This window comes from Aplidium turbinatum, chromosome 10 (assembly GCF_918807975.1).
Source record: "Aplidium turbinatum chromosome 10, kaAplTurb1.1, whole genome shotgun sequence".
Classification (NCBI taxonomy): Eukaryota; Metazoa; Chordata; class Ascidiacea; order Aplousobranchia; family Polyclinidae; genus Aplidium; species Aplidium turbinatum.
Genome location: NC_137481.1, coordinates 7360277 through 7625910, shown reverse-complemented (window position 1 = coordinate 7625910; position 265634 = coordinate 7360277). Strand labels below are relative to the sequence as shown.

Genomic DNA, 265634 nt, shown 5'->3' with positions numbered 1-265634 from the left:
CATACCTGAATAGAGTGATCGGGCAAACAAGTCACCTTCAAAACTCACGTTCAATCAATTCAAAAAACTTTTAGGGAACGTTCAAATATTACGTAACGCCTTCGAGGGGGGGGGTTATGCAAAGCGTTACGTTGGCGTCACATCGGGGGGGAGGGGGTTCAAGCAAAACGTTACGTAACGCTTTGGAGTACGGAATGGTAATTTTTTGTGCTGAATTCGTAGTGAAAAAGCGTTACATGGGGGAGGGGGGGATTGAAAAAAGCGTTACGTTGGCGTTACATGGGGGAGGGGGGGTCAAAAATTCGGAAAAAAAGCGTTACGTAATATTTGAACGTTCCCTTAGGCTGCGTTGATTTGAAATAAACTAAATTGTTTTCTTTTCGGGTTAGTCGATGAGAAATGCAAGTTCGGCCCGCGGTCTAACCTGGATACGCATATTTGGCCCGGCGGTACCACAAAAGGTTGCACACCTCTGGTTTAGAGTACTGCAGTTGGTAAGTTGTATTTATGGACCGGTCATTAAAATTTGAAAAAAACGAAACAATGGTCGATGTTGCATCTAAAATTTCTAAATTCAATACAGTTACTGCAATAGAAGGCCGCTTGCCTGATCCCGGGCCTGACCACTCACGGAACCACATTCAAGCGGTCGTGGTTGCTCTAACGGATTTGAGCATCATGTTCGAAACTGTTGGACATGCACCCTAGCCTGTTAATTATTAAGGCAAGGTCGTTGAGACTTGAGAGGATAATTTGGTCCCGGTACTAATAAGGCTCCGAGCCCCGATTCAGAGGCGTCCAAACTTTTTTCCAGGTGGGCCAGATTTGATAATGCGGAAGTGCCAACAGCCTCTGACAATCTTGTTTTGAGTGAATGAAGATGCATATATAGAAATATTGTATTATTTAATGTCAGTTTTATATAACAAAGCAATATGCATGCATAACTATTTTGTTGTATAGCCTACATATCACGGGCTATGATTAGTTAGACTGCAGGCAGTGTATACCTATAAGTCATCTGCTTTTCCATCAGAAATTAACACATCCAGAAACTTTGTAAAGCACAGCTGTGTTAATCTGAAAGACGAAGCTTGCGTCTTGGTTTCTATTCCCAGGTCAAGTCTGGTTCGAGGTTAGTGATAGATAAGCATAAAATATCACGGAGGTGGGAGTCGCCCAGCTTTGATCTCGAGCGGTTCATAACCGAGAACGTCTGCTTGCACAAATATGTTGAACCGAACAAGCTCAATATTTTCTTTGCAAACTTTAGTATTTCTGGAAATTAATTTTATCTAGCTGCTGATAAAAAGGCACGAGAGAAAGTTGTCGTTTTCGCAGATATGCTCAGGTGAGCGCTGGAGCCTTATTAGGGTTCAAGCAGAAAGAAATGAACAGCAATAAGTCTAACATTTATGGCAAAAGCGATTGTTGAAAATGAATGAACGACGACCACGACTAATGAATGCTTGACTAACAATATTAGTTGATTTCGCAATTATGACAGAATAGGCTAATGATTCTTACTTTATCGCCTGGCTTCGTCTGTGAGAAAATAGTGGTCTTCATTATTATTTTTTTAAATGTAGGCTAGTTTGTATAATTTCTGTGAGTCAAAAGTAATACATTGTACAGCAACAGGCGTGGGCCAAACAAAAACGCATCGCTAGCCGGATTTGGCCGGCGGGCTGGACTTTGGGCACCCCTGAATTACATTAATTTGCTTTCTATCATCTGCTTTTCGCGCTGTTTCACGTCACAGAAAGCGTAGCTTTTGCTTGGTTCGAGGTTTCAATGGTAGCCTACAGCCCTACAGTACGCCTATATCTAAAACAAAATTTTCCTAAAAAACGCAATAGGCCTACCCCTCTCACAGCCGCTTTTAATGTTGGCGTAGATAATAAAAATTCCAAGTAGTTGGGAAAGGGGAGTGACATTTAATGAAGATTACCAAGGGTGGTGTGACGTCAAAAACTTTGAATAACACGATCTGATTGTAGAACCACATCGTCGAACAGTCATCAAACGTAGAATTCAGCGTTTTTTCATACCTCAGCAAATTTTATGATTTCTTTGTGATCCATTTGTGCTTGAGCAACTGAGCATAAAAACGATCCTTTTCAAAGTTTAAGACGCAAAAACAAAAACCGTGTTTATTGCTCCAAATATTTGGAGAAGGTAGGCTATTAAAAACCATTACACTCTGAACCACTTTGACCGCCACATGGTCGACACGCGGCGTAACTTATATAAGACACTCTTTCGTCTCAGAAGGCAGGTGGAGTGGCAAGCAACACATGGGACTGTTCACAATAAATCAAACATATGGTGCCATAACATGAAGTTGTCATATACAGTAATATTTGAACAATCTGTGTAGCTTTCAAAAATTGCCGATTATATGGGATTTTTTATGAGGCCTAAGATCCTATACCTGTTTGCTGAATAGTTGTTTTCTGACATCACACTTTCTGGCTGTCACTCCCGCCTTTTGAGAAAATGATGAGTTGCTGTGACTTTGTCGGCCGAGTGGTGAAAACGTCTGCGTGACTTTTGAAAGGGTTCGTTCGACACCGCTCCAGAGTACCTGGGCTGTGCTGAGCAAGACGCTCGATGACAAGCCAAGCTGATGCGAGCAGCTGGCTCGATGACAACATGTCACTTCAAGGCTGTCCTGATTGATGCAAGCGCTTCTGTTAGAGCCTAGAGGCAGGATTGCAAAAGAGGTAGGGAATGAGACATACTTTTTATGCATTGGTATCTGGAATTGCTGCCAGGAGTGGAAAGAAGATTACAGTAGAAACAGAAATACCGGTAGGGTAGTGTTCGATCTACGCAACCTACTTTTAACGTAGCCTACAAGTAGGCTACAGTGTCACAACACAATTCGTTTAGGATCACCTGCTTTCGCCAATTATTTCTACGCAGTCCACAAAACTCTACGGCTCTGTTGAATACCTCATGCTTGATCGGCTGTGCCTTTCTCGTTGTAGGCTATATAAGAGCAGCTACAAATTCACAGAAGAATTTTTTTGAGTCTTAAAAAGAAGCCGAATCTTCTTTTGATTTCACTGGACAGCTATAGCCCACAAGTTTCTTTGTTGTAGTGACGCAATAGCCTACTCCTACTGTATAAAGTTTTAAGTTCGCACGACTACGGTAGGCCTACTGTAAACAACGGCGAAAGACTAAGTTACATTGCAATAAATCAGAGTCTTGTCTGAGGGACCAGATGAGATGAAATGCCATGGCTTTTGTGGAATTAAAATCAGTAGTTGATTGGTTGTCGTGGAGGTGGTAAAAATAACTTATAAGACTATCAGTATTTTAATATCAGTTCAGTGTAGCCCTTTAACTTATTTTTTGTATAAAATATCTGTTCAATTTGTTTTTATTTCTAACTATCACAACTAAAGTCAATATATTCCAAACAGAGGAGCGAAAAAACGCGAACGTTGTAGAGGCTAACGTGCTTGATACCAAAACAGAACAATTAGTATAAAATATGGCACGGTCGCAACTCGCAACACTTTACCAGAATATGAAAATGTAGAAAAACGAAGAGGAAAAAGAGTTAGCCTACGGGAAATTTTCAATATTTATCGAAGCAATAAAATAGACAGTTTCTATGTTGATTGGCAATCGGGGGTCATCAAAAGTGCTGATGATCACGAGGAAAACAACTTTGATGAGTTCTTTCATCATGAAAAAGAGCAAGGTAGGCAAAGACATCCTATACCACGGGCAAAGTCTTTTTAAATGCAACTCACCAAGCCTCGCAAGACTTACAAAACTGGCGTTTTCTTTGCTTTATGCAAAAATTGAGTGAAAAAAGCAATTCACATGTTCCCCTCTGCCTTTTTCACTACCCCTTATTACGCCAATCTACAAAACGTAGCGTGACAGTTCTGAAATCCTTTGAGGTGTGTAACGATATTTTAACAGTCCAGTTTATTTCTCACCAACACAACGCCCCAAGTGTAGCTGCGCTTGTCCGGTCACATTAGAAGGATCACTTGACTATTTTCTTATTCCTCACAAGCTTACTTTCAACAACAAAAAGCTTAACTTACTTAAAAACCAACTTCACCTTTATATAGACTGTGACCCATAAAAAGTACAATTTTTGTTGATCAGAATAAAAACGTAACACTTCTAGTGTGGCGGATCAGTCAAAAAGAATGTAGTTTCGCATCCTTATGATCTAGGCTAAAATCCTTATTTAAATGAGTCAAAAGACGTGCTGAAGAAGAGATCATGTTGCAAGAAGCAATTTTCGAAATGTTCTGTGACTCAGCATGCCAAAACGTATATAGGCTAACTAATGTAATGAACTAAAATGACAATGTCTAACAAATGTTTGTTTAGTAAAGATGTCACGGTTTATCAAAAGAAAGCTTCCAGTGCAGCCAGGAAAGACAACATTCATGATTTTTGTAATCTTGGAACGTCTTGGTTGTTTTAGCAATAAGGTCATCGTCGACACCATGCTACCAGTCATGCCCAGACAACAGGGATAGAAAAAATGTGACGTCATTGCGTTGTGGTGTGACGCTTCAAAACCGATAATAAGCAGACCAGAATGACGAAGCCTTTAGCTTTGGCAGACGAAACGAACCAACAAAACCAGCACCGCAGGATTTTTCACAGCCTCACTTACTCAACTAAAATACGAACTTACTGATTTCAAAGACGATCATTCATCACGAAGGGTCAAATTTACATTTACACAAAGTTAACTTTTGATAATTTTTTTATGCAGTATATAAATATATGCATCAGACATTATAGGCTACACATTGTGTCTTTAAATTTTTTCGCTTTCATAGAAGATTGTGGTCATTGACTCATTGTAACCTAGTTGTGAACAGTTTTAGATCAACTTTTGAATGACGTCAATGTCTTGTATTCAAGTTTTGATTACTAACCGAAAATACGTCATCATAGCTTCAACTTTAGAATTTAATTTATAGTTCCTCAAATCAGTTTTTAGTCTTTAACAAGACTCCCCTCTCAAGCCAGGCAAGTGAAAGTTCTAGTTTTTAGTTGCCTTAAAATTTAAGGACTGTAAATATAATTCAAATTGAGCTTAACCTAGTTTCTACTGTAGCTTTTGCAAATTTGATACCACAAACTGAATTTTAACTGGTAGCTTATTAATCCATGTAAAAAAGTAAATAACTTCATTTTCACAAAATTGCATTGATTGTGTAAGGGCGTTTGAAGTTAATTTAAAGCATTTTGTATTTAAAACGAATCGAAATTCTATTTTGTTTCAAAACAAAATTTGCTTAAACATCAGAAAGATTTAAACAGAAAGACTTAAATGATAATAAATCAAAGTCATTTAAAAGAAGATTATTGATTTGCAGTCACAGCTGCACAGTTTCGCTTTAAAACGTTAGTTACGAAGAGGTTTAGTGCTGCCAATTAAACGATTAGGTCTCCTGGTAGGCTAGACTGTGGAGCAGACTATTAAACTTTTAATGTTAGCTTCTTTTCGTTTTCTACTAAAATATCCATCAAAATGTTTTCGTGTACAATTATAGTAGCCTACTTCTTCACACTTGCAAAATAAGCATTGGTTTAATTGCTTTGTCATGCTTACATTAGAAAAATGACTTATTAAATCTTTCATTTTGTAGAAGTACTTTAGTTTTTGTTGAAAAGTTTGTTGACAGCAACCCATGTGGTCATAATTGCAGTTTTTTTATTAGTCAGAATACATGGTCGTTTACGGTTATAGGCAAATTGTTCGTAAACAGTTGTTCGTAAAACAATTTTTCGTAAACAGTTGTTCGTAATGTAAAACAATTGTTAGTAAACAGTTGTTGGTGAAATGAAATTCGTAAAAGAATTCTTCGTAAAGCATGTCTTCGTATACATCAAATCTCAATTGCATGCACGAAGAAATGCTTTGGGAAGAATTGTTTTACAAAGAATTAATTTTACGAAGAATTGTTTACGAAGAATTGCTTACGAAGAATTGTTTTACGAAGAACTGTTTACGAAGAAAACGTCGGACACCGTCGTTTACAGATGGTGTAGTAAGTGCCCTTGTACACTTTTATGATTTTTCTTTATATTTACGTTCAAACCGAGTGAAAAATGAATAAACAATTAGAATTTCAGGTTTTTCGCCCCACGTGACAGAGGGCCAGGGGGCGCGATTCCAGTTTGGACGAACCTTTTTCTTTTTCAGATTTTAATGCTTGTTTAATTCTATATCCGCAGAATGTGATAGCTTGGCCTTCAAAAAGTAGCCTACCACAGCGCCCCAAATTATAAGAACAAAGAAGCTAAATTTGGAGTTGTCATGTGATTTTTCTACTTTATGGTTTATATAACTGTTTGCTCAGTAGTTGTAGGAGTAGGATCCTAGACAGCAAAACCCGTAATTTTTACATTGATTCAACGTCTTCAGGCGTTGCATCAATGTAAAGTGACGGATTTTGTTGTCTGGGACGTCAATGTTTCAGCTGGCTTTCACAAAATAAAAGAAAAAGTGAAACTATTTTACGAAACCAGAAGAAATGAAAATCTTTAGTCTTCCACGTCTATCGGTTTCAAGGTTACACTGGCAGCATTGTTGATATTTTAGAAGTTCGTAATCACATTAATTGTTTCTGGATAGGAGAGTAGGCCAATCCATAGCGATCTATCTAAATCTTAAAAATTGCTGCGATACCGTATGGGCTTTTTTGGCAATAATAGGTCTGCGGCTTATTATGGCTCATTACAGGCTATGATGTATCGTTGGGTTATACTTATAGCGTTCTCTTTTCCTCGATTATCGTGTCCGGAACGAAAAAATTACTAGCTAAGAAGCGATTTTTCTATCTCCTTGACGTCATTCGTGATGCAAACAGCACATTACGCATCAAAACCTTGATAGAGTGCAGACAGCAAGTAATGTCAAGTATAGATCAGCTCTTTGTGGTGTAGGCCTATGCTCGCTATGCACTGTCATTCTGTCTTCACCGGGGATTTGTAAATAATAATTAATTGATGAAGTTTGTAAATGTAAGATAACGAAACTTGTAGATTTTGGCACAGCTCTGAAGGAGAGAAGTAAAAAATGAAAAAAAAACATTGAAAAGCAAGTTTTGAGAAAGGTTTTTGAGGAATGATGTGTTTATGGTTGTGTTTACATCGTTTCCACGTTATTTACTTCAAAAGTTACGATCAAATTTGGATCCAAGAATGCACCTGAACTTCTTAGCCAGTTAATCAGGCGTCATTTACATTGATGTAATGTCTGCAGAATGTTGCATCAATGAAAATAATTGATATGCTGGTTGGGTTAACAATGAAATTAAATTGGTAAACTTCCCCAGACAGCAAAAATCCCTCATTTTTACAAATCCGTCTGCAGACGTTGAATCAGTGTAAAAGTGACGGATTGCTGTCTGGGTCATTATTTGGTTTTCATCGTCAACGCAAATTCTTCCCCAGGCTGTAAATCGGTCATTTTTGACGTTGGTTCAACGTCTGAATTAATGTCAAAAATGAATGCTTTGCTGGCTGGATTGTTCTTGTCAACAAGAGATGGCTTCTGCATCAAAGTAACTTTTGAAAGCATCGTCTTCCAGGCAAGGGTGAAAAGGCAATCAGCAGAAACTTTCAGCATCGACGTTCTAAATTTACGCACCAATAACTTTCAAAGCACAGATTGATACCTGTATGCGCTAAAATGCTTTGGCGAGAATTGAGGAAGCCGCATCGCAAAAACGCAAGTAGCGAAGACGCACATGAGTAAAAAAAGTTTTTAAAAATAATCCTGAAAGTGAATACTCGTCAGATACTTACTCATCAGAACCTTTAAAAGCGAAAATCAGTGTGGTATTTAGGTTTACTTTTTTGCAATTAGAAAGTTGTTAACTTTTTCAAGAAAGATTATAAAAACTATAAACATATTTCATTGCTTTGAAAGGCTTTCAGTTATTCAACTTCACTGAAACTTCTTCATCATAAAAAATCGCTTAAAATCGTATCTACATCAAGATTATCAGTACAAGACAAAAGAATAACGCAGCTATCGTTATTTTGGCTAACAGAGTAATGTAGAATGAATCTGTTCACAAGGCAGTTTTAGGTAGGCTAACTGTCAGGCCAGGCTACCACAAGATATTGAAGATGAAAGCTTGAATTTCGACGTTTCGTCTCGCAGTCGTTCTAGTTTTTTCATTTCATCAATATATTTCTGTCGCAAGTCAATTTACTGCTAAGGAGTGTGATTTTACTGGTTCTAGCCACTTGATAAGTTCGGTCGTGCTGACTTATAAAAACTCGGAAATACAGCTTGTTATCATCAACATGTGTGGTTGCCTAGCCACTCCTACCATGAACGCAAAGAATCTAAAAACGGGTAACAATTTAACAAATGGTTGTTGCTGAAGATGGTGAGTAGCCAGGAAAGGCAGTCTTTGCTCCAATGCGTTGGTAGGGTAAGTATCTGTAAACATCAGTGACGATCGGTGAGGGAAAGCAAGGAAAGCAGTGCTTACCTTAGCAAAAACTATGCAAAATATAACGACTGAATTCTAGGTTTAACTTCTTATTATTTTTATCACGTCTATTTTAACTTGAAAATTACTGTATTCGTGACTAGAATTACTCGTAACGCTTGTGAATAGTCTAAGTCCTCACCAAACCGCATGTCTTGCCTATAAATGCCAATTGACGCAAACGCTTCTGTCAGAAACAATCACTGAGGCTCCAGGTAAGCAACTATCAAACTTGCTTTCCCAGATTCAAAAATGTCAAAAAACGCCTTCGTTTCATCCAATCCGCACTCGTTTTGCAAAACGTCACCAGCTGCTTAGCCAATCAGATGTGTTATGGTTATGGTAGGTTAGTTGTGCTTTCCCAGTGATGTCAATGCGTACATTCGCTAGAGCGACTAGACTAACTCGTCAGAATGGTCTCTCATTACGGTACACGCACAGCATCATAATGCCAAAAAGCTTGTTGCTGTTTTTTGATGTCTCCTCGCCATGTACTTTAGCCTACTGTACTAGCTTTCATAGCCATGCATTTGCCCTTTTTACAGCGTTGATATAACGTTACTTCGCCAATGAACGTTCAGGTGCGGATGCAATATTTAGTTTGTTAAGCTTCTATACGCAGGATGCAAACTTATCCAGCTTTTTGTACAAATTGCTTGCGGTTGTAATGTTTAGGCCTAAGTGTTAGTTTTTGTAGTGTAGGCTTAACTGAATATCTGAGAATGAACATTCATGACGAATTAAACATTTAGACAACTATTATTCCATGTCTAACACAGGATTTTGGTCCTGCAACGTTAAAATTAAGATTGTTCATGACTTCTAAACATTAAATGGATGTATGATCACGACATAGGCGAAGCACAATTTGACAGATTTTTATTTTTGATTTTGATTTGTTTTGGAAATGCTCTCAGAGCGCACCAAATTGGAAGTGTTTTTCAAAAATTTCTGGGGAGGCCCCCCAGACCCCCCGCTGGAGGTGAAACCAAATTTAGAAAACTCGATAGAAGAATAATCATCACTGCGTTCTGCATGAACATTATGTGCCATGCGTTATGTTACGTATGTAGAACACTAACACAGTTGGTAACGTTTTAGTTTTGCATGCCTGATTGGAAATCGAACGTAGACATAACAACAGAAGAGTCGACGACCATAACCACTCGGCCACTAAACCGGTTGCGGTAAAACAATTCCGATGTAAACAAATCCTTGAATATTTTTTGTCATAAATGTGACGTCACAAACTGACACAAACGTCACAAACTGACGTCCATGATTAACTTCCAACAAGAAATCACTGAAAAAAGAGCTTAAATTTTTATGTTAGACACAATGTCACCAAAAGCGGCTGAAATAAAGAAAGAGACCCGGAGCCTTTCCAAGGGCTTGGGAAGTTAAAATATTTGAGTAAATTTTTTAATAGTGCATTTATCCAGCGGTGTCTTTTTTAGAGGGCTGGAAATGCCATTAGCACCGGACCCGGTGAAGCTTTTCTACGGACCTAATGTCACAACACCTACATTTTCGTCTATTGTGACGTGCAATTGAAAAAGTGAATTCGTGACGCTGTGTGCATTGACTGCTCTTGACAACAAGCGACATCGTGTTTAACGTTTTGGAAATTGGATTGTTATTGGTCAAAACGCATTTCGTCTTTAATCGTCTTCGCTGTGCGACTAGGCTATGCAAATGAAAAGTATAGATCTTGTAATATCTATTGATTTGTTGATATTTTATGTAGAGAAAGCCATAAATGATAAAGGCTCAGTTTACTGTCGTAGTTGCGAGCTCCAACAAAAAAGCGCCGGTTTTTTACAGCAGGTTAGTGTACACAAACGCAAAACAAAACGCAACGGCTGAAAAGCAAACATTGCAAAAAAAAACAAAGGGAAAAACCAACGGTATTCAATTTATTTAAAGTAACTTACAGTAAAAAGCATCAGCGTTCCAAACGGTCAGAGTTGGAATGACGACGGAATTGCTTCACGTCATTCAATATGAAAACATTACTATCAGACACAGACAATCAAACAGATGCGTGAATGAAAGCACCGGGGAGTTCGTGCTGTTAAACATATCACGGTAGAACAAACTTTATAGTCTGTCCCAGAGAGCAAATCAATGTAAAAATTGGTTGGTTTGTTGTCTGGGGTCTTGGCTTGAATGGCAAACAACGTTAGTTACGTCAGCGAAGATAGACAAGTCCTCTTTTCCGAAAATGAAAGAAAATCGTGCAATTTTTAGCAAACCGCCACAAAAAAAACGTCATGAAACATCCTCTCAACACTTTTCACTGTTGTGGTGAGTCAACAGCTAGAATGTCGTCATTTAAACATGATTTTGAAGTAAAACTGTATGTACTCAAATTATTGGTTAATCTGCATAAAAGTAAAAGTCATATATGTAGGCTACAGCAAAATTATTCTGCTCTGTTTAATAACACATCACATTTGCTTTTACACATTTGTTCACCACTAATTAAACGATTTTCTTACTATACATGTGCGTCGATCAGTTACAAAGTTTACGCTTAGCCTACTACTAGAGTGAGCATATGGTGCTGATGGTGTTATGAGGCAGGAACTAGGTCTTGTGAAGACTGATCCTATCACCGGATGTGCAAAGTTCTTACTTGGAGTCGTTTCGTCAGAGAAAGGTTTATGTCAATAAAGCGAGAGCTTCACTTTCGTGATATAATCATTGATTGTGAATTTCTAAGATTTGCGTGTTTATCTTGAACAAAGAAGAAATTGCACAGTGTTTGGGTGACTTTTTGGTTTGCTGAAATTAGCTGAAGCTTTTGTAGTCACTTTGCTATTACTTGCAAAATATTTATGATTGTACATCAACAGTAGTTGAGTATTTTTTTGTAGTTGAAAAATGCAGAAAGTAGCCTATATAGTATACTACTTTTTACGCAACCTTCTTTGTCGTAACTTATATACAGTCAACGGATAACTTGCCAGACCTTAGATCTATTGAAACTGGCGTATTAACTTTTTGTAAAAGATTTCAGTATTAGCTAACGTTTAGCTAAACCAAATTGAATAGGGTACGTTAAATGTGTCAAAATGTATAATCGTTAATCGCTTTTAAAACTGAAGGAATGCCACAACAGTGTGTTCTTTATCCTTCAGCAAGACATGCAGACTACTTGCTTAAAAGTTTAAATTTCTTTTCTTACGGTACGAATGGCCTGTCGAAACTCACTTAAGAGTTAAGACGATTTTTTTTGTTTTCCCGCGTCAAACATAGGTTTGTAGTTTTTTTAACCAGTAAGATTCGTAAAACTGCAAGCCAGTGAAACTGCTAAATGTAGTTCTGTAACAGTACGAACGTCTATTGCCTTTTTAGTTTGAAATTTCTACAGGTGCAACTTGTGGGTATATCTAAAGGCGATCTTTGCAGCAGAAAAAGTTGGTAACAATGTAACCGTGGACGTCGCTAAATAGCGACGGCCATGATGTAACATGCCAGCTCAGTGGCCGATGGGTTTCGCCTTCGGCTCTAGTGCTGGTAAGTCTGAAGTCGACTCCAGGTCGGGTCATACCAAATAGTTTAAAAACTGTACTGATTGTGTTCTTTGTTGAAGATACGTTGGATGTTATTCTATTCTGCACTTGTTGTTGCTGCTTCATTTAAGTAGTTCTAATGTTAATTTGAGGAGATTATTGTTTTGTGTTAAATTATATCTTCCGCTTTATATATTTACAGCAGTTGGTAAGGTATAGAATTGACTATATTACTTCAATCAGGAACATATTTTAATGCTAAACTGTGTAGTAGTTAATGGAACTATTGAATGTGACCTACGATGGAAGTCCAAAACACAGAAGACTTGCAAATAAAATAGAAAACGCTACAAGAAATAATTACACTGTGAATAACTGGTCTTCCACTGATTCAGCAACAGTTATAGAACCACCCCACAACAACCAACCGTATTTGAATGGTGTTAATATATCTCCATTATTAGTTATCACTGCTGTAATTGTGTTGATGCTAATCTGTACAGGCGCTTCCGTGTATATTAAGTGGGTAGATGAAGGAAAGAAAAAGATGTCGTTTTTGACTTATTGTTCTTGCTGCTATGAGACGGGCGCTTCTGGACCTGATGAGGCACTACTTACATCAGCTGATTCGCTTTCTAGAGAAAGCTTACACAACTCTGCCGGAGAATAGCAAAGTAGTTCAAATGCAAGCTTTACTTTCTAACGTCCAACGCTTTGCGTCATCGTTGTATGAAAGTGTTTAGTAACTTGCTTCTGATCATGATGCTGTCTTGAAGTGCTGTTAATATCACTGCTTTACATTTGTAGTTTACGATAATATATTAAGTTATTTTTATTGAAGGCGTTTCTTCAAACACATGTCGCACGGTTGTTTTATAGTATTGTGCTATTAAAATATATGCAGGTTTGTAATGTTTATGCACTTTGACAAAGCTTGATTTGCTTTAGCTGACAAAATCCGTCCTTTTTGTATTGATTCAACATCTCCAGACGTTTAATAAAAGCAAGAACAACAGATTTTATTTCTTAATTTTGGCGAAATTGAAAAAAAACATTTCAGCCATTTTATTTGATGTTCTTTTTACACTAAAAACTTTGAGACTGCTTGGAGTTTGTCAGAGGTTATAAAATATGGCGGGTGTTATGGACTGTTTTACCCTGCCCGATGATGAATTTGGTACGGATACTTACATTATCAAGTATTTTTTGCCTTTTTTGTGGAGTGCTTACAATTAATTATTTTCCTTGAGAAAGGCGCCGTTTTATACTTTATTGATATGTCCAATCCAGGAAGCAGTGAACGTTATACTTAGTTATGGAATAGCTATTGCCAAATATAAATTTACAAAAATATGCTTCCGCAGGTACTTTCACATAGTCCGCGTGTTTTTAAATAGCAAGTCATTTATAATTATCTGGCTAAAACTAAATTTTCTGTCAGGTGTGTTCCTTGGATAATAATAAATGCGTTGAATCTGAATATTAAAAGGTGTCTATTGTTTGTTCTAATTTGTAGAAACGCATATAAGTTTAGCACCTGTATGCTCAAAACGAATAACAATTCATTTCTCTCCTGTTGAAGTTGGAACTAGGCTTTTTGTTTTGATAAAATGAAACGAAATTTAGAATCGCTACTGCAAACTTACGCTTGCCTTTTCGAAAGCACCAATTTTCCTACAGGTGTACACGCGTAACTTTCACGCAATAGCAGCTGCTGGTTGTATAAAAAGTAATATTTATGCTGGCTGTTGCAGCATGCGAGTGAAGACTGTTCTTTGCATTGTATAAGGTCTAGTTTTAAACAAGGCTTTAAAATAGACGTTTGTCAAAACTTTATAATGGTAACTAAACGTTTTTATAGAAATGTCTTTACCTTTGTCCTTTTGCAGCAGCAACTTAAAGTCTTTGCTACCCATTTTGCATTAACTTTATGTAGCAAATCGCATCAAGCAAACAAAGAAGGACAATGTGCAAATATGTAAACGACAACCATCTGTCCAAACTGAACATTCAGTTCAGTATAGATTACTGTGTTTTTGTGAAAGTTAATCAAGAAAGTTTACTTCAAAATGTAGATATTAACGACCTATTCTAGCCTGATGCTGTTTTAGCCAGCATCAGGCTAAAACAGGCGTTTATCTACATTGTGAAGTAAGCAACGATGCTAAAAGCGAAACTCAATCTATTGCAATATTATAATCAACAAAGATTTTCAGTTGTTTTACTGATTTTAATTTTTATAGCTCGCAAAAGAATATGAGAATTTGTTTTAACCCTTTGACTGCCGCGTCACCCATATATGGGTGACGGCCTATGTTTCATTCAGGCCGCGTCACCCATATATGGGTGACGCTATATGCAAAACGCAATGCATTATTTTTTTCTGGCCTGTGGTGCTATTTTTGGAAGATAGGCTTGGCAGTCAATGTGTGAAGATGACTTCTTGATGTTCTATCTGCGTTGGAATATATACAACTATCACACTGTAGTTACATCATTTTCTTGCATTTCTTGTTCCATCCACTTGGCGTATATTACTCGAAACGTTATGTTTTTGCCAACCTATATGGCGATATCAGAGCTTCTTAAATAGAATTTGCACCTTTTGCAGTGGTACAATTGTTCAGCACACATGACCAAAAATGTGAAGTGCTCGATTCGATTCTCCCTCTTCAACAGAACTCTCCTTGTGGCCACTGTGCAAAGAATGTTTTTCATGTTAATACAGCCAGACGTTCCGCTAGATGTCCTACCAGACAACTTAATAAACGTCCGACTCTCGAAAATCGTCGTTTGAGCTTCTGAGGCTGAAAGTATGTTTTTTACCATCTCAGGTTGGTGGTTAAGAAATCCGTCACTCTAGAAATCAATAGTAAGATCTAGCGTCGATGGTCAACGTTTGCACTGTTCTATAGTGCAGAGCGCTGTAAAGATGACTGCTCTCCATTCAAGAATGTTTAGTTGATGGAGTAGTTCATCGAGAATTAAGCAGAAAATTGTAACCAACAACTCGATGGCTTGGAACCGCAGTTCAACGCTTATGCAAAAGCGCAGAAAAGCAAAATGAAATTTACCAACAACTTTCTCTATCCGAAGATCGAAGCAACCACACGGCATTTAACAACTGAACCTAAACTATAAACTACGAACGTTTTAGGCCATACACATGATAGCCCTTTTCAAGTTACAAAAAATAACTGATTTTACATCTACATTGAAAATAAATAACTGATCAACACAATGAATTGAAAAACGAAATGCATAAGAATGAAACGGCAAAGCAGGGGAGAAAGGCACATCAAATAAGCGCCACGTGATGTGCCTTTCTCCCCTGCTTTGCCGTTTCATTTTATGCATTTTGTTTTTCAATTCATTGTGTAGATCAGTTATTTATTTTCAATGTAGATGTAAAATCAGTTATTTTTCGTTACTTGAAAAGGGCTAACATCTGTATCTGTATGGCCGAAAACGTTTGTGGTTTATAGTTTGTGATCAGTTTATAGGCTATATTATGTTAAATGCCGTGTGGTTTTATCTGTTTCTGGAAATACTCAGCCTATTTTATTTTTCAAATAGGCTTGGTTACTTGTGAAAGCCTTAGAGCGTAGATTATATCCGCTGTAAAAACGACGAGATTCGCTGCTATTGCAACGAAAAATTTGAAACCTGTCTGAGTATTAGCCTATGCATTTCGTTCAAGCAGAAAAATAAAAGATTGGTAGCCTACATTGAAAGAATTTTAGCAGTTTTATAAACTTTAAAAAGCTGGTTGACAAGATGCAATGCCAAGACTGTCACGGTTCTCATGGATGACAGATCGATAAATGTATCAAAGTTAAAATTGTTCGATGTTTTTCGTACAGTAGGGGAGATGCGGGAGAGTTGAGCCAATTTTTGCTTTTGAGCCCATATTTCCGATTGTATGGTTGCTGGCCCAAATGTTGTGTGCTTATGTTGAAGTAGAACCAATTGGCTTCCAATCACTTTGATTAAATGTTAGTCAATATCAAACGTATTTTCAGAATTTAACTTTAAAAAAGTTTTGCCAAATGGCTCAACTCTCCTGCACCTACAGGAGAGTTGATCATAGGGTTTAGGAGAGTTGAACCGGATAAGGAGAGTTGATCCATGTAATGTAGAAGTTCAAAGTTAGAGTAGCAATGTTCTGCAAAAGCCTCATAAACCTTGTGAGTCATAATTTTTGCTTTCTACAAACAATCAGTGCAGTTAAGAATGACTTTTTCTGTTAAACAGTAAGCTATCTGTAAGCCTAAAGTGCTGTATATTTATGCACCACAGAATTTTATGAGTGTATACTTTTTTAAAAGAAAATATCAAGCTTGTAAGCAGTATGCCACAAAATACACCCGGATGTCTACTCGTAGTGGCTCTGAAGAAGATCTCCAGCGTGCTGCTGAAGCAAATGAACGTGGCACCTGGATTCGATCAGCTGCAAACGAATTTGGGGTCAACAACAGGTCCACTTTAGAGCGATATATTAAGAAACGAGAAGAAAAACGTCAGGACAATTTTGGATACAAGAAATGCAATACGGCTAATATGATATTTACAATGGAAACCGAGCAAGCCAATCACGTGAAAGACGTGGCCTCTACCTATTAGATTAGCCTTCAGCGCTTCCAAACTTTGGTTGTGTTTAGTCGAAACCTTGTTCTCCAGGTAAGGCCAGATACCAAAGTCTAGGGGGTTCAGGTCTAGGGATGAAGGAGGCCATTCTTCCTTGGAAATGAAGAACGGTACATTATAGCTGAAATCCAGTTTTGCGTTCTCTTAGCTCCATGTGAAGGGACAGAATCTTGTTGGAATAATCAGTTACATTTTTTTGAAGTGTTTCTTTGCCCAAGGCAACAATGAAACCTCAAGAATATCATTTCTGTAGTTTTCTTGATTCAATTTCACTCCTTGGTCCACAAAAATCAATGGACTCCTTCCTGCTGATTTGTTGACTGCGGCCCACACCATCACTGCTGATGCCGCCCCTTGTCTCCGAGTGGCTACCCGGGGTTCCATGTAACCATTTCTTGACCAAACACAATCATTTTGACTGTTAAAATGATGCTAGGCATCAAATTTCTTCTCATCGCTGAACACAAGGTTTGGCAGCGTGCCTCCTTCAATGCGTGAGAGCAGAATTCTGGCTCTGGAGAGACGTTTCTCAATAGTATTTAACAACTGTTTCTTCATGTATTTAAATGGGCTCATCTTTAAATCCTTCTTGAGAACTGTAAACATGGTTCCATAGGCCACGTTCGCTTTCTTTGCCAGTTTTTGAATTGGATCTCTTGTAACGTTAATTATTGATGACCCATGTAATAGATAAGCCGTTAGGTTAGCTAGCCTATTCAATCCCAGTATAACAAATAATTCAGCAAAGATAGCTCGGGCTCTTTTGTAGAACTCACCACAACGCCTGAAACATTTGCATGATTGGCGAGGTTGTTTTAACAAATAGGTTGAAGCAAAAGTCCAGTTGCTTTGATATTTTTGCTTCAATAATTAACTGCTGCAAGCAAGTATGCCTATAGGCAGTGATGGGCATTATCGGCGATAATTTATCGGCGATAATTATCGGCGATAAATTTTTATCGCTTATCGTTATCGCTTAATTATTTTTTCAGTTATCGTTTATCGTTGTCGCCAAAGGCAATATTTGATTATCGCCGATAATTAATCGCCGATAAATTTTAGTGGAAAAGTGGAAGCCGAAAGACCATGAAAAGTAATATTTTTACTAGCCACCTAGTTCATGAAACTAAAATTAAAACCAGTTCTTCTTCAGTGCCTGAAGTGTGTGTGCACAGGTCGTTGTCATGGGAGGGGCACGCCCCCTGCAGCGACGGCCCTGACAACACAATAATTTTTAGAGTTGCAAATTGCAATGCAATGAAATGCATGCAACAAGTCTCTTGTTGTTTTGCTGCAATCGATAATCGCGAGTGAATTTTACAATTAAAATGTAAGCGCACAGGCGGTACAGATTCCTTTGAAGCGAAGCGAAAGAAATTGGCAAGTGGTTTATGAAACTGTCGCAATACGAGGCCGCTTTTACATCGGAAACATGATCTTTCACGCCACCATCACTAAAACAAGTCATTACAGAATATGATATTGATTCAAGCGTTTGACATGCAGACCGACATCATTGCATCTTGTAGCCTAGTAGTTTTTGCATGACAATAGGCGCATCGAGTTGCGTGGTAAAATTATGCTCAATACAGTATAACCTTTCATAGCCGAGTGGTGAGAGCGCTGGAACGGCAATCGAAAAGGCAGGACACTGTCTTTCGCAGGACACTTAAAGGCATGCCTGAAAGTGGACAAGAAGATTGGCTTCCTTGCCTTCCCGTCTACTTAATCTAAATCTTCAACCACCGGGCGTAAGCCTGGATACGACGACGATTTACCTATGCGACATAGCCAACGCTCAATCAAATATCTTTATTCCCACTAATAATACAGTGCCTATATTGTAATTCTTATCTCAACAACTCAGCGTTCTGCCATTGCTTTAATGATGGTGTTCACAAAAAAAACAGAAAAAATTTATCTGAAATTATCAGTAAATTACGACAATTATGTTATTGTTCTTGAACAAACACGACTAATTTGACAAGCTTGATGGATTTCACAGTATGCACATTTTTACTACCAATAACGCTTAAGATTACTGATAAATTTTCAAGCATTTTGCGTTTTTTGGAATTTTTTCAATTATTGCTGACTTTGCTGTAAACAGCCCGTAGAAAGCAAAATACAAAGTTTGGAATTTTTTATGGTATTTTCATTTGATTTAATTATTTTGCCTACTGCACGTAAGCGGTAGTGTAACTCAATTGATAAAAGCATCCAACTGGTATCTAAAGGTATAATTAAAAGCACGGCGGTTACCTCAGTGGTTTGATTCTGGATCAAGAGGTTGAAGATTCGATACCTACTGCCGCTGTTGCGATTCTATTCATGCATAACTTACAAAAAGTTTTGTCCCTTCACAGTATATTATGTTCGATTTTTCGTCATGTTGATGAAAACAGTTCGTGCTGCATGGGATGGGGCAGTAGGGTGGTCCCGAAATGTATGGAAAATTTTTTTTTTATTCGAAACATTCCGACCACCCTACAATTTTTTTACATAGGCTAAAAGAAGGTAACAAGCTAAATTTCAGAAAAATTGGTTAATATTTAGAGGTGCCACACGAGGTTGCAAATCGGGTTAAGGGTGCTTATTTCAGTATTTCGATTTAATACGATTCCCTAATGCAGAGGTCGGCAACCTTTAGCATTAAAAGAGCCAATGTTCCCAAGTTTCTTCAAATTAAGACTTATTCGGAGCCATAACATGTATCTGTCGAGTTGGCCACTAAAACCAAAGGTAATTATAGCCTACACTTCATGTAGAATTTCTTTCAATTTTTGCTTTGTACATGCGAATATTCTAGAATTTCAACAAACAAAGCCTGACTATTAAACACAACACTTTTTAGTAGGCTACCTACGGGCACAGTATTGGGAAAAAACATACATTTTCAAATAATCATTTATTTCACCCAGCTAATGCGATATTTGCTCCTGAATTTCACTGCACAGCACATCTACATTAGCTTGATAAGATGACACTTTGAGTTTCATCTGGGACTGCAAGCTCTCATCTGTTAGGCGTGAGCGTTGTTCATTTTTTAAGTAATTCATGACCGAAAAACTTTGTTCGCATAAATATGTTGATCCAAATATCGACAGAACTCCAAATGCATATTTTTTCATGTTCATGTAAGAGTCAGGTATGGCATTCCACGTATCGAACACGAGCTTGTCTGGTTTTTGAAGCTTTTCAAGGTCACTCCATTTGTGGTTGTGACGAAGCGTGGCCTTCTGGCGAGCAAGATCTTCAAGGTCAGCTCTCAAGCTTCGGAACTTAGATACCCACACATCCTTGTCAGCTGTCGGCCAGTTCAAGTTCAAGACTAGATTGACTTACAGCTGTGAATGCAGTCATATTCAGCAGTAATGGATCGATTTCCAGAGGGGTAATAGGGAAGGATAACGTGTCTTTTTCCTTCCTAAAACCACAGAATCGTTGTTGAAACACAGTTTGCATATCGATGATAGCTTGCTGACAGTAAACAAAATTTAACTGGTTGTGTGCTTCTTTGAACTCTTTTAGAAAGGGAAAGTGAAGTAGTGTACCTCTTTGTAAATCTCTGGCAAACACTGTCATCTTGCGCTCAAAAGCCAAAACCTCCTCCAGCATCTGCAGGGTTGTGCTACCTTTTCCTTGCAAGCTTTTGTTCAACGTGTTGAGGTGCGATGTCATATCCACCATGAAATGCAACTTTTCTACCCAATCTGGCTGATCCAATTCAGGAAAAGAGAGCCCTTTGATTTTTAAAAACGTTTTTACGTGTTCCAAACTCACAGCAAATCTTTTCAGTACCTCCCCTCGGGACAGCCATCGGACATTGTTGTGTAGCCGCAGATCTGGATATGTGCTATCAAGTTCATCTAATAATGAACGAAATTGTCGGTGGTTTAATCTTTGTGCAATTATTTTGTTTAATACTCGAATGACGAGATTCATCATTTCATTGCACTCTCGGGAAATGTTTGAGCGCACAATGCCTCCTGATGTAACATACAGTGAAACGTCAACAGCTTTCTATCCAAAGACTTCTGAAGTAAACTCACAAACCCCTTCTGCGTTCCTATCATATTTGGTGCTCCATCAGTAGCGACCGAAGCCAAGTGAGTTGTGTATATTTCTTTTGTTTTGAGACAGTCTAAAACTGCCCCACAGATGTCTTCACCTCGCGTCTGACCTTTTAGTGGTATTATTTCAATCAATTCTTCCTTTAATCCAGTAGAATTTACGTATCTGCAAAACAGCGATATTTGCTCAACATCACTGACATCTTTTGAACCATCACAGGCAATAGAGTATCCTGGGCTGAATTGATATCCGAAATTTGTTGAGAACTGATGTTGGCTGCCATTCTTATAGTTCTGTCTTTGACAGTTTTTGCTGAGAGGGGCATGTCTTTGATTTTCTGAATGATTTTATTCTTGTCTTTAAAGTCTGAGAATAGATTTTCTGATATCTTGATGAATGTCTCTTTTAAATATTCTCCATCTGTAAATGGCTTTCCATGACAGGCTATCTCTCGAGCCGCTGTAAAACTAGCAGAAGTCCTTAATCTGGATGAGTTCATCCACTTACTGAAACAAGTTTTGCTTTGATCGGATCTCCGCCGAAGTTCTAAAACTGCTTTTTATCGCTGATCGCCAGCAGGATATTTTTCTGCAAAGACATTGTGCTTATTCAGAAAATGTCTTTCAACGTTTGATTTTTGTTGTTTGCTAATTTCTCATCACATAACAAACATACCGGCAAGCAAGTTTCGCTAGCAATGAAAGCAAATGAATCTGTCCATGAGGGGTTGAACATTCTTTTGTCGTTCGCAACTTTTCTCTTCTTACACTTTTCCATTGCTAATTATTAATCGATACAAGACTATACTGTTTTGTTGTAATATCGTTTCTAAACTCTTTACTAAATAAAAGATTTTCAGTTAGATGCTGCTCTAGACTACGGAAACTAGGCTTACTAGTAAAGATAACGCTGGTATACTGGCAATAATTTGGCAAATTTGCCAAAGTTACTGATTAATAACTAATGGCGATTTACATATTTAACAAAGAGTATCTGACACTTTTAACTGCTTACAAAATACTACAGGCTACTACAAACTGCACTGTGACACTGCCAGGTATAAGATAATGCTAACATTAATTGTGCGGTAAATCATGTAACAATATGCTCTTTATCGTTTCACAGACGGGGCGGGCAAGTCAGAATCTGTCCGCATACAATACATGCATTGTAAGCCGTGAGGAGCCGCCATTATTCCTAACAGTCCTAAATGGTTTTTTTCTTAGCAAGATAAAAGCATTAAATCTTGGTGAAAAAAAAACATACTAAACGGATTTGTAAGTCATAATTTTCAACAAAACTAGTTTAAACTATAGCCTAGAGCAGTTATTAATTTACAACAAATTTTTTTTGTATTGCCCAAGCTCGCAGTGTTTAAAGTCACGGGAGCCAGAGCAGAGGGCTGAAAGAGCCGCATGTGGCTCCGGAGCCGCAGGTTGCCGACCTCTGCCCTAATGATTCGAAATATTTTTTTGGTACTGCCGATTCGAAATTAAAATTCCCCAATGCAGAATTTTTCTCTTCAAGCAAATTCTTTTTACACCCAAATCAATGAGTATTGCGTAATTTCTTCGATGGCTAGAATTTGAAAGCGAAGCCTAGAACTTGCAAGATAGCAAGCATAGCGAACAAGTTGCAGTTCTAAATTGAATATGCTACTTCTATGAAAAAGACGAGGCAGGAGGAGTTTATAGACTGACAGAAGGTTAACTTTCACGCACTCAGGGGTCCTTAAACGATGAGCGCTGATCGTAGTGTACTTTGTGAACGTTTTTCTTTCTATGTTTTTCAGATGGCTAGCAACAGTAATAATAGTAGTAGGTCTATCGGTGGTGCAAAGCCCAAAACCAGAAAGGACAACTATGTTTGGTTGATTGGTCCCACTTCCAAGGAACTGTCTGGGAGAAAGCTTCCTTCTGCTAGGGAAGTCCTTAGCGTGTTCTTCCATCTCCACAAGATTGAGAAGGTAACCATCAAAGAAAGTTGCAAAGAAGTTATCAAATTGTGTATTCCATTCTGGGAGAGAGCCAGGATTATAACATACACAGAAATACATGCAAGAGAAAGACTGGAAAAGTTATTTCTACAATGGAAAGGACTCCAGAAGGCGGCTTTAAGGAGAACAGATACACAGATGAAGAAAGAAGAAAAGTTCAGTGCCGATCTTGACAAACTGTTTGACATAGCACACGCGAAAGCACTGGATCTGACTACTATTGAAGAAGACCGTGCTTTTCTAATGGCACAAAGAGATGGACGAAGAGGTTTCCTAGATTCAGTTGATCACGAACTTGCTGCGAAAGAAGCACGAACTGTCAAGCGGAAACAAGAGGAGCAAGCTCGAGCTGAAAAGGCAAAAGTATCATCTTCTGCAGTGCAAGCATGTTATCAAGAAGATATCTCAACATCGTCATCAGAGTCTGAAAATACTGAACAGTGTGAACAATCCAGTTCTTCAGAAGTGAAGACACCAAAAAAACGGAAATGTACAATTACAGCTAGAGCGAAGAATGTGATCTCTCCAGGACTAGAACAAGCTCTGGACCGAACCAAAGTCAGTGACAGAGCAGCTGTTCATATCATTGCTGCAACAGCTCAAAGTTTAGGCCACGATGTGGATGAATTGGCCATTAATCGAAAAACTATCCGTCAGTCAAGAAGGTCACTAAGACAAGAAGCTGCTATTTCCAGTAAGGACAATTTCAGTCTTGACATTCTTGACCCGGGAGTTAAGGTTGTTGTGCATTGGGATGGAAAGCTAATCCCAAACACAGCAGGGTGTCTGGACAAATACGATAGGTTACCAGTGATTGTATCGTATGATGGTACAGAAAAGTTGCTTGCTGTACCAAAGTTGACAAGTGGATCTGGACAATCGATGGCTTTGGCAGTCAAAGAAGTCCTGAATGATTGGGGACTAGAAGACAATGTTGTAGCAATGAGTTTTGATACAACTAGCAGCAACACAGGAAAAAGGAATGGAGCATGTCATCTTCTTGAGGTCCAGCTAGAGAAGGAACTTCTATGGTTGCCGTGTCGGCACCATATATTTGAACTAGTGATAGGTGCAGTATTCAACAATGCAATGGGACCGTCATCAGGGCCTGACATCGAGATTTTCAAGCAGTTTCAAGCGCGCTGACCACATCTCAAGCAAGATGATTATGAAACCGCAGCAAGTGAACCTTCAGTGGAGATTTATATCGCACTAGAAAGTGATTCCTTGTTGATGTCTGCAAAGAAATATCTATGCAAACAACAACCAAGAGAAGATTACAGAGAATTTCTGGAACTGATCATCCTCTTCCTTGGTGAATTGCCAGATCAGGGTGTTTTGGTTATCAGAAAGCCCGGAGATTTCCACACAGCACGGTGGATGAGTAAGGTCCTTTATTCTCTCAAGATTTGGATGTTCCGGGCACAAGTAAAGCTGACAGCAAAGCAAAAGAAAGGTTGAAAAGAAGTTGTTCTGTTCGCAGTGTTGGTGTATTTCAGAGCCTGGTTTGATGCACCGGTAGCAGTTTCAGCACCAGCCAATGACCTGGCCTTCTTGAAGAATTTGAAAGCTTATGCCTCCATCAACAGCAGTGTCTCCAAAGTGACATGCAGAAAATTCCTCAACCATCTTTGGTACCTGAGTGAAGAAGTTGTGGCATTTGCATTCTTTGATGATGGTGTTGCTGAAGAGAGGAAGCAAAGAATGGTTAAGAACCTTAAAAAGCCTGGAAAGAGTAGTCGTGCCGTGAAAGCCAGCTTGAAGATGGAAGAAATTGAAGCAAGTGAGATAGAAGACCTTGTTTCAGTAAAATCTATGCAGTTCTTCAAAGCTCTGAATTTGTCGACAGATTTTCTGTCAAATGATGGTTGGCTGTCAAATGATGGTTACATTGCAGGAAAAAAGAAAGCAGCACAGTTTCGAGTGCTTAACGACACAGCTGAGAGAGGAGTGGCTCTAATTCAGGAGTATATCCATGTTCTGACAAAGGATGAGAAACAAAGACAATGCCTCCTTCAAGTGATGGCAGATCACCGCAAGAACTTTCCAGATGCAACAAAAAGAACTGTTGTTGCTGGGCTAAAAAACTTGGTTAAAGCTGGCCCAATGCCCATGGAATAAACATTTGTTAAGGTCGTGATGACATTACAGTATAACATAGTACAGAAGGGTTTAGAAACAATTAATAAGCCACACTATTTTATATTGTGTCTTGAGAGAAAAATTAAATGGCTTTGTGGCACCTCTAAACATTGTTCAATTTTAACCAAATTTTGCACATTAACTTCTTTTAGGCAATGTAAAAAAAAGGTAAGGTGGTTGTAACAAAATTCTAAAGAAAAATTTTCGGGACCACCCTAATGGGGCAGCGCTAATCAAGAAAATTTTTTTTTATCGTTATCGGACATTATCGGCGATAATTTATCGTTTATCGTTATCGCTTAACTTTTTTTTGATTTATCGTTTATCGTTATCGCTTTAGGCATTTTTCGTTTATCGATTATCGTTATCGCTTAACTGAAAAATGAGTTATCGCGCCCAACACTGCCTATAGGCCTATCGTTTTTAAGCATAAAACAACAATTTAAACGCTAGAATTGTAGATTTGAGAAAACAAAATTTTTCATTAAATAAAAGGGAGAGTTGAGCCATGTGGTTCAACTCTCCTTGACGTGATGGTTCAACTCTCCTAATCGTAGCCATTTTGAATTTAGCCCGGATTTCTTCAAAACGCTTTTAAGAAGCTGCCTGGTAATTGTTGCATACAATCACCTTTTCCAAAGGTACCTTGCACCATATTTGTAATTTAAATATCTTTTATAGATCTAGAGTTCTTTAAGCAAATGCTGAAATTTTTCGAATCTACTTTTTGATACATTTTTTGCATTTTCAAAGATAACTTTCCGTGGCTATAACATGAAGTCTTCTTGACAACAGCGAAGCTGCAACAACGTTTTTTCATACCACTAGTGACAATAGGGTGCAATTATGTTAAACAGAATTTCAGCTAGAAGTGGTGGCTCAACTCTCCCTGTGCCTCAACTCTCCTGCATCTTCCCTAGGCTAGGCTTAGCCTACTTGTCTTCCATTGAAGGGCACAGATGACTGAGTAGAACGCGGTAAAAATAGAAAGTTAATAGTCCAATTCGAATGGTTGGACATGGGCGATCAATGGGCCTTTCGCTGCATTTATAGGCAGGGGTGCATTCCTAAAATTTTTTTTGGGGGGGCTCTAACACTTAGCTGTGTTTATTGACAAAGTATGTATAAGTAATCGGTGTAGGTTAGCCAACAATGTTTACCTTTTTTAAAAGGAAACACTGTTCAGTGTTCAGTTTGTTTTTACTTCTGAACATCATGTCGAAAAACAACCCATGCTAAAACATAGCTTGAAGTACAAAAAAAGGTAGAAGCAATAAAACGTAAAAACGTGGTTGAATCCGATATAAAATTATAAGTTTGAAATTTGGCTTGGTTGCTACACTGCAATCTCCTTTGCTTTTTTTTACTGCGTAGGCCTACACTTGAAACTCGATTTGCATGAGCTAATTCCAATCTCTTAACTCAATTGTAAACTTATTTGTATGAGCCAATCCTAAGCACACTTGCAAAAACATTGACTGCAATAGGCAAGTAAGGAAATGCAATTCTTGAAATGAGCGCTTGTGGTTGCAGATTTGCTGTATAAGAACCAATAAGCTGCCAATGTGACAGTTACACTAAAATCTCATTTAGTTATTAACGAACAGTTTAATAAACTCCAATTACAGCAAAAGCATATTCCAAGTTGGTGCAAACGAGATTACACAAAACAAACAGCCTGTCTGCCAGGTCTTTGGTTTTATGGGCTAAGTTATAAGCACCACGACAGTCCTTGATTTTAGCCAGCAAACAGTTTTTGCAGAGATCTGAGTTCATTCAATGTGGGCAGCTTAGAATGCTTAACTTGAATATCCACAGCCGACCGATGAGTCTGCAACCACTTCTGAGTTGCTGCAGTGCCATTCCATAAATGAAGAGGTGCTCCATTGATGCTGATGAACAACAATGCTGAAACAAGTGATATGGTCAGCCGTGATCGTAGCGGTGTGATGACCAAGTTCATTTGTGAAAATCCACGTTCGGCTTCAGCAGAACTTATAGCAATCATGTTTAGTACTACGTTCTTGAGCAACTTTATCGTATCTGGTATATGACAAGGATTGTCAACATACAATCAAAAATCGGAAATAGGAGTGATGACATGAAATCTCTCCTCTATTTTTCGTAATCTCTGCTCCCCTTCTTGCCATGGAACTTCGACTGCAGCAGGCCATAACTCTCGTACAATAATTTCCAAGCTCTTCACAGAATTTTCATTGTTGGTGTCCACCATCCTGCTTCCAATGTTGTCAACCAAAGCTTGAATAAACCGATTACGATCAAAAGAAGGGTAGTCTCTTCGTCGAGCTTTGAACTGGTTCAATGTTGTGCCTTTAAAGGAGTTGTTTTTTGTACTTCCGGGACTCAAGTTAACAACTTCATTAAACGAATACTTTCCTTCTTGAATAGCTTTTTTTATTTGAAGTAGAGAATTAACAGTCCATCTGACATGACGATTAGCTACTACGAAGTTGATATTCCCAGTCTGGAGAGTTTCTGACAAAAGTGATAATTGGCGATTGCTATCAACTTATGTTCGTGTTTTTTTGCAGTTCTGCTGTGAGAAAGCTGTTAAAGTGTTACTTGTTCAGTCGAGAAGTTGTTGTTCAGCCAGAAAAGCTAAAAAATGGAAGCTTGAACGGGCCCCCCCTGAGCCCCCCCTACATCAAGCCTTTTCATATTTCGGGGGGCTCAGCCCCCCCGAGCCCCCCCAGGAATGCAACCCTGTTTATAGGCTACGTATTATTTTTACCAATGACTTTATACTGCATACATACATGATACATTAAGCATTGACTGGATATAAATCTTGAAATTCTACAATATTACGCGATATTATCACTTATAATTAGGGCTATGGAGTCGGAGAGATTTTGACCTATCCTAGTCGGAGTCGTTAAAAAATAACGACTTCTACTTGATACAAAGGAAGAATAATAAAATTTTTGTTTGCAATCTTTTTTCAAAATTTTGCTTATTAATTCTCCGCATTACGCTCTCAAAATTTGTAACCAGAAAATAAAAATGTGTGTCCTTGTAAGTTTTTGTGAAAGTGGCGGTTTCAATTTCGATCACAGCTTAAGTGAACTTATATTTAAAAAAATGAAGGACAAAAAACTGGCAACACTAAAGCCGCAGTCGCATTCGACCAGCTATAAACCCAAGAGTCAGAGTCGTATATTTTTCGCCCGACTCCACACTCCACAGCCCTGCTTGTAAGTAATACAACATGTCAACATCTACACAAGAGCGTTACGCATTGATAGGTATATGATAATTAATATATGCCATTGATTCTCACCAAGCTAGCGAATCAGTCTCTTATTACTTGATTCAACGTTTCATGATATTAAATCATCGTAAAAATGGTCTTTATAGGCTACGCTAGTCATTACTTTAGTTACACATGTTAACTGCATGTTTCAAGCAAAAACATATGCTACAGTATGGTGTCTATCGATAAAACACAAGATATGTTGATTGGATTAGTTTAAGGTCTGCATTCCATCCCGCTCCTGTTCCGTAGCCGTCAAAAACATATCCAGAAAAATCTCCACAATAGTTGACATCGACGTTGTCTGCAGTGGATCCAATGCAGGAATGCTCGAGGTTGCCGTGACTTGACTTCGCTTTTGTTCCCGGACACATCGCGTAGGCGCTTTTTTCGTAATTGATTGCTCGAAACTGAAACAATAATTTTGTTTTATGAATCAACGTATAAAGATTTATTCTAGTAGAACAACATTACAGTGCAAAAAGTGGTAAGTAAAACATAAGATCAAATTTAGCTGCACACTCTCCATATGACACAAGAAATTTATTTTTGTAAGTTTTGTCAGTTTTTGCAAAGCGTGTAGACTCTTTCTATATGCTCTGATAAGAAGTAGCAACTCTAATTATTAACTATGCTCTAACAGATTACATGGCAAAATTTGTTGAAATCTTGATGTTCAGGTGTCCCTTTTGTTTCAATTGCTGTTTTCCTAAGCCCTGTGTTGTAACGTCGTTTAATAAGTTGGTTGCTTGCGTGACAGCAATCGGCATAGATGTGGGCGGTGGGAAGCAGGGAATTCGATTGCACCACAAAACTTTTGAAATTGTCGAATTTAGGGCAAAACATTTCAATATATTTTACCAATTTTATTGAAATTGAATTTACAACTAAAATGCGCATATATTAATAGCCTAGGCACTAGTTGAAAATTTGGCAGAACATTTTATAGTGCTTACAAATCTATTATTGAAAATACTAGCTGATATAGATAAGCTCCAATATTGAAGAATCCTTTAAACAGCTATCAGGCATGCATGATTGGACAACTGGAATGATCTTTAAAATATGATGTCATAGAGTTTAAGTTTCAGACCGTGTTTGTCCGATGTTTGATGGCTAGTTTTGGTTGCCAAGCTTTGTTTACGTTTTTTTCTCGTGGTAGGCTATGTTTTATCGAATCCAAGTAAAATACCGCAGCAACAAAACCTTACGAACAAACATCTGCGTCATACGTAAGTATCCCATGGAAATACGCTAATATCGCAATATGACATGACTAGTAGGTTATAGTTTTTTTTTGTTTTTTTTACATGATTTCATGTCAATGCTAAACTCCAATTTCTGTTATATCCTAACCTAAACTAAACCACTTATTTACCTTACGAAACACGTGATTTTGTAACTTTTGCTTACCTCGATGAATCCTGTATCGATGTGAGGTTTGACATTGTCACCAAATAGTTCTCTGACCATACCACCATCTCCTTTATCGAAAGTTACTGGAATCGCTGGTCCATTGCCAGTGACTTTTGTGTAGACTCCAGATTTAAGAGGATGATGGCTTTTGTATAAATTGAGAAGATTTCCACCAAACCGCGATAAGAACCCATTGCTAGTACGATATTGAAGATAAGATGCTGAGTTGTAAGCTCGAAGAGGAGTGTCATTGGGAACTTGCCAGATCATAACATCCCGAGCTGTGAGATCGAAATAAGCTGGAGCTTTGTAGTCTTCACTTGTTGCAGAAACCACGTTTCCAAAGACTTGATAATCAAACCAAGCATTTCCACCAGATTGTGTTCCCGGTTGATTCCCATACTCACTGGACCATTTATCTCCGATTGTACATTTTCCAGAACTCCGTCGAATATTGTTTTCATGAATGGAAGCGACCAGAGTCCAACCCCCGTTGTTGATGCTCATATCACAGTAAACAGGATACTTGATATTGTAACCATCTCTAATGTTGTAAACTCCATTTTGAGCATCATTGTTGTTGTTTTTAATTTCGAGACAGCTTCTTGGTACATTTTCAATGGAATCTTGAAAAATAAACATGATATGTTACTTTTTGCACCTGAAAAATGCATTCAAAATCGATTCAGGCTAAAGCAAAAATACTATAACTGCTCCAATTGGTTGTATTTTGTGATGAAGGAAAGCTTTCTAATGATGATCTCCCTACATCATTACCAACGTTATGCGAATATTATTTTCAAACATATTTTCAGATTTTTTTATTAAATGAGCCCAGAGCCGGATTTAACTGATGGGGAGCCCGGGGCACTTTTAGATAAGGATCTCCGTGCAAAAATTTTTTCGCGCCTACAGCGCGAAAACACACCTCTACGTCTGCGGTAGCATTAATCCAGCACTGCACTGCACAGCATTTTGAAGAAACTTCAAAGGCTGAAAGAACAAAAAATAATAATAACACAAAATCACATTTTTTCCACGTAGGGGGCACTTCAAAAGTTGGGGGGCCCGGGGCACCTGCACTCTCTGCCCCCCTAAATCCGGGCCTGAATGAGCCCATGATGTAAATTGTTACATAATATGAAGTACAACCAACACGTTGTGCAAATCCTTGGCAAAACTAGCGTTGGCATGGTTAATTTTACATTCTCGTTCAGAGTTTTGCATGCACACGTGAAAAACTGATGCTATGTTACAGTACATATTCTATTTCATAAAATTTAACCTGAATCATTCGCTTGTATAATGGATAATGATAATAATCGAAAGCTTATTTTTTAGTTTATAACGTTTTAATCTGAAGCCTAAACGTACCAACAACACTTTGTAATCTTGGAACTGTAGAGATTAATGCTCCAAGAGCAGGACAGTCAACATCACACGACTCTCCCTTTTCTCCTTTTTGTCCAGGACCTCCCATCGGACCTTTTTTGCCCGGCGATCCAACATCTCCTTTGGTTGAACTTGTGCTACTCCGTGGAGCGCTGGGACTCTCGTTCTCATCGCAAAACAAATTACATGGTCTTTGAGAAACGACATTTTGAATGATTATGAAAGAAATGAAAAAAATTATGTTATTCATTTTGTCGTGTGAACAACAAGACCTATTCTAATTTTTTTCCTGAAAGTTAAAAGGGATTTCATTTTTACACAAAAACATAGTTAAACATTTGACGACATATTGCACGAGCAAATTCTAACTGCTTGATTTTTGATTATTTTATCAACGTTACTGCAGTAACACCATCGATTGTGTTTTAGGGCTGCTCGAAGAAAAAAATTTAAAAACAATTTTGCAATTTCGAAATATTTTGTTTCGTTTCGATGCGAAATTTCTTATCTCATTTCGGTTTCGTTATGCATCCCAAACAAAGCGCACAAGAATCTTAGAATGAACAAAACCCTAAAAAAAGTTAACGCTTTGAACTGATCCTGTACCATGATAGTGATAGGGTAAAATGAGGGAATAGAGAATAGTTTATCCTTTTAGTGGTTCTGGATTTGTCGCAATCTACTACTACAGTATCATAGCCGATGCGGCCTTTGATGAACTAATTTAGATCAGTGTTTCTCAACCTTTTGTGGTCACGACCCCTTTTAGGTGCTTAATACAGCATGCGACCCCCTTCCTGCTCTCTTTTCTATAGATCAGTGGTTCCCAACCTTTTTGTTGTCAAGGACCCCTTTAGACAAATTATTAATTCTGCGGACCCCTACCTAAATTTTGCCTAAAACTCAATTAACATAGCCTACTATTGATTATTGTAATAATTATGCCACTCAACTACTGTGCTGTGTCATATTGCATTGCCGCTATAACTCCTGCGGCAAATATCAGGTTAAACAGTTGCTCAAATAAGAAAATGAATAAATTGTTCAAGAAATGTCAGCAGTATTTGATTATTAAGGTGACCCAAAGTGCCATGCCGAAACTTTTTCAACGTAAGCAAATTTAATGAGAGGGCTTTGTTGCCTTTCCTGAACTAAACGACAGAACTGTGCTTGAGTTTTTGACAATGCAACACGCTCACGCATGTCATCTTCAACATCCAGGCGATTTCGATGTTTAGTTTTTATTGTAACAAGAGCTGAGAATCCTGCCTCGCAAAGGTAAGTGGTTATGAATGGTAACAAAACAATAATCGCTTGCTTTGCCAAGAATGAGTAGGTTTGCAATTGTGAGCACCAAAATTCTTCCACAGTTTTTGAATGAAATTCAATGCGTAATAACTCTTTTGATCTCAAATCAATTGGGTCATCTTTACTGAGATCGTCATCGCTAATGTTGTTCAAGTCAAAAAGAAAAGGGTTTCGAATCCATGTTTCAGTGGTCATTTAATTTACTGAGATCGTCATCGCTAATGTTGTTCAAGTCAAAAAGAAAAGGGTTTCGAATCCATGTTTCAACTTCGTTCGGCAGGTGTTCTAAATTAAAATAACGTTGAAATGAGATTTGCAGGGTTTCCAAGTGTGCGCAAAATTTTTCTCTCATAGAGATCAAAACAGTACATTCTCTTTGAGTTTCATCCATCAAGATAAGATCTTCTAACATTGGAAAGTTAGTGTAATTACCTGCTTCCAATCTGCGTATCCAAACCGGTAACTTGGCTAAAAACGCTTTCAGTTTTTCAGCTGCATCAATTATTGTCACACCTGGTCCTTGAATGCCACGATTAACATTGTTAATATGACCGAAAATATCGGCTAAGTAGGTCATGCCGTATAGAAAACTTTTACTCTCAAACAATTTTGAAGGGGGACTTCCTTTTGCTTTCAAAAGAGTTGATACCACATTTTTTAATTGCTGCGGTCGTTTTAAAACTTCTCCTATAGATAACCAACGTACCTCAGAATGATACAAAAGTAGCCTACTTCGTAATCTGACCCTACTTCTTGACAGAGCGCTTTAAAAGTACGGTGGTTTACAGCTCTGCTTTTGATGAAATTAACAACTTTCACGCAATTCGTCAGAATTTCTTTGAGACTTGCTGGTAAAGTTTTTGCTGCTAAGGCGTAGCCTACCTGTGCAAGAAGCAATGGGTAACAACAACAGTAACAACCACGCGAGGAGGCCCAGGGGCGCCGGAACGATTTTTGACTGGGGGGGCAAGATTACGAAAAAAGGGCACTTTTTTTTACTAAAAGGCAATTTTTTTTCAAGTTTTAAGATAAGATATAGCAATAATGCTAATCTATCAGCTCACTATGTATTGAGTAATGATAGCCTACAAGTGTCCAGTATACAAAGAAGGTCATCATGCTATGTTATAATGATGTAACCTACTGTCAAGCCTTAAAGCAGCCGGTGGCCATGGCCGCTAAGTAGTGCTTGAATGACCACCGGTGCTACCTCCTCAATCGGCCAAGTTTGGCCGCCGGTCTCTTCTAGCCAAATATTTAATTTCGCAATAGAATGATCGTGGATTAACTGTCAAAAATATGTAGTATCAAAGAGTGACGCAAAATTAGGTCAGTGCGTCATAATCGCCACTGTTGCATTGTGCGGGGATATTTGTTATTGATGGAATATATCCATCTGCGATCACCAGCGCTGTAAGTCTTGTTTGTAATTCTCGACGTTTATTTTAACAAAGTCTTAATTCGAAGTGCTAAATTACATCGGCTGGCAATATTGTCGTTTTTATGTCGATTCGATGTTGTCGGACATTGAATCGTTGTTAAAAAGGAGAACTATAGGTTAGTTGACATCCAAGGGGAAAACATTTTTTGATCATATTTTGCAAAAATTATGCTTCTTTTAGTAATGTCCTTCACATCATTGAAATACTTATTTTATTACCTTGTCGCATAGCCGTACGAGACCAAACCATTTTGGGGGGGCAGAACGTAAATTTGCCCAAATGTGCACGCTTTTATAGAAATTGCCCAAATATAATGTATGCGGTGCGTGATAACAGTGAAAAACTAACATAACAAGATCACCAGCAGTGGCGCAGCCAGTAATTTTGAAAGGGAGGGGGTTGACGGTGTGTTTCGCTTATGGCGACATTCAGCAGTGGAGGGCCTCCCCCAGAAAATTTTGAAAAATTACTTTAAATTTGGTGCATTCTGAGAGTATTTTCAACAAAAATGTGGTTATGAATATTCCTGTAAAAGGGTGCTGTCCGGTGGCATAGCAAAAGAATAAGATCATGTTTTTCTTCGGCATGTTTCGGAAATAAAGCTACAAGTCTCTATGTTTTCTTGTTGCTAATTCCTGGCTGAGATATTTGAATGTTTGGTAATGGCAAAACTCGCTCTTTGCAATACCCACCCCCCCCCCCCCCCCCTGGCTACGCCACTGATCACCAGCTAGCTAGAATTTCTTACCAAAGTAGGCTAATCCAGTGGCGTTGACAGGGGGGTCTAGGTGGTACTTTTGGACCCGGGCCCGGAATATTTAGGGGGCCCGGACTTAAAAAATTCCCCGCGACTTCAAATATTATCAAGATCTTAATATAATCAGATCCAAAGGAATTGCCATCAAAGGTTAAAACAGCCACTTCAGTCGTCAGATGGTAAAGTACCGGGCCCCCTTCCGGGTATAGTGATTTCCCTAACCACGATTTTTTTTCAAAAGCATGAAATATTTATCTTCACCCACTCTTTAATTCTGAATATATATATTTTTGGTGGTAATCACTTCTAGCTACTTGCATCTACATTACATAACCATAGGAGATGGGGGGCAGTCGCTTCCCCGCTGAAAAAAAAGTCCCAAGTTGGGGCAAAAAATGTCCAGTTATTTGGGCAAATCAATCTTACCATAAGGTAAGCTTATTACTGATATTCACTAACATGTAGGCTGCATTTCTTCATGGGTAAGATTTAAAAGCCTACTGGTTACTGGTAACTTTATGAGGTTTTTTGTTTTTTCTCAATTTCCTACTAATGTAGTTGATTATAAAAATCATTTGGGCAAAAATCAGGGCCGTAGCCAGACCGCAGAGCAAGGGGGGCCAACTTTTTTTAGGGGGGGGCCAAAAAAATTTAAATGGGCAAAATCATTATAATTGTAGCTGTACCTTGAATGTTGGGATTTTGCCAGAGGGGCGAGGCCCCCCTGGGCCCCGGCTGGCTACGGGCCTGGCAAAAATATCTAGTTATTTGGACAAATCAATTCTTACCATAAGTTTTCAACATTCTACCAGTTTACTAACTTTATTGTTTGTAGTGTTGCATTTTGTATAAAAAACATTTTGCTTTGAATGTGAAACAGAGTATCGACAATTTTGAAAACTTTTACATTTGGTACTAAAATTTGGGCAGAATGTTAAGTTTCGATTCAGTACTTGCAGAAAATAATGCTTCGACAAGCTGAGATAAGCTTATTACAGATGTTCATTAGAATATCACACTAGCCTACATTCCTTCATTGGTATAATCTTGAAACCTTGCTGGGTTCTGGTGAGATCATGAAGTTTTTGTTTTTCTCTATATCCCACTTATGTAGGCCTAATTGTTTGTAAAAATATTTGGGCAAAAACATCCAATTATTGGATAAGTCAATTTTACCATGAGTAATGCTGTGCTCGCAAAACTTGACTTAAATACTACAAAGATAGCTTATCATTTTTAGATATGGTCAAACAAAATAAACATTTGTTATAAACTTTAATAATCAACAGTTGTGAGGCCACATATACACCACTTTTGTGAGCATTGATCCCGGCCACTACCTATAGTTATGCACAAATTGAAAAAGTATATTAAATGAAAACAACTTGTGAATTTTCCTGGATTTAATTTCATGTTTTTGTGAGCTATGGTTTAATTGTTTTCTATATTGAATGTTTTAGTATGCTGTTTGTCTTTGCCAGTCCCAGGGTTGATATGCTCAGCTATTTACTATCTATGACACAGCATTAGAGCAACAACAATCAAATATAAAGACACATGTTATGTTGTTTTGTCATCCAATTCATGCAGTTAATATACCAGGCAATGTAAACAGTGCTATTTTTGTGTCATGTTTTGGTAATGTGGTCTGTATTTTGTGGCAATGATTGAGTTTGAAGTTATTATCCGGGAGACTGGGAGTCATTTTTCTTCAGTGCTTGTGATTTGAGTAGGCCTAGCTGCTTCATTGTGAAGTAAGAGTATTTTTGTAATGATCTTCTGAAAAAGGGGGCCCGAAAATAAATTGGTACCGGGCCCGAGAAATCCTGTCAACGGCCCTGGGCTAATCAAGATAGAACAACTGAATTCATCTTTGAAGATAGCCTACCTTGCTTGTGCATTGCTCGATGCTTTTGCACTTTGGCATAGTAAGTAGGAGTAACAAATATTGTTTTACACACCACAAATAATAAACAACGCCACTTAAATATTCAGTTGTGATGTCAAAAAAGACTCAGAAAAATAAACATTGCAGGAAACCGGCTCAGGGTGACCATGCGGATTCAGAAAAAACTACATAACAATAGATAAATTATAATTAAATGTAATAAAACACAGACATATTACTTCTGTTCAAATAAACTTTGTTCAATCAATTAAAGTAGTTTTGATGATACGAATTTTAGTACAAAAATAAAAAGATCTGGCAGCACTACTTCTAAAAATATGGTTAGGCTAGGTAATTTGATGACAAAAATAACTAATATACAGTACCGGTATTCTAAGTTTGCATACAGACGATGACGTAGAATTCAAAGAACCCAATTAGCCTAACAGTACGTATTTACATTGATTCAATGTCTGAATATTGAATAATATTCAATCATTGGATTTGCAGAAGGCGTCGTTGGATTTTCAAAAAATCGCCGAATAGGCAACTCGCCGAAAAAGGCTCAATTGCCGAATAGGGAACTCGCCGAATAGTAGCAGAACCTTTTATAAAAGTAAATAAACAAAGCTAATCAACACCTTAACATCACTTTTAACAGGTATAACATGTTTTTGTTAAATGTTGTGGTGTTGCTTAGCTATGTCCGTTTATGGTTGAAAAAGTACTGTGACCTCCCCACCAGAATTGTTTTATAAAAGTAGGCTATTCACCAGATTTATATAAATTTATATTTTGTAGTTGCCCAAATCAAGATGATGCATTTATTGATATTATGAAAAAAATTAAAGACTTTGTAAATTTTGATGCCGAGGCAACTGCATCATGCCAATTTGGGCAGTTTTATAAATAGACTATGATCAGATATTTTCATATTTTTTTGTTGCCCAAATCTAAACGATACAGTTATGTAAATGGGAAAAATTAATGAATTTGTTCATTTTGGGGAAACTGCCTCACGCTAATTTGGGCAGTTGCATAAACAGACTAATCAGTTTCATCAAATAGCCTAATTTCATGTTTTCAGCTGCCCAAATCAACACGATGCATTTGTAAAAATTAATAAAATTAGCTATATGGCAAATTTTGCCATTTGATTTGGGCAGTTTCACAAAACTATTAGAGACATATTTTGGTGGCTGCCCAAATTGGCATGATGCAGTTGGTTAAATGCATTTCGTACTATAATTTGATCACCATGGAATACAATACATCAATACGGGTGTGCCAAATGACAATTTTGCGGCACATTTCTTGTGCAAATAAGAGGCTGTACTTAGTTTGATAGGTAAAAGTTACTAATTTATAGTTTTTCTTAATTCATGCAATTTTGTAGCTTTTATATAGCAATTTTTGCCCTAATAACTTCAAAATTTTGCCCGAATTCGCGACGTTTTGAAACAACAGGGGGGGCGGCTGCCCCCCCTGCCCCCCTGGCTCGTACGGCTATGCCTTGTCGTCATCGTCAACACAATCATGTCGAGCGTTGTTTTTCGTTGCTAAAAAGAATTCTAGAGGAGTGGCGAACTTCTTTAAAATCAGCCACATTGGAGACACTCGTGCGAGTGTCGTTAGATGGTCCCGCAGTACTGGATTACAATCCCGATAAAGCAGTTATTGCGTGGTGCAACGATTCTATTGTAGGACGTCGCCCAGGCCCAGACTTCAACAACGCTAAGTGATCATTTTAGCATTGTTAAAAGTTTAATTTTATTTACTTGTGCTATCGTTATTTTTATTTTGTATTTTGGCCTCCAAGCACACAGATTTGGCCGCCGAGAAGGAGCTCCCGAAAAAAAGGCCTGTACTGTGTTGCAAAATTTTCTGCCGTAAATATTATTTTGAGGCAAAAATGAAAGATTATTATTAGGCTAAAAGCGAATAGCAGAAATTGTTATATTGCAAAATGTGCAGTTGCTTACATGACTTTAAAAGGGCACCATTGCCCCCCCTGCCCCTCCATCTGCAGAAAAATTGAGGGCAGGGGGGGCATCCGCCCCCCCTGCCCCCCCGCTTCCGGCGCCTCTGCGAGGAGCTTCGTTTTTTTACTAAAGCAGCAAATCCAGATTTGTTCCGCGCATAGCTGGTGCTCTATCCGTGCGTATAGAACAAATTTTTGTTTCCAAAATTCATCAAGGTAATCACAGACCCTCAAATGCTTTCTCACGGACCCCCAAAGGGTCCGCGAGTCCCAGGTTGGGAACCACTGCTATAGATAATAACATTTAATTTCAAAGAACTGCTGAATGTCACAACTTTTAATGTTTGGCGTTTCAAACCGGCCTCATGGCGATGAACAAATTCTAAATGCTTGCTGATGTGATTTGGAATGCCTGGTCACAGCGGTAAACCATAATCTCTTCGTGGGAAAATTGTAACATAAAGTTCCCGGATCCGTTTGTCTGTATGCATGGGCTCCGTTAGAGGGGAGCCGGGAGGTGATTACCCCCCCACCAATCGGAGTGGGGGGTAACTAATGCAAAATTACCCCCCCCCACTAATGTAGAGGTAAAAATTTCATTTTTAATATATTTTTTACTTTTGTGTTTTATTTTTATATTTTTATTTTTTTTGCACAACTTTTGAGGTTTTTGCTTGGAAACTCCGACTTGCAAGACAACGCCAAGTCATCTATGGCCAAACTATGAATCCTGTCAAAAATATACGCATCGCAATGCGCTGTGTGTGACGTCATAGTTTCTCACTGCTACACACTGTTTAATTTCGCTTTTACCACTCACGAACGAAACCCACTGCAGTTGCACTGTTTCAATGTCTTTATACTTTTGGTTGTTGTAAAAGTTAATGCATTTTAGCTTTTATTTTATTTTTTTGTGAATTGAATGTAGGCCTAGACCAGGGGTGCACAACCTTTTTGCTATTGCCGGCCGCATTCAGATTAATTCTACAAAGCACGGCCGCTAGTGAGTTTTAAATGATTTTTTTTTAATTTGCGTTATTAAAGAGAAGAATTTATTCGTTAATATCTACTAAACTTATCATACTTATACCTAATAGCGCCATAACACTTTTTGAAATGAATTTATTCCGTCTGCGACATTGCAACAAGTGACTCCCTTGATTTTGCATACGAGCAGATAAAATTGCTTAGTTGAGAACCTCTCGAGATACAGTCTTAGTTGAGACTCCAGGTTTCCGTCCAACAATCGCGTTCGGTAGGCTACTCGTTTTTCAGGTAGGCTACTTCATTTGTGAAAAGGCAGACTCGCACACGTAGCCTAAGGGCTTCGGAAAAGAACAAGAGTTTCTCTTGCCAATTCTCGCAACATTGGATAATCAAGTGCACTTTTCTACATTTTCGACACAGATTTTCCTCGACTTGCCTAATTTTGCGTAATTGTGTGACATATGACGACGAAAATGCTGCTTTGCATTATCTCCATTAACAGTTTTAACTACTTGACTGCATATTGGACACATCATAGTAGCCTATGCGCTGCCGTCTCGATCATGAAATAATCCAACTCCCATTTGGAACTGAATACCCTTTTCTCCTCTGCTAGTGTTCTTTTTCTTTTTAAGGACATAATGCAATGTAGGCTAATGTTACAATGAAATTGGGTCGAGGAAAAAGTTTTGTCTCTAAACGATTTTAACAATACAGTCTAGCCTACAAAAACTTACGATGAAAATGTTTTTCAAGCTCTAAAATTTGAAGGTATCCAGTGGTTCTAGATATCCTTGTAGCCTATAATATTTAAAATACATTTAATTTTTTTAATGAAATAATTTTTTTGTTTCAACAATAGGACACGGTCGCCAACACATGCTTATGAAATTAGGCTACGTGTTAACGGCCGCATAATTATTCATCGACGCCGCATGCGGCCATACGGCCGCAGGTTAAACACCGTTGGCCTAGAGTTAGACCCTAGATGCCGAAACTTTTTCTTTCACTGTGGATGTTATGGCACAGGTTATCGTGTTGTATTCATGCAATTGTAAATTAAGTTATAGAAAGCTTGGACCTTAACGCTTTTGATCTTTTAAATCTATTAATTAAATCTAATCTTTTGATCTTTAAAATCGGCAGCAGTGGCCGAGTGGTTAGCGCGTTGGGCTCGCAGACGAGAGCCTGCATGTTCGACTCCAGCCACCCGCACTTGCTGTTGTTTCTCTGGGCAAGAAACTTTACGATAATTGCCTCTACCCAGTGATCGATTTCGAGTAATGGGTAGTACCAAATTTAAGTCATAAGTAGAGTAGACAACCAGAAACAGACATTGCCGTCGGCTGCAGCGTGGGTCAGGTGTACGTCGGAAGGCGTACACCGATGCATAGCGCTCAAGTCCGCTTTCCCGCAATGCAGGATAAATATATGAAAAACAAACAAACAAACAAACCATTTAGCGTCTGAAGCGCAAAGTTTGGAAGACTTCAGCCAAGGAAGAATACAGAGAGGAATTTTTGCGTAGGCCTACGTCCCCTCTTCCAGTTAAATTTGTCTAAAAATCTCAAAAAATGTGGCAAATATTAAAGAGCTTTTGCTCGCGATTTTAGATTCGTTGAAATAATTTTTCGACCTTAAATCGTGCTGAAAGGCAAAAATTTTGCGTCTTCGGCGCGAAATATGCCGCCTAAGACGCTGTATAAGAAACTGAAGCTTTCAGTAATGCGAAGGAGGGTCTGGGAAGCGACCTCCCAGAAGTATATGTGATGCGATAATCCAATAAGCCCCCTGTCGATGTCAAAACATCGTTCCCGCTCTGCTTAAATTACCCCCCCACTCTCAGGAAGTCTCCGGAGCCCCTGTCTGTATGTAATGACCGAAAAGAAACACTCTTCAGGAAACGTCTATTTGAGAATTGTATTTCTGTAAAAATAGCCTCAAAGCTGTCAATGGGGTGCAACGCGATACACCACTAAAAACTTGTCACTACAATACAAACTACTTAGATAAAAGACGGAAATTTCGTCCAGCTGGCAGCACTAAGCAAAACAGTTAAATATGCGACTAACTTTCAAGCAACAATTTTACGAATGACGAGAATAATTTCCAATATCTCAAACGCACGTAAGCAGCTATGTGACGTAATAATGATAGGCAGTGATAAGTTATTCAAGCACCTGTTCAAGCCTGGCCCACACCAGCTCAAGTCTAGCTCACACCTGCTCAAGTTTGGCTTACACTTTTTCAAGTAATTAAAGATTTAACGATGATGTAATGTTATGCTGCTCTGTTGTCACAACTTTTTTAGCTCACCCGATTGAGTTTTTTTCACACTTTTACCAACGTTATTTTATGTAAAGAGTTCGAAAACTCAAAATATTTTAAACAATTTGAAAAAAAATTGTTTCGTTTCCCAATTTCGAAAGCTTTCATTGTGTTTCGAACCAAAATTATTTGTCTTGATTTCGTTTTGAATTAAATTTTTATGCGAAAGATTTTGTTTCGGTTCGGCCAAAAAGTTTGTTTCGTACAGTATTATTGTTTTCCTACATAACGTTTTGTAGCTATAAAAACTTTTCAAAATTAAAGATATGATAAATGAGCTTTATGTTTAATCTAAAACACGTTGCTTGCAACTCATAATCTTGCTGCTTACGACAACTCTTGCAGGTAACTCATTAAAAACTTCACGAGGAAGTTTCGCGTGACTTCTGGAACGAAGAAGCTTCAAGATCAAGCGGCGCTGGTTCGACTCTCGGGGTGTGCGGTTGAGCGACGCACGTTGAGAACTGCTCTCCATTCAGCGGCATCTAATGAATGGAATAATTCCCCAGCAACAAGACTTCAACAATCGGAAACTTCACTCTGTTAATCTCGGTGACCGGCCTGCGTCAGTGATTCAAAGCCTCCACAAGTATGCGAAACCGACAAGATTAAGCTCTCAAAGAAGCTTTCCCAGTCCGAGGATAAAGATTCAATCAATCAGTCTAGTATTAAAGCAGGGGTGTCCAAAGTCCGGCCGTAGGCCAAATCCGGCCTGTAATATGTTTTTGTATGGTCGCGCTTGTTGTTGCACAGTTTGTTATTTTTGGCCCGCAGACACACAGAAATCATACCAATTCAACTTGAATTTTCAAAAAGATTAGTGAAGACAATGTTTTTTACAGCCAAAAGCCAGGCGAGAAAAGTTGGAAGCATTGTTGCGTTATTATTGCAAAATCAACTATTATTGCTTGGAGAGTACTATAGTAAAGAGTGGTACAGTCAGCATTCATTTATTTTCTTGCAAGCAAATTCAACGACCGCTTTCGAGATTTTGCCGCGGTTGTAAAAGGCGTATTGCAATTCTCTTATTCTGCTTGAACCCTGATGAGGCTCCAGCTTACGTGCAGCTAACTGAGTTTCTGCGATGCCGAGCCAACAGCAACACCTTTCTCTCCCGCCTTTTTACCAGCATCTATTCTGGATAAAACCAAATTTCCAAAAATGCAACAGTTTTTAAAGAAAATGTTGAGCTTGTTCGGTTCAACATATTTGTGTGAGCAGACGTTCTCAGTTATGAACTTGAACAAGAACCGCTTGAGATCAAAGCTGAGCGACTGCCATCTACGTGATATTTTACGCTTATTTACCACTAATCTCGTACCAGACTTGACCTGGGTAGGCTATAGAAATCAAGACGTCAGTTTCATCCTTCACATCTTTAACCCTAACAGAATACTGGAACCTTTATATTGATTTATTATATGAAAATGCCATTAAATAACACGATGTCACTATACAGATGCAAAACTTTTACTCAAAACAAGTCTGTCAGAGGCTGTTGGCCCGTTGGCACTTTTGCATTATCAAATCTGTCCCGCCTGGGAGAAGTTTAGATGATTGCATTAAAGTTAAGCGATTGCGGCAATACAAAATGGTTCACAACAATTGAATTGGGAATGTTGCAAAGTTGAAACGTGACGCGTCAAACTGGAAAGTGTTTTCTTACCACACGGAAACTGACAACTCCCAGTGGAAGCACCTACAAGGAATAAGATTTAAACTGGTTTCTGATGTGTGCAGCTTTTTTCTGTCACAGTTAAGCGACTTTAGATTACGCAAAATAATTTGTGCACTATAAAAACAATAATCAAACTTACTGGAAATAGAACTCTCTACTGTACATTGCGTTGGAGTATCTGCGCTTCATCAATAAATCAAAGTGTGTAGTCTCAATTACACAAAAAGTTAAATCAACAGTTTTTAAAATTAGCTTATGACTTCAGTAACGCTTTGTTGCTAAAAAGTGTTTTATAGTATATTAAAATTTTGGGTTATTTTTTACTTTGCGTGTTGAATGCATTCACAGTGCCAAACAAGCAACATTTTAAGCCTACCATTGTGAGCACGTTTTTCGATGCTGCAAATTTTACGTACTGTTCATAACTCGTATGGTTTGATTGCTAAACTGTTAAGGGTATATCGAAACGTAACTATCTCAAACCATTAAAATTATCTTATCTACTGGAGACCGAACGTATATTTGTCAAACATAAAGATGAGCACTACCGAGATGCGAATCCTCAGCTCAAAAGGAGGGGTAGCTGTCGTCAACGTTTTCTTTCTTCAGTGGGTCTTGCCCCTACACCTACAGCAAGGACGTAGCCACTGGGGAACTTGGAGGGGGGAAATCGACCCCCTAATTTTTCTTGCCCCACAAAATGGGTGTTTAATGCTACTCATTACAACATTTTAATGACATTGCATTACATATTGAATGACGTTTCATAAATGCTTGACTGATTTCAGGAGCTATATTTTAAACAAACTTTTTATTTTCAATAAACGTTTGCCCCCCACAACAATTGTCTGTAGCCTACCCTACTAATATTTTCTTTTTAATAAATCAGCACGTAATATTTGTTTCTTGTCTTTGTAGAGTTATGCAATGGTCACATGCGATAATTAATAAATTGTATATGCTGCATTTAATGTTAAATGTTCATTATTATTGTCTATTTGCATCCGACAAAGCTGTCCATATCCAAAACAACAAAATAATACAACTGCAAATGCACAAAGAAAGTTACAATATATTATGTTGAGTGATATAATTGCTTTAAACATATGCTACAGTATGGTGTCTATCGATAAAACACAAGATATGTTGATTGGATTAGTTTGAGGTCTGCGTTCCATCCCGCTCCTGTTCCGTAGCCGTCATAAACGAATCCAGAAAAATCTCCACAATAGTTGACATCGACGTTGTCTGCAGTGGATCCAATGCAGGAATGCTCCAGGTTGACGTGGCTTGACTTCGCTTTTGTTCCCGGACACATCGCGTAGGCGCTTTTTTCGTTATTGATTGCTCGAAACTGAAACAATAATTTTGTTTTATCAATCAACGTATAAAGATTTATTCTAGTAGAACAACATTACAGTGCAAAAAGTGGTAAGTAAAACATAAGATCAAATTTAGCTGCACACTCTCCAATCCCCATATGACACAAGAAATTCATTTTTGTAAGTTTTGTCAGTTTTTGCAAAGCGTGTAAACTCTTTCTATATATACTCTGATAAGAAGTAGCAACTCTAACAGATTACATGGCAAAATTTGTTGAAATCTTGATGTTCAGGTGTCCCTTTTGTTTCAACTGCTGTTTTCCTAAGCCCTGTGTTGCAACGTCGTTTAATAAGTTAGGTTGCTTGCGTGACAGCAATCGGCATAGATATGGGAGCTGAGAGCAGGGCCTCCGAGAGAAGTTAGCACTGGTCGGGAAACAATACAAAAAATAGGCCCCATAATATTTTTTAGCAAATATACAACTAATTTGTATCTTGCGTTGCATGTTCGTGTTAAGCTGAAATTAGCCTACTTTCCTCAGCATGAAAAGAACTTCCTTCAATGTAAAAATCATCAATAATAATCATTGGATTCCACTTGCAGCAAAAATGCCATTGAGGCAAACTATTTTGTCTAGAAAGCTTTGTAAACACACAATAGGCCTACAGGCAACGAAAATAGTTCAACCAAGCATTTAATTCAGGAATGTCCAAAATTTTTTCCACGCGAGCCAGATTTGATAATAAGTGTTCGCGGGCCAACAGCCACAATAATTTTTCTGAAAACTGCAAGTTGAATTTATATGATTTTTGTGTGTCTGCAGGCCAAAAATAACACATTGTAGCCTACAACAACAGGCGCCGGCCATACAAAAACGTCTCGTGGGCCGGAGTTGGCTCGCGGGCCGGACTTTGGACATCCCTGATTTAATTCAACCCTTTCTGGACTTTTTGCAATGCAAAGTTACGGATCACACCATCAAATGATAAAATTTTGCGACGTCTGAATTGATGCACAACATGTTAGGCTTTTCAATCGGTTTTGAGTCATAGGCCTACTGGAGCGCAAACAATTCTTTACAAATTTCAGTAATTGCTAAAACCACGTTCTCAAAGCGCAACCGTTGAAGATAGCTACCGGAACACAAAAAAATCATAGCAAAACTATTTGGAAAAACCTTTCGAAAGTTGCAATCAATGATTCCTTGTGTAGAGATTATGGGGTGGTTCCTTTTGGTTTGCAGCTGAAGTTTGCTGTGTGGCTTTCTGTCAAAAGTACCAACTCATTCAAAATGTCTTGAAAAATGTAGTTGTTGTAGCTTACAAATGGTTTCAATTTGTTCCACATGCCCGCAACTGCACAACAGACATACAATGAAATTTTCATGGAACTTCAAACTCATCGACGATATGGTTGAGTTTGTTGATACATTTGTCGATTCCAACAACTATCGAATCCTTTGCAATGTACGGTAGAATACATTTCCTTCGAATGATTCAGCTGGTTAAGTGGAGTTATAAAAGCGTTCTGTCCTCAGAAAAAGAAAATCCTTTTCTTTTAAATTTATAATTGTCACTGCAACTTTAGCTTGCGAGTAGTAGCCTACTCTTCTCAGCTTTCTCTTACTTAGATTACATCTTCCTTTATGTCATTAAATTCATCAGTGAATCTTGTTTAGGACCGTAATCCACATAATGCAAAGCAGTCACAAATTTAAAACTGCTCGTTGTAGGCTATTAGCATTGACTCAGCTTCCGATCAAGCTCTTGTTGGTTCCAACTTAATGCATTTAAGAAACGTCTTTAGAGCTTCAATTGCAAAAGGGTAATGTAAAGTTTGACTGCACCACGCCTTGATTACCCTCTCGAAGTCAATTTTCTTTGCAAGATGATGGGACAGCTTACTTTAGATTTTTCAGAATTTTTCCTCTGACTGGGCTATAACTTTAAAGATGCCACAAGCTTACAGATAATCAATTACTCCAAAATGATAAGACATTTGAACAACGCTGTCTGTAGGCAACATTATGAATTCCAACTAGATTTAGCCCAGGGATATGATTTAGCCTATAAGCAACAACATCCATAAACAAAAACTCAAATAAAGAAAAAACTCACTACCTTCCAAAATCACGTCATGAGAAGCATGACCAACAAAAGGCTACTTGACCACACGAAAACAGAAGATCTTTTAACTATGACAAAATTACATCCAATTGCAGCAATATTAAAATCAAAAGTTTTAAAACTGTTCGGCCACACTAAAAGATCACAATTCGGAATCAGCAAAGTTTGCACAGAAGGAAAAGTAGAAGGAAAAAGAAAACGTGGCAGACAACCAAAGCGATGGCAAGACAACATCCAATCATTGACCGGACTCAACTTGGCGACACTGGGTGAGCTGGCTTAAAATCGCCACTCTTGGAAGCAAATAACTCATGTTGATGCGCATCTGCTACAGGCGGAGATGATGACTGATGATGATGATGATCCATAAACAAAAAATATACAGGATTTACTTTCTTTAATCGTGCTTGGACTGATACCTTTAACTTTCCCAGTACAACATCCTATGCCTGGCCAACGCAGATTTTGAAGTTAAGGTTCAGTTGCCAAGCAAAAATAGTTTCCGCCTAGCTAAAACAGCACCAGTTTTCAAGTTGAAACTATCAATACAATCGAAACCGTTCAGTGATACAGAAATCATGTCAGCTTCAGATTTTACGTCTTGAAGCTGTTCAACATCGCCTACCTTAACACGAAAATGATTTGTTCTTGATGAGAAGCATCGAGAGTGACATTTACAATGATTGAGAAATACTTGGAACTACGCACTTCATTTAAGAATTTGTTGATTATTTAGTTGGTACATTTTTACTTTAGTACTAAAAATGGGCCCCCCTCAAAAGTGCAAAAGCAAAAAACTACTCGTTTTTCCTTTACAATGTTTTGCTAGGGGGGAAACTGGCCCGACTTCCCTCTCCTCTCGGAGCCACTGGCTGAGAGGCAGGGAATTTGATTGCACCACAAAACTTTTGAAATTGTCAAAATATAGGGCAAAATACTTCACTATATTTTACCAATTTTATTGAAATTGAATTTACAACTAAAATGCGCATGTATTAATAGCCTAGGCCCTAGTTGAAAATTTGGCAGAACATTTTATAGTGCTTACAAATCTATTATTGAAAAGACTAGGTGATGTAGATAAGCTCCAATATTGAAGAATCCTTTAAACAGCTATCAGGCATGCATGATTGGACAACTGGAATGATCTTTAAAATATATGTCATTGAGTTTAAGTTTCAAACCGTGTTTGTCCGATGTTTGATGGCTAGTTTTGGTTGCCAAGCTTTGTTCACGTTTTTTCCTCGTGGTATGTTTTATCGAATCCAAGTAAAATACCGCAGCAACAAAACCTTACGAACAAACGTCTGCGTCATACGTAAGTATCCCATGGAAATACGCTAATATCGCAATATAACATGACTAGTAGGCTACAGGTTTTTTTTTTTTACATGATTTCATGTCAATGCTAAACTCCAATTTCTGTAATGTCCTAACCTAAACTAAACCACTTATTTACCTTACGAAACACATGATTTTGGAACTTTTGCTTACCTCGATGAATCCTGTATCGATGTGAGGTTTGACATTGTCACCAAATAGTTCTCTGACCATACCACCATCTCCTTTATCGAAAGTTACTGGAATCGCTGGTCCATTGCCAGTGACTGTTGTGTAGACTCCAGATTTAAGAGGATGATGGCTTTTGTATAAATTGAGAAGATTTCCACCAAACCGCGATAAGAACCCATTGCTAGTACGATATTGAAGATAAGATGCTGAGTTGTAAGCTCGAAGAGGAGTGTCATTGGGAACTTGCCAAATCATAACATCCCGAGCTGTGAGATCGAAATAAGCTGGAGCTTTGTAGTCTTCACTTGTTGCAGAAACCACGTTTCCAAAGACTTGATAATCAAACCAAGCATTTCCACCAGATTGTGTTCCCGGTTGATTCCCATACTCACTGGACCATTTATCTCCGATTGTACATTTTCCAGAACTCCGCCGAATATTGTTTTCATGAATGGAAGCGACTAGAGTCCAACCCCCGTTGTTGATGCTCATATCACAGTAAACAGGATACTTGATATTGTAACCATCTCTAATGCTGTAAACTCCATTCTTAGCACCATTATTGTTGTTTTTAATTTCGAGACAGCTTCTTGGCACATTTTCCATGGAATCTTGAAACATAAAAACAAAATGTAACATTTGCAACTGAGAAATGCATTCAAAATTGATTCAGACTAGAGCAAAAATATTGTAACTGCTCAAAGTATTATCACTTGTCAGTAGGGGAAATGTTGGACCTATGAGCCACTTTTTGATTTTTTTTTTTGCCATATTTTCTTTATCTTTGAAGCGTCAATGCTCTAAACTTGCAGGAACATTCCTTGATCATTGAGGTCTACAATGATTAAGTTTGAAGTGTAGCTGAATTCTGACTAGGAAACTGTTGCGTCGTAAATGAACCTTTCCGAAGTGGTTCATAGGTCAAGCAGTGTGTGGTCCTATAAACCACCATGACAAGACCTGCGAGCCACCCTGCTGACCTATGAACCACTATACAAGATACAAGCAGAAACCAGATATAAGAAAACACTTAAACACAACACGAAATGAAGGTGTTTGAAAAAAGAAAAAATACAGAACACAGCAAAACGTTTTACCGTAAAACCAGATGAATAAGTTCATTAATCTTGTTTTTTTCGTTCGGTTCCAAGCTTGTCCGCTTAGCTTCTTTTACATATTTTGACAAAGTTGTTCTGTCCACACTGTTTTGTTTGGCTGCAGTGCGAACAGATAAATTGTTGTGCAAGACATGCTGCACGGCCATTTGCATTTCAACATCAGTGAAAGACCCTCTTGTCTTAACAACTTTATTTGACATATTTTTCGATTCGAGTATAGTCTACAACGTAAATTCTACAAATGAATAGATTATGTTATGCCTTAATTTGACAGCCCATCATGTTGTTTTTACTTTAATTCATCACCTTTTATTCATTGTAATCATATACTAATCATATCACCAAAATGAATGTAGCATATAAACCAAGTATATGCTGCACCTATCTGCTATGAACCATGGCTCACAGGTTATTGTTCAGAGTGGCTCATAGGTCAGTTACCCTAATGCAAGCACATTTTTAGATCTGAACAAAAAAGTTGAGACACCTGCTCTATGCTAGCTAAAATATAGCACGAATCTAACTTGCTTTAAATGGTACCTCCTGCAAATTTAATTGAATTATACTTAATCCATCAAAATAAAACATTTACCTGCCACAAAATTTACTTATAGTAGTATAAAATACTATGTGATGCCTAAAACTGACTGGTCTTTCACCACGTTTATGAAGCTTTCTGAGAAACGTTCTTTGTCTCGAAGTCACGTGACAGTGAGGAATGTGGGCGCTAAAGACTTCTAGAAAAAAAAAATAGCGGGAGTGGCTCATAGGATAACTATGGTCATAGGTCCAACATTTCCCCTACCTTATATAAAGCGAAGCTTTCTAATGATGATCTCCCTACACCATAGTACCGACATTATGCGAATATTATTCTCGAACTTATTTTCAGATTTTTTTATTAAATGAGCCCATGATGTAAACATGGCCCACTGCAGAGGGGGCCATGATGTAAACTATTACATAATATGAAGCACAACTGACACGTTGTGCAAATCCTTGGCAAAACTAGCGTTGACATGATTAATTTTGCATTCTCGTTCAGAGTTCTGCATGCACATGTGAGAAACTGATGCTATGTTACATATTCTATTTCATAAAATTTAACCTGAAGCATTCGCTTGTATAATGGATACTGATAACACCGGTCAACAAAAAATTTGTTGCATTTTCAAATTCACTTGGTCTTGGGTAATTTTGGGGTGCTGAATCCGAATATGACGTTATTTTTGGTCTGGAAGCTCTAGATTTTTTGCAAATTTTGATTTTTTCCTTTTTTTGAGTAAAAACTAAATATTTTTCAAAAAAATTATATTTTGATGAATAGGAAAAAAAAAACATCTTTTACGACTGAAATAACTGCTTAACTGTTTTGTCAATAGCTTAGATCTATACTTACTGATAGAAATGCACCGAAATATTTGAAAAAACATTACAAAACCATTCGAAAAGCGTCGTAAACAAAATTTCAAAAACTATATAGGCTATATACATAACAAACGAATCATTTTCGCAACTACAGTAGTAACCATAGCACTGCATGCAGACCTATTGCAATTACAAGCATAAATAAGCTCCTTTAAAAGTTTGATGTTGTGAGAAAAGTTCACTGGCTGAAAATAGAAAGCGAAATCCACACTACATGCTGGGCAAAAATTGGCGTTTGAGGCTCTTGCGTTTGTAAGCTTTTTGAGGGCAGTCTCGTTTAATGCTCCAGCAGTAATCTGCCATCATGTGTCGATTCCATCGGCCTTGGTAACGTTCTTCTACTTTCATAAGATCCTGGTGGAACCGCTCTCCTTGTTCGTCACTGATAAGCTCCAAGGTTTTCTGGAAATTTATCCAGATGACTGAATAAGAAATGAGCTTTAATGCTCATTCTGCATCCTAAGTCGCGGAATGCAAAGAGCATTTTGCTCGCAAGAACCTCGTAATTGTGAGCCTTTTTGTTTCCAAGAAAGTTTTTAGTGACATCCACAAGGGACAACCATGCTGCTCTCTCTTTGGTTTTCATCTTATCGGTGAACTGTTGGTCTCGCACAAGGCTTCGAATTTGTGGTCCATTGAAGACACCATCTTTAATCTTTTCATATGAAATGAGGAAAATGTGTGAACAATATATTGGAAGCAGTCGCTATCAGGGCTTAAAGCTTTCACAAACTGTTTCATCAACCCTAACCTGATGTGAAGAGGGGGGAAAACAATTTTGTCTCTACTTACAATTGGATCGTTTAACATGATTGGCATGCCGGCTTCAAGTGTTTCACGTATGGGCCAATCCTTTTGGTTCCAATGCTTGTCATTAGCTCTGCTGTCCCACATGCAAAGATAACATGGAAACTTTGTGTATCCTTTTTGCTGACCAAGTAAGAAACCAACCATTTTCAGGTCAACACATAATATCCAATTGTGCTGATGATATTTCAGCAAGTCAATGACTAGCTTAATATTATCATATGATTCTTTTAAGACAGTTGAATGACCAACTGGAACTCCTCTATATGCATTACCATTGTGCAAAAGAACACACTTCAGGCTTCGCCTGAAACTGTCTATAAATAAGCACCATTCACTTGAATCATATGAAGAAACTCCTAGTTGGACGAGAAGGCCTGGAATATCATTGCAGTAAATTAACTACTTTTCTTCTGAAAAAAAAAGACATAAACATTTCATCTCGTTTCCTGAAAAACAAAACTTTTGTGGAACGGTCCAATAGGCTAGGTATTTTTCACTAAGCCTTGATGCTAAAAGCTCAGCAGCTTGCTTGGATAAGTCCAAGTCTCGTACCAAGTCATTTAGTTTTGTCTGGTTAAATTTCTGAATGGTTAGAATTAGAGCCTTCTGAGTCTGCATCTGCTTCCTTAGTATACTCGCATTCCATACTATACAGTGGTAAATCTCAGAGTCTGTTTTTTCATCATTGAAGGATGCAAAACTATTAAATACGAGGTAAAACGTTTCAGAGTGAAGGATAGGTCGAATAGCGGGAAATCGAGGTTAACTGCCGTGGTAACTAGAACTAAGTAGTTGAAATTTTGTTTTAAATTTCAGACCAAATGCTGCAAGCCTCAAAATATCTACTGGTGTATTGCATCAAAACTAGAGCTTGCAGAAAAAATCTGATTGCAGATTTGGAATCAGTGGCTAAAACTCATTCAGAATCGATCAAAAAATCTCTTGCAACAGGAAAATTTTTTTTTTTGTTGACCAGTGTAATAATCGAGAGCTTATTTTTTAGTTTATAAAGTTTTAATCTGAAGTCTAAACATACCAACAACACTTTGTAATCTCGGAACTGTAGAGATTAATGTTCCAAGAGCAGGACAGTCAACATCACACGACTCTCCCTTTTCCCCTTTTTGTCCAGGACCTCCCATCGGACCTTTTTTGCCCGGCGATCCAACATCTCCTTTGGTTGAACTTGTGCTACTCCGTGGAGCGCCGGGACTCTCGTTCTCATCGCAAAACAAATTACATGGTCTTTGAGAAACGACATTTTGAATGATTATGAGAGAAATGAAAAGAACTATGTTATTCATTTTGTCGTGTGAACAACAAGACCTAATCTAATTTTTTTCCTGAAAGTTAAAAGGGATTTCATTTTTACACAAAAACATAGTTAAACATTTGACGGCATGTTGCACGAGCAAATTCTAACTGCTTGATTTTTGATTATTTTATCAACGTTACTGCAATAATACCATCGATTGTGTTTTAGGGCTGCTCGAACAAAAAGTTCAAAAACTTTTAGAAATTTCGAAATATTTTGTTTCGTTTCGATCCGAAATTTTTTATCTCATTTTGGTTTCGTTTTAAAATAATACTTTTATTGAAGAATTTTGTTTCGTTTCGTGTTTCAAGCTATTTCGTTTCGATATGCATCCCAAACGAAACGCACAAGATCTTAGAATGAACAAAATACAAAAAGATGACAATTTGAACTGATCATGTTGCATCATGATGGTCATATGGCAAAATAAGGGAATAGAGAATAGTTTATCCTTTTAAGTGGTTCAGGATTTGTCGCAATCTAAAAGTTATTAGGGGTGCCAACTGCCAAGTTATTTACTTATCAATTAATAGATATATTTCATATCATCAGGGCCGGATTAAGAGTATTGTGGGCCTAAGGCTGTTTACTAGAGAAGGGCCTAATTTTGCAAACCAAGGTACAAAAAAGTAATAAAAATGCATACATGAAAAATTAAAATTATTTACTGCAAAATAACATAAACATAACAACATAACAGAAAAACGGCTAATGATGGCGCGTAATTGGTTTGGGAAACAAACACAATTTTTACTGTCAAATTTGAAACAGATGGAAAAGGTTTTGGAAAGAAAGAAATGGATAGTAGGGACCTATGGTGATACTCTACCAAATGACACTCTGAACCAGGAGTTTGCAACCTTTTTTCCACCGCGACTCCCTCAGAGCAATCAATGGAGTCTCGTAACCCCCCTTAAAAGTATTCAACAAAAGCATATTTTAAGCAAAATTTAATTAAATTTGGTTTATGCCGACATCCCGTTATGTTTAGTTTTGCTGTTCCAACGTATACTTCCGAAACGAAAAACGTTTTTTTGCGATGTTATTACGACTTTTATTATATTTCCTTCGATTATTATTTCCATTTTCTATCAAGCTTGGGTAGATTATAGGAAAAAAATAATGAGAATAATCTACGTTTTCGCACTTTCACCGGTTGAATTTATTGCAATCTTTTATGAATTTATTTAAATCAATTTCGGTGAGATGGTTGGTGCTGCATATTTTTAACTATCAAGTTTGTCAATGCGTGCACATGCTGCTAAAAGAACTTCCAAAATAGCTAACACTAATTTTTTTCAATGTTGTTGGAAACGATACTGAGATATCTATATTTTGCATAGGATTCTACATAATTTTGCTTTTTTACCTTGGCGTTGTCACTGGTTACTTAGTTTGCACAAAGCAACGTACAAGAACTTGGTGAAAAATATCGAATGCTTTCCTATAGTTTAAGCCTTGTAACGTCTGAAAGCCTAAACGATATAATAACCTCAAGTAGAAGAATGCCCAATTGCAAAAAAAACACAGTTTTTAATCTTTTCTGGCAAAAAATAATTGAAAACAATACACTGGAATTTCAAGCGCCTCGCGACCCTCCAAAAATGGCTCGCGGTTGAAAAGCCCTGCTCTAAACTCAATTTCGATAAAAGTGGCGCCTACGTGGTTTTGGAAATGGGCTCTTCATATGTATTGACTCAACTCAGTCATTCGTTTTTAATCAAAAAGTGTAGGCCTACTGTACTGGATCGGTATCACTACCAGCTTTACAAAAATTTAACATTAAAAAATAATTGAGGCCGAATTTTTCTAGGGCCTAAGGCTATAGCCCTATTAGCCTAATGGTTAATCCGGCCCTGTACGGTATATCATCTAAAACGACAAATGAAGATTTGATACTATTCGACAATTTCAAATAAGACATCAGCAGTCCTCGGAAAATTTTAGTTTTCTTAATCCAAATTTACCTCGTAGTATTCTGTTTCAAATAGGCCAAATTTTGGGAACTTTGAGTTGTGAGTGCCATCAAGCAAGTCAAGGGAATTAAAAGCATGCCGGAAGTAGCCTACTGATAAAATCAAAAGACAAAACGAAATTGAAGGAGTTCATATGAGAGATCACAGTTGATAAAACATGATTAATCTGTTCGAGAAGAAAATCATACCTATTTTTTGAGATTTCGATAAAATTTGTTGTTGGAATGGCCACTCGGCACTCCCTGTTGCACATTGCAGTTAATTTGCTAAACGTTTGTTCAAATATTGACGTCCTCATAAAGGGGAGACATCCAAACGAGTATAATAACATTATATAAGGACAACGTACCCCAGTATGCTGTCATTGTAATTGACATCCACTCAGCATGCCAGGCATAGCTTATTCGTTTTTTTAAATAAATTCTCTTTGATTGACGTTTTGTTAACGGAAGCGTTTAGCAAGTTTTGGGTTGGGCTCTGTGAAAATTTGTGAGTCAATAGTGTTGAAAGCTTCAAGTATGAAGCTTATTCAGAAAGTTATTCTAAAAGTTAAGATTTTGAATTTGTCTCAAATTAAAGAAAAAAAACTTTTAGAGACCGAAAACAAGCTTTTAAAATGTTAATTATAAGGAAGGGATTGCTTTAAATCATCGAACTGAAGAAGCTTCTGATCAGTTATTCCTGGCAGTTTCCCGTACTTGTAGACTAGAGGCTTTGAACTACTGGCACAGGCTCGGTTACAGAGATTAGCAGAGTGGAGTTTCCGATTCTCGAAGTGTTGTTGTCCGTAATTTATTCCATCCACTAGGTGCCACTGAATCGAGTGCAGTCCTGATATTCATTGCTCAAACACGTTGCTTGCAACTCATAATCTTGCTGCTTACGACAACTCTTGCAAGTAACTCACTAAAAACTTCACGAAGAAGTTTTGCGTGACTTCTGGAACGAAGAAGCTTCAAGATCAAGCGGCGCTGGTTCGACTCTCGGGGTGTGCGCTTGAGCGATGCACGATAAGAACTGCTCTCCATTCAGCGGCATCTAATAGATGGAGTAATTTCCCAGCAACAAGACTTCAACAATCGGAAACTTCACCCTGTCAGTCTCGGTCATAGCCGTAGAAGAGTAAAACGTTTTGGGTGGGCAAACATAATTTGCCCAAATTTTTCAAAATTTGCCCAAATTTTGTCTTTGTGCATATATTTTCAAATACACAAAATTTCAGTCTAATAGCTCTACAGTCATCTACTTGACCGTGTACAAAAACACAGACAACAAAACGTAGCCTACAACAGCAAAACAAGGCTTAATTAACCTTAATCTACGTTCACAGACCTGTCCGACTGTCCGTGTTCAAACTAAACAAACCGTCAAATTGAAACATTTTTGTGTATCACAAAAATATATATATTAAGCTTAACTGAATTCAACAACGATTTGAACCGAGACTTCACCAATAACTGGATAGCAATTGCTGAATGTTTATGTCACCAGATCATTTGAAAATCTCCAGCTCAACTTCAATAAAAGGCCTGACCAAAAGAAGCTCAATCTTTTCAATTCAAAGATAGTCCAAAGACTCAATATTTGTAAATTTGCATTAAAAAAGCTAAAATGACAACCCGTTTACTTATCAAATCAGTAACATTACTTAATCCATGCTACTTCAAATCCTATAGCCTGAAAAGAATTTGACAGTTTATCATAGCCTAACTATGCGCATCAAACTTGCACCTTTGAACAAAACTACTTTTGATACCAAAAAGAGTGATACCATATTACAATGAAATCATAGTCGATGTTCTTTCAGAAGATCAATACAAAGATATTCTTACTTCACAATAAAGCAGCTACTCAAATCACTAGCACTGAAGAAAAATGACTCCCAGGTAATAACTTCAAACTCAATCGTTGCCACAAAATACAGACCACATTACCAAAACATGACACAAAAAACAGCATTGTTTGCATTGCTTGATATACAGTGTATCAACTGCATGAATTGAATGACAAAACAACATAACATGTGTCTTTATATTGGATTGTTGTTGTTCTAATATTGGGTCAGAGATAGTAAGTAGCTGAGCATATCAACCCCAGGACTGGCAAAGACAAGCAGCACTTTAAACAAAAAAAAAGTCTATATAGAAAACAATTAAACCGTAGCCCACGAAAACATGAAGTTAAATTGAGAAATATTCACAAGTTGTTTACATTACACTTTTTCACTTTGTGCAGAACTATAGTTAGTGGCCGGGATCAAATGCTCACAAAAGTGGTAAGCTTACTGTATATATTATGTAGCCTCACATCTGTTGATTATATTAAAGTTTATAACAAATGCTTATTTTGTTTAACCATAGGCTAACTAAAAATGATAAGCTATCTTTGTAGTATATATTTTACTTAAGTTTTGTGAGCATAGCATTACTCATGGTAAAATTGATTTACTCAATAACTGGATACTTTTGCCCAAATATTTTTTACAAACAACTACATTAGTGGGATATGGAGAAAAAACAAAAACTTCAAAATTCTACCAATCAAGAAATGTAGGCTAGTGTGTATATTCTAATGCAGGGGTCACTAACCTTTTTTGCATGCGGGCCACTTTGGCACCAAGGAAAGCTGTGGCGGGCGCACTAATAAAATTTTAGGTAGGTTGACTCTTGTGCTAGAAAAGAACGCATTTCGTATCCAGTATCCAGCGTTACATGTTGTCAATATTTATCTTAGAATACTGCAGCAACAAAATTAGTCAAACAACGCTACTGCAAGGCCAAGCTCCTTTGACAACACTTTTGACTTCTTTAACTGTTGTCAATTGCCTTAAAACTTGCCTGAGTTCATTTGTATTCGTTGATTGACACGTTTGTTTCACTTACTCTGTATTGTGCCTGTGTTCCTTGTGCGTTGACTAATCAGTTCGTTACAAACCCGATCAGTTGTACAAGTGTTTATAGTTGCCAGTCAGATGCCTAATTCTATTCTCAGTTATGCGGTTTATTTTCAGTAACTCTTTGTGTTTTTAGATGCTTCACTTTTAAGTTAGTTAAAGCTTTCAATAAAGTAAAGTTTCATCACAATTTAACTAACTTATTTGTCATGTACGATGGAACGGTTGATGCAGCCATCACGATTAGACATCGACGTTAATTCACCTGCGGCTTCAAAGCAATGGCGACACTGGTCAAGAACCTTCGACAACTATATCGAAGCCCTAACCCAAGCACTCCCTGAAGAGCAGAGGCAGAGGGTGGACAAGCTTAAGATCCTCACAAACTGTGTCTCGCATGGTACTTTTGAGCACATTGAAGAGTGCGAAACTTACGAAGCGGCTGTACTACGTTGAAGAACCCATATTCCAAAACTCCTAGTGAGATCTTCGCCAGACACCTGCTCGCGACTTCAAAGCAAGAACCTGGACAGTCGCTAGACGAATTCTCACTGACGCTTCAAAAGCTCTCAAAAGATTGTAATTTCCGGGCAGTGTCGATCGAAGAGTACCGGAATGAAATGATTCGAGACTCTTTTATCAACGGGATCCTATCCCCTATTATTCGACAACGGTTGCTAGAAAATCGCCAATTAAGCCTCGAAACGGCTGTTGAACAAGCACGAGCGCTTGAACAGGCTCGAAAGCACTCCGAACTCTATTCGCAAGCACACACGACAGGTCTTGGATTATATGCAACTGGATTATCTGCAACAGCGGTAGCCGAAGAAGTGACTAAGGAAGAAGCAAGTGAAGGAACTGTCTCAGGAAGTGTGAGTAAACTGTGCTTTTTTTTGCGGGCGCCAGCCGCCAGTATCACAAAAGAACTGTGTGTCCCGCTAGGAATTCTGTTAGTTTTAAGTACTCGAGAAAAGGACATTTCGCTAATGTTTGCCGATCGAAAGTCCAGCAAGGAGCAAGCACCGGTGCAACGATGTGTGCAATCCATGAAACGCCAACGTGCTTAAGGCAAGCGAGTACTACCGCGGTAGTGTGTGGTACTAAAGTTTCTGCATTGATTGATGCCGGTAGCCCGTGCAGTTTTATCAACAAAGATACCGCAAAGCGGTTAAACCTACATGTCACTCCTTGCTGCAGCAGTGTATCAATGGCTTCATCCAATCTGAAAAGTAATGTTCACGGCAGTTGTACTGTCGATCTTAGTATTAATGATTGCATATATCTTGACGTGCGTTTTAAAGTACTTAACTATTTGTGTAGCGATATATTGTTGGGGCAAGATTTTCAATCACAACATAACCAGGTAGTTTTTCAATATGGCGGTAAAAAAGATGACTTTATTGTTTCGCAAAGTACGTGTGCGCTGGCCTCAGCTTCTTCCAACAAGCCCTCCCTTTTCCACAACCTATCGCCTAAATGTAAACCAATTGCCGTGAAGTCCAGACGCTTCAATAATCAAGACCAAGAGTTCATAAATAAAGAAATTACTCGTCTTTGTACTGAAGGTATAATTCGACCAAGCATTTCCCCATGGCGTGCACAAATAGTAGTTCTAAAAGATGTGGAAAATGATAAACGCAGTCTATGTGTTGACTATTCGCAAACTATCAACCTGTTTACGGAGCTCGATGCTTACCCTTTACCTAAAATCGATACTTTAACGAAATGGCAAATTATCACGTATTTTCTACATTTGATCTCCGTAGCGCCTACCACCAAGTCCCAATTGCTACAAAAGATTACATTTTTACGGCGTTTGAAGCATGTGGGAAATTGTGGGAGTTCACCAGAATCCCCTTCGGAGTAACCAATGGGGTACCGGCCTTTCAGAGAGAAATGGATAAGCTGGTCCAAGAAGAGGGTCTGGTCGATACATTTCCATACTTTGACAATATCACTGTTGCTGGTCGTGATCAGATAGAGCACGACAACAATGTCAAGCGTCTACTCCAAGCACTCACACTCCGGAACTGGATTCTAAACAAAAAGAAAACTATTTCATCGGTCCGTAGTGTTAATATTCTCGGTTATTTAGTAGGGAATGGTATAATAAAACCTGATCCAGAACGATTGCGATCCCTAAAAGAACAACCTGATCCAGAACGATTGCGATCCCTAAAAGAACCTCCAGCCCCTGGAAATGCGAAGTCGTTAAAGAGGGTCCTAGGGTTATTTGCTTACTATGCTAAATGGATATACCGATTTTCTGATAAAATCTCCCGTATGAAACAAGTAAAGTCGTTCCCGTTAAATGACATCGAGTTAGAAGATTTCGAGGATCTGAAGAGCGGCATCGAAAGAGCTTCACTGCGTTCCACAGATGAGAATTTACCGTTCGTTGTGGAATGCGATGGGTCAGAGGTCGCAGTCTCAGCAACCTTAAATCAAGCCGGTCGACCTGTAGCGTTTATGTCTAGATCATTCCAAGGTGGTGAATTACACTATCCGGCTGTGGAGAAGGAGTCTACTGCCATCGTGGAAGCGGTGCGAAAAATGGAGTCGCTTTCTTTCTCGTCAACACTTCACTTTGGTTACTGATCAGAGGTCCGTAGCGTTCATGCCAGACAACCGTAAACGAACAAAGATTAAAAACAATAAAATCCAGTGCTGGCGGCTTGAACTATCGTCGTATAGTTACACCATCAAATATAGGCCGGGGAAAAATAACGTCGCCCCTGATTCATTGACTCGGGCTTTCTGTACTTCGGCGTCGTCAGAGCTTGACCTCGCGAGCATACACTCAGCTCTCTGCCACCCCGGAGTGACACGATTGCTTCACTTTGTGTGTTCTAAAAACTTACCCTACTCTACAGAAGATGTTCGCAAAGTTTGTTCTGCTTGTCGGACATGCTCGGAGCTTAAACCATCATTTTACAAACCTGAAGAGAGCCAACTCAGCAAAGCGACTCGTCCCCTAGACAGGATCAGTATCGACTTTAAAGGGGTATTAAAGGAAAAACCTGACTTGGCGATTTTCCACGTTCTTTGTGTTTAACATGCTACCATAAAACGATTTTCAATAAAATTTTGCCCCATTGCGGTCTGACCACCATTGTGCGCGTGCTTTTGTCAGAGCTTTCAAAACGAGATTGGCCTGAGCAACGAAGCGTGCGACTGTAAAGAACGTCATAAAGTCTACGTCATAAAGTCTAGCAATCAACCGATCACGCAATAATTGTTACTGCGGGCGATTTGACTGTAGGCTATGTATGTATGTACATCAAAACAGCACATTTCAACATCAAAACAGCAGACAGTTTGCTCAAAACATCAGATGTGGTAACGTGGCTTTTGTTATTGCTGGACTTTATGACGTATTCTTGAGCTGTGTTTGCACGTTTTGGTCATTTTGAAAAAAGTGAAAATAAATGAAACACTGGACTTTGGGCCTTGCCAGCGCCATTGAAAACAAATTTTTTTTGGGTAATTGTTTTTGAAATGTATTCTTGAATGTTCAGTTTACTCATTTTAATGCTTAATTCCGGTTTGAAATTTTCCTTTAGTATGCCTTTAAAGGCCCCTTACCGTCTACGTCGAACAATAAATACTTGCTTGTTGTAATTGACGAATATTCCAGATTTCCTTTCGCCTTTCCATGTCGCGATATGCATGCTTCTACTGTCATTAGTTGTTTAAATAAATTATTTACGCTTTGTGGGGTATCCAACTAGGCTATGTTCATTTCGACAACGCTAAGTGTTTTACATCTGGGAGCGTTAAGGAATATCTGTTGAAACGGGGCATTGCATCTAGCACATCATCGCCGTATCACCCGACCGGAAATTCACAAGTCGAACGCTACATCGGCATACAGTAATATGGAAGTCGATTCGTCTGGCTCCGAAATCAAACAACCTTCCTATCTCTTGTTGGGAAGCAATGCTCCCAGATGCGCTTCACGCAACCCGCTCTCTTTTAAATACCTCGACTAACGCAACTCCACACGAATTATTCTTTTAATTTAACAGACGCTCTTGCTCAGGAAAATCCATACCAACGTGGCTTACACATTCCTGCCCAGTATTGCTACGTAACTTTGTAAAAGCACACAAAAACGATGACCTGGTCTGAGAAGTTCACTTGCTGGAAGCCAACCCTAACTTTGCAAGTATCTGGTATCCTGATGGGAGAGAGAGTCACGTCTCAATAAGCGATCTGGCTCCTTGTTCGAAACAACTCAGCGGAACGGATTCGGTTCCACGTCCCATGTCACCGCTCGACGAAGAGACCCAGCCAATCACCCGGAATCATGAGGAAGTTGATGGCGGCGAGCCTACTCACAGTACTTCATCCGAAGAAAACATTGAACCTGTCTTACGCAGATCAACTCGATCTACTCGTGGAGATCCCTCCTGCCAGATATGGTGACGCAGTTTCGCATTGAGCGGGGGTGAATGTTGTGAATTGCCTTAAAACTTGCCTGAGTTCATTTGTATTCGTTGATTGACACGTTTGTTTCACTTACTCTGTATTGCGCCTGTGTTTCTTGTGCGTTGACTAATCAGTTCGTTACAAACCCGATCAGTTGTACAAGTGTTTATAGTTGCCAGTCAGATGCCTAATTCTATTCTCAGTTATGTGGTTTATTTTCAGTAACTCTTTGTGTTTTTAGATGCTTCACTTCTAAGTAAGTAAAAGCTTTCAATAAAGTAAAGTTTCATCACATTAACAATGCCTAATTGCGTAATAAACGAGGCCACTTGTTTTGCGCACTTAGAGCGAGGCGAGCGGTTTCATCAGAATATTCATCGCCAAGCAAGAGTGTGGTGTTGTCACCTTGCTTCACAAAAAATATCTTGCAATTAACAGTTTCAGTAAACAAGGAAATGTTTGACTCATCCTAATACAGGAAACCATAGTGACCTGCAAACATATCAGCGAAAAATAGGCTCCAATAACAAGGGAAAAACAAACTAGGCACCATGAAACAAACGCTTGTGAAAATCACCGAAAAAACGTTTCTATCGAACTCGTGAACAGTGCTCCCTCTAAAAAAGCAATGGTTTGGTTTTTCATCCTTTTTGTGAGAGTCTATAAAACCGTCTTTCTTTGGTTATTAGACAAATGTCACTTGCGGTGCTTATCAGCATGGCAAGAATTGTTGATTAACAACATTTTGCAGTGCTAACTGCTAAGCTAAATATTTTCATAATACAGTACAACCAGAGAAAGTCTTTAAATTTATATATAATATTTTGCCAATTTATCATAAATTGAGTTGGCACACCGACCTATTTTGCCAACAAAAACTTGCATAAAGGGAACACTGCTCGTGAAACACAATAACGGTGAAATGCACACAAGTGTTTACATGACATTGACAAACTTAAAATAAGCAACCTTATGCTGACAGACAAATTCGAAAACCGACGTTTTAATCAACCACTGGGACAATGTGGCTGGACATCGTATTAGAATAACTTTAAGCGACCCCCACCTAGAACTACAATCTGATTGGTTGGTCAGTGGAATCGTATGCAAAGCAAAAATATGCTTCCTGGAAAGTATTTTTTGCCTTCATGCTCTTTAACTCCTCAAAAAAAGTATTTTTGGTTATACTTGTACGCTGATACCTTCCGTGGGCCGCACAAAACAGCGTGGCGGCCGCACTGGCGACCCCTGTTCTAATGAATATCTGCATCAGCTTATCGAACTCATTATTTTACATTTATTTTTTGCAACTACTGAATCGAAACCTAACATTCTGCTCAAATATGCTAAATATGAAAGTTTTCAAATTGTCGATGCTCTGTTTTATATTCAAAGCAAAATGTTTTTATACAAAATGTAACACTACAGTATAAAGTCACTAAACTGGTAGAATGTTGAAAACTTCTGGTAAGAATTGATTTGTCCTAATAACTAGACATTTTTGCCCAAATGATTTGTATAATCAACTACATTAGTAGGATATTAAGAAAAAACAAAAAACCTCATAAAATTACCAGTAGGCTATGCTTTTAAATCTTGCCTATGAAGAAATGCAGCCTACCTACATGTTAGTGAATATCAGTCATAAGCTTACCTTTGTTTGCCAACTGTGCTCTTTTACAGTTGTCGAGTCGAAATTTGTTCTGCCCAGATTGTAATACCACATGCAACAGTTTCCAAAGTCGGTGATAATACATTTACATTTGATAATACATGAAGAGGACATCTTGTGATGTCGAAAACGTTCGATACTTAATTTGTTGCGTAGTTTTATGTTTATGTAAATGTAATAAACTTGAAGATGTTAAACTTGATCACGTTGCTTGGCTTCGTATGCCTATGGTTCAACAAGACAAACTCTCTACTGAAGCTCTAACATTTACATTCATTAGAAAATATATCTCATAAATTTTAACAATTTTGTAAAGTTTCTAAACTGGTGAGGCGTCGAAACATCGTGGTAAGATTGATTTGCCCAAATATCTGGAAATTTTTGCCCAAATTCGCGACATTTTTTTTTAGCAGGGGGAGTGACCGCTCCCCTTGCCTCCCATCTCCTACCGCTATGATTTCGGTCACCGGGCCTGCGTCAGTGATTCTAAGCCTCTACAAGCATGCGAAACTGCCAGGATTAAGCTCTGCAAGAAGCATTCCCAGTCCGAGGATACAGATTCAACCAATATACTATTAAAGCAGGGGTGTCCAAATTCTGGCCGCAGGCCAAATCCGGCCAGTGATAAGTTTTGTATGTCCCGCTCCTGTTGTTGCACAATTTGTTATTTTTGGCCGCAAACACACAGAAATGATACCAATTCAACTTGAATTTTTAAAAAGATTAGTTAAGACAATATTTCTTACACACAAAAGCCAGGCGAGAAAAGTTGGAAGCAGCGTTACGTCATAATTGCGAAATCAACTATTATTCCCTGGAGAGTACTATAGTCAAGGGTGGTACAGTAAGCATTCATTTATTTTCTTGTTAGCAAATTCAACGACTGCTTTCGAGATTTTGCCGTAGTTTGAAAGAGTGTATACTGTACTGCTATTCGCTTATTCTGCTTGAACCCTGATAAAGTTCCAGCTCACGTGCAGCTAATTGAGCTTCTGCGACGCCGAAGCTACAGTAACATTTTTCTCTCCCGCCTTTTTACTTGGATCTATAGATAAATACAAATTTCCAGAAATGCAACAGTATAAATTTGAACAAGAAGTTAAAGAACCGCTCGAAATCAAAGCTGAGCGACTGCCACCTACGTGATATTTTACGCTTATCTACCAGGACGTCAGTTTCATCCTTCACATCAACCTTAATCCTTACATAATACTGGAACCTGCATATAGGTTTATTATATGAAAACGCCATTAAATAACACAATATCACTATAGATTTAAAACTTTTACGCAAAACAAGACTGTTTAAAGGCTGTTGGCTCGCTGGCACTTTTGCATTATCAAATCTGTCCCGCCTGGGAAAAGTTTGGACACCATTGCATTAACGTTAAGCAATTGCGATCCAAAATGGTTGGTTCACAACATTTGAATTGGAATGTTGTGCAGTTGTAACGTGGCGCGTCAACTGGAAATTAAAATTATTTTCTTACCACACGGAAACTGACAACTCCCAGTGGAAGCACCTACAAGGAAAAAGATTTAAACTGGTTCCTGATGTGTGCAGCTTTTTTCTGTCACAGTTAAGCGACGTTAGATTACGCAAAATAATTTGTGCACTATAAAAACAATAATCAAACTTACTGGAAATAGAACTCTCTACAGCACATTGTTTTGGAGTATCTGCGCTGCATATTAACAGACTTAGCATGCGCTTTATCAATAAATCAAAGTGTGTGTATAGTCTCAATAACACTAAAATTTAAATCAACAGGTTTTAAAATTAGCTTACGACTTTAGTAACGCTTTGTTGCTGAAACGTGTTTTTAGTGTGTTAAAATTTTTGATTATCTTTTACTTTGCATGTTGAATGCATTCACAGTGCCAAACAATCACCATTTTATGCCTATGATTGTGAGCACGTTTTTTAATGCTGCAAATTTTACGTACTGTTCATAACTCATATGGTTTGATTGCTAAACTGTCAAGGGTATATCGAAACGTAGTTATCTCAAACCATTAAAATTATCTTATCTACTGGAGACCGAACGTCTATTTGTCAAACATGAAGATGAGTACCACCGAGATGCGAATCCTCAGCTCAAAAGGAGGGGTGGCTGTCGTCAACGTTTTCTTTCTTCAGTAGGTCTTGCCCCTACAGCAAGGACGTAGCCACTGGGGAACTTGGGGGGGGGCAATCAACCCTCTAATTTTTCCTGCCCCACAAAATGGGTGTTTAATGCTACGTATTACAACATTTTAATGACATTGCATTACATATTAAATGGCATTTCATAAATATTTGGCTGATTTCAGAAGCTATATTACAAATTCTTTATTTTCAGTATTAAAATGTTTGCTCCCCGCAACAATTGTCTGTACCCTACTAGCATTTTCTTTTTATTAAATCCACACGTAAGGTAATATTTGTTTCTTGTCTTTGCAAAGTTATGCAATGGTCACATGCGATCATCAATAAATCGTATATGCTGTATTTAATGTTGAATGTTTATTATTATTGTCCAATGTCCATTTGCATCCGACAAAGCTGCTCATATCCAAAACAACAAAATAATACAAACTGCAAATGCACAGAGAAAGTTACAATATAATTATGTTGAATGATATTGATTGATTGAATCTTTATCCTCGGACTGGGAAAGCTTCTTGCAGAGCTTAATTCTTGCAGTTTCGCATACTTGTAGAGGCTTTGAATCACTGACGCAGGCCCGGTCACCGAGATTGACAGAGTAAAGTTTACGATTGTTGAAGTATTGTTGCCGGGAATTATTCCATCCATTAGATGCCGCTGAATGGAGAGCAGTCCTTAATGTGCGTTGCTCAAGCGCACACCTCGAGAGTCGAACCAGCGTCGCTTGATCTTGAAGCTTCTTCGTTCCAGAAGTCACGCGCTAACCAACTGAGCTTTGATTGCTTTAAGCAGGGGTGACGAACCTTTTTGCGATCGCGGGCCACTTTGTCAATTACACATGAGTTATCAGGCCACACAACTTTTTAATCGTAACATACTATGAAATCTTTTAGAAGCGACTCAAGATATTATTCATGAAAAGTAACAATTATGTTCGTTAAGCGTGCTGCATCATTTAATGATTTTGCTGTTATAACATTGCACAACAAAATAAACCAATCAATTAGAATTAGATGAAAGTAATAAAACCCACACAGTTGAAATTATCTTACGCAGAATCGAAACATACAACAGTAAAAATAAAAACAAACAAATCAACTTGAGCAAAGAGGATAGAGCAACAGTACTTGCACTGATAATGAAGACAGTTTAATTTTCGAAGCGTTTGCTTTCATATGAGTACGATTTCTTCTTTTTTGGCTCTATCCTTTTTGCTCAAGTTGACTAAATGTTTCGACCATTATGCTCCGAAACAACAAATCAGTTAATGAAATTTCTTTTTCAAACAACAAACAAAAGCTCATGCGAATCATACAGCTGAAGCTATCTAATGCAGCATTGAAGCATAAAATATTAAAAAATAACATTGAAGCATTGAATTTTTTTGCTTAGTGGGATTTTTGGAAAGTTTTTTGCTTGACTAAGCGTTCAATATTAGGTCGAAAAGGCGATGTGGCAACTTTCAATTGCATACTAAGATTTTCATCAGTTAGCCTCGATCTGTAACGACTTTTTGTAAAGTGCATTTTAGAAAAGAACTGTTCGCATAGGTAGGCTACGTGCTGCCGAAAACAGATGACCATTTGAGAGCGTGAGCTCTCAAGTTTGGAAACTCTTCCTTTGATAAATATACACGAAAAAATTCAAGCAACGGCTTGATCACATTACATCGCTTTTAGCGTGTCATCACTAGGGCCATTTAAAGTCATTAAAGTCATATTTTTTTCCATGCATCAGTAAATCGTGAAGTTAATTTTAATGCAAAAACCGCATCCCTGTGAGGTATATTAAGAAAGTTATGAAGTCATATAAAGTCATATTTTCCTGGTTAGGTCATAAATCAGCTTTTTCAGTTATATAGTCATATTTTTAAGCTATAAAGTCATACCGTTGTATACTTTAAATAAAAAATACCAATTTAAGCGGTGAAGCAATTAAGCACTAAGAAAGTAAGGCAATTTCTGATTGAACGAAGGCAAACTGTAGGATTAACCTACATAACACTTATAGTCACAGACCTATATTTTATGAGGTCACACATTGAGGTCAACTTAATACTCAAAATGGAAAGTTGTACGTACACCATCAAAGAGGCCCATGCTTATCTAAATGCCCTTGATTTCGGAAAAGATCCGCTTGAGCTCAAAAATTACATTAAGAAGCGATTGGACAAAAACGATGTGAAACAAATTATTGAGCTACAAAGACAAGATATTTCACCAGCGCTTTATGCAAAACTGCAGAAGTGTCAACCCACATCAGCGTCTGTGGAGCGCTTATTTTCCTTACTAAAGTCATTTTTACGTCCAAGTCGTAACTTCAAAGACTCTAACATTCCACACTACACGAAACTGTACTACAACAGTGGTTTAAAATAAAAATGGATGTGTATTACTGTTATGTTGCGTATGTTTTACTCTTTAGTTCCGTGAGTGACGTTGTTCGCATGTAAAAATAAACGATTTTCACATAAAGTCATATAAAGTCATATTTTCCAAAAAATAAAGTCATATTATTGATTTTTTAAGGTCATATAAAAATGGCCCTAGTCATCACTCTGTAGTTTTATGAGTTCAAGTTGGAGCTCATAGGGTGCAGAAGCAGGTGTAACATTGAAAGGCAAGAAAATAGCAAAGGAAAGGTGTACCAGTGAAGGCATAAAACAGCTTTGAGATGCCTTTTGTCTTTAATGCATGAGCGATTGTCAAACTGTTTTGCGGCCGCAGGTTTGTCACCTGTGGCTTAAAGCATAGGCTACAGTTTGGTGTCTATCGATAAAACACAAGATATGTTGATTGGATTAGTTTGAGGTTTGCGTTCCATCCCGCTCCTGTCCCGTAACCGTCCCAAACGAATCCAGCAAAATCTCCACAATAGTTGACGTGATTGTTATCTGCAGTGGATCCAATGCAAGAATGCTCGACGTTGACGTGGCGTGACTTCGCTTTTGTTCCCGGACACATCGCGTAGGCGCTTTTTTCGTCATTGATTGCTCGAAACTGAAACAATAATTACCACTTTTATTGAAATTAAATTTGCAACTAAAAATGCGCATGCATTAATATCCTAGTTGAAAATCTAGGCAGAAGATTTTACAATGTTTACAAATCTATTATTGAAAATACTAATAGATAGAGATAGGCTACAATATTAAAGGCATACTAAAGGAAAATTTCAAACCGGAATTAAGCATTAAAATGAGTAAACTGAACATTCAAGAATACATTTCAAAAACAATTACCCAAAAAAATTTGTTTTCAATGGCGCTGGCAAGGCCCAAAGTCCAGTGTTTCATTTATTTTCATTTTTTTCAAAATGACCAAAACGTGCAAACACAGCTCAAGAATACGTCATAAAGTCCAGCAATAACAAAAGCCACGTTACCAATCTGATGTTTTGAGCAAACTGTCTGCTGTTTTGATGTTAAAATGTGCTGTTTTGATGTAAATACATACATAGCCTACAGTCAAATCGCCCGCAGTAACAATTATTGCGTGATCGGTTGATTGCTAGACTTTATGACGTAGACTTTATGACGTTCTTTACAGTCGCACGCTTCGTTGCTCAGGCCAATCTCGTTTTGAAAGCTCTGACAAAAGCACGCGCACAATGGTGGTCAGACCGCAATGGGGCAAAATTTTATTGAAAATCGTTTTATGGTAGCATGTTAAACACAAAGAACGTGGAAAATCGTCAAGTCAAGTTTTTCCTTTAATACCCCTTTAAAGAATGCTATTAAACAGCTATCAGGCATGCATGATTGGACAACTGGGATGATCTTTAAAATATGATGTCATAGTTTATGTTTGAGATCTTTTTTGTCGGATGTTTGATTTGGTAATTTTGGTTGCCAAGCTTTGTCCATGTTTTTTGCCTCGTGCAATGTTTTCTCGAATCCAAGTAAAATACTGCAGCAACAAAATCTTACGAACAAACGTCATGCGTGACAGGCATGGAGGAACCACGTGGGCCTCGTAGGCCTGGGCCCACCTACTTTATTTTCTGGGTGGGCCCACCACCCACTTATGAAAGCCAAATTTGTTTGAAAAAGGTAGCGAAAACGTCAAATTAGAGAGGGAATTCCAAAAAAAGTGTTCACTCATTTGATACACACTAGTTTGATTATCTTTGTTAGCTCAATGATAAGATCCAATCTTCAAACTTTTCTGTTGAGCCCACTATTGATGGGCAGCACGTGTGGATGTGGTTGCGTGTGATTGGTGGAGCAATCTTTCAATCAATTATTGTTCTCTATGGTTAAAACAATATCAAACAGTGGATCGGATTATTATATGCGTCGCTTAGTTAATACGGTTTTGGGACCTACAACAGACAGAGAAACAAGCCAAGTAGATTGAATCTGAACATGGTCTTGAGTTCTGTTAGTTTATTATGGCAGAAAGGTTGCAAGATCACAAGTTAGAAGATCACAAGATCACAAGTTGCAGGTTGCAAGTTTACAAGTCACAGGATCACAAGTTGCAGGTCGCAAGTTCGTTTAACAAACTTAGTGCGCAGATATGGGCTACTTCAATTCTAAATAGAGCTGGTGGGGATAGTTTGGTCGACTCACCAATGCAGCAGCAGCAGCAGGGCTTGAAGTGATAATCCGTACACATAATAATCCAAATGATAATAAGTCATAACAGTCATACAGCAATTGATTCTACTAGTGCATCTTATTCAAATAGAATAGAATACAAAATTTACAATTAGTAAATGGTCAAATATTTTACATAACGTTTCTCAATTTATGCTTAAGAACTAAGATTGAACAGCTCGCTTTACAAAATGCAGCTAATACAAAACTTAAGAGAATTTCTGGTCTATGTTTTCACAAGTAGACAAGCGTTCGCTTTGCTAGCTTTTATGCTGAAATAGCTTCAAATAACATGCCTTGGTTGAAGCAAGCAAGCAGATAATAATCGTTCGCTAACGTTGATACAACATTTTTCAAGATGCGGCGAAAGCTTCGAAAAAATAACGCGCTTAGCCAGTAGCCTATTTATAGTCACATACAGACAAGCGATATTTAGACGTTGAATTAACGTTGGCCATGCTATGCAAACGTTTAGATGGATGATGAAAAAACACCGATTAATTTTCAGCTCACAAGATGACATAAAATTGCTTTTTACAGCAGTGAAAGTTAAAAATAGCGTTTCTAAAAACAACAGACTACAGATAGCGTTTCTAAAAACAACAGGCTACAGATAGCCTATTCTGGTGCCGTTTCATGAGTCAAGCGTTTGCAAGCCAAGTCTCTTGTCTAAAAACTGACAGCAATTCTTTAAACTTGTTTTTCGGAAAGAATAAAGAATTGCTAAAAAATGAAATTGTTTTTTGTACAATTCAATAGACTACCAACTCCGTAGAAAGAGATATATGAATTTAAGTAAACACAAGCTTTATGTCTGTAAAAGTAAATAATAATTCTATCAACACAAAGACGCGATTGACGTTTCAGAAGTGACTTCAACATTGGAGGGGCAAAATATTGACAGTGCAAGACAGTAGCATAGTCAAAAATTTTGAAAGGGGGGGTGTTGACAGCCGGCGGGCGAAGCCCGATGGCGTGTTCGCCGAAGGCGACACTTAGCGGCGGGGGGTCTGGGGGGCCTCCCCCAGAAAATTTTGAAAAATTACTTTCAGTTTGGTGCATTCTGAGAGCATTTTCAACAAAATTGTGGGTATGAATATTTCTGTAAAATGGTGCTGTCCGGTGGCATAGCAAAAGGATAAGATCATGTTTTCTTCGGCATTTTTCGGAAATAAAGCTAAGTCTCTATGTTTTCTTGTTGCTAATTTCAGACTGAGATATTTGAATGTTTGGTATTGGCAAAACTCGCTCTTTTAATGCAGTTTCGTTTAAAATTAGGCAAACTTTGTTTTAGAGACATAGGTTGATTGCTTTTTTTGCGAGATTATTACAGTTTTATTATTTATCAATTTTCTCCTTGGTTGATTCAAAAAACGATCTTATTCCGGTAAGTCACTAACTTTTATGCTCTGAAGTCAACCCAAAGTTTAGAAAATGTAACGTCATAGAGGTCATACATCTTGATGAGTGTCAAACAAAAAGCTTTGAGACAATGAAGTTACTTCAGGCTATTTCTGATATATTCAAGTTTTGTATAACGAATAGCTGTTTAGATGTTAATCTAGATCGAACAAGCGATCTCAGCAGTTGCAGATGGCTTGCATCCATGCACAGTTTGACGAGAAATTACATCATAGGCTAAAACTTTTCTTGTAAACAATGTATTAACATCCGTAAATTCAATTTGAAAGGTTGAAACCCCCGAACCCTCCTCCCTTGGCTACGCCACTGGTGCAAGACATGCAAGACAGGGTATATTATTTAATTTCTCTTGTTTTCTACCAGGGCTGGAAAAAATGCTTAGCTTCCCGGGAATCTGTTTTTTAGAGAAAAAATTTCCCGCGGCTTACAATCACGATAATGAGAACCTTATATTTTACTGATCTCCTGAGCTGACGTAAACCTTAAAAGTCATGTCGACATATTCTTGATGCCCCCTTATCGAAAATTGTGCTTTGTATTACCGCTTTGAAGGAGGATTACGACTATGAACAAAAGAATAAATTTTAAACTTCATTTTGAATTGAAAAGACATGACGTAATGTCTTCCAACCTTAGTTATATATTTTTTCATTACGTAACGTCTTGTAGGAATAAATTGAAAATCAGTATGATCACTCAAAATGAAAGCAATGGGACTACGAATCCTCACTAAACCAATCAATCAATGGTCTTGTTGCACTGAAGATGACAACCTTATATTTTACTGATCTCCGGAGCTGACGTAAACCTTAAGGTATAGATCTGTTGACTCAATGCAAACCCTTTGAAGGTTGGGGGGGCTGCCAATTCAACTTTTTTGTATCAACAGTTGTATCTCTAAAACCACTGAGGCTGCGACTACGAGATTTCTTGACTTTTCCTAACTTTTATTCACCTCTATTGAGCTGAAATTTTGAGCGAATAAAGGTTATAAATTGAAAGATATAAGGCATTTCTCAGCACATCCTCTGAAATATATCATATTCTATTGTAAAACATTTTCCCATCAGCTGGATGAAAGTAATTAATTTGGCCCATGTCTCGTTAATCTTAACTGTTTCACAGCGTAAAGGGCATTGGCTGTATGTAAAATAATGTAAAAAAAATTAATCACAACATTACTATGCACGTTCTTCATTACTCTACCAAAAATAATGTGTATACTCACGCTACAAATTACACTCATAAGTGACCTCAACATTTCAACGTATATGAGCAGTTCTAAAATTCACATAGTTTTAATTTTTGGATATGCTTAGCGTGAATAATTTTACAAAGTGAATCCCAAATTTTGAAACCGTGCCAAAATAACAGAGATATCACTCCTAAAGCATAAGAAGAATTGACAGCCCCCCCCCCCAAACTGAGCAAGACTCCAGGAGCCCAACCTTCTAAGGGTTAAAAGTCATGTCGACTTACTCTTGATGCCCCCCTTATCGAAAATTGTTCTTTGTAGTACCGCTTTGAAGGTGGATTACGACTATGAACAAAAGAATAAATTTTAAACTTCATATTTGTATTGAAAATACATGACGTAATGTCTTCCAACCTTATCACATTTTTTTCATTACGTAATATTTACCACCACCAAACCACTTTTGACGATCGAATTTGTTAATTTATTATTCGGTAAAATGTTTAGATGATGTCACGTCATTACGCCGATTTGAGATATAATTTCATTCATGACGTCGTATGGATGAAAAACTTTTACAAGTTTTACACTCTGCTGAGATTAAAGAAGAAACATGAATGATAAATATTGGAGAAATTGAGTCTCCTTTACAACTAAAGAATCGAACAACTCAAAACTGCTGAAACAAAACGTTTTGTTTAAGTGAAAGGATCACTGCAAGCAACCAATGCCAAAATGCGCGCGGAAGAAGTCATGGGAGTGTGAGGTATCAAAAATTTAACAGGTTGTTATTTTTTTACATCAATGTGATGTTAGTTAAAACTTTAAAAAGTCTATATCTTTGCTTCTGTAGAAAATATCTTTATCTACTGTACAATTTAGTCATCAAGGTTTTCCATACTTTTTTAAAGAGAGAGCTTTTACCTCCCCCCCTTGCAACTTGAGTTGACTTACTTGAGGTTGGGATCCAAATATTAAAAAAAAATTATTAATATGTATTAATAAAAAAAAGAAAAAAAAGATGATGCCCAAAACATTGGGGGGGCGGCTGCCCCGCCTGCCCCCCCCCCTGCCGGCGCCACTGCGTTTCAGAGGTTTTTCTTGAAACAACAAGCATCGCTTGGTCTGGCTGATGCTTGAGATAATACTCGAGGCGATTATAAAATTAACAGTTGGTATTATAACTGTGTGTGTATTTTTGCCTTTTTATTGTGTGTAGCTTTCATCGCCTTATTTTGTACAGCTCTATAAAGCAATTTAACAATTTTCTAATGTTTTGGCCAAATCGGGCCCAAAATGGAAAACTTTTGCTGGTTGACACGAAAGGCAATCATAAAAACACAATGCACAAACGATTTGAAGTATTAGGAATGCAGCAACGTTATGGGGAGTCTGGGGGAGAAGCCTCCCAGAAGTTTGATTAACTTTGACTGCTGCGCCTTTGGGCCCACCTACTTTTAAAATGGTTCCTCCATGCCTAATGCGTGATTAGTAAGTATCCAATGGAAATACTCTAATATCGCAATATGACTTGACTAGTAGGCTACAGGTTTGTTTTTTTTAGATGATTTCATGTCAACGCTAAACTCTAATTTCTGCACTTAACCAAAACAGCTTATTTACCTTACGAAATACGTGATTTTATAACTTTTCCTCACCTCGATGAATCCTGTATCGATGTAAGGTTTGACGTTGCCACCAAATTGTTCTCTGACCATTCCACCATTTCCTTTATCGAAAGTTACTGGAATCGCTGGTCCATTCCCAGTGACTGTTGTGTAGACTCCAGATTTAAGAGGATAATGGTTTTTGTATAAATTGAGAAGATTTCCACCATACCGCGACAAGAATCCATTGCTAGTGCGATATTGAAGATAAGATGCTGAGTTGTAAGCTCGAAGAGGAGTATCATTGGGAACTTGCCAAATCATAACATCTCGAGCTGTGAGATCGAAATAAGCTGGAGCTTTGTAGTCTTCACTTGTTGCAGAAATCACGTTTCCAAAGACTTGATAATCAAACCAAGCATTTCCACCAGATTGTGTTCCCGGTTGATTCCCATACTCACTGGACCATTTATCTCCGATTGTACATTTTCCAGAACTCTGCCGAATGTTGTTTTCATGAATGGAAGCGACTAGAGTCCAACCCCCGTTGTTGATGCTCATATCACAGTAAACAGGATACTTGATATTGTAACCATCTCTAATGTTGTAAACTCCATTTTGAGCACCATAATTGTTGTTTTTAATTTCGAGACAGCTTCTTGGTATATTTTCAATGGAATCTTAAAAAAAGAAAAAGAAAAAAATCAGGCTCCTATTGAAGAAAATCATGCTCACAAGATGCAATCTGCTATATAGGCTACTTTAAAAATAAGAAGCATCTTCAAAAAAGAAAAAGATCATTGCTGAAACTAACTTTTTGACAGCATAGATGAGTTTACATTATGAAGTGAACTCATCTTTCAAAGTTTACATGTAAAGAAGAACGTAAGTTCACTACAGATAGATAAGAAGTAACACAGCGTCTAACTTTAACTCATTATTATGTTCTTAACTTTAGAGTTCTACAAAGTTGGTCGTATTCTGACAGCAAACCGCACATCCTAAAAACAATCAAAATGCAGGTTATGTCATTGCGAGGAAATTTGCTGCATACGAAATGCACGATCCGTAAAAGTGTGAGATGAGAAAAAATAAATAAAAAAGGATGTAGGATAGGTGCATTACACTTTGATAGATTGTGGCAATTTTAATTTTTGGACTGAGAAAGCTTTTTTGAAAGATTACTAATGGCAGTTTCGCATAGGCCTATACTTGTAGAAGCTTTGAAGCACTAACGCAGGCCCGGTCACTAAGATTGGCGATGTGAAGTTTCCGCTTTGTGTTTCTAGCTGTGAATGATTCTATTCACAAGACATTACAGAATTAAAGAAGTTAAACTTACACATTGCGTAAGGCTTGTTTTTACTTTTATTTTTAGCTCGTATCAAATATATTTATTCTAGAAAATACTTGTTTTGCTTGGTTTATACTCGGACTTAAAAAAATATTTTTGGCAGCATATTCTTGACAGTTCTGCATAGACTACTAGTAAAGGCTTTGGAATCAATGTTGTCTGGTACCCGGGGTAGACAGTATAAAGTTTGGTTGAAAGGAAGCGTCCAATTATTTCAGCCAATGGATGACGCTTTGTTGCTTAACTATATGTGTCGAACACTGGATCATTGTCAAACATTTTGGTGACAAAAATATGAAGAAAAGAGAAACCTTGAACAAAATTCTATGGTTTGTTGACATATAACCAAGGGTAACAACACTCAATGTTGATAAACACTAAGAAATATATAGCTTGATGGACACAATGTTTGTTTAAACAGCTGGTAGCTAAAAGCTTATTCTCATTTTTAACTACCTGCGATTTAAAAACATGGAAAAGCCAATGTGTTTCAAAGAAACCAAGATAAACGTACCCACAACACTTTGTGATCTTGGAGCTGTAGATACTAATCTTTCCAAAGCAGGACAGTCAACACCACATGTATTCCCAGTTTCACCCTTTGTCCCTTTTTGTCCAGGAGGTCCCATTGGACCTTTTTTGCCCGGCGATCCAACATCTCCTTTTACTGAACCTCTACCGCTCCAGGGAGTATTAGGTGTATTCTCTTCATCGCAAAACAAATTACATGGCCTTTGAGAAACCACAAACTGAACGATCATCAGAAACAAGAAAACTATTATTTTATTCATTTTGTTAGGTTTATGTTGCAGTCTAGTTGAATTCTTCTGAAAGTAACACAATTGTTAATAGGGCAAGAAGATTTTAAATTTTTTTTGTGATCAACATTCCGTAATCTATCAGATTCTAAGTGCAAGCAATTAAGATTGTTTCCATTGCAACTCATAATGTTGTGATTTGTCGAAAATTCAGAATTGCTAAAAATCTAGAAATTAAAATTGAAAGATGCTTTGCTGAAACTGCACGTATTCTTTTTTGGCTTCTCGCCTAAATGATTAAGATTGTGCTGTCTTTGAAAAAAAAAAGTTTAAATGGGCTACTTGCAAAATTGGCAACTTTGAAGGCAGATGTAGGCTATATTATTGCTTCAACAAAAAAATTGAATAAATCTAATATTATTTTTATCAAATATAGTTAGTTACTATAGTCTCTAAAATTTCTTCTCGAGTTGCTTGGCTTTTTGCTTGGCATTGAGCACTTTTTGTTGTATTAATAGTATTTATACCTTAATAGTATTTTTACATTTTTTTTACTTCTTTCAAATTTCTTAAAATGTTGAGAGCGTGCCAACTCCTTGCATGTAGAAATGTCTTTTGACATTGAGCACGGTAACGTTCTCGTTTTGTCACTTCTACGTTTTTACTAAATTACTGCTAGGTTCTGGTAAGTGTTATCTTTCACTTTAGACTTCGGATACAAAAGGATAATTATAAAACATAGACCACTACTACTTCACATTTTGTAGGCCTACTTAATGGAATGTCGCATCTATTGCCTTGATTTTGTGGATGAAAGTTACAGAGTGGTTAAGGAAATCTTTAAACTGCCTTTTCATATATGGGTTTATAAGTGGTGGTTAAAAAATTTATGATACATATAACCCGGAAGGCAATCTTCGTGTTTAACTTCTAGCAATATTAAGTGTAACAATACAGTTAGACTTGGTCGAGTTCAACAATAGACAAAAGGCTTGCGTGATACTCTGGTCTACCTAGTGATACAGAAAACAGAAAAAAATAGATGCTCACACCAAACCGCGGTTTCGAATATCGTGCTGGCGCTCTTAGTACTTATCCGTGCAGCCAAACTGAGAACTATTGAAACTATTGACCAACAGATCCAATGTATTTGCATGTATTACATCGTATTTTGCAAAAGCATCTTCAAATGTTTTCACGATTTTTTTTCTTAACCATGCAAGTTTTTGTAACATGCCGACGCTTTTCTCTTTTACAATGCAACGACACGCAGGCTACTTCAAAAAACCCTGCTGGTATGTGACTACATTGGCTCATCCAAAGATCTAACAACGCAAGCAAAGCGGTTGATGACTATTGTAGCCCAACTTACAATATTGAACTTGAACCATCCTCAAAATGAAGTTTCACAGTTTCAGCCATTTCGCTTAGACTATAGGAGTATAGGCAGTGGGGAAGCATCTGCCCGGATAGCTTAGCGGTCAAGCGGTCGGCTCAAGATCACGCGGTGCTGGTTTGGCTCTCGGAGTGCGCGCTTGAGCAACGCATTTCAGGACTGCTCTCCATTTAACGGTTCCTAGAGGATGGAGTAATTCCTCAGCAACAACATTTCAACAATCGGAAACATCACTCTGCCAATCTCGGTAACCGGTTCGGCGTCAAAAGCCTCTACGAGTATGCCGAACTACCAGTCATAACTTATCAAAGACTTTGTCAGTCCGAGGATAAAGATTCAAAACCAACTAACTAAAAAAATTCTAAACCAGCAGAAAGAGGAATGCATCGAAAAGCGTTAGGGTCTGCTCTTGGTAAGCGTTAGTGAATGTGGTGCCAATATGTTAACAGACTTTTTTTCAACTCCATATTAGATGGTGAAGATCCATCATCATGCTGTTACGACTGTAGTAGGCTAGGCCTAAGTGTTTAACTGTATTTTTGCAAAATAAGTTTTTCAACTACAACATACAGGCACTATCCTGAGAATTTCAATAGATTTAAATTAAAGATACACTTCCGTAATGCTTTCTGTTTGTTTCCTTATTGTTGAGATCAACTTTCTGGAATAACAAATGCTTTGCCCGTACAAGCTTAAAGATAGACACACGCAGTTTGTTGTAATTGACACACTTTCTGTTTACATTTGCAACTCAAAGCGGAAGAATCACAAAGAACGAAATCAAAACTTGTTTTTGTCCATACAAATCTTAAATATATCATCTAAAGCTATGTGGGCTAATAAAGCTATAGCCTAAATAGGCTATATGTTGTTTAGTTGTTTTTTTTTGTAAGTTTTTCTTTTTTTATTTTCCCTTTATATCTTAAATTTTTCTGAAGGTGTTGCGACCGTGCCAAATTTCTTTCAACTCAATAACTTACTTCGGTCTCAAGTACGTTTTAACGTTCGCGTTTTGTCGCTTCTACCCTTTTCTTGACCTTTGCTGTGTTGACGTGTATTATTTTGATATGATGGTCAGAAATAAAATCAACTGAACTGAACTGGCACCAATCCGCGAAATAGCTGATTGCGTTGTGTCATGGTTTGACGAGAAAGCTGATTTCTACAACGATTGCTTTATTCAGCGCACGACTTTTCTGGTATGATCTTTTATTTGTAGCCTGCAATTTCCTTGTTAGTCTCTTGGCACAGTTTGCCTATTTGTTATTTTGCCTGACCCAATAGACTTGTTTAAAAATCAAAAATTTTAAAATTTTCAGCATCTCGCATTGTTTCTCATGGTCATTTTGACGTCGTCCATCAAACAACGGAGCTTTTAAGGCATATTATGCTTTGTTAATTTGAATTACTTTGATGAGCTAAATTTACATTTCGTTTTTCTTTTTCCTTCTACCATAAATACTTCACCACATTTAGGTTTATTTTATTCTGACGATAGCTCTTGAAGAGAGTCAGACGAAAACCTGCAGCTTCGAGCTATGAGCAACATTCTAAGTACCTACTGGCTATCTGTAAGGTCTGTACCACCAATCTACTTTTCAAAAGCATCACTTGAGTTGCTCAGCGTATGGGATCTACGAACAAACAGCTAAGAATCTCTTTTAAAGGACATTTTTTGCTGAATCTTCACTCAACAGAAGCATGGTTATTTCTGCCACATCTCTGTCTGCTCTTGGGGAAGAGGGCTTCAGCAAAATTTGACGCAGAAAATACAGTGCTACTTTTCTTTTTTCGCTGAGCCATAAAATTTGTTAGATTCAAATGATTAACTGTGGGCATTTTTTTTTGTTTTTTTGTCATTTGCCTGCAAGTTCTTTACACCATAGATTTTCAGGAATTTTACTCTACCAAAAGCAATATCCCACACTGCACCAACGGTTATCTCCAGCTCATGGTGGAGTCAAGCTAACTACAACAATTTTCTATTCAGGTGTTCCTCCAAACGTTTAGCAGCATTCTCATGAATTCCAATGTTGTTAGCATAAGTATCACCTACCAATGCAACTATATTTTCCTTAGGTCCCATACGCTGAGCAGCTCAAGTGATGCTTTTGCTTGAGATGCACCAGAAGATATCTGAGATTTAGCACAACCAGGAGTTTTCCTTCGTCATATTCTGGTGTCCCAAGCACTGATATTGTCCAAGGTTCTGAAGCCTAACCTGGCTGCAAACCCAGTATATTTATCGATAGGTTGCCACCAAATAAAGAACACAATGCTTTGCTACTTGCTCTCGAAATTAGTTCATGAGGTAAGCTTAAGTGGCGCCTTAAACTGATTCTCATTCTTCTTGTGGTCAATAGCCTATGTTGAGATTTAAAATTTGCCAAGGCTTGTTCCACCAGCTATCAATACAGTGGTTTGATTGTTTGACATCGAAAGAAGATCACATGTAATGTAAATGTTTCCATTGGCAATAATTGTTTTTGGGAATGCCAATACAATTGTTTCTGAATATGTTGATGACTTGTATTCTGTAATATAGTCATCTCGACGGTTGTCAGTCAAATCTTTATCTTCACTCACGAAAAATTCAACTGCCTCATCTTCAATCATGTTGCCATGCACCAAGTGCCAAAGCAGACAAGTTTGAAGCAGTAATATTGTGTACCATCGCATGCATGTACCAAAATGGTTGTCATTTTGGATTTCTTATGATAAAAATCATGGAAAACAATGCGAGAAACTAAACAAATTTAAAAGGTTTTGATGAACAGGTCTACTGACCCAGATTGGTCACATTGCCAAAATAGCACAACAAGCAAAATGTGAGTCTGAGTAGCCTATTCTGTCTATTTAATCACAATATAAGCCAAGCTGTTTATTTCAAGGATTCAAAACGTAAAACTTGTATATTTTTCATGAAATTAGAAGATAACCTTGAGCATCACTATCAAAGCACAAACCGTGTAGAAGGAGCGATCTACCTGGCTTCAGCACTAGGTTGAGTCCCTAGGTTGAGTACTCACTATCCAGACAGCAAATCACCCGTCTTTTTAGTCTACAGAGGTTAAATCAATGAAAAAACGGTTGATTTGCTGTCTATAGGTAAAGAAAAGCGAGCATTGCCTTTCGCTAACTCCACCCATGTAGCTTCCATGCGATCCATTAAGACCATCCTATTAATAAAAGTAGCTGCTCAGCTTTGTGGTGAAGCCAGAACCATTGGTCCTTTTACATAGTGCTGTGGATTACATCCTTGGCGACAACTAGTTGGGTTGTTCATGACAAGAATTCAATTACACGGCAAAGCAGCAGTCGAGAATTAATGGTGCGATACCGATGTACCTGCTGAGTGTTTGAAGTACTGATGAGCCAAGTAACTAATTTCAGATTACATGAAAATAAAATCGAATCTGCAAGGTGTAACTCCCGGGGCATCGACCTTGATCTCAAGGACAAAACACGTGTCTGCCACTGTTAACAGGCGACTGCCGAGATGCAATGCCTGTCCGTGTGCAGCCGAGTTATTCAATGTCGAAATAAACTTCCAATTTTACTTTCACGCTAGATGATGACGCAGAGAAACATTTGACAAATCATTCCTCCCGATAAAGTGATAATGAGCTCCCTGAGTGGAGTAGTAGCACTGCGTTAGGCTGATCTTGCAAGAAACCGCTTGAGGTTATTATTCTGTGTTGTGTTCGATCATAGTTAAATGAAAAGTTGAAGTTGATTTTCATTGCGGATATGTTAAAACAAGAGCCTGTGATGTTCCGAAATTTTACAAATGTGAAGAACATTAGTTGGTTGGTTTTAAATCTTTATCCTCAGACTGACAAAGCCTTTGATGGGTTATTTTTGGTAGTTTCGCATACTTGTAAAGGCTTTTGATGCAGGGCCGGTTCCTGAGATTGAAAGAGTGAAGTTTTTCGATTGTTGAAGTGTTGTTGCCGAGGAATTATTTTATCCACTATGAGCGCATTAAACTATTTCCCATTTTAGACATTGGATGCCATATTTTAAACCGCTGACTGATTGTGGAACTTTTTCCTCAGACTGAGAAACCTTTATTTAAAATTACATTCGGTTATACGTTAACAACTGAAAGCTCCGCTTGCTTGTATAAGTTGTAGGCTTGTAGCCTACCCGGTAAACCATCCTGCCCATTAGGTGCTGCTGAAAGAAAAACTTTCGAGTGTGTTACTCAAGTGCACAGTTCGAGAGATGAGTTAACGTCGATGCATACAGATGTACCGATGGTGATCGTTTTATAATTTGTGTTTTTGTGTTCACCTTAGTTGGACTTTTATTGTAAAAACTCAAAACATATTAAAATTGTTATTCAAACTTTGTTTGGTCAATAAAATCCGTTTTAAAATTTTTAAGTTCATTTTTTGGAGTTGCCAGAAACAATGAAAACTTGACCCTGGAAAGAAGATCAATAGGCCTACATGGTATCGTTAAAAGTAAATGAAGCGGTTCAGTAAATGAATCGAGGTTTAAGTAGCCTATATTTAAACTTTCTTCCTGGTGTGGTGTGTCTAGCAGAGAGGTGATGAACCTTCGGCCCGCGGGCCGCATGCGGCCGGTCAAAGAATTTTGTGCGGCCCGCAAAACAATTTAACAATCGCTCATGCATTAAAGACAAAAGACATCTCAAAGCTGTTTTATGCCTTCACTGGTACACCGTTTCTTTGCTATTTTCTGAAAATCTTAGTATGCAGTTGAGAGTTGCCACATCGTCTGTTCGACCTAATATTGAACGCTTAGTCAAGCAAAAAACTTTCCAAAATCCCACTAAGCAAAAAAATTCAATGCTTCAATGTTATTTTTTAATATTTTATGCTTCAATGCTGCATTAGATAGCTTCAGCTGTATGATTCGCATGAGCTTTTGTTTGTTGTTTGAAAAAGAAATTTCATTAACTGATTTGTTGTTTCGGAGCATAATGGTCGAAACATTTAGTCAACTTGAGCAAAAAGGATAGAGCCAAAAAAGAAGAAATCATACTCATATGAAATCAAACGCTTCGAAAATTAAACTGTCTTCATTATCAGTGCAAGTACTGTTGCCCTATCCTTTTTACTCAAGTTGATTTGTTTTTATTTTTTACTGTTGTATGTTTCGATTTTGCGTAAGTTAATTTCAACTGTGTGGGTTTTATTACTTTCATCTGCCGTACTTTTAATGAATAATATCGAGTCGCTTCTAAAAGATTTCATAGTAGGTTACGATTAAAAAGTTGTGGCCCAATAACTCATGTGTAATTGACAAAGTGGCCCGCGACCTCCAAAAGGTTCGTCACCCCTAGACTCTAGCATAATCTATGGCTTAAGAAGCTATGACTTTTTTACGTTTTCAACTTATATTCTGGAATGTAAGTAATTTTAATTTTTCAATAATTGTGAAGAAAGTTTGAGAACTATTTGGTTATTTGAAAGTGGGTCTAGTAAGAAAGAAAGTTGAGAACCCCTAGTGTATGTTTTAATTTTGGCTGACTTACTTTCTTTTAAATAAAAAATACAAGCTTAAAAAATTGCCCTTGAAAAAAACTTAAAAATATCTGCTTGATGACAAGGTTTATTTGGCTTTTCCTTGAAAGTGAAGCATGAAAGCATTGCCTGAAGGAAAATAGAATCTTGTAATTGCAAGATAACTCGCAAAACAAACAATACCAATATGAGATTGACTCACACTTCACTGAAGCAGGGTTGTATCTCAATAAAACAGAGCAACACCAAAATTTTTGAGCAGCTTTTGAGTGTGACATGGGCTGCTCGCAGAGTGTTGTCAATCAGAAGCATGATATACAAACCAAACGGTGACACCTTCAAAGCGTTATCTCAAGGACTTCAATGGCGTCGCATTACCGTTTGCTTGCAGTTGATATTCAATTAGCATTCTTCGGTTGGGAACTCACGCATGAGTTAGCGACATGGTTAAAGAAACAATGCTGATCTTTTGCTTTGGCTTCTCTGAATTTACGATCTACTACATTTCAAAGGCGCATTTTTTATTTTTGAAGGGGGAAATCGACGTGGAGATTTTAACACTAAGGGTAAAACTCACAAGCTAAATTTAAAGACTTGAAATGTTTTTTTAAATAACCTTAACAATTGTTGGGAAAATATCAGTTTTTATACTTGCCCCACGTTTCCGCATCCTTACTACAACTGTTTTCTGTATTTCTTTCCTTTTAATTTTGCCTTAAACTAAACTCAATCGATTGTTTTGTCTATTCAGTATTGCACCACAACTTTATGGTCATGCTTTTCTGGAGTTGTTATATGTAAAAAAACTTCTCGTTGAAAAAAACGGTTTATTTTCCAGGTTCAGCCTTTCAATTCCGGAAATAAAAAAAAACACTGCATCGTGGTTTAATAACGTCAAAAAGTACTGCCAGATTGTTTTATTTACTTTCAAAACTATGCCACAGATTGGCAATACTCTTACAAACGGATAATCTTACAACAAAAATTGCAACCTCTTTACATTAGTTTTCTCATTCCCTTCGTAATTTTAAAAGTCTATCCCCAGACAGCAAAATCCGACATATTTACATTCGACAGACGTTGAATCAATGTAAAAATGATGGACTTTGCTGTCTGGGTCAGTTTTCGTGAAATTGAGCGTTTATAAGTTAAACAGTTTTCACAATCTGAGCTGGCAAAATCCGTTCTATTAAAACATTGAGTTCAATCAATTTAAAAAAAACGGACTTTGCCAGTGGGATATCTTTAGGCTATTTGGTAAATTGTAATACGCTGAAACATATGAATAAATAGCATATTGTTCTAAGCAAAACTGTTAGTACGATTAACATTGCCCAATCACGAGGTATAGCAAGGAGAAGCATAGCAATTTTATTTAATATGAGAAAAAGGACGTTGAATTAGCATGCAGACCACGAGCTTTTTTTAAAGGTCTGCAAACGTTGAATTAATGTAAAAAAAGACTGGTTTGCTTGGTGGGCAGGTGAGATGTTTAGGCAAAACGTGGAATCTGTATCAAACAAAAGAAAATTTCAAGTAAGCACAAAACTTTAGAGTGTGTGAAAATTTGACAACAGCTGCCTGTTTTACTTTTATTTGAGGTTTCCCCAGAAAGTGAACAATTGCTTTGTTTAATGACGTCATTTCAGAATACGGTGTGGTAAAAAAATACAAGAGCAACACCTGACGCTCAGTTTTTTTTAGTCCGACATCCAAGATTAGCTTTGCAAACCTTCTGAAAAATTATTAAGTTCAAAATACTGTTATCATCAAGTGACAAATCAAGCAAGGGGTGAAATGACAATGAAACCTAGTTTTTTTTATGTGTAATCAATAACGTATTACGTACGCAACAATGTTACATCTCACTCAGTACGTTACAATAAAAACATAATGGAACGTCAAACGAATGCAAATAGTTTCAAACAAAATGAGGTTGCTTAAGCGTTGAATCAACACAAAAATCTTACTTTATATTGTGCAAAATAGCATACAAGAAAAGTAAACTATTTTTCTATATAGCCTACTTTGATAGTCAATAGCGATAAGATTAAAAGCGGCAGCTAGTTGTTGGCATACGGAGTCTCGTCACTGCCACACTAAATTTGGACACTTTAGTGTAAGCCATTACTTCTCACAATTGATTTATAATTTGTTTTTGTAGAAGTATTTTCATACATTCGTTTATGGTTTTGGTGAAATTTTTTGAAAAATGCCACGTTCGGCGATAGGGTTAGCACAGTTGAAACATGCTGCCAACCAACAAAACACAACGTAAAACAAATAGTCTATAAAGAAGAATAAAACGGCCTCTGTTCTACTGCACTTTGTGTCTGCATGCGTTCACACACAATCAACCATTTACCAGACTTCAATGTTAGGTGAAAAACTTCTTTAGAAACTGAAAAAGTAAGAGCTAAGAAACCAGCTTCTTTGCAACAACTGTGGCTCTATCCCATTGCGTGAACCATGTTTGGATGGTTCAATCCGAGAGTTAAAGCACCAGAACCAGAGGCAGCGGCAGCGGCGGCAGCGGGATGAGTAGGATGCATGGCATGGTGATGAGTAGTTGGCAAAATAGGATGTCCTCCAGCAAACCCAGTCGATCCGGCAAGATGATGAGTCATGTGTGGATGGTGATGAGGATGATGGTGATGGTGTGGATGGACACTTCCAAATGTGTGCATCTGACCAAACGATCCGGAATATGCCGCGGCGGCAGCTGCGGCAGCTTCAAACCCTCCGGGATTTTCAAAAAATTTGAAGTTGGTAGGATCAAATCGAGGATCTCTGCAGACTGATGATTTCTTTAACTTGGTGGAGATCTTTCGGTTACGAGTTTGAATTCCTTCCTTTTTCATCGTAAGCGGTCGATTTACCTTTAAAGTATTTTGTTTAATAAGTTTCTTGAAGTCATGTATGAATCGTACCGACAATTAAGAAACATACCATTGACAAACTGAAGCTACACTAACTTGAAATCATTTTTCTTTTGAAAACATTGGACTTTGAATTTACGGGCATTTATTTTATCAAATGTTGAGATTTTACATAGACCACAGCTTTCAAGTTGAAATCGTGTTAACTAGAAAATCTAACAAACAACTTTCAGGGAACAAAAGATTTTTTTAAACATCTTGTTTTATCCTGGGCTGTGGAGTTGGAGTCGTGGCGGAGGGATTTTGACGTATCCGGAGTCGAAGTCGTTAAAAAGGCCGACTCCGGCTTGATACAAAACGATGAACTATAAAAAAAACGCAAACCTGCTTGCCTTAGACATTACTTGAATTTTTAACTACTCACAATGAGATAAATAACATTTAAACTCTATTACTTACAACAACATAACTTTAATGCATTACGTTTCATAAAATTAATGATTACTCTTTTTGAATAATCCAAAAATAAAAAAAAAATGTGGCAACCCTCAAAAATCTGGCAAGACTGAAGCCGAAGTCGGAGTCGCAGTCGAAGTCGGCCAGTTATAAATCGCGGAGTCGGAGTCGGAGTCGTATATTTTTCGCCCGACTCCACAGCCCTGGTTATATTCTTTGGAAGCTGTAAAATTTTATGAAACCCACATGTGAGACCCGTAATCTACACCAAAGTAATTCGGGGCTTGAAACAAACCATTTTAGGTTAGGAAGAATGATCGATTAATGATATAGACTGCTTTACTGGAAAAAGAGGCCTTGGAATTTTTAAGTTTTGGTTAAAAGTGTGTGGAATTTACTGACACCAAGTTGTTTCAAAATTTTAGCACAATTTTTATGCATGAAATGATATTTAAACAAAGTTAGAAACTTCCCTCCATTTTATCGCTTTGTCGTTTCAAATACAAGGATCAGCTAAAAGATGTTACTCAAAAACAAAACTTCGTTAGTAAACTTTTCATCAAACTTTCTTGTGATTCATACTTTCTTATGATATTAATAAATTGATTTTTCTGATTTGGTGTGATATTGTTTACTTTATTTCAGTAGTTACTCAGTTTGATAAAATAAAATTGACATTTTTCAGCCAAAGTAGCAAACAAACCCGAACTTACCCCGTGCAGTTTGTAGTAAAGACCACAAGCGTTACAGACAGGATCGCCATTTGCATTGCGTCGCCACAAGGTGGTGGTAGTGGTAGAACAATTGCTGCAGCTTGTCCCAGCTCGTCTGGCGGCCGACTGCAATTTTACAAAATGGCGGCAATTAAAAGTCAAGTTCATTGCATTACAGCCTTTCAAGCGGCACACAGTTTACCAAAGAATGATATCCTGTATTGTATCGTACAGATAAATGCACAAGTAAGTAACCCAAAAAGTTCAAGTCAATAAAAGTAAATCAAAGCTGTTAGCATTGATATCAGTTAAAAGCATTTCAAAATATCTGGTTGCTTTTCGCTTTTAGATCAAACTTCCATTCAAATTGGAATAATTTTTTGAGAGAAACGACGCACTAAACACACAAAGGGTTGTAACGTATTTGCTACCCCGGGTCATGTCGGCAAACAAATTTGATGATGATGCTGATGAGATTTGATGATGAAAATTTTTATGCAACTGTTGGAAGATTCAAGGCTGATATTCCTTTTTCGCACTCTCTGGTAACACGTAGCCCTGTCAATAATGTGTCAGCAAGCATGATGTAAACAGTCGGGAATTGCAATGGTTTCGTGGCATGGTTGCACTTGGCAACATTATTCCTAATAAAAAAATCGTTTTTAGGAAGATCTGTTGTTATTTGTTCCTGTTCCATTTTTTTAAAGTCGCTAAACGAGGTGGTTATTGTAGTCTATTTAGAAGCATTTGAGAAGTTGTGATCCAAGAGATCTTTATTTGTTTGGTTATTTTTTTGAAAGTTTTATTAACAGGCATTAAGATTTAACTAAAGTACACCCACGCTTACTTGGAACAACAATTTGCTTCTTTGTTTTTGTAAGTAAAGCTAATTCTCAACAACTCTCACAAGAACTCGCTTAAAAAATCAGAATGTTGCACGTAACAAGTTTTGATAGATTTCACAATAATTAAGAATAAGACTTCTGTCTTACACAATAGAACTGATAATCCTAGAAAGCTAAATCCGTCATCTTTACATCGTCTGCAGACGTTAAATTAATATAAAAATGACAAATTTTGCTGTCTAGGATACAATCCTGGTTTAATTTGTAGCTTTAGTTGGTTATTAACAAACACCGCTTATCTCTACCTAGGGTGTAACATGGCGAAAGTGCAATGAATTAAGTAGACGTAGTTGCTGAAGAAAATGAGGCCAAAAAGAACAGGCCACCCCAATCTCATCAGTGCCAAAGACTTAGTGCAAAAAGAAGTTTAAAAACTCAATCTTCTCATCTGTCGATGCTTGAATGAAGTATGGAAACTGCCTTACCTTGCTATTAAGATTATTTATTTCAAAGCAACAGCGAACTGAATCTTTTCATCTGGTCACGCCAAACTGATGTTTAAACACGTGACAAATCAATTTTGTGTCACATTTTTGTCGCGATGCTTTTCGATTGCTTGTGAAAAGTAATTTTGACCACACACTCAATTGGCACAAATAGCAATCGAAATAAACACTCGTGTAGAGGGATTACTTTTATTCTAGGTTTGCATGTTTTTCTGGCTTGCTGCCAAGGGTCAAAAGTTGGGTACACCGTAAAACGTAACATGAATTTTTAATCAATGTTTTTCCTTTGCTGACAGGTGACTTTTCTCATTGATATTGGAAAATGCATGTCTGTGTTAGCCGCAAAACAACGCTTTGAGAAGTTGGAGTAAAGTACATGTGCTTTTACAACATTGAATGGCACCTTTTGACTGGTTTTTGTCGCAGATGAAGTTGTATAAAAATTGTGCTAGCTTTTCCTAACTGTTTCATGTCATTGAAGTTAAAAACAGGAAACACAAAAACAAAAAATGCTTGCAACTGTTCAGAATAGAAAATTAATTTTTCAATCATTGACGGATAAATGTAAACGAGTGGTAAGCTAATGTAATATTTTGTTTGTCTTCGAAATTGTTGTGTATTGTTGTAGTTGCTTTGGTACAGTCATTTTTCTCCCCATGACGAAAAATGACTTTTCTGGCTCTTAGGTATTCTACAGCCAACTCACCGAACAAGCCAACGAAGCCAGCTTTCTAAATTTTGTTTTTAGAATTACTTTCTAATTATGCAAGATTAAGCTATTGTGCATGCAAGGTAACCGTTATCGTAAAACGTCCAGTGTATTTAAATATAGTCTTTTATAGTATAATCTTTTAAACTTTACTTGCAGTGACTCTAAATATGTGCCAAGAACAGCTGAAGAAATTAGTAAGATATTTACTTTATTCTAGACTGTACTGCCGTAGCCCAACTGTACTTGCCCCTGTTGTTAAAGTGAGCGACCCTGAAGCGAAGTGATCGACAGGCGGTATCGGCTGTTCTCAATGTGTAGCATTTATTGTTTATCTGCTTTATGTTACTTTAATGGACGATTGATTGTAGTGGAGAACCTGGGTAGGTAATGCCATATCTAGACAATGCCGATGATGATGATGATGTTATTTCAAACTCTAATTTTATTACTGTAGCGCACTGAGAACTATTGCGGTAATTTTTACAGTATAGCCACTAGGTCCGACGAAATCTACATTTGGTTGCTTGATTATACAACTTTGCTTTGTGATACAATTTTGATGAAGAGGTAATTTTCTTGCACCATAGATAAATAAAATCTAACAACTACACGGTATTTAAACGTTGAGTTAACATCATATAACAACATGAAAATAAACTAAAAAATTACAAACGTTTTCGGCCATACTCATGTTAGCCCTTTTCACGTAAATAACTGACTGATGTTCTACACATCTGAATGTCTTCACGTAATTTTGCGTCATTTATGCGTGTGTTTTTTCCTTGCACAATTAAGCGTCATGTGAATTTGCTTCTCTTCTGCCTTGTCGTTTCATTCTTATGCATTTCTTTTGTTTTTCGATTTCTGTGTATGTGCATCAGTTTTGTAATTTCAATTTATGAAGAACATCAGTCAGTTGGTTACTTGAAAAGGGCTAACATGAGTATGACCAAAAACGTTTGTAATATTTAGTTTATTTTCATGTTATTACATCATGTTAAATGTCGTGTGGTTGTTAGGTTTTATTTGTCTTTGTTTTATGAAGCAAGCTCTTTTATTTTTCGCATCTTACAAGTTAGGCTATACTGTTTAGAACACGCTTGGACCCGATGCCAATGGGAAGCTCGTTGCCCCAAAACAAGACACTTTTAAAGAAACCAATAGGACTCCAAATAACATCTGGTCTTCATTTTGTTTTTATTCTTTTTGGAAAGATTCTGGGCCCCTAAAAATATCCCGGGCCTGGTTTAAAAGTAGGCCCTGATTCTCTCTGTCAACGTTACTGGAAAGAACTTGCTGTAAGGTAACTCATGTTTCATTTTACCGTTCTATTGGTGAGTATCGTGGCCTTCCTTTTCGTTTCGGACAAACAATGAAATAAAGACAAGACAAGAAACCAAAACAAAACAACGATGCAAAAAAATATTGTTTCGTATCGAAATTGTGTTGTTGGGAAAAGCAGAGCTCACTAATTGTTTCATTAGAAGTTCAACACCAGAAAAATAGAACAAAATTCATATTTCCAAGATGGTGAATTTAAAATTTCTACGTATTCTATGGAGCCACGTTGGTGGTAAGTGATGAACGTAAAGATTGGTTTAATTTGAACAGTGAAAAATACGATTAAAAACTTAGAGCTTCTGCCATACACCTTTCACAAGTCAGTTCAGGATTTCTTTAAATCCCTGGTCAAAGCTGGAAATCTTAACTTCGACAGCAAACTACTAAAAAGTAACACTCGTATAAACGCTAGGTCGGCACGCTCGATGATAACAACGATAAAGCTTTTATGCGCACGTTATTTCAAGAATAAGGCGATTTTAATAACAAAAATGGCACTTCGGTCAATTTTTCTGTATTTTCAACACGCGCTTAACCATAACCTGTAATTTTGAGACAAAAACGCAAAAATGGCTTCAAAAAATAACGTAATAGTGTTTTCGTGTACGCATCAGGTCAGATCACAATTGCAGGTTATAGAACTAGATAACATTTATAAAATAACACATAGGGTTTTTTAATGCTTCGCGTAAATCATATTTCTGAAAGTTACTTAAATATCTGTGAACGTTGAAGCGGTGTGTAAATTCAAAAATTATTCAACTGACTGCAGCATGCTTTAATGGTTGGCTCTGGCTTATGCCGTGGAAAAAATAATGCGATAACAACTGTTCTGAAAACAATTTTCCTAGAGGATAAGTGAGCTTTGGCGTTTGTAAAAACTACTTACTTCTACCTTCCACCTAAATTACAAGTGCGTTTCATACGCAATTGGACAACATACTCTTTCTATTACCGACACCCGCGACTGGGCTCTTCTACGACAATCGATATGTTACAATCTGTTAGATGTCGGAGAATTTAAGAAGTTTTAAAACAAACAAGTCAGTTGTCTTAAACAGAGATGGACTACGTAAACTTTCAACTATTTATTCCTTGAGTTTTTTTACAACAAAAGTAATTTACGTAGCTTTAATAAAAATAGAAATACGAGTTGCAAACAAGAAGGTTAATTGCATGTTGTGAAATATGCAAACTGCTGTAGTGGTGAAGGCTTGCTACACTGGATTAGAATTAAAAATATTTTGATAAAGTTAAGAATGACTACAGTCTTTTAAACTGTGAGCTTCAATTGATATATGATGCATCTTTGATCTAACATTGTAGCACCGTCAAGAAAGTGCCAGTGTCTGCTGTTGGATCTCAACATTGATTGTGTTAAACAATGCAATTTGAAATAGCGTCACAATTCAAACTGTTTGTTAGAGATCCTTATCATCACACTGGTCACATATAAATGTATCACGTGACCTCTCTTAACTTCACCATGCTTACAGGTCAAAGGTTAATGAATTCGAAACGTACGCAGCCTTAAGGTTCACTGCACGTGCAATACCGGAAACTTGATCGAGAAACCTGCTTGTTTGGGTTGTGGAAAGCAGATTATAAACCTGAACTCACACGCGCTTGTTTGCAAGCAATAAGTTCAGGATATTACAAAAAGTTGGCTGCAATATTTTGTAGTTCTCTCCAAAGGTCAAGAAGACTACCATTGCCTTAGACTTGAGCTTGTGTTAACGTAAGCAATTGCAAACAAATACCTTGGCAGAACTAACGTTGCAAACATTTGATAAACAACTGAAAGTTTAGAGACTTGAACTACCGTTTAATTCTTCGTTTGAAGATTTAAAAAAAATGAAATCATTTTACTGATTTTTCACGCTTTGTATGTCGTCATGAACATTAAATTTTTGTTTAAATAGGGTTAAGTTCAGTTGCAACGAAAATATTCCGAAGGGACAATAAATTTCCAAATCTTGCGTTAAAGATAAAATTTATAAAGCTTGTAAAAAAAAATTTCCCGTTGACTAATGCCTGTTACTGTAGTGTATGTATACCGATACAATGTATCAGTAGGCAAACAGAGATGGCTGCTTTTAAGTGTGTAGTTAACATTTTAATAGCACTACGACATGAGTTAAAAAAATTGATTTTCTTGTTTAAATGACACACAAAATAGTTTGGAATGATTAAAAATTAATTTGGTTTTACAGAGCTTCGATCGGTGATTAGTTGATGCAGTGTATTGTTGAAGTACTGTACATTTGAAAAAAGCCAAGACCGTTTGTCAATTTCATATCTGCAAGTACTACTCAAAGAACACATAATGTGGATTATACCATGTTTGAGCATTTCTCTGTGCTTTTTCAAAAGTGTAATTTTATGAAACCTTAACATTATAATAAATTTAAAGATGAAAAACAAAACGTAAAACATCAAACTTTGATCTAGCAATGTATGCACTCAATGCCACAAGAAACTGAAAAACTAAAGTGCTTTTTTTTCTGACACACTATTCGAAAAACGTTTTATCACAATCAACAATCAAAATTTTCGATTTTAAAATGGTCAAGCAATAAAATCTGTGATTTTGTCAGCTGCGTAGCGAAGTGGTGTGTATATTGGAACGAAGCTCTGAAGTGTATTGGTTCGATACTGATTAAGAACACTCTGTTATATCTCAGCAAGTTTGAAGGAAAACTCATAGATTGGCTTTCTTGCCTTATTCTCTGTCCATTTAATTCCAAATTTCCACCACACAACACGATCCTCTGGTTAGGAAAAGATTATGGTAAAAAAAGTTAAATCGAATCAATGTATTGAACTTACCAGTCTTTTCTTAGGCTTGATGAGAGGTCTGTTTTGTCCGTTCATCTTGTGATATAAACCGCATGCATTGCACAAGTAGTGACCGGTTCCGTCTCTTCGCCACAAGGGGGTAGCTGTCGCTCCACAGTTTACGCATTCCCTTCCTTCTGATCATAAAAAACGGACTTTGGTTGTTTGATCATATGGTTAAACATCTTGATAAGATACGCTAGAAACACAGATTCTACTCCTAGCTGCAATCACCTAGCCTATCACCAGCCTACTAACGTCGCTCTATGTTCGTACAGTAGTTCATAAACTAAAGGATGTGCAACGGAGCAGTAGGCCCACCCGTTTTCTTTGAAATGAGATATTGCAGTGCCGCAAAAGCTAACGTTTGGAGTGAACGAATCTATATGAGACGTTTCTTACGTTTTGCGTTGCTTTACTCGTGTCTTTATTTGACCGTTATTTTATCAAAATGGGTTACTGCAAGACGCAAGCCTAATAGGCTTGATCAGTTACAACTAAAGGTGAGAGAGTTTAAAATGGGATTTAGGCTGGTGATTTTAGAAACACGAAAGAGATAGATACTGGAAACCGTTTGCTTGGTACTACTAGTTTTAATTAAGCTGCTAACAAAACACAGATTCAATTAGAGGAAATGCCAATCAGAGTTGGGTGACGTTGGAAACCATCCTTTGAAATCTTAGTCTTAGTCTACATGAAATCTTAGTCTACAGCTACATTTTGCTTGTTTTATTTTCTAAATAGAATTAATGTAGTATGTCATCCAACATAAAAAAATAAAGTAGCCTAACTTGCAATTAGCAAATGAATAACTGACCTGTGCTTGATCGGCTTTTTGCCTTGGCTTTTGTCGGATAGGCAGTCAGGGAAGAAATCTTTGTGCTATCCTGGCCAATAGAGTAGGAAGAAATCCCACTGGCGTAATCACTGATCCCTGTTGTCATGTAATGATTGGAGTATGGCACTACGGATGCGGATGAAGTGACTCGGAGCGTCCCATCAAGTTTAGAATCAGCAGTATTAACTTGGTGGTAAAGCTGTTGATTGTGTTGGATGGACTGCTGGGAAAGCTGACAGGAATCCATCGGTGCAGGAGTTTGCTGATCTGATGATGATTGTCTTGTCGGATGCTGGTGTTGTTGTTGATGATGACTGGAGCTGGAGCTTGATACTGCGCTGGATGGAGTAAGAGGCATTCCATTTCCGTTTTCAACGTCTTCTTTTGAAGGAGTGGGGAATTGATGAAAGGAATTTTGACTTGTACTGGATGCGGAAGATACAGCAGCCTCAGTGCCAGCTGGTAGTGTTGTTCCACAGGATCTTGTACTTGTTGCTTCTGGGTTGTCCTGGCATTCAGTCGATGAAGCGACGTTGTTCGAAGCACTCCGAGCATTCCTACCTTCCATTTTGACAGACGATGAAGAGTTTTGAAAGCGAGATGTCTCTGTAGGACTTTTCAGCGTTGTTTGTGGGTGCCACACATTTGCATGCGATTCTACACTCGAAGTTGTAGGAAGAGGAGCGAACACGGACGATTTTGATGCAGATGTACTTAACCAAGGGAGTCCGGTGGAAGATCCAGGGGAAGCGTGATGGTTTTGGTGATGAAAATGAGAGGCTCTTACTGCGCATGATCTTTCAGCTTCCACCCTTGCCGCCGCAGCTACAATTTCAAAATAAAAATTGAGAGAATTGTCGATTTTCTTGTAGTAGTAACAAAAATGGGAGTTTGGTATGACTATAAAATACAAGTTCATTTATTTTTGTTAATTATATATCGAAAAGAGAAAATTGAAATCTCCGAAGAGTGAAACACTTTTTTTCTGTTTCAAGGTTTCATCCGATGAGCATACAATAAGTTACATGAATTGACAGCAGGCCTTTATGGTTGGTTATGTGTCACAATGTGCTGTAGTGTGGTCTGTTACTTGTTAGAGCAGTGGTTCCCAACTTTTTTGGTGTCGGAGCCGAATTTCAAATTTCAGAGTACGTATGGAGCCGCAGGAAAACACTCAAGTAATTATAACGAAAATTTGAAAGCATATACCAACGAATAGCAACACTAACAAGGAAAATAACACAAATCAATTTAATGTCCAACTTGGCATTGGCTTTGAGCTTTAACGAGTTTGTCAAAGCGAGGCGCAATTGCAGAAGATGCAGTATGCAGTAGCTGCTTGAGATGGTCATCGGCCAACCGATTACGATATTTATTTTTGATTCTGATCATTTTGCTGAAAAGTGCTTCATATACGTAAGTTGATCCAAATACAGAGGCGTTTTTCTGGGCATTAATTTTCAAGTTGAGATATTTTCCCTCTGGAACTCGACTTTAAAATTCAAGTAGGTCTTCACTTTGAAATAATTGTTTGAGCTTGATAGCTGACTGCATGTCTCGCAACTCCAATTGAAAATTATCAGGAGCAGTGGCCACATTAACTGCAATAGGATTTGCAAACATGTTCATCATTGGCAAAAATAAATTCATTCCGTTAATGCGGCGGTTGAACTCATCAATCAAGTTATTGATAAGTCTGCTGTATGCTTCAAATGATCCATTGGTTCGATGGTCAGATAGAGTTGGGAAATGTGTTGTAACACCACTTGCAAGCTGCGTTTTCCAAAGTAGACAATGGGCCACTCTACAAGGTGTAAGATGTAAAACGAAAAGTTCACTGACAGTGCAACCTCTACGACACAACGACAGTGCAGTTTGTAAACAATTTTGACAAGTCAAAAAATAATCGCCCTAATTATTATAGCCTAAATAGATTTTTTATATTTTTTGTGGGATTTTCAGGGGTCAATGAGAGCCGCTCTAAGAGCCGCGGTTGGGAATCACTGTGTTAGAGGGTTGTCTGCTAAGATTTATGTGAACAAACTAGTATCACCATTCTTGTTGTCTTACATACTGACACACCAGTCACCTTGTGATAGATGCTTTGAAGTCATATGTCTCAGTTAAAGTAATGCAACTTACTAGATAAACAATTATAAATGTGTTCGTAGCTTTTGCTTTAATTTATTATGTAAAAAAATTTGAGATTGAAAAGATAGTGTCGATAAATATGACTTATTTATATTTCAATGCCATAAAAAGATTTTCAACTTCTACATTCTTAAATTTCCTATAAAAAATGCTTACAAAAATATACCTACTGTATAATTCTAATGTCCACAAACGTTTGAGATCTTTAATGGCTTTACGGAGTTAAAGTAGCTCTGCGATGTCCAGAATAGAAACGCGCCATTTTTGTTTAATTTTACGCAAGGATCAAATGTGGGCTTATCATTGAAGAACATACATCCTTCGATTTCACAGCATCGCCATGGAATTGCGTCAAGGATTTGTGTAATTCAATGATCATTGCAAAACAAATTTCTATCGTAAAAATTGGTACTCAGCGCAATTTTAAGATATCATACAGTTCATTTAAAATTTTTGTTTCTGCGTGATCAAGTTCAAACTTTATAGGTGTTGTCAGACACAAAGATATTAGTGCTTTTTCAGGCAAAGAATACCTACAAAAGGAGGGCAAATAAATGCTACAAAGATTTTCTCTTTTCAGCGTATACTGTGAGTGCATGTTCATTTACTTTAACGTCGTATTATTGACAAAATTGTGATGATTCAACCATTCATGACAGGTTTGATAAGCAGACGCAAACATTGACACTGTATTTTCTCCGCTACGTGTTGATGGCGCTGTTGCGCAAACAGCAATTTACTCAACCAAAACCATTTACATCTTTTTTTTGACTTTTTCTTGAATTAATTTAGAAGTGACACTTGTTATTATAAAAAAAGATGATGAAGACACTGTGAAATTGCTCTTGTTTCGCGCTATCAATTCGTTTACGTTCTCAGGGCAATTTAATCGGCGTTAAGCCAAATTGCCAAAGACCCTGCAGGCTTGACAACCACTTGCGTTACAATCCAACACAAGATTTTACCCTCAATTTTATGCTTCGACGTCACTTCAAACTAAAATCTCTTAAGAATTAAATTTTTACCAAAACCTTTACACAATCGCCGCCTTTGTTTTAAGTTTGATGGAATTCTAGTTGTTAAAACGATGACTTCCTTAAAATATTTTTTTGTGCCAGGTTCCATTTATGACTTTGAAAGCTCAGAAAATTTACTTGCAGCTTTCCAACCAAATTTTAACTTTTCTGCTTCATAATAAGTTGTCGGAAATGTACGTTCTTCTTTTGTAGTTGTTGTGCAGATCTTTTACTTCAGTATGAAAAAATGACGAAGCCAAACTTTGTACCTGTGACCCAGTGGTGCCTCACTCAAAATGTAAATTTATCGATAATATTTGTTCTATTTCTTTTTATTTAATTCAAACAAAAAATACTGCTATGATTGTGATTCATCATGTACTAGTCATGTAAACGCAGGGGTTATTTTTAGTGTCAAAAAAAACAAAAGTGCATTTGTTTTAATGCATCGTACATTAAGCTGCAGCGCTGGTACACAATTCGCAAAATTTCCGAAATTTGTAAAAAGAATCTGTCATATCTGCTGTGATCAAATGGTATGATGACGCAAAATCGAAGCCATGTGGCTCGGAGATGAACTGTGACATTGTCAGATATAACTCGATTCAAAAGATAAGAAACTAATGGAACAAGTAGGCTGCTGTTGATGCATAACATTGCTTAAATTACTCAAATTTGTGAAAAAACAGTGGATGAATGTTTTACTCTTGCCAATACATTAAAAAAGCTGCTAGCTTTTCAATTCCAATTTTGACATAATTCAACAACAACAAATCTTTCAACACCGGAATTTTTGTGATAAATTTTACATGTGGCGATTGATAGCCAACGTATTTTGGTATACTGTACAGTATAGTTGTATTTCGTATATATAATTAAAGCTTTTTTTAGCTGAGTTGAATTATGAGTTGGTGTTGCATTTATGTAAAATCAAAAAAATTCTGTAAATTTGAAAACACTTTAAACTTTTCTCCTTGTGAATAAAATTGCGGATTTAAATTATAACAACAATTGTGATTGAGCTCGCATTTTTTTAAATTAAATCATGCTGTTTGATATGTCACCAACAAACTTTAAAATTGACAACCCAAAACAACTGAACCAATTTGAAAAATTTTGGAAACTGTAATTGTAGGCGTGTTATAAAAAATCAATTGGTGCTTCAGACTATCGCCTAAAACGTCATCAAATACAGACTGAAAAAAAGAAAAGAGAATCACACCTCCATGATTACACTAAATTGAAGAAAACAAGATTATAAAACTTTCGCTACACAAGTGTGGCTTTTGTCAGTTACTATCTTATTCTCATGTACATTCTATTCATTGACGAAGCCACGCTTATGTGGTAAAATCTCTGTAATAAACGTGTTTTTATTAATTTAAGTCGACACTCTCTTCTTTTATCTTTATTTTGTCGCACTTTGCATCCTTTTGGATCATAGTGAATTTAAGAGAATTTTTTTGTTGAAAAGTTAATCGAGGAAGTTTTATTTTCAGAAAAACAACTATTTAAAGTTTTACTTTTAAAATGTAATTAAAAGCACAATTTTCAACAAAATGATGTTTATTTTGCTTTTGTGCATAGTGCTCAACCTTTAAGTACACAACTTCTAAAGCAAGAGTTATTAGCTGGAGGCTAACTTTACCCTCCAAGGGTAAATTTCATTTGTCAAGATGGTAAATTTACTAAAGAAGAGATGCTACTACGTGATATGCTCAAAACCTGATTGAAACAAGCTGTTGATGGCGACAAGTTTATCTTCAAACAATCGGGAAGTGGTAAAAGAGAGTGAAAATATTGAGAAGCTTTGTTCCAAAGGGTCGGGTTTTTACCGACCCGACGTGTTTTCTAATTCAGTCTTCCACATTCACAATAATTTCCAATTAAAGGCACAACTAAATATCTGTCATATGCTTAAAAATTCTGCAGCGGTTACAACACTTTAAACCCAAAAGCAATCAAATCAAAAATTTTCGTCGCAAGACCACGAGATGTGAAACGAATTCCAGTTTGTTCCGGTTAGATCTGGTTGATGTTGGCTCTGCTTGCAGCGTGTAGTTGTATTTCAGCATTTATAACTTTTTACAAAAAATAAACGAAAAGAAATAAAATCTAGCTGCTGGTGCTGGTTGCTTAGTCAAAAGTCAAACCTTAATTAATTTTCTAAGTTTACGTTAACACAATAAAAGAAAGTCACTTTGATGTTAGATTCAAGTCATCCATACATTCATTTCATAACGATGATGTTTATAAACATGACGAGAAAATTGTCAACGCAAATTATTGTCACCTACGTCACAAAATCTATGACTCGCAAAACACTTGTTTATTTGAAAAGTAAAAGGGGATATTTGCTGACTTTAGACATGGAATCTTGAGTCAAACTATTTTGAGGTGATGTTTTTTATAGCTGTTATAAACTGGGGTTAGGGCATTTTGACATTTGTGATGAATTTTCTACAGAACCTAAAATAGTTGTTTTCTTGCAGTGAACTAAGTTAAATTTAAAATGAATGTTGACCTGGTGTTTGATCAATTTCAAACACTGATCCAATTATAATATTTTTTCAAGTAAATATTTAAATTGCTTTGAAACACTGCGCAACCACCACCATTGTTGATTCAAATTGCTGAGTATAATCTTGAACATAAAATACTTTAAAGCGTTTAATCAATTTTGACAAAGCATCAACTGATGCAAAAAATGTGAAGAGAACTAAACAAAAATTATAGCCAAGCGTCGTGTGATTATAACAGAGAAAGTTAACTTTGTGCCATTGTTTACTTTGAATTTTACGCCTAAATGGTCCAGGCAATTAGTCTTAGTTCGTCGTTTTCTTTTTCTGAAACACCCTTCTAAGGGTTGCTCCTTTTTATGTTCAACAACTTTTGAAACAAGTTTTAAAAGTTTCAAAGATATGAAAGAGCATCCAAGTAATATACCGTAGTAAGCAGACACTCTACTGAATTTTATTGCTTTTAAATTTTGTTCTCGCGGTAGGCCATCTCTTTCGAAAAAGGCAACGATGCTACATAGTAGGCTATTTTTTTCTTAGTTGGCTTAGCAGATAACCGACAAAACAAGCAAACAGTAAGATCAGCTTTTGTGAATCTATTGGTTCATGCTATAGTGTCGTTTTGCTGTGATTTTTATCTGATATTACCAAGCAAATTATGTTGTTGGTAATTTTAACTTTTAAATTCAGTTGATTTTCCAAGTTACTTACGTAGTCTATCTTTCTACTTTGTCAATTAATATTTGTACAGATTGTAGTTTGATTTATGTTAATATTCATTCTTCAATTCATAAAGGTACCATAACTTAAAAACTGCAAGATTTCCCTTATAAACAAGTTTGATATTTAAAAAATGTAACTTAGGTTGTGTTTCAGTCAATTATTGTATTCAGCCATATCGTACAATTATTTAAGAACAATCTATTTGATGTCCCAAATAAGTGTCACCAAATCTTGCAAACAAACCATTTGAAATGGAAAAAATTGAATATCACAGATGCAAACCAATATTTGAAATTTTATTATTAAATTGCAGACTAAAATGCTTCATATTTTGGAAGCTTACTTTTTGCAGGAATAAAATGTTCAAAGAGTTATTTGCAATTTTTTTGGATGATATCATATTTTTCGTAAAATGTTTTTGACAAAACGCTTTTCTAGACAAGTTATACAACTACTTACCACTGAGCGTTCTCTGGTGTGCCCGGTATTGCATATTCAAGCCGTAATATCCCGCAGCACTTTGCCCGTCAATATGATGAATATAAGCGTCCATGTCGTCCATGTAGCTTGGCTCCATGTAGGGGTTAATGGCTGGGTGATGTCCTGGAGGAGCTGCTGAAGAAAAAGTTCCCGCTCCTGGAGGGACTCCGACAGTTTCGGGATGGTGTGGGGCGGAAGAAATTCCTGGATGGTGAGCAAACCATCTGTGTTGATCAGTTGATGGCATCATGGTGCTGTAGCAATCCTTCAAGCTTCTGGTTTGCAATTCCACTTACACCAAATTTAAGGCAGCACTGTTTCAGAAGTTATCAAAACGTTTTAACTAACTTTTAAGATAAACTCTAAAACAAGAATTCAACAAATTTAAAGTCAGTCTTAAGTGAGCGCAATCCAACAAAGGAAGTGCTTTTTACAGACCAAATTGTAACAGCAATTCAGATTAAATATCAGTTAAGTCGCTTTTCCTACTCAGTTAAAGATCTCACGTGAAGATGAATTGCCATTCAAAACCATAGAAATCTTCGAAATAATAAAAAAGATGAAAACTGCGATTGTAACTAGGAATGGTGAACATATCATTCTTCCACAGACATAAGCAACCTTTAGAATTAGTTTATCGCAATTCTGCCGACGTAATGCGCTCTTCAAAATGGAAAGCTTGACGTCTATGACGTGAGGACGGGAAAATAATGAATAATTTCCGACATGTTTTAGATCTTCAATACACGTCAAGTGTTTCACAACAACGGTAGCTTACTTAATTTTTTTCAATGAAAACGTATCTTTGATTTCCATATTTATAATCAGGATACATTTTGAACACAGTGCAAACGATAACCAGAAAAATACAAAAAGAGTACATTATTACTTTCCTAACTAAAATGCAAACACATTGACACTACAAAAACAGCTTACCTACGAAATAACACTTTTAAAGCTATGTAATTCCGGGTAAGCGACCATTGATCAAGGTCAGGCAGCACCCTTTTTCCACTTAACTTGTTTATTCGTGCCCACTTACCGTGCAGCAGCGGGCTTGCAAAAACAATATGGCGCACTAAGAACTTCACGTAGGCAATGGCTGCCAGTCAGACATATGTCACTGCCCGTTACAATAAAATGGAACGAAAGAAAAAACACAGCTATTTTTAAATTTAAAGATGTATTGCTAGTCATTTGCTGATAGCCACTAAAACCGTTGACAACGAGACAAGATACATTTTTTGACCGTTCATATTTTGTAGGCTAATCGGTTTTAAAAGCATTTGTTTCACAGATTTTTTTATAGCTTTCTTGACAACCAGTGCTCATTAAACGATTTTCCAGCATTATTTTGGTAAGAAACTGCTCGAACGATAACTTCATCGTTCATCAATCAAATAAAAGTATACCAACAGTTCACTAACTTTTTATCATATAACTAAATTCCGAATAAACTAATGAACAAACAGACACTTTTTCAAAACGATTTTGCTTGCATCTATCAAAATAGTAAAATTTATTTAACGAATAAAGCTAGGGGCAATTTTTAAAAAGTTTTTTTAAAAGAAGAAAAAAAAACATCACAATAATTTGATGTTACTTTCATGCATGCATTCAGTTTTCATTTCATCCTACTTTTGCCTTTTAGACATTTAATATTGTCATAGTTCATCCTCACTGAAAATATCAAGGCTACCAAGGCTAATTTATATCAAAGCCTGATCTGAATCGTTATGCCTTAATTTATCTAATTATCAAGAACATATCTTTCCAGTGTTTGAACTTAATCCCTTTCCCTTGTTTTGGTTTAGGACTTAGCCTATATTAGTACCATATTATTTTCTTCCATTAGTACCTATGCCTGTTTTGAAATCAAGCATAGAGTTCGAATTAAAATGATTAAAGTTCTCAAATACACTTCTGATCAACAGCTCGAGAATAATCTTCCTCAGGTAACACGGACGCAGCAATCAATGCTTCGACCTGATGCGTTTAAACTGCCGCTGTTGTTCCTGCGTAACTCGATCTCTGGCTGAATATTCACTTAGGCCTCGGGCTAACTTGATAGTTTTTACGTTCGCCTTGTGACATGAAAATGAATGAGTGTGCTCACCATCCCGTGTTCCTCGTTTACCTTGGCTTCTTAAAAAAACAAACAAACCTCAAACACCAACTGGCAATGCAGTGCAGCAACCTTTACATTCAAAGGAACATTGCTTTTCATTCTAAGATTTTTTACAGTGTTCTGTAATTGCTGAAAAATAGGCCAACTGCATGCACAGAATACATTTTAAAGACTCCATTTTTGTGAAGGCTATCACTGACGTGTTTCGTAAAAGGAATCGTGGGCTTATACCTATTTGACATAGCCTAAAGCACAAAATCAAAGTAAATTCTCTAGGTGACACTTTTCTTATACCGTAGTTTCACGGAAAACCGTGTGACATTTTAACTTTTATTTTTAAGTAAAGACTACCTATGTTCGGTAAAAAAGCTCTATGTATTCTGAGGATCATAATATATCATTTCTTACAAGCTTTGAAATATCACAAGTAGCTGAATTTCTTTTATTTGTCACTGTCGTTTTAAATTCTTGAACAAAAAATCTTTATTTAGATTGTTAGCTTCTAAACTTTTCTCGCTGAATAGGAAATATATTTTATTATATTTGCTACACTCTTGCTTTAAATAAACTACTATTTCAGCCAACAAGGCTTTACCTGTCAATGAAAAAAAATTATGCTCGCGTTAAGCTTAGTTTTAATTCATTTAGCTAGGCTTCCTCTGATCGTTTGGTTCATTTCTTTTCTGAGTTGTCTTGAAAAAAAGTAGATACCCAATGACAGTTCTCTGTAACATTGACTAAGCTGCGAGCTTTGAAAACGTCTGTGATTCACTGGAAGAAATCGGCAATCATCGCCATACACGCGCTGCTATAGTCGAAGTGTTTTTCTTGTGACGTGAGATATGCATTCTGTCGCACCTACGGTTTCTCTTTTTAAACAAAGAAGACGACACGCAGGCTTGTAGTGCCAAACGCCATATTAAACAAAAGAAAATCCAGCCAAGTTGGTGATTTTCGACTTGTGTTTCGTTCGTCAATACCTTTCGAAACTGACATCCGGGAAATAAAGTTTTGCATATTTTATGCTAGCTTTAAACTGCATTTGCTTACAACGCAATGCCAAATTGAGACTGGTTGTTAATGTTAACGCATGTTTTGTATTTAAAAAAATATACGTTTCTAAAAGACATACACAATCTACTGTATAATACTTCACTCAAGCAATAAATTAAAAGTTTGTTTTTTCGTTTCACCAGTTCACTAATAGAGAAATTGACGAAAAGTTGACAAAATATCGGCTCATGGGATTACTTTGTTTTTCATCCTGCTTTAGTCTGATGGCGACCGAAAGGCCAAGATAGATGATTGACAACAAGGTGTAGGCTATCCTGTCAATTGAGTGTCTAAATTTGAAATAATTAAGGTTTTTACTAAACTTTTGATAACTACAAACTTTTGGTGGAAGAAAAAGTAGTTTAAATATCTGAACAATCTTCTAAACAACAACTCTATAGCCGTTAGAGTTCTTCCTAGAAGCAAAAATACCAGCACCCAATAAAATGTAAGAATTTGTATCGAAATTGTAATTTGTAGTATCATTTAAATCTGCTTCTTTTGTTGGACTCTTACGATTGTGTGAATGTAAATCCTAATTAGCAGATCTTTTTGTGCTTATTGTTAACAATGCAGCAGCTCAGGGATAATAGAAAGTTCCTCTTCATTTCTGTCTATTCGATGAAAACAAATTGCGCCTTTTGATTAGATTAGTCACAAAACATCGAAATGCTTAAGGACAAACAGGTATCTCCCCTGCAAGTTAAAACAAACATAGTGTCAATCATGTTGGTTGGTTTAAAAAATGTACTTTCACGTTTACTTACGTTTGTTCTATGTCGAGTGTAACAATAGTCTAGTATTAAACAAACACAGGCTACTGACAAGATGGCTCTCAAAATGCTTTTTACCATAATTTTTGCATGCAATATTAACCAAGCAATAACCAATGAGATACAATATTTTTGAACCAAAGTAATCTATTTTTTATTTCACACTTACAACCGAAGATCTGTATCACAAGAATAAGACAAATTTATTTCACACGATTGCTTAAAAACTTGTCTTATAAACAAAAGAATAAAACTTCAATTTCAATAACAAAAGATGATCTGCGATAACTTTGATGGAATGGTCTTTAAAATGCATCAGATAAGATTAATATTTATACTGTATGTTTAAAAAAATTGATATGCGTGCAGACACATCTACAATTAACGTAACTCACTAAGCAAGAAAAAAGGTCAGTTTATTGATAAAAGCTTCATTGTCTGATTTTTAAAAGATTTAGCAATTAGTTATTTAAGTTTCTTTAAATAGATTATGGGGCAGCCACATCTTCCACCTATCTAATAACGGCTTGTGCCCAGGCAAACTCATCAAAACTGTCTGATGATTTTTTAATCACCACATTGCTTGCATAAAATCCCTACACTTAAAAAAAATCTTTCTGTATATTTGATAAAATCTTTAGCTCATAACTTGGTAATCAAATCCTCTTAATTGAAACTAGTTCCAATGAAATGAGCTGCTTCTTAAGTAGCGAGGTTGAATTTTAAGTAACCATATCTTACTTGAGTTGCTCTTAAATATTCAACTAACAGCGCAATGGACTGCTGCAGCCTGCAAGATGCTTGGTATCTCTGCAAAATAAAGGAAGTAGAAAGATTATATCACCAAATCTTTGCCTTTTCGGTTACTGACAGTTTCACCTGTCACATATCGCTTACGTCGGTCTATAATGGACTTGTCCGTTATTCGACATCTTTTCGAGGACATGTCTTGCCTTTGCTATTTGGTTACATAAAAATCAAATATCGAGTTTATCTTGATACATTATCTCAAAGTATGGGATTGACACTAGCAGCCTGCGGCTGGTCACAAACTAATTTCAAAGACACATGCTCTTTGACAGTGATGTTGTTATTAATTTGCTCAATGCTAGTAAAAGCATAGGTTAACTTGTTTCTGATAGATGTGTGGTGTTGTGTTTATTGTCAAATCAAAACCGAAGTCCTTCTGATCCCAAATTACGGACAAAACAGTTCCTAATCGACAACCGAATTAAGGTGATTCCAAACAAACCAAAACCTCTCTAACTTTCACCTTGGTTCAAAGTTAAAACAATATAAACATTACATATTTTACTTTGATGTGACATTGACTCGTATTTGGAATATCGTAAGCACAAAACCGCTATTCCGGTTTCAGATAGGCGCTTAAGCTACACCGACTCACATTTCAAATATTTTATCTAGTGTCTAAAATCATGAAAATAACGATATGACAGTTTCGGATTGACTGAATAGTTATGTTGAATTATATGATTTTTCCCCCTGTAAGCATGCTGTAAGATAGCATGCAAAATATGTCCCATCTTTCTACCAAGGTGTATTTATTTGAATAAACATTGAGGATAAGTACAACGGAGCGCAAGAGAAGGGAACACAGCCAACCTATTCTCAGCTAGTATTTTATGGTGTTGAGCGGACGACATCATTAATATTATCATACTGTAGCCTATGTCTTGTCTAAAAACTAGATACTGTAATGTTTAAGTTACCATTTACACAAAACAGCATGCCATAAAACACGTTTGAGGATTAGCTCTTAAATGTTTTAACAAGTCAACTTTAAAAACTGTAAATCTATTCAGAATAGAAACAAATTCGTTCAAAATTCATCATTAACTCGTTCCGGACTTTTTTAACTAGCGAAAATGTGGTTAGCCAGCAATAACAGGAATGAAAAACTTACGGATAAGTATCTTAAATCAATTTAAGTTGACCAATTTAATGTAAAATTCCTTGGATTTGTCACCACGCCACCTAACTAGATTTATCATTAAAATGCAACTGTTTGTGGATAACTATCATAGCAATTCGTCATGCCCCTTCAACTTACCAAGCACTTTCGACTATTCTGGCTAATTATGGTTGATGAACATTAGCGTCCTTTTTGCTACGTGACTGTAGTTTCAAAGTTGTGTTGGCTAAGAGTGTGGCCTGTAGGCTAGTGGGACTGAGTCATTACTTCATAAAGTGAGTTTTTAACTGTTTACTTGACTACAGTTTCAAATTCAATGGTAGCCATGCATCACTATTGAAATAAAGTTAAACTATGTAATATTTATTGAACTCCAAAAAGAATTAGCCACCCTATCTGAATTGGCAGCTGAAACTATTTGTAGGAAAACGAACTTCTTCATCAACGTAAAATCAAGATAAATTGATTTAAGTTTTAATCCAGAAAATGTTGAGATTGCATGACAAATTGGTACATTCTGTTAAAGACTCATCAAGTTGGCTTATGCAAAAAGTTCTGAAACAACCCGCCTGTTTGCTGCAACAAAACATATGTCTCCTCATGGAATGGATCTTAATTTACAAATGTAATTTATTTTAACAGACCTGCAAGACATACATCAACGCAGAAAACTGTGTATTTTTGGAGCTTGCAAGCATTTGGTCCTGAAAACAGCAATGTGTTAGTAAATTAAAGGGAAATCATGACCTACGACCATCATAGTCTCGTTGGAGTTACCTGTTCTATTAATTGTTTAAAACGCTTGTCATCTTCGAATAGATTTACCTGTAAGTCAAAAAGAGTGAGCCGACTGATACGTTTGCAACTGAAGGTTACGATTGAGCTGAGAAAACTAATTACGTTACCAAACGCCTTTTTTCAGTAAAACTAAAACAAATAAAAAAAGAAGTGAAACTAAATGTTGTTCAAATAATGTAACAGTTGCAAAGAAAGAGATTTTTTACAAAAGTGTTTTGATGCCAAAAAAGCCGACAGTTGCCTAGAATTTAAAAATATCTCTTTTGAGCCTTTAACAAGATTACGAAACAATTTGTGGTGTAACTTAAGCAATAAATCCGTCTTCATTTGTAATAAAATGCGATAATAAGAGGTCAATCTGTTAAAAAGAAGTATAATGATTTTTATTGGATTTCATTGAATACAGGTAAACTAAGTTATCATGAAAATTGTTACAAAGTGGTTGGTAAAGCCACTTGTGTACGGATGACGTAATGCAATTAATAGCTATAATGTGAAACAAACTTTCTATTTGAATGCAGAATATCAAGCAGAATATTTATACAGTATTTCCATACTATCAGTCATGTTGCAACAGTCGTCAAAAATCCATGCAATTCATTTGATTTTCAGGTAAATTTGGAAATATTCTACCTTCGGGGACTCGACTGCAATGTGGCCTCGGTGTCAGCCACCAAATCGAGCAGTGTGAGCGGTAGCGTGGAGAGGGAGGTACTTTTGTGGGGTACTTTTGGAGATTTCCATGAAATTATAGAATGATTCTTTTTTTTTTAAGTTTTTTAAAAACAGTATCAATTACTGCATGGTCTGTGGATTGATAATAACTTTAGACGTGTGAGAGAATGGACTTTGATTAAATGCAAAGTAGAACATTTGGTTGTTAAACTTTCATCTAATCTTTTTTCAAAGTTAAAAGTTTGTTTCGATCTAACTTGCATTACATCATCTATCGCTGCTTTAACTAAATCTTTTGATTTGTCCGTTTTTGAGGTGACTTTCCAAAAACATTTTTAACAGTTGAGTTTGCCACAGTTGGTTACACACGACTGCAAATAGCCGTTCGGCAAAAACTTTGTTATTTTGGTGGCGCCGGGCAGCACATCAGGCCAAGTGGCTAGGCTGGTAGGCCAGGCCGTGTGAACCAAAATGAGGAAAAACTTTTTTCTTTCAAATCGAAAATTGCAGACAATTTCACAACTCAACAGCGTCTACAAAACCTGACAAAGCAAAAGTGCAATTTTTTAATCGCAATTTAGATTTGTTTAGAACAAAGAAGCAAATTTTTTAATTTACACTGACTAAATTTCATTTTTATCTTTTCTAAAAAGTAGCATTTTAGATGGAAAAGTACGGCAGAGCAAGTGAAGTAGCAGTAATATACACATCTTTATCTGACAAAGTTGCCTTTTTTTAAAAGTTGGATTCGAGCTTCAGCCAAAAAGCGTCACGTTGTTCGCTTTCACGCCCGTTTTTGACTTATGACCCAAAAGCGTATCGATTTACAGACAAATGGTTCATGGATAATATTTTCAAAATTGACAAGACATTAATTTTGTTTTGCAACAAGATAGAGGAATCACTAATATTGAATCTGATCAGAGGCGGGGTGGCTCATGTCTTTGTTAGCTGCACACCAGCAAACTTGGCAACACTTTTTTCAGATGTTACCATTTTAATATTTTTTTTTATCATAAACAAATTTTAGAAAACACTGAAATTCGTTGAGTTATGCTTTGCTGTTTATGGAGTTAGAAGTTTTTTCTTGCTGCTTTAAAACGAAACGTTAAATGACTGAAAAACAAGTTGTTGTTTTTTCAAAAAAGTTTGTCTGATGAACTCAGAAGCGGCATTTTTTGGTTAACGATGTTTCAAACATGGAAGCAATGTTTTTGTGATTAAAAGTCGCTTTGTGAGCGCAAAATTTCCCATGAACAAAGTTTTATAAACAAAATAATACCATTTGTCGCTTTGACTCGTTACGAACTAATCACTTCATCACATTTCCTGAAACACCAACAAGAATAATGTACGCAGCCATAAATAGGCTAAGACTTGCAATGGCATTTGTTGCATTGCTTTAAATGCAAATATGCCTGTCACCAAGGGAATGAATCTGAACATAGGTTACAAATCTGGTATTTGGTAAAGTTGAAAAACATTTTTAAAACTCAGTACGAGCAACAATTCTTTTTACATTTGACAATGATACACCACACAACTTCTTAATCTTAATTAGCCTACTGTACAATGGAAGGATCGCTTTGATTATTCTAGCTAAGTAATCGCTTAAAAAAACATAAAGTCAATTTCTTAGAAGCTATCAGATTATACTGTATGTTGCAGCACAATAAAAAGTTTGGAACCATTTAAAATGTTTCAAAATTATAAATCAAGGTCTCCCTACAGCATCTTGCAATTTAAGTTACGCCTTTATACGGCATGAAGGTTAACGGTCGGATTGCAAGACTGTGCAGTGTGCACTGTGCAGTGTGCACTGTGCAGCGTATATAAATATTTCAAGTAGGCTACGTTGTTTTTCTTCTAAGTATTAGCTGAAGAACGATCGTTTTTCGCTCAGTTCAATTTCTTAGCAGTAAGTTATGTTCAATTTGAAGTAATTGTTTTTTTTGGGTTGTAAAAGGTTGTGTAAATGTGTAGCCTATGCAGTGAGATAGATTTTTTGTCTTTGTTCCATGTTGATTATTGTGACGTTATGAGCTGAGCAGCTCCATAAAAATAAAGTTTTAAAATCGCCGGTCTTGATCAAGCGCATACAATTAGAAGGATAGTTTCTATGTGTGCTTAAAACAACTTTTCTGGTGAACAATTTCTCCAAGTAGCCTACAACTGCATTACTTACGAAATTTTTGTTTTAGCTTTCTCAACCGAGCAAAACGGCTTGCGGGTTACAGCTATTAGCAAACAGTGTGAAGGCGTTGACAGATGTTCGCCTCTACCTTAGTTATCTTACACCAGCTCGTAAACTGTGCTGTTTTTAACATTTTTTTCTCATGCTGCAACTTGATCTGTTTCATTGATATATTCAAAACTTGCAGAGTGAACCATTCCGTTTATGCAAAACCTTTTTCTTTTCTTATATTTTAACATCTCCTTCATCAGCCTGCGAATCGGAGGAACAAACTGCTGACCATGTCGTTCTTGAATGTCCCATTTACAAGGCTCCAAATAAAATGCATGACATAGCAGCACTGCACGAAGCTACACTCACTTGGCTTTCCATCACCTGCCCTGAAATCTTAACAATCCTTTCTCACACAAAAGAAGACGAACAACGCAATGAAGTAAGATTTACAGCAAAGGTTCTCAAGCGACATTAATTGACTTTCCTCGGGATAAATTTTGCAAAAAAGTGTAAATTTCTTCCTTATAACCGTGTAATTTTTTAAATACATTGCAAGTGTTTAATTTTTAGGTTGCATGGTTAAATGCTAATACATTGCATTTGCTAATACATTGCAATTAGTATTAAGTATGTTTTGTTGTTATAAATTTAAAAGATCTACTATCAGGTAGCGGAGATCGTTGTTGAAAATTGAATGAGGCTGTTCACCAGGCATTTAGTTAAATAACAATATGTGTTTTACTGGTGCAAACTAAGCTAACTTATTTAGCTTAATTAATTACTACTAACAAATTAGCTTAATTTGCACCAGTGGAGATCGTTGCTATCGCACTTTTGTGTGAGGGCATCTTTCGGATAACAGAGTTCCGATTTTCCACACAACATTAAATGGTCTTCAAGAGGTCTGGTTTCGGATCTGACTCAGGTATTACAATAATGATCGGAATTGAAGATATTCCTTTCAGAACAAAACTCTTCGCCCAGCAAAAATTTTAGCAATAAAAAGTTTATCAGTAGACCAACACTTGCATAGTCTACCCATGAAATAATTTTTCCTCATTCAACTAAGTAGGCTGCTGTTAGGCCTATTGAAACTCATGATAAAGTTCAAAGCTTTTATGCAAAACTAGACTCATGGGGAAGAAGACTTCGAAGTTGGCATCCTGTACTCGATAGGCGGTCTGAGTTTGGTGGTCCAATTTACCCCGGAATACGTGCGACGATTTTCTGGAAAATTCAGGTTTAGGGTTTTTGAAAGAGTATAAATAATTTTACAACCAATCAATCAAAAAGATTTATCCATTAAAGATTTAGTTGGTCAAAGCATTGAAACATATAAAAATGTTATCACTATTAAATGCTTATAAGGTTTTCACCCCAAAATTAAAGTAAGCTTTTAGCTTTAAATCATTATAAGATAGCATGGTAGATCTCTTGAGAAAAATGTAGCAAGATATGTAAACAATCCCTTGAAACAAGCAACAGGTGGACACGTTAAAACAGCTCAGTTGCTTTAAAGAGTTTACAGCTTCATGGGTCACATCTTAAACCCACAAAGGTCACATGTAAAAGGGAGTTGTTGTGGTCTGGTCAATTGTCACGTGATCCATTGTTATCACAAGCTATTCGTGTCAAAGAGCGAAGGAATATTGTGTTTCTTCTCGAAATTGCAAAAAGAACAACTTTCCCAGTAGGCAATGTATGTTCTTTGGTTTTAGTTTTGTCGAATGAATTCTTTCTTGCATATTTTTCAACTTGTTATTTCATAGTCATTTGCATCCCAGCCACTACATAGTTTTCAGTGTCAAATTCTAACCAAAATTCAAAGATCAAAAACAGTTACAAACGTAACAAAAAAGTGCTTCAAAAAGGTCAAATAAGAACCGTTTGAGCCTTTATGTACCTTCACTAAAATCTGATTGGCTAACGAAAGACAAGGGTTATTATCCTCAAAGCCGATATTTCACTATTTTTCTGCCTAGAAAATTTGGTTGAGAGTTTGGTTAAACCATGGTTAAACAAATTCATAAATGCTGAACCGTGGGCTAAAACGAGCAGCATGCTGTATTTGAGTTTTTAATTCCAGTAGACCATTTTCCACCACGCTTTTATTAATGACATAAAAATAGTTTTTGCATTGATTTGGTTACCTGCTTCCGACTGGCCGTCACTTCGCGACAAAATGGCGTCGATCCCTATTGAAAAATTGACGCATTACATATTTTTACACACAGTTATGTGTCAAAGACCGGGGACAATTGTGCCAAAACAATACAGCTCGTTTGGACAGACCAAATAAAAACGACGCAAAAGATGACAGATATTTTTTCCCGTCTCTGGCTTTAACAACGGAAAATATACTTTATATTATAGTCTGCAAACAAGGGTAATCTATTTCGTCACAGACATCAGAGAAAGGCCACCAGTCATACATTAGTTTTACATAAGCATACTTTGAATGAATGTAAAAATTGTCGGTTTTTCCGCTAAGGTCTTCATGAAGGTCAGCCGACTCACCGACGCCTGGCAATGACAGGCACAGAAATAAACGTTAAAATATCGGCCAGCCCAACTTTGCTTGTTCTTTTGTGTAAAGAACTGCAGATGAACTTTTATTACAATGTTGTGATTTAATTTGTCGCGTGCCATTACTCATTAAAAGCATTAAGTTTATTTTAAATTGGTGAACTGCTATCACGAGCGAATTGTCCGCCAAACTAAAATATTTATTATCAAAATATGCTAAAACCTTTCTGCATAATTAGCCTGGTCTTAAAAAAACTTTATATCAGTTTCAATGGAGTAGTATTGATACATTGGCGCTTCAGTAAATTATGAGAATAATTCTTTTCCTTATTTAGCGCATATCTCGAAATAATCATGGTCATTTTGATCGTCGACTTCAGTCATCAACGAAGCCGTGGCAGAATATATTATGGCACTCCGTTCGATTAGAAGTTTTTCAAATAATTTCTCTACCAATTTTCTGTACCTATTTAAACGACATTATTAATGTCTGTGCCATATCAAGCCTACCACCAGCAACCTACTGCTTTAGAGTTTCCACCTTTTTCAAATCTTTAAAACGTTGATGTTTTATCGAAGCAAAGTACTTTCCACTACAGTATACGCAACTAGCAACGCAGCGAAGACTGATACATCATTATGATGAATGTAGCCAAACAATGGCGGCGCGACATTCTAAGTGCTTCTCTCAATGAAGCGAAGTCGAAAGCAAACTTAGAACTATTTTACCGTTACAATAGAACATTATAAGAAAAAGTTCATAAACTATTATCACACAATGCCGACATGATGAACTATTGAAAATAAATTACTAAGTTGGTTCAACAACGTTTAGTTCAAAGCCACTATTGCATCAAAAGGGTGAAGGCCTGACTAGACACGCAGTAACAACAAGAAAGCAAAGTTTGTGAAAAATCGCTCCAACCCAACAATTGACAGGGTACTTGCATGAAGACAAGCGTCCTCCATCCACTTCAAATTTTCGAAATGTCATTGTTTAGCTGGTACCGTTCTAAAATATTAAACTTCAACTCTCTCAAAAAATTTAAATTTACAAATGAGCTAAAATTAAACCTATCCCTTCAAAAGGTAGCTGGAAACAATACACAACTTTTAGCTTATGCTTCATATTTTTATGCTATTCTGTACAAAACAGTACAGTAGTGTTATACCGATTAATTTCACTCTTATTAAGTTCTGGTAACAAGCATGCCAAACGAGTTGTGTTCATATATGGTGATGAAGATTTTAGATTGAGTAAACAAGGGAGCAACATCCTCTCTGTGGATGTCGAGCTTAAAGAATTATCCGGTGTTTTTTGACGACTCTTCCCTTCTCACAAGCACAAATTGAAAGCTCTAAAATAGTATAGGCCTACTTAGTATTGAAAAATGTTTTTTAATTGCATTATTCCTTGTGTATTTTAGTTTATAAGTGTAGACGAAATTGTCGAAAGACAGCAGAGACGAAATCGATATTGAGACGTGATGGAAATGTCAGAGCAGTGAGTGATTTCAGTTAGTTACTGATATAAATATTTAACCAGATTATAAAAAGGTGTTTATTTTTGCATGACAAAAGTTTTGTCAAAGCTTTCCGCTTATACCACGAGTGAAAGTGCGATGGGACAGTGACAGTTGTTTTTGTTTCACGTTTAGTCGTCTGCTTGAGATTATTTACGCAAGCTCATACGATTGTTTACGAACAACTTGGTTCTGTTTATGTATAAGGTTTTACTCATTAAGAGTAGCTAACTTCCTATGCCAGAACAAGCACACGTACAAGCTGGAAATGCTTGTCTAGTCAAAAAGCGACATTGTATTTTATGCTTGAAATAACGTTGGAAGACGTTACATGAATGAAGAGAAAGTGATTTGAAATGTGTTGTATTAGCTAAGCAGGAGCAATGGACGATTAAGTGTGCAATTGTGCATCCCTGCATATTTATTTGTTGTAAAGCTCGGGGATTAATCGCTTTGACAAATTTGTGAGTCAGACCTTGTCGTTCTTAGCCGATTAGCGGTGTTGGGAAACTAATTAATTTATAAATTTTTACTTCCGCGTTTTTAAAATTTGCATAATCTACAGTATTGTAAAAAAATATACTCTTTCTGCATAGTGCATGCATAATAATGTTTTTGTCATTTGTAATTGTTTGTAAATTCTTTTGTCAAGAAACCTGCAAATTGGACTTCTAAGTTTGGACTTCTAAGTTTGGACTTCTAAGTCTTTGGAAAGACAAAGATATTTATTTTAATACTTGAGTTGAATATTTCAGATAAATATATCTCCATTAAAAGTTTTTATGTTTGCAGAACTGCATTTAAAATACAAGAACTTGTGCTTCGTGATTGCATTGCAAATGTTTAAAGATTAAAAACAGTGTAATAACATTCATTTTCAGAGATCAATTATTATGCAAAATTTTGAAATCCTCGAAATGAATTTTGTGTCGTCTTGTTTGTTCAATGACAACTGGCACGTGTCTAATATGTTACATGATAAAGTCAAGAAATATTTTTCCTGGCGTCATAATTTATAATAAACTTAAATAACCTCATTCAAAAATTGAAAACCTGAGCAATGCGGATACAACAGAATGTCTAATATTTTAATCGGTTGAATTATAATCCAAATTAATGTTTAATAACATTTTGGTGTGAATCATAGTCGTCAAAGACACCAAACGAACGACGTGAAATGTGAGGTAATTGGAATAAGTTTGTGTTAACTAATAGAGGTACTAATTGAAAAATTAATCTACGTATTTTCAAAATAAACGCAAATGGAATTCTTGGAAACAATCTATTATTACAAATAAAATCAAAGCCTTGAAAGAAATTCACAAAAACGTCAAGTGAGTTTGAATTAGTTGCATCAGGTCTAAAATATTTATGATTGGTTTTACGAATTTCGTTGAACTTATTAGAACTCTAGATGACGTTTGCGTAATAACGTTGTGCATATTTCGTCATTCCAAAACTGATCAATATCAAAAGTAGGTGATCTCTTGGTGCATCCGGTTTTCACTTCACAAATGTGGTAAAAAGTTCAACCCATTAACTTACTGATTATATCTTCAATTCGTACAAGCAAAACAGATAAATAAAGCAAAACTTGTCTCCACACTGTAGAATTTATTAAAGAAGTGTAGAACATGATTCTTTCGTTTTACCAGACATGAACATTTTGTTGCAACTATGCATCAGCAAGATGGCAACAACAAAGATCATGGCCGTCTGATTTAACAGAATTTGTTTTTCACACAACAGTTTTGTTGCCTGTGGTAAACTGCAATAGGCCACTACTAAATATATTTTATCTAGATTTATCAATGTTGCTAGAAAGAGTGTGATTTAAGTTGAATTGCCGGTGGTAAGAATGTTATATGTCTATTATTAACTACTTTACTGTAGAATTTGCATGTTACTTGATATGAGACAAGTTACAATTTGTGTACTATGGTGATGAATGCATGCATCAGGCTAGGTTACGTGATATTTGCGTAATTACGTTGCTGAATAATACATTGGGCTCATTTATTTACAGATTAGCAGAAAGAAATCAATTGCATCAAGTCTACCTTCAAATATGTCATCAAGTATCTGTTCAGTGATTGAAGTGAGATTCGAACGAGTGACCCTTCCGGCATCGGTTAGATACTATTCGACCACGTAGGCTAGTCGCAAAGCCTCCTTCGCTGAAAAGAGATAAACCCTAAACTTTTCCTTCGTGTCAAATTCTTTCATCATTATTGTTCACTAAATTGATAAGAAGCATTACCATACAAAACTAATGTCTACGTAAATTGACATAGCTTTGTGTAAAACATTTGCGCCAACACAACTTTTGTTCCAGTGAAGATGAATGATGTTTTCCGTTTGTAATACAACTATTGACCATGACCCGAAGGTTGCCACAAATGGCAGGAGTCAAAGAAAGACTTATGTTACATTTCGCAAATTCAGTAAAACAAGTTTAAAACTACTTGAATTAAAGAATGTTGAAAGCTTGCCTCCATACAAAACATGATGGTATTTAATTTGACAGTGACATAAACACTTTTCAGTCATGTAATTTAATTGACATCACTCCCTTTTAACAACAAAAGTATATAAAAAATAATAAGTATTTTAGATCCAACATTTTTCAAGCAGGTTCCTCATGAAATACGTGTTTGTTTCATTCAATTGTACAAATACTCGACGTTCGTAGCCTATGCGTGTGCTAGAAGGCATTTTCGCAAATAAAAAGTTGCTTAAACTTATTCCACAATGCACAGAATTCAATTCCAACTTCAGATTCTTCAATCTCTCCCAATTAAAAAAAACAGTACCTCCTCGGAAAATCTGAATAACATGACACATCAGCAAATTTGACTCCCAGGCACAACATTAAACCTTCACTGATGATCATCCTCAATGTTTATGAATGTTGCTTAGTGAAGTACATCGGCCAGTACGCGAAAAGGTCACACGAAAAAAAGTGCAGTTGAAATCTCTTGGTCATTCTTTACTTATCAAACACAAAGCCGGTTTAAGACAATGTTGTCGCTATATTCTACAACATATTTTACATGACCTTATAATTTTAGGAATATAACCTGAGAATTAAAAGTTTAAAATCGATTTAACCTTTTAAGGAACTTTTTATCCACAAAATTGTACTTTCAAATGAAATTTAAACCTGTAAATACCAAATTATAAACATTAGACAACAAATTTTGAAGGGAAAAGTTCTTTTTAGACCAAATTTCCAATTATGTTGGCATTAACTTACATAGGATATTGAACAGTCTGATCTATGTGAGCATGTAGAGTCACTGATGTAATTTTGCAAATTAAACTATCGCTTTGGTTCAACAACACTAAACAAAGTTTTCCACATTTTTGTTTCATACGTTTTAGACACTTTTCACTTTCATGGAAAATAAACAAACTCAATCTAAATCATATAAATTGCGAAGGTCTACAAAAGGCAATCAAAATTAAATTATTACGTTGAGGTATAGAAAGTTTCATTGTTATTTTTTAACTTTGTAAACTTTTGTATGTGATTATGATAACAAAAGTACTGTACGGTAATCCTTTTTTGCACTGAAGTATAGCAATTACTGATTTTATTAATTATGGTTGGATTTTTGGTTAAACCTTGTTCGTGTTTGCTCAAAATAAATAATTTGAAAACGAGGTATATTGGCGCCAAGTATCCTAAGTCCTGTTGACTGCAAATTTGCGGTTTTACTGCCGCATTCACGCACAAGATGAGTGAGAAATTGTAAATGTAATGAGTCAATTTTTTTCTACTGGTGCAATGCAATGCATCCAAAATTAATAAATTAAAAATATTAGGTTATAAAATAAGAAAAACGTCTTTAATTTGTTAAACTTAACACCTTACCGTTAAGTTGGTATTTTCAACTGAAGCATGTTACTAATTGATTATTTTACTGTTTATAACTATTGAGATGAATTATACGGCAAAGTGAAAATGATTATGATCTTTTAGTGCGAGGTATGGTTTGCTGACTTGTTTTCATATAACAATGATTGTGTAAAATGAACCAAGTCATGGAGGTTAGTTTTGATTTGTTCATTTTCTCTTCCCTATGGAGTATACTGATACAAATGTATGAGACTGGTTACTTGGCAACAAGGTTTACAATACAAAAAGAGAACGAATACAAAACTTAAACTGACACATGATATATTTCAGTTGTGGAAGCATGGCTTTTCATGATGTGTTTTTGCTTCCCTCTTTAGAGATAGTAATTTTTGACAATAGATTTTTTTGTTCATGAGTTTATTTAGTCGATTTTTAGTTGATTTATATACATTTTAAGATGATAAAACATCGGTCAAAAATTTTATAAGAACTTAATTTTTAAAAACTGCTTGGCACCAAGAAAGTGTAAAACCTTTGCGCAATTAAATTTTGCTACAACGAGGCTTAGACTTAAGAAAACAAATTTTTAACTCATCCTTGCTTATTTGTGTTGTTAAATTTGATAATCTGTAGCAAAAAAAATTGAAATTTTGTTTCTAGTTTTCTATTTATGTGTTCAAAAAGAGGATAAATTAAAAGCTAGTGTTATATATTTTAAGCAGAAAACACATCACTTGTTAAAAAAGTTACTTTATTTGAAATCAAAGAAAAACGTATACATTTGAGCAAAAAGGAACTGGGTGATAAAATCACCTGTACGGGTTCTTTGAAATATCTTGTAGAATAAAAGCTAGTTTTGTTGCGATGCTGGAACACTGTTAAATAACATTGATTCGACACGCAATAGTGACTGTTTAAGGATTAGTCATGGTCTGATTAAAAGTATTAGTTCTCGGCTGAAGTATATTTTAGATTTTTTTGATCGTATCTTATCAGGTTGCTCACCGAATGCAGCAGAATACAAGTAAAAGCTTTTGCGTCCATTTTTAACACCTTAATGGATAAGCATAGGGAGTGCAGCGGATTAAAAAAGATAAGTTTTAAAATACTGGAATATGTCAGATTTTCCACAAAGACAAACAAACGAAGAGGCATCTTAAACGAAAGAACCGGTCAACATGTTTGCTCATCCAAACAAATCACCAAGTTCAAGACAGCTTGCAAGTAAAGAGAAAATTTTAGACCTATTATAGCAACGCCACGGCCAAATGTATTTTTGCCTTACTCGTTGGGGGACTAACTCCACAAACAATAAAAGTTAACACGTGTAACAAGTGGTATAATATCGACGGGGGACAATTGAGCCATTCCCCCAAACTATACTTAACCATTAAATTTTACACTTAGGCCTACAGTTGACTGGCTTAAACTTACGAAGTCAGCAAAGTTTCTTTACCCAAGTTGCCATCATATTACTTTTTTTTTTAAATGAACAATCTATCCGAAGTGGACTCAACTGTCGCAAATTCAAAAATTGGCATCGTTAATGTACTGGTAATCCCATGCTGGCCATTAAGCAATAAGGTTGGTTTTCAAATCTTTATCCTCGGACTGACGAAGCCTCTGATAGGTTATTTCAGCAACCATAGTGGTTGTATCATGTAGCATGCATTTGAATGAAGAAAGATAGCCTAACACATGGCAAGTACGGATGCTGGTTATGTCGGAACCAAACGGCTATAAGAGGTGATCAGCCAGTAATGCATGATGTACGGTATAGGCTAAGCAGTAAGCACCAGCCTACTAAGCTTAATTAGTAGGCTACTGAATTATATAAGCTTAAATCCACTTTGAAAACTACTTTCACCAAAAGTGTGAATCTGTCGTGTGGTGAAATACTTTTATAATAAAATTTCAATCATGAACTTACTTCGGATTTGTTTCGGATACGAATGTGAGATGTGAAATATCTAGAAATTTGCGGATCCGGATCTCAAAAAACAAAAACAGGATTGGATCAGGATCCTAAAAATCTTGGACCCATACACCTCTATTACGTACCGAAAAAACGAGCATTTAAAATCTATTTAAAGCGCTTCAAGTGGCCACAATTTATAGTCATTTTGAAGTAGTCATTAGTTGCCACTTTAAAATCTATATTCTATAGGACTATTTTGTAAAGACAAACTGTGACAAAAATAAAGAAGGTACGAAAATTTTTGTTGCAAACAAACTAGCCTAATGTTTAAATTTTTTTTATTTTCGTTTCAATGTGTTTTCAAAATTAAAGTGTGCGCTTGAACAAATCATATCTAGAATAGCTCTCCATTTAGGAACAAATAGTAACTGGACTAATAAACAGGCAACAAGAGAAAATTTTACTCTGTCATCTCTGTGATTGGGTCTGTGTCAGAGATTCAAAGCCTACATGTCAACAAGTAGCCTATGCGTAAGTGCTATGGTTAAGCTTTTAAAGAGGTTTTTCGGCGTTTGAGAATAAAGATTCTCATTACCGCAATCAATATAAAAAAAAATTTAAATCTGCAATTTTGGACTAAAATCAAAGTTCTGTGCATCAACAATAGGTGGCAGACTTATGCAGCATTGTTTTGGGGAGGAGAGCATTCGATAAATTCGTCATTTTTCGAGGTGACAAATAGAAAAGATAAAAAAGTATGACAAAAAGAATTATGGCAAATTTTAAAAGTGATCTCGAGGCAGTATGTGATTGTTCTGCAACACACATATTTCTGCTGCCATGGCAACCCAAGCTGAAACGTTCAATCCTTATTCTCAAATTGGTAAAACTTTTAGGCTAAAATTTGCATGAAAGATTTCTGCAAATGCTGGTAGAGCTGTCATTCCAAGCAAACTTTGGAGATAGAAAGGAATTGTCAAAGATCTTGAGTCGGCCGTTATGGACGAAGATTTAGCGTTGCCCCTCCCATCAATAACTGCAATTGAAGACAAACACATCCCGTATGGTAAATGCAATTTACCTATTACCAAACTAGTTTTATTTGAAACAAGTTACTGTACCTTGGGATAGGCTTTGTGAATTATAAATTAGCTACAAAAAGCAAGCTTGCCATTACATCGGCTTACCAAATTTTGTCATAGGCTTTTGTATTAATCGCTGGCCTATCGGTAAACTGTCGATATCTAATAAAGTACTCGGTATCTAATAGGGTATCTGGTAGGGTACTGTACAATCCATGCTGTCATATTAGCTTGCTGCCTTCGCCTGTAGCATACGACAATACTAAAACACAAAAGTATTATTATTGGTAGGCTACTGCAATTGCATTTACTTTAAGGCTAACAAGTTTGCATAAGTATATTTTAGCCATGGCGACTTTATACACAGGTCATGACAACGTGCAACATATGACTGAATTTGACTGAAGGCCGATCTGCTAGTAGTGAAAATCGCAAGTATAAGTTAATAGTTTGAGTATTAGTTAATAAATATAGTATTTATGTATATTTTATGTGATTTTAAGTCACTTTTGTTCTATTGTTACTATTCAAATAGCGGGCTAGATTTTGGTACTTGTGTAGGAAATTCAAAAAGCGTCTGGCAACGCTGGTAATAAAGAAAATTTGAAATTTTCTTAACCTAAAGTTAAAGTTTTGCAGTGAATTGAGATTCAGTGATCACACTTAGGCAATTTGGATTCTTCAGAACTATCAATTCAAAGGGATATAAAGCAAATTTAGCATAGAGTTTCAAATCGAAATTAGATCGGTCTTCAGTCAGGTCTCCAATTTGCACGTTGTCAAGACCTGTGTATATAGATCGCTATGATTTTAGCCTATTGAAAATAATTCAGTCAAATTCAAAGTTTATTACATACCTACCGAAAGATTTCCATTTTTCTGCTGGGATTATTCGAAAAAACATAAAATTTATATTCTTGGTTTTGAAAAAAAATTCAATGAATAAAAGGAATAGGCTAATTTTTTTACTGAAAAATTGCATTTCGTTTCTTTTTAAAAGAAAAGTAGACCCACATAAAAGAAGTGTTGCCAGACTCCAAAAAATGAATTCCCCAATGCCGCTGCAAAAGTTCCCAACTCCATTTCTTCAGCTGTTTTCTCCCTAAAGGGCACCTCTAAGAAAACGTTTTGTCTTTTTAGCAGACAGTGTTTCCCTTTGTTTAGAACGTGATTTTTTCTTTAGTCTTTGCCTGCCTGGAACTTCAAAGATGTTACAGCCTCATTTTTTTTTTGTCTTGAAAGTTTTCCTAAATTGAAGACATAAATTTCTATCTGGCAACACAATATGAATGTAAGCTTGTATGGGGAACTTGCAGTATTTCACAAAGATTTGTTATTTCATCACAAAGTGGAAAGGACAGTGCTATATTGTCTCTTGCTTTCTTCATTTCATTCTCACGTGGGTTTTATTTTCCATTACAAAAAGAAGACAAATCCAAAAAATCTTTAAGCTACAGTAAAACTGTTTGAAACGAAAATAATTTGTTTTTACTCAAAGTTTTTTATTATGACATTTTGTTTCATATAAAATTTCTTTGTAATAGGCTAATTTAAAAAAAAATCTTAGTTTTCGAGCCTTTCGTGGTCGCTTTGACACAAGTAGACTAACTGAACAGTTGTACGACCACAATTCCTTATGCCCCCATTGAGATTAAGTAGCAGTATTGACGTCCCACAGTTTAACCGTTTGATAGCAGCTAAACAGTTCCTATATCTCATTAATATAATTCTTGGGATTTAACACAAACTACACTGCCTTCTCTGTTGTCTACTCTATGATTTGATAAAATAAATTCCAATGCTGCTGCACTTTTCACGTCGTATAGGTAAGGAAGGAGACATGTCCATTTCCCAAGAAAAGATACTCAAGTGAGGGAAACGGGACAGAAATAGTGACACCAGGCCTTGCAGTTTATTTCATCTTCAAAGCTTTTTATTTAGTTATACCTTTTTTCTGATCTTATGCTGTTATTTCAAGTGTGGTGTAGCCTACGTCATTTCTGCGTGCATTTGTCAATTAGGTTTAGGCAACTTGGATCAGTGCACAATTATTCTTGAGTTGTAATGTTGACAAGGAGTCTAGAGGGTAGGCTATTGTGGACCCAGGCCTGTGCCCGATTTTAAACACCATGAACTCTTTCAAGCAACCTGGAAACTTGAAGAAAACAACAGTTCTTTTTCTGTAATGCGTTCGCATGCAATCTATTTTGTAGAGACAACATGGACTTCTCTGTTAAAAACTATGACGCACTTGATCCTTTACTGTAGGCTACTGTTCGTTGTGGCGGCAGTAGGCTACATGGAGTAGAGCTATGCAAACTTGGAAATAAGCCCTCAACCAGTGGCTAGTGATGCAATTGTGATAGAAAAACTGATAGCGCTGTTTAATAAGGGTGTCTGTTGCCGGAAAAAGTTTGAATTCATCGATCCTGTCGAGGTTTAATGTTTTGACGAAGTTGCCTAGTCTATGACAGTGGTGAAGATATGGCTATTTAGGAGCAAAATGGTTGGAACGCCTGGTTAATCTAATCAAAAAATAAAAAGCCCAAAATGTAGATACCAAACTCATGTTCAGCAAACAAACGTTTCGAGAACTATACTGTCTTCATCTTCAGTGGTATAAATGTCAATTTATACCACTGAAAGTCACAATTTATACCACAATACCACCATTTATACCACTGTCAATTTGTACATTTATACCACTAAAGATGAAGTATCATAGGCTATAGTTTTCGAAACGTTTGTTTGCTGAACATGAGTTTGGTATCTACATTATGTGGCTATTGCTTCAAGACTTTTTAATGCATAGTCGAAGGAACTTCTTTCAATTTTCCAACATGTAATCCTGAATTTAATGCTGATGCAAGAAGCAGAGGTTGGGTGGGATTGTAGAACCCAGGCGATAATTAATATAGGCCTACTGTACGTTGCTAGAGGTTATCATAGTGTTAGTGCTACATGGTTATAATATAAGGTCCTGGAAAATGGTTTTGCAATGGTAGCCTACTTATCTGCATTGAAAGCAATTTTGCTTCAAGAATGGACTTCACAGAACTAGGCCAATCTATGAAAATTTGCAGTTGCAAAAACATGCAAAAACTCTAACCTGTAGCCTACCGACAAAATAATTGGTTGTTGCTGTCTTATGGCTCATTTTCTGAAATTAATTCGATTTCTTGCTTTTGTTGGCAATATCGCAACAGGTTGAATTCAGACTGGGTGCAAAAATATGCTTTAGGACTAGTAGGGCTTTAGTTGTCGGTGGTAAACAGGTAAAAAAAACTAAGAAATTTTAAATTGCGCTTGTCTAAAAATTTACAATCACCAATGCATCACTTGATTTTTTTATTTTTTCAAATCAAGAGTGTATGTAGCAGAGGTTCTGGTCGTCTGCTGTAGTCCATGTTGCGTGCTTAATATCAATCTCCGTATGGCGTGCAACTTTTTTGAATTGCTAAACACAGAAAAAATCAGTTACACAGAAAAAGAGGCAAAACATTAAGATTTCATCAATAAAAAATTCGAAATCTTGCATTCAAACATTGAAATGTCAAAAACAATCTTTTTGAAGGTCAGAAACTCAAAAACTGAAACTACAGATTAGTTTTTCGAAATGTTCGGTTGTATAAATGTTTTCAAGGCTTGGGACCAACAAGGGTGCACCTTGTCAGTATGTCAATTATTTTTAACCTCTGCTTTGGCTAAATACAAGACCTGTCTGGCGTGCATCAAGTGTTTGTATCACAAACTGACCGTTTCTTTTCATCTCAAGATCTTGTCTTTAGCTCTTGCCGTCTTGTGAGGCGAGTGATCTTATCAAATTGACTCATTAACTAATAATATTCACATCAGGCGTTTCTCTTTCAAAATTAATAAAAAAATGTCTTTTAATTAGAATTTAATCCCATACTTTAAAAAAAAAATGTATCTAAATTTACTGCAAATTTTCGTATTTTTATTATGTCGTTGAACATAGCCTATATTCAAAGACAAATGTTTGGAAGTTATGTTTAAAAAAATCATCATCAGACAAATAGCTGTGCACAAACTACAAATACTGTAGATCTCATTCGTGAATTAGCTTGTCCAATGTCTATCGATAAATTTGTCTAGAAATAGCTACATTTTGGGGGGTGTTGGCAGCAAGTTTCCAGAGTTATAAATCTTTTCATGTTCTTTAATTAAGCGGTTTTTAAGGGGGTGATTGCCCTGACTATCACTAGCTTACCTGATGAAGCATTGACTATAAACTTGGACTTGGACAAAAACTTGGACTTATGCAAATATATGATAAACGCATGTCACTCGCCAGCAGTTTTTAGCGACTTTAATCACAAAAACTAAAGCTGATATTGGGGTATTGTTAGATCACAGCTTGTTTTCACGGTGCAAAACAACGTTGGCTGTAACTGCGAAAAGTTAAGGTCTGTTGATTCCCGATTTATTTGATTTGTCAATGATTTTTCGTTTTGTAAGATATACTAGATGAAAAATAATGTTATTGTGAGCAATTTTTATCTGAAGCTCGTTAAGTTGAAACAATGAATCCAACCACAGCTAGCGCTGCTGTTTTCTAGAGACACTGACTAAAATGTATATGACTTTTTGTTACGTTGCTGGGACTCTGAAAATACGACAATCAGTAATTTGTTGGAAACTGATGTGCATTCAAAAACCAACATTTATGCCGCTGCCGATACAACACAGCACGAAGACGATTGACTCCTTTCGTAGGAGATGGATTTTTCAATGTTTAGCTGCAAGCCAGGTCAAGAAAGCTTATTTGTCGTTTATTGATTGATTGTGGGAATCTGTATCTTCGGAATGAGAAAGCTATTGGAAAGCTTAATCTTGGCAGTTTCGCATACTTGTAGAAGCTTTAACCACTGACGCAGATTCAGTCACCAAGTTTGACAGAGTGACGTTTGACATTCTCTTGATGTCGCTGAATGGAGAACTGTCCTTGAGACGCGTTGCTCAAGCGCAAGCCCCGAGAGCCTAACCAGCCCCACTTGATCTTGCAGTTTCTTCGTTCCCAAAGTCAGGAGCTTAACCAGCTGAGCTATCATGCGACGATTGCTATACTATGCATTCCGTTTGATACCTTATAGCCTATGAGTTACAGGCTATAAGTTACTCTAAGCTTGAAGCTAGACACGAAGATTGGCTTCCTTGCCTTCCCGTCCACTTAATCTAAATCTTCAACCACCAGGTCTAAGCCCGGATACGACAGTTACACGAAGGATACCAAAAAATAACAAAGATCTTCAGTAGTTTGTTCATCAGCACTGCATTCGCGCGCCGTTATACCACATCTTATTGGAAACTGCATAACCTTTCGTTAGTGTCAGCTGAAAAGCAAAACATTTTGTAATTGGGGGGGGGGGGTACCATAAATGAAAATTGAACTGGAAGTCAAATACTACCAGGATTCGTTCTTTCATACCCGACGACGACACCCATCTTATAGGCTGTTCCTATCGAGAAAGACGTGGAACTTGGGTGTGCCTCAACCGTCTTCGTACGGGTGTCCGGATTTTCAGCTCAACCATGCACCAATGGAGAATGGTGTCTTCTTTTTCTTGCGGATGATGTGCTGAAGAACAAACTGTAGACCACATCAGCAACGATTGCATCATCTTTAACTCACTTAACGGAGCGGAATGTCCGCGTATTTTAGATGATGAAACCAAAAACTGGCTGCCCTCCAGTAGCATTTCAGAGCAGTTTGGGAAACATCTCCAACCTACGTCCTAGGGTGATAAAAGAATAGATCTTTGGCTACAGAGCCTCAAACGAAAAAGTGGTACACCACACACAGCGATCCGGGATTGAATGATATATCTGACTACTAGATGATGTATCAGTTGAAACCCTTGCCAATACTCAGTGGACGAGATGCTTGCGAGATCGGTGAGGAATCCGCTGAGTTTGCAGTGGGCACCCAGTTTCAGACATCCAACAATTGTTAATCAATCGATAAATGGTGCGGTATTGGGATTTCACAATATCAGAGATATCAGCAAAAACACAAAAAAATATAACACTAATTTTTTACACGGAGATTTTATACCGTGCAAAACTGCACATCACTGGTCAAAAATAAATGTCTGTCCTAGTTTTAGACGTAAGTTTATGATAACGTTAATGCCTTGCATACAAATGTTGTTCAAAGTCATTATAGCCATGAATAGCTCAAAGCTTCGAGTCATCCGTGGTTTCAATCTGCAGTTGTTCGACTTATCATTGCAAACGGTGTTGCTAAGCCCCATTTCGTTAACTAAAACATAACCTATGAACCTGCATTTAAAAGCGAATATGAGTGATTTTACTACGAGTTTCGGTACTGGTGCGATCAAAGCCACATCATGCTTGGAAACTTGCTCATGGTTGTATGATGCTGATGAAATGAATGGAAATGATCCTCTTCAAAACATTTTCGACCAAAAATATTAAGTTTTAACTGCTTTCTTATTTGTACGCTAATACACCCGTGCTGTTTTGCATGAAATAACAAAGTCAAGTAGAAGCCATAGATAAATATGAAGTCAAAACGATGTTGTAAATACAGAACAAAGCACCTAATTGGAGTTTCGTTGATCAACATTTTGTTGCCGCGTCTTTTTTCCGAAATTTATCAGATTTTCAACTTTGTTGGTAGGCTTAACGTATTGTTGCAGGGCAAATCGAACTTTAACCACTAAATGTTTAGATTATGCTGAATTTGGATCTGTATTTTCGGGTTCAAGCCTTAGGCTAACTGCGACCCCAGTTTTTACCAGAAATTATTTAAATAGCTACTTCAATGATATTGAAGTTAGGTTTCACGGTAGCCGCCACATTACGTAGCCTACCCTACGTTAACTATTGTGCGTAAAAAAATAATCTTGATTGACTGATGATTAGTAAGTTCATTTGTTAGCAAGGATAAGCAACCGGTTTGTACTGTTATTGGTACACAAGACTGAAGATTACTAACCGGGATGTTGTCACTAGACCTATCACCATTTGTTAACACTAAAAAAATTAAGAAATGTTAATTACAGTACAATACGGCAAGGTTTAAACTTTTAAAGCATCATGTTAACTTACATTTTCTTGCTTCCATTTTGTCTTTCCTGGTACTATGCTTCCTCTCTCTCGTGATAAAACTGCTGCGTCTTTACCTTCGGGCTGACTCTCTGTATTACTTAGCGTAAAATGCATTTTTTCGGTCGTAATTATGCAGCATATTTAGTTTCTTCATTTATTCTTTGGCGGTGAAATCATCAAGATTGTGTGTTTGATCTAACAGTTTCTGAAATGACGAAAATAATATTTAGACGGGTTTTCAATCCCGTCGTTCTGTGTGGTCCGCCGACAGTGTGTCACCGTGAAATTGGTGGGAGCTGATAAAATCCTTAATAAAGTTAAATTCTACAGGTCTGCACGATTTACTTGAAATGGTTGGAAGGGAGGTACTTAGGACACAGCCCTTCAACATCGTCCAGTTCATTGCCGACCTCCTGACTAAAATCGTAAGTTATTTATTATTATATTTTTAATGTTACTAAAGTGGTTTTTGAAACAAGCTTTTATGTAGCGTACCAGAGACGAAGAGCGTTTTGTCAGTGAATTGAATGTGCACTATCACGCAATGTTACTTGTTACTATTGCTGTATACCAGTGGTCGGGAACCTTTTTGAGTAAGAAAGCCACTACATTTTTTGGAAATACATTTCCGTGAGAGCCATAGGTTATACTGTAATGCTTTAACACTTAATACAATTAACACGTGGTGGCACTGGTGAAGTTTTGAAAGTGGGAACGTGTCTTAGCAGGAAGAGAAAAACAGCGGGGAGGTTTGGGGGTCTCCCCCACAAAAAAAACTGAAAAATTACAATTAATTTGGTGCATTCTGAGCGTATTTTCAGCTCTAAATTGTAATGAAAAGTAAAGATAAAACTTTTGCGGTTTGCACTTTAGAAGATTGGATTTTTTTGCGAGCCAGATGCCGTCTTCAAAAGAGCCATATATGGCTCGGGAGCCATAGGTTCCCGGTCCCTGCTGTATACCAACACTATTATAGACCACATAGAATATACGTGGCTGGAATAGTGAACAGTAACTTCACAAAATATTTATTTCTTTGTCACAATTATCCATTTTATAAATTTGACTAGGTGTTATCTTGAGTCGACTAAGAAAGTCATAAAATGCTTGCATCAATAATTTTAAAACTTTTCTAAAAATAAATGATAACATACTTAGGTTTCATCAATTGTTATAAAACATAATTGCAAAGTAATGCAAGAATTCATCAAATTCTTCTATCTTTGTATATTCTGCTAGCATGAGTCCATAGGATCTCTCAAAATGTTTTGATGATTCAAAAGTGTTTTTGAAATAATCTAAGCAAACAACTTCACGTAGTTCTTCAAAAGTCAGGGCCTGCCGGCCTGCGTCATGGCTCCAATCCTCTATCAGTACAGAAAGTATCAGAATTAGTCTTCAGAAGTTGTTTTCTCAGTTCGAAGGAATCCTCACACAATCCGCGAATCAAAAATGATAGTTTCGAACTGTTCGGGATGTAATGTTGCTAAATTATACAATTAAAAAAAATTCTTTTTAATGATACGAAATCGTTACTTTTCCACTATTTGAAAAATATTAAGCTCCAACAACAATTGCAAAGTTCCGTATGTAATCTCACCCATGTAGGCTATGTCATGGATGACATCATTCATGTATGCTGTTGCTTTCATTCAACTTTATTTGACTGCATTTTGTGAAAAGCAGCTTGCTTTCAAGTATTGTATCTTGAAGATTGGGGAGAACTATCTATTCACGAATCCGGTTAAACGCATAGTCAATTTGCCAAGGTTATGTAAACATACGAATACAAAGCAGGTGGTGTTTTAACAAATATTGCATCAAGGTTTTTATCCGCTTTAACGGATTGTGCGTTAATCCTGGTTTTCAAGAAGCAGCTGGCTATAGTTTGAAGTTTACAATCCTTGGGCGATAAGTCGTATTATGCCATTAACCGGATAAGGACGTAAATTACATAAGCAAGTGATCAAATGTCAACTACCAAAATTATCGTTTAAAGAAAATTATCAAGCATGGGGAACTGGTGTAAACAGGATTTAAAAATGTTCAAGTTATTTCAAACACGATTTTTCCACGATAGCCTGTAAATGTTTGGGGAGTCTTGCAATTCAGGTTTTCTCCACAAATCAAAACTAACCCCATTTTGATTTATATTACCGGTACTAAAGAAACTTTTTTTTCAAACTTTCAAACAAGTCTTTTAAACGTTTGATCACTTCTACGCAAGGGAATGTTGGTTCCATCTTTTTTTTTTGTGCTAAGATCAAACTTTTTAGAATATACTTTTCAGTCAATGATTCAAAGCAGGCAATATCGCTAATCAACATTTCATCTCCAGTATGACATGAAGCATAAAATTGAATTTAGATGAAGTGATATGCAAATCAAGTGTTTCAACATTATTTTTCTCACAAGTCAATAAGTGACGTTTTTAAAGTGGAATAGAACTTCAAAAGGACACTTTTGTTAATTTTTATATTTTGAAGCGAAGGGTTTGAGCTATATTTTTTATATGATTGGCACAAGGCTAACGCTTGAAATTCAAACTTATTGCAAGAAATTTGATGGATTTGGTTATTATCCCTGGATAAATAGGGGATTTGTGCAATAAAAGACACATGCAAATATACAATAATAATTTATTGTAATATAAAAACATCATGCATTTTTTTCTATAATAGATTTATTGAACAAAAAAGATGTAACTTATAGAATTACCGTTACTTATTGCGCCGATAAAATGATTAGTCATAATCAGCTTTCAGAGTTATCGCTGTTTACTCGTGAATTCGTCGATTGAAAACTGAATTAACTTGTAAAAACTGTTTTGATTAGGTTGCTTTACGTGATGGTAAGGAGGACAGCAAAAGTGATTTGACACCTTTGCAATTGCCGATACCCGAATCCCTGCTACCAAAAAGCTTAGGACTGTAACAATCATATCTTGCTATAATTGTTTCTGTTTCGTTTGTTTGTAATAAAATGACATAAAACCATTCACATGCTGGTTCCCTATTTCAAGCGTGGATTTTTCGGTGTAGATATTTTATGAATAGTTTTTTTCCAACCATTATAATGTGGCTATCAAAATTGACGTATTTTTTACAAAGTGGACAACTTAGAGATGTTTGATACGGCCATAAAATAACCACTAAATTCTTTTCGTACATGGGAGGACACTTTTTCATCAAAGCCTTTAGGTCAAAAGTAATTTAAAAGCTGTGTTTTGTTTGCGTGTGAAATCAAGCATAAATAGTAGAGCAGGTAAACACATCAACAAAATGGCGGACTTTTCAGCCCGAGAACCAGACTTGGTATGGTTGCATTACGAAGCAGCCGTCTAAAAACTACATGAAATTATTATTAACTTACTGTATTAGCCTATCTGGTTCATTTCAAAGTAAGACGGCCCATAGGCTACAGCACAATAATAATATTAGAACTGATAAACTAACTTGCGTATACAGAATTGCAGCAGGGAAATAGCAAAACAAACCTACAGCATATCGGTTATTTTTTCTGCTAAAAAACGTTTGGAATATTTTAGATGTTCAATATATATACTCGTATGTGCGTATGTAGTATGTATATGTCGTACTCGTATGTGCTGTGCACATACTGTCAATTTTATTACTTATTTTGTGGAAGAGCACAGAACAACAATATACTGTATTTAGGCAGTAACCACGACGAAAGTAACAAAGTTGTAGGTTGTACCTGTCTTGTAACAAGTTTGTTTGCATATAGCTTACAATGGTATTAGAATTTGAAACTAATCAGATTTACTAATATGCAATTTGCTGACCAGGTTAAAATGCTTACAGCAGCTGAGTAAACATTTTCTGTCATCACCTGCAATGTAACATAACCGCGTTGCCAACAGACATTGCCGATGAATAGTTTGTAAACAGATTCAGTGACAAACTTGACGGGGAAATCATTTAACGGCGATATGGAACAGCTGAACCGGGGCCGCTTGGCAAATACAACTACTTTTCGCTTTGGCATTGGATGGGAACGTTGAAGAGCCACTTCAATAATACGACGGTACGACTCTTACTCTTAGTTGACTAAACAAAAAAGTGAATGAGATTAGAAGCGAACATTGTGGATATCATTATTTGAAAACTTTTCTTCATCACTCATTGAATGACAGACAAGAAAGGTTTGTTGGTGGTTGGGATGGCAGCTTACACCCGGCTCATGGCCTGTCAAAATAATGAACGTCATTCTTGGTCTGTTTTAAATGTTATCTCCCAGATTCTCGCGTGAAAAGTCAACGCAAACTACACAAGGAGATGAACAAATGATAAGGAAATTAGTGATCAGATCATTATCATCTTGTGCATGAACGAGCCAAACCATGTTTCAACACAGCAATTTGAATTGTCCTACAAGTTCCCTTAACTTATTTTTTTTTTTTTTATTAAAAAGCATGATTTTGCATTAAAATAGCGTGCGTAAAATGATCGTACGTTGACAATCCGAATCTTCTAATTTTTTTTTAACTCTATGCTCGCTAGTTTTTTTTTTTAGTAAAAATTAGCCTGAGATCACGTTTTGTTGTGCATTCAGTGCTGACTAAGTATCGGTTTTCCTTTTTGAAAGACCGTTGGTTAATTAGAAAAAATCACTCAAACTTGATGGCAAAACACGCATTTAAATAACTTCAACTGGTAAGCTTTAAAGGAACGATATTGTTGTTTGCGTAGTGAGAATTTTAAGGCCTATAAGGTGAAACGGATGAATGCCTAATTTGCAAAACACTTGAGGTATTCGCAGGCATATGTCAATCAGCAACTGCGTTTGAATTTCACAGTAAAAGGTGATGAATGACAACTGGCTTGACCCTTAATTGCAGGTAGGCAAGGTAGGGCGGACTTGTAGTATTCGGCCGTCACAGAACGTTGATAACGCCACCTTGCTTTCACACGCTGTGACTTAAAATGTTACTGTAGGAATCGCTATCAAGTCATGATCAGCATCTCTAAAAGCGAACCTTCCAAGTCAATGAATTCCTGACATTCATGCAACAAATTTGTTATTTCAGCTTCCACGCAACTCTTTGCACGTAAAAGCATGCTGTTGAGCGTTGGTTTTCTTAAAACTAACGTAAAATGAATGTACTGTGAGTTTATTAAAAAGTATATCCATCAAAAAAGAAACAAATCTGTTGCATCTTATCATTCTTATCCAAGAGAAATCTATATGATGCTTAATAATGCGTTAGATCAGATCAACATCGGTAAACGCACAAAACATCTCAAACCATAGGCTACATTTTAAGAATCTTGATCCATTCCTATACCAAGAGTCATATCTTTAGACGACTCCTTGTAAAACAGATTTCTACGTTTGTGCAAGAAAGTTTATTCGAAGTGAAAAAATTAAAACTCAACAAACGTATGTCTGCTGGAAGTTGACAGCAAGTATTTGGAGAATTTATTTACCACACAAATATGGAAAATTCATTTTCAAACATGTTTACCACCAAGAAATAATTTATTTATCTTGAATTTGCTTTCAATGTTCCAATCCCAGACAGCAAACCAACGTTTTTTTGCCTTGATTCAACGTCTGCAGACGTTAAATCATGGAAAAAAATGGTTGATTTGCTGTCTTGGATACGATATGGAGCTACAGCCGGATGCACATCTACACAATAGAATAAGAAATTGTAAGCAGTTCTACTTTACTGCAGTGAAAGTATTAACAGTGGCGATGCAGGCACCTTATAGGATAGGCACTAGTGTTGAGAAAAAAGCAAGCTATTAAAGTGATTACTATTTCACATAGAGTTGTAAGAGGGAGAGGTTACTTTTCACATGAAATCAAACCGAAAAATTTTTCTGAAACGGAAAACAACCTTAAACGTTAAATTTTCGCAATATCACGTTGGTTTTACGTGCGATAATGTTTTTCATGTAAGGTTCTGGTATGAGAAGACTTCGTGCTTTCATCTCTCACAAAAGGAGCGCCGTGTATTACAAGACTTCATTGACCAATAAACATGTCCTCCGAAGAATGTTTTCAGAAACCCGTTCGCATGCATTTCGTGGCGAACGTTAAATTTATTGTGACATAAGTATAGAGTGCGAACTCAAGCGTAACAGCTTCAGCCGAACGCAAACTGAAAAAAGCGGCCCAACTTACAACTCTAGTTTCAAATGACATAACTATATACAAAATTGAATACAGTGATTTAAAAGAGCAATGCAGAAAAGAAGTAGAAAACTATTAAAAAGAGATTATGAGGCACAGATAATTTCAAAACACCATAAAACTTCAATGTTCGAAAAATACACAGCAGTGTTGAGGCCAATTAAATTACTTACTGATCTTACAAAATGGACTGCGAATGTGAAAACACAAAGTGCAATTATGGTCTCTTCAGCGTAGTAAAATGAAAGTAGACAGTTGCATTGAAGTTTTGAGATGATGGTATCCAAGAGTGATTTTAATAAACAAATGAGAAGTGATTTAATTTTTAATTTTAGACTTCAGCGAAACGTAATTTTACCGTCAATTAGAAACTGCAATTCTTTTTAAGAAAAGTAATTTTTAACTTTTAACAATGTCTTTTTAGACACTATCTTTAAAGAAATAAAAACAGAGTCAAAAGTCATGTAACTTTCACTTTGCAATTGTGGTCATGGAGCTTCAATAACGCTTTAAAATATTACAAACATTACATGATTTTTTTGTATTGCATTTCACCTACGGCGACAAAATGGCCGAATAATTAACATTGTGTGAATGAGCACATTACTACAACAGATGACTAAAAGAATTCTGCACTGCAGTAATGTTCTTTCTCTTTCGAAAATCTTTTCCGACAATACCCCCGCAAGATGTCGCCTCAGTGCACGAGAACGCCGTTGACGACACGGAGACGTGACTCAGCACCAGCTTTGGGAACACGAACAGTGATTGCCTGTGGATTGACAAAATATTAAGCTTCTGTCGTATCCTTGTTAGAGAACAACACTGATCAAGTAAAAAAAAACTCGGAAAAAATGAGGACACATATTGAGATGTCTCCAGTCCAAACAGAGAGAAAATGTTTGTGTCAGCGTTGGCATACTTCCTCATCAACTGAGTTTACTTCCAAAAGAAATATTACACAGGTTTAGCGGCTTTAGCTGTGTTAAGTCAATCGTATTAACATAATTACACCATATAATCTCAAGTGGTCAAAACACGGCCATACCACAACGAACTTTCTAAAGAGCAACGCAATCATTTCCCAAAGAAAATCTAAATTCCAAAAAAGTTTCTTTTATTTAACCTGAAGAAAAACTTGACCTTTTGTTTCGAACCTTTTTCAAGCTGTAAAGAATCTTTCAACACGAAGCAACCAGCTAGCAAACCAGTCCATTTTTTACATTGATTCAACGTCTGCACACATTGAATCTATGTAAAAAGCGGACTGATTTGCTGGCTGCGTGGTGAAACAACAATTAGAAAAACGGATTTAAATTATGCACCAATCAAATAAAGGAGAAAGTTCAGGTGGTGGTGGGTTTAGTGCAAAAATAGTCAAGGAGTATGTTGAGTGTAAACAGTGGGGCGATCCGTAAACAAACAAGACTACCTCAGTAATTTCACGTTAAGCTGTCTCATCAAAATATCATTCATATTCATGAAAAACGCTTCACATATGCCAAAAAGAGTGAAGAGATTAAAAAGTCACTCATACAAATAATTACATTCTTTGTTGATGCTAGTACGTAGTGTAGAATTAGTTGTAACCGCATAACTAAAGAAAATCTGCTTGGTGAAGATCAGGTACGGTTTACACGGCTGGCTGTTATTCCTCACAACAAAACTAGCAGAAATCTTTGTACATCAAGACCTACAATTGTCGCTTGCACTGGGAAAGGCAAAAAACCATTGGACGCTAAGTTTTTCGGACCATCAACAAAGATTTGGACAAAGTAACCGAATGGTTCAGGATGCAGATTTCAATATGATCAAAATGCAGTATCGTCGTCAAAAAAGCGATAAAATTTAAGATGCAATGTCCGTGGCTAAGCCAAAGTGGCGTCATTGCACATGAAAGGGCAGCATCTATCGGAGACAAAAAGGGATATCCGTGTCTGAGGCGACGGATTAACGTCAGTGTGTTTATTTGTTAAAATAATATGCTAAATGGGTATCACGGTTAATCCGTGCTCGTAACAAACGCGAAATTGTTGTTGAATGAAGCGGTGACCTGAAATACAATGCAGGGGCGAAAAATTACATGGTGTTCTGCGGGATAAACATATGACGAAAATTTACTCTATTTCTATATCAGTTTTATAAATTTAATTAGTTGAACTTGGAAGTGAATTTGAACTATAGCACAACAAATACAAGCAACTACACTGACATTAAGTTACTAAACTGCTATAACGTATCAACAAAACTCTCTGCTACCACACCTAATTTTTGGCATGGCCATGGTCCATACTTTACTGCTTACAGCAAGATATACTTAAAAGAATGATAATCAGGTGGAGATATGTGGTACGTTGTTCAAACGTTTGCTGGGTGTCAAACTGGTTTCAGACTACTCAAGCAAATGCTATCTTCAAGAACGAGTTAAAACTATGCCAAATGCAGCGCTTTGAATGTGATTAGCCCAGAGTCAAATAAATTCCCTTACTCAGTGAAACAAAGTTGGCAGGATTTTCTGTTTTCACTGATGTAAAATTTTTAAACGTAAAAAAATAAGTGGTTGGATAGTAGACAATATTGAAAAAACAACCATAAACTTTATCATAAAAAATTAATAATAGTTCAGCAGTTAATTTGCGTATCGTGCCATGATTTCATGACTCCTTTGTATTGATATTTTCACAGATAACTTGGAATTTGTGAGCATAAAATAAACACTGCAAACTTAATGCGAAAATTACTCCATTTAAGGCAGTGATCACATCTTTGCTCAAAACCAACTTTACTATTTACCAATAAAGCTCACACGACGACGACGACCAATAAATAACGTTTGAAAAACATAACCAATTCAGAAACGAAACAACAAAATCTGAGAAATCGAATGGACGTCATGATAAGTGCCTTGCGGATAGCTGCACTGTCTTGGAAATTGAGATGCTGTAATGATAAAACCGCAATTGTGTGAAGGATATCCTCGTAAAAAAAGAGTTTTTGAATCTGATGCCAAATTTTCCGATTAGGCGACTGGTGTAAGTCTCTCCTATGAACACATATAAAAAAGCAGCTGCATCGAGCGAGCTGAGCGGCAAACTTCAACTCACAAGTCCTAAGAAAGACGCCAGTTCGGCACCACACGAGAGCGCGTGGCTGTGCCATTGGCAAGGCATGATGCTATTGATAAGACATGAAGATTCGCATCCTTGGCTTCCCGACAATGTGATCAAATTTTAAATCAACAAATACACAGGAATCAGGGAATAAGCCTGGATACCACAAAAGCATGGTAATGTGTTCACACCTACTACACAAAGTTTCGAAGAGAGGAAATAAAATAGAATGGCTGTTTGTCAGAGGTGAGAAGACCAAAAGGGGGGCTAAAGTACCCTCAAAACTTCAGCTTCTTTCTCGAAATAACTAAGGCCGTAAAATTAAAACTGTTCCCCAGATGTTAACAGTACTAGTGAATGTCACCCCAAGAAAGAAATTTTTCACGACAGTTTTATTCCCCACAACCTCTAAATTCCATCATGGATCGAAACAGCTTTGAAGATTTTACTCTGATGAAATGTCGTACCTTCATCATAAATAAAACGACCTTTCTTGATAAACACTAAATCATGATACATAAAGTAATAAGATTGCTTCAGTATCTGTATTGATAGGCAACCCACAATGGCTTTCTTCTATCACGTTTGGACCTTTGTCAATTCCCTTAAACAGTTACTTGACCGTTTTGTGATATCTTATCAAAGAGTGAGCAAAAGGTCTAACGATTATCATGATAACGACGTATTGCCAATATACACAGGCAGATTAAGTCTCAAGAGTGCACACGCTTGGAGATCTAACATTGATTCAACACACACAGACAAAAAAGAAACGCACAAACTTCATCGACACTGTTGAAAATAAACCACGTCAGGTTGTTCCTAATTGAAAAGTGGCGTATTTGTATTCTTAACACTTTCCCGAAGCCATTTTAAAAACCAAAGCCTTCGTTTTGTGGCGTTCTTATGACTGGTTAGCGTATACAATTGTCCCTGATCGCGTTAACCGTAACGACTGCTGTCATAACGCGGAGGTGCGCCGCTGAAACACATACCACCGACGAAGTTGAAATTTTAATTATTTTCACCCGAAGATATCAAGATAACGTTTCAGATAGCATCGGTTGCATCACCAAAGAATTACTTAGCGGGAACGGTCAACCCACGCCTACTACCAGGAGTTTTCAATGCTCAGCATGTTATGTAATATGTCTTGCCCTCAACGTATTATCGCCCCCTAACGAGCAATTAAAAGCAATCGAATTGGTGGATTTGCGGTCAATAAATATCAGATTGACGGATATCATCGATGATTACACATGGTTGTACAGGCATAAGAAACGTGTCGCTAACATTTGGAGTTCTCATGACCATAAATTGGCCTTTCTTATTCCAAGTAATATTAATAATGCTATGGTTTTATTTATTGTCGCTCTACAACTGCTAAGGTCTTTTAGCGACAGGGCTCATTTTTAATTTTATATTAGGTTTACGATGTCACCACATTATTACCCGATTTATCCTCATTGCATTATGCAAGAAAAAACAAAATCGGTATATACAGTGTTTAAAGTCTTCGGTTTGACCCGATCTGGAATCGATGTCAGACCTACCATAGCCGAAGGTGAAACCACTAAGCCACTGAGCTGTTTTTTTATTCCAAGTGCAATACCTACAGTATTGAAGTAATGTACCCAACGACCGCGGTTTCATGCTCGATTTGTGGCATGTTCCCAAGAAATGTTGATCACTCAGCATGTTGATCACTCGGCATGTTGTAACTGACCAAGTAAGCTTCGAAAAAGGATTTCTTTCTCGTGCAACACATATTCAAGCAATCAGTCCGACGACTGGTGTTCCATGCTAGATTTGTTACATGTTCCCGTGGAAGATTGAAGCATCACGAAGTGTTTCAACACGACTCCAGAAGCGACGTTTTATAGAAACGAGAAATTTCATTCCAAATAATTTTTTTTCGATCAATAACGCTTAAAAACAGCGCATTTGTGAAAGATAAGACGTGCAAACAAATGAGGTGCTGGAAGAAAAGCCAAGACGTAAAAATATGTTTCTTTCGACCTTTTTTAGATTTGAACCAAAGATATGTAAGAAAGTGTATTATTTAAGAATATGTAAAAAAAGTTAGTCTGTTATTGTTTTAAATAATGCTATTCACTCCTATTAAGTTATTGGCAGCCATCTGTTTATGGTATACGTAAGAAAGACGGCATTTTCGGGATTTGAGTTGTGCTGTGATCAGTAGTAAAAAGAGGATGATTTTTATCATTCTTGCTACGATTTGTGTATTTTGTGTTAAACAAGTTTCGAAGCGATACCTTTTTGAAATGGAAATAGCAAAACAAACAAGGGACAATTCGCCAACTCCACGCTATGCTGTGAGTGCAAAGAGCGCACGCTACTCAGACAGGGCTGGCGTCAAGTTACCAACTAGGGTCAAAACGACAACAAACAAATGAAGATGACTAGTCACGAAAACCTGTAAACATGTTCCCTAGCCTTACGTCAAACCACCGTCACCAGGCTTTGAATCAACGTAAAACTTGTCCGAGTTTCGGATTGGTTTAGAATTGTTTATTGTCGCACTGACATCAATCGTCAAAGAAATTAAAGGAAAGTGGGCTAATCTTACAAAAGTCGTTTACTAATTTCTTGCCATGATATTAAAAAGCGTAATTACGGGGAACGGGTGACACAGACCTTGATCCTAAAAAAATAAACTGTGCTGAGAGATAGCGAAAAGTGTAAATAATAGTTTTTATATATCGCTGATAAAACAAGAATATTCCATTTAACAAGCCTGTATTTAATGACAGATCAAATTAAGAACAGATGATAACAACAATGTAAAACTCTTCGCGCATGTTTCACTGATCTAATGCGCCGGTATCTCTACACGGATGCTAATAATTTCTTAATATTGATGAGACGATTCATGACAAGGTCAAGAGGTGGGGATTTTACCAAGCTTTAAGTAGTTTATGACATTTTCAGCACTTTTCGTAAATTCCATCTTGTCATAACATTCCCCTTCCTTGTCAAACGTTTTAATCCAAACGAAAGCACCCTGACGTGACGCAACTTCAATTACATACGGAATTTCTATAAAATCAATTCCAAATAAGAGGTTTTGCTTGTTTGAAAAAGTTTTTAGCAAACCTAATTCTGGTGTTGCTGGTTGACGCAATAAAAAGCATAACTTTGCAAATTGTGTTTCGAGTGCAGCGGAAGTTGAGATACGATGACAAACCTTTCTTTGTTGAACCAATCAGAAGAACAAGGCATTAGCGCATTGGGATCTTGTAGACTTCGTTTTGTTTATTAGCGCTGTCATGAAAGCATGTGCTTAAGTTTAAATCCAAAACCACATGTATCAAGCCTCTGCTGTGACTATACACTGATCGTACATCAAATATTATCAAGCAACAGTATTTTCTGTAAACCCCGCCCGAGATAGGCTAGTACCAGCTAATGAATGAACGTGGCTCCTAACGACCAAACAAATTTGACATCAAAAGAACATTTTTGTAAACAGCCGAATAATTACCCTGGTTAGAGTCTTGTAGGCAAGACATTCGCCATTTCAAGGCTGGTCATTTAGAAAAAAAAACAAAACTATGTCGGTATTTTTGTTACAACAGTTCAAACATAATCGCAAATGAAAGAAAGCATTAGCTCCAGTGACATCTACAACCCATGAACTCATAGTATCTCTAAACTTTTCAAATGACATCTATAACAAGGAAAGGTGTCCAATGGTACCTCGCGTTAAAGAACAAACTTATGGCAGTGCAGAAGAAAATACCTTTGAAGTTTTTGAGAAACATTTTGACAATGTTTTGGGCAATATTATATTATAAACACAACATCAACCACCAATAAGATGCAGGTAATTAAAAGACCTTCTTCGTAACAATTAACGTAACTGACTGAGGTCAATCTCAGAGCATGTGTTGATTTGGCATCTAATCTCTTAAGGTAAATTTTACGACTTATCCGCGTCTTCTTTATTTTACTGCACAACATGCACAAACGATGTTTACCGTGTCAGGAGCTCCACGCAATCTCCCGAACAGAAAATCCGGTCGCTTGTACATGGCGTGAGCTTGGAGAGCTTCATTGAATTCCTGAGTCAAAGCATTTCGTGTCCAACGGCTTCGTACAGCAACGTTGCCTCTCTGGTCAATCAAACAGGGTTAGTTAGCTGTGGTACAATGCACTATCCGGGAAACTGCCACTTTGCTGAAACGACAAGCTTACCATGTCCGACAGTGCAAACGATCCTTCGAACCCTTGTTCGATTTGAAAGTTCTCGAGGTCGATGTGACATTCACCGAAATACGATTCTTCGTCGTTGCTGTCAATCAAAACTAACACGATGTACCTGAGTGGACACAGAGAACGATTTACAGTTCGTACATGCAAAACAATTTATAAATAATTTATAAAATTTAACTTCAACAAATAGAACATTTTCTATTTGAATAAGGACCTTCTGATGATCCTCCTTTTAGGTGAAACAGGCTGTCAAGAGTTTAAAGACTAATAACTATATTTGATTTAATTCGCTCTGCTTGGCTTTTTGCTTGGCATTGAACACTTTTTGTAGTATTAATACAGTAGTATTTATTGTTAAATTGAAAATATGTATTAACATAAACAAAAACCTGCTACTGAGTTCTTCTTTCGGAAGTGGGAAGTCAAAGTCTTCTTGCCAGACTAGGCCTTTAGTCCCATCTTTTAGGGGTGTCGTCTTGTAAACATATGGAACCCCTGGTATGTATACGCGAACAGATCTACAGGACAATGAAAGGCCTTAAAAACAACTTGTATGTACCACGCGTTCCTTATATCAAGTTCGAACATCGATCTAAACTAAAAATATAATATAAACAATAAAACAAAATAAAAATAACCACCAAACTGGCAGTGAAATGGAGCAGCAGATTAGGCGTTGCCTTGCCGATAATTCAAACCATGTTCGACATCTGGCTTAAAATGGTTGTTGATAAACACCGCTCACCTCTACCCAGGGTGTAATAAATTGTGTGGGCATAATTGTGAAGGAAAGACGGTCGAGAGAAAAGGACTGGCCAGTGGCCACCCTACTCTTGTTAGTGCCAAAGATTTAGTGCGATGAGAACCTTATCTTCTCATACCTGGAAGCTCAGGAACTGAGTAGAGGGTTAAACTTTATCACCAAACTATTCAAACGTTCACCTCAATAAATAGAAACTCACGGTTCAATATGAAGTCCAGCGAAGTTGACGTTGTTGGCTTCTACAACGGAAACGTTCAGTGTTTGTGGAAGCTTGTAATTCAACTTGATGAAGATTTCCCCGCCTATGGTGAGATCGATCTGAAAAATATACAAACACTTAGGGGTAAGCAGAGGCCCCCAAACTTTTCACTCCGCTTATTACGATTTTCTAAAAAAACATTACCCCACTAGATTTTACGGTCAAACTTGTGACATTGATCGTGCAATTCATAATTTTTGTTTTGATTAACTTTTCCCAAGTTGATAGATGAACTTTAGCCCCAAAAAGTAATTATTTATCCTCTTTTGAGAAACCCCTGGCATAAGCAGCAGACGATTGATGCTGTTACAGCCCTATAATTTGTCATGGATAGTAAAAAAAATCTTTTTCACTTTGTTGTTTTAATGCTTCAAAAAGATCGAGGGTCGGTTTGTAATAAAGAGCCACTGTTTGTCCATGAAACCACACTGCATGGTCAATAATAGGCAATTACGAATTAATGATTGTTACTGAAGGAAAATGATGAATTATTAAAAACAAACTGTTTTGCGTCTAATCGCATGAAATCGTAATTGACTTTTAAGCTAATTCGGTCACAAATTTGACATTAAATAATTTTTTGCGGAAGAAATTAAATTAACAATTTTATGCATTCGACCTGAACTGAACACAAAATAAATAGAGCACAATTTTTCAAGTTAAACGGATCGAAAAGTGAAAATCATTATTGCAACAATAAAGTCTCACAGCCAGACCACCTCAAAATGTGCATACACTTTCTGCAATACCAAGGGAACAAGTATATGTTTATTTAAAATTAGTTAAAGGTTAGTTAAAGGGCGGGGAAACCCAAATTAACTTTGCGAGTTTTTTGTTTCAGCGTGATGTCATTGTGTACAACATGCGTTTTAGCAATAAAAAAATCCAAGTTTTGTTGCCCTCGTCTCGCTAAGGCCGCTTTTGTTTGATACCCGTTTGCGAGGTCTCGTTGCGCATCAAGCTGTGATTCTGTTCGCTGTGACGTCACAAGGTACATATAGTTGTGGCCAAAAGTTTAAGACCAGACTTGATTTATGACAATTTTTGCATTACTTCAAAATACTGCATCAGATATAAGATGATGCATAAAGATGATGCAACTGAAACAATATATGATGCAGTATTTTGAAGTAATGCAAAAATCGTCATAAATCAAGTCTGGTCTTAAAGTTTTGGCCACAACTATATGTACCTTGTGACGTCACAGCGAACAGAATCACAGCTTGATGCGCGCGAGACCTCGCAAACGGATATCAAACAAAAGCGGCCTTAGCGAGACGAGGGAAACAAAATTTGGATTTTTTTTTTGCTAAAACGCATGTTGTACACAATGACATCACGCTGAAACAAAAAACTCGCAAAAAGTGAATTTGGGTTTCCCCGCCCTTTAAAAGCTTTTCGAAACACAACCCCTTTCAAAAGGTGTTTGCAAGGTCTCAATGGGAAAACAAAAAACAGCATTTCTAAGAAAGTAAAATACTATTCGATATCAACTGCGCAAAATTGTATCAGCCTTGCAAGTATGACTCTAGAATGGAGTGACTGGTTGTCAAAGTGAACAAATAACTAGGACGCGCCAGGTGGTTTGGTATGGCACATGGTTGGGAAATCGCGGCTACATCGATTTGGCAATGCAGGTGATAATGAGCTCACAAAAAAACAGCATTAACAATGCAGTGTGTTCGGCTTCCAATCAATTGCACATACTTTCTTTAGATTGTTCAATGTTCATCAACAACATTAAATGAAGACCAGCATGACAAAAGGTTTTGTGGTTTTTGAGCAAAGCAACTCTTACTGGATACGGTCTACTAAAGATTGCGTGCGCAACTGGCATTTAGTTGTAAATTATTAATCTTAAAATTCTCGGGTCCACAGGTGGTCTCACACTTTACAGATTTTGAGATAATGTCGTCGATATAACGTTGCAAAACTTGGCAGAACAGAACAAGGCAGTGATGCGGCATCCATTGAAGATCACATGTTAACAAAATATTTTTAAAGACGTTGCTGCAAAACATAAAAACTGCGAAAAAAACAATAGCAATGCCAGGAAAGCAAAAACAAATAGCAGTCACCCCAGGCATATAAAAGAAGAAGAAATTGAAGCAGTAGCAATGACACTGCTTTGTTGTTGCTAAGACTAAGAGGTGCCTTTAATCGAAATCATACAGATCTTCTGAAGAGATTTCACGCATCAGAACGCCCACAAAAAAAACATAAATAATACATGTTGTTTTGGGAAAATCGAAAACCTACGGCTTTTATAAAGAGAATAGACAACTATAGGTGATGGTTAATTGAAACACATACAATTTTATAACGGGCATTGTTTGACGCAAACATTTCCATTCGACTGTTAAAATTATTTGTAAATACGAGAAATATATTCTTATAGACATGTCGATGTGGAGCTGGCTTACTACTGCTACTAATGTTGAACTAACAATATGGAACAACAAACTGGTACATAAAACACACGATCGACTGGATTGGCAAGAAAAGGGGAAGGCCTTCGCTCAGTAGTGGGCTACCACAGGCTGAATATGATGATGACGATTGCTACTATTCAACGCTGTTGTGTTGCTGTGCCTTGCCGGTTTGTAATCCAAAAAGCGGACACTCCCGAAACTATATTTCCGTTTAAAGCAGACACAAATCGGAGCACAATGTGAACTAACAGTTCGATTGGCCTAGAGTTCACATGGATGCTGCTATTCTTGTTGTTAACCTCTTAGTTGGAGGTTTGCTTTGTCGGTAATAATATCAAAGCGAAAGTCCATGGAAACGTAAAGCAAACCTTCTGCTAAGTGAGGGCAAAGATCGGGATGTAGTTTTGGTTGAAATTTACAACAGAATCATTTGTAAAAGTATTGACACCTGTGCTAAGTGTTGTAATTCATACCCCAGTTTAGCATCGCTTACTAACTCTAAAGTTTTCCTTTTAATAAATGCAGAATACTGCATAGCGAGCAATTACAGATCATGCAAGAAACAAGTATATAGCTATTAGACAATTAGCTTAGTACCCACTCTAGCAGAAACTTCACCACTTCCCTGCTTGACACCTCTCACCAACACCCCGGTTCCAGGCAAGGATGCTTCTCAGTGGTACCATAGAGGTACTGCTTTAAACTAATTGGTTATTGATACTTTGCCGAATTGCAATGGGTGTGTTCTTCAGCAAAACGCTTCTTAACAATTACGCATCTTCCATCAATGAGATATGTCGAATAAACTAAAATGAGTTGATAGCACCATCTAGCGGAAGCAGATCAGGTAGTTTCTTGACAATATATCTGTCGATTGAGTAAAAAAAGCCCAACAAAGAAAACAGATACAGGGCAATGCGAGGCTTACCTCTGGTTGCAGTCTGTACCAGGAAGTAGAAACGTCATCACGGCAGTCCACATCAGCGATAGAAACGATCTTTTCTCCCATGAAATCATCGCGACCCAGTGCGTCGTAACACCAAACAGAAAACCTGGTCATTACAAAAAGTAGTTGCGAAAATTAACGAGGTAACTTTATGTCATTTTAGGTTTAAACACGACAAAATAAATACAATATACTGAACCGGTGCATCTATAACACAATTTGTCCTTTGCGTAGTAGAAGAACAGGTTTTTGTAAGCTGGAACTTTTACGTCATATCTTTGATGTATAACTTTAGTCGAATTACTTGACCATTTTTACGATCACCCGCCCCGTTAGCTCAGTGGTTACGTGCCTGGCTCAAGATCACGCGGCGCTGGTTCGACTCTCGGGGCGTGCGCTTGAGCAACGCACTTTCAGGACTGCTCTCTATTCAGCGGCACCTAGTGAATGGAATAATTCCCCGGCAACAACACTTCAACAATCGGAAAATTTCACTCTGGCAACCTCGGTAACCGGCGCTGCGTCAAGAGCCTCTACAAGTATGCGAAACTACCAGTAATCACCTATCAAAGACTTTGTCAGTCCGAGGATAAAGATTCAAAACCAACCAACCAAACCATCACAACATCACTTGGCTCATTACTTCATGGTTGCTGTATCACGCATTTAGGGCTAGGCCTGGCTATGTATGAAAGATGTGTTACTGGTAGTACATGTATGATAATGTTCATTTTTTGCGAAGTTGTTTTTTCAATTCACTCAACAATTTAGCTTCAACTATTATTGACAAAGTAACGAAAGCAATCAAAGCTTAGATACTTTGCCGATCATGATGTTTGCCAGTGTTGCCCTACGCTCACATTTATGTTATCTGCATTTGGTACTTTAAATTTCCAAACCAGAGTGATCAATTGGTCTGGTGATGTCTGTTAGATTCTTGAGAAAAATTTTTCCAGTATAAAAGTTGAGATTCATAACTGCTGTATGAGTATAGTATCCTACGATAGACAGAGGCAACTTATATTTAGACATCAAACTGTTTAAACACTCAAAATAGGAATTGTTAAGATGGGAGGAGTATATTGTGAATCAAGAGTCAAGATATAACATGTCACCTCAGCTGAGCGTCATTCATTTGCTCTGCAGTCAAAGAGTAAGTGAAGATCTCGTTAAATACAGGATTGCGAGAGTTCTTCACCACTGACGTGCACTTCATGGTTGATTGGTCACCGCTTGAACCAGGAGCTGATTGGTTGCTGAACAACAATTCCACCTACAAAAACCTACTTGTTAGATGAACGCAAAAACAACAAAGCAATGATATTAAGCGCCTAGGTGATGAAATGGCTGAGTGCAGAAACAAACTCTTCTACAACAAAGATTTAAAAGAAGCGGCTTGCATATTGGCTTGTGAGCTGTAAACTGAAGCTTCTTTGTGAAATCAAGATTGCCCTGGACTAGAAACCTTAACCAAAACATAATCAACCTAAACTGAAATACAGCAAACTGGGTGAATGTTGAAAAAGGTTTATAACTTACTTCTATTGGTTGTATAGGCATAAGATAATGGGATATCTTCATAAGATATCTTCTTTTTCTCAAACATTAAGTATTAAAATAAGAAAAATCAATCAGGAAAAGTATATGTATTGCATGCATAGGCGTCGAAATAGGGTGGGCCGGGTGGGCGACGCCCACCCTGCCGTGAAACGAGGGTGGGCAAAATATGTTTCGCCCACCCTGTTTTCATGACACTTATGAAGTGTTCGTTACAATTAGGCTATTTCCGTTTTTGTTAAACGCTGGACTATCCAACCAACTGCAGCGCAACTTCTTGTTTTACGCTATGTCTCTCGCTAGGTATCCGACAGAACAAAGCAATTCCGTAAAAACGCTGCGTTGAAAAAAAATGTAGTATTCACTGCATTGTTGTTGCTACGGCAACTGCCACATGCTGGCAATTCCTAGTGAGAGAAAGCTACGTTTGATCTTTTCTCCAAATGGTCTAACTTTCGTTACGTCACGGTCAAACTTCAGTTCCGGGTCAGCGTATGGGAATATGAATATGACATCAGGGTCTGCTACTATTCGGTGAGTACGATTCGGTGAGTCTGATTCGGTGAGTTCCTAACCTCTAACCCTAAAACGGCAATGATAATTAGGCTATGGTACCCAATAATTTAAAAAAAAAATTGAAAAAATCCCCCGTTAAGGGATCGGACTCACCGAATCGGACTCACCGAATCAGACTCACCGAAACGGGCCATTCCGACGTTTTCAAGACTTGTTTTTGAAATACACCATCCAGCGCTGCTGTGGAACGCATGTTTTCACTTAGAAAAAATAGCGCTAGAAATTAGCGCTGACGCCGTCAATTTCTTTGAGAGCTGACGCAGCACTTTAGCCGTAAAATTTTTAGGCAATTCGGGCTGACGCTGACGCCGTCAATTTATTTCATTGACGCGTCCAACACTGCTTTTTACAAATCAAAATGCGGCAAATCCGAAGGCGCCACTTTAAAGATAACAGGTCATGAGACGCGCTTTTTAAATCGCAAAGGAAAACATAAAAGAAGTTTGTTTAGTTTAGCAGCGCTCATAAGATCGCAAGGAGCAGGAAAGCAAACATCAAACCTATTATAGCTTAATTCCTGCAGCGACGCTAAACGCAGTCTTTGTGAGAAAGACTAACCATTGCGAATTTGCGAACATACACATTCAATGAAATCTGTTTGAAAACTCTCGCCCACCCAGAATTCCCCTCTTCTAAGAAAAAATCGACGCCTATGATTGCATGTATTACAGTTGCCAAGCATGTCGAATAATATTCACCTTGACATAAGGATCAGAAGTGTGTCCTCTTACATCTTTAGCCAAAAGATCTTGAGCCGAAATAATCTTAAAAATTATTACAGTTTTTGTCAGTTTCGAGTAAACAAACATCACAAAGCCGGCAGGTGCACATCACAAATTTTTCATACAATTCTGTATTCACTGCAGTGCGATTTAATTAATTACTTTTGGTCTGAGAGGATACTCACAAAATTCGAAAATCTGTGAGCTACCACAGTCACTCAGCGTAATGATTCAACACAAGCATTTCAATTTCTCATGCACCACCAACAAATATTGATCACTAAACATGAATATAAATCGTACTTAATAAGAAAAATAATACTCTTAATAGTCTGGAGCTCTGAGCCTCTGAAGTTGAGAGTCTACACTTCTACCACCCCAACATCACAAGGTTTTCCTGAACTACACTAAAATATGTTGACCATCTTTTTTGGGTGTTCACTTCTTTCAAAAGGCCTTAAACACACACTAGGTTTGCAGTTTGCTCAATAGTTGTTTAGATCATATCACTATAAACTGATGTGGTATGATACAAAGAGTCACTGTGCTATGCAAATCAAGCATGTCTTTGAAAATTCCAAAAAAGTGAACACCCAAAAAAATGTTCGCCGTACGCCGCTGCAAATCAATAGAACGTAAGCTTTTCTTGACAAACCTTAACAAGAAGTAGAGACTTCTCTGATACATATTTCAAAGAAACCTTAATTTCTCCTTGTACGTCATTCATTGTCTTCATGACAGCTGGATCAAGCTCTTTAAACATCCTCTTCAACATGTACATGTTTTTCTAAGCATTCACAAATTTCACGTAATAAATCATTTCGTAAAAAGTCATTATTGGTAAATCCATGAAAAAAACATTACAAACAAATCTGTTTATTTGCAAACCAAATATATAATCATCAAGATTATGAATCTCAAACCATTTCTTAATCCATAGTTAATAACATGTTCTGGTTAATGGAATGGAATTTAAACGATTTAGTTGCAAAATTATTAGTTTAAGGTTAAGAATAGTCTATTTGTTCTTTTGTTTTGCTTTGATGAATTAATTTATTTTCTGACGGGGGCAGAAAGTCTCCCTGAAAACGTTCAAAATTAATATGTTGTTAGTTTTACGTATTGTTTTTTTTTTGTATTATGCAATTCGATCCTATCAAGTTGTTATTAATCATATGTTTATGGTATTCAAGATTGAAGTGACAAAACCAATATTACCATTTTAAAGAATAAAATCAAGCACACAAAATTGAAGAAACAAAATTGCATGAAATGCGGATGTGGTAGGTAGTGTGTCACAGTACAATATTGCCATCTTCCTATAAAAGTATAGCAACAATGTAGTAAACTGTGCGTTCATGCATTTAAACATAATGCCATATTATGACATGCAGTTGCTTACATGCTGCACAGAGATAAAACATCATCATAAACTGTGGAAGCACTACAATGCACATTGGTACCATGTATATTTGTTTTTTGGTTGTTTGTTAATAAAGTGCAGAGTTCCAAATGGTATGATCAGCAATAAAGTGAACAACCCACAAGAGCCAACAAAATTCTTTGTCATAAAAGCAAATAAAGTGGAAATACCTAAAACCCCAATAATAGATATTTCTCTGCAAATTGTAATCTGTTGTTCACTAACTGTTACGCAGACATATTAAATCTATGCAGTTACCTCTGTGCTGACAGCAAAATGATTTAGATAAAATAATTATGGCAAATTGACTGAGGTCGATAATAATTTGAAGATACCTATCCGACGCTGCCAACACAAATATACCATTTTGGAGACGACTGTACTGGTACAGACTTTGTGACAAGTCACATTTTAGTGCTGAAGTTATTTATTAGAAGAAGTTGTAAGAATCTTTTAAGTAGGCACTTCAGTTTGTTCAAAGTGTGTTTCAGTGAGGTGAATGTACCGGAATGGCCCATTTCAGAGAATCCGATTGGGAGAGGCAGATTCAGAGAAATGCCAATTTACAGACAGCCTTTTTTCGGAAAACCTCCGAAAAATGCTTTCTCTGAATAGTAGCAGACCGTGAATGTACTATGTACATTAACTGTTATGTGGCGAGTAAGTTTAGGAGAGCTTTCAATTATACTTTAGTTATTAATGTTTGGCAAAGCTCCAACTCAGTCTATGTGGGACTACCTATGTAAAATTGGCCACAACTTCTGAATGGATCCCTGAACTAATGTTTTTGTTCTCAAAAAATAGTGTGTGTTTTCACAACAATACAAGTTTTCTTTTAAACATGATATACATGACATCTATCTTATGTCTTCATCTTGAGACAGCATGGTAGTAAGCAACAACTGGAGTAATTAGGTTGCTCATTGCAAATTTGTCAGTACCATCTTTGACAGCGCTTCCCAATCAGTACGTCGAGGCTCACTGATTGGTCAGAAAGCTCTTGGAGAGGGCCACAAATGATTTAGAAAAACATTCAATATTTCCTAATTGACAAAAACGTTTTAGAAAATTAATCGATTTTTCATGTTTTTCTATTGATTGGTCCATCAAATGATAATCATAAAACTGCCCACTGCCCATTGTTGCATCAACAAGCATTTGCTCCCATGACGCAGAGAAGGTAAGCCTCTGTCAGCCTATATCTTGCATAAATTTGCTTTGAGCTTCTCTCCTACCAAACCTCCTTGATGTGATCACATCCAAGAAGCCAGCTCAAGTGTCCATTAACACTAAGATATGTTTTCTATCATTTTTTGTTTTATTCCAGTTTATCAATGTTATATTGCCAAAAGACTTTGATGATCTCAAAGAGTAACAACAAGATTTTAAGTGAAAGTGGTTGGGAAGCATTCGTCATTAGTGTGATTCTGACATGTGCCCATTACTTAATCTATAATCGAGAATTGTATATCATATTTACTACGTCTATCTAACTTACCCCTACAATCTCTCCAAATAAATAAAAGCAGCACAAAAGCAAGCCATCTCATGGTATGTCTGAATCAGCAGCAATGAATTAGACCATTCCAAATTGACTCAAGTCCAAATTATTTATCTGTATTAACATATATTTGAAAGCAAACTAACCAAATAATTCTGGTGATCTTCCATAGCTTTGTCACTTTCATCTCGAACTTCTTCTTTGACATCTCGCTTACTTTTACTGCTTTGAAGAGATGTGGAACTGATATCAATTTTCTGCTGTTTTGAAACACCAGAACCCATTTTTGACTATATCAGATAGGCTATACCTACAATAGCACAAGTATAAAAGCCAAAATAAAAAAACAAAAGTTTAATTAATTATATGTTTTATGCACAACGTTTGCTAAAAACGTCTTGTTTGGTTTCAATAAAAATGTCACAATTTTGGTGAAAGTAACCTTGTTGAACCATAAGGAGATAAAACCAAGCAACACAAGGCATTCAACATGATACAGTATACAACAAGCGCAAAATTTTTTGTTGTATTTTTTGTAAGGTACCGTGTGGTATACAGTAGCCTACCCCGATAGATTAGTTAGTTAACGTGTGACTTTGTGAACAAAGAAGCTTCAAGATCAGGCGACGCTAGTTTGACTCTCGAGGTATATGCTTGAGCAACGCATTCAAAGAACTGCTCTCCACGCAGCGGCATCTATGATTAAATTCCCCTGAAAGGTTGAAGACTATAGGACTAAAAAAGGTCTTCTCTACTGTGCATACAAACTATAGAACTACATTTTATTTAAGGATAGTTACTGGTACGTTGTGAACAAGGATTGTTTACGTTTATATGTAAAACTCAAAACTAACCAACCAACTAACTGTAGTATAAAAACGTTCATTCCTACATACTGTAGATCATCACATAAACGGTTAAACTGTCTAGAGCAGTTCTTCCCAACCGATGGGTCACGACCCATTGCTAGGCAGCGAAGCTATTTCAGGTGGGTCGCAAAGCATGTCTAAATGTGAAAATTTTCTAAAACATACCGACATTACTATGGATCTCACAAGCTGTAGTTTGGTCTTGAACAGTACTGCGCCTTTGCTACTCTTATCTTCCCTTCATTTGTTGACTTTCTATTTTCATGAATTGTACACCCTGTTTTTCATTAGATCGGAAAATTATTGCATTACGTAACAATTATGCAACAATGAAACAAATATGTAACAATTAGATGTGTTGTGTTGCATTAACTATTTCAGTACGTATGACAATCAGTAGTAAAGATGCCATAATAAAGATGTCATATCTTATTGTGGGTCGCGCAATAAAACTTGCATTAAAAGTGGGTTGCGAAATAAAAAAGGTTGGGAAGCACTGGTCTAGAGGTCTGCTTTCAAGCTTTTGTGCATGATGAACATTTGATATTGCCGTGTAGGATACCAGGCTACAGTCAATCAATGGATAAAGTTAAGCACATATATACATCGTTTATTCACATAAAAAGCTTGAAAATGTGACTGTGCGATTAACCGATTTCGACGGTATAGCGGAACCAGGCCCGCAACCAGCAAATATTTTCGGGGGGGCATTTAATTTTTTTCAAAGAACAAACATTAAAATGATGCATTGTGACATTTTTATGTTGATGTCCACGCCCATTGATAGAGTGTGTGGCACTACCGGTACCATGCTACGGTTCAGTGGTCATAACTTATGTCAATCACGTTTTTGTTTAGTACAGCATTAAAGGAAACTAGCCTTTGTAACCTTTTCTCATTTAGCTATGACTACCCAAGGAAGAAAATTACGATATCACATTAATGTGTTCAGTCGGTTACAAATAAAATACAACATCTGTAGGCTACGAACTGCATTGGCACGACTGGAGTCATAAATTAATCAATAACATATATTTACATCAACATAAACAAACAGATACATATGAATAAACTCAACACGGTAATTACAAATTACAATCCTGAAACATTTTGTTGGCTCAACAAGTTTTTATGTTTGTAGGCCCAAAGAAGTTGACTTTGCAAATGCAAAATGACATTTTAAGTTAGAGCATAATGTCTAACTTTCTACTTGATTTGGCAAGTTCGTTTAACACCAATTCCGCGCTTGGAATTTGAGTACGATGGATTTGCATGAGAGCTAGTCCAGAAAGCCTGTCCAGCCCCATAGTGCTTCTAAGGCAGTGGTTCCCAACCTGGGGTTCGCGGACCCCTTGGGGGTCCGTGAGAAAGCATTTGGGGGTCTGTGATTACCTTGATGAATTTTGGAGAAAAAAAACAAAAAGCGATCTTTTTACTTTCATTTCTCTTTTTAAATGCAAATGTGTCAAGCTCAAGCCCGCGAGAATAAATTGTAGGCTACCGGCATGCATTCAAATAAATCTAACTGCTGCTTACAGTGTGTACATTGACCTTAAACTACATCTACCACAACGCATGTCGATTAGGCTACAGTCAAATCAGGATTGGCTCGTCTATTACGTTATAGCTCGTTTATTATCGCCTGGACGTTGAAGATGACATGCGTGTTGCATTGTCAAAAACTCAACCACAATTCAGTCGTTTAGTTAAGGAAAGGCAGAAACAGCCTCTCATTAAATTTGCTTACGTTGAAAAAGTTTCGGCATGGCACTTTGGGTCACCTTAATATTCAAATACTGCTAACATTTCTTGAACAATTCATTCATTTTTTTATTTGAGCAACTGTTTAACCTGATGTTTGCCGCAGGAGTCATAACGGCAATGCACTATGACACAGTACAGTAGTTGAGTAGCATAATTACAATAGTCAATAGTATGTTAATTGAGTTTCAGGCGAAATTTAGGTAGGGGTCCGCAGAATTAATAATTTGTCTAAAGGGGTCCGTGACAACAAAAAGGTTGGGAACCACTGTTCTAAGGTAACTTTTCAAGCGTCGTAGACAGCTAAATGTTCTTTCTGCAGAAGCAATTGTGACTGGAAGTGTAGCCAAAATTATCAAGAGTTTGTAAATGTTTGGATAAAACTCTTTTTGGGATTCTATTGCTGACACCGCATCAATCGTACTTGCTGGCCTTTCACTTTCAAGAATTCATTTAAAATCAGATTTACAAATGCCTAAGCCCAACTGAGTAGCTTATTCACCACGCTATCGCAGCTGCTTTTGATCTCGAATTATTTAGTTGTTTTTAAACGCTTTTTATGGTGATGATGGATGCTGATATTATGTATACGCCAACAAAACAGATAATGAGGATGCCAGCCTAATTTATCGAACAAAATTGTTAGCATAGCTTCCAACCAGCGTAGCCTACTTTCGGTTTCGATAGTCTACACACTACAGTACGTGCACGGACATTTTGCCGAAAGGACATTTTGTCCAAAGACATTTTGCCGAAACTCATTTTGACGACAGGACTAATTACCGAATTCTATAACTTCGCCAATTTGTCTAATCGGCATTTAGTCCTTTCGGCAATTAGTCTTTCGGCAAAATAAGTTTCGAAAAAATGTTTATTCGGCAAAATGTCTATTCGGCAAAATGTCCTTTTGGCAAAATGTCCTTTCGACAAAATGTCCGGGTACCCTACAGTATGGCTGTACGTGTACGACGTATAGTAGGGCCTACATTTTATACTGCATAAAACGCTTAAAAATTTTTCAAAAAATTTTGGGGGGGGCAAATGCCCCCAATGCCCCCCCCTGGTTGCGGGCTTGAGCGGAACCGATTTCGACTGCATAGTGGAAACGATTTGTAACTTCCAGTTTCTTTTATTAAAAAAACTGTTCTGTTACTTTTGCTTTGAAATAATAAACGCAACATTGGTATAATGTTTATTACTGCACATTTGCTACTCTTTATTTTTATTTTACATTTCTAATCGCGTACACATCAATGGCTAAAATTGAAATTAACTGACAACTTGATCCCTAACTCGATTAATTTTTTGTTGTGACTGGAGTCTGGAGTTGTTGTAATGTTATTGGCATTATTGCACTTAGCGACATGACGCAAGCTTCGACAAGAGTAATAAAAAAAAGAAGTCACATTTTTATTTAAATTGAAAAGGTTTTTTTGGAGTGAAGATGTATGCTACTCAAATTTAAACTGGGTTAACCTAACAAAAAAAGGAATTAATTTTTTTTTAAAAATACTTCTGCCGCATTGATTGCTTATGCTTAACCTTTTGCATATTGCAAGTTTAGCATCAGCGTGATGATGTAATACAGGGGTAACCCGGTATCGCTGCGGCCCGCAGAAGGTATCAGCGTACAAGTATAACCAAAATACTTTTCTTGAGGAGTCAATGAGCATGAAGGTAAAAATATTTTCCGGGAAGCATATTTTCGCTTTGCATACGATTCCACTGACCTACCAATCAGATTATAGTTCTAGGTGGGGGTTGCTGGTCACAGCGTGGTCACAGCGGTAAACCATAATCTCTTCGTGGGAAAATTGTAACATAAAGTTCCCGGATCCGTTTGTCTGCATATAGTGACCGAAAAAGAAACACTTCTTGAAACGTCTATTCAATAAGTGTATTCCTGTAAAATTAGCCCGCGGCTATCGAAATTGAGATGCAATGCCGTACACCTCTAAAACTGTCACTACGATACAGATTACTTGGATAAAAGACGGAGAATTTGTCCAGCTAGCAAGCACCAAATAAACCAGTTAAATGTGCGACCGACTTCCAACAAACAACTTCAAGAATGAATCAGAAAAATTTGTGATAACTCAAAGGCACGCCAGCAGTAGCGCGACGCAACATTTCATGTCCAAACAGGTTTCAACTGAAACAGGTTTAAACCGGTTTGACACAGGTCTTACGGACGATGGTGCAATTTTGGCTCATGTTTTAGGAATTTCCATGACGTAATATTCAGTAGACCCGAACGGTTTCTACATGACGTTTGACCAGGCGAACAACCGTCTGGAACACAGCGGTAAACCATAATCTCTTTGTGGGAAAATTGTAACATAAGATTCCCGAATCCGTTCGTCTGAATGTAATGACCGAACAAGAAACACTCCTTTGAAACGTCTATTCAAACTTGTATTTCTGTAAAATTAGCCCGCGGCTATCGAAATCGAGATGCAACGCCGTACACCTCTAAAAAACTGTCACTACAGAACAAACTACTTAGATAAAAGACGGAAAATTTGTCCAGCTAGCAAGCACCAAGCAAACAGTTAAATATGCGACTGACTTCCAACAAACAATTTTACGAATGACTAGAATAATTTGCGATATCTCAAATGCACGTACACAGTAACTGTGACGCAATAATGAAAGACATTGTCACGCAATTCAAACCCGTGTTCAAAGCGGCTGGTGCAATATTTCATCAGGTCTTACGAACGATGGTGCAATATTTGGACATTTTCTAGCAATTTCCATGACGTAAGATGCCAGCTAGGTTAAGTAGACCATAACGGTTTGTATATGACGTTTGATTTGGTGAACAATTGGCTGGAACAGTTGCTTAAAGCTATTCCAATGCGATGCCCAGCCACACTGCCCAGTGGTTGATTAAAATGTTTGTTTTTGAATTTCAAAAATGTCTGTATTTTAAGTCATGCAAATGTCATGTAAACACTAGTTGGCGTTTCATCGTTATTGTGTTTCACGAGCAGTGTTCTCTTTATGCAAGTTTTTGTTGGCAAAATAGATCGGTGTGCCAACTCAATTTATAATAAATTGGCAAAATATTATATATAAATTTAAAGACTTTTTCTGATTGTATTATGAAAATATTTAGCTTAGTAGGCTACTGCAAAATGTTTTTTTTTTTAAGAAATATGGAATGCTTCACAATTTTGCGTGTCATCCTTGCGCAGGGACCGTGCTAATCTTCTCTGTATCGTTTCAATTTTAGCATTGCCGAAGCATGTAGCCCACTGCCGAAGCAAGTATTGCAAAATGTTGTTAATCAACAAATTCTTGCCACGCTTTTTTAGACTCTCACAAAAAGGATGAAAAACCAACTCATTGCTTTTTTAGAGGGAAGACTGTTCATGAATTACGATAGAATTACGGTTTTTCGGTGATTTCCACAAGCGTTTGTTTCATGGTGCCTGGTTTCTTTTTCCCTGTTATTGGAGCCTAATTTTCGCTGATATGTTTGCCGGTCACTATTGTTGCCTATATTGCGATGTGTCAAACATTTCCTTGTTTACTAAAATTGTTAATTGCAAGATATCTTTTGTGAAGCGAAGTAACAACACCACTCTTGCGATGAATATTCTGATGAAACCGCTCGCCTCGCTATAAGTGCGCAAAACAAGTGGCCTCGTTTATTAGGCATTGTTAAAAAAGTCAAAAGTGTTGTAAAAGGAGCTTGGCCTGGCAGTAGCGTTGTTCGATTAATTTTGTTGCTGCGGTATTCTAATATAAATATGAACAACATGTAACGCTGGATACTGGGTACGAAATGCGTTCTTTTCTAGCATAAGAGTCAACCTACCTAAAATATTAGCCTATTAGTGCGGCCCGCCACAGCTCTCCTTAGTGCCAAAGTGGCCCGCATGCAAAAAAGGTTGGTGACCCCTGATGTTATAGAAGCGTTTTTTTTTCTAGATTTCACCAACATAACATTTTTGTAATCCTCCTGTTTAGTAAATTTTCTTTGAGTTTTCACTTTTGAACTGTTTGCCGTTACCGTACTTGCTCAAGCTAGTTCAAATTATAGTATTCAATAGTTGCGTTTTTTGCCAAAACATGGGAGAAATAAAAAAGAATATGGAGGTCATGAACATTTTTATCTAATTGATATGTAATTTTTCGTTCGTTTTGGTCCAGTTGTGCTGACATCTATTTATATTGTAGGCTAATTTTTGTTTCCATTCAGTTGTACTGATGAGTTCTAATGAAGGAAAACCGAAGGAAATTAAAAAAAAAATGCCTAATCGCATTCTGGCTAGTGCTTCATACACATGTAGATTTGCCGTTATGTTACGTTGTGAGGTTGTATACAGCGATTGCAATGCTCACAGTGGCGTTTCTCTAATCGAGACTAGGGTCCATTTTAAGTAACTACAGCCATGATTTCTGACTCAGTTTCTCAGACTCTTTTTCATTTCTTTCTTGCTCAAAAATAATTTTAATTTTTGAATTCAACTCGGCAATGTTGGACGACAGAGCGTTGTGTTAATTTCTTGTCGTGGTGGCTGACTAGGTGACTGCTTATGGTCTTTTGCTACCATCCTGATTGCGCCATAATCTAACCAACCGTTGTAGCCTATACAATGCATTGTTTTGCCAATTACATTTAGTTGGCTTGTTTGTTAATATATGGCGCTGTTGAAACAAAATAAAAAGATAAATTGACTAGTGATGGGACCGCGCCAATCGTTCCGGTGTTTTTCTTTTGGTACTTTTGTTGCCTGGATTCTATCGTTCAACTTCAAGCTAATTATGTTGGAATGAATCAATAAACGATCCAATAGCGAAAACCATCGTGTCCTCATCACTTTTCGTCATCATCATGCTCAGAAGTGTTGTCGTCCCATCGACGACGACTGTGTTTGGGCGGGCATGCTAACAAGCAACGTGCCGCTACAAACTAAGAAAATGCAGCTTTTGTTGAAACGCCTGGCCAAACTAATAAAAAAAAATAGAAAAACCAAAACGTAGCCTAGGCTACATACCAAATTCAATTTGAATTTGTGAAACGGTTTGAAACTAAACTTTTTTTTATTTTCAGAGCTGTTAAACAGATTACAATTCATCAAAACTAAATTGAAAAAATCTTGAAAAAAATGTAAAAAACTTATGCTATTAACCTAAATAAATTTTAATAGCAGGTTAGAAGGCCTAATAATAATCAAAAATGACTTCATTTGAAGATCTTCCAGAGTAGTAGAACAGAGTGAGAATATTGTCTAAAGGATGAAATAACAGCAGGTTGAAGATATTTTCAGAAAGATAAAACACTTGATAAAACAAGCGGAAGCTTCAATCTCAACGTGCTTGGCGGAGCTGAGTGTAGGCCGGTGGTTCCCAAAGTAGCCTATAGGTCGCGATCTAAACTTGGGTCGCAAAATATAAAAAAAAAATTGGGTTGCAATAACACCAGAGCCACTATGGCTCTGATAACACGACGCAAATCTTCTAAAATGCGACTAATGCAAATTTATGAATGACTTTTGTTTTTTACTAAGTTGTTTTAATTCCGACATAAACTGAACTACCATCGTAGCAGTTTGTTTTGGCTTGATTTTGTTAAATTGAATCATTGCATCATAAGATGTTTGGTTGGTTTTCGAATCTTTATCCTTGGACTGACAAAGCTTCTAATAGGTACTTATTCCTGGTAGTTTCACATACTTGTAGAGGCTTTGAACCACTGGCGCATGGCCGGTCACCGAGATTGACAATGTGAAGTACCGTATCTTAATTTTTAAGTGCCGTTATGACTTTGTCTGAGATTTAGCAAAGAAAGTAAACATCATAAAAACCTCTATGAAAATATTTTCCCAAAATATTTTTCACATTTTTTTTTAATCAAGTTTGGTGTGAAATTTATTTTCTGGGGATGTCAGTTTCATAATGGAGTAGGCTACACCACAGTTGCCAGGTCGTGTGTCCGATGGCTAGCAAATCATTCATGACCAAGAAAAATAGAAAACAGCAAGGTTTGTTGGTGCTTCTTGCTTGTATGTTTTTTTTCTCATTTATGTAGCCTATTTGTGGCTGTTGAAAGAAGAAATATCTCTCTTTGGCCTGGTTGGTTTTTGAATCCTTTTTCTCGGACTGACAAGGCCTTGATTGGTTATTCCTGGTAGTTTCGCACAGGGATATCTAGAACAACGGGATTGCTGACTCTGTTTTGAAGTGGACAATAGGAGGGTTACTGCATCATCACTGCATCATTACTGCACAAACTAAAATGTGGATTTCTTAACATACAACCCGTCTCTTGTTTTTAAAATGATGCTTGAAGATGAAATAATTTAAAAAAAGCAAAAAAGTTTTGAAAATGTGGCGGTTTTTCCCCAAACCGCCACCAAATGGTAAAAAATACACAAATTTTAAACATACTTTTTAATACCACTTACTGGATTTGAATCAAATTTTAACAGAATGTTTATAAGTATCAAGACTAAAGCTCTATGGAAGGAAATGAAGATATTTTGAGAAAATAAAAATTTATTCAAATTGTTGCATTTTTTCAAAAATTTTTGATCCTCGGACAAGAAACAAATGGGTGCCGACAGCATCATGGACAAAATTTCCAAAATTCTTTCACCAGAGGCTTTGCATGTTTACTCTGTCTGATAGTGTTAAAAATTTGAAAGCGATTGACAAATAAATGAAAGAGATATATGGGATTAAAATTTGGTGCTTGGTCAAAAATCACATTTCACGAAAAACAACAATAAACATTTTCAACACCTTAAAGCCTCCTTTATCATACGTAGACCCTTTTTTGCCTCTGCTTGAGTTTTAAATTTTTTCTTAAGTGCTTTCAATGTTTTTCTCCTGGCCTTAGTTGTGTCAAAGCTTCTTTTTCTTGATTTGTCAAGTCAAAACTTGTCGAGTATTTGGCAGATTTCTGAATTTGCAGAGATTTTGCTACTGTCTTGTTTTCATAATTTTTTTTGCTGAAGTAGAAGGTTGGCAAAAGGGCTTTGATCTTCTGTTGTTGGATGGCTTTCTGGTGTTACAGGAAAGGTTACACTTGTGTTACAGTAACAGTTCATCAAGTCTACCACCATTGTTGGACTTACAACCAACCTTATCCAACTTTCTGTGTTTAGCAATACCACGAAATTGAATTTTCTTAGATGTTTTCATCTTTTTTTTATTTCCTATTTTTGATGACTAAAACTTGCCCAAAAGTGATGCAATAATCAATTAAATATGAAAACTAAAGCTGTGTTCAATACTCAATAGTCATGGATGACTAACAGCAAAAGTTTGCTTTAAAATGATGATCTTAAGTTATAAACAAGGCCAGACATTAGTTGTTGCTATGGGCGTTGCTAGGAAAGATGCCTAGGAGTGCCCACTTTCAAGACCTTATTTTAGCTTCACAGCAGGGATATCTAGAAAAGGCGACTTCTCAACAGCGTAATTGACACGCGCTTTTGCCTTTTTCATTTTCGGGCGTTAACAGCGCTGACCCTTCTAGTGTCCATCGCTTTATCGAAATTTGCAAAGTCAGCAATTCCGTTGTTCTAGATATCCCTGGTTTCGCATAGGCTACTTGTAGACGTAAAGGCTCTTGACACAGGGCCGGTTACCGAGATTGCCAGAGTGAAGTGTTCCGATTGTTGAAGTGTTGTTTCCGGGGAATTATTCCATTCACTAGGTGCCACTGAATGGAGAGCAGTCCTGCAAATGCGTTGCTCAAGCGCACACCCTTGAGCCGGCTTGAGGTGGCTGCTGACCAGTGACGTTCGGTGGCTTAAATCGTTGGGAAAGCAACTTGTAAATATGCTGCAGCAAGGTAGTAGGCCTAGGCACGAAGGGCGTAACCGTCGGGCGAAGCCCGAAGGCGTGTTGCCGAAGGCAACACCTCCAGCGGGGGGTCTGGGGGGCCTCCCCCAGAAATTTTTGAAAAACACTTCCAATTTGGTGCGCTCTGAGAGCATTTTCAAAACAAATCAAACATAAAAATCTGTCAAATTGTGCTTCGCCTATGTCGTGATCATACATCCATTTAATGTTTAGAAGTCATGAACAATCTTAATTTTAACATTGCAGGACCAAAATCCAGTGTTAAACATGGAATAATAGTTGTCTAAATATTTAATTCGTCATGAATGTTCATTCATTCTCAGATATTCAGTTAGGGCTACACTACAAAAACTAACACTTAGATCTAAACATTACAACCGCAAGCAATTTGTACAAAAAGCTGGATAAGTTTGCCTCCTGAGTATAGAAGCTTCCCAGCTAGAAATTTCACGTGTATTACACGTAGATTCTACGTACCTTGGGTCGTGTATTATACGTTAATTTTCACGTATAATACACGCATATGTGTCGACACTATTTCACGTGTATTACTCGTATATTTGGTGGTGGATTTCACGTGTTTTACACCCGCATTCCACCTAATTTCCTCGTATTTGACAACACTAATACACGTGTTTTCCACGTATATTTGGTGGTGGATTTTACGTGTTTTACACCCGCATTCTACTTAATTTCCGCGTATCTGACAACACTAATACACGTGTTTTCCACGTATATTTGGTGGTGGATCTTACGTGTTTTACACTCGCATTACACCTAATTTCCTCGTATCTGACACGTAGATTCTACGTTCCTTGGATCGTGTATTTTAGGTTAATTTTCACGTATAATACACGTATAAGTGTCGACACTATTTCACGTGTATTACACGTAGATTTGGTGGTGGATTTTACGTGGTTTTACACCCACATTCTACTTAATTTCCGCGTATCTGAAATCAACAATTTAATACATTTGTATTTGTAATCTACAAAACTTATGCGTATTGTGTGCCATTACTTTTATCAATTGCAGTATAAATCGTCCTTGTTAACTGCAGCTATCTATGTATTCAACTTCAAAAACTACACATCAAAGAACATGTATTTAAAATGCGAAAAACTCAACGTTTGTATTAGTGTTTGTACGTGAGGCCGTGATGGTAATGTTCGGTGTAGACGAGCCAGCCTACACGAGGTTGGAATGTCAGGTCAGCATTCAAATTGGCTCGCTTCCCCGTCCGGCTCGCAGAGTTGGTCCTGTTCCAACATGATCTTGTTTTCATTTTCCTTGTGTTTCTGAAAAACAAGAACAGTGTAAACACTAGCAGCGTACTCGGGAGGATAAAAATGCGTTAGGCAAGAAATAAAAACTTAGGCTTAAATGAAAATTCCTTAATCGCTGATAAACGTTCTTATATTTACCTGTTGACCCTTTGGAGCATTTTTTAAAAAATCCGTGATTGCACCATCAAGTTGGTGTAGTTTTCCATCTTTGTTTAGTGTAAGCCAACATTCTGAAAAAGAAAAGGTATTCATTAATCTTTCTTTTTATCTTTAAAACCATTAGGTAAAGTATGTTTATGACGTACCGCGCCGTAAAAATAAAAAAATGAATGAATTTGACATACTTTAGTATATCACAGTATATCTCTTTAGTTATTTAGAAGTTGTATTTCAATCAAACAATATAATATAAAATAATTAAGGAGCGCTCACAATTATTGTCAACAGCTAATGGTTGACACTTTACAGCAGGGCTACTCTACTGGCGGATCGCGGTCCGAATTCGGACCTTCTGGGTGTTGATGGTGAACCTTAAGCTTTTGGAAGAATAACCTCATTGCCAAGTTTCAGGGCTTTTTTAAACAGATTTCTACTGGGAGGAAGCAATTTTTACTGAGATTATCCTAATTGCTGAGGGGCTGCGACATCCAGACTCCCCAACACTTTCTCAGAAATCCAATGCGAGTTACATTTTACCTCAAAAAGTGGTTTGGTACAGATAATCTAACTTTCGTGGTTGCGTGGAAAAGAACTTATTTACCGGACTGCTAAAAATGTTCAACTTGTCAACCTGGAACATTGTTAACATTAGTTGAGTAACCCTGCTCTACAGAATTGAAATTGATGGGAAAATAATGTGGTTGATGTCAATTGTGAACACTCCCATAACAGGAAAAGGTAACGAAATTGCTAACGTGATGGCTTACTTGTGATAACGGAGTAAATAGAAAGGGGTTGTAGGGCTTTTTTCCCTTTCTTCCCCTTCAAACTATATTGGGACCAAAGTTCGCTTGTCCCAATCTTCCTCAACATCAAGCGTAGACAACTTGCTGGATTTCTTCCTCCGAGCGCACAGAGAAAAGTAGTCTACAAATAAAAGTTAAAAAGCTTTGGTAAAGAGTTTGCTTTGTTAAACCAGAGAAATAAAACAGAGTAATCTTAGCGGGTTTAACATAATGTATTACACAGAAAAATATAACATAATTAAAATAAACTCAAACGTTTTCGACACGTACGTGTGTCCTCATCAGGAATTACTAAAATCTGCAATGTTCTGATCTTCTTCGTCGTATGAGCTGTCCTCTTCCGGACTATATGTTTGGGCATGATGTCATCAGCCATTCGACAGTCTCGTCATCCAGGGTCTTCAGTCCAAGCGTTCCATGTGGTGGTTGATGGATTGGGCAGTCATGGACGACATGGTCTACTGTCTGGTGAGGACACACGTACGTGTCGAAAACGTTAGAGTTTATTTTAATTATGTTATATTTTTGTGTGTAATACATTACGTTAAACCCGCTAAGGCTACTCTGTTTTATTTCTCTATGGTTTAAATAAAAATTAGTGATAATTAAAGCAGATGATGTCGAAGAAAAAACATAGCCGAAGTAAAGTACTTCAAAATATAATGTCTGCATAACAAGTTCTTTTTGAAATCTTGACTATTGTCCAACTTGCCACAAAACTCTTCAAAGTTTAGGACATCACGAAATGGCGCCAGGTTTACATCTACAGGTTCAGGGTCTGCAACAGCCGAAGTACTCAGCTTGTGCAAATATACCATCTGCGTTTGCTGGTTCTCCAATATGTTGATCAGCTTTGCACTTAAAAATTTTAGGTCCATTTCAATTTTGTCAAGCCTTCTCGTCGTTGTGACTTCAAATGCTGTAAAATTTTTGCGATGAGCTATGCGGTCAAAACTTTAACAGTTTGAAATCAATTACAATCAAGTACTTGTATTGAGTAGCCTACAACTGTGCTGGGTACATTGTACAAGAAAAAGGTATCAAGTAGCACTGTATTCTAATCACGCTCAAGAATAGCATACCACTCACCAGTTAGTGCAAGAGATGGTTCGTCGGTGATCAAATTCCGTCTATTATGTGACGACACAAGACTTCGCACTAAAAAAGTTATTAGTAGAATACAGTGGTGTAACCGGCTACAGTTGCTAATTAATTCTTCAATATTTTGAATAAAAATTATGTTACAAATCTCTTGCAACATTCCCAGATATGATTGATTGCATTTTATCCTTCTAAGTGGGAAAGCGTCTTGCACACTAATAATAGAGGACACTGCGTAGAACAACTTCTGCAGTCTGCACCCACCATGGAGTCGACTGTATAACTGTTTCCAAATGGATTTATAACTAATATGACTGGAATTTAATGCTACCCATCACTCCTGATGGATTACTTGGTAGAGGTTATCGTTGTAAAGTTCGTTGCCCAAGGAAACAATCTGGTGTTGGAAGGTTTTGAACTCGACACCTCTCGATTCCAAAGCCAGCACGTTAACGCTACACCAAAGTTGTCAGCTCATGTTAATACCATACTGCTATACAGATTAGAATAGGCTTGGCTATAACCATGTAGAAAATATTGTCATCTCAACCACAATACACATACATGCAAATACATACATGGCAATTCAGATGGAGCGTGACGTTTCTTTCCAGTACTCGATCCTGGCTTGCCTGGTGTAAATAAGAAAAAAACTTATTTAATTGACATGTTTCAACTTTGCAGAGATTGGTAGGAAGTTATGAAAAATTACTGTACTTGATGGAGTACAGTCTTCATATTGTGGCGGTATCGGTAAAGAAAATGAAGAGTTCAATGCAAGCCTCTTTGTCTGATGTCCTTCATCATCATCGCTATCTAAACAAAAAATGAAGTTTACCGTAAACTTCAAATTACAACGAACATGTTTTCTGTGTAGTACCTAGCATTAAAAAATCCGTCTGCCACTATTGGGACAATCTATTTCGGAGAATTCGACTCGGTGAAATCGACAGCCATTTTTGAAGATTTCTAAAATCCCACAGCGGCATATGTATATTGAAAGGAATTAGTTTATAATAGAGGTTATTTACCAAAAAGTCTCAGCCAGAAACAAAAAAAACAGTTGTCAAACGACGTTTCATGATTAACAACAGAGGTTAATAAAATAAGTCTCAGCGAAAAAAAGCAATCTGGGCAGAAACAGATCCAACACTGACTGCAACGCAGTGTTCTATATAGATAAGACAGCAGTGCCACTGTGCCAGTCTATGATATTTCAGTAATCAACGTAGGTACTAGGTAGCACAGTTAAGACTGACTGAGGGCCGCTAAAACCAATTACCCTCTTCCATTAATAATATCTACTTGTTCAAGCACAGGTATTAGGGTGGAGTGAAAAAAATTTTTTTTTTCAAATCAAAAAATCAGATTAACCAAAAGTGGCGTATGGACCTAAAACCAACTTCTGAGAAGGTTTTGGGTTTGTGCCACCTACACCCAGGTGGCCCATAATTTTTAAAGGTCATCCGAGGGTCAAATTTCATGAAAATCCCATAACTTGGAAACCGGTTAAGCTAGAATGTTGGTTTTTGGCTTAAAATTTCCAGAAGGTCCATGTTTATATATGCTCTAATGCAACCTTTGTCTCTATTTTAACTACACAAGCTGATAATAATAAAAAATGACGTTTTAGTTTGAAAGATATGTAACGTGAAGAATTGAAAATGCTATATTTGAACTATTTGCACCCATAGTTATGTGTTAAGGCATAATAGGTACAAACTAACTGAGTACTGCTTAAAATACTTTCTAAGTAGTTGGTACAAAGGATATGTAAGCAACAATCATGGATATGTGACAAAAAAACTCAATGACAAAAATAATGTAGCAAAGACTCCTATGCAATAATGTCACAATGTTATTTGACATTAAGTTTCAAAATTTACATCTTTGGTTTCTATGAAATTTATAAGAAACTACTTACAATCAGGGTCACATTATAAAAATTATCATGTGGTGAAAAAATATTGAAAACCTTCAACCTGAAAACATCAGGACTATCAAAGTCAGAAAAAATATGTTTCGACTCTGATCCATTGCAAATTTGGGCAAGGCTGACTCTGCTTTGGTAAAGACCCTTGCCAACCTTAATCCACCACTGTTTGCAATCAGTGTTACAGAAACCATGACATCACGTATCCAATAACAATACACAGCCAGGGGCTCCAAGAGGGGGGAAGTCGGGCAACTTTCCCCCCTAGGATAACATTGTAGCCTAAAGGAAAAACGAGTAGCTTTTCGTTTTTTCATGTTTGAGGGGGCCCATTTTTGCCACTAAAAATGATAGTGTACCAACTTAAAAAAAAACAATTTTTTGAATGAAATAGGCAGTTCCAAGTATTTTTCGATCATAGTATATGTAACTTCAAATGTATCTCATCAAGAACAAATCATTCTCGTATTAAGGTAGGTGATGTTAAACTGCTTCAAGACGTAAAATTTGATGCTGTTAAGCCTACTGATTTATGCATCATCAATTTTCTATTGTTTTAATTTGAAAGCTGGTGCTGCTGCGTTTGGCTAAGCGTGTAGCCTACTATTTTTGCTTGACCAACGGAACCTTGACTTAAAAAACTGCGTTAGCCAGGCGTAAGTCCACCCTGTTAGCTCAGTGGTTATGCGCCCGGCTCAAGATGACGCAGCGCTGGTTTGACTCTCGTGGTCATATCATTTTTGTAGTAATTGATCTACTGTAGCTTGTGTCATTTTCAAGTGTAACCAGGCCAGATAGGAAATTCAAAATAAAGCTGCCTCATTCAAGAAGCCTACTTGAGCAGTTTCAAATCCATGCTTCCCTGCATTTGTTTTTCCTTTACAATATTATGCTAGGGGGGAAAGTTTCCCGACTTCCCCCCTCTCGGAGCCCCTGGCTGTGTATTGCTATTGGATACGTGTAATTATAAATGAGTTGATGTCATGGTTTCTGTAACACTGATTGCAAACAGTGGTGGATTAAGGTTGGCAAGGGTCTTTACCAAAGCAGAGTCAGCCTTGCCCAAATTTACAATGGATCAGAGTTGAAACATATTTTTTCTGACTTTGATAGTCCTGATGTTTTCAGGTTGAAGGTTTTCAATATTTTTTCACCACATAATAATTTTTATAATGCGACCCTGATTGTAAGTAGTTTCTTATAAATTTCATAGAAACCAAAGATGTAAATTTTGAAACTTAATGTCAAATAACATTGTAACATTATTGCGTATGAGTCTTTGCTACATTATTTTTGTCATTGAGTTTTTTTGTCACATATCCATGATTGTTGCTTGCATATCCTTTGTACTAACTACTTAGAAAGTATTTTAAGCAGTACTCAGTCAGATTGTACCTATTATGCCTTAACACATAACTATGGGTGCAAATAGTTCAAATATAGCATTTTCAATTCTTCACTTTACATAGCTTTCAAACTAAAGCGTCATTTTTTTTTTATTATCAGCTTATATAGTTAAAATAGAGACAAAAGTTGCATTAGAGCATATATAAACATGGACCATCTGGAGCTTTTAAGCCAAAAACCAACATTCTAGCTTAACCGGTTTCCAAGTTATGGGATTTTCATGAAATTTGACCCTCGGATGACCTTTAAAAATTATGGGCTACCTCGGTGTAGGTGGCACAAACCCAAAACCTTCTCAGAAGTTGGTTTTAGGTCCATACGCCAATTTTGGTTAATCTGATTTTTTGATTTGAAAAAATCTTTTTTTTTCACTCCATCCTAACAGGTATATGGTCAAACAAAGGGTGTACTGTAAGATTGTACATGTACTGTCACGGAATTGTTTTCAGCGTCTCTCCCTCAGCCAGTATCAACTTACTGTGCTAAGTACGTTGACCACTCTCTGTATATATGGAACTGTGTAGCTTAAAGTTTTCGGGTAATAACACAAAACAGCTTTGCGCCATATTTATGCATGTACAATCACTAAAGTAAGATCGCAAGAGTCTGTTTCCCTCTATGAGGGTTCGTCGGGAGGTACTTACTGACGAACTCTCGTAGGGGGAACAGACTGTTGAGTGTTGATATCTTTGTTTAGTGACTGTAAATCCATAAATATACAACTACATTAAATTTAAAATTAAATATAGAACTACATTCAATAAATTTTTCTTAACTATTTTATCAATTGTTTATCATCAACCTTCAGAGTCAGAAGAACTTAGGACTTCTACTCTTCTCTTCCTACGCTTTCTGATGGTCAGATCTTCTTCTTCCAAGTTCGAAGTGTATTCTGCTTGCTCTGACATCGCCAAAGCAATTTTATAGTCATCTGAAAAATAAACAGCTAGACTAAACTAAATATAGTTATCAGGTTATCAATAATTTACTTCATGCAAAAGTTATCAATACTTGTCATAAAGAAATTGACTACAAAACGTTCTTCTTGCCATAAACACAAAATTCGTAGCAATATAAAAATATATTATTTCTTACCATTACACCCAGGACTCTTATTGCATACAATGTCCATTTCTCCTTATCCACAATTGAGCATTTTTTAACGTGGTAGCTTGCTCTAAATGGTGGCCAATAACAATGACCTAAATTGGTAGTCTGCAAAGTAAATAGCAATTAATACCAGCAGTCAGTACGCCATTTATAAACCAGTTAAGTGAATTTGGTATACTGTACTAGCTTAAAAATACACAAGATCAACACCTGTCAAAAAGTGGAATTGGTTTTACTATGTTGTTGAACAAAGACACAAAACTGGATAAAATAAATTTTCAAACAATTTACCAATGTTTACTTTGCAGCCAAATTAACCACTAAGCCAATGTCGTCCATCAACCTAATAATGGTGCTCACCTCATTTATAACTGTCCATGGACTTGGTACAACCTGAACAGCATTTTCCCCTGTAAACTCAACAATTGTATATTTTGCCATTTCTTGACACTAAGTGATTACTTTCCTGAAATGAAAATTCAAAACAGATTGACAATTATTAGGAAGGCAAGAGCTTACCCTTCTCTCAAGTTTTACAGGCATGGTACGACATTTGTGTCATTTAGGGCGATTTTTTGTCACTAAAGGTACTTTTTTTAGTTGTACCAATTAACAAAAGAAATGTAGAACCAAAATTTCATGGTTGTGGGGTAAGTTATAAAGTTACCAAAAGTTAACTTTTGTGTTTTTAGGTTACTTTTTATTTGTTTAGTCACTTTATTTTGCATACTTTTTTGCCTAATTCCCCTTTTTATTTATCTTGCATTGCTACTGGAGAGATGAATTTATAATACATTCTATGTAATGCCAAGACTTTTAATATATCTTCTACTATGATACGGAGTTTAGGTTTGCACGAGCCCATGCATGTTCGTATTGCTAGTACTGTATTCCCAAAAACTCGTAAATGTGAAGTAATTTTTTGGGGTGAAACAAATTGTGTTAACTTGATTGACAGAAACTTTCTGCCAGAGAAAGTAAAACATTACATATAATATGCATAATTTCAATTTGTATCATTTGAAACCGCCTTAAACTTATATATATATACGAAAAATATACGAAGCATAGTAACATATTTTTATGCAAGCACTTTGGTCAATTCTTTGATACATTTTTTTATTTTTTCGAGGTTGTGATGGAAAACCAAATTACTCTTCACTCAAGCCTACCACCCGCTTGAATATAGGCTACGATATATTTTTTACTGATGTGTAGTGTAGGACTTAGCTAAAAGTGAACTCAGTCATGTTCGGAAACTTGAATAATTTATTGATACAGTATTCGCCGACACAAACCTGGACTAACAACAAATAAATGCACACACATTAACAAAACAACATATTTTTCTGTTCAATATAACATTTAATGTGAAAAGCATTGCGCTACTTACTACTACATACATACATAATTTTATACATACATAATTTTACATAATTTACATAATTACATAATAGACTACTACATAATTTTTCATTCAGGCACGTTACCTTTCAAGGTTTTGCCACCTTTTCCCGTTCATTAACGTGCTGGTAGGTCTATATCGATTTTTGTAGTTAGTATCTTTTTCGTTCCGGACGCGTTAATGACGAAAAATAAAACGATTGCTGTGACCGTGTTTGCCAAACGAATCATTACATTTTTGCTCTTAACAAAGTTAGTTAACAACAAGTTAGTTATATACAATGCTTCTTTTAAAAAAATGGTAATGGTATGTAAATGTAATGCAACTCAAATTAAAAATTAACTACAAAAATGCACTTCGAGTCAAAATTTAGTTAAAAAAAAAAAACGCTTCCGGGTAGTATCGAACTCAGTTCCTCTAGAATAGGAGCCGACGACGTATCCCACGCGCCACAAATCGAGTTGGATAAAATGGTTGGATTAGAACTTATATAGGCTACGCGCTTCTCGTCTTTTGCTTTGAAAGAGAAAAAGAAAAAAGTGACTGTATAATGACGGTCAAATAGTGTTTCAGATTCAAAGACCGGCGCCGGTCGAATAGCCACTGCCTTACTTTTTTGTGCGTTGAATCCGATATTCGGTACTTTTCTGTAAAGTTTACAAATAAACAATGTAAAATATTAACCAAATTCCACAATTTTGTTAAGCAGACTTTGAAATTCTATTGAGAGGAGCGATTTGCGAGGAAACCCTGGTTGATCGCATTCAACTCGAACCCTGCATTCTTTTTTTTAGGCTAGGTCCAGGCGCTCATGCAGTTTGTTAGAAAGGGTCGTAATTGTTAAAGCATGCCGATTCACTTCTTTGAATTTTTTTCAATTTATTACAATTTGCCTTGAGCATTCAGAAAGAGTGGTGGAATAATTTTTTTTTTAATATTGATTACTACATTCTTTACTCTTTACTTTTTTTTTCTAGTATTGAAATCGGTTAATTCTTTACTTTTTTTGGCACTATTGAATATCGGAATATTCTTTACTTTTTCACTATCGACTCCCATGCCTGCCTCTTGCAGGCATGGCCTCATCATACGGCAGAGCAGACCAATTGTACTAAAATGTGCAGGCAGTGCACACCATTCCTTGTTATGCCCTACCATGACATGTCCTACGGTACCGTATGTCCTGTCATGCCCTGCCTACACATTTTAGTACCTGTACAACCGGAGCAGACACTAGCCAAGCACCACTTTGAACTGTCAATTTACATAAAACATATTATTACTCGGAAATATCTACGGTAGGCTAAAGTACAACTCCAAATCACTGGCGATGTAGATTCGCCATTTTAGTTAAGATGGAGCTTTACAGTACGTACCGTACTGATAAGGTGAATTACATTACTAACCACGCGCTGTAAACCAGAAAGATTTTTGAATCTACGATAATAATCCTTATTTCAATCAAGATTTATACCAAACATTCTTACCATTCAGCACGGTACCGTACCGCCTACCAGTGCTGCAACCCGCAGGGCAGCAACGCAATCTGTACAAGCAAGTAAGCAACTGAGAACTGACTACTGAAGCAAGTTGATTAGTTAAATCAGGGGTTCTTAACCGGGGGTAAATTTACCCCCTGGGGGTAAATTTCACCTACCAAGGGGGTAAATTTACTGAATCATAAATTAAAGCAAACTTTATTTTTTCAGTTATTAAAAAACTGGTATTGTTGCGCTCGATTTTGATTTAAATTTGTGCTGTTCTCCTTTATCACACCGAAGTTCGATGGTTTTCTAGGGGTCTTGTTTTGTCTCGAGTTTTCGAACTACATGGTGAAATCGAGATTTTTCTTCTAGAACGCAAATCCCCGTTGAGTAAGCATTTTGGCAACAACAAATTTATTGGTGAATTGGCTTACTTGACAGACATTTTTTCAAGTTTAAATCAGCTCAATATGCAAATGCAAGGAATCTTTGCAAAGATGAATTGATTGATCTTCAATGTTCAACAACGCTTTGTTCTAAATTCTTATCGTGCAATGGTGACTTTTCCAAGTTTTCGTGTGGATTAGTCGAAGAGTTTTCTACGCTGACTAAGCGTGCATTTGAAGTTATTATACCTTTTCAAACTACTTATCTGTGTGAAGCAGGGTTCTCTTCATTGTTGACTGTTAAAACAAAACATCGATATCGCTTAGTTTCCAAAGACGACATGCGAGTAGCTCTTTCAACGACTGTTCCAAAATCTCCAAAATTGTTCGTGGAAAGCAAGCACAAAAGTCTCACTGATTGACTGTTTAAATTGCGTGTCAGTTATTAATAAATGAAAAAAACCAAAACATTCTTGTGTGCTTTTATCATAGTTATTTAGGACATTTGAGTAGACATTATTTTTCACAGAACCCCGTCAAGAACAATCGTGTCTTTGGCAAATAAACAGCTTGTTTTTGATATTTGCCAAGGTAAATCCAGACAAAAAAGGATGTTTTGCACTTCTTGGCATGGTTAACTGGACACGACGACATCACAAGGGGCCACCAAAACGGTGGGGGTAAATTTTACTTTTTTCATTCGCCAAGGGGTAAACGAGACAAAAAAGGTTAAGAACCTCTGAGTTAAATCAACAAATTGGGTTGCCAGACCCACAATAATTCTGTAGCAAAACTGTTGTCGCAAAATCGCCGAACGCAGTGAAAACTCGCCAACTTTAGACATTACAAGGATTTCAAGTCTTTTGGTTAAATGTTTTATTCAGTCCGTCATCAGATGAAAAAAAAATTCGCGACTTTGATACAAAACTACAGAAATTCTGCGGAAAATCAGGTCTAGTCAATCACTGGGTGACAAGGGTGACTAAAAAAAGGGTCAGCAGATGAGTGAACGTCATACTTTTAATCTAGCCTGGTGGCTAGGCAGTTCTACTGTCAATTTTCCCCGGACATTTAAGCACATTTTAACATATTGAATAATCGCCAAAAGAACTTAAAGCCCAATCAGTTTTCAAAATTTGCCAAAAAAGAGCCAAATTGCCGAACCATAAATTTGAAGCCAAACGTCTTCAAAAATCGCAAGATTTTTGGATTTTGGCACAGACATCTTATTATAACTAGACTGCGCTTCTCGTATTTCGATTGAAGAAATTGAAAAAAGGCGGCGGCCATTGTTAGTGTCTCAAACTCGCGTGAAAGCTGCGCTGTTAACGATAACATTTCTGAGCTGGTTGCGCTTCTGCAGAAAACTAACTTGTTAACTATAATTTAGAACTTTGGTGTAATAGAGGTTTTATTCATCTATGAAATGAATAAAAGCATGTGTTAAATTGTACAGAATTATACATACAGTCTATAATATAAAGCAAAAACACTGCGATGCGAGAGCACGTATACGATACACTGAATGCATCATTTCCAGCAGTTCAGCAGAACTCTTACCGTATTCAATTTGGCGTTACAGCTGAGCTGATGATTAGCCTATTGTAAAAACAGCAACAAACAGTGTATTACATCAAACCTAAGCAAATGATACGCTATATTATAGCGGCTATAACGTAGGCCTATAGCTCAACAAAATCAAAACAAATTAAATATTCACCAATACTGATGTGATGTCGAAAGGAAGTAGTTTATTGGTGTTTGAAAAGTACTGTTTTGTTAAGCGTTTTACGAACCAATTTGCCTTGTATTTGCTTGCAGGTTTCCTTACCAATGTGGTAAAACCTAATTTTTAAATAACATTTGGACACAGTTTTGACTAGCGTAAAAATGTGATTATCGGTAACGGTGCATTCAAACACAAGATCCGTGAGATTAGTAAATATCTTGGAATGGTTTATATTTCCAAGCACAGCTACCGCAATAGCTTCCACAATGCCTGGATGAAGAGGTAATCTCCCAGCTGTGGTAGTTAGTAACCGTTTAATGCATAATTCAGTTTCTTCACAAATATATACAACACTGAAAGAAGGTTTAAAAAGTCCACTTCTATCTTTAAATGATAAGAAGCTGGGTTGAACAGGTAAAGTGTGTGAACTCAGTTCAAAGCGGCACCTTGCACATAACGTTATCTTTGCGCACATTTTGGCAGCATAAATTAACAAATTCTAACAATATGTTTGCGATTGTAGAACAGCAAAGGTGAAATCATATAAAGATTTCGTCATACTAGGTGAATTGCGGAGATATTTATTAGTTGTTATTTCACAGCAACTTGAAACTGAAGCTATTTCTTTAAAAGTTATTGTTGATGAAATCACACGAATTTACGTCATAATGCAACGTTTTGCTACAACGGAGAAAATCGAAAGCCATCAATCTCTATTGAACAGAATCCTGGTAAAAGCTGCGGTTGTGTTGTTGCATAGAAAACTATTTGTTTTGTCAATTATTTGTTCACAACAACTGAGTTTTTTAAGAAACGCAAATATTATAGGAGAATTACATTTTGTAGAAAGTTAAGTTGTGTTCAGTCGTGTTCTCATTGCTTTAAGAATTGGCGCTCCAGTTGTTTCAGGAACGAGGAGGCGACTGATTCTTAACTAATTAATTCATCTACTTCTACTTGTTTTAAAGTATCAGGTTTGGTGGCCGTGCTTAACTACTGTATATTTATCGATTCATATACCGCAATATTAAATCCGTTCATGCACGTCTTAAACCATAATAGTTTTGCCACCTTTTCCTTTTGTTGGTTTTGTTCCTGTATTTCTTTTTCACAATATCATTTGTTTTGCATTCTGACAAGGAAAAATAAATTGAATTGAATTCAAAACAATGAAAATTCATTACGGGTCCCTACAAAAGCATTGGCAAACGCGCGGAATAGGTACACTAATAATGGCTGACGTCTGAACCTGCTTTCTTCAAAAATCGTAAACGAGAGAAGTGACGATGCGCGGTCTAGTTATAATAAGATGTCTATGGATTTTGGCGATAAATTTTCAACATGGCAACCTTTCAACTTTATTTTTATTCAAACCTTATATCTGGTAAACTGGCTGTAGTGAAAGACATTATTTTGGAGGGGAGTCAGGGGGCATGTTACAATTCTCAAGATTTCTATGCTGTGCTGTTGTACCATATCCCAATGAGTTGCACAGACCCAGATTAGATTTTTGCATTTTTATGGTTTAATTTATAACTTCTACAAATACAAGTAATCCTCAACAAGTTACTGTATATTGTCAGGAACTTTATTTTATGCTATTTTTACTGTTTGATCGTAATTGTTTAATATCAGTAAGCGAGACCACTTAAATTTACAGTAAGAACTATCGTTAAAACATCACATTAATTTGCGACTATAAAATGTCATGAAGTTTCCTTTTTCACATAACGTAATAAAAACGTGTAAAGACACCTACAAAAACACATAATCTAACTTATATCCTAAACAATGCGGAGGAGCGTGGTTGATACCAATCTACTTGAGTGGAGAATTCTTTTTGTTTATACCGTCCTTGGGAGGTAGTTTTACCTAACATAGATTAAAAATTGCCCAAATGAACGAAAGAGCTTCAACACGTTTAATATACGTGGAAAACACGTGTTACTTTTCAACAGATGGAAACGTGCAATACACGTGGAAACAACATATAATCAACATACCAAAAAATTCCGGTAAAACATCCTTCTGCTCGGGTGAACATTTTTTCTCTTTTGTATGCCCTCTTCTTGGTGTGATTTTACCTTATATACCTTAAAAATTAGTCAAATAATCATAGGATTTTGAACACGTGTAATATACGTGGAAAACACGTGTTATTTTTGCAAGAGTTACATTCACAAAATAATCCCTGATAAAACTTCTAGAATCATATTTACACACTAGTCATACTAAATGATAGCTAAAATATGTCTTTAAAAAAATGTTTTTTAAACAAGTGAATTTTTGTTGGTGTACACAAACTCCTTAATAACACCTGAATTCTACCTAAGATACCATACTACCTAAAATCAACCAAAAATCAACGTGTAATATACGTAGCTTTCTAGCTGGGTTAACAAACTAAATATTGCAGCCGCACCTGAACGTTCATTGGCGAAGTAACGTTATATCAACGCTGTAAAAAGGGCAAAGGCATGACTATGAAAGTTAGTAGGCTAAAGTACAGTACATGGCGAGGAGACATCAAAAAACAGCAACAATTATTTCGGCATTATGATGCTTGTGCTGTGTACCGTGACGAGCACCATTCTGACGAGTTAGTCTAGCCGCTCTAGCGAATGTATGCATTGACGTCACTGGGAAAGCAAGACTCACCTGGTCTCACCATAACACATCTGATTGGCTAAGCAGCTGGTGACGTTTTGCAAAACGAGTGATGATTGGATAAAACGAAGGCGTTTTTTGACATTTTTGAATCTGGGTAAGCAAGTTTGATAGTTGCTTACCTAGAGCCTCAGTGATTGTTTCTGACAGAAGCGTTTGCGTTAATTGGCATTTATAGGCAAGACATGCGGTTTGGTGAGGATTTAGACTACTCACAAGCGTTACGAGTAATTCTAGTCACGAATACAGTAATTTTCAAGTTAAAATAGACATGATAAAAATAATAAGAAGTTAAACCTAGAATTCAATCATTATAACCTACTTTGCATAGTTTTCTCTCAGGTAAGCACTGCTTTCCTTGCTTTCCCTCACCGATCGTCACTGCTGCTGACTAGATGACCGTTTGGTCTTTTCGCAGTCTCCTCGTCATATGACACACAACCGATTATTGTATATATACTTTGTATTCTTTTCATGTTTGTGACAAATAAATGAACTGACACCCCGAGAGTCGAAATTGCGCCGCGTGATCTTGAGTCGGGCGCGTAACCATTAAGCTAACGGGCGGATTCTCTTTCTCTTAAAGGGATAGTAAAGGAAAAACCTGACTTGGCGATTTTCCACGTTCTTTGTGTTTAACATGCTACCATAAAACGATTTCCAATAAAATTTTGCCCCTTTGCGGTCTGATCAGCATTCCGCGCCTGCTTTTGTCAGAGCTTTTAAAACGGAAATTGGCGTGAGCAGCGAAGCGTGCGACTGTACAGCCTACGTCACTAAGGACAAGCAATCAGTTGATCGGGCAATATTTCTTACTGCGGGCTATTTAACTGCATGTATTCTCTCATTAACCAGAGTTTCTATGATTACAATCCGTAGTTTTTATACTTGGAGAATGAAATAATGTTTTGTCCAGTTCAAATACTGCATTCAAAGAAATGGCATAGGCCTACACATGATTTTACACAACCAACCAACTCTACATAGGCTGCTGTGTAAATTCACGCTCGTCTGATCACATAGGCTACATTTCTTGGACCAACAAAATGAGCGATTTTATGTAGATTTAACAGGACATTGAATTGCTTTTCATAGTTTAGTGCATTTTTCACTCGGTACAGACTTACATATTACTAAGGCCATTTTAATTTAACCTAAAAAAATTCTTTTTTACTTTATTTTTACTGAACGGAATAGCTAACTTAGAAACAAATAAGGCGATAGCAAGTCAAGTCAATTTATTTTGTTTCAACAGAGCCATATATTAACAAACAAGCAGAGTAAATGTAATCATGCATGTCCAATTGTCCATCTAGCATGTCCTTCATCCGTGCTGTATCTATCTCACAGTAGCAGAAAGCTTGATGTTGCTCATCCATTGCCACACAGTGACAACATGAACACCTGTTGATATAAAATTGGTAATAATTAATTAGGGCGATTACTTTTTTACTCGTCAAAAAAAGTCAAAAATTGTTTACAAACTGCATTGTCGTGGTGTCGTAGAGGTTGCACTGTCAGTGAATTTTTCATTTTACACCTTGCAGCCTACTTTGGCGCAGAGGGATGGTGTAACGGATAAGGCGTTGGCTTTCTTATTAGGCCTAGCTCAGTGGTTACGCGCCCGGCTCAAGATCATGCAGCGCTGGTTCGACTCTTGGGGGTGTGCGCTTGAGCAACGCATTTCGAACGGCTCTCCATTCAGCGGCACCAAGTGAATGAAATAATTCCCCGGCAACAACACTTCAACAATATGAAAACTTCACCTTGTCAATCTCAGTAACCGGCCCTGTGTCAAGAGCCTCTACATTTACAAGTATGCGAAACTACCAGGAACAACCTATCAAGGCTTTGTCAGTCCGAGAATAAAGATTCAAAACCAACCAATCAAACCTGGTTGGACTCCCGGCTTAAGCTGGTTGTTGAAAACACCGCTCACCTCTACCTAGGGTGTAATCCATTAGGTAGGCATAATTGCTGCAGGAAAGGCGGCCGAGAGAAAGGAACTGGCCACCCTACTTTCCTTAGTGCCAAAGGCTTAGTACAATGCGTATTATACCTATCTTCTCATACACAACACTTGAATCAAGTATGAGATCACATTTGCCTTTGTGTAAATGGCCCATTGTCTGCTTATTGTGAATCATTAGCCATTATAGAGCTTCGGTAGAGAGTTTGTCTTGTTGAACCATAGGCATACGAAGCCGAACAACGTGATCAAGTTTAACATCTTCAAGTTTATTACATTTACATAAACATAAAACTACGCAACAAATTAAGTATCGAACGTTTTCGACATCACAAGATGTCCTCTTCAGGAATAATATACATACAAATTAACTACATCTGAAAATAATACAATGGTTAACTAAATCTATAAACAGAAAAAGACAAAAACTGCACAGTACTTCTGACTAGCTCAAACTCAACGACATAGGCTCCACTTTTGAACAGACAATTGTATGCTTGCGGCTCGTCTTTCTTGCTCTCTGTATTTTAAAATTAGTTTTTTCGCACCTTGCCTTTCTACCATATCATGTGATCTGTTTAACACCTTTTGATGCAGTTACCTTTGATTCTCGTGGAGCCTATGTCGTTGAGTTTGAGCTAGTCAGAAGTACTGTGCAGTTTTTGTCTTTTTCTGTTTATAGATTTAGTTAACCATTGTATTTTTTTCAGATGTAGTTAATTTGTATGTATATTATTCCTGAAGAGGACATCTTGTGATGTCGAAAACGTTCGATACTTAATTTGTTGCGTAGTTTTATGTTTATGTAAATGTAATAAAGTTGAAGATTTTAAACTTGATCACGTTGCTCGGCTTCGTATGCCTATGGTTCAATTAGCCATTATGTGAAATAATTACCGTATTTTACGGACCATGAGGCGCACTGTCAATAAATTGCTTTGATTAGTTTTTTGTTCATACATAAGGCGCACCGGACTATAAGGCGCACCGGACCATATATAATAGTAGTATCGGTACTGGTTTTGAGTGTAGGCAATAAAGCACTACCGCACTTGATCCATACATAAGGCGCACCGGACCATAAGGCGCATGATCAATTTATGAGGAAAAAAAAGAATTTAAAGTGCGCCTTATGGTTTGTAAAATACGGTAGGTTAATATGGTGTGGTGCTCAACACACCTCAAAATGTGTAAAATTTTTGATAGGTTGTTTTGCGGCAGCTGTGTTGTACAGTATTTTGTACAATGATGCGTAATTTAACTACTTGAGTTGTTCATACGTCAAAATTTGTCAAAAAAAATTTTAATGTCAAAAGTTTCAATTTTTAGGCCAAAAAATAATTGCCCTAGTAATAATTCATTGCATTGGTTACCGGTACGGGAAAATACAACTTTGCAATATAATTAGTATTAGGCAAGGTAAACTTAAAGAGTGTTAAGATTTCATTTTCTTATAATTTCGGTTGCATTTGTAAAGTTGTTTTCAACGTGTTGTAGGTATAAGGCCTTATAAACCCATAGGGAAATGCAATGCAAAGCTGAGCACTTATCTCACTTACGGTCGGTGATTTAATTCTTTTGTGTTAAGTAAAGCTAAACAAATGCAGTATATGATGTTGTCGAGGAGGATCGAGTGGGAAACACTGATATGACCATTCAGTGTTTCCCACTCGATCCTCCTGTTGAGAAACGTCAGTCACATCAGCAAGGTGAAGCTGATTGATCTCTGCCTCTGTGTACTCACTACTCAGGCTCAAAATGATAGGGTTCAGCTTCTAGCACACTTTCTTCTTCATCATCACTTACTTCTGCAACCATCGTAGGCTACTATATTCCTCTTCGTATTGGAAACTAACGTCAGTCAGAAATTCTCCAATATGACAGATAAAATTTATAGTAACCTACACTACAGGCTACAGCACCTAAAAATTGACAACTATATAAACCACGCATACAATAACGATGTTATAATTAAAGCAAGCCTCGAAACTGAAGGCGGCCATCGCGGCCATGGCCGCGATTAACCTACAAAAACCGACATTTTGTCCGCCGGGTCTCGCCCTTCCGTCGGCTGCATTTGTCCGCCATGAAGTTCCGAGAAAATTTTACGCAAGCGCCCTTGTGAATAAAGTACTTTGTCACTTATAATCACAAAGGGTTAGAAAGCAGTCAAAGCACCCGACAAATCACAATACACACTGTCTATGCTTGAATTGTTAACATTATTGATCGACCAAGCAGCTGATGTTGGGCCCTGGGGTACAGGTTATCAAAACCTAATAGCCTACTATAATTCTAACTAAATACAATAAACTATGATGCAATATTGATTTTATGGACATTTAATTTTTAGCAACGCTACTACATTTATACTACAGTACCTCACCTTTCTCGTAACATTACTACTATTACTCAACGAAATATCCTAGAAACTTGAAAAACGTGTAAAACAATCCCGCAAAACTTCTTGGAACGCAACGCGTCCGAAGTCCAAACTTTTGATATTGCTGTTGCTCTTGTCTGTTGTGACGTATTCTCGAGCAGTGTTTCCACTTTTTAGTCATTTTAAAAAAAATAAAAAATTAATGAAACATTGGACTTTGGGCCTTGCCAGCGCCATTGAAAACCAATTTTTTTTCGGTAATTTTTTTAAAAATGTATTCTTGAATGTTCAGTTTACGCATTTTAATGCTTAATTTCCGTTTGAAAATTTCATTTACTAGGCCTTTAAACATTCAAAACATTTTGTGCAAACGTTTAATTTCCTGTGATATCAGTGAAGTGCTAGACCATAAATAAAGCATTTTGCATTATTTGTCTTAAAATGTCCGAATTTCAAACTTAAACTGTCTTAAACTGTAACTGTCTTAAACTTTGACCACAGTCTCTATATTAATATAGAGACTGTGCTTTGACTTAAACTGTCCTAATTTCTTCAGGATTACCTGGCAACTCTGGTTGATTGAGTTTTTTTTGTTTTGCATCTAGCAACTCTGCTCGAACGCGGTTTTTCCAGATTTTACCCTAGTTTCTACTTTCCGGAAAGGCGAGTGCGAGGATAGGACTTGAATCCCAATTTTAAAGTTTGAAATGTTGTACGTCAATTTTGGTTAAGTTGTGAAATAATAGTTTCAGTAGTAATCGTCAAAATAGGCCTATAAAGTATTATGGTAAGTTCTGCAGCAAAACGGAAAAGAAGAGAAAAAGATGCAGTAATCCTATACGGTACTTTATTCGGGTGCAACTGCAACCTAATTCGTACCATGAAAAGATCGAGAGCCGAAGTCGCTAATTGGAGTTTCCGCAAACATATTACAGTTAAGGTTAAGCGGAAACTCCGATTCGTTTGCTATTTTGGCTTTTTTAACTTCTTTTTTTGATTTTTTCAGGGTACGAGTTGATGTTATGAATTGACTGTACGAATTGTTCATGGTACGAATTAGGTTGCATCCCTTTATTCCAAGCAGCCTAACCCTGGATCACTGATTGAGCCTTCACCCTCAAACTGAAAAAGCTTCTGTAAGAACTTAATCCTGGCAGTTTTGCATACTTGCAGAGGTTTTGAACCATTGATGCAGGCCCGGTTATCGAGCTTGACAGAGCAAACTTTCTGATTGTTGAGGTGCTATTATCTGTAAATTATTCTATTCACTAGTAGCCGTTGAATAGAAACATGTCTTCAAAATGCGTTACCCAAGCGTACACCCCAAAAGTCAAAGCAACACTGCTTGATCTTGCAATTTTTTGCAGGCAGAAGTAGGCATCCGCTGATGCAACCTAATTCGTACCATGAACAATTTGTATCGTCAGTTCGTACTTTGAAAAGATCAAGAGAAAAAATTAAAAAAAGCGAAGTCGCTGATCGCAGCTTCCGCAAACATTTAAAAATTTTCCGCAAACAAACAAAAACTCTTAGCATCATTACCAGAAATTTTAAAATGTTTGCGGAAACTCCTATTAACCCTAACCCTTTTAAAATGTTTGCGGAAACTGCGATCAGCGACTTCGGCAAACTCTTAGGATCATTACCGGAAATTTTAAAATGCTTGCGGAAAAACGGAAACTGCAATCAGCGACTTTGGCTTTGTTCTATTTTTTCTCTCGATCTTTTCAGTTTGTTTGTTTGCGGAAGCACCCTAAACCCTAACCATTTTAAAATGTGTGCGGAAACTTCGATCAACCCTAACCCTTTTAAAATGTTTGCGGAAACTGCGATCAGCGACTTCGGCAAACTCTTACGATCATTACCGGAAATTTTAAAGTGTTTGCGGAAAAACGGAAACTGCGATCAGTGATGTTCTATTTTTTTCTCTCGATCTTTTCAGTTTGTTTGTTTGCAGATACCAATACCTAACCGATACTCCGATACCTTAACCCTTTTAAAATGTTTGCGGAAACTGCAATCAGCGACTTCGGCTTTTTTAATTTTTTATCTCGATCTTTTCAAGGTACAAACTGACGGTACAAATTGTTCATGGTACGAATTAGGTTGCACCCGGCATCCACTATTTTAAAAGTAACCTGCTACTAAAGTAGTGTGAGCTACTTCTTTTAACTTCAATAGACAAGGAAGCACTTTGGAACGGGTGCATTGCAACCTAGTTCGTACCCTGAACAGTTCGTACCCTCAGTTCGTACCCTGAAAAGATCAAGAAAAAAAATTAAAAAAAGCCGAAGTCGCTGATCGCAGTTTCTGCAAACAAACAAAAACTCTTAGGATCATTACCGGAAATTTTAAAATGTTTGCGGAAACTGCAGAGAAACAGTTCTATTTTTTTTCTCTCGATCTTTTCAGTTTGTCTGTTTGCGGAAACTGCAATCAGCAACTTCGGCTTTTTTTAATTTTTTTCTCTTGATCGTTTCCTAACCCTAACCCTTTTAAAATGTTTGCTGAAACTGCAATCAGCGACTTCGGCAAACTCTTAGGATCATTACCGGAAATTTTAAAATGTTTGCGGAAAAACGGAAACTACGATCAGCGACTTCGGCTTTGTTCTATTTTTTTCTCTCGTTTTTTTCAGTTTGTTTGTTTGCGGAAACTGCGTTTTTCTCTCCATCTTTTCAGGGGGAAAATATTAAAATGTTTGCGGAAAATGCGATCAGCAACTTCGGCTTTTTTTAATTTTTTCTCTCGATCTTTTCAGGGTACGAACTGAGGGTACGAACTAGGTTGCACCCTAGGGTGTACCATTTTGCAAAAAGTTTTTAGAAATTTGTGCGGCTATGTATTACGGGTTTCCACTTCTGTTAAAAAGTATTTTGGTAGAGTTTCAGAATTTTCCCGCCAAAACTGTGGTTCTGCCGCCATTTTGAAAAAATGACGGCCAGATAAGATATCATGAAAATCTACAGCCTTAAACTGGCGTAATGTGATCATATAATATGTCGATTACGGGGTTTTTGGGGTCACAGAACTCGAATTTGGAGTCAAAAATGCTCTACGACAACAATTTTGTAAAGTAAATTTTGACATATAGATGTGACCACACTGTTTTGGACTGCAGATTTACATAAAACAGCATCTTATTGTCATTTAAACCTTGAAATGCATGTATGCATAAACTTTTCTAGTCGGTGTGATTATATGAGGGGAAAATTAACATGGGGGAAAAGAGGGGAAAATTAACACTAGTCAGAATGAGGGGAAAATTAACATGTACTTTCTCGTGTACTTTCACATCCGATGAAAACCTACTAACTAGCCTACAGTAGCCTGTAGCCTAGTTAGTTAGTTACTAACCTAGTTACTAACCTACCTACTTACTAACTAATGGACGGCAGAAGAGTACCCCACGGCAGACTAAAAGATTCGAAAAACCGAAGTGAACTCTCCCAACTGGGTAAATGTTGTACTTCTACACGACGAAGATCATCATTAGCTACTTTGACTCGAAGAGTATAGCTAGTGATCGTACGCAAGTTACAAGATTCAGATCCGTTATGTCACTGAATGAGACGGCCGGTGAAGCACACCGGTCATTGGCACAAAGACCAAAAAGAAAGTACTTCCTCATTGGGAACACTAGCAAAAGACTAGGTGTTTCTAAGCTTCCTAAAAGCTCCGACGTTCTTGCTAGGCTGTTGTTCCTCAGAGACGAAAGTCACAGAACGATCAACCAATCCATCGTGATAGCAAGAGAGGAAATTCGCCAGGCATCTGAGGAATTTGTATGAAACTTGGTATCAACTGGAACTTGATTCCAGGCCTGAGAGGAATAATAGTGATTCATTTAAAAAACGTTTGCATGATATGGAAGAAAATCTCAAGGATCCTATGGATATTTGAAAGACTACTTGGTCAATTCTCATGCATTCTGGTATCATTGACTGGGAGACAGATCTGGAACATCTGAAAAATCAGCTCCAGCGAGGTCAAGTAGGTTGCGCATTGGGCAGAGATGCTCTGTAGAAGAGACGGGACAGCTAGAGAAAAACGACACAGCGCAGCTTGTGAAAGGAAACAGAAAGAGGATGTTGCTGACAATCTGAAAACAGTAAAGTTGGACTTAAGTACAGATAAAAAAACAGAAAGTGACAGTGATAACTGGAAAACTCCTGAAAAGAAGAGAAAGAAAATGGATATTATGTCGCCTACAGCTTTAACAGCTGGTCGACTTGGATTGAGCTATAGGCAAAGAACAATGTTACTTTCTGTTTTTTTATCTGTACTTAAGTCCAACTTTACTGTTTTCAGATTGTCAGCAACATCCTCTTTCTGTGGCTGCTGTGGTTCAAGCATCCGGCATACAAGTCGAAGATACTAATATCTCAGCCACAACAGCTCATAGACTAGCTAATAAGACTAGGTCCTCTCATTCCCAAAATGTCAGAAATGAGTTCCAGGCCCCTGATTTGGCAATAATTCACTGGGACTGTAACATTCTGAAAATGAGGAAAAATTTCATCAGAACTGTGCTGTGTATATGTGTCTGGCGTTAGTCTTGATAATGAAGGTAATGCAGAAATAAAGCAGCTGCTGGGAGTGCCTGAGCTACCAGACGGCACCGGATCATCTCAGGAACAGGCCGTAATAAAGTTGGTGGAAGACTGGAGAGTAAAAGGTGCCATTGGTGGTAGGTGTTTGATACGACTGCTTCCAATTTAGGGAAGTGGCAAGGTGCTTGTACATTGCCGGAGGCAGCAATTGGGAAAGCAATTGGGAACTTACTGATCAAAAGTGGCAACCAGGCCTCGAAATTCGTTTTTGTTGACGGCGGACAAACGTGTCCGGTCTGAGCAGCTATCTCGGCGGACAAATTAAGTCTCACGGCGGACACACCAGCTTTAGCTTCGATCGTCATGCTTAATCACTTTATCTTGATAATTCTTGACCTTTTGAGAACTATAGGAACGGTTTAGAAGGCTTTTTAAAATTTCCGTCACTCTGAAACGCTTTCACCATACCAACGACATGCGCTTGAAGAGTCAAAGCGCCGTAATGCTGCTTAATACGCCGCATAAGTGATTGACTTCCACCGAACGAGGTCTTGTGGCTTCTTGCGTCACAATGCTCTGGGCACGAGTCGGAAAACTTCTACACTAACGTTACTGTTTTCTGCTGTGCAAAGTTTCACTAGGCTTTTTTCTTTAAGTGTATTTTTGCATGTCATGTAACCGAAAATGAATTTCTCTGGGCCTTTTCTTTCTTACTGTAATACCACAAGCTAACAAATTTTGCTGCATCTTGCTGTAATAGCCTACTCGCATAATCTAATTTTGTAACCAACCTTGCCTTATCAATTATATCATTATTACTCGGAGATCAAAGCCAGACATTGTGATGTAAGACTTGAACTAAGTTGTGTGATTAGTGTAGAAGTACCGGCACTCCCATCGATTCTTAGCGAACAATTCACCTTTGTTACGCTGATTCAATGTCACCAATCATTGAAACAACGTAAAAAGCGAAAGTTTTCCTGCTTCAATGGAAGCTAAGAGATACAGCATTCACATTTTCTAGATGCGCGAGAAATTATATTCTTGCAACAATTGTGCTATGCAATGACGATTTGTATTGCCAGTTCCTATGTTATTTCTCGGCGGACAAATATGACCGATCTAGATGGTACTTCCCGCGGACATCGCATGCTGTGACGGCGGACATGTCCGCCGTGTCCGCCGTGAATTTCGAGGCCTGGGCAACAAATACCAGTATCAGAATGGAAAATTTTCAGTGATTAGACTATAAGAAACTAACGTAAGGGTGGTCAACGGTAGGCTATTGCGGAACGTGGGGTTAAGCTAATCGCTCATTTTATTGACAAGTGTTCTGACAAGAGCCACTGGCAAGCTATCTTGCTTGTCGTGAGAAGGCACAGAGAACAGTTCTCAGATTACAAAAAAGCTACCTTAGCCAAACTCAATTGTTAAAGAAATGCATGAAGAATTCAGTGAACTGAGTGTTTGCATAACTCTGGTAGGCTATTGTGTTGATGAAATACTGGGAAGTGAAATCAATCAGGACTGAAGAAACAGGGATGGATCATGTTGAGAGTGATTAACTCAATTTGTTTGTAAATGAATCGTGTTGTTATTTCAAAAGTTTGACAATATTTCAAGATTATTCATTCTGGGGTGAGGTATTCTTGGTCAGGTTGTGTCCATGCCTGTAGAATTTCACCATAAATTTCAAGTGGTAAAATTTCACTTTCCAAAATTGTTGTCGTAGAGTATTTTTGACTCCAAATTCGTGTTCTGTGACCCCAAAAACCCCGTAATCGACATATTATATGATCACATTACGCCAGTTTAAGGCTGTAGATTTTCATGATATCTTATATGGCCGCCATTTTTTCAAAATGGCGGCAGAACCACAGTTTTGGCGGGAAAATTCTGAAACTCTACCAAAATACATTTTAACAGAAGTGGAAACCCGTAATGCATAGCCGCACTAATTTCTAAAAACTTTTTGCAAAATGGTACACCCTATTGCACCCCTATGTAACATCAAAATGACTGAAAACGAATAATGTTTGTTTACACTGCCATTTTAATGTCGTTAGGCCTATAGAAAACACGTTCTAGGTGAAATTTATTGTTACAACAAAGTCAACAAGTATATATTTCAAAACGCGAATTGTTGAATCCTGCCTGATTTGGCTTCAGCACGGTTTTCCAATGGAGAGAAATCTCTCCATGGCAGTATTGGAAAGAATGGGGAAATTGTATTTAATCAAGAGACGTTGTAAATCGGCATACTAATAAAGCTCAAGGACTTGATATCTGAAAAAAGGCCTCCACAGTTGACTTTTCTTTCCATAACGATGTTTCATGCAATAGTACCAACACACCAAAAGTTTTATCCTTAGAGTTGTGACTGTTGTTGGTGTCTTTCTTGTTAATATTGATGTGCCTTGTTGTTTCCCACAATATTTATAATGATTTAGAACTGCTTTGATTTTTTTACACATTGTTTCTATGAAAAATTTCTGAAAGCGAGTCTTTTTTTCACTTTATATTGGAAAAAGTTGTTGGAATGTAATTGAAAGAAATGTAGCATCTTTCTGCTACATTGAAAAGTAGCGCCGCTACTCCAACAAAAATATAGCGGCGATACAAAGGTAGTACGCTACTGCTCAATGCCCATCTCTGGATATCTTCCATGTCTTATTTCATTTTTATGTTTTTTTTCGAGTGGTGGAACACTTTCCTTGAATACTTCAATTGCAAATGTGATCAGCAATAGTTCCAGCAAAGCTTTATTTGAGAGAAATTCATAGTACAAAACACGTTGTGAAGATCCAGTGTTAGTTTAATCAAGAATTAATGTGAACCTAATGATTCTTGTGGTTGCTTTTTATCTTATTCAGTTTGAAATGCAAGAAAGTCTGACGATCGGTTGCCTTTAATAATTAATAAGAACATGTGGGTATATTTATAGCCTTGTACTAACCTTAGTGTAGTGAAACTTATATATATAAACACGAACTGTCATAAAGTTTTTATTTAAAGAGAAGCTAGACCTAGGCCAATCCAGCTAGTCTCCAGCACATAAGTTGTCAGGTCTGGTACTTGTAATTCTTCATGATGAGTGTGTAATTCCTTGATTGGGTCAAAAACCTCCATCATAAAAATTAATTTTACATAATATTCAAGGAAACAGATTTGAAATTAAATCTGAAAGTCAAGTACCAGCAATGGCAACCCACTTGTCCATTTATTTGTTACAAAATCATATTGTAGTGAATTTGTCTTCATTTTCGCGCTGTAGTAGTTGTCCAGATTTAATTCGGTGATGTCCTTGTTACCAAGGGTGGTCTGATTCACCTCCAAGTGCGCAAGCGCCTTTACACCCTGCCTCCATATCGATCTGTCTAACGCATTTTCTCTTGTCAAGCCCACCTTGTTGTTTTCCTCCTCAACTTGCCTTGTCCACATTTTTTGGGTCTTCCTTGTTTTCTACCACCCTTCACTCCAGCGCTCTTCTCAAAACATCATCTTCACCCCTTCTCAAAAGATTAATGTCCATACCACCTCACTCCATTCGCCTTCGCCCACTTATCAACACTAAAAGTAAGATTTTACACATGGCACTAAACGTGAGACTTTTGGTGTAATAAGATTATTATCAGACAACCTTTAAATTTTAGGCTACTTTTTTTTTCTTTTTCAACCAGCTTTTCTGAGGAAAATGAAATTATACGTCAAGGTACTTTGAGCTAACAGACCTGTGCTACTTGATTTAATACTATATCATAAAATAATTATATATTCTACTTTTGCCAGATTGTTAAAAGGTAAAGCTCACTTTTACAACCAGCTTACTGTTTTCTTTGATTGGTCTGAAAAAGAGCTTGTTATGAAAAAGGTGTGTTATTGGACTTCTCAAAAAGGCAATCTATTAAGAATGAATAAGCTGAAGCTTAATGAGAGAATTGAAAAGCGTCTTAAACATTTCAAAAAACACCCTATTCAGCCATTCTATAAACCTCGCCTCAGTGAAAGCCACTTACCACCACCAATGTGGAATCATTTTTACAGGCAGCAACCCGCTTTGGATCATGCAAAAACAATGAAAGATGCCAAGGTATTTTCTGTTGAATCGGAAAAGAGGTCGTCATCTGGTGCTCGCTGCTATGTTGTTTCTGGCTTAGAAGAGTTTTGGTCATATTACAAAAACTTGAGTCCAACAAAGCGACATTTCTATGAGTTGATAGAGGAAAATGCTCCGTGCCATTTATATTTTGATTTAGAATTTGATAAAACCATAAATGGTTTCGTGGATGGTGAATCAATGGTTGACTTGTGGATTTCTTACACAACATTTTGTTTGAAACGACTTTTAAATGTAGTTACTAGTAGAAATAATGTGATAGAGCTAGATTCCACAACTGAAAAGAAATTTAGCCAGCACTTGATTTGGCACATTCCAAATGCTGTATTTGCGAACAACGTGGAAGCTGGAAAATTTGTGAAAGAGATTTGCAAGGACTTGTTGTCATATCTCGACATGAGAAAGAATGCACACAACACAAACATACAAAAGCACTGGATTCATTCTACAAAGTATGCTAACGCACTAGACAGTTTGTTAGTAAAGAAAAGTGATGAAGAGAAAGGTATTTTTGTTGATGAAGGTGTATATACAAAAAATAGAAATTTTCGTTTATATCTGTCCAGTAAAAGAGGAAAAGTGACTGAATTACGGTATTCCAGAAACTGTCAGTTTATGCTAGGGCCAGTGGACTTGTCTCGGTCATGCTGTACTTTTCATACTGATGAACTTGTCACAAATAATAAACAAAGTAATACAAAAATTTGTGATGATAAACAAAAACTTATATTTTTTTCTTCGTTAGTAACCAATGTTCATACACACAAAGAATTAGTTTTTCTGAAATCCAACAACGTTTTGACTTCTACTCCCAAGCCTGAATTTACAACTGTTTTGCCTGTGGAAAAGTGTTTTTCCAGCATTGTCGCATCACCACATTTACAAGATTTCAGCAGTCTTCCCAGTGACATTCCGTTTCAACAATTACACCAATTTGTTACAGAATATGTGAAACAATACAATGCAGATGCTTGCATAACAAAAATTAAATATTCTTCAGACACAAAATGTATTTTTTATGATATAGCAGGCACTCGGTATTGTCATAATATCAAACGTGAACACAAAAGCAATCGAATATACATCATGATTAATCTCAACCTTAAAATGTGCTATCATTGTTGTTATGATCATGAGTGCCATGCAACCAATTCAAAGTTGAAAACGTTGCCACTGCCAACATCTATCTTGAATCTACTTTCTAGCCAGGTGTCAAGCTTTAATGACTGTGTTGGTGATGATGAGTTAGTTAAATTTGTTGAAGAATTAGAAAAAAGTTAACTTTGCTTGTTTGTGGAAATTAAGTGCCATGAACTTTTCAATGAAAACTGCTTAGAGTATTTTTTATCATAAGTCATTATATATTTTATATATATATATTTTTTTTTTGCTACAATTTATTAACAAAAATTTGTCAAAATATATTTATATTGTATACCGGTATTTGTTTATGGTGATATGTATAGTGTGTTATACACAAGTTAGTTAGTTCTCTGTCTCAACAGGTCCGCTGTTCTTCCGAACACCGCGATCTTTTGATTTTATCTTTATTTTATCATAAGCGAGCTCTTTCATTTCAAAATCTAAAATTTTCACTTTTTCTCTTTGCCTTCAACATTCGTCTGGGTTCTTGTAATCATTCCTTCTGAAGACTGTGGTCGAGTCGTCCATGTTTCCTTTGCATTTTTTCAATAAAATATCTGCTTAGTGCTTACGTCCACAAATTTCACAACATACTTTCCAGATAACATTCTTTGTTCTTTTGTACAATTATATATACATTTTGCGTGCTCTTTTATTCATTTTGCTTTTCGTCATTAACGCGTCCGTGACGAAAAAGATACTGCTAACTAGATAACTACTAACTTTTTGGTCTAAATAAATATATATATAATAGGCCTACCGTTGTAGTCACTAGTCAGTAGTATCTTTTTCGTCGCAAACTCGTTAATTCTCGCGTTTTTTTAGAATTTTGTTTATGTAATGTATAATGTCTACACATTTTTTTTTTCAAATCATTCAGTGTGTGTAACACTGACATTGTTTTGTGAAACTAGTTGTGTTTTCAGAACCAATTTGTCGTATACAAAAAGCGATATTATATATATTTTGCCTGTAAATTTTCTGGTTCGAAAAACGTCAAGGTTTTATGGGGTTTGTTATTTTGACTTGATGTTATAGTTTCACTTGTGAATTGTGGTTGACATGCAAACTAGTCATTTGATTTACAGTAGTTCTATCATGTCTTGATCACAGGATCAATCCAATTGGCGTTTTGTGAATCTAATCCATTATATCTTTTTTCCCAGTATTTTTGTATGCCTAAATATTGCCTTTATAAACCTCACATGGCTCAGTTTGTTGACTTGGCAAATAATGAAGAACCAACTCTAGTATCAGTGGAAGATGATGTTATGGAGTCATTACAAGCCGGAAATTTTGAGGTGAAGGGTTCTTGTCGTTTTATGGTGTAGGTTAGGCATTGACATATGTAGCTTTTGCCTGTTGTAATTGTGGTTTGAAAAAGTTGCTACCAAAAAATCAAACATTTCAATTATGAATAAGCTTGGCATATGCTAACTGCGGGTAAATAACCATGGTAATGGGCTTTCTCGCAAAATTGAACTTTCAATGGCTAATTCTACCTTTAATATTTCATCAAAATTGAAATAATTTTCAGACGTTGATACTTGAAACCATTGAGGCCTCAGCGTTGTCCATTCTTTGTTTATAGATAGATAGTAGATACCATGCAGCGAACTCTTGTAAGCTAAACACTAAACAGCCTAATGGTTTATCTCCAATTTACTGACAACACCAAACGTTGCAGTAGAAGTCTTGTCAGACAAGACTACGATTAAAGGAATGCGTTCTTATTTATTCCACAGCTTTTGTCACTTACAAAAATCTACCGAATCAAGTTGTGTTTTGTAGCACTTTTGTGTGGCTAGTATCACAACCTTGCATTGTTTGAAAAGAATAAAATTTTATGAAACATTTTGCATAGCGGTTTCTCTCAAAGACAAATTTCCGTTTGAGGAGTTAGAATGACTATTAGGATTTGAGTGTGAATAAAAATTGAAGTTTTTAAGCGCCAGCTGATTTTTCGCGGGTGTTCGTCAACTTAAAAATGTAGCTTCATAATGTCGCAAACGCAGCTTTTTTTCTATTGATTTGTCGACACAAAATCGATTGCACCAATAAACCTGTCTGCTCGATGTCTCACTGCATTTTCTTCACGATACACTGGTGCAATATATTCAGCCCTTCTTCCTACCGCATGGGAAATCTGCTTTCGCACATCAATAATTGAAGCATATGGCGATGCTATCTTTTTAGCCCTGTCTTGATTTTAAATTATTCACTCACTGTATAAAAGCCCAGCCAAGCCAGGAAACAGCTCAGTGAGTTTTTGACTTCGGCGGAGAGGCAATCTTTTACATGAAGTAGTTTAAGTTTACCTTGGTTAAAAGAAGAATAGATTGTGCTTTGAATGAACTTTGAGCTGTTTCAATGAGATTGTAGGTAGCTACCTTGCAGTTTAAAAATAAAAATGATATGTGATTAATGTATTAGTAACAGATTTATTTGTTTAAGTTAACATCATTAAGTTTGTTAAAGGAATTACATGTTTCTCAAAATTTCATCTTGTGCGTGTATTTTTGTTATAGCGGACAGAAATTGATAATTCAATGGCGACAGTGATTCGTATAAAACGGAAGAGGTTCGCTGACCCGGTGGAAACCTTGCTTATGACTTGCAAGAAGGCAAAACGTGACGAAAATGACAAAAGCAATGGTAAAATCGTTGACCTCATTGAAGTCGAAGAAAAGGTTTTCCGCTTTGCAGCCACTTTGAAAAGCGATGCTCCAATTGATGACGACGCCAAAGCCAAAGTTGTTGAAGCCATTTTACAACGGGAAAAACTGAAAGCGATGTACAGAAAGAAATGTCACAAAAGGCAAGTTTTGCACAGGCGCTCGTTACCAGAACTCAATCGTTTTGAAAAGCTCAAACAGAAACTGAAAGCTATGAAGTTGCCTCACCAACACTCAGAGGAAAAACAACATCTTTCAACAAAACCGGTGAAACGTCGAGCCTCTTCCCCTATATCGCCAGCTATACCAGAGCAATCTCACAAGCACGCTTCTTCAATCAAAAGCGCTAAACCTTCCGTCAAAAACATACCTGTTGTTGATGAGAAAAAGGTTGTCAAGACTCGTTCAGCTTCAAATTCTGATGATATTTATTGCAATTCCATTAAAATGCTCCGAGAAAAACTGCAAGTTTCCGAGCCAAAACAAGATGACTATGTTTATGATCTTTATTATTGTGAAAAGGCGCCTGACAATTGGAACGTTCAAGATATTCTTTACGTCAGACCGTACAAGTACGTTATTATACTCACTTAAATTGCTCAAATAGATTGCCATGTTTGTAATTTTTGTGTTGTGTCACTGAGTCTCAGTACATGGCAACTTCAAAATCGTTTCAATGCCACTTTTATATTGAAGTGATGTCGAGTTTTTGAGTGAATCTCCAAAACAATACGATGCTGCTATATACGAGGAGGAAGATGATAGCAATGATGAAAACAACTACAGAAATGATTACCCTGATGAAGAGGAAGACAGGTAAGAAGACCAATGTGGATAGATAAGAAAAATGTGACTGATAATATCTTTGGACCGCTTTTTTTTAAAGCATGATAAAACATGACTTCTTTGCTTACGACTTACCGTATAAAGCATTGGTACTGAATGCTAAACCTTTCCACCGACCATCTATCGTAGCGTTTATTTACGTATATTCCGAACACTCATAAAGATAAGTTGTATTGTAAAGCAAAGGAATTTTAGGATATTAAATTTGGACGAAATTTGGGTGATTTTGCGGAAGTTTTTCTCGCCTGGAAAACCTATCTTTTGAACGGCAAATCTGACATTTTGACTTGTTGTAAACAAATTCTAGTTTATCATATACATTTGGTCGTATTGTGCTGTGCAGCCACAGAGTGTGCAGAATATTTAAAGCAGTTTGCAAGATTACTCATAAGCAATTAAGCATATTCATGCAGTATGCTCCAAACTACAAGAACTTGATCTTCCTTGGTATGAAAGCTAAAGACAAATATGACAACTTGACGTGGCCCAATGATACTTCACACTACGACTAGCTGACAAATCTTTAGCAGCTGAGTGGCTGAAACAAAGTCGTTTGGTCAGAAGTGGAGCTAAAATAACAACAAAATCAATATCTGTTGTATATACAAAACATTTGCTAAAAAAATTAACACACTACATACACTTTTTACTTTTTCTACCATGTTTCTCCCTAACAATTATTAAACTTTTCATCGAATCATCCTAAAATTTAGTATGTAGAAGTTTCCTAAACTGCAAACAAGGCAGGTTTAAGTTGATTGTATTGGCTTTTGGTTGCCGTGCTCTTACTCATTATATTAGAAAAAAATACCTTGTGATATTTCAAGGCGAAATATTTCAAGCGTGTCTTGGTTTGCTTTCATTTCAAGCTTACAGTTTGCTAGACGCATCTCAAAATTTTCTGCAAATTTAGTATTCTCTGCACGTAAAAGTAGTAGAACTGGTCACCAGTGTTTATCCTGTTTCTCACTTAAAGTATGATATGTTATTCTTAAAGTCTTTATACCATTTTCAGCATCAGTGAAGACGAACGGAGGCTAATTTACGATGAAGAGGAAGATTACGACAGCGATGGATGTGACTTTGCCGCTCGCGATGATGACGCCTATGACGGCTTTATGACGTCATGCACTGGCTTGGAAATGTCAACAAATCTGGACGATTACAACGCCGCAGATGACTATTGTAACGACATGGTCCCCGATCACCTTGGTGATTACGCCAACGCTGTTCACGACGAGTACAATTGTGGAAATGATGACTTTTTCTAGATATTAGTTCGGCTGGTGAATCTTTTTGTCTTCAAGGAAGTCAAATGAATTTTTAAAACGTTTTTGCTCAAAATCTTGTTTTTGCTTCACTCGCTTTTGGAGATGCTTCACTTGTTTACAGACGTGGTCGGTCACGTGTGTTTCCATCACGGGTTTCTATGACTGCCATGCTTTTCTATTTGGTTATTTTGTTTGTTAGTTTGCAAACAAGAAATGGAGATTTTGAAAACTCGGCTGTAAACACGTCTTTTTAATGCACGCCACAATGCAACTGCCCGATTTTGCAACGCATTCGATTCTTTGCGATTATCATTTTATTTTGCTTTTTTTTTTGTTGTATTTAGGAGTTCTTCCTCTCAACTTTATTGGGTATAGTACGGTTTGCTTGGTTTGGTAAAGTTGCTTTTTCACAACTTTTTAGTTTGTAGAAATTTCTTTAAAACCAACTTTCAACATCTTTTTGGCTGCGGTCCCGTAGCCTCTCGGTACAGTTTGGGAAGACATTGCCATCCTGGTTCACTCAAAAGGATATACCTGCGGTCCTAAAGGCTCATTCTAAGAGAAGGCCAACAACAAAATTATGCTAATTACGTGTAAAACCACTTTTACTACTTCCATTATCATGTGTCATCGTCTTTTCCTTGAAATTTTTTACCACATTACTTTGTTGTATTTATATTTATTCGATAAACCAGGCACGTTGCTTTCTATTACATGTTAGTGTCTGGTTGTAGAATGTAGAATCAGAACTACTTTGAGCTCTATCTTTTTTATCGTATCTTTTCCATACTCTACAAGGCATGACAACAGATGGAGACAGGTCCAATTTTGTCCCGTGGAGATATTTGTTTTAGATAATGTTTTTGTTAAACGAAATTAATCAACATCCGCCCATTTCACAGATTGGATTTTGATTTCGCGTTGACCTGACAGATTGTTATTTCACGCTGACATTACAAATTTCGTGCTTGAATATTTGATATTACCAATACATTTATTTGTCTGCACATTAGTTGTTATCATTTATCTTGATAATACAGATCACAGCAACTGCAGGCAGCCTAAACATAATCTTGTGATAACAAATTCTCTTCGGAACGTTCGGTCGATTTTAGGCCAATATATTATTCCACGCAAAAGCCATCAACTCGATTGAACGTGAGTCTATCCAGGCGCGAAATTTATCAGATAGCTAAATTGGTTTTCTGTCAAAACCTGGTAGATTTCGTACTCTTAAAAAGCGAGTTGCAAGACCAGAAGTGCATATCTCTGCTCGCATTAGTAAACAAATCATTTCTTGCGTTGATTAAAAATCATTGCTTCGTGAAATAACCCAAGGAGGTCATGCGTTTTAAACTGCATATTTTTTTCACTTGAAAAGTTCTTTATCGTTGAAACATTGTATTTTGTCCGCAATTTTTCACAATAGCAGCCTATCGCGGATGTTTAAAAGTTTTGAGATCAATATTCAAGCTAGATAATAGAGTTTGGGTCACTGTGCTGTAGTTCTGGCTACGGGGTGACGTAGCCATTCGTCCTTTTAAACCTGTTGATCTTTTAATGGATAAATTAATCATTTTTAATCCAAACTCACTTTTTTCTCCTAGGTAAAGTGGCAATTAACTGCATCTTGAACAAAAATGAGTTTGGAAAATCAGTGTTGTTTTTTTTCTGGCTTTTAGTTCAGTAGTCCAGGTTGTTTCAGCTCTTGTTTAGGCCAGAAGTTGAAATTTGAAAGAGATTAACCCTTAGAAGGTTGGGCTCCTGGAGTCTTGCTCAGTTTGGTGGGGGGCTGTCGATTCTTCTTATGCTTTAGGAGTGATATCTCTGTTATTTTTTAAGGCACCGTTTCAAAATTTGGGATTCACTTTATAAAATTATTCACGCTGAGCATATCCGAAAATTAAAACTATATGAATTTTAGAACTGCTCATATACGTTGAAATGTTGAGGTCACTTATGACTGTAATTGTAGCGTGAGTTTACACATTTTTTGATAGAGTAATGAAGAACGTGCATTGCAATGTTGTGATTAAAAATTTTTTACATAATTTTACATACAGCCAATTCCCTTCACGCTGTGAAACAGTTAGGATTAACGAGACATGTGCCAAATCAGTTATTTTCATCTAGCTGGTGGGAAAATTTTAAACAATAGAATATGAAATATTTCAGATGATGTGCTGAGAAATGCCTTATATCTCTCAATTTATAACCTTTATTCGCTCAAAATTTCAGCTCAACAGAGGTGAATAAAAGTTAGGAAAAGTCAAGAAATCTCGTAGTCGCAGCCTCAGTGGTTTTAGAGATACAACTGTTGATACAAAAAAGTTGAATTGACAGCCCCCAACCTTCAAAGGGTTAATGATCTGAAAGTGTGGTACCACAGAGTCATTGAAACAGGTTTTCTAAACTGTGTCAACTAACGTTTTGTTGCATTCTGATGATGTCAAGTCCGGTGATGCGGTTTGTTTCAGGGGTGTTTTACATGACAGGGTTATATTACGTTTATGTTGATTGATTGATTGAATCTTTATCCTCGGACTGGGAAAGCTTCTTGCAGAGCTTAATCCTGGCAGTTTCGCATACTTGTAGAGGCTTTGAATCACTTCCGCAGGCCCGGTCACCGATATTGACAGAGTGAAGTTTTCCGATTGTTCAGATGTTGTTGCCGGGGAATTATTCCATCCATTAGATGCCGCTGAATGATGAGCAGTCCTTAACGTGCGTTGCTCTAACCAACTGAGCTATCGGGCCAGTCTGTGTTTTGTTGCGTTGAAACACCTCATGACCTTACGTTTTACTGAATACGAAAAAAATTGCGTTTTACTGAATAAGAACAGGAAATTGTACAGAAGGAAGCACATTTCGAGCTTTTTATCCTACTTCATAAAACATTTTTATCTTCATTTTCTGAATGCTTGAATTGCGTAATTTATGGTTGAATATGTGTACGAGGTCCAATATGCTGCGTTTTCTTCACCAAAGTAATTTGATTTAAATTATAGAATGTTCTTGTTCGTGTAGCCTACTCGTCCATCACTTCTTAACACAATTTCAACTGTCGAACTTCGCCAACGGCATATGGCTTTTGTAACAAATTTCGTTCTGATGCTTGCGGTGCCACAGGTTTAAATCAACGTTGGGTTCAATGCACTCACAACCCGCAAGAGATTTAACTGCTTTTTTTTCAAAGCAATCAATGCTCTATGACTTATAAGGTTTTGACTTAATGTTTAAATAAGAAGCAATTCGTTTGCAATTAAATCGAACTTTATTCTTGGTTTGCATTTTAATCACACGGAGATATTTTTGTTGGTATCGATCGGGCGATATTAATTTAACTTGGCCTTGACAGTGGCTGAAAGTATCAAAGTTGACGCTATTAAATTTTTCGCTTTTTTCATTTTCAAATAAGTTTTACTTAGGCTAACTATCTTTTCGACTGTTTATTTTACATTAAGCAAAACTTAAAAAAGTTAAATTCGATGTATTTTTGATGCAAAATATTTGCGCAATAACTTTTTAAAAGAAATAGATTGGGATATAGTAGGCTACTGTAATTTGAACCAAATTTTCTGCTGTTAAAAAAGCTGGTTAGCCTACATTAATTGTTTTATTTATTTTATTTGCAAAAAAGTTGCTATATAATCTACTTAAATTGTATCGCTAGGTTTGTTTGAGTGTCTACATTTTATTACCCGATTGTGAAAATTAAAGACGTTGCGGTTTTGAATTTGCTTTCCGCATGAAAAATATTTTGGAGTTTTTCCCATTTTTTTGAAAACTAACAGGGTAAACAAAAGTTCATTTTACCAGCTAAAAAGTACAAGTCCCTTGATGTACATTTTGAATTGAGTTTTTGAGACTTTTGTGAGTGGCAGCATGAGTGCAGGCATGGTGCAGGACTGCAGGTATATTCGAGCAGGTAAATTATCGTGGGTCCCTTTTCATTATTTTACTCACGTAGCCTCACATCGTGAAATCCATCTATCTGATTGGCTTGTTAACTGCTATATCCAACTTTGACAGACTATCTTGGCTTGACGCACACAAAAGCGGAAAGATCAATCGACAATTTAACTCTCGTAGACTAGTGTGCACTCTGCAAATCACATTAAGAATAGCTTTCATTTGGCGGCACTTGTTGGATGAAAAATTTCACAAAAAAACAAGTGGAAATTTGAACATAAGTTTAGTGATCGGGATTCGTCGTTGGTTCAAAGCAGTCGGGCTCTAAGTTTGCTGAGGTAAATTGAAATGTTAAGAAATTTCACTTTAATGTTGTTTTATACAGAACAACAACGAGGTCAGTAACTTAACGAAACCTGTTTGCAGTATGTTTCAACCAACGCCATGACAACGTCGTGCCAGCTCAATCCAAATGAAGTTTGCTACCAAGGTTGCGACTGCTGTTCTCTTTCATGCAGCCACACCACGTGCTCGTGCTTAAAAAGGTTCGGCGAGAACTACGTCACTGTGACCTCACACGGTGGAAAAATAACAGTTTTACGTGCCATTGACCAGCATGTAGCGGGACATATCATGCCTCCGATTTTCGAATGCAACTCTATGTGCAAATGCGGAGAACAGTGCATAAACCGCAATGTTCAAAACGGTGTCGCTGTTAAACTCTTGGTGTTTGCATGCCGCGATGGACGGGGATGCGGAGTTCGGACCCTTGAGTCGATCGAACCCGGACAATTTGTGTGCGAGTATGCCGGAGAAGTTCTAGCACCGTCCGAAGCGAAACGTCGCAGCTCCGAGCAGACTTCCACGGACATGAATTACATCATTGCCATCAAAGAACACTCTCAACAAAGCACCCAAGTAACCTACATAGACCCTCAGAACAAAGGTAATGTGGGAAGGTTTCTCAACCATTCGTGCGACCCGAATCTTATCTCTATTCCAGTGCGGGTGGACTCGGAAATCCTAAAACTGGCACTTTTTGCAAGGAGGAGGATCGTTGAAAATGAAGAGTTAACGTTTCATTACGGTGGGAGTGACGAAACATCTACTGCCAGGGCGTTGGATAGCAACTTGTCAGAAAATTGTCACAGAAAGGTGTGCTTATGCAAATCGCTACGTTGTGTTGGTTTTTTGCCTTTTGATGAAGCTTTATTTTCTCATAATTGTATGACATAAGACCAACGCCAGTTAGACATGAAAACCCTGCGTATGCACATCAGGATCTAAAAAGGTCCTGCATATTTGTGTTATCACGAGAAAATTGGTTTTGCAATTTTTTTTTGCCATTTTGATTTATTCTGTCTACTTCTACATTTTTTAATACTATTTTAGTATTTATGTACATATTTTAAGAGTGTTTTTTCATGGAATAATCTCGCAACTCTTCTATGCACTGCAAATTTTAGAAGTGTAACGAATTACCTGCTTCTGTTATTAGGAAGTTTTGAACGAAAATTTGGCCCAAGAGACTTCTTTGTTTTCATACAATAAAATTATGTTTGTTGATAAGACAGCAATTCAAAGTCATAGAACGTATTATTCTATCATACAAACATTTCATACCGTTTATAATGACACAAAAATGCTTTGGTCGTAAAACCAGTGAATTTCAACCTTTTGACCTGTTTTTGCTAAAATCTTATGAGCAATGAGAGACCTTCGTTTTTGTTATAGATGAACTCAGAACAAGTGGGCGAAAAATGTCACTGTGTAAAACCCTGAAAACCGAAGACCAGCTACTTCCTTGCGATGCATTTAATTATTTTTAATGAACACAAAAACACACGAGACATGCAAACAACTTCGATACGTAGGCGCGATTGTGGACACAAAATAAAAAATCATGGGTATAATCTGAAACAAAACTAGCAGTTTACGAAAAGAAATTAACATATGAAAGGAGGGTATCACATAGACACCAAACAAAAATTCTGCGCGGAATGCAAATCGATCAGTAAAACGAAATTGTAACACTTCAATAAAACTAGTAGCCTAATGAAAAATGAGTTAAAATTGACTACTGCTTCAACTTAATATTGGAAGTGGCATTAACGTCTTGCAGCAAATTGTTGACTGCTAGTGAAACCGTTTAAAGTCAGCACCCATCAACGCAGCGTACCAACTTCACACAATAGCATAAATTAATAAGTTACAAGAAATAAAAACAAGTGCTACCACAATAGGACGTCACTGTTGAAGCCTAGCCTGCAAACGGTCATTTCTTACGTTGATTCAACGCATGCAGGCGTTCAATCAATGTAAAAAGATTAGCTTGCTGGTTGGGAGCAACGAACAAGAGTAACTCAACACAGTGACCAATATCAAAGAAGTGATGTTACTACAAAAGCCACATCTTTTTTAAGACTGAGCCGAAGGCCACCGACACGACACAATTAGATATGGAGGTTATGTAGTTACCACACACATGTTGTTTTTTTAAAGAGAGGCTTCCATTAGATTTGGAGCCTAAAAATAGACCGAGAAACTTGGCTCTGACGTTTTGCTTCTTGTACAAACACAAGTTACTGAATAATGCAGTGTTTCTTTTGCTGACGTCTTCTATGTCGTCTGCTTGCCGCGGAAGAATAATATCGTGGCAATTCGGGCTTTGCGACACCCGCATTGGAAGGCATGAATCCGGTGGAGAATTCAGAACCGTCACCGAGGAAGGGATGGGAAGATCGTGGCTGAGTTATGCTAACGCGACGAACTCCTGTGGCCACACCAGCAGGAACAGAACATCTTCGTCCGCTTGCAGGACTGATAGGAGGAGAATCGCTGCAAATTAACGTTGCACGAATGTAAAATAGTTTTCATAACATATACAATAGTTAAATTTCAGTTTTACAAGAACAATGTAACCTAGTTCTTACAGCATTATGAAGTTGGGTTTTAGACAAATTAAAAATGCCTATGATTTTACAACTTTTCACTTCTACATACCCAAATTGGTCCCATCTTTCATAGTCACTATCGTCGCTCGAGGAAGTGCAAGTTGAGCACCAACCGTCGTCTTCTTCATCATCTACAAACGTTTTCCCATTCTTCGAAGTAGAAGACAACTCGGAACGCTCAAAGGCAAAATCGGTTGATCTTGCTCTCCTTAGCTTCTTGCTGCACATTTTTGAATTTCTGCGTAAAAGATACAGTTTGCAATATTATAATGAAAAATGATACAATTTTCCCAATCAACAGATATTCAACAGTGACCTTTCACAATAGTTGTGCACTGAGTACAACAGCCAGCTTGTGCAATACAAGCCTACGTTTTCGCATTGCTAAAACAATCTAAGTTCTATAGCTCAGCTAAATAAATTTATCAAAAATCAACAATAATTCTAATAGTAACCAAAGCAACGAAAACATTTTTTACAAATGGTTTACATTCACACGGTTTGAAAAAGTTAGTTCTCACAAGCATTTCGACTGCTTCAAAACGTACCAGGTTAAAGCCTGTTCCAAATTACAACTTTTTTTTTTATTTCAGAAATCACATAACGTTGTAATCCACTGACAGTTTCTAAGTTAAGAATTAATGAAAACTATAGCTTTGATTAAGTACACTACAGTTGTGAAAGCTCTGTTATTGCCTATCCGAGGTTAGTTTTTACAAGGTGCTTTACAAAATAGTTTTTTTTGAAAGCGAAGAATTACATGAGCATGCATGATTAGTTTACTAACCCTGACAATTTTTTGCATTGCTTTTTTGATTTTCCTTGTCGTTTTAACACGATATTTGTGACTTCGTCGATGTTTAAAGCACTGTGCGTGCGCCCAAATTGGATTGTGTCGTTGAATTGCAAGTTAGGGTGAAGTCTATTGAAAGAAGTGCAAATTACCAAAAAGAAAGACGACTACTGCATGCATGCACCTCCACTGCAGATATTTCGAAGAAAGTAAAACCAACACTGAAGTATTAAATTACTACTACTTCAGAAAAACCACAAAACTGCAAGGTCAAATTGACGTCCACTAACTAGACTACAACATGCTCTACTCATCTACTGTGTCTGTCATGCATAGAACTTGCTTACCTTGGTTTCAAAGATGGAGATTTTTCCGATGATTTGTTGGGGTAGCGTGCGCTGCTATAAAGACGTTGTCCTCTCTGAAAACTCGAGAAGTCTCGTTGAGCATCACAAATTTCAAAGCCATTGTCGTTATCTGGGATTGCGTTTGAAGCATTTCCTATAAAGAAAATAAACGTTTTTACAAAGATAAATTTTAGCAAACAAACCGACAACAGATTAAACGAAAAAAAGACATGAAACGTAGCCTACCAGAATTAAGCGTGGCCGGATCCAGTCCTCGCTTTGTTTGGGAGAATCTCGTTTTCTTCAAGATACTTTTCAACTCTTTTTTGTCAGAATCGGAATTTAATGACTTTATGGAGACTTTATCTGAAGCAAAAAAACAGTTAGGTGTAAAGTATGAAGTCTATGAACTGATCGGCCCATAGTTTAACATTTACTTTACAGTGTATTTTTGAGTGAAGTTTTTAAACCTTTTTTCTTGCATTTAGACTGGCGATGATGACCGATATAGGGTATGGTTTACATTCATTTAACATACCAAAATGACAAAGACTAACACTTTATTCATCCTGGCTTAATCATTTTTCCACATCATCTCACCTTCATTTGCAGCATTTTGTTGTTCCACTAGCTGATGTGTGAGAAGGATGTCAAAATTGTTCACAACATGGCCGCATCTTCTCTTGTTACTAAAACCCCGTTCACTTTTACTACGTTGAACAGATTTCTTATCTTTAGGACTACTGGGGATTTCTTTTGACCGTGATTTTTGACAGGCAGGATGAACACTCCTCTTTTCAACAGTGGTAAAAGACGAACTTCGAGTTTGAAAATGCTCGTGAACCTGATTTCTGTAAAACCATGGGCTGCTTAATTCTTGCACGGGCGCGCTGGAAGGTGGCGATGGTGTATGTGATGATGGATAGCAGGCTCTTGGAGCAGGAATTTGAATTTCATACTTAGGCAACTGAGATGCAACATTAACGGGTGGCTTCTGGATCTCTGGTGCCATATTGTGGACGCCGACAATAGTGGGTGGCGAGGTTCGACGTAGTGAGGTTCTCCTGAAGGAAAATTCTGTCGCAAGTTCGTCTCCACTCTCTTCTTCATATTTATCGCATTCGTCTATTTTAGCATTTAAATTTGCCGACTTTGCTTTAAAACCATATGCAGAAGTGCCACAAGTTGTTGCTACAGTGCTTTTTGAGTTTTGTTGATGATCAATTGCGTCGAAGGTGCTACTGCTATTATAACCGCTGCTGTCCATACTATTGTACGTATTATGACCATGCAAGAAGCGTCCGCTTTTGCTCTGCGATGAAGCCGTGCTAGTCGGGGAAGAAACTGAGTTTTCAGCCGTTGAAGGATTCGATTTTCTTTCAGTCTTTAGCAATCTGATGTCATCTCCAGTCGATAGTTTAATTTTGTTTGAGTTCGTATCTCTTTCGGTGAAATATGGGTGCGAGGGTCCACAATGCTGACCATTGTAGCGGCTTTTAGCAGCAATGATGACACTGGTCGGATAAACGTTTTCAGATTCACCAAGCGCCCTATTGTTGTTAGAGTTCTGCTTCAATCCTTCCCATGGTTTGTCATAGATAGACAAATTTTCAAGGTTAAGGCTGTGACGGATGTTGTGGGAAGTGGGGGCTTGAGGAGTTTCGTATTGAGATGAGCTATGCTGTAAATTAAACACATATATTAGTGAAACAAAAAAGTAAATTTTCTCACAACTTAAAGAAAACCTTTCGAAAAATTTATAAACAGAGTCTGTATTGTCAGACGTGGCATTATCTTTGGTGCCGCAATGCCTAGTTTCAATCAGTTATTTGTAGATAAATTAATAAACAAACTGCAATTTAAATATCTTCACAGATAAGACAATGTTCATACTCTAACACGGCATCCTTCAGATTTCCATTAAAAGCTGTTCTAAAAATGGTTATAGAAGGTTGTCGGTCGGAAGAACAAAAGAAAACCACCTTACTGTTGCCGAAGAAAATAGAGACTTTTGTTGCATAAACAAATACCTTCTTAACATATTGACAACATGTGACGTCAGTTGAAGTGGCCTACAGTTTACAGTACAGCGGCATGTTATGTCAATCACAAACTAAAAATATGCACTGCATTGAAAACTATGAGACAAACCTGTGAATCTGATTCTGAAAGATAAGCTTCCTCCCCTCGGCTGCATTCTTTGGAGCAAAATATTTTGCCGTATTTTGGCAAAAATTGCTTTCCAAGTAGAGGCTTGTGACATTGTGTGCAAGAAAAGCAGCTCTCGGTTGCATGCCAACGTTGTCCTTCGTACTGCATTTGTCCCTCATCTAGACCTGGATATGAACACAAAATAGCGATTGAATTACTTCTTACGCAATTTTCTAGCCTCTATGACCAAACAAAAAATTGAATTACATCAACAAAAGATGTTATGTATCGATATTTAATAACAATATCAACAAAAACAAGACGCTTACCGATCAGTTTTCCACAAGTATCGCAGCTTTCGGAATATAGAGTTTCGAAGCAGGTAGTGCAATATGGTTTTCCATCTCGCATGATATAGCGTTGTCCGCCAAGAACTTCATCGCATTCAAAGCAACAGAAATGGCTCATATGCCAATGCCTGCCCTCTGCTTCAGTGCATTCGTCAGAAAAGATGATCTGTTGATAATTGAGAGTGATTATGCCAACTGAGTGGTCAATTAAACGATTGATTGAATTTCAATAGAATTTAATTTTTGTAAAAAAAAAAGCACGTTTTGCGTGGGCAGCCGTTGTTCAAGTCATTACCAACCTCATCACAAGCAGAACATCTTGGTTTTAGTGTTTCCGCATGGTGGCGCCCGCAATACAGTTGGCCGTTTTGGTAAAAGTAAAACAGATCCACAAGCAATTCCTCGCAAACTGAGCAGCAAAAGCAAGCAGGATGCCAGCACATTCCCTGTTCTGCTCTAGCTGCTACCACTGTGACATCACCGCCACTTATGAACTCTCCACACTGTAGACAAAATAATATAGGAATTAAAAGAAATCATGCAGAACTTCTCAACTATTAGTTGTGGAAGAAAAAAAATGAGTTGAAGTCGCTTTAATGCTGTATCCAAAACTAACCTCTGTGCATTCGGTGCCTGGATTATTCAAAGGCAGAATTTGAACTTTTCCACAGCCCAAGTAGTCGTACTTGCGTTGCTCACTGAACAATCGCAGTTCACGTTTTTCCTCCTCTGAAAGGTCGTGGCAGTAGCACACCTGCAAGGTAATTACCATACTCGTTAAACGCTGTGATGGGGATTCGCATAACATGCAAGCTTCAAACAATTTACCACAGCTCGTTTAAGAGACTCTGTAACTCATGATACCTGAAGATCTTGCAATGTTATCATGGTCATATCGCTTTCGATCAAGAATCAATTAAAGTTGCTAATGTGACCAGAATCAGTTGGAGAAAAAGAAGATGTATCTTTGGTGGAATTTAATTCCGAAACAGTAGATTAGTGTATCCAAAAATAGATTTCATAATTACAATGATATTGATTCGTTCGTGACATGATTTCAGGCCATAATCGGCAACTTTAGTCTGATTAAACTTCATTTGTTAATTTTTATCCAACTTAACAAACTGTAAAACAAAAATAACAGCAGACAGAATTTAACAAGTCTCCGTAAAAGCAAATAAGTTACAATCTTTAACGAATATTAAACTAAAACGATTCTCTTTCCGCTGCTGTGACCATATTTCATTAATCACCTATAAACTGCAATACCTGACATTGGGCTATATTGTCAACTGAAATCAAATCAAGCTTGCAGTCATCAATTTATGGCTTCGGTATTGTTTATGACAGTTGAGTTATCAAGTAAACAAAACGAAACAAAGGACTGTGGAATTTCGTAAAACGAACAAAAACGTTGCTTCAATTTGTCAAAGAAACTTTGGCAGTCTGCGGAAAAAATCACCGCGTGTGGTCAATTTATCAACGATCTGTTTGAAAACTGTATCTATATTGAGTGGTTGCCAGTGACAGATTAAAGGAAGCAACAAGTTAAAAATCCATAAAGAATTTCTTTGAGCACGTGCGACAAAGAGCAAGCCAACTGGATTTGACTCCACCGCTGTGGAAAGTGCAGTTTGAAAAGACAACTGTTTACAAAAAATTATTGTTTATCGAACACAAATATTACGGTTGGCATTTGTTAAAAAATAAAAAAAAACGAAACGTATTTTCTGTTACATTAACATTCTTGCGAGTAATTTTGACCTGATTACATTCTTTTGTTTAAGCGTGAATATAACCATTCTTCTGCATCATTTACTGAAAAGAAAATCTGAAAGCATTATCCCAAAGACAGCTCGTCGCCACATTTTTATCAATTTAATTAAGTCAGGATGATGCCGGGAAGATTAAATAAAACAGTTATTAGGACTTTGTCTCAAGCCTTCCTTTTCCCATGGGCTGACACAACTAAACAGCTTGGCTTGGACGGTACAGAAGCAAATCTGAAATACTCAAGAGTAGGGCATAAAGTGACTCGATTTCATTTTACACTTTCATTGAATTTTAGCTTGGGGAAACATTCCAACGTGTTAGTTAGATAAGCGCTTTCAGTAATGAGGTAAATATATGAAATCTATTACCGTTCAAGCTCAGATTAACACGAATGTATTCTTAGCAAAATAACTGGATTAGGGATGCGTTGTATAGATTGGTCAATTAAAATCCATGAAGATTATTTCAAATGTCATAACAAACAGAAAAATGCTTCAACAGAACAACTATAATAAAGCGCAAAGACAATAACAGAGGCAATGAAATTAGAGTTTTGGGTTTAAGAGTTAAGCCACGCAACATATTTACTACATCCCGGTTTAAAAAGTAAATCAGATTAAACACAATGAAACATAAATTTTGGCAACCGTCCACAACCGCAGCTTTGGGAGAACGGTCACCGAACGTTTTTATAAATCCTGAAAACAATGAAATAAAATAACTTGAAGCAGCTAGCCAGCCGTAAGCCGTGCGTCGTCGCCATCTTAGCAGGGTGCACGTTGGGCGATGGAATAACATTGTCGAATATGGACATGATTTAACGACTTATTGTGCCTTCTCCTTGTAAACAAGCAGGTTATAGCCTAAAATCATCATAATCATACGAAGCTTTTCTTTTTGTATTACAATAACGTCATTGAAAGAAGATTATTTCTGAAGGGAGGTCATCCCTTGGAGCTGAAACTGTTGCAACGACAATGACTCGTGGAGGGTATAAAAAAATTATAAATCTTTGACATGACATGAACTGAGAAATTTACAAGTCCCCCCTCATTGCTTTTACACCAAGGATAACATTTTTGGAACGTTACTTTACACACAATCTTTGACAATAAATTTCGATCACTGTACAGACTTTGGTGGTGAAGCATTGGTATAATTCCGCGGAACATGTGGCCAAATCCGATTTACGATCACTTTTAAGCGGTGGGCCTTTTTAGAATTGATGTGAATTATGAATTGCTTTTCACAGAAGAAAATCTTTCTAATACAACCAAAATTTGCATCAAAATACACATATCAATACAAGAAATCATATCATTATCTATCGTTACAATTTTCTTGCTTGCAAACAGTTAAACCTTACAAGCCACTACACTGCAAATCATCTTTTTCGAATTAGCAATTTTCTAAAGTTTTATTAATTTTGAGCATTCGGTTCACCGACCATCGAGAGCACGAATCTGCATTTTGTAATGACAGGCTTGAAATTGTGCGCTGGCATTGGCTTCCTCACTTTCTCTGCCACTCAACCTAGGTCCTAGGACTTAGATCATCAACTATCGAGCATAAGCTTGCATGTTACAAAAATATATTTTGAAAAAATAATTCAAAATACTTTTCACTCAAGAGATTAACACAAGATCTTTGAAAAACATTTTCATAGATGAAGTGACGAAAATTACTGAAAAAAAAACGATGCTTCAAAACATGACAAAGCACATATCAGCCTTGCATATTTTATAGTAGGTTACTTATAAAATCTATCACATGCTTCACCTGCCTAATCATGTTATAATCATAGTAGTGAACCTAAAAATAGCAAGACCATCAACCCGCATTACAAGGTCAAAAAAATTTTCAGATTAAAGATAATATGAATTACATTGAAATTTTTAATCCCTGGAATTTTTACACAATTCTAAAAAAGCAAAATTGACCAAAAACCACCGGCCTGTACTGTAACTAAAGCTAATAATTAACCATTTTTAGCAAGAAATTGAGGCATTTTCGCCACCAAGAAAAACGTATTGCAAGAATTGACGTTTATTTTTTTTACACGGATTGCATTTTGATTGGGTTTTGTGTCATTAATAGTGTAAACATCTGTGCTTTTCGGATAAGAGAACTCCATGGATACCAGATTTAGCCGCATTAGCGTTTCCAACACAGGTGCAAAGCTATTAAGCCGGCAAAAATGACAAGTTGCTTACATAACGGGAAAACTGCTTTCGACAAAGTTATGCCATAAGCATGAGTACTAAAGAAAACACAGGCAAGCACCAATACGAGTTAACACGACCTCAACAAACTAAAGAGAAGGGTTCAGAATTCGGATACCTCGAGAAACAAACATGAGGATTAAAAAGCCTACAACTTTTATGCCCATTTAATGTCTCAGTATGAAACAATGCTTTTTCTAAACTATGATGACAGATGCATAAACATACGAGCGAGTGCGCCGCCCTTCATACCGCTCGTTTTTTTCTGCCATCAAATCCTGATAAGATCTTCGTCTCATTAAAGTTCAGTCAAAACTAGTCGCGGCTTAACCATGGCAAAGTCGACCTGTAAGACAAACTGTTTTGCATCGTTGGAATGCTTCTATTTTAAGAGAAACGAACTCTTTTGGAACCGATCCAATTTTTGGTCGAAGATCAAGGAAATAAAATCAATATCCTTACTTTAGCGTTCAAGGGCGGACACACGTTTGATTCTTTCACTTGCGGATGATGCGATTAAAATTGAAATGCAATGGCTTCTTGGTGCCAGATTATGTTGCACAAAGCTTTATCTGTATCATGGTACAAAAAGCTAATTCTCCACTAAAGTTGTGTAGCCTTACTAGACTACAAATATCGCACTACCACGTTTGCAACAGAAATTTATCCTTATATAACATGAATCTTGGAATAAATTTTGTTGTTTGAAGATGTCGACTTCACGTTCATTCTCATTGTTATAGTCGGTTGTCACAGCCACCCGGGAAAGCAAATCAACCGTTTTTTACATTGATTCAACGTCTGCAGACGTTAGTCGGGTCGTTAATTTGCTGTCTGATACCTTTGATCTTTTGTCAGGTAGATTATGAGCAAGTGCTCCATTGTCCAAATGACAAGGTACTGTACTGTAGTATCAGCTTCATCACAGCAATAGCTTTTGCATGTGCTCATAGATGTTGTCATTTGCTCATTGCTTGCGCCCAAAGCTACAAAACACATCGCTATCCTATGTAAAGCTTAATCCTCTTACCATTTTTGTCTAACTTTAGGCTTCAACTCTTTGCAGTAACCTCACAAAAACCAAACGCACTGTTTTGCTGCAAATAAGCAATTGTCTGGTGCTTTTTGCCAACGCAATAAGTTAGTCGAATGCAACAGCTTGTTTAAGTTATTGACTTGCACAGTTTGTCAAAACAACATTATATGTTAATACACAAATGTATAAGCAGGTTAGAAGCTTCAAAAGCGGTCCAGTTAATTCTATTTATTAACTGCTGAAAGTCTGGTTGTAAGTCAGGATCAGATACTTTCGAGAAAGGCTAATCTTATCATATATTAATTTGATTTAAGCGAGTGGAAAATGAAAAGCTTTTTAATCTTCGAAGAGTTGATGAAGCAACAAAAACTGGACTTCTTACGCTGTATCTTTCGACACCATTAAATAATAATCATTGCAAGAAATGCAATTACAACCTGGTCTCAAGAAATATATATGATGCTGCAAAAATTTTAATTTTAAGTATGCGCTAAAGCTGTAGGCTACATTTGAATATTCAAAACATTTCTGTTTCATCACCGGGACAACGAAATTCACTACGTGAGTTGCTGCACTGCTGCAGTTTCACAGTCTCGATACTTTTTCTCAAAAACTTTAGTTTGGAACGAAAACAATTCGTTAAAAACTTAATTATAGTTAATGCAAACCACATAATCTGCTTGTAATTCAGCTAATTACCGCGTGACTAGCTCTCGAAAGGTATTTTGAATATTTGGTTTTGGTGGCATCTTTTAGGAATGAATTTGTGCAACAACCTTACCTACTAATACTAACGTTTAACCCATTCATTGTGATTATTAATTTAATTAGTAACTTACGATTTACTAACCAGGAAATGTAGTACAAGAAAACTTTAAAACTTCAAACATTGCGTATCTACCAAACAGCACATCTGCAGTGCTAACACTCCAAGTTGTCAAACACACCTTTCCCTTGCTGTCTGGGAATTTACTACGTCATGAAATAACTTCAAATGTTTAAATGATTTCACGAGCTTTGTATTCAATGATTATATTGCCATAAGTCATATTGGCAATGTGACAGATGTTCGATTTATAACTAAGTTCCTTAGCAACTGCATATAAGTTTTGTGACAGCTCAAATACAAGTGAATGTCATTGTGTCAATACACCTGCTAATCCACATAGACGAAATCACTTGCTATGAAATCGTATAATATTTATCTGAATTATGGCGGTTTATAGACATATTTCATAGAAATGGCAACGAAAACGAATAGGTACCATTTGCGGTTATCACATAAAATTGTAATCAAAAGTCGAGTTCTGGCGATGAGAGAGAGCAGCTGTTCATCCGGTTGACCCACAGCAGCAACAACCTTCCACATACGTCTTTTTAACATTTAAAAACAAAAAAATCTGCACAAAAAGGATAACTACTTGTCGCACCACATGACGGTACAATTATGTAATTGAGTAAACGTTTTTCGACGAGTAGCAATGGCGTCATAAAACAAGTCTTGCCGTCGGTTAATCATTAGCACCGGTAGCCAAGTGCAAAATATTTTCTGATATTGTATTTCGTTAAAATCGAGACAATATGTCACATTGGGCATTTTCATCTCTAACCGAAGTATTTGAAATTGTGATTGCCATTTAGTAAGCTGCTCTGGTCTCATGAGTTCAGACACGGTTCAAAGTTTAGATGGCAATATATTTCACTTGAATCTACGATTTAAATCCTTTTGTGAATCAAACTGAAATCTTTTCGTGCATTGCAGTTAAATTACACAATTTGGGCTGCCGAATTGAGCTACCTATTTAAAAAAAAATGAATGCAGCGTTCATGCTTTCAACCTAGGATTACACCATTTTTGCTGTCATGATTCTGTGTAGGGGAAGATTTGAGCTTTCTGAGGTTGACTATTCAAGGTTGAAAGGTACCAATTTACGCAATAACCCACATCAGTTAAAGTAAACAAATGTTTGCAACAGAACAAGATCTCACAAAGTCTATGAAACAACTGATTGACCTCAAGCAATATCACTTTATCAAACAAGCAAATGCGCAACACAATTGATTGACTTCAAACAATATTACTTTATCAAACAAGCAAATGCGCAACACAAGAATAATTCGTTTTCTTCATAACCTCAATTGCTGACTGTGCTATAAAAACTTGATGAACAAACTTTTCAAAATCGCAAGGCCACAAAAACGCTAAACATTAAATCGATTGCAGGCTACCACCATCTTGCAACATTGCAAGAATCTTAAAAACCGATTCAACGAACATTGGAACTAAGACGACGACCCGCGGATCCTGTTACAACATCAATCGTACAATATAACGAAAACGTGTGTCTGAGTATGGTGACTATCAAAAATCCTCTTCCATTATAATGGTACAAATGCCAACAGAGATTAGATAGATGTTGGACGACGAAACAGAGCTTTCAAGAAAATAATTTCTTTAGAAATCGTAAGAAAGCTTCAGTGCAGACGACCTGTCTTGTCATAAAAAGCAATGGTAAACACGCGCATAATTTGATGAAAATACACCATAAGCAAACGTGAGCAGCATGCGTTTCATCCAATAGTTAAAAAAGTACCATCACGCATCGTTTTACGCCGCATTATTTTACAGCAAGAAAAACAAGGAACAGCGTACTTAGGCAACATTTAAATACAAATTGTTGGATTATGAGCAAATTTACGATCATTGGCATATTTGGCTCGACTTTTGATTTATGGTTCTAGCACACAATGGTGAGGTTATTGAACTCAGGCTTCCGGCAAGGAGACAATGCGACAATTTAAGAACGATGGTGCGAGGTTGGATAGTTTGTTTATTCGCAACCCCTCAGCATCCAAAGTAGCCGAATAATCACAAGGGTTTGTTTGCTTGGTAGGTGTATTCTTATGTGACAAATCTCACATCACCGTTTTGCCCATTGTAAGTAGGTTTGAAAATTTAACAGGATTTGAAAGTGAAGGTACATGAGACCTTGCGTCTAAAACCGGCAAAAAAATTAAATAATTTTAAAACCAAAAACAAAGAGCAGAACACGGCCTGCAAAATCACCAAACCCCTAAACGAAACCTAATATACCAAAAAAGGAACCTAGATCGGTTCTACACAAAGTAAAATGTTTTTATTTTGATCTATTTCAGAATTCATACATTAAACTAAAGTTAATGCATTTCTTCAACCTTTTTCATAAAACTACAAACCCTACCCTTTCAAAATGACAAAAATCACGACATACCTCGTCATCATTAGGTGGCAGTTGGTGGAAAAGCTGTCGGGCTCGATATCTATCGCCAATGCTGTCAATCACCGGGACTTTTTCTTTAGGCAAGGAATTGAAATAAAATCGAATCTGTGCACAAAATGTTACAGTTTTGTTTAGTTCGGCCAAAAAAAAACCTATTTTGATCGGCCCTAGAACATACAGGTTTGATGTTCGAGTTTAAATAAATTGAAATTCTATTACCAGACAGCAAAACTTAAAACGCTATCGACGTTAAAACAATGTAAAATATGCAACTTTTTGTTGGATTGCTGTCAACACTGAAACAGAATAAAAAGATAGGCAGCGCAATTGAAAAAAAGGGCGAGCCATTTGGTGAGCTACGACGCCACAACGACAGTGATTAGATTTTCTGGTACCGCGATAAAATCAGCAAGGAGCGGATATGTGTTGGCGTGGCGTAAGTTACTCCATCTCAATTATCGTATTAGCGAATATCCGATAGCGACACATGCGCTCTTTGCATCAACTCCAAAGCGCAAACAATAGGACCACCCTCACGTTGATGTAACGCTTTGGAATGTAAAAGTATTTCAATAGTGCAAGATGTCAGATGTGCTGTGACACAGACTCGATTTGTGTTTGATTGTACTTTTCTTCAGAGCAAACTTTTATTGTTTTGTTTTGATGAATTGCTTTTTGCATGTTTATATTGCAGTAGAACTATCCATTTGCATTATCTTTTAAAAGTTGGCATAAAAAGGTCTTACTCTACCCCTAGATCTTCTGTTGATAAGAGCCGTATCTGTTTAAATAGGCTAGGCTAGGCTACTCTATTACTGGTGGAGGCATAAGTTTTTTAGGTCAAACTTCAATAAATTTCTCACAATAAATGAATTCATGAATGTATCAGCATTTTTAATCAGTTGGCGTAAAGGGTTTTAGTTTGGATTAGTTGCGATTTTCAAATGCACTTAAGTCTTCGTGAATGGGATTGGGAACAGCCTCATTCAATTTTTAATGGGATTTCTGTCGATTTTATCAGCTGAAAACAGATTTCCACCATTCAAACCTCGCAATGTAGCTAGTAGAATATATAGGCTACCCAACGTCAATTTTGCGTCACAGTAACGATAGCGTTTCCCATGTAAGACGTTGTTTTAATTATCACTCGGTTAGGTAATGAAACGTATCCGGCAGACACAATTATGCACTTTTGTCATAGGCGTGTCAATCATGTTCCGGCAGATGTCGCTGTGCGTCATGCCAAGTGCTGTTGACATTGATAGACGACTAAATAATTAGTTTGAGCGACAGTGCAACCTCTGCCTTACGAAGAAGTTCTATACTACGATCGGCTACAGCAAAAATATTGCTGACGTAAGAAGTACGTCGGTCATTTGCAGGCTAGGTACGTCATGACAAAAACAACATATAGATCAATCAGTGGCTGTCACAATTGAATTAAATCAAATGGCTGCAAAATTCAGGTTACAACAAAGATAGAGTTTTTAGGCTGAAATTTATAACATTAGATATGAATGATACAATGTTTCAAGGAACAATGTGCGACACAGTAAAGAACCGGTCTTACAAGCGAACATTGAATAAACCCCTGGCAGTTTACCATCATAACCAAGCTTATGTTTCTAAAGCGTAGAGTTTTTAATTAAAGAGAATCTAAACACACAAAATATGTGTGTTTTAAGGAACTTTTGGACTAACTCATAGCACTTTTAAAAAAAATTTTTTTTTATTTTTTGAAGCAATTTAAAATCATTTTGCAGTCTTAACTAGATTTCTGGTTAAAAAGTTAAAATGAGTTTAAACTTTAAAGTGATAAATTTTTTTCTCATGTAAATGCAATCTGGTGTCAGTTGAACTCGCTGTTGGGCCAATGCAGGAGGCCTGGTCTTTCAACAAATTTGCGTTTAGTATTGCACTGCGGTGTATATAAAGCAAGTTGCAATTTTTGTTATCGCATTTCTTAGGCTTACCGTGTAATGAGAAAATAGAAAAGTAAAAAAATATGCTTTGACATTTGCCTCGAGCTAATAGCAACACATTCCAAACACAAATGATTTGTTGATAATAACCAAAAGTTATCAACTACAAGTTTTAAGTAACTAAATGAAAAGATTATATATTTAAACTTCTGCTGTGTCATGAATCTTTTAGATTTTATGATTATTTTTATTTTAGGTTAAAAAATTAATTCCTTTATTTTTTACTTTACACATCTGACATATTTATAGCAGCTTCACCGGTTAAAGATTCTAGACAAACCGGGTTTGTTTGACACAAGAAATGAACATCATTTTACATACTTCATCGTCGGTGAGATTTGGAGGTACCCAAGTATATTCTTCGAGTGCGCAACCACTGTCAGCGTCGTTTGCTTCATCGTCCGAGCGCGAGGTTTGCGACGGTCGACGCCGGCAAGGGCGCCGCTTGGTCCTGTTTTCGTGTTTCAGGCCTCTGTGACTCGGCAGCGGCGGCGGCGATGGTAACTCGAGAGCATGGACGTCCTGCTTCATGTTTTCTGTTACAGGTGCCGAATTCCTTAATTGTTCAGTAGTTGCTGGCATATCAGAACTATGACTTTTTTCAACAAGATTATATTCCAACAGATGCGCTGATATGCGTCAGACTTCGTGAGTGGCTAAAGTTGAAAATCAGTATATCTCATTCGTGTTGTGAAATTTTCAAGTCCACCAAACAACAGCCTGATGATGAAAACCAGGAAATTTACTTTTAATTTATTTAAAACTAAGAAGTCTTTGCATTCCAATTGCATTCACTTAATTCTGAAAATAAATTAAACAAAATATATGACAAATGCAGGTATAGAATGAAGCAATATCAACTCGAACTGCGGATTCATTCCGACTTCCTGTTACCAAAAAATATATTCTTCAAGAAACATTCTGCAACACTGCACTAAGTAAAACTTCAAGTCACTCATTTTGTTGTCAAGCGCATGACGTTTACTGGCTTTGAACAATAAACCTCACATGTTTCCTTATCTGCAATTAAAAAATGAACATCTCTAAACTCTTTGTCATACACAGACAACAAATATCTTTCTGGTGCAGTTTTAAACCTTTCAAGGTTTTGCTACCTTTTCCCGTTCATTGACGTGCTGGTAGGCCTACATTGACTATCGTAGTTAGTAATATCTTTTTCGTTCCAGAGGCGTCACTGACGAAAAATAAAAGAATAAATTTCCCATAACTAGACTTAACTTGGTAAAAGTTATAAGCAAGACTGGAAAATAAAATGATTTGTTGTTCTCGCAAGCTAGTACTGTAATTCGATCACTGCTCAGTAGACGACAGCAAACTGGTGTGCGGCAGCTCGCTGAAGGCAATCTAATGATTATATTCTCTCGTTTGGTGAAGCAAGCCCGCAGCTTTGCGGAAGCATACGAAATTTATCTGTTCACTCCTCACAAATCTCAACCTTGTCCATGATAACCTGCACTGGCGCACTGAACTGAAAGCGAATGGTGATCAAGTATTTAAAAACGACCGTTGCCTTTTTTCCTTGCTACAAAATGATCGCTTGCTGACAAAGCACTTCAGTTACTTTCACAAACGATTCAGACCAACTGCATGAAGGTTACATAATTTTTCTATGAACATAACATTCGAAGTGTTCATAAAACAACGACCATCTCAGCTATTTATGTATTTGATGCATTTTTTACAAAGCTACAAGATTGCAGACTTTTTCTATTGCTTCAAGAAGATGGTACTGTTGTTCAGCAACTTCAACAACATACGCTATGGTTTATAATTCAGGGGTGACGAACCTTTTTGCGGTCGAGGGCCACTTTGTCAATTACACATGAGTTATCGGGCCACACAACTTTTTAATCGTAACCTACTATGAAATCTTTTAGAAGCGACTCAAGATATTATTCATGAAAAGTAACAAACAGCAGATGAAAGTAATAAAACCCACACAGTTGAAATTATCTTACGCAGAATCGAAACATACAACAGTAAAAAATCGACCAAAAGTACAAGGTGAAGTTGGTGAATAGTGCTTTCACAACCTTACCTTATAGCTTTCCTATTTTCTAACTTTAAACCCTAAAATTTAGTGTTTAGGGCAAGAAAATAGCAAAGGAAAGGTGTACCACTGCACCAGTGAAGGCATAAAACAGCTTTTAGATGTATTTTGTCTTTAATGCATGAGCGATTGTCAAGTTGTTTTGCGGGCCGTACAAAATTCTTTGACGGGCCCCATGCGGCCCGCGGCCGCAGGTTTGTCACCTCTGGTTTATATGAAGACTTAATCACCTGCATTGAGAATGCTAAATATCCTCATAGCCCATAGCGAATGCAATCGGATACCTGACTTGAAATTGAAACAGGTTACCTGAAGCATGGAAGAAACCACGGATAACAGTTTCCCAAATGAACTAGTCAGGTAGCCAGTGGGTCGAAAACTTCTTGCTCCTTCGGTAGTTATTTTAAATCCTGCACTATAATCAAGAAGCTTCTCACAAACGTTCTTGTAAAATATTCGTCTCAGTGTGAGGTCAATAGTGTGGTATTGCTTCCAGTTGCTTCTTAATTCTTACTTTGTTAATATCGAAACAACGTTAATCAATGTTAAACGAACTTCATTAATAGTTTTCTTTTCTCCAACTGTCAAAGTAATTTTTGTTAGCTGCACTTCACTTGAACTTTTAAATATCATTCACTTCGTATCGTAGCCAATTTGCTAGAAAGCAGTTTTACTGCTACTCGGTTTGATGAATTGTGTTTAAAGCAAGTAACTTTAGCAGCAGCCAACAGTCTATTCCTTTTGTTTTGCATTAAGCCCACCACTTATAGCTTCAACGAAGTGGAAGATAATATCAGCAAAAAAGAAGTTTCTAAGCTCCCGGAAAATCTTAATGCGGCAAATCAACTGCACTAAAATCATCAATAAACCGTCGTAAATCATTAGATTTTTAATGTTAATTGGATGAATACTGCAGACACTGTTAGAAAACAACTTAGTTTTTCGTTTAATAAGGTTTTATAAAGCTTCGAGTTCACGACCGATAATGCAAAGTAGGCTATTGAAATCAATTGCCACATAACAGAAGGAGACAAATTTGGAAAAATGTGACTGATTAAGGGAGGAAGTATTTATCCCTTGTATTGTGAAAAGCTCTTGATGATGATCACTTCTAGTTGAGTCAGGGCTGTCGCAGGGATTTTGGCGTGCTTAGAGTCGGACCCGGATATTTTTGCTCAACGCTACAGCCCTGACTTGAATACAATTAAACCAAATATATTTGCTAGTCACCTAAAAACCTCTACAGCCTGTTTCACCCTGATTGGGAGCATCAGAAGGTTGTTATTTTATATATACAACTATGTAACTCAAACCAGCATAAGTTTACCAATATACTTTGTATAAAGCACAATGCAAGTCGCTGTAGTGGTACACGTACAGGTAGGCCTACACCTATCTCAAAATATATTATCAATTTATAATATTTCTTCAAAAAAGATTTTGAACCTTTCTGGAAACCGTATTCAAGCAAACAATTTTTTAATTAAATTTTATTGCTTTAATGTGAATCGGAGTACTTCATATAGAATTGGCCTTTGTAAATTCATAAAACGTTAATTTGGATACAAATAGCATTATCGCATTCCCTGGGGCAGCCTGCTTGAAGTATATGAATTGCCAGCGGTGTAGTATGATTTGAAATGTCTGAGCACATGTGCTAAGTATTTGAAGTAAAAAAGAAAGCATATAGGGGGCCTATGAAGCGTTAGACATACCGACTTATAAGTTACTGTTACTTACATCTTTTATTGCTTCAAGTCATTTCAGACAGTAAACCAAAATTCATAACTTAAACAGAATCATTTCACAATAAAATGAAAACGGTAAAAGTAAACATAGACTACTATCATACCCTGTGGTAAGTAAAGTAGCCTATTTCCTGCCATGCATTTAATTTGATTAAATGATGCGAATCTAATTTTTCAGAGCTCAGTAAATTTTATATCACACCACCATACTTGATCAACATTCCAGACCAATATTGCATTATCTTCGAACCCAACAAGACATACTTGCATTGGCATACCTAGGCTTTCACCTGTCGAAAAGACCAAAGTAGCTTTTTGCGTCAAGATGTCGCTCATTGTGATAATGTACATTTTCTAAGAACTTTCTAACTGTCATATTTTAGCGCTTTTGTTGCAACTTACTTCATGTGCTGTAAATTTGAAAAAACATTAGCAGATAAAACGAGTTCGCTCTTCTTCGCTATGTTCTGCGATCTTTTTATAGATCATTTTACTCTATAGTTTTTATAAATCTTAATCTCACAATGCGACTAAATAGAGCGACAATTGGACCGTACGCGTTTTCACAATGGAAAGACTAAACGAGGCCGTTTATCATCCCCACACTTTCTTTTGTGCCTGAGATTTTACAACATCATTCGGCAACAGTTTCTTTCTTACCCCGGCGTGCTCCACAAATGACCCGTACATAACAACTGCTACGGCTTTCCTTGCTTCCGATTCAGAATGAATAGAAAGATAAACTGCTGCTGCTGTTGCTGAGAAAATCAGTTATTTCAACATACCTTCTCGGTTAACCAACAGCTGCTGTTGGTCAACACAACCCGTTGTAGTTGTTGACATACTGTTTCCAAAGGTTGATTCAATGTAGAAATTTTCTTGCAAGCCGTATCAACTCATTTTATTTGCCTTGCCATGTTGGCTCTTTATCAGCTTGTATTTTTGTACTTGGCAAACGAAGTAGGCGGTTGGTTTCAAAATTTATGCATTTGCAAAACTGCTTGCCGTGTTATGTTGACATATGCTTGAATGCTAATCTCTTGAATGTTATAATGCTACAGGAAGTAAAAATAAGATATATAGTTACTTTTAGTAAAACTCAACTCAAACGAAATAAGCTACAAAATGACAAGCATCCGTTTAAAGTGATGCCGAAAGCGAACACTTTGGGGCTTTTTACTGTTTTAAAGATTGTGTTTCCTAACAATGCTTATGGAAAATTAACATAAAATAAAATTTCCCATTTCCAAAATTATAAAAAAGAAACAAAGATTTGTTATTTAGTTGTTATTATAAATTAACTCTAAGCTTCTAACTCTGACTCTTCGTTTTGCAACCTGACCCTTTTTAAAACTAATCAAGCTCTGTTTAACTTATGTTTTAGCAGCAGGCTAACTGTCTGCTATAGCTTTTTAAACAAATGTTTTTCGGAATATTTCATTCCAAAAGAAACTGTGCTGTTTTAATTTCGTTTGGAATTAAATGCTTTGTGAACGATCTTGTTTTATTTTCACCAGGAAATAATCGTTTTAAACGTTGATTGCATTGCTAGCCTTGCCATCTACCGATTTATTTAACTGTTTTCGACAACGCAGTAAAACAGGCGACCACCCAAGGCACCAATTTGGACCAAAAACGTCCTTGAAAGTAGAATCTACATAAAAAGAAAAACCAATTAAGTAGTCAGACTCTAAGAACTCCTTTAATCTGAACAGGCACACAGCAAAATGAAGAAAATCACTCAGCAATTGATTCGATTACTGGTTTGAGTGAGCAACACTATTAAATTTCACCCAATGCAGCGAAACGCACAGTGATGATACGCAAATGAAAGCCGAAACCTAAAGAAACCAAATTCTTTTCACTTAGTTTTTAACGAAGTGGCTGGAAATTAATAACAAACAAGTTTTTCTTCTGCTCAAGAATGGAAGGAAAAAGCGAGCTTTTCTTAGGTGAGCGAAAATCATCATCAAGGTTTGTTGTAATGTTGATAGTGACTTCAAATGCCAACTTTAATATCATAAGCAAACATGAGCTAAAAGAAACCAACAAAAACTATGAACCAAACATATTTGGCTTGAGTTGGAACATGTTTTCACAAGACAACATTTCCACAGCAATGCAACAACAACAGAAAGACATATTCAAAGAATAAACGAAGTTAAATATCCTTCTAGCAAAATGATTTCACCCTTTTTGTTGATGTAAAGAGAAACATGACATCATCAGCTAACTGATGGCAAAGTAAACAAACAAGAAATGGAATTACACAAGGGGCAAGAAATAAGACTCCGGATATCCATTTGTCTGTGTTGTCTCACACTCAAACAAGCGTGAAAGTCATGTAAAGAATCAAAAACAGTGATAATAATAATAATGTTATGGTTTATTTATTGTCGCTCGGCAACTGGTAAGGTCAGTTAGCGAAAAGGCTTATTTTTTTTACATTCGTGTCGTATTTACAGTAAGATGTCATCACAAAATTGTCGACTCATTTTCACTGCGTCAGGCAAGAAAGAACACAATCGGAATCGTTTTTAAAGTCTTTGGTATGACTTGACATGAAATCAGTCTCAGACCTACCAGCACTACATCCGGAAGCGCAACCCCTCGGTCACTGAGTTGGTATCAGAAACAGTAAAGTTGTATGATCACTTGCACTTGGTGAGTTTTGCGGTGCAGCAGTTTGCAAACTTGCAAAAATCGTTAAGCGTTTCTTGAATCTCAACAGAGCTGTTAAATGCTCGCTTATAACAACATAATCAAAACAAATCGGTTTTGTTTAGCAAATGTTATGTCTCTTGTGGCAACCGTCATCTTTTTACAACCTTCGGTTCATTATTTTGTCCCAGTTCAATATTCTCGAATTTGGAAAATTCCAACACTCTAACAATTTCAATAATGCTTTAGCACGCTTCGCAACAGCTCGACTTAAAATTAGGGAGTTCTGTTAATAAGAGTTTTACTCTTTATTAAATTTTTGTCGTAAAGAGTTGTAAAATTTTGAATACACAAAGATTGGTAAGGCATGTGCTGCAATGTTGCATGTCAGCCGAACAATTGATCCCATAACTTTTAAAAGTATGCATAAATCTTTTCATTGTTCACTTGGCATAATTTTGATCTCTCATCGCGATTTATATCAAACGGACGAAAACTTTTGACAACAAAAAACATACAAAACTGTTAAAATAACACGAATATCTTAGATTTCTTGTCCATACCAAGCCGTTAATACACACCTCCCAGGAAGATGAGTGAAGAGACTTCACAATAAATTCTCACGGAATTTTTTTCGAGACCAAACAAGCTAAGTTTAAGCTGTTCACGAGAGCTTTAAAATACCACTTGCCCCTTTGTTTGCGCAGTTTCTGTTGATATGTCGACACTCTTTAGGTGGTAAATCGAGGTATGTAAAAAATGAAATTACCTCACAGCTAGCTGTTGCAATTCTATAAGATATTACAAAGAAATTCATAAAAATTGCTTTCACTTTTTAACTATCCATAAAAAACGAAGCTCGTAAATTAAAAATGTCAAGAACCAGATCGCGGGTTTTACCAATTTATATTTCAAATCGCCTTTTACGTTAAATGAGAATTATTCGTCAGGAAGCTACACATAACCAGTTATCCGCTTTATTCGAGTCTAGGTTGCAAACATTTGCATCAAATGGGCTATTGACCAAACTCTAACATACGGTATGGCTACGTCTTATACATGGAAGTATGTTGCTTTACAGTATATGTAGCGAAAGGCTATTTTTGTCACCCCCACATAGAAGTAGTGAATGACATACAGAAGACACGATTTGCTCGCACACGAGTGGGAGAAAATGCAGCAAAGGATCTGCCAAAAGACAGAAAGCCAACCGAATATTTAAATATGTTGTATTGGTAGGTAACTTTTTTTGGACTAGCTTGGGCAACTTGCTCGAAATAACAATAATCTCTGCTTTCTTTTTGACAAGTGTACAGATGCAATGAGTGATCCTCCATCAATAACATTTTACACGCTTAGCCAGACACTCAGCTCTTTTCAACGACAATCAAACGCACTTATAGTTTCGTTTATAGCACGAAATATGGTTAGGTGAAGTTTTCAGAAGAATTCGCTTCAGAATAAAAATGCTTTGTTAAACCATATTTAGCTTCCGTCTGGGATTCATATTGCTGTCAAGTAGAAACAAACTTAAAAAAAGGTCAATGTTACATATTGCTCTTGACTTTGAAACATGATTCTAGTAAAGCTTTTGTAATACTTGCACGAAAATGACACTGCCTAAACCGCTTTGAGCTGTAAATCTTCTGGTTTAGGCTACAGGTTTAAAATCGCTTGTGTAGGCTATACAAGTTTGTCATTTATCAAACACTTTTAAAGCGCAGTCTGCTGGTGCAATGCTGATTGCTGATACTAAGGCTTCCTTAGATTAAGTAAGATTTCCTTTGGATTTATATTTTCAACTGAACAAAAGTTTCCTTGTATCTATAGTGTAGCACCCATTGAAAAACATTTTGGTAAAGTTTGTATTTCAGCTGCCAATATTCATTAGATTTAACATCAAGTCCTCTCTGAAGATAACTGGCAAAGAACATAAACTTGATACTCACAAACAAACAAAAAATCTTGCGACGACGAGAGAAGCTTTGAACAGCGATGTTACATTGCAAGCATGACATACAATGCAAGCGCTTTAACTGAAGTTGTTTGACCTAAAGATACAAAAAAGTAAGCCCGGGTGAACTTGTGAAGAAGCATTGATAGCTGTAAGCGTAGCTTGCTTCGTGTGGTGCTTGGGCAGAGAGAAAAAGTGCTAATCACCGAACGTAACTAATTTCAACTTCTTAACGCTCTAAGCTTCATATAATATGTGACGTAGGTCTATGGCCTAACTTTGGGGAGTAGGGAAAGTATATTTCATGCAAGGAAAGGCATTTAAATGAGAAACAAAAAATCTTTCTGCCAGATTCCGTATAGATAGACCAATAGTGCAAATATACACTTCGCATTGCTTCAAATTCTTTTTTGGTTGAAATATTAGTTTCCAAGCTACAGGTGTTTGTTCGGAGTTAAAACACTGAACGCTGTACAGAGATACGACTTGATTCAGAGATAAGAAACGTCGAAATCACACCGTGTGTAAACAGGAAAGGCTCAAGATAACTGAAGCTAATTTTACTCAGCTTTTCTTATTAGTCAGTTCCGCAGCGAACAACTGACAAGTTTGCTAGAGAGGTCAGACATTGCAACTTTAATCTCGAGAATTGTAGCCTATTAATTTTGTAGCACAATTGTATAAAAACTTAATGGTTCATCGTTCCATTGACAAATAAGTCGTAAAAACGAAGCCAAAACAACCTAAACCCGATACCACGAAAAGAACATGATGTCATTGAAGCCAGACATGACGTCAACCATGCTCGTGAAAGACTTGGAACTATTCAAACCATCGTACCATTTTTTATGGAAAATATAAACAGTTTGAAAGGAACAAAAATAAAGTCACTCAATCTAAAAATTTTACTGTCTCAACTGAAATTCGTAATTCTAACATACAGTCTTGCATTCAAGCAGGATAGCCTATAATCGGGAATTGTTTCTTCTATAGTTTTACCTTTTTATCTTGCAAACTTCCTTCAGATTTGCTACTGTCGTAACAGGCACAAAATGTTTTGCCATCAGTTTTTGTTTGCTCCGAACGGAATACTCCATACAGACCAACAAATGATACAGTTTTAACTTTGGCTTTAAACATCGAGGTTTTGAGAAAGTAACAAAATAAAGCGTAAATATTTTTTTCCTGTTTTTTGTTGTGGCATGCGCAGTGTTGCCATTTACGTAGCTCCTTCCTTCGTGATTCGTTGATGTGGTTTCGTTACTAAAGCAAGAATGACCAAGTAAGGCGACGTTTAGGGACTCGTTCTTAGAATATTTAGGTGACGAAAGAAAATCTATGATTTCCATTTAACCTTACCTTATTCAGAAACAAAAAAATAATCTGCAATAGCTTGACATCTCAATACTAAATTCTGAGCAGGGAAATTCCGGTAGCCTATCAATGTCGCAGTTGGCTATTTTCACCATTTATGACAGAAGGTCACAATTACATAGGCCTTGTTCAGGTTTCTCTTTTTAGTTGAAAAAATAGAATCACAGCATGCCTGTTTTCAAAGAAAACGTTTCGAGAAAGTAACTAAGTATTAAAAGCATGAACTACTAACGATGCTGTAAATAGAAGACACTTGGTTGGTTGCTTTAACCGCGAGAACACAGTTTACTTTCAAACAAAAACAATAAAGTCATAGACATGCCTCTGTAGTCAAGCAACCTTTATTTTCAATGTATTTCAAAAATTCAACACAAATCGCTTGTTATAATCCTCCGCAGAATTCGAGAATGTTAACCGAACTGCAAACACTTCTCAGTCCTCATGTAGGCTACAATCAAACGAGGCAGTATTTAGACATTTTTTCTTCGTCTTTTGAAATTTCAACTACCTAGAACTCATCAGGCAATTTACTGAACAGTATTATCACAAAAAAATCTTTAGCCTGCATCCTCAGCTTTCATGCAGAAAGCGTACTTACCCAGAGAGCAAAATCCGTCATTTTTACATTGATTCAACGTCTGCAGACGTTCATCAGTGTAAAAATGGAAGATTTTACTATCTGGGTAATAACCTAGCTTGTGAACTTATTAGGGCAAACAGATTTGAAACACCATAAAGCAGCCACTAGATCCAAAACGTTTTTAAACAACTTCACATTGAAGAATTTTTTTATCATTAAAATTTTGTGTTTGAGTTAAAAGTAACTCTTGAACATAAGGCGAACTTGATTTTTTTTAGTTAAGAAAGTCTTTGGTGATTATAAACAACGCATTATAACAATATTATGATACAAACATAAAGCTACAACACAGTCTCCATTCAACGGGGGTTTACTTTCTAACGCATTCCCTTGTGCTGGTTTCATAGCTCTGTGTTAATGATGCATTTATGGCAGTCTGTCCACAATCGTTGAGAACTTACCAATAACTTTATGAAAAAGCAGCAACAGGTAAAGTACTGATAAGGATATCATAAATTAAAATAACACCAATGCTTGACTTTCAGCAGCGTCTCTCTCTCTCTGTTGGTATCATAGCTGATACAGCCCTCGATGTACAATGATGTTCCAGTTTGACTGATCTCGTGCGTCTTGCCAAATTTTTGTAGGGTTTTTGATATGTGGTTGAAAATTGTGCAAAAATGTGAATCGGTAGCATACGCAGCAACAAAACAAAATTTTGAAAAATGAAACAAAAATGATGCTAAAATCGATGGTAATCGGCGCAACAAAATTTAAAAATAGTAAATTGTTTTCTGCGAGCTCATCACTTCCCTGAAGCTGAAACCAAGTACAGAGTCTATCGTCTTTTCTCTGTTCACAAAATAGTTCTTTGCGTGGCCTACAAATGTTTTTACTCATCTTACGAAGCAAAGCTAATGCTTTCTGATGTGCAATCGCTAAATCATGGACGCCTTGTACAATTTCTTTTTACTTCATTAACCACAATAAGCTGATTATACAAATACAAGATTTGCACACGAAAAAAGAGAATGATGAAAGTTGATAATTTGACTATGAGCAGAATGCCTTCTTTCGACGGCTAATGCGTTGGAAGAACATAAATTGAACAACATGACTCATATACTCCTAGTCTGAACATCCAAGACCCAACGCGATTGTACACTTCAACATGAATTTTACGTTTTTTGAAACTTTGGTTTACCTCTTTTGTTGTATAATTTCAGCCAGCAAACAGTCCTTTCTTTGCATTGATTCAACGTCAGCAAAGGTTGAATTACTCAAAATAAAGGACTGATTTTCTGGCTGAGACGATAATCAACTACAAATATTTAGCAAACAGATTAACCAAGTTATCCTGCAGAACAAAATCCGCCTTTACAGGAAAAAGAGGCTTTTTATAAAGAATTCATTGAACGACCACGCGACTCAAACCGGAGCTATTTAAGCTTGGATTTCAAACAAGAAAAACTCGCCGCTTAAAAGTTGATAGCAAAAGTACAACATCATCTTCTGAATGGCCATAAGTGCGTTTTAGAAATGTTACATTGACAACCGAAACACCAAACATAACTTTCTGGTGAATATTTGCAGTTACATCACTTTTGCGTCGCCGAATATACAATTCGCAGTAACGAATCCAGGGAAGGCATTTAGTCACATGTCTCCCAAAATCGAAAAAAGCATGTAATAAAAGAATACTAAGCTAGTAGTGAAAATTTATTATTTCGAACAAAAATATTGCGAACAGTAAGTTACAAGTGGACAATAGAAAAAGTATGCCTACATAAAGCAAAGTCATGAACACTAGATCAAAGCTCAAGCAATAAGTTACACTTTTCTTACAGAAAACCCATAGAAACATTGATAAACTTGTTTTTATACATATTGATATTTAGCTAACAAACTTTCAAGTTCCTCACCTGTAGGTAGTTACTAGACTGTGACAGCACGTTTGTTTATTTTTGAGATAGGTCATGTGACATCAATAGCAAGTCACATGACAGAATTTACACAATTAAATCCCATCAAAGCCTCTTTGCCGTAGTAGGCTTGAAAAGATTTAAGACCTTTAATCACTATCACTTGTTTAATGTGTGCTTAGCTGTATAGAAATAATGTCAGCGAAATTTGCTCTGCTAAGCTTTATCAAGAACATAAACAGCCCGATTTGCGGCAAAATCTAGTGTCTGACTTGCTAAGGCAGTCAGATAATATGACGATTCATAAACTTAATTTGTTCTGTATTGCACAACTTTCAAAAAATGCATGTGATTCGTCAAAGTAGTAGGCCTACTTTCTTATTACCGCATATTACTTGAAAAATAATCACCTACAAAGTAACGAGATATTTTAATAAAACACCGTCTGTTTGCAAAAACCATAACAATAGCTAAAGTTCGAAGTAAAAGTTATCTTGTTGCGAAAAGACGTTTAACCCTTTGAGGCCCAGAGTAACTTGTTCATCATATTGAGTTCGTAGTGATGCAAAAACTAAGACGCAGCATCCAGGCTAACCAATGAACTTTCGTGTTAACAACCGGCTGCAACTAATAGTACGACGAAACGGTAGCAGTAACGATGTAAGGACAGAAAACAAAGTAGCAAACTTACAGATATTAGCCAGCTAACGCACTACTAAAACTGACTCTATTGTGCCTTTCGCACAAAGCAAGTAGATTGTTTCATTTTTTAATGAGAGCAGCTAAACGAATTTAATTTAACAGTCTCTGACGAAAGATATTTAGAAGGCGCGTTGTTGTGTCTGTCATGGAGTCATGTACGAGAGAAACTCAATGAACGCATATACAATACAAGCAGTCGGTTTTCATTTAACACAAACACCAGTTAAAGAACTAGCGTCAACACTGCAAAAACTTTTCGATTTGCTCGCAAGACTCTCTGACCTGATGAACTACAAACACAATCAATAGACTGCTTGCCGCCCCGATCAATCGAGGCAGTAAATAACGGAAAACATCAATGAGTAACCGCATTCAGCACATAAACTGCCTTGCAATGTCGTCATATTTTCATTTCTGTGGGAAAGGATAAGTGCACCTTGGTCTGTATACTGCAAGTTTTTTCTACATTGCTTCACACAATGCGTTTACGAAAAGATAAGTTTTGTATTAAGTTAGAATTAGACCATGTCAAACCAATAATGTTTGCAATTTACCAAGAATTAGTCCTTGGCTGTTCGCAAAACACGTTTAAAACCACTCTGTAAAATGTCTTGCTTCAATTTAGGAGGAGTTTCAACTGGTATCAAATTGACTTTTAATTCCACTAACTTTCCTCCATTAGGAAATGCGGAGAAGGTAATTTCAATAAGAAAACATAGACAGCATTACCACTGCACTCATATTTTTCTCTTGGTAGACATTCCTTAAAAAAGATTCCCTGAAAAAAATCTCCATCAGAAAATATCCACTCAAATATGGTCCTCCCTGTCAAAGGATATGGGATAATTTCCTCGAGGATATTTTCAGATGAAATTTTTTTCCATGAAGTATTGCCTGCCATACAGGACATTTGTTTTGTCAGGCAAAAAGATTGCGGTTTGAAATGGCCTTCATGCAATAATGTCAGATGTCACCTGTCAGTGAACTGAAAATACATTTAAACGTACAAGAAAAGGGAAAGGTGTTACAATATCAACTTGTAATAGTGACTAATTGAAAAGTTAATTGGACAGGTGTTGCATTTACGACTTAGTGGAAACCACTTTGAAGTCGAGAGCAAAATGCAAACAAGCTTTAAAACTTGTAATCTTTCTTTTCGTGACTAAGTCCTTCTCAGATTTTGTTGAACTTTCGAAAGAAGCCAATAGCCGAGGTCGAATATTACCAACTCTCTGGTTAGTCTTATCGCAATTAGCAAAATTCGTCCTTTTTTCAATACTTCAACGTTTGCAAACGTCGAACCAATGTAAAAAAGACAATTTTTTAACTGAAAAATTCAGTGACATTTATCATTTAAGAGGACTGTTTTCCTGTCGTGCGTTAGCGCAGTGATAAGACAAGCGAATTTTGCAGCATGATCGACTTAGTGAAGATTCTATGACATTTTAATTGACTGATCACAAATTGGAAAAGCGATAATGAAGTCAGGCAGACAATGTAATATGAAGCGGGCGACCTAACCCAAAACTAATCTAACCCCCTTTATCTAAAGCTCCAGGCAAACAAACGACTTAAGCAATTGAATGAAGGATCAACTTTCCTCAAAAATGACTCCGTGTTGACTGCTGTTTTTATTTCTGTCAGTTTCAACGTTAGCAAACATTAGAATTAGAGCATTATCTGACTTTGCCACGCGTAAACCATTACCTAATAAGGTAATTAAAATAGAAGAAGACTTCCCTCCGCATAAACTGAAAAGCGTAAGAACTGGATATTTTGGTCCTTTTGATTACATCAAGTACAAATTTAATTCTAGAAAGTATTTCTAAAAATACATTAAACCTCAGCGGGATAGATTTCTTTAAGCAGCTGACAGACAAAACGCCACAGCAAACTGTGGCATGTTTGTGATTATCCTTTTCAAGAATGCGCAGATCGTGCCGTGTTTATCTGGGATGTACAGGTGAACAGAACAGCCTCTCTACCTTTCCACAGGCTCATGCCAAATGATATTGAAATGAAGCAACAAATAGAAACTGCTGAACATATGAAAACAACACGTGTTTATTCAGCTATCTCTGTCTCTGGCATAAACTTTTAATTACTGTACACTTCTGTTCTGAGAAATGTTTCTTTACAACAAATTTCATTTTGCATTGTTTTATACTGTTGTTCCACAATGGCATGGTACATGCAGCTCTACAACTGTACTTTTTAATTTACATCACAATTTTCGATGACAACGTATTATTCACTCAATTTACCCTCTTTGCTTCGGTCAACAAAAGACACCATCAGTACCGATTTACAAGTCTTTGGTGACCCTATATGAAATCTAAGCCAGATTAACCAGCACCACAAGCAAAAGGCATGAGCCACTCGGCCACCAGACGATTCTTCATTTCAAAGAAAATCATTTAAAAATAAATTTCTTACTATCAGCACACTTAGTTGCAATTTAAGTGTTAATTTGTGATTTTATGTGTTAATAGGATATCACTGTTCATGAAAAATGAAATAAAATGTTTACAAATGCAATTGTTTGAAGCACACTGTGTGTCTGTTGTCAGTTGTGTGTGCGCGGTCTGCCAACAGATCTATGGACTTTATCACAAAGTCGTTGAGCAATTCTTAACGACTTTGCACTAAGTCAGAGAGTCGTAAAATTTTGCTAAGTCACCAGCGAAATTAATGCCCAACTTCGTATTCTCGTACAGCCTTAAAGCGTCCATAAACGAGTTTCAGCGGCGATATTCTTGCATTGCAAACCGTCGTTAAATGAAGTGACACATAATGCACAGAGGTCATCATGTCATTTGTAGATTGAATCTATTCTAGAATCGGTGGCGGAAAAAGTGAACACAAAAACCCGATCCCTTTTGCTATTGTACAGAACCCAACACAATAGTTGCTCCACACTTGCCCTCTTATTTATGGCAGTACGGACCGCAACTATCCATTCAAGGCTGACAAGAGGCAGAAGCCCATATCTTTTCAGGATACCATGTGAAAGAAAAAGAAACAGACGCTGACATCTAAACGAATGTCAAAATTGTCTACGATCGAATAGAATAAAGTTCCATTAGTGTGAAGCCCAGAAATTTTATAGAAAGATCAAGTCAAAAACCAAATTCTAACAGTAACTTGGTCCAGCCATAGATATTCTAATGGTTATAATAGAAATGTTTAGTATTAAGTTATCACTTTGAATTTCAAAAGCGAACAACTATCGGCTAGTTCTGCGAGTTTAAGTTTGCATTCTTAGTCCAAGCACTTATCCTACCAACATTGATGATTTCAAGCTCTCCAATATACGTTTTAAAACATAATTTCAAACGCTCGTAGTCAGAGTATTTCCTTCAGAATATACAAAACACTAAACCGTAAATGCACTTTGTTATACATGAGCTATTATTTTTTGTTCAATTCTTTTTTTTTAGTAAACTTACTCTTCTTCACTGATTTTCAATTTTTGAAACTAAGTTTTGATGACTGAATGTTCCCTATTCAGTAAATGCATGCATGTGCAGAACTTAGGCAGAAAAAGCTGTCGCCTGGCACCGCACTTTTGACCCTGCTGAAGTCCGTACACCAATAACGATGTCAATTGAAACCATGGAGATTCATTAAATTTAATATCATTATAAAAAGCTAACGGTTCGACAATCTAAAATTTTGCAACAGCTCATGATCTTAACACGACCAAATATTACCAAGCGATCCAAATATTACCAAGCGATCCAATTTTAAAGTGTTTTAAGTGATTACAGGGTGAAAAATGTTGTTATTGTAACGACCTCACGTGGATGAAGGAAAACCAACAAAACCCCGAGTTGTTTAAATCAAGTGTCATAATGTTAGTTACATGAAAGGAGACAGAAAATAGAACCACTCATCAGTTGTCACGCCTGACATCTTTGGCAGCAGACTTTCGGTAATACAACATCTGTTGCAGTAGCATTGCCAAAACCGTGCTGATCTTTTCTCAATTTTTGTGTATACGAGAGACATATGAGACCTTTCGGCCATTTTTAAAGGCTGCTATTCAAGTGCAATTGACAATATAATGAGCTGACCTCTTATAAACCTCTCTAGCTGTAAAAAATGACATTGCAATACAGTTGCAATGTCCCATAACATCTAAGCTACGTAAAAATAAACTCTTTTTGGCTGGGTGTTAATCACATTTTATGTGGTAAGTCACTAGGTGAATTCTGTAGTAAGGTAAAAACAAAAGGTTATTAAAAGGGTAAAACGAGCCCTAAAATGTGAAAAAGGGTCAATTTTACTTACGTCTTTTTGTTTGCTTTACTTACGTTTGCAAGAACGTTTTGTAGATCTCAAATATTAGACAACAGTTGGTTAGTTAAAATATTTATAATTTATATTTGACTAATATTGATTAAAATTAGTTGTAAATGTGTGTTTTTTTATAGCGATGTATCCATCGCAGATATGCGTTGCTCCTCAACGCTTCGCAAAGCAAAAAGTGTCAGTGCGGTCATTTGTATGAAATATACCAACCAAAAGTTGCCCATAATACTATTCTCATCGTGGCATTGTCGTAGAAGAATCTTTTTTTTTCTTTCAATTCACTATTTCAAAAACAGCATAAGCAAAATAAAATTCAATTTTACAGTGAGGATTAGTTAAAAAAGCTCTCAATATTTCAAAAGAATGAAACATATTTCAACAGAAAAAAGGCGTCTTCAATCAATAGCATTCGCAAAAGTGCTGAAGTCGGTGCAATTAAAAAACTTACTCTGCTGGCCCATGTAAATGGCTCGAAAAGGCAGACGCAGCGATGCCGCTAGGCTTAACAAAATATGTTTTGGCAACAAAACTGACTCGAAATTTAAGCCGTGTATTGAACCACTGATTTCTTACTTACTTGCCTGCGAATTGACGTCCAGTTTTAGTAAACGTGACAGCCACAATCTGAGAGTGATCTTTTTGCTTGAACAAGATACATGTCTACATCAAAGAGGAGATTATGAAAATAAATGTACACAACGTTCTCCATGCGTTCTTGAGATAATTTAATAAAAACAAAACTTTTTAAGTACAACAAGCTTTTCTCAATAAAGATAAAATCGGTTAACCACTAACCGGTTAAACGAATAAACCATTTTGTTGTATGAGACACGTAAATCCGAAACCGTAAAATAATCTCATTGTGATGATGACATATATCGGTTAAACGCATAAAAATTTTGTTTTTGTTGACTATACTGTTAGTTTCGCTTGTAGAAAGCTCAGACAAAATTACAGCACTAATTGAATTCTTCTACATGTTAGTGCATTACTCTGGAAGTAAAATCCAGATACAACTAACTTAGCTTACAACGTCATCAACCCTCAGGTTACAACAGCTATTTATGAAATAGTAAACGGTGACTTAACTTTGCTTGTAAAACAAAATTTATGTCAATGAAAATATTAGGAAAATTGGATGGAGGCAAATTAGGTGCAAATATATTCAGGGCTGGATACACCAACAGCAGATAATTCCCCGATTAAGCAAATCAGTTGATTAATAAAATTTATTTGCGGACTACTTTTTTCTTTTATGCACTAACCTTAATTCTTTGATTAAAATCTAAATCTTTGATTACGATCTATATGCAAACTAATCTTTGATTAACTAATCAAACGATTAGCTTATTCGGCTGCTTGCCAGATCCGCTGTTGTTGCATACAACTCTTAGCTACCAGACTTATTGTCTTCATCGGCAACTGAGCTAGAGTGGTGCGGCAATGCGGTTATTGAGAGCCAAACAATTTTAAGATAACAGTCACTTGTGAAGTAACTAGTCTTTGAAACAATTTACGCCAAGGCAAAAAATTAACAGATAGTCTCTCTTGTTTCAATGGTTATCTTCTTTTTTTTGAATCTGCAATTAATTTCAGCTCAGATAACTTCAGCAACAACAAAACTACCTGTATGCAGAGGCGTTTTTTGTAAAGTTGTTTTTTCCGAATAAAAAAACAGTAGGCTACTTTTAAAAATTTAACAAAATTCTGCATCTTTGCCAGCCAAGAAAAAATGCAGAAACAGCAGTTGGCAAATTGATCCGTTGTTATTTCGTGGATAATTTTCCAATTAAAGCCGGACATTTTCAAAGGAGCGGCGCGTGAGCTCGTGGCAGCCTGACATTATCTCTGCGTCATGGTATTGGGACTAATAAGCAGCATGTATTTTCTGGAATGTACAATCTTTCAAATGCTTGCTACACAGAAAGTTCTAATTGAGTTGATGTGATTTTGCAAGGTGTTGTTAACCTTGACATTATGTAGAATTAAGTCAATTAAGCCAATGACGCATTACTACGCTACAGATATTAGTGAACGTATGTACTTCGGAAAAAATACACACTGAAGATAGCAATTATGCATTTTGAACTTATTTTTGTAGTTGATGGATCACTTCTACTTTTAATGGCTAAGAAAACGTGCGGTCTTATATGAAAAAAATGACACAACTATGAACGAGTTAGATAAATTAACAACAAAAAGAAATTGCATTGCTTGATTACAAGACGGATGTTAAAGGTCATATTTATTGATTGTGAAGCGTTACAAATATAACATGAGTGTTTTACGATTAGCCAAAATAATATTTTGTTTTCAAGATAATCTTCCATTAGGTGATTATCAAATGTTAACAAAAGCAAAAACATGTATACAATGTCCAAAGCACGCATACAAATCAATACCTATTAGCATCAAGAATATTTTCATATCCTGCTACATGCTTAAATCTGCACTTGTTCGATGAAGATGGATTTAAAACAAATAAAACAAACGACTGACGTAAAGATTAAATAATAATGTGCTACCAATAAACAGACAATATATAAAACGAACGTTCACAAAGCTTTATGAAGATTACCTCGCACCTAACACGACCAAACTTTAGTTACAAATCTCATATTGATCTAAAAGTTACCAGGTGGAAGATTTTACTCGGACGTTGGTGTGAACAAGGCCGTTTACAAGATAATTTGGGTTCGTTCCCAATAAGACTCTTTGGCCCCAAAAGAAGACACTTCTAAGGCTAACGTTGTATAAGAATACGACGTTGTTTCTTCAAGTTCCCGGGCTTCTTGAAAAGGCTACGGGCCATTAAAAACATTCCGGGCGCGGGTTTGACAGTACTCCTTCACCCCCCCATTATCCTATCAACGCTACTGTATGTAAATCTGGCCACATTACTTGTTGTCGATAATGTTGAATAAAAAGATCAGGCTTCCATTCAACTCGCTAGAGAACTGACGTTCTGAGTCATTATCGGTTTGTGTGATGCTCTTCTCAAGTGCATTCCGAGTTAAGCAGCACATCCGCATAAAATCTACGGTAACAATACTAGACCTTTTAGAATAAACGCAAGAGGATGAAATCAATCACCCGAAATGATCCTTTAAGTGTCTGCTTACACGTGTTAACAATTCGTCTGTTCTAGATTCCGTTATAAACCGTATAAATTATCTTGTTTTTTAAGCCTAATCTTCAGCATAAACCGTGATTCATCGGCGTGAAGGTAAAAAATTACAGGAAAAGAGCACGCGGGTCATTTCTAATCAATGGCGTCTGAGCATCAGCATTGCTACATGAGCTTGTAATATTTATTATTGAACGTTTACCAGGCTTCTAAATTGAACTAAGCAAGAACTTCTGTCTGATTATGATATTAGGAGAAAAGTTTTGTAACAGTTTTCGGTAAATCGACTAAATGAAACAACTCATTATTCATTGAAGAAACACTTTGAAGAAAACGTTGCATGAAAAACATTAAATTCTTTAAAACATTAGTCACTACTTATTTTTCAAACTAAAATACACAATGCTTGTCCCACTATACAAGAAGTAGGCTTTGTAGCTTTTGACTTTGATCGCTTAAGCCTCGTAAGGTACCTTGGAGCAAGTTACGGTTTGCCATTATATCTATTGAGCCTGGCATGGTAAACATTGCTCTGTGACTGACACTTGGAAACGAAGCTTGCCTTTTGTAGGCTATGTGGCCAAGTCATCAAAAGGCCAGATGCAGCTTTTAATACTTGCTTGGCTTTCTTGTCACGCAATATTCTTCAAAACGACTCTAAATCTTTTCCACAGCAGTGATACAATTCTGACCTCTATATGCACAAATTTTTGCTAGAAGATCTTAATTTTTTCAAGGTGAACAAAAGCAATTTTGACAGGACTCATACAGTGCTTGATAACATAGGTAAGGAAAATGGATTTTAAAACAAGTTCAAGATGGACAATTTATTTGAAGCAATCACACTTTATTCTGTAATCTAACTTTTATCTAAACGTTTATTTTGGATAGAGTTATTTAAAATAAAGGTAAGTATTGTTTAAGGCTTTTATAGAGCTAAATATAAGCCAAAAAATAGTGGAAAAGTAGACTAAGCAACTATGTTCTTCGCTAAAGCTGCAATGAGAACAAGCTAAAGCTAGGTTCATTGTAATAACCGCGTAGTTTCACTTCACTTCTCCGACAAAGGAGTAAGATTGTGAATCATGATTTTACTTTGTGTTTGACAATGAAAGGATACTGAGGAGTGAAAGCTTACTGTAGTTATTATTATTTTTTGTTTGCTTTATTTGAAAAATATACTCATAAATAAATACACGGGCATATTTTTATTTTGTAAGCTAAACAAAAACACAATTTTTGTAACAAATTTAACGAAAAAAAACTGTCATTTTTACATCCATCTTTGCTCTGAATTATGAGTGCAGCATTCACTATTTTAACGACATAAATTAACCCAGCATTAATTGTGAAATACTATCAGTATTGATTAGTTAAAAATTAACAATTATTCTTGCTTAAACAATTTTTGCTTAACTATTGAAACCTCTATTTGCTAACACAATTTCAAAAGAGCTTCAAGTTTGTTCTGTAGACAAGCCATCTGTAGCGAGATTCGTGCGTTAGATAGTGTAAGTTCTTACATGGTTCTTATAATGCCAATAATTTTCTAAAATCTACATCACCTTAGTTCAGAGAGCTTGTGTAACCTCTAAGCCAGTGGTTCTCAAACTGTGGTACGCGTACCACTAGTGGTACGCGAGTGCTTTTTAAGTGGTACGCAAAGAGTTCGGCGGTTTTTTGTTGTATTTAGTCTACTCTATACAATTTGCCGCATACAAATTACTGACATTTTTCAAAGAGAAAAACTACGACTTTAAAAATGATTTGGAGAACGTTGAGTTTATCTCACGGCTGGCCTACTTGTCGGATATTTTCCAGGCTCTGAACTTTGTGAATCTTTCGTTCCAAGGATCGAACAACAACATCACTGTTTTTATTACAAAGCTGGAAGCATTCATTCGCAAACTAGATATCTGGACTAAAAACGTGGAGAGCAAACAGCACGGAATGTTCAAACTCTTTACCACTCTTCCAGTGGACCCCAATCATAAATTATCTCGAGAAATTGGTGATCACCTTAAGCTGCTCAGAACGGAATTAATGCATTATTTCCCAGATTCAGCATCGATCCAGCTCTTCTACCCGTAGGAACGGGAGAACAAGAAGAGATAATTGATATTCAAGTTGACGAGACAGCAAAAGCAAAGCAGAAGGAATGCTCTCCTACAGATTTCTGGCTAATCATGGGTTCCACTTACTCAACATTGGCCCGTAATGCTGTTCCTCAGTTACTCGTTTTCACTTCTACATGGGAGTGTAAGCAAGGGTTCTCGGCCTTGATGGCTATTAAGTCCAAGAGCCAAAATCGTCTAACTGCGCCTGGACATGATTTCCGGTGTGCTGTGCGTAAGGTTGTACCCCGGATAGACATGCTTGTGCAGAGGAAACAGTTGCATCCATCGCATTGAATTGTATTTTCTTGCTATTCATTGGTGTTATGGTATAGTAATACGGTAACTAATAAATTATAAATACCAGCCAGGTGGTACGCAGAGTATTAAAAAACAAATGAGCGGTACGCGATTGGAAAAAGTTTGAGAAACACTGCTCTAAGCGCTGAAAATGCATCGGAGTTTGAACCTGAAAACAAGTAGCGTTGTAAAATGGGAAATTTTGATCAAACATTTTTGTGGCAACACTCATTTTCCTTCCAAGAATCAGTTATTTACTGTCCTTTGACAACTGTGAAGTAAAACAAGTACTTTAGTTATTAGCATCAGCTCAAACTCATTGTAGATAAAACGATTACAAATTCTTATTCACCCCTCTTGACGGTGATGATGCCTATCTAAGACAATTAACATTAGATTTTGTTTTAAGAGGTAATTAGGAAAATATTGGATGCACTTTCTCATTGAATGTACGCAGAAGGACGGACCAAATAGAAATATGTTAATTTTGAAAAATTGTAAAAATTCTTATCGTTTCTAACCACAGCCAAATATAACGCCTTTAACAAAAAGTCTTATTCATTTCAAAACTCCCTGACTAAAGCTTATCATCATTTTTTCCACATGGGGTCATTAGTAAGAGTGAATCAGAAATAATGCAACGAGACAATAGCATCTCAAATCACTTGTAAACGTAATTTTTAAAAATACCAGCGTTTAGAATAAAAGTAAACCATGAAAACCAGTTGCACAATAATTCAACATTGATTTAAATTCAAAAAATCTATTGGTCTGAATTTTGTGCTATGGTCGTTTCGTGACCTCGCTGTCAATGTGGGGATTTGATGTGCAACTTTTACAGTGATTGCATATCTTGCTAATTTCAAATATATATTGTTCCTTGCAAATAAACCATGATTAATTGATTGATTGCTTACTGGCAATAATTCAGAGAGCAGAATCCGTCACTTTTACATTGATTCAACGTCTACAAACGTTGAGCGTCTATTCAACGTTTACGGAAGTTGAATCAATGTAAAAAGGACGGATTTTCCTGTCCGGAAATGTTTTAACTTTTTTACCGTTATTTAGTTTGTTTATTTTCTACCTCATAGACTTAAAGCCATTTACACTGTCATTAGTCTTTAATAAGATTTCCACCGGCAAACATCAAGTAGGCTAGTTAGTTAGCAGATAGGCCATCCTGCATGCGGGTTATGCATGTTAGCGCACTACAGTTGTAGATTAAGGGATCTTTTCAGCAAGCATTCTTCAAAGAAATCATACGAAAATGGATATTAAATCAATTGATGGACAACGTTAACTATCATGGTCACAAGCTGCATTTTACCTTCTAAATATTGTTGTGGTCTCTGGAAAGTACTGACGATAAACTTGCTAGCTCATCTTATTTCTATTCAGAGGTGTAGGCTATTTTGTTGAACCTCTCTGGAAAACATTTGCGGGTGCCTTTTCTTGAATGATTGGAGCTGTTCGTTTGCAGAACACGATTTCTTAACCTTAGCCAATTAATGAACTGACCCAGACTGAGACTTTATCTGGTGCATATCTTTACCAGATCTGGTCAAATGCGTACTCAGTCAAATGAAGATATGTAGGCTACCAGATAAAGTGGTTGTCTGGAAACTTTAACTTGAAAAATTAAAGAGTGCACCTCGCGACCCGACCGGTGACACCTTCAAGCTTGTATATTTTTCCGCTGTTTCCTCTTTAAGCGAGGAAAACAAAATACCTTAAAATAGAGCTCATCGGTTCCCTCAATATGACGTTGATTTGGAAACAAGTAAATCTGATGTACGTCTCACTCAGTAACAGCACGACCAACATTATAATACGATTAGATTAATTACTGTTAAAGAAAAAGTTTACATACCAATGTAATCTGTTTATGTTGGGAGAATGTAAGTCTACTCCATAAAACTAGCAATCTAAAACTTTAGTGTATTCACATCTACACTACAGTATGTTAGAGCATTCCTGACAGCTGATACTTCTAAGAGTAATTCAAGCCGCAAAGTACTTTTTCAGCTGAACATGAATCTATACAATAAAAAGAGTTTAGCCAAAGCTGAATAGATAAATATTTGAGTCTAAATACACAAAGCCTTGTTTTCAGTTTCATCTCAAACATATTTGATCTAGCCTTTTCCTTGGCATTCCGGTGATCATACAAATACGTTTTAGTTGTTTACTTTTGTGACCGGGTGAAGGCCCATGTAACTGCACGATAGCAAGCTATTGGTACTAATTCTTAGCATCTAAAAGTACACGTAGTTTTTCAATCCGCTATAAATTGGTATATTTTACATGTCAGTCGTTTTTGGTTACAAAGATCTTTAACAGGGCCTCATGACAGTGAGACGTCACAAGTGACGAATCATTAAGACAATTGGAAAGTGTCTCCGAGGAACACGGAGAGACACACATCCGTTCTTGAGCATTTAGAACAAAGCGATCAGTGCCAGAAAGCACTGCAGTAATATAATTCATTAGTGTGTCGCCGCAAGCCAGAAGAATCTTAACCTGCGCCTGTCAGTCGAACCACAATAACCAGAAATATCTTCAGCAACAATCTTGTAAGCTGTGATCTTTCAAAGGCTGTTTGAAACGAAATAAAATTTAATGCAAATTTTTTGCCATGGTTCGCTTTGCTTTATTTCGATGAAAAAGCAATTTTGTTTCGTTCATTGCAAATTCGAAGCAAAATAATAGGATCAGGGTTGCCAATGCTCAACTCAAACGCTTTGTGTTTAGAAACAAAAATCGTTGTCTTGATTTCGATTCCAAGTAAACTTTTTGATAAGAATTTCTTTTTAATCAAAAATAAATTTTTGGCAAAAAACAGCCCTTTCTATAAATATAGTATTCACCAATTAAATTGCGACCGTAATCAACGTAAATCTACTGACGTTTGAGCACCGATGTTACACTGATGGTTGATTGTTGTAAAAATTATTGTGAATAGCATAATTGTTCATCTCACAATGCCTTTAATTGGCCAAAGTGGCGTCCGATCTCATAATCTTAAGAATCTGTGTTGAGGTTTCAGCCATTGCATTTTGTTTCCTTTTCTGTTTGTAAGAATTCAACCATCACCTTTTTTGTGAGTTGGTAGTAATCGTATCTCTTCGTCGGTTATTGTTTGTTAAGGTAACCGCCAAGCGATAAGGTTTTTACTTACACACAAAGAAGACTAATTCCAGGTGTCTTTAATGGTATAGTCATAGATGCAACAATTCTTAACTTAAGCCAGCTGGGGTATATTCTATTACAAGTTGACTACAATGTGAAATTCAATCCTTCGAACCCATTCTTGAAAGACGGTGGCGCCGTTTGGAACTTGTTGGGCCAATGCTCAACAAACAATCAATTATTTGCTTTGTTGGCTTGTGGTAAAGACACCATCAATGGTAAAAACGAAAAGAAAACCAAACAACTTCAATACACGCCCTAGTTGCTAACTACACATTTACTTGCTAACACACGTCTGGGTCAGGCCAAACCAAAATTTAATTCTTGTTTCGAAGAACAATACCTTCGGTGAAGGAAGTATGGGCTTTTATTTTTAATCTTATTGAAAACAAAATAAAATCTAACTTTCAAACACCAGAATAACGTCATAAATACTAAAATAGACACAAAGTGCTTGCAAATCGCAAGTACAGGCAAAATCAAATCTTTTTTTTTTGCACAAGGTACATTTATCAAAATTCGTTGAACGTTTTTCATCACTTACAATGTTGTCAAAGATTGCAATTACGAATGTTTTCAGTGATAACAAGCCGTTAGGTCTTAGGATAGTAAAATCCCATTTCAGTACGTTGATGCAAAGTTAAACTTCCAAACGATTAGGCTTAACCACTGTGTTAAAAAGGTTTACAAGGTATGTAACACTACAACAGTTTAACTTTTGTGTGTCTAGCCTCTCAACATCAATTTTTGTTGAAATTGCGCAAAACCACTACCTGATTTGAAATGGGCATGACAAAGCTGATTACAAGAACAATCTATGTGCTAAGAGCTTTATCAAACAATTGGTGTCAATTTTCATTCGCTCGTGAAAATCTTAATTGACTCGCGAAAGTCAATCTCTGGAAGGCATCAATTATATTATGAATGTTCTGGAAAAACTAACCTTCAACTTTGTCAAAGATCAAGATTTGGAAGGCAAGAAAGTGATTAGCCTACGATCGATTGCTACAAAAATGAATTTGTTTCGCTGGAGCGAGTCTTATCCATCATTTGTCGCATAATTTTCAAAATAAATAAAACTCAATTGTGTGTCTGCATGCCAGACAACACCCTAGCTTACAAAAGAAGTTGAGAGCGCAGAAAAGCATTGTAGCGTATACTCGTTAAACAATAACTTTTAAACAAATTACTGATGCAATTAATAGGCTAATGATTTTTTCGTAAGACAAACATTAAATAAAGCATGAATCATTTTAGTAGATTTAATGCAAGAAATTGTGACTTGAAGTGAAATTGGTGTCTTGTTGTTACCCATATCCATTTTAATAAACAAGTGACTGAAAAAACATTATCAAATCAGTGATAAACGACCAAAGAAAAATGAGACAGCAACAGGTCGTTTATCTGACATTGACAAATGAAGACATTTTTACGGTTTATCGGTAGACGTATGGTGGTCCCAACAAATGGACTTCCCATAACCACCCAGACAGCAAATCAGCCCTTTTTCTACACTGATTCAACGTAGGCTATGGAAAAAAAGGTTTGATTTGCTAGCTGAAAAAAGGCCAGTGATTCAGAATCGCAATTTCAAATTTGTTGTCGTGAAGGCCCTGAACTATGTGATCTTCGATCTTGAATTTTAATTCGACCAGCTTGGTATAAAAGCGAGAAGATGATACTAAATTCGTCAAAGTCATACTTCAAGCTGTTAAGCACAATGCATAGCCACTTTACGAAACGAAATTACAGAATTGGTTTCTGTAATATAAGTAATGAGCAGAACTGCCAGTTAGACCACACAAGGACTTGGCCCAGCTACAGAATCAAACAGTTTTGCCAAGATTTGATGTTTGTGGACGTAAAAAAAATTGAAAATGTAATAAAGCAATGAGTTGGTTAAAAAACAAAGTTCTGCCCACCAACCACGTTAATTCAAGACGCATCAGATCTTAACTTCGTAGAAGTTGAAGAGCCTTTTTTTTCAATCATTTGTTGTTTTCATTTTTACATTGCTTAAGATTGCCATCAGTTAATCTTGTTTAATTTTTGGTAAGTAGCTTTTCGTGCATTCTCCTGCAATCAATCAATTCCAATACTATTACCTTTTTGACCAATCACGGTTAAGCGTTTTTGTGTTCAGGTTCATACCCAGTGATTGAGAATTTAAATAAAATGAACGAGAAGGCAAGGAACCCGATCTATGTGTTTACTTTCGGGCACGCCATTAAATGTCCTACCAACGCACCTTACCAGCTCAGTGGCCGAGTGGTTTCGTTTTAGGCTCTGGTGCTGGTAGACGTGAGCAGCTCGATTCCAGGTCGGATCAAACCGAAGACTTTAAAAATGGTACCGATTATGCTCTTTCTTGCATAACGCAGTGAGGATAAATCGGGTAATAATGTGATAACATCGTAAACCTAATATGAAATTAAAAATGAGCCCTGTCGCTAAAAGAACTTAGCTGTTGCAGAACAACAATAAATAAAACCATAACCTTATTATTATAAGGACCCAGATACATGCTCTTGAGTGGTGTCGAAGAAGCTTTCTCGAAGGTCGAACCAGGGCTGCCACGCAACATAGTAACAAGCTTCGTGAATTAATTCCAAAACTTTAATCTTCATTGTTCATCAAAACATTAAGCAACAACAGCAAACGTGCATATTACAATACCAACCTTTCGATTTGCTTTTAAAAAATTTGAACAAGTAAAAAAAGAATATAGTTTCACTGATAGAAACACGTACGTGACTTTGCGGTTTTTGATACAGACTAAAACTGATGCAGAAACAATTGGTAATGTTACAGGTACATGACTTCAACTATTTTCCAACTTGCGCTCAGAGGTAATGTAGACACAACAATTAACATCAGCAGTTGTGAAAATATCTTGCTAGCCTTAAAGGCGTGTTCTATTTTTAAGTAGACATCTTAAGTTAAAATCAAGCAAGCCAAGAAAAAACATACATTCATATTCTAGACACAAAACAGACAAAAATGTGATAATTCGAAAAAATTACTACTATAAGTTTTAGCTCGTGAATAAAATGGGTTATAAAGTTATACAAGCGTAAAATTAAACAAGAAAAACTATTTTTTTCTGCTCACAAACCTTGAGCGTCAAATGTTTTCTTTGATCAATGTTAAAATTACTCTATTTGGCCTGTGACGTATATTAAATGTTTGTTTTATATCTAGAAATAAATCCATTTACATGTAATTGTGGGAACGTGTCACTGCTTGGCGAAATGATTTAATTACACTTCAATAAGGCACGAAAATTTCTTAACCCAAAATAACAAATGCCTATACAATTAATTGATTGTGAGACACATAAACTTTTGTTTATGAAACTTTTTAATTCACAGCATGGCTTTACAGTACTTTAAGTTGAGGACATTCGCTTTAAGGTAAAGGCCGTGAGTGTTTTCAAAAATATTTGAGAACTGAGGCCAAATGGCAAACAGATACGCACCGAGTGTAAAATAGTTTTTTATTATGCCGAAGGAAATGTAAAAACAAAATCTGCTAAATGATATAAATCACAGAAAAATAAGAGTGCTTTGTGAAAAGAAGAAGAAAAAGCCAAATGAAATCTTCAGTAAACATTGATATGATTTGTTATTTGACCTTGCGCAGAACCAGAGAGGCAGCACCATACTGGTGTTTGTGCGCTCGTCTCTATGAAAGACTGCGTGGGAAAAAAGAAACAGTATCATTTTGAAACACAGCATCGATTCGTGCGCAAGCTCGCGTGACATCCGATCCACGTGACCGCAAAAGGGACAAACCTCTACGAGAGGTGTTTATTTCAAGAGCAGGTCACCTCTATATATATTTTGAAGCTTTTTGATACAGTAACGAAACAAGAAATCAAAACAACACAATAATATTTTCACTCGGCTAGCTTGTAAAACCGCTAGGTTATTCATTGTGCTTGTGTGTAAACATACAACAGATGCTATCAGCAAGAGACAAGACTCTGTAAGCATGGACCATTTTGTAACATTACGACGAAGCTTTTTGCTGTGTCATTTAACACAACGTACCGTTATTCTTAGAGATATTTTTTTAATTGGCTTTTCCTCTTTTAACGTAGACATGAGTAGATCTATAGGTTTTTTGGTGTTGTTGAAGCGGATATGTGGATAAGTCATTTTTATGTTGGTGAGAAACAATTTTCTAGAATTTTAGCTTGTCAAGAACCTACCTAAATCTCCACTGGTTGGTAAGCTATAAGATAAAAACCATCAATGGAATTCCTTTGCCAAGCCATCAACTTTTCATTACAGGGAATAGAAACAAATTTTTGAAACACGCAAAGCTACGTTTTGATAGGCCTGATTACAATTAAAGTTCATACTCTACATTATATTTCCACATGCTAAAGAAAACCATCAGTGCTTGATTCTATAAGTTGTACCATGCTCTCTGATGGTCTTATTTGGGAAACTTACTACAATTCAAGTGTATTGCCTGCAATGGCAATTTACGTTTGAATTTAAAATATCAAAATCTTGAGGTTGATATTCATAGCGTACGAGACCAAATCATTTGGGGGGGGGGGGCAGAACGTAAATTTGCCCAAATCTGCAGACGTTTATAAAAATTTCCCAAACATAATGTATGCGGTGCATGATAACAGTGAAAAACTAGGCTACCATAACAAGATCACCAGCTAGCTAGAATTTCTTACCAAAGTAATCAAGATAGAACAACTGAATTCATATTTGAAGATACCTTGCTTGTGCATTGCTCGATGCTTCTGCACTTTGGCATGGTAGGTAGGAGTAACAAATATTGTTTTACACACCACAAATAAAAACAACCCCACTTAAATATTCTGTATAAAAAGTATAAGGTGGGCTACTGGTTAAAATTAGACCTATATAGACCAAGTGCACTGATTAATAGAACTTGAAGTTGAAACAATGGAGCCTGTCTGCAGTTATATGATTCCACAAATCATATCAGGAAAATCAGCAACAGGAAATATATTAGTACTTACCAAAATGTACTGTATTGTTGTTTGTATTTACTGCAGGAATACATACAAGAATCCTTTAATGAGAATTACAGGCAAGAAAATACACCCACCTAATTTTCTAATATTACACCCAGCATTCTCTGAAAGGAAACTTTGAAATTGTCAAATTGAGTATATTTGTAATTGGACAATATAAATGCACTCATGACAATATAATAAAACCCAAGTTTGCACATTTTACTTTGGTGAAAAAGTACTTGGAAAAAGTAAAAAGTACTTAGAAAAAGTGAAAAAGTATTTGGTGAAAAAATACATTGGTTGAAAAAGTACTGTAACCTCTCCACCCGAATTGTTTTTACAAAAGTATTCACCAGATTTATATAAATTCATATTTTGTAGTTGCCCAAATCAAGATGATGCATTTACGGATATTATGAAAAAAATTAAAGACTTTGTCAATTTTGATGCCGAGGCAACTGCATCATGCCAATTTGGGCAGTTTTATAAATAGACTATGATCAGATAATTTCATATTTTTTTGTTGCCCAAATCTAAACGATACAGTTATGTAAATGAGAAAAATTAATGAATTTGTTCATTTTGGGGAAACTGCCTTACGCTAATTTGGGCAGTTGCATAAACAGACTAATCAGTTTCATCAGATAATTTCATGTTTTCAGCTGCCCAAGTCAACACGATGCATTTGTGAAAATTAATAAAATTAGCTATAAGTTATAGCAAAGTTTGCATTTTGATTTGGGCAGTTTCACAAAAGTATTAGAGATATACTTTGGTGGCTGCCCATTGCCCAAATTGTCATGATGCAGTTGGTTAAATGCATTTCGTACTACAGTTTGATCACCATGCAATACAATATATCAATACGGGTGTGCCAAATGAAAATTTTGCGGCACATTTCTTGTGAAAATAAGAGGCTGTACTTAATTTGATAGGTAAAAGATATTAATTTATCCTGGCTCGTACAGCTATGTTGACATTTAAAAGGAAGATTAAAGGAATCGCATAAAGATTTGCTCAAAAACAATTTTAGTTCCATTTTTTGTGTCTGACACAAAAATACAAACTCAAATCAATATCCTATGCCAGTACACTTGCCTCAGACATTTAAATAATAAGAAAAAATAAAAAAATAAAATGTTAGTGGAAGTAATTGAAGAAGAAAACTGGCTCAGTAGGTCTATGACAAATTTCTATTTAGTAAGCCAGTACTTAAAAGGCTAGAAATAACAAATAACAACGTGATTTATTTTTGCGACGTTGAAGCTTTGCATGAAAGGGAATTTTGTCTTTTGTTTGCCACTACTTGTTTGCCAGTATGTTTGCCTTTTGTTTGCCAGTATTTTGCCAGTACTTGAATTTTGAATTTTGCATGAAAGCACTGGGGCACAGTGCGTTCATTCACGTACGTTTGAAACATTGAATCTACTTTACGAGAGTTCCGCTTTCAACTTTGCTAGTTTGAGGCGTTAAAAATTCTTATCCTTTTACGTTTGTTCTATTACGATTATGATAAGCCGTACCATAAACTGAGATTAATCGTGGATGTGGCAAATATCGATACCACACAAACATGCAACACAACGATATTGTAAAACAATTAAAGTAATAAAGAAATCACTACATGCTTTTCTCCTTCCAAATGCACTAAAAATTTGAGAGAGAAAACAAGCTTCTTTTAGGAGCAAACAAGGATAAAAGTAGGCCTGCAATGCTGCGCTCGCAGAAAGAACATTTATGTTTCTTTTATTCGCCTGTCATTGTTTTGCGATAAGTCACAACATTTCAAAGCTCTCTTTTGATCAAAATGAATAATTTATTAGATGGTGTTAACTGTCAATTTTTTTGTGGTAAAGATCATTTAAAGTCATTCAAACTTTAATTTAACCTTTTAAGTTAGCTTATTGAGACGATAAAGGGCAGCAAGTCATAGTGTACTTTGCTAAGAGCAATTTTAAGAAACTTCCTCCAGATTATGTAAAGCGCTTCTACTTTGAAGCACAAACCTGGAAAGAAAGCAAAACATTTGACTACAAAACTGGGCGAATTTTTTTTCTGTCATAAAAGGTTAATTTTATTTGTAGAACGGATAGAATACACATGACCGACGTGCTTTCTGACGTGTTGCTTTAGCTAGCAGAGCAAAGTTATTCTTTGTCTGCAGTGTGTTTTATTATCTTAAACAGAATCGAACCTCTAGCTTTGAGCTTTTTCATCAAAATTTCACAAAATTGAACATAACGATTTTATCACGAAGGTTTAACTGCAACACGTCAGGCCAAATATGGTGATGCAGTTGAGACTTAATGGTGACAATACTGCAATTGAGCGAGTACATTTTGTTGCCAAGTTTCAATAAGGTTGACTAACGACTTGTAAATATACAAAGATAGACGAGGTAATTTGTTCTGTTCAAAAATACTCGATAGCATCAACCGCACAATTAACAAACTATCTTAAATAGTTGCGAGCTCCAAACTATGCAGAGAGAAAGTCGAGGAGGCATCAAGGAGCCATCAGTAACAAAAATTAGTAGCAGTTCATTCAACCGCTTGTCTCAGGGTCAAAGAAGAATACATTCAGCCAGGAGTGGAACTGACTTGGGTTAAGAAGGAGGGCAACCGCGGAAATATTGAGACCACTTTTTATTTCTTGTTGTCCCTTTGGCACGAAACTACTACAGCGTTTCTGCATTGTGCTTGGTCATTCTACCACGTGCGCTGAATATTATGTTTTTGTATTTGTATTATTGTTCTGAAACCGTGTAAAACCAACCAAAATGTTTTATTTAAATCAAGTTGATCAAATCACAAATCTGTTGAAAAATATCAAAGAAAGCAACTTTAATTTCTAGGACACGAGCTACGAAAAGGAAAATTGGAACATCTGCCTCGATCACAGTCTAAATTAAACGGAAGCGTGCCAAAAGCAAACAAAGATTAACCTACTCAGACCAACAAGCCAACAAAAATAACACCAACACACAACCAGCTCAGTGGCCGAGTGGTTTCGCCGTAGGCTCTGGTGCTGGTAGATGTGAGATCGATTTCAGGTCGGGTCAAACCGAAGACTTTGAAAATGGTACCGATTGTGTTCTATCCTGCATAGCGCAGTGAGAATGAGTCGGGTAATAATGTGATAACATCGTAAACCTGATATAAATTTAACATGAGCCCTGTCGCTAAAAGACCTTAGCTGTTGTAGAGCGACAATAAATAAAACCATAACATTATTATTAACACCAACATACACCTAATACACACAGCAAAAGATTGAGAATCTTGACAATTTTTCATACAAGACTCAGTCAATGCTTAGAATCCAGTACGACAATAAAATAAGTTACTATCCTATCGGAGAAGCATATATAATTTGTTCTATGGTCAAATCGTGGCACTATCCTATGTTGGCTACTGTGAGCAAATTGGTGCTGTTTAAAAAAGAATGCCCTCTCCAAAAAAAAAGTTCTACGCAAATCACTGTCTGTCGTCATGAACTGAATTTGTTTGAAATCTAAAGAGACAGCAGCAGGAGGAGCTCAGAAGATTTGTTACCGTTTTATGTGGCTTCATTATTAGACTTGAAGCCGGCGGAGAGTTACCGCAGGTTAATTTTTCAACAAGAAGTTGCTTTTTGCCAAAGTGATTTTGAGTAAACAAGTAGATTTATTCTGCATACCAAATGATAAAATTTTCTCTAAAAATGATGAAAAGATTATCAACTTACCTGTTTGGCACAAGTTTACATCGTAAACCGTGATCTGTCAATCACCTGTCAATCAAAATGAAATAGGAACTTTCCTGCTTATCAGCGAATTAAAATCTTTGGCAGTATCACCACTACAAGCGTTGAATCCGTCGGATAATGGAAACGCTTAAAGATAACGATGTTTCAGCACACAGACGGCAAACCTCACTACAATCTTTTCATCTTTAGGTTTTCTGTATTGTAATAGAATCAATGTTAGAAAATGCCGAATTAACGAAAAAAAACGAACTCATTACTTCATTTTTACGCCTTGGGTTGTGACTGCTCAACACAATGCACGTCGAACTCTGCATTGTGCAATGTGCATTGTGCATGCTGAAGGCTGGTTCATATTGTTTGTTTTTTGTGTTTGACATAAATTTACCAGCAACTCAAGAGAGAATTGGATAAAATCATCATAAATCGAAGTGCTATTTACTTTTGAATAAATTTTAGTTGCTCTGTAGATTCAAGGCGTTTCAACAACCGCCTTTTTGTCCATGTTATGACCTTTTTGACATGATCCCACTAAATTCATTGGAAGTAAAATTTGCATAGTTAAACAGTTATTGCAACAGACCATTGGAATCAGATTTACGACTATATGGAATTTTAGGTATAAGCTTTAACCATTGCTTTCATAAGCATTAAACGAGCTGAAAATGTCAGGTTACGTATGTTAATTATTAGCCGTTTTCATGGGGTAAGTTTTTTTTAAAACAATCTGTCTGAATTAAATTACTTTACTTGCATTACTTTTAGTAGACTATAAAAAAGTATAATTATTCTAGTCTTCTTACAGTATTATGTTTCGAAATTGTAAGGAACTTTTAATACAAGCTTCGAAAACCACGTAATAAACACACCACGTGCAAATGTATGAATTGAAGGAGTCAAATGTAGCAATGTTGTTAGTGCAGTAAAATCTCGAGTGACCTTTTCTAATTTAGGCTGCAACTCAGAAGCAAAATAACAATAGGCTACAATTTTGTAGTTTTTTATTTAAAAGTTAAAACAAACCAAACGATTATGGTGCTGTCAGGGAAGCGCCCAGGGATGACTGTTCAAACGATTTTGTAAATACTTGTCATGAGTGTCACTTATGAGATTAAGTCTGAGTTGTGGATAGCCTAAAAATGAATAGTCTATTTCTGACCGTGAGATTATCTCACTCAAACAACAAGTTAAATTTCCAAGAAAAAGGAAACCTTGACTTTGAAGTTTAATAACCCACTTTATAACAGCAAAGGAAACTTACCTGTGTGACATCATTGCAACGTCACGTGACCACTTTAGCTATCCGTGAAAGAATCACCTTAATCTTTAGGATAAGAGAAAGTAAAATGGAAACTCAATCACGCGTGTAATTAAGTGGCTCAAAACGACTTCTGCGTGCTTATCTGAATTTTTTGTCAACTTCCTGCCTTTTTTTGTGTGGATGTCACCCTTCTCCACCCTGTTGCATGAAGAATTTAGACATTTGGGGAGCAGCAGAGAAGGACCACGTTCGGCTTTAAAATAAAGACGTTTTGCAGACTGTGTTGATGCAACAAATCGTGGTATCCAAGCTAGCGGACAATTAAAAAATGAAAAAAATGCTCAATTTCCAAAGCGAGAAGGAACCACGGTCGATTATGACGTCACGACAGTTGTAAAGTCCAAGAATGTGCGTCATAAAATCAACAGATGTTACCTAGAATCACACTTGCCAACGCGTAAATGGCAACCGTAAACTTGTTTATTGCCAAATATTTTGCCGAAGTTATTTCATGTTAATCGTGACGTAATCATGTATAACTTTAAATTTTAAAATAACTGACAGTTACTTTTACATGTTGATATTTCAAAGCAGACTTAGCCGATATGTCATCCAAAACATAATAACAACACATGCGTTAGACCCAGGTATTTTTATTGGTTGGTCAACCTAATGAAAAACTACACAAATTAAACACTTCAATACAACTTCTGGTCGTTTACGTCGTGCGTGTGACAGTTTTAGTTTTGTGAATTTTTAAAAGGTATTTTGCAGTTTTGGTGTCTCATACTAATCATCTCATTCACATTGTAAAATTAATCATCAGATAAGCAAACATGGCACAAGTTAGAAACAACAACAGCGGTTGGGATAAAGCAAAGCTTCGTAACTAAGTGCTGGTGTTGAGTGTTGTAAGTGACCCACATCACTTTTCACTTCACCTTCACATCTGTGTTAGCCTTCTTATAAATAGGCGCACGTGTTCATACAAAAAGTTCACCCAGCAAATTTCCCAAACACGATTTTGAATGGAATAATTTCACAAAAGACATTCTTCAATTTACTTGTTAACAAAACTTTTCTCGTTTTCTAAACAAGAGATAATTTTGTCGTGGTTAAAAAATCCTACTGTCTCAGTACAAACAAAATTCATAAAAGTAGCAGAATACACGGTAAATGGTTCAACGACCTCAAATGCCATTTCACCATAAAATCTTACCACATGTAGACAAGGATGAAAATATGTCAAAAAGTAGGATGTGTGATTTTTGCATCTCTCATCACTTCAGTTGGATCTCAATACAAATTCACTAGAAGCATCCAAAAATGTAGCCTACAATGCACGCCACATTACTTGGGATTCACTTAAAGTGGATCGTGTTTAACAAAATCGTGATCGTTTAATTCTTGATGTCTCAATATACTTTTTTCAAGCAACCTCACCTTTCAATGAATGCCTCAACCACTCATCAGTGACGTCACATCATACTGCAGCTGTAACGGCTTCAGAGCAAAATTATTGTTGTCAATTGCTGTCGCACCAGAAGATAGACTAATTGTACAACAAATTAACTATTTATTTGGAAAATGAAACTTTTTAGTGTGTATTGACAACTTACCTTTTCATGCTGCTAATAGCCTGTGCAGGAGTCTACGTGAACTGGATTAAGAGGTAGCAAAATACTTTCTCTGTGCCTGGTTTACAAATGTGTACAGTGCACTTTTGCTTGAATGCTTGTTATGTTGCTATTGTTAATTCAAGTTTTAATCGATTAGAAAATTGTAGGCCACTCAGTCACCCAAGAGAGCAAGTTGATCTGAGTTCGTTTGACCTCGTCAAGCCTGGTCAGACGGGAATGGATCTGAGGAAAGAATGAAATTCAATATTGGGAGATCACTTTTTCAAAAAGATGAGTTTTTCTGATTGGTCTTACAATTTTGTTTTAAAAGAAATTCCAAAGCAAAACACAGAATTTTCTGAATTTAACTATTGTATTAATTAGATTAACGATACAATACTAGATCGACACGTTGTTCTGATATTTAATTGTTGAATATGCAGGCTATCTAAGCCTTATTTAACGGACGTTTAGCTATTAAAAAAATAATCGAATCGGTGCAAAATAAACTTTTAATTTTTACGAGTTCTATTGTTCTGCGAAAGAGAATTTTCTTCAAACAAAAATTTGCATTTAAGCTTTTCACGTTTGAATTTGTAATTAAAAACTATTTTGAAAATCAATTTAAAGTTCTGATCGTGATCTCGTAAATCTTTTAATCATTTTAAATTCTTAAAATATAATTGGGCAATGAGGCAACATTCCGCAAATTAATTTTATTGAGTTTTTAGATCAAAAGTCTCCTTGTTAAAGTTCTTTCGAGCAATGATCAATGAATATTTGAAATCAAAATTTTTCTTGGGAGGTTAAGTAAGTATTTGGCAAGGTTAATTGCTCTGCTAAGCCAAGCAATGAGCGCCACCTTACCAAAATGTTAAAAAACAAAAGAGTGATCGCTTCAAAACAGATAGCAAGAAACTATTGCTCTTGCATCTCGTATCGTTACAACTAAAAGAAGTTTCGATTTTGACACAGATTCAAGAAGCAACCGAATGTATCGTTGTTTGCAAATGTGAACTATTGAACAGTCTTCTTGATAGCTCAAGATTTTATTTTAAGTTGAAGTAAGCGATGATATATTGGGTGACTCGATATGTAAGTTACTGCCCTTTTTTGAGTTTCAAACAGCCTGCTATACATGAAACGGTTTGCGATTTTTCAATGTAAATTAAATGTAGAATCTTGTAACTAAAACACCTCCCACTTATTGCTTTCAAGCAAGATTACAATTTTAATGCTTTATAGAATAAATATATGCTTGCGTCAAGTCAAGAGCAACGTAGTGAAGGCTGCACAGAAAAGCGAACCCTTCGATTTACATGTGACTACGTTTGTTTAGGCCAGGGATGTCCAACCTTTTTTTATAGTGGGCCGCATTGTCACTTGAAATAATTCAATGGGCTGCAGAACCTATTAAATTTCAAGAAAAATGGGTACATAAAGGAACAATTAAAAACCTTTAATTTCATCTTTGAAAATAGGAACAAATAACACACATATAGAAAGAAACAAAGATTTATTTCTACAATATTTTTGATATTGTTTTCCAGCTAAGATGTTATCAACATTTGCATTAAAGGACGTTGTCTTGATTCTTAGGATGTTTGCTAAGTGTTTGTCGGTCAGTCTATTTCTTTCTGCAGTTTTTTATGTTTTTCATGGGGGAAAATAACTGCTCACAGCAATATGTGCTACTTACTTCTGCCCTACATGCACAATAATTTTCTGGACAAACTAACTAATTTATTAAATTCATTTCATGAACGTAATTCTTTATAAAAATTAAGGAAGAATGTGTTCTCTGTGGAAAGTTTTCAGGTTTGGAATTCGGGTGGCGCTTTATCACACTGAAATGGAACTGGGTCACTGAATAATTTTAATTCAATTTCAATCTTTTTGAAGTCAGAAATGATGACTGTAAATTTTCATTCAACCATTCTTCCTTTTCTATCAAGTTCACATTTCGTTTCTTTTTCTTCATGAACTGTTTTATTTCGGGTAACAATAATTGAAATCTTTTTAAGGTGGCTGCTCTACTGAGCCATCGGACTTTAGATATAATCGGACTTATAATCCTGTTGCTCCCATACTATACTATTACTACGCCCCTAAAAACTGACTGGAACATTTTAATTAGGCTAAGATTCAAAGTTCAAAATGCTACTTGGAGTGAAAATGATTAGCGGGCCACACAAAAATCTCAGGCGGGCAGCAGTGCGGCCCGCGGGCCGCAGGTTGGACATCCCTGGTTTAGGCCATGATCAGCCATGTCACTTTTTGATAAATTTGAATTTGTCCGAAAAACAAACGACGCTCAAATGCGTTTGTGGAAAAAAGAGCTAATAAGCATTTAATGAGTAAAGTCAAGTGTAGAATTCGCATGAAACGATGTGAGATGTTTTTCTTGTAAATTGTGTTTGGATGCTTCTGCTTGGTGGCTCTTGCGAAAAATTAAGAAGTCTTCCTCGATGTGTTTTTCACCATGCTGTGATGCTATTCGATAAGACGTTAATGTTATTGCAATTAATACATGTAGCTGACGGAAAAAATAAAGCGTTCTGTATACAATTTCTGACACAAGCTATCTGTGGTTAACCCAACTGCGTAAAGCTCCCTGCGTTATGATTTAAAAAATAACTTAATTAACATTCAAACAGTAGAATGGTGCAATAGCATCAGGAATACAAAGTCATCCAAGATTGGTTTTGTCAATACAAGCTGTGGAATTACAGCTATAAACAATATTTTTACAAACAGTTTTTTTACGAGCAAGTTTAGCGATTTTAAGTGAAAAGAAAAGTTACTGATAACAGCGTAGACTGACACAGCAAAAAAATTAGGTGATACACATGTTTAATGGAAAAAAAAACAAGTTCAATTGTGTAACATGTTTATTTCCGAAGTAAATCAATATTATGCTTGACTTATTGAATAAAGTCGTTACAGGTAAGAACAGTGACGCAGTTACAGCTCATATTTCCGAATGTGGCTTTGATCGCTCAAAAAAGCAACATAATTTATCATTGATTCTCAAGTGTTGTTGACCAACAAGCAAGACCAAATTCATCTGTAGAAGACGTTACTTTGCTCAGGCTTGCCAAATATTGTTATCTTAATTCTTAATTTGAACTGGTGTTGTTTAGACAGTGACGCTGCGATACTAAGCCAGAAAGAGTGAGTTTGCGCATCACAATGTTATAAACAACACCTCTATTAACTTATTAACACATAAAAATACTACTATCGGAAATCATGGAAATGTGAATTTATTGCGTCGGTCATTTGAAAAACAACAATTAATGCTCAATACTGAAAAGTTTGGGTGTTCATCAGGACAATTATCGTTTCTAGCACTAGTTGCAACGTTCATCTGATGAAATTGAAAGTAAAAGCAACAACAAACAGAATGGTTTATTGCTTCACTGACGTTTCGCCCACCATGACAATGCGCATCCTCAGAGCTAATAACATACAATGGCCATGATGCGCGAAGAGTCAGTGAAGCAATAAATCAACCTGTTTGTCGTTGCTTTACTTTTCGCTTTCACCAGATGAACATTGCAACTAGTGCTAGAAACGATAATAGTCCTGATGAACACCCAACTTTTCAGTATTTACCATACAAATACTTCATAAAACTTTATTTTAATTTTCTAAAATAAATGCCTTTTTAAGACTTAAGTAAATAGAGCAGTGCTTGACATTCACTGTGGAAATATCAGTGAAGATTAAGCTAAGTTTAGTTTTCGAAGGATCCCTGGTTTGAAACCATGGATGTCGTTTCTGCGCTTTGAGTTATGTTTTTCGTTTAGATTAATAAATCCTAGCAACGTTTTTATTCTTACTATATCTGCATGTAAAGCTGTGCTTAAAATAAAATAAGGTTTTTGGCCAAATAATTTTTTAAATTGTACAATCTTAAAAGAACTTTAAAACATGAAATCAACTATGAATTATTGTTACAAAGACGAAAACTGGACTGAAGTTAAGATTTCAGAGACGTTGAAACTATGTAAAAAGAACTTTCAAATTTAGTTTTTCATCCATGGCGAGTCGAATCCACTTTATGACCAACAGTTGTCGAGTCAAAACATTCCCACCATAAAAACTGATACATTGGCTACACATTTTAAAGCAGACATGTTGTTAATTTTGCAAATGTTTCTAACATTGATCGGTATCCTTAAGATTGCTTTCAATGGGCACTTTTCACATAATCGAGCAATTTGTGTAAGGTCAATTTCTCAGCGGTTCTAATAACAGCATATAGATGACAGGTTGTCTTGTCTGCTGTGCGCACCCGCACCAACAACTATCCCTAAATCGATAATAATAGTTTGTCATCCAAGCTTGTAGTCCAAGGTTAACAGGATTAGCTATATCACAGAGCCTTTGGGGGCTTTAGACCACCCAGCACCAAGATTTATCAACAATATTGGAAGATTAACTTTGTCTTCTTGAGATTTATCTTCTTGTTTGAAACGTTGCATCGTATTTTCATGAACAAAGTAGTGATATCTTAATACCTTTGTTTAGTTAAATGCCCAAAGTTACAAAGTCTATTTATTTTTGTTCGCATCAATTTAGTGGTAAGCTAGATACAAACATGGATTGATGTAATAACTCGAATACAAATTTTGTCAAATATAATGGTTGATAAATAATTGAAGATTGGCTTATTGTACTGACACCTGTCAGTTACGGGGGGTGAGTGTCATGTTTATGTTGTTGTTTATTTATGTAGTGTCACATGTGCAATTTAAGGCTTTTATATTCAACAACAACACAATTAAACCTTAAATTAGGCTGTATTTCGTATTGCTAACCGATTTGAAAACACATGTATGATTCAATATGATTCCTTTGAATAATTGGTGAATTCAAAGAAAGATTTTTAATGAAGATTTCAGTGACAAAGTTTTATTTTGAACGTGTAGGCCCATAGCCGTAGAAGAGTAAAACATTTTGGGGCGACAAGCTAATTTTGCCCAAATTTTGTCTTTGCAAATATACTTTCAAAAGGCAACATTATTCACAATCTCTGAAGTGGTGTATAGTCTAATGCAGGGGTCGGGAACCTTTTTAGGTAAAAGAACGATGAAAGCTACATTTTTGGAAATGTATTTCCATAAGAACCATATAATGCTTTAACACTTTATACAACCAACATGTAGCGGCAGGTGATGAGTTGTAAAAGTGGAGCCGTGTGTTTACTGAAGATGAGAAAAACAGCGGGGATCTGGGAGACCTCTCTCAGGAAATTTTGAAAAAAAGCATTTATTTTGGTGCATTCTGAGCGTATTTTCAGCTTTAAATAGTAACGAAAAGTTAATACAAAACGTTCTGTGACCCAGATGCCGTCACGAAGAGTATGGCTCGCGAGCCATGAGTTTCTGACCCCTTGTCTAATAACTCCAGTCATCAACTTGAAATTAGCTTACATCTGCTTACCAATCGCATTCTTTCACATTTAATTTATGCAGATACTGAATCAAAGTCTAACATTCAGCCCAAATTGCAGTACCAAACGCAAAAGCTTCCAAAATTGATAATGCTACATTTTACACTTTAAGAAAAATATTTATGTAGGTCTACTTCAAAATACAACACTAAACAAAGTTCCTAAACTGGTAAACTGTTAAAAACTCATGGTAAAAACAGATTGGTCCAAATAACTAGATATTTTTGCTCAAATGATTTTATTAAAAACTGCATTGTAGGATATGGAAAAAAAAGCAAAAAACTCGTAAGGTTGCCTGTAGCCTACCCAGCAGGCTTTTGAATCCTACCCGCAAAACATGTAGCCTACATGCTAATGAAAAAGCTTACCGCTGCTCGCCAAATGTGCTCTTTTACGCTTACTGTTTGCAAATGGTGAATCGAAACTTATTATCTATCATTCTTCACAAATTGCTATACTGCAATTACTACATGCAATAGTTTCCAAAATCGATGACAATTCATTTTTCATTCATGGGAAAATATCAACGTATCTCATAAATTATAACAATTGTGTAAAGTATGTAAACTGGTGAAATGTAAAAACATTATGATAAGATTTGATTTGCCGAAATAACTAGACATTTCTGCCCAAATTCGGAAAGTTTTTTTCAGCAGGGGAGCCCTGCCCCCCATCTCCTACGGCTATGTGTAGGCTTATGATTCTTTGTGGCTTTATTAGTGTATTTCGTGTGAGAAAGTCTTTGAGTAAGCTGCATGTAGCTCATGCATTAGCTAGCACCAATGGTAAGGCAAAAAGTCTAATGGGGTAAGATTTTACTTGTGGCAATGTATTTAAACTTCAATGGCTCGCTATAGTTGTTGGCCTGTAGAATCAATCAACTTCTTTGTAGAAAGTCAATAGAAGTGATCTTTCCCAAACCGGCGTAATGTTTAAAGGGAGGGCTGCTTGTACAAAAATATTTTATCTGTAATGTTATTTGTAATTACGTACTTCCTGTAATTGCTAACCAAATTTACTTTGCGCCTTTGACACAAAGCCGTGTCCTGAAAGTCTCGGCTCTTCACTCGCTAGAACTAAGTCGTATCGCAGCATAAGTAATAATACGTAACCTATTAGTTTTTCGTATTTGGGCATCACCATAGTCTTGTAATAACTTATTCCTCATGGCCCACTAACAGAATGGCAAAGTCAGTGTTTCAAAAATATTTTTTTCCACTTAGCAATCAACTAGCTTTCCAGTAAAACTGTTGTCAGAGACTTCGAAAAATTCTTTGATTGAAAGGACGATAAAAAAATTCGAATAACTCAAAACGTGAGTTTCAAATCTTGCGCAAAATCTTTCTAAGCATTTCTGAGAATAATATTGATTTTTGTTATTTGCTCACCTTTTTGGGGTGGTGATGAAACATTGATCTGTTGTTTGACATGTTTGAATGTCAAAGGAACCCCAACAAGTAGTCTAAATCAAATATTAGCCTGAAAACTGTTTCAATAGCAATAGTTAGATCGCGTGACCGTATATTTGCAGCACTTAAATCTCAGTCACACAAAAAACTTAGTTAAGACACAGCCAACACCTGAACAAACTATATAAAACAGTTTCTTTTTACATCCTATGCAATATTTGCTTACAGTTGAAACAGAAGGATAGCATATACATTCTATTTTAGAAAAACAATTTCACTAAATTGAATTAGACATTTACTTTCGATTTCTATCATAGATATTTTTTCTTATATCTCTGATTTCCAGAAGTTGCTTGTCAATGTTTCTGGTGGAAAACTGGAAGCATTCATCCACTGTCTTTTAGGTTGTAGGCGCCTTAACCCGTGAGGTACGACGTGAATAAAAAAAATATAGATTTCTGATAATGACTTTCGCGTGATTTTTTTTTTAAGTGAGAGGGCTGCGCAGGACTCCAACCTCACTCTCTCGTCTCATGTTTTAGAATCCGATGGCAGTTAAGACATTGTCAGAAGGTTTGGGTGAAGCAACATACCAAACCATGTATAAAATGCAGGGATATAGATATCCCTGATAAAATGTCGCTATTATAGACGTTTTAAACTCTTTGTAGAAGTCAGCAAATGTAAGCAAAAGCAGCAGATTCTCGGCAACGGCCCACAGCACAATCTGGCTTAGTCAAACGGTATAAACTTTCTTTATCCCATTTGTTTTTCCTTGGTTCACAAATGGTTCCGTTTTTTGTTGTTTCACAAACTGACAAACTGAGCACGGAACTCATTTTACGACTTGTTCTACAAAACCATTTCCTTCAAGCCAAACATCAAACGATTTGATTTCAATAGAAATTGTTTTACGAATTATAAGTTAGAGACATTAGTAAGGCATTCTTTGTTGGGTATTGGTATGCTTTATGCGTTGTTGTTGCCAGGACAAACACTTGAGGTAAGTGCGCTGTTTGATTTCGAAGAGCTGCAAGAGACAAAGAACAAATTCACACAAACTATATTTGTGTTGGATGTTTTATGCAATAACTTGAAAGGAAGGCAACAAACACATGCCCAGTTGAAACATGTCGTCAAAAGTATTTCATCTCACAATGTACACAGCAATCAACGACGACAGATTTGTCTCACGCGAATGCTTGTAAGATAGCATAAAAATTGCTTGATGTCTAATCTGCAGGAATGGATTAAACATTAAGCCCAACGGCCTTTCAAACGGAGTACCCCTAGGCTACGTAGGCCTAGGCGAGGGGGACCGCAGTGTTTTCTAAAGAATGAATCAAAACCAAAACACACGTTTATTTTAAGAAATGTTCATGAAATTGATGAAGCTTTATGTTCTGAGTTGCACATGTATGGCAGTAGAGTCACAAATCCTCAGCAGAACTATTAAGGATGGAATCCAGTCCTGGCTACGGGTCATTGCTCCTACAGCAGAATGGGTTAAGCAGAACTTCCTGTACTCGAACTGACAAAGAAAGATTCAAATGCAAAAAATCGGAGCTTGATCTGCTTTATAGTGTGACGTCTTTTTTCGTTGTTACACTTAATTCCAAGCATTGACTGCCTTTTGTACGAAAATTTTCTAGGTTATTTGCTGTTTGTATTAGATCTGTGCTGATGTTGTTTTTGTTGGTTTGTTGCTCTTTGTCTGCCCGGGGCACCTTTCCCTTCAATTGTACCTGTGGTAGAGAGGTGTCCAAATTTTCCTATTCCAAGGACATGCCCAAGAAATTGTAGTTGTTTTTGTTTGATGTTTTTCATTGTTTTTTTTTGTCGTTTTTCATTGTTTGAGTAACTTGATGCAAGACGGTACCTATGTGTTTTAACATTTCATGCCCTGAACATAAGCCCATGTTGGCGAATACCAATTGAGGTTTCAACTTTTGTCAAACCAATTACCTCACACCGTTGGTCTTGGGTTGACTAGGAAAAAATATATCTAAAAGTGGTGAGAAGTTTTCATGTTGTATTTATTCATAGATCCAAACAGCATTGAGGAGTTTTTAAATTACAAGCAACATTCTACTAACGTGGCTACCCCCTGCAGCTTTCACATAGCTTGCGCATTTGTTATCAATAAACTTGTTTAAAACAGGAGAATTAAGCTACAAACTATTCCAACAATTTTTGCCAGAACACGTTTAATCACAAGGCTAGGTTATTCTAAGAAT

General features: G+C 36.7%; 9 protein-coding genes, 1 long non-coding RNA gene and 4 pseudogenes across 16 annotated transcripts; 5 read left to right on the top strand and 9 right to left on the bottom strand.

The window, feature by feature from the left end:
- Window positions 1–19593: 19593 nt before the first annotated feature.
- Window positions 19594–20353, bottom strand: LOC145778918 (general transcription factor II-I repeat domain-containing protein 2-like). Its single transcript, XM_082590509.1, has 2 exons — window positions 20227–20353; window positions 19594–19979 (listed from the first exon to the last, which is right to left on the bottom strand). The coding sequence occupies exons 1-2, from the start codon at window positions 20351–20353 to the stop codon at window positions 19594–19596; spliced, it is 513 nt and encodes a 170-aa protein (XP_082446635.1).
- Window positions 20354–28337: 7984 nt separating this feature from the next.
- LOC145778917 (intelectin-1 pseudogene) lies at window positions 28338–31054 on the bottom strand (annotated as a pseudogene). The gene is made up of 3 exons (XR_014290496.1): window positions 30949–31054; window positions 29572–30200; window positions 28338–28568 (listed from the first exon to the last, which is right to left on the bottom strand). The product of XR_014290496.1 is annotated as an intelectin-1 pseudogene (transcript).
- A 12001-nt stretch (window positions 31055–43055) lies between these two features.
- Window positions 43056–52972, bottom strand: LOC145778613 (intelectin-1a-like). Its single transcript, XM_082590138.1, has 3 exons — window positions 52689–52972; window positions 48279–48907; window positions 43056–44689 (listed from the first exon to the last, which is right to left on the bottom strand). The coding sequence occupies exons 1-3, from the start codon at window positions 52954–52956 to the stop codon at window positions 44459–44461; spliced, it is 1128 nt and encodes a 375-aa protein (XP_082446264.1). The 5' UTR covers window positions 52957–52972; the 3' UTR covers window positions 43056–44458.
- A 15883-nt stretch (window positions 52973–68855) lies between these two features.
- On the bottom strand, window positions 68856–77056 carry LOC145778916 (intelectin-1a pseudogene; annotated as a pseudogene).
- Window positions 77057–84761: 7705 nt separating this feature from the next.
- Window positions 84762–102181, bottom strand: LOC145778420 (GATA-binding factor 2-like). Of its 2 annotated transcripts, none has more exons than XM_082589897.1 (5): window positions 101911–102181; window positions 95022–95867; window positions 94196–94341; window positions 87963–88088; window positions 84762–86793 (listed from the first exon to the last, which is right to left on the bottom strand). In XM_082589897.1, the coding sequence occupies exons 1-5, from the start codon at window positions 102179–102181 to the stop codon at window positions 86365–86367; spliced, it is 1818 nt and encodes a 605-aa protein (XP_082446023.1). In that variant the 3' UTR covers window positions 84762–86364. The 2 variants fall into 2 exon arrangements, with proteins under 2 accessions (XP_082446023.1, XP_082446024.1); XM_082589898.1 differs by having other exon boundaries at window positions 94196–94338; window positions 101911–102105.
- A 19991-nt stretch (window positions 102182–122172) lies between these two features.
- Window positions 122173–132485, top strand: LOC145778877 (uncharacterized). 2 transcript variants are annotated; one of them, XR_014290483.1, is made up of 3 exons: window positions 122173–122374; window positions 129816–129910; window positions 132321–132485. It is a non-coding gene; the product is annotated as an uncharacterized LOC145778877 (long non-coding RNA). The 2 variants fall into 2 exon arrangements; XR_014290484.1 differs by lacking the exon at window positions 122173–122374 and adding an exon at window positions 126989–127161.
- A 2126-nt stretch (window positions 132486–134611) lies between these two features.
- On the bottom strand, window positions 134612–153476 carry LOC145778245 (synaptotagmin-10-like). The gene is made up of 10 exons (XM_082589700.1): window positions 153319–153476; window positions 150904–151035; window positions 150225–150290; window positions 148509–148666; window positions 147376–147499; window positions 143956–144074; window positions 143383–143511; window positions 142976–143099; window positions 142759–142893; window positions 134612–136419 (listed from the first exon to the last, which is right to left on the bottom strand). Exons 1-10 carry the CDS (start codon window positions 153454–153456, stop codon window positions 136345–136347), a joined length of 1200 nt encoding a protein of 399 aa, XP_082445826.1. The 5' UTR covers window positions 153457–153476; the 3' UTR covers window positions 134612–136344.
- Window positions 153477–158957: 5481 nt separating this feature from the next.
- LOC145779176 (U6 spliceosomal RNA) lies at window positions 158958–159053 on the bottom strand (annotated as a pseudogene).
- Window positions 159054–164718: 5665 nt separating this feature from the next.
- On the bottom strand, window positions 164719–172799 carry LOC145778614 (uncharacterized). Of its 3 annotated transcripts, XM_082590139.1 has the most exons (9): window positions 171789–172799; window positions 171414–171533; window positions 171121–171249; window positions 167696–167794; window positions 167557–167610; window positions 166967–167035; window positions 165839–165998; window positions 165051–165142; window positions 164719–164924 (listed from the first exon to the last, which is right to left on the bottom strand). In XM_082590139.1, exons 2-7 carry the CDS (start codon window positions 171448–171450, stop codon window positions 165901–165903), a joined length of 486 nt encoding a protein of 161 aa, XP_082446265.1. In that variant the 5' UTR covers window positions 171451–171533; window positions 171789–172799; the 3' UTR covers window positions 164719–164924; window positions 165051–165142; window positions 165839–165900. The 3 variants fall into 3 exon arrangements, with proteins under 3 accessions (XP_082446265.1, XP_082446266.1, XP_082446267.1); XM_082590140.1 differs by lacking the exon at window positions 165051–165142; XM_082590141.1 differs by lacking the exons at window positions 164719–164924; window positions 165051–165142; window positions 165839–165998 and adding an exon at window positions 166593–166735.
- A 19115-nt stretch (window positions 172800–191914) lies between these two features.
- LOC145778915 (DNA-directed primase/polymerase protein-like) lies at window positions 191915–193682 on the top strand. The gene is made up of 2 exons (XM_082590507.1): window positions 191915–192626; window positions 193627–193682. The coding sequence occupies exons 1-2, from the start codon at window positions 191915–191917 to the stop codon at window positions 193680–193682; spliced, it is 768 nt and encodes a 255-aa protein (XP_082446633.1).
- Window positions 193398–199061, top strand: LOC145778106 (putative RNA polymerase II nuclear localization protein SLC7A6OS). The gene is made up of 4 exons (XM_082589521.1): window positions 193398–194565; window positions 195793–196511; window positions 196636–196755; window positions 197801–199061. The coding sequence occupies exons 1-4, from the start codon at window positions 194440–194442 to the stop codon at window positions 198054–198056; spliced, it is 1221 nt and encodes a 406-aa protein (XP_082445647.1). The 5' UTR covers window positions 193398–194439; the 3' UTR covers window positions 198057–199061.
- Window positions 199062–202412: 3351 nt separating this feature from the next.
- LOC145778914 (histone-lysine N-methyltransferase SETMAR-like) lies at window positions 202413–203204 on the top strand. Its single transcript, XM_082590506.1, has one exon. The coding sequence runs from the start codon at window positions 202413–202415 to the stop codon at window positions 203202–203204; it is 792 nt and encodes a 263-aa protein (XP_082446632.1).
- Window positions 203205–203774: 570 nt separating this feature from the next.
- Window positions 203775–219625, bottom strand: LOC145778479 (uncharacterized). 2 transcript variants are annotated; one of them, XM_082589962.1, is made up of 12 exons: window positions 219158–219625; window positions 216846–216959; window positions 209180–209317; window positions 208863–209066; window positions 208543–208729; window positions 208214–208398; window positions 206663–207743; window positions 206309–206428; window positions 206063–206216; window positions 205710–205844; window positions 204972–205160; window positions 203775–204806 (listed from the first exon to the last, which is right to left on the bottom strand). In XM_082589962.1, exons 1-12 carry the CDS (start codon window positions 219416–219418, stop codon window positions 204551–204553), a joined length of 3024 nt encoding a protein of 1007 aa, XP_082446088.1. In that variant the 5' UTR covers window positions 219419–219625; the 3' UTR covers window positions 203775–204550. The 2 variants fall into 2 exon arrangements, with proteins under 2 accessions (XP_082446088.1, XP_082446089.1); XM_082589963.1 differs by lacking the exon at window positions 205710–205844.
- A 21614-nt stretch (window positions 219626–241239) lies between these two features.
- Window positions 241240–241700, top strand: LOC145777900 (zinc finger BED domain-containing protein 5-like; annotated as a pseudogene).
- Window positions 241701–265634: the final 23934 nt, after the last annotated feature.

Coding starts and splice junctions, on each gene's coding strand:
- LOC145778914 (XM_082590506.1), top strand. CDS start 202,413: ATGACAACGTCGTGCCAGCTCAATCCAAATGAAGTTTGCTACCAAGGT.
- LOC145778915 (XM_082590507.1), top strand. CDS start 191,915: ATGAATAAGCTGAAGCTTAATGAGAGAATTGAAAAGCGTCTTAAACAT. Junction 192,627..193,626: donor GAAAAGTGATGAAGAGAAAG/GTATTTTTGTTG, acceptor CTGTCTCAACAG/GTCCGCTGTTCTTCCGAACA.
- LOC145778106 (XM_082589521.1), top strand. CDS start 194,440: ATGCCTAAATATTGCCTTTATAAACCTCACATGGCTCAGTTTGTTGAC. Junction 196,512..196,635: donor CTTTACGTCAGACCGTACAA/GTACGTTATTAT, acceptor TTTATATTGAAG/TGATGTCGAGTTTTTGAGTG. Junction 196,756..197,800: donor CCTGATGAAGAGGAAGACAG/GTAAGAAGACCA, acceptor TACCATTTTCAG/CATCAGTGAAGACGAACGGA.
- LOC145778613 (XM_082590138.1), bottom strand. CDS start 52,956: ATGAATAACATAGTTCTTTTCATTTCTCTCATAATCATTCAAAATGTC. Junction 48,908..52,688: donor GAGATTACAAAGTGTTGTTG/GTATGTTTAGAC, acceptor TTATGTTTCAAG/ATTCCATGGAAAATGTGCCA. Junction 44,690..48,278: donor TCGATACAGGATTCATCGAG/GTAAGCAAAAGT, acceptor TTATTGTTTCAG/TTTCGAGCAATCAATAACGA.
- LOC145778918 (XM_082590509.1), bottom strand. CDS start 20,353: ATGACATCGCACCTCAACACGTTGAACAAAAGCTTGCAAGGAAAAGGT. Junction 19,980..20,226: donor TGCCAGAGATTTACAAAGAG/GTACACTACTTC, acceptor ACTGGCCGACAG/CTGACAAGGATGTGTGGGTA.
- LOC145778420 (XM_082589897.1), bottom strand. CDS start 102,181: ATGATGCCATCAACTGATCAACACAGATGGTTTGCTCACCATCCAGGA. Junction 94,342..95,021: donor AAAAAGCCGATCAAGCACAG/GTCAGTTATTCA, acceptor TTTTATGATCAG/AAGGAAGGGAATGCGTAAAC. Junction 88,089..94,195: donor TCAAGCCTAAGAAAAGACTG/GTAAGTTCAATA, acceptor GTAAAATTGCAG/TCGGCCGCCAGACGAGCTGG.
- LOC145778245 (XM_082589700.1), bottom strand. CDS start 153,456: ATGGGTTCTGGTGTTTCAAAACAGCAGAAAATTGATATCAGTTCCACA. Junction 150,291..150,903: donor AGTCTCTACTTCTTGTTAAG/GTTTGTCAAGAA, acceptor ATAATTTTTAAG/ATTATTTCGGCTCAAGATCT. Junction 142,894..142,975: donor CGTTTGCACTGTCGGACATG/GTAAGCTTGTCG, acceptor TTGATTGACCAG/AGAGGCAACGTTGCTGTACG.
- LOC145778614 (XM_082590139.1), bottom strand. CDS start 171,450: ATGGACATTGTATGCAATAAGAGTCCTGGGTGTAATG. Junction 167,795..171,120: donor AAGTTCTTCTGACTCTGAAG/GTTGATGATAAA, acceptor TTTTTTGTTTAG/ATAGCGATGATGATGAAGGA. Junction 167,036..167,556: donor CGCTCCATCTGAATTGCCAT/GTATGTATTTGC, acceptor TAACTTTTTTAG/TGCGAAGTCTTGTGTCGTCA.
- LOC145778479 (XM_082589962.1), bottom strand. CDS start 219,418: ATGCCAGCAACTACTGAACAATTAAGGAATTCGGCACCTGTAACAGAA. Junction 208,730..208,862: donor GATGTTCTGCTTGTGATGAG/GTTGGTAATGAC, acceptor AATTATCAACAG/ATCATCTTTTCTGACGAATG. Junction 205,845..206,062: donor TCTCCATCTTTGAAACCAAG/GTAAGCAAGTTC, acceptor TTCTTTCAATAG/ACTTCACCCTAACTTGCAAT.